Here is a 288,358-nt window from a genome sequence, read left to right on the forward strand (position 1 = left end):
TCCCACCTCTGATGTATTCAAGCAGCAAGCCAGAACACATGCAGTTTCCATGTTGTGCCAATAGAGGGCGAAGTTACTCCACAAAGGGCCTGCAGGGGCTAATGTTTCTGTACAACAAATAACGCTATGCAAATAATGCAATGGTTGACCGAGGCTGAAGTCACATACACTTAATAAATATGATAGCAAAGAATGCAAGATATTACAGTAATGTAATAAATACATAGCATCCAATTATTTATTTTTTAAAGATTTGTTTTTCTACTATATTTATATTTAAAGATGCTCAATTTTCAGTAGGCTACAATTGCAATTTGTACAATTCACAAAACTTTCCATTTCTGCAAAAAACATATCCAAAACAAAGCAAAAGTGCACAAATGTTTACATGTAGTCGCGTAAAAATAATACATAGATCTATAAGGTAAAAAGTGAGGACATATTACTGACATTAAACATCACTCTAAATTAAAAAAGAAAGAACACAATAAAAGTAAATAAATACCAAGCTGCAACATACATTTACATTACAAGTCTAGATTTTAATTAATTTCATCAGGAGGTTGATTAGGGACGGGTGAACCGAGCATTCCTCACTGCGATTGGCTTATTTTCTTGTCGATCATAATGATCTTGTCGCTGATTGGCTGCTGGCCTAGAATCCTCGGAAGTGTCATTTTTGTACTTGAGCAAAACTTCGGCATATCTATCGGTGGTGTGGCGTTGGCTTCTATCTGATTCACAACTTTTGGAAATAAATGGCCACTGAAAAGCTCTAAAACAGGTATGTTTCTCCACCTAACAAGATTAACTTTTCATTTCAACCAAATAGCAGATAGTGTCTTGTGTAGTTTATTGTGTTTGCTCTCCCAAACATGGTCTGAGTTTGATTGTCTTTTGGCCACAAGCTAGCCAACTTTCCTCCTGTCTTGAAACGTTTCTCAGTAACGACAACACGCCTATCTAACTCGTAAACGTGTCTTTCATAAATTGTAGCTTATCTGAATCCTCTGAATCAACAGCAACACACTTTTACTCTCATTTAACGGCTGATACTGACAACTTTCAGTTTGCCTGTTATTGTCATCATCTTCTTCCACAAAAATGCAACGTGACCACCATCTATTAAAGTTCTAATTTCAAGGATAAAGAAGGCGCTTTGAGAAACAGCTTTCAAACCGAATTAGCTTAAATACAATCTTCATTCAGGCAGACCCCATTTTTTATGATTGTGATGTGTCTCAATCTGCTGAGAGGAGCTAGAACTTTGAAATGGCAGATTTGTGAAGGGAGTTTGGTAGGGGTTCTCCCCTCACGCGACACATTAAGATAATCAGTACTGTATCCAACGACCTGCGTCCTCGTGACATTCCCACGGAGCAATTATACACCGTAAATCTATTTTGCATTTTACATGTCTAAACTTCCATAAGCAGACCCAATACTGCTGGGTAAAGGTTTAACTTTATGAAAATAACTGTAAAATACGGAAGTGTTTGTAAGCGAGTTGAGACATGTCTGCTGTCTCTTCTTGTCACTGCTCTGCTCTAATAATAATAATAATAATTTTTGGTTGCACTTCAATGCATTTCATAACTTTGCTGTTTGTCAGAGCATGTGCAGCATGCCTGAAGGAGTTACATGCTGCTTCTTTACATTCTCTAACGGTTATTGAAAGATAAAACATACAATTCAAATTAGGTCATAACTTTATATGATGCATTCAAGTGCTTAACAATAGTATGTCTATCAAGCTTCCAGTATGAGCACTCAAAAACAGCCAATATGCTCATGAATGTTGAGGAGAATAAAACAAAATGATGAACATGCACAACCCAACCTTTTTGTCAAGTCTGTTTTAAACCGTCCTATTTTGTTACCTTTTTATTCTGGATTGTTTCTCAAATTCAATATGAAATGGCTTTCCTTGCTAGTTCATACAGAGCTTGTTTTAAGACTTGTTTGCCAAGACAGGGTTGTGTCACTGCATATTTGTAATACCGTGAACAGTGTGACAGACCTGTGAAGGCAAGACAGTAGGACATCATTACACAGGTTGACCTAAATACTCTACAAAAACACTCTACCGCGTTAACTCTCTGGCTTTCATTTCTTCATACAAAAGCATCAAGAGTACAGGTTTGTTTCTTGCCAAACCCATCATTTATTATACTTTTATACAGGCAAAATATAAAACTGAACCATTGTTATTATCGTGGGAAAAGCCGACAAGAGCTGATAATGATAAACAACCCCCAACAAGCTTAAAGAACAGTCATTTACTTTAGTTTTGATGCTCTTCATATTGCTATTTTTTTGCTGCACCAGAATCAGGTTGATGGCATCGTAGGTTTACAAATACAAGGAATTGCAAATCAAATCAAATCAAGGTTTATTTATAAAGCACATTTAAAAGCGCTGTACATGTAATAAAAAGTTAAAAACACATTACTACAATTAAAATAGAAGACAATAAATGACAACAGATATATAAAAAACACAGGGAAAAGTCAGGAGTCGTGCTCCGCTCTGACTAGAAGGCCAGGGAGAGGAAGTGTGTCTTAAGAGTAGATTTAGAAACCCCCAGGGTCTGGGCCGACCTCACATGGAGGGGCAGAGTGTTCCAGAGCCTGGGGCCAGCTGCTGCGAAGGCTCGGTGCCCTCGGGTTTTGAGCCTGGTATTGGGCACTACCAGCAACAGCTGGTCAGCAGGCCTTTTTCACACCAATTTGCTTTGGTGTGAAATATCGCTCGCAAACTGTACACAAAACCTAAGATGTAAAAAAGGAGCAAATATTGAGTGTGTTTCACTCATTAACAACGCTACACAGTGCAACAAAAACGGACACATTTAAAAAAAAAAAAAAAAAAAAAAAAGAAGCTTTGTCATTTATAGTGATTGTGCGGTAATGATCTTATGTGTATTTTTAATTATCTGTACACGATGACATCTGTTGCATGTCTGTGTGTCCTGAGAAAGGAATCCTTCCCTAGTAGCTCTCCCTGATATTTCTTCAATTTTGTTCCCATTTGTGATATTTAGCTATATATATGAGTAACATGTCATTGATTGATATTACATATTTTGGCTTGCTTTGGTGCCTCAGTTTTATTAAGGCGGGAAAACACCCTGAAATCACAGGTAATGTTTCCAATAAAGTTTTCTGGTGCTGAGTTCTAAAATGTACAGGGTGCTTTCGTATTTACCCTAGATAGATTTTCATAGTCCCTGTTTATGTATGATCCGGTTATGGATTTAATCGAGAGACAGTATATTCACCGCAGTGTAATGTAAGATGCCCTCCTGGGTCACGTGATGATGATACTGTGTATAGTGCATCAGGCGCTACTTCCTCTTATGCTGCTGTAAAGGAAGCCGGCCGGCCGCAGCCGGGCCAGGTTGTGTCATTACTTTCAGCTCTGAGGAGGGTGCGTCTAAAAAGAAAGTAACTTTTAGGCCTTAAATATCTGCAGAACAGAACGCCTATTCCTCCCATCATGCATCATCTTGTGTCAAACAGGAATTGAGCATATTACAAATACAATTCATAATTTAACAAGGCACTAAAAGCTTACTTTACTAAAGGCACGAGTGATCATTCAATGTGAAAATGTATCATTAGGTAATCATATCGTCAGGAAATGATATATCGTGATGCAGAAAAAGGTAATAAATTGAAAAATAGAAACCCATACAAAGTCAAATTGGACAGATAGACGTTTTTTTATGGTTTGGTTTTTCTATCACATTTAACATGACCACTTGCTTCATATAAACAAACTTAAATACTCTCGCATTAGCCGGATGCCATTATGTGTCTGATTACTCTGTATTTGTGTGTGCAGGCAAATCACTTTTTTGTCCTCCATCATTTCACTTGAAACTGACAAAAAATGTGTGGACTGCTGAGGGAATAAAACTGCTTCAGTATTCTAAGGTCTTGAACCCTAACTGATTCTGAACAATGAATATTTAAAAGAATGCCTCACTGAAAATAAGTGTGAAATACACTATGGGTTTGATAGTTTATTGTATTTTGTTATATATTGTTCAAACAGTGTTTCTGTGAGATGTGTTGACGCTGTTGTAAACTCTCCTAATCTGTTAAAGTGTGTGTGACTGCGAGACATTAGCTCTGACATTACAGCTGTTACTTTGTTCTGTGCTATCAGTTTCCGTAAATACAGTGACCGGCTTTTACATTATCACACAGCCAAAATAATCAAATGCAGAATTATTCAAGCGATATTTGATAGGGGATGTGAAGGCCACAGGAAGTAGCTTAACAAACTGCTGAAGCTATCATGTGTTTTATTTTAGTTTTGTGGTTATCCAAATTGTATTAAAATGTCAGTATCAATGTTGTCCTACGCAGCAGAGTCCTGAAGTGCTCCTAACGGGCTGGTAGAGCAGGAAGTGGTGGTTCTTGTTGCATCACTTCCCCTGCCAGTCGAATGCTCTGCATGCAGTGTTGTACCTTGTAGTTTGTGTGGTGGAGGATGCAGGCTGTGATGCATTTCACTCCATATACTTGTGCACTCTTTGTTATTTTGAGCCTTATACTAAAATAGTTTACAGGGGCCCTGTCTAAGTTCATATTAGTAGTGTGTGCCTCTCCTGTGACACGTCCACATGCTTTAATGTCCAGAAAGCGCTTTATTTCCCCCTGCTGCCTGTGCTGCAGCACCCCTCTGTCGGCCGGCTCTATGTAATTGGTGAATTGTCCCGCCCCTTAGCCCCTATCACGCACAATTTGTTGTAGCGCTAGCCGATAGAAGCGTGAGTGTAACGTAGTGATGTCATTATGTTACAGAAGTAAACAAATGATTCCAATGGAGGCGTTGCAGGAGTGTGTGGGAGAGAAACTCCCTCTGGATGAAAGTAAGTAGTGTGTCTGGTTCCAGGTTCTTCTGCATGTGTGGTTGTATCTTGTAACTAATCTTCCTCCCTGTGTGTCAGGAGGTGGGAGGATGTCAGTGGAGGTGGACTTGTTGCTGCAGGAGGCCAAAGAAAGCATCGAGGCGGCCCAGAACTACCGCAGTGAACTCCAGCAGCGCCTCAATGGCCTCAACCAGGCCCGCAAACAGGTAGCACGCTCACAGCCCTGCACACGCAAAGATGTAGTCCAAAATACTTTATTCTACATATGTTATTTAAAATGATTCTTTATTAAGCTTCTTGTGCAAGTTGTATTGTTTAAGAGGGACACAGGTTCTCACAAATTGTTGTGTGGTCACTTTAAGAGTGTATTTAATTGTTTACATTTCAGAAATGCATATTGTGACTCATCCATGTGTGTATATGTAAAGAGCTTTGAGTCATTGATAATGCGCTATAATAAATGTAAGGAATTATTATTATTATTATCCATGTTCTGAAGCGAGGTGGATGCTTCCAGCAGATCATTTTAAGGATATGACTTCTCAAACATTGCATGCAATGATTCTGGATCATGGAGAGCAACCATGTATTAAGACTCGAGGCCTCCATTCAGTCTTCTCTTAAGTCATCACCCAGGTCCATTATCTGCGGTCTCTTACACCTTTAAATGAAGGTAAAGAAATGTTAAATACTGTATCATATTATTGGCCTTTTACATAGTTTATAAAGCTTAAGAAGTAGGAGCAATTACTTCCACCTGGTAACTAAAGTGGGGGAAAAGTACAATATGTGCCTTGAAATGACATTAGTAGAAATATAAAGTTGCATGAAATGGAAATACTTTAGTAGCACTAACTCAAATGTGCACTTAAGTACAGTAGTGGAGCGAATGTACTCAGTTAAATGTTACCGCTGATGGTGGATCTGGATGGTTCTACGCTCTCGGGTCAATAAGAAGTGTGTTGGCCCCTGACCCGCTCCCTCCCAGGAGAACATTCTCTCTCTCGGCTATCTCTTCCTTCCCGCTGTCTAGATTTACGCCTCCAGCTGCTCGCTGTAAACAATGCTGCTATTTCCTGTTGCCATAGAGGAGAGAGAACAGGCCAGACTCTGACCCAAAACTAGGCATGCTCCGATAGCCAATTTTGAGGAATCAGTATCGGCCGATCCGATCGAGTGGGCGGGGCCTATGGGGATCTTCCATTTAAAGTGATGTTTAACACTCAGTTAATGGGGCTCATTCACTGGCGCTTGCACAAACAACAACCAACATCATTATTACATTCAAATGAAGTACATTATTCAAGTTTACATTAACTAATAACACGGGCAGTGGCGTTTCTATATGTACAAAAGTGGTGGGGCACAAACACTTAGATGTCTATAAGCTTCTGCAGTGAGGTTCATGGCTGGTGAGGCACTGACTCTTCAGGTTTACAAATATTATATTTTGACCTAAATCAAAATATAATATTATTTTCAAACGCTTTTTTTGTCTGATGCTTCAATTAATTTTAAACAGACAGTTCAACAGAAGGATACCCAAAAAAGTTAATGTTATCATTTAAATATTTAATTGTTCTCTCTTAGTAAGATCCCATTTTCAATAAAATTGCAATCTTACCTTGACTTGAAGATGAAGTCCATGTGCCTATCCTTCTGGACAAAAATCTCTTATTACTTTTTTGTAAAAGTCCTCCTTATGTTCTTGTAGTTTCAAAAGTCTATCATAAATCTAATCGATAGATTTATGATTCGAAAATGATGAAGTAGGGTAGACATGTGGATATTATCCTGCTGAACAAAACGTGCATTTATCTACGGTAAAAGGTTTGTTTCCCACAGATCTTATTTGGAGCTATTTTCTAAAATCCTATGGAGAAACCTCATTGCTTTTTTGTTGAGGGAACCCATGCGCAGCTTACTTCCTGGTTTTAGGACGCGTCTCTCGTCTCCTCTTCACAGACTACACTTTTCGCGGCACACGTACTTACAGCCAATCAGCTCTGAATTATGTGAGATGAAGTTTGGTGGGGATGGCAGCTCAGTGCCCCTATGGTCATTATTTTGTTGCCGCACACATTGAATAGAAAAAGACTCCGAGTATTCGCAGTGTAGTTTTTACAACTCCCATTCACTCAGACCAGGGATGGGCAAATGGCTGGAGCGACACTACAGTTTATTGATTTCATATATTGTATGATTTGGACCTACGAAGTTCTTAGAGGTGCAATACTACACAAACAGCATAAATGAATCCAGGAAACATCACTCGCACGCACGCACAAACGCGCACACACACACAATGAGAAAGAGAGGCGATCCCAGAATGTGTTTGAAAACTGGGACAATACTATCACTGCAGCATCTTGTCCTTGTAAGAGGAGTCGTCCAAACATTCGCCTGGTCGTCTCCTCCCATGTTTGACATGTTTGAATGGTTTCATGTCGGCTCGTATTTTTAGTTTGAATATTATTTTTGGAATCCACAAATATTGTGCCTGTGTCACACTGATAGTCGGCAGGAAGTGATGCCTTGTCCCCAGTGGAAAGGTCCCTGTGTCTGACACACACACACACACACACACACACACACACACACACACACACACACACACACACACACACACACACACACACACACACACACACACACACACACACACACACACACACACACACACACACACACACACACACACACACACACACACACACACACACACACACACACACACACACACACACACACACACACACACACACACACACACACACATACCATGTATACATCACTTCAGGGGACATTACATTGACTTGCATGCATTTCCTGGAGACTTATCCTAACCTTAACCATAACCAACACATGCCTAACCCTTAACCTTACCCTAATCCTAAACCTAACCAAGTCTTCACCCTAAAATTAATGATCCCCCTTATGGGGACCTCCAATTTGTCCCCATAAGGGAAGCCAGTCCCCACGCGTGACTATATAAACAGATTTAGGTCCCCACAAGTATAGTAATGCTAGACCACACACACACACACACACACACGCACGCACGCACGCACAGCTCAGTGTGTATTCTGGCAAAATCCCAATGGTGTGCGTGTGTTCTCATCGTCATACTGTCCCTGCTTTATCGGTGCAGCAGTTGTCAATCAGCATTCTGTTTCCTGCCATCTTTTTGTCGCTCCTTCTGTGTACACACATTGTGAAACCTGTGTATGTGTGTCGGTGTTTAAAAGTGTGTTTTGCAAAGAGGAACTGAAACACGACCTCTACCGCTGATCCTATCAGCTTCCTGACAAGCTGCTCGTCAGTGAGGGTAGTCTGTGCTTACACTGTGTCACATGAGGTTGGATTATTTTGTAAATGCTCATAATCATCAAATAGAAGCTGTCTTTAGCTGTCGACAAGAGTACATGTGTTCCAAAGACACTGACATGATCCGATTTAGAATGGCCCTATTGTGCTCTTTGGGCTTTTCCCTTCCGGTAGTGTATTATATAGGCTCATGTTTATGGTCTGCAAAGGCTAAAATCCCAATGGTCCATCCAGAGGGAGTTTCTCCCCCCCCCTCCTGAAACGGCTCCATTGGACTCCTTTGTTTAGTTTTAGAACATAGTGACATCACTATGTGACAATTGCATTTTTATTGGCATGTACTCTAACACCTTGTATAGGTTAAGGGTACGTGATAGGTTAAGGGGCGGGACATCTCTTAGCAGTTGACCAACCACAACAGAGCCTGCTAGCTAACCAATCAGAGCAGACTGGACTCTGGTTTCAGACAGAGGGTGTATGCAGTATGAGAACAAAAAAGACCTTTTTGAACAATAAAGTATGTAAACATGTTGCGGTAGAGGCACTAAATACAAATATGAAGCTGAAAATGAGCAGAATGTCCTCTTTTAAATGAGTTTTATTACCGGCTTGGATCTCTAGGTTTAACAAAATATGAATGTGAAGCCAAATCATGAAGTTTCATACCAGCTAACAATCTTTTTACCTTTTTACTAGGTGGTGGTAAATTAGCCTACTACCTATCCTACTAGGCTAAACATCCTAAACTATCATTTATCATAGTATACTGACAAGGAATCATTTACGGCAGTTTGATGAACTTTTATACACTCTTTAAAATAATCAGTAAGTGTAGTAACCCTTTATCTTTGTTCCCTCTGCCCTTCAGGTGCGGGGTAGCTCGGGTCAGGCCCGCGAGGCGCTGCGGCGGCACTTCACTGAGCTGCAGGCGGCGGCCGGTCGGCTGCTGACGGAGCGGCTGGCCACGCTGCTGGCCGAGGTCGACGCCATCGAGGCGGACAGCGTCAAACCTCTGGACGACTGCCAGAGCCTCATCGAGCACGGGGTGAGCCAGGCCGACGAGCTGCTGAAAGAAGGTGGGGCTCTGAGATGCAACGTTACGGTACTCTGCTGTTTGACAGTCAACACAACTAATTGACTGTATTGAACAACATTGATTATTAAGTACTAGAAATTCTCTTTTCTTTCTTTTTACAATTGTATTTGTGTGAGTGGAGCCGTCAGCCTTCATAGAGACCCACGATTAAACTATTTAGATTGAATATCCGCCAATAGAAAATCCTACATGTGCTGAATATTTAAAGACAGCCTCGGTCTCTGCAGGGGAAGCCGCTCTGCGCTGTGGTCTCGGGGAGAAGGAAGACAAACTGGGCAGCTTCACCAAGAAGGCCATGCACATCCATCTGGACAGGTAGGACAGCTAGGGAAATATACACTTTGTATTGTGCTTGGAAAGATACACAAAGGTACTTAACATGGCAGAATCCAAATAACAGTGAAAGTATCAAATATAAAATACATAATATTAGCGTAAAAACTGTTGTATTACATTATTTATAACATTTAAGAAAGGGGATTCTTAGATTACAACACATTTCCCTGCTGAATAGATGAATAAAGGATTAATATATTTTAATATTCTATGATAAAATCCCTTTACCTTTAGGCCTTGATGGTGTTTCTATCTGTTGTGGTGTGTGTTTCCAGCCTCCCGGAGGTCCCAGCATTGGTGGACGTGCCGTGTGTTTCGGCCCAGCTGGACGACTCCCTGCTGGGGATGCTGAGGGACCGCGTGTCCCGCCTCGGCTCCGTCTCCGCACACCCCCCCGTCCAGATAGACGAGCTGCAGGAGAGGCCGGGCAGCGTGCTGGCCCGCTGGTGTAAGGTCAGCAAGAAAAAGATTAGAGAAAACACTTGGGTCTGATCAAATGTTCTTTCCTGCAAACATATCTCTGCTTATATGTGTGTTCTAGAAGGGGTACTAATGAATACATCATTATGTTTATAAGGGGGCTATCAAATAGACATGTTGATTTTGATTAATTACATATATATGAGCTTCCCAGTCAGCTGCTGGATAATGAATGGAAAAAAACAACTTCCCTATTTTATTTTTGTAATGTGAAGTGAAGATAAATATTGATGTATGCATTAATTTAGATGAACTATTCACAAACCATAATATTCTTTTTTTTGTTGCTTGGCAGCCCTTATATATTTACATTTGTGCACTGTGATATTTACTAATGTATATGGATATTCTTTATTTTTACAGCATTATTTTTACGTTTTATTTAACATTTATTTGAAATATTTTTGGTAGCTTCTGGTAATGTTGGTAAGATATGGTAAAATGTCTTATGTCTCTTAATGGATGATATTTTTTTATATTTTATATTCATATTTGTATCTATATTGTGCCCTATAATGTAGATCTATTTGCTTTACCATTCGTGTTGATGTTCATGTATTTATTATTTCTCGTGGGCATCAGGTGGATGAGGACTTCGCAGCAGCAGATTATCGGCTGCAGTACCGGCGCTCCGGCAGCGGGGGGGGTCAGTTCGAGGACGCGTACATCGGTCGCGATTGTGAGTTCCTGGTTCTGCACCTCGACCCCCACACAGACTACCAGTTCAGAGTGTGTGCCCGCGGGGAGGGGCGCACCGAGTGGAGCCCCTGGAGCATCCCCCAGACGGGCTACACCACCCTCGCACCGCACGGTGGGTACAGCTCAATATACAACTAGAAACACATGATCTAATAAATCTATCTGTATATTTAAAAAACCCTCTTATGTATACTTTGTAAGTAACACTTTTGTTCATCATGTTGAGTGCTCTGATTAGAACATACAAAAAGTTGAGAATGAATGCACACACACACACACACACACACACACACACACACACACACACACACACACACACACACACACACACACACACACACACACACACACACACACACACACACACACATATACATACATAGTTAAATACAACTACACACTATCATCAAAACAATGTTGTGTTTGGACCTATTAGCACCACGCGTGTTATTGTCTAATTTCTGGTCTTTTTCACATTCTACATTTGTTCATACAGTATATGGTAACATATAGGCCCATAACTTTGACCTAGTTGCTCAGTGTGTACTGTCCTCACTGAGCTCAGGCACCTGTAGCCTTGGCTGCTGTGCTCTGTGTTCTGTCTCCCTGTTCCTGCCTGTTGGCGTCAGCTGATAGAGGTGTTATGGTGCTGTGCCTGTTTTATCTTGTTATGCAGCATGTTGATGCTTCTCTCAGAACCAGCTAAATACGTGGGTCTGGGGTAGAGACCGTTGTGTCACCTCGTGGCACAGCACAGGTCTTGTCAGTTCTCCGGCCGTTAACTCCATAATAAACCGTCAGTGTTTGCCATCAAAGTTCCAGCTCTCCCCGTCTCTGAGCTTCGTCTCCGTTGCTTCAGAAGTTTCCATCACAGTAATGCATTGTTGCCAACTCTCACGCTTTCACTCTCAATCTCACGCTCTCACGCTGCCCAAACTATTCTCACGCCAAAAACAAGATGAACCGGCGATCGTTTTTGGTTGGTTATTTACAATGTTGAGTTGACAGCTGCTCAAGCTGTGGATCCGCCCCCACCACTCTTAACAACGTTAACAGACAGCAGAGCAGTGGGAGCCGGTTGGTCAATCCCCGACCTGTATTGCGCATGCTCAGATCTAAGATCCAGTAGAAATGATAACAAAGTAAAAGTCTGCTGATTATTGTTCTACTTGGCCAAAATAGAGCCAAAGAGTATATGAGAGTGAGAGTGCGTTAATATATATTTAATATATTTGGCAGTTTGGAGTAAGTCTGTAGATTTGTCTGTGTGTGTGTGTTTCATGTATACTATAGGCCTCTCACGATAATTAATTTTGTTGAATACATTTTCCCGGAAATGATTGCGATAAACAATAATATTGTCGGCACCGTTGTATGACTATTTTAGACCACTGACATAATGACAATATATAATAATAATTCAAGTACATCCTTTCAAACTGCTAGTCACATCCTCATGTACACACGGCATCTATTGCACGCCTGTCCGTCCTGGGAGAGGGATCCCTCCTCTGTGGCTCTCCCTGAGGTTTCTCCCATTTTCCCTTTAAACTGTGGGATTTCTCTGGAAGTTTTTCCTTTTACGATGTGAGGGTCTAAGGACAGAGGGTCTAAGGACAGAGGGTCTAAGGACAGAGGGTGTCGTATTGTCATACTGATATTCTGTACACACTGTGAAGTTCACTGAGACAAATGTAACATTTGTGATATTGGGCTATATAAATAAGCTATTGATTGATTGATCATGTAAATGGAAATGTATCGAGGTCAGAAAAGTTATCGAGTTTATTTTTATTTATCGTACGATAAGTCAATGAATAGCTTATCGCGACAGGCCTATGCACACAATAAAACAGTGGAAACGTTGTGCCCTTTATAGTCTGTGTCCAATATTGTGTATTTGTATATATATATCCTATATATATGCTAAGGTCGCTCGCTACTGACACGATAGCAGAAAAAAAAAATCTCACTCCAGCCAGGTACCCCAAGTTCGCAGCCCTGCAGTAATGATGAATACAGTGGTTTAGCTGTGGGGAGGGGCACCCGGTCGAGAGCAGGATTGCAATGTAAATGGATGGATTAGTGTATAATATGGGTCACACTGCGCAAGCAAGTGGATTCTTTCTTCTCCATTGCTGAAGTTGTATACGTTCACCATTTTTGTATTGTATTTTCAACGTTAAAGTATTTTTTAATGTTTGAAATTAAACATATTAAATCAAAAATGTCAAACAATAAAAACAAAGTCCTTGCAACCTACTTTATTTCTTTTTAAATCCGGTGTGTTTTTACTCGCAGAGTGGTGTCCGGGCACTGAGGGCTACATCCTGAGCAGCAGGAAGAACATTGCCCTGCGCAACGACTCCTCTCAGGCGCGCTACCCCATCCTCTACTCCAACGCTCCCACATACTTCTGCGGCCAGACGCTCACCTTCAAGTAAGAACATGCAACCAAACACACTCAGATACTTAAGAAACATTTATATATCCCTATCAACTGAAACATGTGTTTTGATGATCTTTTTTTATACAGAGGTGTCTCTTTTTGTAACTTTGTAGCAGCTTAATGTTAAACCCTAATGATTTTGACACCCATCTTCATGTAAAAAATGAAAATGTAGGGAAATGTACAGTAATACAACTGTGTGTGTGTGTGTGTGTGTGTGTGTGTGTGTGTGTGTGTGTGTGTGTGTGTGTGTGTGTGTGTGTGTGTGTGTGTGTGTGTGTGTGTGTGTGTGTGTGTGTGTGTGTGTGTGTGTGTGTGTGTGTGTGTGTGTGTGTGTGTGTGTGGTGTGTGTGTGTGTGTGTGTGTGTGTGTGTGTGTGTGTGTGTGTGTGTGTGTGTGTGTGTGTGTGTGTGTGTGTGTGTGTGTGTGTGTGTGTGTGTGTGTGTGTGTGTGTGTGTGTGTGTGTGTGTGTGTGTGTGTGTGTGTGTGTGTGTGTGTGTGTGTGTGTGTGTGTGTGTGTGTGTGTGTGTGTGTGTGTGTGTGTAGGATATCTGCAGCAGGTCAGGTGGACCGGAGGGACAGTGTAGGCGTGTGTGTGGACAGCAGGAAGGGGGCAGAGTCGCTTCAGAGAGACCAGGCCGTCTGCATTTCCACCAACGGTACGCTCACACGTGCACAGTGTCATTTCATTTTTTTAAAGTGTGTCTTCATCAGGAAATAAATCAACCAAAGATTGTTGGTGCTCAACTTCAAAGTTGATGGACAATTCCCTATTGTTCACGTTTTCAAAATGTTTAAATACACTGCTCGAAAACATTTGACTCTTTTGGAAGACACAGCAAACCTTCAGGCAATGGCACGTATTAAAGTGCCATCCTGTGGGACCTCTGTAGGGTCCAGGTATCGCCTCATGCTACCAGTCGTGACCCTGACTCGAGCCAAATGCAAAACTAGTGAAAGAAAGTCAGAAAAGGTGAGGAGGTAAAAACCATTCCTATTTTGTCAACTGATCAACAACCCCCTCTGCTTAGCTGACCAGATCAATATCCCAGAAGTGTCGTTGACTTGATGCGATACTCTGATTAAAAGCATTCCTTACATGTTCTGCCTTGAAGTTCCCCATTGGCTTGGTTTGTTTAACTGTTGTAAATAAAACTAATTGCTTAAATGCTCTACGGTTTTTGTCCGGTTCTGTCATGTGTAGCATGATGGACGTTGATGTTAAACCATATCTATCATTATTGTAAGTGTTAGCTTCTCATGCAGCACGATGAGACAAACCACGGCAGCGGAGAAACATTACTTTACATTTTCAGGCTATTCAAAATACGCTTTGGCATTATTAAGTGTTGTTGATTTGCGCTCTGTGTAAGTACCCTCACCTTGCCGTGCTTCTCTCAGGCGCCGTGTTTGTGAACGGTAAAGAGATGACCAACCAGCTGCCGGCCGTCACCGTGGGCTCCGCTGTGACCTTCGACATGGAGGTGGTCAACCTGTTCCCCGTCAGCAACAACAACCTGAGCGAGGGCGGGAACTTCAAGCTGCGCGTCACCATCGGCTCGGGGAACAGGGAGGTGGTGTTCGACTGGCTGGTGGACCAGGCCGTGGACTGCCTGTTCTTCGGATGCTCCTTCGTCCACTCCGGCTGGAAAGTGCTGGTGTTTTAACGGAGAGACCCACTTCCACCTATTTTCTATGTTTTTTATCTTTACGGGAGATAGCAGGTCATCAGTGTATGCCACGGAGACGCTGTGTGCATCAAGTGAAAGATGGGATTCATTTGAGGTGCAGCTCCAATATTTCTAGTCATAATCTGTAGTCAACTTTGTTTTAGGTGCCTTTTACTAATTTGAAAGTTTAGTGTCCACATTTAGTGCATTATAACGGAAGTATATGATGGCCATCACTATTCTCTATTATGTTGTTGCAGCAATGTTGGTGTTGATACCATTTGCTGCACTCATTTGGTGCCATAATAAACATTAAAGACCACTTGAAAATTGAAAACAAGTTTCCAAAATACCACAATAAGACACAAGGACCTTGAGGAACACGATAGTAAAACTCCTGCCGTAATTTGAGATCAAATGCTTTTTGAAACTTTCTGCAGGAGTTGCATTTTTCCACAAGCACTTCAGTTCTTCAAACTGCTCAGAAAACCCCTTACAGCAGGGGTATCAAACTCAATTTCATCGCGGGCCACATTCGCATAAAGGTTGCACTCAAAGGGTCGGTTGTAACTATATAAATATATAATATATATATAAAATAATGTATTATGACATTATTGCATCTGAATTGGATTATTATCGGATAGGATAATAACTTAGTAATTAACTACGTCTGAAAGCAGAAGTCCAGGGCAAATAATTGCAAGTCTCTTCAGTGCGCATGTCACAAAACGAGATGCATTGTGGGACATGTAGTTTATGGGCAACCTGCTTCTGTAAAGTGGCATGTAACCGTATAATACACGTATTATATTCTTTGCAAGCTCTTGAGGGGCCACATAAAATGTAGTCACGGGCCGGATTTGGCCCCCGGGCCTTGAGTTTGAGACCCCTGCCTTACAGTATGGTCACTTAGGGAAAGCCATGCATCCTCTGAATGCCCTCAGACTCTAGGTAGGTTATCCTTGAGACCTTAGAAATCAAAGTCAGGTTTAAATATTTATCTTCTGCCGTTGTTCCTCACTTTTGAACAAAAGGTTTGTAGTCTGAAAACAATCCGTCATGTTGTCCCAGAGTTTCTTTAAAGGGGCCCTATTATGCCTTTTGGGGGTTTCCCTTTCCTGTAGTGTTTCATATAAAATCTGTTTCCTGAAGAGGGAGTTTCTCTCCACCCAATATTTGTAGATCATTTGTCAGGGTTCTCTAAATAACCACGTTACCGGAGATAACATCTCTCCATCCATGCAGCCCCTCTCAGCTCCTATTTAACCCTTGAAGCTGGGAACAGGGATTTTCCTTTTCCCTGTAAATGGTGTTTACTTGTGTGAATGTCAACATAGTGACTGTCTGCGAGGAAATGTGATCTGACTCTTTGTGAAAGCTCTTCTTCAGGGAGCCACTTTGGAGAAAATGATATTCTTGTTTTCGTCACAGCTTCTTTTTGGCTCTTCTCGGGCTAATGTTTACAGCTTTCTTTTCACGTGGCACCGTCCCTCACTGCGGGGAAGAGTTTGAGATAGCTGTTGATCTATGCATCGTCTTCATTTAGTAAAGTTTGACACCTTGTAGATGAAAAGCACATTGTTCTTAAGAGGCTGCATGATCATGTTTTATCTTTCCTTTGGTTTTTTTGGGAGCAGCAAAAAAGAACACTTTCTGTTTTGTTACCCATTCACTGTGAAAATCGGCTGGTATTTTTCTTCGTTTTCAAAATTTGATGTATGCCATTTTAAAGGTCCTAAAGTCCTAAAAAGTGTGTTTCTGCCTTCATTTCTCCGACGTTTGTTTAACCGCTGTAGTAAAACAGTAAAACACACAGCTCTAAGGAAGCCAGAGATGTTTTGAGAGTAGCCTAAAAAGATACTTAAAGGTCCAACGTGCTTCTTTTTGAGCTTCAGGCTGTAGAAATAAACTTTTATTTTTGTCTGAACTGTCACCTTGAGTTATTTTACATTAACAATCCTTAACAGTATTTACAAAACCTGCCGTTGTTGCGCCAGAATAAGAGTTTGGATTTCGAGAAGCATGTCAGCTGTGTCATTTAAGGGTGGTTGAATCTGAGCAATTATTGAATTCTGTCTAACTGTGTTTTGCCTCTGTTGATAGAAGTTTGATGAGAGGTCCTCTATCGAGTTGAGGTGAATCTACAAGTTATAAATTGGTTGAATTGAAGTCTAATCGTAGCCTACTTCTTAAAATATTTTCTTTTGTCCAACCAGCAGTAACAAACCCTTAAATATTTAAATAGAAAACAGAGCTGTTCTAGTAATTTCAATGTCTTTACAACAATTGTGATCCTGTTCTTCATTCCGGGTGACAACAGTAGCATCAAGAACACAATACTGAAGAAAAGTTGTGTTCTTGACGTTGCCGAAAAAAACGTGATGTTCGTCCAGCACACACTGCGCTCAGCTTCCAGAGATGTGTTTGTTTCTGGCTGACATTAAGCTCTTTGTTTTGTCTCTGGAGAACCTTGGATGGTACCTTTATATATACAGTCTATGGATGGTACAGATTTCCTGAAACCAGTGAAAAGAAAACGTAGTTCTGAAAAAGCGTGAACTGAGGAATTGCATCGTGGAAACAGTGACACCTGCTGGTCAAACCTCTGTATTGCATTTGTTTCACTGATGTCATTTTTGTTGTTTTGTTAAATAAAGGTCAAATTATGTAAACCAATCCCTTTCAGCTGAGTTGTGACATGATTGCAGAAGTGAAATAAATAAAGCACATGGTCGATAGTTGTACAAAATTGTTCTTTTATTAGAAAACCATTCTGACTCAACTTAAAAGTTCACAACGTCAAGCTGGTTTTTACATAAATGTAGAAGAAAAGTCTTAATTTTCTTGACATGGCTCCTCATCGTGTGCAAAATGCTGCTGGTCTCATGTGGGAAAAGTGGGCTGTATCTAAATTAAAAAGTGCTCTGCACGTCACTCAGAACTGTCACATGTGAACCAAACGGCAAACTAGATCCTGCTGAATTTCTCACCATCACACTTCTAAAGCTTTTGAAAAGTTGCACCATGAGAAGGTACATAAAGACTCTTCTGCATCAATGCCAGTCCATAAACTGTTCAATGTGAAGCAGGAAACTGAAACGCTCTCCTGGACATTGTGCTTCTTTCTGCTCCCGTTTCAAGGCAGTGAGATCGGGTCAGGTTTTGCAGAAAACTATTTGTTTTATTTTTACAAAAAAGAAAGCATGAGAAACAGCAGCAGAGCAACCTGCAGAAGATTCATCCCCTTTGGTGTGTGAACTAAAAGAAGCTATAACAAAAGAACTCATGTTGCTTTCCAAAACAGACATTATCCAAAGCTATATTGTGAGTTTCCCAGAGTCTTATGTACATAACGGCAGGAGGAAAAACCAGCAGAGAAATGAGACAAAAGATTAAATGAGTGGCAAGTTGATGGCCTCCCCTAACCCCTCTGAAGCTGGCCTGCAACTCTTTAGTATATACGCAAGTGAAAAGAAATGCAGATATTCCAGAGCCTTAGTGAGTGTGTGTTAGCAAAAGTCCCTCAACGATTATATGAAGTTAAAGCGACTGGAACGAGCACCTGGATTCATATATGAAAAAGAAACGGATGCTGAAAGAAGTGATCCTGTCAATTTATTTGTTGGGACGACTTCACCCGATTCCCCCCCAAAAAGGTCACCTCCTTTTCTGTGGAGGAGCTGTGTTTGAATGCATCGTGGCACCCAGAGTTTCTGAGGAGTAAACGGGGATCGAGCACCAGCTAACTGCATCTGATCATTCTGAGATTCAACTTATGAAGAACACTTCTACATTTCTAAAGGTAATGAAATGATAAACGTCTGACGCACCATGATGTAGAACAATGTCATCTCTCAGATGTAGCCTGCTTTTGAAAACGTGATTCCCTGCAGTAACCTGTGTGTTTGTAAGATTCGTGTATTGTCCTGTTGGGGATCTGATAGAGTTTAGATTCAGTTTGAAGCCGATCCAGAGCCGGGGACTTTCTGCTCGCTGGCCGCTCTCTCTGTCCCGTCCGTCTCCTCCTCTCCTCCGTTCTCCACGCAGCCTTTGCTAGTCCCCTCATTACAGGGTGTGTCATCGATCGCATCGAGCTCGGGATCTTGATCCATCTCCGGCTGAGACTCCACGGCCGTCTCCCAGTCCTCCTCTTCCTCCTCCTCCTCCTCTTCCTCCTTGTCGGTGTGAGGCTGGCTCTGCAGGAGGCGCAGGCGGGCCATGGCCTGGTCGATGGTCTGCGTGGTGACCAGGTTGAAGTCGTGCATGCTGATCAGGTGCAGCAGGAAGTTGCGAAAGAGGTTGTTTTTGACGATGTGGGCGCCATGGTGATCGGCAAACACCAGACACGACTCGTTCATCTGGTTGTCTGCTATGAAGCTGTAGGGAGGACAGAGAGGATGATGGGGTGAGTGCAAGCAAAGAGACGGGTTTTTTTTTTTTTTTTTTTAAATGCACCATTTAATACGTACACATTGTTCACTACCATGGCTGTACCCAATAGGTAGTTAACATAGCTATTGTTGCATTAAAATGCTTATCAACATTTTCAACACATTTAATTTCTGTGCAGCCTTGTTTCGTTTAATAACATAAGCTGGCCTTTTTTAAGCCAGGGCTCTCGACTAACTTTTTTCCCCATCCTCCCGGAACCGTCCCGAAATACAATCCAAGCCGTCCCGAAATTAATGTGGACTGTCCCGATTTTTTTTCTTCTTTTTTTTCCTACATTATCATTAGTTAAAATCATTCAAAGTGACCTTTAACATAAATAAAACATCATACAAATCATTAGATGATAATTCATCAACCTTTTTATTTTAGTAAATCATTCAATCACATAAACAAAGGCCAAATATATTTAAACAAACATACAAACGAGAAAATTACTCTAATATTGAATCCAATCAAGTCCCATCCAATTATCAAAAAAAATCCAACACTGTCCTGAAGACAGAACCCAGAGTAACCACTAACCAGGATGACAGTCTGTCAGTCAGGAGACCTTTACAAACTGCCCCGCCCCCTCGCACACAGACGGGACAGAGAGATCTCATCTGGATTGGAAAGCTCGAAAATACATCATAGACGCATGTTGTAGTCTTATTGCATATTAGAAACGGAGTTGGTGAAACTAAAACTGCGATATGTGTATGTAGCAATAATACATATGACATATTTTTTTTAAATGTCTCCAGTACCGATAAAAAGTCTGATAACGTCGGAGCTTAACGTTACCACTGTCTTTAATAATTCCGGCGCGGGGCCCGTTTAATACCGGGGCTCGGTACCCATCCCTACATGGGGAGAGGCGCAGCATATTGCTAAGGACTAAATACGATGGAGGGTTCCCATCTCAGCCTTATTACTCATAGGGGATGAAGAGGAGTAAGTAAATAAAGAGGCCGGCGCTCCAGGGTCTGGTTCTGCTGTGCGTTTTTGTGATGGAACGGTAAAACATTTCAGAATTCCTCCACGGGATGCCATTGTCATTGTACATCACTCAACCTGCGAAATACACACACTCAGTCAGTATATAGCTAGACCCAGAGCCATATTATATTAATCTGGCTAGACCATAGAGAGCACGAATTTGCGGACCAGGAATTCGCGGGCACAGCCAGCTGGGCGGCATAGCAGTAGCTACATGTGTGTGTATTTCGCGGGTTGCTAAATATTTTGTGCGTGTGTGTTTATGTTGACAAGGAGGTTTAATAACTGTGTGCTACACAAAACGTGCAGTCGGTTTCATTTTCATCGCCGTTTGTAGTAAAGTTAGCAGGATATTTTAATTTTAACTCTCGTCCCAAATTCGTCCCAAAATTATTTTTTATCCTCCCCGACACTATTTTTTTCGGCCCCGGGACGACGGGACGTCCTTAAGCTCGAGCCCTGTTTAAGCAGATAAAGATTCAGCTTCATACACACCCGTTCTTCATGACGTGGAGGTTCCACAGCTTCATGATCTCCTTCTCTCCCTCGTTGACGTCTGTGAACTCTTCCATTTGCTGCGGAGAGAGCAGTCAGACTTTAGATCAGATGTTAGACATGGCCAACCTTCTACTTAAGCTTAAGCATCAGGAATGCAGGTCCAGAACTAGTGGCTGAATCAAAGTGTTTCTTTCTCCTGTACATACAAAGGCATTATGAAACTGCTGTAACGGGTAGTCTGACCAACATGACCAGTAAGGCATAGTGTGCTGCTCCAGTATGTCTTCTGTCAGCACTGAGCTCACCTTCACAGTCTTCTCTCGGAGCCAGTCGGGGTCCCTCTCGTCCTCGCTGTCCACCTCCATCTCCTGAGGCCTCAGCGGCACGCAGCTGTCGCTGTGGAAGTACAGCCGGTTGTGTCCGCTGATGACGGGCGGCTCCTGATCTCCGTCCTCCGGCTCCAGGAACTCCGACAGACTCGCCTTCGTCCTCTTGGGTCTGGACAGAAAATTATAGTTTCAAAGATATTTAGAGGACAAGTTATGCTAATTTCCAGGTTCATATTTGTATGTGGTGTCTCTACTGGGACATGTCTCCATGCTCTAATGTTCAAAAAGCTCTTTATTTTCTCATACTGCCTGTGCTGCAGCACCTCTTTTCACCCTCTGTCTGAGACCAGAGCCCAGTCTGCTCTGATTGGTTAGCTGGCCAGCTCTGTTGTGATTGGTCAACTGCTTAGAGATGTCCCGCCCCTTAGCCTATCACGTACAATGTGTTGGAGTGTTAGGCAATTGAAGCGCCAGTGTTACACAGTGATGTCACTATGTTAGGTGGAGGGGAACTCAGGGATTGTAGCCTTTGCAGACCATTTACACAAACCAATAGAACACTACAGGAAAGGGATTTGAATGGTAGATGTTGGTTATAAAAAAGATAACACTTTAATTTATTCTGAAAGACCACACTGCAGCATGTATGTAACTTGTACGCTCACAGCAAACCAAATCATGTTGTGGAATAGCTTTCCTGCGTGTTATCCCTCTGTTGACAGTGAGAGTAGTGATACCTGCAGACGACGACGTGCGTGACGGCCGTCCGCTTCACCGGGCCGTTCCTGCTGAAGGCGAAGCCCGGCTGGCTGTGGATGTCCTGAGGGTTCCCTGCGTACGAGCCGTCGTAGCACTCGTTGATGGAGACCTCCACCTTCGCTCCTTTGGGATGGGGCTGCCGGAGATCAGAGTGAATACAAACATCTGACTGACGGCTCCATCTGGAAGACTGCTGTGAGCTCCAGGAACATCATTTAAATCCACTGCTTTAAGTCTTTTTAGGTCAAAGGCATCAATGTGAGCCAAACATTTCCATTTAGTTTCAATAATGGCTCAAGCATTTTGTTTATTATATTCTTTTAAATCATATTTTACCATAACTTCATTGAAGGAGGCATATCGAACTAGAAGATGGTGATTTTTCATATTGATTCAAGATTTTTTAAGAATTGCGTTGAGTTTAAAGAAGGCGCATATATCAATTATCAGTATTATTATTCTTTAATTATGGAAAATCCTTCACTCAGGAATGTTATGCTAATAATGGAAACATGAAAAAATGAGGCTTTAAATTGTACTGCCGAGTTTATATGCGACTTAGTAAATGTATGTGTTTTATCAGTATCCAAATCCATTCCGGTCCTTTCTAGTCAACAAGTTATTTTATTCGTCAGTTGTTCCGTAATCACTTTTTATTTTGTATCCCATCGTTTGAACCTGTGGTTTTACTTGTATTCTTTTCATTGAAGGACATGTTGCTGCGTCTCACCACGTAGTTGAAGTTGAAGCGGGAGTGGGACAGTTTGAGGTGTTTGATCAGGCTGTACAGCTTCCTGCAGTTCAGCGTGCACCAGGGACAGTGCAGGTCGTCTCTGGCCTCCGTCTGCTGCCGCGTGTTGTGATTGTACTGGAACTGGACACAAGAACACAGACGTGAGCGTGTCATCAGCGCCACGACCCGTTTCAGGGCATTCGCATCCATTTGTTTCCCAAATATCCCAACACCGTTTGAACGCAGCATTGGAACGTGTGGGAATGTGTCGCTAAGGTCAAACCGCTGCAACACCACAGGGATCTTGGACAAAGTTCATTGGATCGTGGTACAAGTCGCACAGTGTTATCGTCAGGACAATGTGTGGAGAAAACATGTTAAAGGTCACCTATCAGGCAACAGCATAGGTCTCAGATATATAAACATGTATAAAAAACATGTCCATGAAGTGTTTTGCTCAAAATACCAAACAGATCACCCACATGCCTCTATTTCACTTCCTGTTACTAAAGTGCTGATTCGGGGTATAAAGCTTTACAAAAACATGCCTGCTCATGCGGGACCCGGCAGATACCGTCTAAAATAAATGCTGCGGTGATGAAACTCCAAAACCACATCAAGGATTATCTCTGAAACAGTCTGGAGCTCAAAGGCTTTCTCTCTGGCTGGTTTACCACAAGGTGAGTTCCTTTCTACTTCCTGCTTCTTCACACATGTGCTCTCTCCAGTACTGGTTAGCTCTGAGTGTTAGCATGCTTGCTAATGTAACCAAAGACCATATTACGTCCAAAACACGTCAGGCATTGATTCTGATTGCAACTTTCTGATAGGGCCGTGGGTCCGCCGCGTGGGTGCCATCCGATATGATGTAATTTACGTCATATCGGATGGCAAATCTAGATCAGCTCGTTGTTGCCCCGTTTTCACAGATTTGCGCACGGAGGAAAAGAGAGAGGGTTTTACTTTCTGACACTTTGAGTTCCCCGACACGCCGGGGACACATACTCATGTATAAGACATCAACAAGTGCATTTTGCATGATGGGCCCCCTTTAAAATGGCCACGCAGACTCTCGGAGGTGAAGGCGGGGCAGCAGACTGACCTGGTAGAAGATGCGCAGCTTCTGGCGCGGCTCAGCTGAGATCAGTTCTCTTCTGGTTTGGACGTCAGCATTTATGGATTCTTTAACAGCTGCAGCACAGAGGACGAACACACCACGAGTCACTTGTAAGAGTGAAATAATGATAAACAGCTGCTTTCTGGATGTCAAACCTCTGCTGCTCACCCAGAGTGTGTGTGGCCCTCAGGGAGCTGGGTCGGGGCTCCTGGTTGGTCTCAGAGTTGCGGGTAGCTAAAGGTTTGGCCACGGGGGCCGTGGAGCGGTCCGAGGCGTCACTGGTCCAGCGCAGCGTGAACTGCAGGGTGGGGCCCTGAGAGAAGCTCTCAAAGGGAGGCATGCGCTGCAGGAAAGAGGGGATGACATGTTATTACTCTCTTTAACCAACGAGCACAAACCGAAGGGATGGAACCTCGCGGTCGGTGAGTCAATATGTGTAATCACTGATTGACTTCCATATGGACAAAAGGAATTTTCATTCCATCATTAGGGCGGCATGCTCACACTGATCTCGGTTCAAAATGACTTCATTCAAATATAAAATTAAGCATAGCTTTGTTGCACAATTAAAACATTGTTAAAAAGGTTAAACCTCTGAATGAAAAACAAACCAACCACCTTGCTAAAGAGGGCAGTGGACTTGGAATGAATGTTAGCTTGATTTGAGAATACAATCTCAACACTTGTATATGTCCACTAGGCTTTTAAATGTTGTTACTTCATTGTAATCATGGACGTGTACTTATGTTACTAACGTGTGCTTGTTTCTATATTTAATATGTTCGCTTAGCATTTGGATTGTATGCCTTTGATCTGTCGCTCTTGCTGTCACGCTTTAAAATGTACCCGCTGCGAGACTGATCAACATGAAATATCTTATTCTGGAAAATGCTTAATGTTACTGAAACAACATCTTAAGTGTTGTGTTGCTAATGCCACCCGGTTCTGCGTGACCCCAAAGTCACAATTATTTTCTCGTAACTGGCTATTTGTCATTTCCAGTATATTTTCCAAAATGAACGAGGTGCTTCCAAATAAGATTTTGGACACACAGGTTAAGGGACACTTTTGTGACGGCATTGAACAATATATTTGTAACCAAAATGCTGAAACAACACTGCTCTTGGACATCGTGTCTCCAGTGTGTAATGAATAAGCACACACACACACACACACACACACACACACACACACACACACACACACACACACACACACACACACACACACACACACACACACACACACACACACACACACACACACACACACACACACACACACACACACACACACACACACACACACACACACACACACACACACACACACACACACACACACACACACACACACACACACACACACACCTTCCCGTCCAGGATGGTCTCCCAGGTGGCCCTCTTCTTGTTGACGGGACACTCCTCCATCTCTTGCATAGACACCTCGTACTCCCCGTCCAGCAGCTGCAGGCGTCTGCACACAGCACAGCATCATTCACAGCGTGTACACACACACACGGCGATGCACATGAGATGAGAGGAGAGTGTGTTCTCGTGTCAGAGGGTGACAGTGTGTGTTCCTCACCTGTTCTTATCAAAGACAGTCATCTGAGCCACAAATGTGGTTTCTCCCTCCTCCCTGAGAGAGGAGCTCCTCCTCTTCCTGTTTGACATTTCCTCTGTAAAGTCTGAGAGACACATGATCCAATAAGAAGCCTGACAGACATCACAATGGTGATTTCACATCTTCAAAGGAAATCATTTGGTTTGTTACAAGTGTCACATATCATCATAACAACACCTGACTCGCCAAGTTAGCACGAAGCTGAGAGCTACGAACATTCACCGAAGTGTAAATCAGGGATTTAAAGGACAAACATGATCAGAGTTCATTTCCAAAAATAATTTGTGTCATTATTAAATGAGTTTGTGACACTGTACCGCTTTACTGTTACTATGGGTTTTAAAATCCGTACAGCTCCATCAACCACTATATGAACTAGGGGGCGACCGATAATCGGTATTTGACCGATTATCGGTATCGGCCTTATTTTTATCAAATTGCCGATAAAACTTTGGCTCTGATGCGGCCGTTTCTCTGGCTGCAGTCACCACTCTGTACACGAGCAATGTCCCGCCCACAGCGCTATCTGATAGGCTATTACTGATTTTCAGGCAGGTGCGAAAGAACGCAGACACAGACTAGTGCTGCACGATTAATCGAAAAAAGATCGTGATCTCGATTCAGACACCGATGCGATCTCATTTCTAAATTACGGCGATCCTATGACGTCAAGCTGATTTTATTTGTTTGAATTTTTTACTATTTAGCTTCTGAATAATACCAACTTGCAATGTCAATCATACTTAAACGATGTAAAGCAAATATACTCTATACATTTAACATTAAAGTACCATGCTCGCATCCAAATGGTAGTGTTCTGTCTGTCTCTCCTCCGCTCATGCAGTGTTAACGCTGCAGCCACGAGGGTTGCCCGTTAGGAAGGAATAAGCAACCAGGTCTATGAAAACCAGCGCAAAAGAACATGAGCACTTTAAACCTATATATGTCGGGTCGGCTATTTGAAAATAACCCATCTACAGTACAAGCTCACACCTGACCCTGAGTCTGTAATAAAGTTTTCATTCATTCATTCACAACCGCAACAACCATTATTACTCCTACCAAGCAACTTCACAGAAAGATTATCCCAATGTGGCTTATAATAAGTATGCCTGGCAACACTCACTGCCTGCAGCACGTGAGGGCAGGAGCCGGCAGTATGTTTACAGTAGCGTTAGCATTAGCACTGATTACAAGAAAAACAGAAATGAGTGACGAGGAGGTCGAGGACAATGACACCGATGAAAATCCCGGTGGCGACTCTGGCGAGAGGGAAGTTGTGCTTGTGCCGAGAAAAGGACCACATTCATCCAGTGTGTGGAACTTTTTTGGATTTGATCCTGATGATGACTTACAAAAAGTCGTCCACTGTAAGCATTGTTCTCGCATCGTCGCAACGACGTCAGGTAACACCACACACCTATTAAATCACCTGCAGCGTCACCATAAAATACCGTATGCTTTAGCAAAGAAGGACAACCCGAAACAAATATCAAACCGCAGACAACGACGCAAACATCCATAAGCCAAACGTTATTCAACGGAACACCATATTCACACGGCTCACGAAGGCACAAAGAGATAACGAAAGCCATCACCTTTTACTTGGCTAAGGATATGGCATCAATAAATACAGTTCAAAATGAAGGGTTCAAGAACTTGATGAAGACGCTGGATAAGCGGTACTCAGTGCCTTCCCGCAACTACTTTTCACGTACTGCATTGCCTGCCATGTACTACAAGACTCGAACCACAGTCGAGACAGAACTGAAAGATGTCCAGCACTTTGCGACAACAACTGACCTGTGGTCCAGTCGTACCATGGAACCAGATATGAGCCTGGCGGGGCATTTCATCACCAGTGATTTCAACATGAAAAGTCGATGCCTACAGACAGCTTTCTTCCCCGTGGACCACACGGGCGACGAAATTGCAGTGGGACTAATGGAAAGTCTCCAGTCCTGGAGCTTGGATCCGAAAAGGATGGTGTGCATCACTACAGATAGTGGATCAAACATCATAAAAGCATCCGACATAAACAACTGGACAAGGCTCCAGTGTTTTGGCCACAGGCTACATCTGGCTGTAGGTGAGCTGAGCACAATCCATCCCACAGTAAAGTCCTCTGTTCCTTTAAGTCTGAGAGTGTAGAGTTAAATTAACTGTCAATATTGTACTGAACATGTTTATGTATTAAAAAAAAAAAATCTTATTTCATTTAACTAATTACCACCATTTTAAATTGTAATGTATAGTCTAAATATTATAGTACCCCCCGCCATTTGGGTATATATTTATACTCAGGCTTAAATGAATAGGCCATTTTTTTATTCCATCTTTCCAGACCCCATAAATGTTTCCCTTAGAGATTTCCAAAAATATTTATATAAATTATTTTAAGCCTAGAATCAAGCCATCCAGGATACTGGTGATTCATGACCATAACACGTTTGATTTTGTGGAAAAAAAGAAGTTAAAACCGCAAAACAAAGGGTATTTATTAAATGTAGAATATCATATAATTAAATATTCATTCATTTTTCATAGAATCAAATGTGTTATGGTCATGATTCACCAGTATCCTGGATGGCTTGATTATAGGCTTAAATTAATTGATATAAATATTTTAGGAAATCTCTATGGGAAAAATGAATGGGGTCTGGAATGATGGAACCAGAACATGGCTGCCACTGCTATGCCCTCTAGTGAGGATTTTACTGTGCATTACATTTGAGCTATGCCTTAATGAATTACTGTTATATGTGTATATATATTTTTACCATTTTAAACCATTATTTTTTTTGTCATGTGTTTTTTTTTCTCTCTCTCTCTATATATATATATATATATATATATGGTCAACAGGGTCCTTGAACAACAAGAGGCCATTACACGAGTTCTCGCCCGGAACACACTGGCAGAATTCACAGATGCGCTGTCAGACACAGGCGCTGCTTGGCATAGCTACCAGTCTGGATCCAAGGTGCAAACTGGACTGTGTCAGCGAGGACAACAAAACCACTGTCAAGACCAGACAGAAGGATGAGATAACTAGCATCGTTACTATGGTAACTGTTTATATTAATTGGGAACATTTATTTAGTTTATCAACCTTAGTATTTAACTGCTGAGATATTACTTAAGTTATCAAGTGTAGAATATTAAGGTTAACCTTTTTATTAAATTCTATTTTCCCTTTTCAAGGAGAGTCTCAGCCTCACTCCCACCACAGCTTCCCCCAGTGCCACGCCCCCCCCTGGTGGGAAGAAGAGAAAGACCGTAGGCAGCTTTTTTAAAGTAGCAAAGGGGAACGAGGCAGCTGCACCTGAAGTCGAGCAAGTTGTCGACATGGAACTAGGCGCATATCTACTCTCAAGAAATATCGACAGCGAAGATGACCCCTTAAATTGGTGGAATAACAACAAGGGACAATACCCAAGACTGTCCATGCTGGCCAGGAAATACTTCTGTATTACTGCGACCAGCAGCCCTTCAGAAGGGGCTTTCAGCACGGGGGGGAACATTGTGACGTGCCAGCGGTCCTCCCTGAAACCTCAGAATATCGACATGTTGGTGTTCTTAGCCAAGAATCTTAGTGCAGTAGATGGACTGTGCTAGTAGCTAGGCAGCTAGGCTTTATTTACATCTATTCTGAAGCTGTAACTTTATGTTCTGTTCCGTTTTTATATTCAGTACTGACTGCAGTATTTAAGTTAATCCTTTTGTTAAGTTATGTTTTTGTTACAAGAGAGACAAATTAGATTAGATTAGATTAGAATCTTCAATGACCACACAGCCAGGCTGGTGGAATTCGTGTTGAAATGTTGTCTGTTTAAATGTATTGTACTGTAGTGCAATAAATATTATCATTGAAACGATGAGAATCGTGATCTCAATTCTTATGGAGGAAAATTGTGATTCACATTTGAGCAAGAATCGTGCAGCCCTAACACAGACTGAAGCAAGCAGCAGCGCTGGGCGGCAGAGCCATACACGTGTTAAACCGAAGTCCAATAAACATCCCTATCCCCTATGCTGAAGTCGCAAAAACACCACGATCTATTGATCCAATTCTATCAGTTTCCCAGTTACACAGGGACGCGGGAAGTCAGTCAGAGTTGGGGTGCGTGAAGCGTCTCGCAGTGGAGTAACTGTGGGGGGGGGGGGGGGGGGGGCTGCGAGTGGAGCCTCGCAGTTTTTCAGGTTGATATGTGAAGCTCATTAGCTAGCCAACATGTATCTAGCAAATGTTTAGCAAAATATTAGAAGTGTTTAAAAGTGAATTAAACATAATATATGCTTAAATGCATTTCAAAGAAGTTGTGTTGAGTTGTGTTGGAGTTTGTGTTATTCTACATTTTGACACCAAGATTTTTTTTTTTTACTGCAAATGTATATCGGTTCCAAATATCGGTTATCGGTCTCCTTGATTACTAATAATCGGTATCGGTCTTGAAAAAGCCATATCGGTCGATCCCTAATATGAACTATATATTCAGATCTTCAATCTTCACCAAGATAAACTGTGAAAAAACTGAACTGCAATAGATTGGAAGACAATTAACTTTCTCAGTCATTGTTCTTTGCTAATAAATGAGCAGATACAGTTGAACAATCTGTTACATTCACACATCTGAATATTTCTGCTAACAGGTAACCCAAAGTTAATTTGGTCTATGAATGCGTCGGGTGATTGGGTATTCATTTTTCAATTTCACATTTCTTTCATCTTCCAGAAAAGTGTGAGTTACCTAGATGTTTGTTTAAGATCTGCCTGTCTATTGGCCCGGGTAGTGCGATGATGTAATGACCGACAGAAAGAAGCCCGGTGTTCGATACAGCAGGTCTATTGGCCCGGTTAGTGTGATGATGTAATGACCGACAGAAAGAAGCCCCGTGTTCGATACAGCAGGTCTATTGGCCCGGGTAGTGCGATGATGTAATGACCGACAGAAAGAAGCCCGGTGTTCGATACAGCAGGTCTATTGGCCCGGTTAGTGCGATGATGTAATGACCGACAGAAAGAAGCCCCGTGTTCGATACAGCAGGTCTATTGGCCCGGTTAGTGTGATGATGTAATGACCGACAGAAAGAAGCCCCGTGTTCGATACAGCAGGTCTATTGGCCCGGTTAGTGTGATGATGTAATGACCGACAGAAAGAAGCCCGGTGTTCGATACAGCAGGTCTATTGGCCCGGTTAGTGCGATGATGTAATGACCGACAGAAAGAAGCCCGGTGTTCGATACAGCAGGTCTATTGGCCCGGTTAGTGCGATGATGTAATGACCGACAGAAAGAAGCCCCGTGTTCGATACAGCAGGTCTATTGGCCCGGTTAGTGCGATGATGTAATGACCGACAGAAAGAAGCCCCGTGTTCGATACAGCAGAGGAACCAACAGTCACCTCTGCTGTGGTGGTTGTTCTCCCCGTTGGCCAGGCCGTTGATCTGGGTGCGGGGGGCTCCGGGCCTCGACACTCTGAACAGCAGCGAGTAGGACTTGACCATGTGAGAGTTGCTGGGTTCAAACTCGCTGCTGGGAACCAGTAAAGAGGGGACGGAGCCGGGCTTGGGGGAGACTCCAGCGCTGGTGTCTGGGTTCAGAGGAACCTGCTTCTTCCCCGTCGGGACCTGCTTCACCGGGCAGCTCACATCCTGGACAGGAGAACACATGTCAGATACATGTCAGAGCACTACCGAGACCCCTGAGAGCACGTGATGACCAACACACCTTCCTCTTCTTGTGACAGACTTTGACCAGCAGCACCTCCAGAGAGACGGAGTTCTGCTCATTCTCACTGTCCTGAGAGGACTTCCCTGAGGACACACCGGGACCAAAAGACTTCCTGTCAGTCACCCAGAATCAGGGGAAAGACGACATCTAAAGAAAACAGGATGGAGTACGGGAAGAGAAGACTTACCAGCTTTGTGGAAGAAGCCAGTAAAGGTGAGCTGCAGATTAGAGGCCAGGCTGTGGGGGGGGAACAGAGGAACTTTGTATTAGAATTCTTACAGATAATCAGAAATGACCAGAAATATCAACAGCAAACGTTTTGTACACCGATTCATCGTTTCAAAGTCAAGTTCATTTGGCAAAATGCTGTTTTCAGCTTTACAATGATTTATACATGTAAACGTATTCAACTGAAGACATTGTGTTGTATTGTCACAACACAAGACATTGAAAGCCCCTTAAGCTTTCAACTGGCATGGACTCTGACACTTAATCGAACAAACATTGAATTTAATCATCCTGAAAATAGTTGGCAGTATAATTGATAATGAGGATTAGAGTTAATTGCTGCCTGTTCAAAAGAAAAGGAGTGTTTACCTGTGAGTCTCCTGTTCTCCTCTCATCTTTTCCACTTTGAACAACAGATTGTCAACCTTGGAGCTTTTCCTGTACATGCAGACACACAGCGGGGGTTAGCAACAACACCACCCAACAGTCGGAACAACACATCTCTACACACAGGAAGAGGATTCACAGAGAAATGGATTCATTCTGTTTTAGATTCAGTCCACAGACTAACATCATCCGCTATAACAGTTATATTAATGCTCATTCATCCATTTCCTGTAGTGTGTCATATAGGTTTCTGTGCATGCAAGGGCAGGCTGCAGCGTGTCAGCGCTCTGCAGAGAAGGTGATCGACTGCAATCTGCCATCCCTCCACGACCTGAGGCGGGAACATAGTGGCCGACCCCTCCCACCCTGGACACAACCCTGTTCACCCCCTCCCCTCTGGCAGGAGGCTGCGCTCCATCAGGACCAACACCTCTCGCCACCTGAACAGTTTCTACCGCTACTTGGCGGGGCGCAGCGCCCCTCCAAGACAATGGTAGGGGAAACACTGGATAGTGTTTAATCAACGATAGGTTTCCCCCCCTCAAAGGTGATTGGTTCACTGCATCGCAGGTATTATTGTGATTGGCTCTTGGGCCACATCAAAATTAGACGCGCTGTCATCCTCTCATACTGACACCTGACACCACACATACACACGTAGGGAGAGCCGGGACGAAAGTAACACGGGACGAAAGTAACGGAGCGATTTTATCCGATCCCAAACAACTTTGACCGGCCAAATTACGGCAGAATTATCAGCATTCAATACTTAACAGACCTACTAAATATCAGGTGTAACGGTCAGGAGTAGCTTTGTTGTCACGATACCAACGTTTTGGTTTCGATACCAAGTCAAGAATTGCGATTCCGATTATTTTTCGATACTTTTCTTAAAAAAAAGGGAAACAGTCTTAAATGTAATTATTGTGCTTTATTTCACACTAGAACCATAACACAAACTTTTAAACAATGAGAACAATAAATGAAATGCGGGAGAAATATGACCCCGGGAGGAAACCGGGAGAGGGCTATGAAATCGGGAGTCTCCCGCGAAAATCGGGAGGGTTGGCAAGTATGGTTGCGAGGTTCCGCCGCTAACAGTTCATGAGCTCCCCCCCCCGCCCCCTGTCAACACTCGCTGCTTGGCAACCGTGTGTGGCGGCAAAGTACATAGACATTTTGACAGGAGAGATTTAGTTTTGCCGGTATTCAACATATTTTACCAGTCATAGTCCGGTAATTATTTACCCTCTAAGAAGAGTCCTACACAGACATGGCGTCAAAAAGGAGTAATGTGTGGAAATATTTCGACCAGCTTAGTGAGTGCGGTGTAGAGGTCAAACTATGCCAAATTAAACTTATATATACATGCTATACCTTGCTATACCTGCAACCTCCGTTCCAGCTGAGAGGGTCTTCTCTACAGCTGGCCTGATTGTGAATCGCCCCCGCATCTCCCCTGAGCATGTAGACATGCTCATATTTTTAAACAAGAATGAGTAGCCTATTGAATAGCTGCATTCTGTGCATAGTAGGGATGGGAATTTGAAAGCAAATGTATATTCGATTAATCGTTCCCATCCCTAGTGCATGAAAGCTGTAGGCCTATAGCTGTCAAACTGTGATCACCAGTTCAATACATTTGACAAATTTGACTTGTTTCTACACTTATTTGAACATGTACTTATTTATTCCCAAAAGTTGTTGAAAATTGAAAAAAAAAATGTATAGGATATGTACATTTCGGTTAACCGGTTAACCGTTTTTTGGGGGGTCGAATATTCGAATATAAATTTGCTTTCAAATTCCCATCCCTAGAACCTACCTGGCAATAAACCCGTTTCTGATTCTGATGTAAATGGTCTGCAAAGGTTCAAATGCCAAACGTTCCTTACAGAGGGAATTTCTCTAACAAACACTCTTCCCCCCTGCCAGAAACACCGCCATTGGTTTCCTTTGTTAAGTTACGTAACATTATGACATCACTATGGAAGCTTCCATTGGCTAGAGCTCCAACACATTATACGTGGCGGGACATCACAAAGCAGTTGACCAATCACAACAGAGCTGGCCAGCTAACCAATCAGAGCAGACTGGGCTCTGGTTTCAGACAGAGGGTGAAAAGAGGTGCTGCAGCACAGGCAGTATGAGGAAAATAAAGAGCTTTTTGAACATTAAAGCATGGAGACATGTCCCAGTAGAGACACTAATACTAATATAAACCTGAAAATGAGCATTATAGGGCCTCTTTAAATGTTGTGCAGGTAGCATGTTTACTTCATATTAGCTGCTCGTAAACAGCCGCAGGTAGTTGAGATGGTTAACGTGTTTAAGAGGTTTCAAGTGTTGACAGAGAAACAACTGAAGATGTTCCACAACAAGCCCTGAGTTTTGCCTTTATCTACTGTCAGTATTGTTTTAGGTGCTTTGGGTATAATTGCATAAGCGCCATGTGCTTAAAAAAGCTCGCCCACCTGGCTCCAATCTGCCCATTAGTCCACACAGGAGCTCACATCATTTTCCACTTCCGTCCAACTTCCACCTGAGCGGCAGGCTAAAGAGCCAAAGTAACTGAAAACACCTGTGAGGTTCTGCAGGGTCTTGCATCACACTGAAACCCTCCTCCTCACATCTTCATTTGGCAGAGTTTAGCACTAAATAATGGCTCAACTTTAACTCCAGCAACCCAATGCATCGACTAAATATAGCAACACTGTACTGTCACATGAACGCCATTCTTCCACTCTCAAGGAAAACAAGTATTGAGGCCGGATATGCAGTACTAAGAGCCTTTACTTGGCATAAAACATTCAGACTAAATTCAGACTATGGATCAGTTTTGAAGAAAAAAAACACTTGGAAAAGGGCATCAAAAAGACAGTTTAAGTCAAAGAGTCTTAATAGACTGACAGAAAACGTGTCAATGCATTGCAACATTTAAGCGGTTTAATTCAGCGCAGAGTAAAGACTTTTAACATTGTTCAATCTGATTATTAAAATCCACAGCTTCTCTTAATTGGATGCATGTCAGTTATCTGTGTGGAGCGTATTCATCTCTCATCACCAGCAGTGCTTCATGTGCCTGGAGCATGCAGGAGGGCAGCAGAAAGTGAAACTGAGCCAAGCTGCAGCAGAAAAACACGTCGCCCGGTTCACTGAGTACACTTCAATTCAGGAATAACAAACGTTGTTCTCACGGCTGCCATTTTTAGTCCACTACCAACTCCCAAGCAAGCACTAACAAGAAGTTGGTGTGACAGAGAAGAAAACTCTGGCTCTTGTGTCTAAATAAGGGCAACACACACACTTTAGTAAGATGATATAGGTTGAAAGGGTTTCAGACAGAGATTACATAATGTCCCAAATGTAATTCTTAACATTCGGGAAGTGTATGCATTTTCTCTTGTTAAAAGCTTGAATATATCTTAACTTTTCAAAAGTCAAAAAATACTAAATGATTACCAAAGGAGCAAAGGGATTTGTTAATAAAACTAGGGCTATAATATGGAAAGTTTGACATCCATAGAATATCTCGTTTTAAGAGCTGCCGTCAATATACTTCAACTACAGTAAGTTATAGTTCAAGTGATTGTTATATATACGAAAATGTCTGAAAAGTTTTCCACGCTAACTACGGAGAATTTATGCTACTCTGTTTATTTTAAGATTGTTTTCATTGACAAATCAAGACATTGAGAGAAACTTTTTGATTCATCTAGAAAATAATCAGCAGATTAATTGATAGAAAAATAATCTTTCATTGCAGTTCTTGCAAATACATTTTTGTTTTGAACAACAGCAACACCTGCATAAACAAATGCTGTTCAACCAGCATCACCAATGACATGAAGCACAGCAGGGTGTCATTGACAGTCTTTTGATACCAGTGTCAAACCTATGGCAGAAAAATCCCCCCAAAAATACAATGCATACATATTTCAAGTCAACCCAAACAGCTGTAAAGGACAAATTGCAAAAAAGCATCAAACTGACAAAATATTAATATAAATGGCTAGACAGAGACAGTTTGGTAGCTAATGAAAAACTGATTATCAACTTGCTCCTACTTGGTGTTACATGAATAGCAGCTGATACAATGGCTAGTTTTCACAACTTTCTTTTACAAAACTATGCAACCCAAGCTTTTCAACAGAAAATACAATAACCTTTAACACAACATCCATGTGTAAACACCGACATGGCTGTATTTTAACTCTCCTGGACCACAAGCAGCCCCATGTGTATCAGGAGAATCTCTTTTTTGTGCAGCGTCTGTATGCAAAGCAGCCTAACTGAAAACCTCTCTCCTAGCTTTAAGCCCCCTCCTACTGCAGCACACACGCCGGTTAACTTTATCTTAAGATAACGTTTGACCTGCTTTTCAAGAGTCAGTTTCAGGTTTAACATAAAGCTATGAAAGAAAGAAAATGAGACAGAAGCAACGATACAAGAAGCAACCAAAATAAAAACAACTGATCTGTTGAGCCGTAACATTTTCTAATAATACTCTTCATGGGAAATCTTGATTTAATGCATTAGAAATACTGGATTTTTACCTTTTAACGTTATTCCTTGAGTTTCTGTGGGACATGTAGGTGAGGGTCCTGTGCAAAAATATCGGCTGAAATGTAGCAGAGAGATAAAACACATGAATTGAAGGTACAGGGACATTTCCTCTGATCTTAAAAGGTCAAGTCAGTCATGTGACTTGGTCAAGGAAAGGCAAGACTCACAGCGATCAAGTTCCTGGTGCGAAGGAACCTGTAGATTTGGGTTGGTTCTGCAAATAAATATGATCAGCATATTACTTTATGAAGTGTTCAGCCTTTTATGCAAGTGTTTTTAAATCTTAACATGTGTCAAGCTCGGTACATTTAGTGATAACTTTGTTAATAAACTCAATCATCCAAGTCATGTATCAAGAAAAAAAGATTCTACATTTCAAGAGAATCTGACAGTTTTTCTTTATGTCGTTTTATTTGTTGCTGACATTCAAAATAAGATATCATTTGTTGTCAGGTAATTTTGTTTATTTACATTGTAAGTCATTTGAAAAATACTAGAAGTTAAACTAAAAGTTGTTAAAATAATGCATCCTTAATAACCATAGACCCAAAGTCAAATTAACCAATACAAAATATACTTCTATAAAGTAAAACATTTACGGGAAACATTGTTCTAAACAATAAGTACATTAAGATAATAATACTTGCATTGTTTTAATTAAGTTAAGTCTTTGAATGCATGTATTTTACTTGTATTTGAGTATTTTCACAGCATGGTAATTAGAGCTATGAATTAAGTTAAGATCTGAATACTTTTTCCACTTCTGGTAAATAAAAGTAAACTGGAAAAATGACAAAGCTTAAATCACGATGATAGTTTAAAGTATGTAGTACAATGATCTGCTCCTTCAACAATGGAGCATTTACCCGGTTTCCTGTAAAGCTTCCTGCGACCTTACATTAAACTCCAATGCTATCTTTAAAACAGCAGCAACTCACTCTCGAAGGCCTGCAGGAACAACTCGTGGTCGGCTTGAATGTGTTGCATGCTGGGCTTCTTGGCTACAGCCATGGAGGAGGAGGAGGTGGACTGGTGGCAGGACCCGTTGGCTTTTCCTCCAGAACCAAAGCCCCCAGAGTGACTTCCACCTGAGGAGCTCTGCTTCTGTGGAGCCATTGCCAAACGAAAGGCAACTGTCCAACCAGATGTGAACTGGTGTTAAAAAAAGAAACTCGGGTCCTCTTCCTTTGTCAAAACAAAAGAGCAGCGTTTGCGGTAAAACAGCCGCTTAAGCGAAACACTTCATTTTAAAAAACCGATAGTGAAAATTCAAGTATTTTGTATTTGACAGCTACAAACAAATGCTGTATTTTCGGCACAGGTTAAATAGTTAAGTGGTCGGCGAACAGGCTTGAAATGCGCCAAACAAGAAATCCAGCCTCTGGCAAGCTAACCGGCTAACTTCCTTAGCCAATTAGCATCGACTCCGGGCTAACTGGTTAGCATTGTCCGGTACTGTGATTTCACTAATCCACAACTCGGAATCTGCTGCCAAACGACAGCTGGCTAAACACAAAAAAGGCACACGTTTTCAGAGTTTTAGATGCCATAATTTCGACAAAATCCCCATCAAATCTCGCCGAGCGCCGGTTGGCAAGTTCGGTTAGCGGTAACTGGAAAGCAACAAAAAAGTCATAAAGAAGTTATCCGGTCAGGATTTTCAAAATAAAGGTTATTTATAGTATAACATTATAAAAACATGTTTCACTATGTTTTGTATACAACACTGATGTGAATGTTAATAAGTAAATACATATCAATGAAAAGACTTACCCCAATAAAGACATGTTCTGTAAAAAAAGGTAATCTTGATAAATTCAAAACTTTATTTTGAAGGTAGAGTCAGAGTTCCGTTTTTTTCAGGTTCGCCGACTTGTTAAATGTAGGGTGAAGCTCTGTTTTAACATCCCGCCTTCTACTAGCCCAACCCAATCACAGTACTTGTTTGTTAAATCTGGAGATGTCATTGGTTGTCTGGGGCTGAGGCATATTTGCCGCCTGTAGCATGGTGAGCCCATGGATAGACAGCTCTAAATAAGGACAGACAAGACACTTAAATAAATATACCTAGTAGGCTCCTCTATTTGCTAATTCTGTCATAACAAAAGTACTACTATACCATGCCATTGAAAATCAAAGTATATTATAGTATATTTGTCATTAAAAGGTCGCAAAAGTCATAGTATGTAAACAAGTATGCCATAAAACGTTGTAGTAAGGAGTTTCCTAGTTTTTCCTAGTTTCCAGCCCACACCCCCCCCCCCCCGCGGTTTTGAAATGCTCCCGATTTCTGAGGTTGGCAAGTATGCCTATGAAACACCCCCTCAAAATTGTACTTATCCTCAAAGGTACTCGAGTAAATGTAATGTTACTTCCCACTGGTAGTCTGCCATAAAAATGGTCATAACATAGTATACATAGTATAACATGTCGTACAAATGGAATAAACACCCACATTTACATGAATCCCATATTGCAAGGTTCTTTTTTTGATTAAATGTAGGATTCTTTCAATGTTTTCTTATTGATTGTATGTCTTTTGGAGTGTGTGTTTAGTTTGTGTTTGTGATGGACTGCAAAAAGAAAAACAGTGATCTATGTTGTGTGTACAGCACAACTTTTAAAGTAAGATCATTTCGGTAAAAATTGTAGAAAGTCTGCTGTCAAAGGTATCTTTAAAATGTATTAGACATTCAGAGATGTCACTTTTCAAGGCCTTCTCGTACTTCATACGTCATTACATTACATGGTACTTGTTACACGCTTTCATCCAAAGTGACTTACATACATTCAGTACTGTGGGCAATCCCCACAGGAGCAATTTGGGGTGAAGTGTCTTGCCCAGGGACACAACGACATGCTGACTGCAGAGGGGTTTGAACCTGTGCTCCCCTGATCCAAACACCAACACACTAGTCCACTGCCTCTATTTAACATGCAATTGATACAAAAGGATCAAGATGGAAGCTGATTAAAAAAACATAAATGGATCAAGATGGAAGCTGATTAAAAAAACATAAATGTATTAACCAGTAAAAAAATACTCAAGAAAGGCAGGATCATGTATTTCACACAAAAACTCTCATGACAGGAAGCAAAAAGGCAGAATTGAATCACAAAGTTTGGACTTAAGTTATGATTTATTAGTCATACATATTCCCTTTAAAAGTAGCCATCCTAGCGGTTTGTCAGAGTAACATACAGTAGTACATACAGTACACTGGCAATGAATCCCGGAAGCAGGTAGTTAAAGTCAACAACACTGGATTAAATCATTTAAAACACAAAAGCATGAACTCGGACAGGTAACAGTTGTGGTGAAAATGTGAATGTTGCCATTAAACATCCCAAAAATAAATAGACTAACCTTCATCTTAAATCCCTTCTCCTCAGTTTAGCAAAATCAACCATAGATTAAGTATTACACCAGTGTTTGACCTTCTTAACTGTGTTATCTTGTGCTCATCCTGTTATTCCAGGTCTTTTACCTCAAACCAGGATAGTGTTGTGCAAACATCATGACCTGAAACCAACTTTTAAAAGTATAGCCTTTATTTTTAACCCTGCTGCCTCAAGATCACAACTTAATTGAAAAATCTTAATATCTCTTTATACTAGGCTTACATACACAGACAGACAGTATATGTCTGAGCAATACTATCTCAAGATAAAGAGAAATTAATAATCCCTACAAAAAAACAGATAAGAAATAGTGACTTGTTTTTGAGGATAGCGTTGATTTTATATTACATTGTGATTTATATTACATTGTGATCTTGTGATAACAGGTTTTTAAAAAAAAAACTTGGTAGCAACCACAATCGCATTTAACATCTGTAACAAATCCAAAGGTCAATTTTAAAATGGTCTCCACTGGCAAAACGTCTTTGCACGACATCACACTTTTGGAAGATGTTCAAAGAAATATTTGACCCCCAAAATTATCATTTGTGTACGGTTAACCTGTGTTTTTTCTTTTCATTTAGTTTTGATGCCGCTCAGTTCAGATCATGTTTGGAAAAAAGTCAATTGCAGTTATTTTGACTGATATTATAATTCTGATAATAGCTTAATTGAAGGGAGTGATAAGCCTTACATTATTATTCTCATTTTGATTTTAAAACATATAAAAAAAATTATGTTGCGACCTGTTCCCAACAAAGACATATTCAATAAATATATTCAATAATATATTCTGTAAAATTCAATTATGTAAGAGCATCTCTGTTGCAATATTACAAAAGAAGTATGGTGTTGCAGTAAACCATATTTAAATGTTGTGACAATTTTCGTTTTCTTCATTTGCTCTAGTAACACAGGGTGAGTAATTGATATTCAAATACCAATTTGAGGGTAAAGTATTCTGTTAAAGGTCCCATGTCATGGCCATTTCTACTGATCACAATTCCATTGTTGAGGTCTACTAAAATAGATTTATATTGTGCAATTTTCCAAAATCACATTCTCATACAGCATCTCTGTATAGTATGTGCATTCACTCTCTGTCCTAAACGGCTTGTTGGAGCTCCTGCCCCCCCCCTATGAGCCCAGTGGCCGTCTGCGAGACAGCGAGACACAGCGAAACCTAGCCCGAAACACACACGCAGCTTTGTTTGTGCTCACACACAGACTCACAGCCTCGCCGCGTCCCGCCGTCTCGGAGGAGAAATCGGCGGAGCTGCAGCTTAACGTAACGGCTCTGCGGACGTAATGTAATGGCTCCAGGGATTGGTCTATTTGGACCAATGGGTCCATTTGGGTTTGGGCACGTCACTGTACCCAGGAAGAAAACAATGGAAAAAGAGAAATCTCCAACGAGGCTTTCTGGGGCAGCACAGACAGGTCTTTTCTGTGTTAGAGTTTTACTCGCTACAGGGTGTACTTTGAGGGTTTGTGACTCTGCAGACCGTTTACAAGCAGAAAAACCTTCATAACACACAAGGGGACGGGTAAGAACCAGAAAAGCATGACATGGGACCTTTAAGTTAGTCATTTCAGAGAGTTTTTCTCAAGACTGGCAAAAAAAGTCAAAGTGCAAATTAGCCTAGTGACGATTTTGTATTAGTTTTACCTAGGCCAGTTTAACATTCAAAAACAAGGGAGAAGCTGACACCCCAAGGCCCACAAAGTGATGGGTAATGGACATCAGTGCCCCTGACCTCATTTGGGCTCGATATTCAAGTGAGAACAGCCACATAAACCAAACTGTCAGCATCGGGATAGCATGGTTAATGCCTGATATCCTGCGACAAATCAAGATGTAGTGGGAGCTTGTCGGAGAGGTTTTAGTGTTTTCTCCAGAATATGTAGGTAATGAGCAGGAGGAGCCCTGCCGACAGGCCTGCGATCAAAAACTGGTGGATAGAGAGGACGTTTTCCAGCGTGTGGATCCTCTCCTCCATGGCACTGGTGTGGAAGTAGTCATAGATGCCAGCTCCGATGCTCCACAGCGCCCACACTGCGTCCAACACCAGCGGCATGTTGAAGCAGACAGGGAGGCTCAGCTGCAGCGATCAGGAGCGCTCTGTCAGAGGCTGCAACAAAAGACAAATCGAGATTTAGACTTGACAACAAGCAATGGTAGTTTTAAATGTCAATGCCAACATTTTGAAATGGAATTACCAAACCCACAATGAGGAAAATGCATAAAATCCATTCAAACCTTCTCCAATCAAGCAAATCTAGCTATTACTGTACCTTTTTATTTCTTCATCCCCCAGTAACTTATCGCCTTCTAAACCTAAAAAACAAGCTGTATTATCTATTTAATGCCTTTCATGCAAAGTTGCAATACAAGGTGCTTACAATACAATTACAAAAATACAATTAACATAGCACATTTAAATAGGCTAGATAAAAGATTAAAAGATTTTATTAAAATGGCTAGGTAAAAATATCCATCCCAAGATTTCATTTAAAAAGGTATTTCTCCTTTAATTTAGTTGTAAAAAACGTTATTGTTACCTATATGTCCTTGTTGTTGTTTTTTTAAATCATCGTTATAACTGTAGAGGTAAACAACTTAAACATTAGAATCAAACTGTAAATTCCACACTTTCATTTTTTGCCAGATTTCTTTTGTGGGCAAATCCACACTGCCAATGACATTGGACAAGTATACACTTTTAGTAATATGGCAACATTTAATTAAGTCATGCTTAACGAAAGTAATATTTCAAAGGTGACAACAGTGTACTCTTCTTAAGAGACATTGAATTAGGTAATTTCCCCCTTCTTTGCATAGCAGAGGACTGGGAGATATTGTTAACGTTCACAATGTTCAGTTTTGAAAAGTATTATGCTAAGGAATAAAATACATAAAAAACACATGTAAAATAATTATATTTATGTAAAATCCAACCACCTGTTGTTATTGATTGGAATTACTCATCTAAGCAGCCAACATGCAGTCAAACGATAACATAATACCAGTAGGCCCATAAACTTAACGTCAATATCAAGTGTACACTTTACATAGTGATATATTTGATGTCCGAATTGAATAATGTGTAACCATAATGTGTTAGAAGTCTTGATTTATACTTTCACTAACACATGAGCTCGTCTATCATCACGGGTTTATTTAATTCGACATTTTGTAAATGCGTAAAACGACTTCCTGGAATGCTGTTAAATATGTAAAACTAAAATACAGTAAGACCAACAATGTAACTGCACACTATTGCAACACATGGACTAGTTGACTATGCATGTGAATGCGATATATTTTACAGGAATTACCCCAGTAACGTTATTGAACTCATCCTCTGCTAGCAAGCTAACCCTTTAGCCAAGATAAATTCTTACCAAACTAGCACTGATTTTATTACGTCATGTTACTCACAGCATGAGCTACTTGTAAATGTGGATGTATCGAACAATCGTCGCACAGGCACATGGGGCGTTCACATCATCGTAAGACATCTGTTGTTACATGTTGGTTACATGTTCCATGGAAATATTGAAATCCTATCCTTAGGTACTTCCGGGTGTGTTCTCGATCAAGTTTCCCCCTTCTCTTATGTATGGCGAGTAAGGCACGCCAAACTTCACTACGACTTAATTTGCATGTCTTTGCTAACCGTCCAAATGTTCTTAATAAAACATTATGACCAACATTTTTTCAAGGGCCATCTGCTGGGACATTCGGCTTAATACAAGGAATCTGTCAAGGTGTGTTAATGTTTGAATGGGCTCACATGACATGTCATTAGCTCCTCACAAGGTGTACGATGCGAAGCCAAACTTTTCCAAACGTTTACTGAATGGAACCTTTTGGTATATTGTGTTTAGCCTATTTTCTTAACAAATTGGAAATTCTATTTTGAAAGATTAGGATTTGTTCTTGTTTATAAAATGGAGGTTGGTACGCTTCACCTTCAATGTATATAATGTATGTTTAAATAATCATAATGTGGCCTTTCCACACTGCCAGGCGCGGTGGCCAAGTGGTAAGGCGTCGGTCTCGTAAACCGAAGATCGCGGGTTCGATTCCCGTCCGTGCCTTACCCGTTTCGACCCGACTCTACTTCTTTTTCGCATACATCTTTAACTGCAGATACCGAGGCATATAATTGTAGATAATTGATGTCAACTAACTGCAACTTCTGCAATTAACTGCAACTTCAATCAATAATGCAAAGGTCACATAATTGTACAAACACATGTATAGGATTAATTGTACAATTTATTAGTAAATAAGCCCAACAAGTATTTTGGATTGTGACTGAATGCAATTTCTACACACAAATGCTCTCCCTTTGTGAAAGATATCTTCAAAGTACACAAGAAGGCGCTAAAACAACACTTATAGGTCTAAATAAGATTTGTTTACAGGGCACTGGAACGCTCACCTTGCTGATCTGATAACTGCAGATTCAAACATCACACCTGCATGCAGGGCCGGACTGGGACAATAAGTCAGGCCGGGAATTATACACCCAGCCAGGCCACTACCAGTTTTTTTTGTGCCATTCTGCTGGATTTATTTGTAAATATTTACAGCGTAGCTGCCCATAGTGATAGCCCTATAGTTTAAATCTACCCAATAATAAACATATGGACAGGGGTTACTATTTAAAAAACTGTGCAAATGTATTTGGGAACCTATCCATGTGAACATATTTTAAGTGGGGGTGGACCTCAAATCCTCTAGGGGGGTCTGGGGGCATGCCCCCCGGTAAGATTTATTTTTAAATGTTGGAGTTTAATGCATCAACCTTTTGAGGGGAAAATAAAGAGACTACACCTGGAACACCTATATGAAACAGAACTGTATACATTTCAATAATCATAAAATCATGGCCATAACCAATAACATATGAAAAACACTGAAAGTTATTTATTTATTTATTTTTGGTTCATTTATAGTTGTGAGTGTTCGGGCTCCTGAATCAGCCTCCCCTGTCTCCCTCCTCTCCCCCCTGCTCTTCTTTGAGTCAGCAGCAAAGACTAGTTTTAGCTCTTAACAAGTTTTACAAGTGTATCTTACCTTCTTTCTTTTTATTCATGCATATTTTACTAATCACTCCCCCCTCAAATGGAAATATGGGTTTACATAAATGGTGACCAAACCGTTTGAGCCTCGCAACCGTGCCGCGCCACACTATGCGCCGCATAAGCGCATAGGTGCGCCGTATTTGCGGCTCCCTCCGCGAGGTGAGGCCCCACGCAGTCTGTGTGATCAGCCTGTAGGGAGGGACAGCCCTGTCGGCAGGCAACATCATGTGTGGACAGACAGCACCCTGTGTGAGGCAGACCCACATTTGCGCAGCGTTGCGTTCACAATACATTAAAAAAAAGGAAAATCGCCAGGCCAGCAGGCCACTTAACCAACCTGATCTCACCAGAATGCGTGACTCCACCACGACTCCTTAACACCACAATGCGTGGTGGAGTCACGAACTTTGTTACATTTGCGTGTCGGCACCACGCAAACAACCCCAATGTAAAGTGAATGAGGCTCCTTTGTCGTGGTGCACACACGCATTTCTACAACGTGCATTGTGTGTAATGCAACTGTTAATTTTATTAAATTAGTTTGTTTTTAAGGAAGGCCAGAGCTTCAGCTGTGTCAAATAGATTGTTCCCTTTAGTTAACGTTATTTAAAAGATAATGATCATGTCTTGTATTACGAGCGTCCATTCCCATTGGATAACGGAGAATTTTACACCCGGAAGTAAGTAGCCTATTCTCCTTACTGTCGATTGATTTTACAGTGATATCTGCACTACTCATCGACTAAAAAACACCAAATTGTCCTTTTTAATTACACAACATTGATTGGTTTGAATTGTGTGCAATGCTTTTGTATTTTCCCCCTTCGATTCGGAGAAACAAATATTTTTTCGGAGTTTTTGGACGGCAGAAGACACTACACTACCCAGAATCCTCAGCTATCGTTTGGGACTACACCATGAACCCCGTGATCAGTCCTCAAGTTCTTTGATTGGTTGACCTCCAACTGCATTCCATATGAAAAAAAAACGTTTCGTAAAAGAGAAAATCATACTTTATTCAGCAGTGCTTGCTTTACTCTTTGATAGTCATCACATGAATGCATTGTAATAAATGGTTTGGCTGCATTAAATATTACACATCTGTCTTAGTTCTTTATTTATCTACAGAGATCGGGCATCAGAATACACCGGAAACTATTCTTTTACCGTTCTGTTTTAATTTCACAATAAAGTTAGTAGTAATATTTTGTTTTGATATTATTGTTTTTTATTAACTACTAGACGACTGGGTCATGTTAAGACCATCTTTTCTGTGTTGCTGTGGGGTTTTTCCATCGCTTTTGTGTTACAAATATCAAAACAATAACAAAATAATATTCGTCGTAAACTAAACCGGAAACAGCAGTATATTTTATTTTGTTAACACTGTAAACTTGACAGCCTTTTAACCCAAACCACCTACTGGTTAAAGCACGTTATTACACGTTTAGAGTAATTGCAATGCAGGAAGATTGTGTTGCTTTTTAACGACTGTTTAAAATGCCTTTTTCTTAATGTCTTTCATTTTTGTAACGCACTTTTGAATGTGTTATATTTTATGAAAACATTCAAATATTAAGAGTACATACAAAATAGTGGGAAAGTAGAAGGTCAATTATATAAATATAGAATAGAAAATATCAAGAAGATACTCAAATGATATCTAGAATAAAACAGTTTAGTGCCTGATAGGAGGATGTGCTAACTAATAAGGCTTTAATTAAAGAAATGTGCAGAATATGACAGTGTAATGGTGGAAGTATACACACATTGATAGATGTCTTGTAATGCACTGTTGATGAACCTGTGACCCAAGTTGTTCATTCATTGCATAACTACACTGTTGTGTATATGATATGTCAATAAACCTTAGAAAATCTTGAAATCTTGAAAGGGATGTGCAAAATAGCAATTATATACAGTCTTTAATGAACTATTAGAGAATAACGAGTAATGAATATGCTTTAAACGGATCTGCAGATAAATATTTAGTCTTCTCAAGCAACCAACTATCAAATATCTCGCCTGATTGTTGGCACTTGACAATCACCTTCACTGAATTTCATTCAGGTGTAACTAAAGTCTGATTTAAGGGTTGTTTATATTTCACATCATTAATCCAAATCTGTAAAGTAACTAAAATAAATGTAGTGGATTAAAAATACCAGGTTAACCTTAAAAAAAGCCCTCAGGATTATAAAAGACCACCATCACCCCAGCCACAAACGGTTCTGTCTGCTGCAGTCTGGCAGGCGGTACCACAGCATCCGGACTAAAACCACCAGACACAGAGACAGCTTCATCCCACAGGCCAGAAGACTATTAAACACCTGAATTTAGAAATAACATTCATCTGGCTGCTACTTAGAAATTATTTATCTAATATATCATATTCCAATCACTTGTAGACTCTTATTGCATTATTTCACTATTTTTTCTGTGCATCTGTTTTATTGCGTAGCACTGTTGGAGGAGCCTGTGACCTAAGGGGGGAGGAGGGGGGGGGGGGGGTAGGACACGTTCGATTCCTGTTTTGAATAGTGTGCCGTCGATGGGTTTCATTCCATTTCAAAGTCCTTTTGGACGCTCTGTGTAAACGTCGCGCATCCAATCACAGAGGTTGAGGACTGATCACGGGGTTTGTCAAGCTAAGCACATGGTGTAGTCCCAAACGATAGCTGAGGATTCTGGGTAGTGTAGTGTCTTCTGCCGTCCAAAAACTCCGAAAATATATTTGTTTCTCCGAATCGAAGGGGGAAAATACAAAAGCATTGCACACAATTCAAACCAATCAATGTTGTGTAATTAACAAGGACAATTTGGTGTTTTTTAGTCGATGAGTAGTGCAGATATCACTGTAAAATCAATCGACAGTAAGGGGAATAGGCTACTTACTTCCGGGTGTAAAATTCTCCGTTATCCAATGGGAATGGACGCTCGTAATACAAGACATGATCATTATCTTTTAAATAACGTTAACTAAAGGGAACAATCTATTTGACACAGCTGAAGCTCTGGCCTTCCTTAAAAACAAACTAATTTAATAAAATTAACAGTTGCATTACACACAATGCACGTTGTAGAAATGCGTGTGTGCACCACGACAAAGGAGCCTCATTCACTTTACATTGGGGTTGTTTGCGTGGTGCCGACACGCAAATGTAACAAAGTTCGTGACTCCACCACGCATTGTGGTGTTAAGGAGTCGTGGTGGAGTCACGCATTCTGGTGAGATCAGGTTGCACTTAACAGGCCAGGCCATCGGGAAACCTCCCGGTCCTCCCGATGGCCAGTCCGGGCCTGCCTGCATGACTAAAATCCTGACTAAAATGACAGTTAAATGAGGCATCCTAATAAAAATTGTCGTTTTCTCACTTACAATGAAGATTTCTAACTGTTGGCAAAATGCAAGTGCACAAGTCATAACAAATGTAACATAAGCCTTTTTTTTGGACATTTTAATGCAGAATGTTACAAATTATACCTTTCAATTACGGTAAAACAATTTGTGTACATCTTTATCACAGACCTGCTTTTTCATCAACAAATATATCATACAGTTAATGTGGGTGTGTAAAGTTACATTGCATTAGTTGATTTATGACATTTAAAAAAGATTCCAGCATGTTGTGTGTGAGCATTTTAGCTAATGCTCACTATTAACAACCTCCGCCCCTCCATTAAATGTAAGCTCAACCGATTCCCAGTCAAAGACATTTCCTCTTGGTACTCTCTTCCCTAAATTCATGTCTTGGATGGTGCTGTCTGAGAGGACAGAGTCCCACATATTAACATCACTGATCGACCCAACAAAACTCTGTTTGGCTTCAAAACTCCCCAGGTAGTCATCCGGATCTTGCCCGATGATAACCTTGCCTCCGGAGCGGATCCTGTGACCCTTCCTGTACATTTTGGTCACGCTTTTCCTCCCATCCATGAAGATGGCAGCCGCTCCTGAACTGGAATCCCAGGTGACACACATGTGGGTCTCAGTGGGTCCAAGCTTAGGGGCCTTGAACATAACACCATCTCCACTCAGGTAGAAGGAGTATCTAAACACACAGATATACATAATCAGAGTTCAAAGGGTTTATGTTACTCCAAACTGGGGACTGGTCAGTGTTGAAATAAGTACTCAGATCCTTTATTTAAGTAAAAGTACAAATACCATGGTCTCAAAATACTCTATTACAAGTAAACGTCCTGATTTCAAAATGTTACTCAAGTAAACGTAGAAAAGGATTAACATGAAAAAAAAAAACTACTGAAGTTGAAATTTCGAACTCAGAGTAGGAGAAAAAACTCATTTTGAGAAAACGACCTTGAAAGATTGCAGTGAGGCGCTAGCTAAACCCTCCTGTTCTTTGGATGACAGCTTGCGCATCGACGCACTCCGTGAAGGTATTTCATGTTCGGGGTCATTTGCTTTTTGTATAACCTTGCTTCGTGCAAGTGACAATTGTTGTCGTCTTCTCTGTGAACGTTTTTTTCGCTGTTCTTTTGCCATTTTGAGATTTCAATTTCTAGCGGAAAGCTAACCAGGAAGTGTTTTAGCACACCACGTGACGCATCTGAACGAATCACGTTGTCAGAAATAGACACCAGCCAATGAGGTTTTGTTTCTTGGTTTAAGACCCCTTTGTACTTTCACGATTGGTTAATTATCACCTAGATGTACTTCAAGTCTCAAAAGTAAATGTACTCGTTATGCAGAATAGATTTTTTCACAGTATTTTATTATTATGGTTATTATATGATCCTGTTTCTATACATGTAAGAGCATTATAGTATGGTAGTTTGTCAATGTGGACTAGATTTAGATACTTGAAATACTGAGTAGTACACAGGCCCGGACTACATACATACACCGTGAAGTTGTTTGCAGCCTGCCAGTAAACCCAAAGCAGAAGAAGAAGAAGTGACGTCAGCGGCAGCGTTGGAGGCGGGGTCTCTTTCTTTCCTATGAGAGCTGCTCATTGGCGCATGACGACAAAATGGCCCAACTTTTGAGAGAGCGAAACGTCACAGATTACCCATCATGCCTGTCAGAGCAGAAGAACCCGTATGTGAGCTCACAGAGCATGCGCCCCTTAAGCCCCGCCCCCCGAGCTCCCACTCTCGGCTCAGTAGAATGAATGGAGACAGAAAATAAATCTAGATTCAGCTTTTAGTGCATTTTACAACTTTAAGAACCTAATGATTATAATAAGGGTTATACAATAGTTCATACTGGGTAGTTTATTTAGTTTTTTAAAAAGTATCCGCTGATTTACAGACGTCTCTTTCCCAATGTTAGTCTATGGGAAAAAGTATTTCTGGGCCCATTGACGTCACGGACTGATACGGAAATTGTAGTACTGCCGTTTGGACACAACGAATATTTTCATCAGAGTCCGGCGCACTTCCTGGGGGCTTGCTTCATTTGCCTAATCCTCCCTCAGGGACTTATTCCGGTGTGAACGCGATCTGCTCTTTAGTTCCGATGAACTAAGTACTGGGAACTAAGGCCCAATCCCAAACCACGCCCTACACACACACACTACCCCTCCGTGACGGAGCGAACTCTGTGGAGTGACACTCGCAGCTCAACGAGGCTCCCTCCTGTCAGATGGAGGGAGTAAATACAGCGGCAAGCTTTGGGACGAAGTCCCCTCTCTCCGGCAGAAACAGGAAATGCCGTAACTAATGCTAATGCTAATAATGCTAATGCGAGCAAATAAAATGGCGGCTTCACAAAAACCTTTCAGAGTTTTACGGGGCGTGGTTTGCAATTCGCCCAGCCAATCAGAAATTGGAACCTTTTTCTCCCCAGGAAAGTCCCTGCTCTCTAGCAGGGACTAAAAAGGGGTGAAAAGGTTCGCAAAAAGGTTCTAGTTCCAGATCTTTTTGGTGTGAACGCAAAATCCCAGGAACTATCGGAACTATTCCTGGGAAAAGTACTCCAGCGTGAAAGCGCCTATTGTCCCTGTTTCCGTTGTGTTTTCATCTTTATTGCAGGGTTTTGTATTTGCAGCGTTTAGTTTATGCATATTTTAGTAAACGCTGCGCATGTATTGTGAAGTTGGTCATTTGTGTTTTTATATTTTGTTAGGATTTGTCTGTGTTAGTATTTTTCGTGTCCTTTTCTATCTTTGGGTTTCCTATTTTATTTTGTAAAGTGTTCACCCCCGTTTCCTGCCTGTTTGCTTTCTGTCGGTTTCCCTCTCTGATTACCCAATTGTGTTCACCTGGTACCTATGTGTTTTCTCCTCCCTCCTCACCTGTCTCGTGTTTATGTGATTAGTTCTGGGTGTATTTAAGTTGTGTGTTTTCTGTCTCTCTTTGTCGGGTTGTCTTGTGTATTGGCTTGTCCTCGGTGAGTGTTCTGTTCTGTATTTGTCAGCATAGCCTTGAAATAAAGGAATTATTTGTACGTTAATCTGCATTTGGGTCCTACCTTCTTCACACACCGTAACATATTTACATCGTTTCTGAAGCTGCAGTGCGTTTCTCCTAATGGAAATGTTTTGAGCGAGTTTGCATCTATCGGCCACCCTAGTTTGGGACTTAAGACTAAAATGTTATGACTTGAGTGCAAAACCTTGTGACTTTCAAAACAAGGACTTCGGGTCACTTTCGTGATAGAAGAAGAGAAGTTACTAGAATCAGTTTGAATATGAGGGATATTTTGGCATGCAAATGGTGAAATGTAAAACAACAATCTAAAACAATGATCACTGAATATGTTCTTATGTTAGAGTCAATGTAAGCATGTTGTTGTGTGTACCTGCCGTCCAGCTCTTGCCACACATTCAGCTCGTCAAAGTCTAGAGTCCGGTATGCAAACAGGATGATCTCGCGCTCCATATTGGGCAGCTCTGTGGCCACTCACAGGGTGAAAGCCCTGAGGTTCAGGGACTTCTGGGGGACCATCTCCACATAACTGTTGTTCGACTCATCAGGGAACAACAAGGTCTTTAAAAACACACTCCCTGAGGGACAGTTAATAAAAAAGACGCTTTGGATAATATAAATCAGGTTATCACTTACAAGGAATTTGATTTGGGGTAAAATGGTGCATGGAAAAACACAGTAGGAGAAATTAAAATGGAAAAATAAGAGATAATAAAAATTAAAAAAATACAAATATACAAATTACCACGAACAAATATTTACAGTATATCTTAAAATAATATAGAATAGCTGTGCAGTTTATACAGAATCCAGGTTTTTTGGCAAGTCAGTTTTCATAAACTAAGGAAAATAAGTATATTTAAAAAAAATGTCAAGGAAAAAATAAATATACAAAAAATATGACAAATACTGTAATGTACAGTTTATTTGAAATATAAGGGTAAGAGCTGTAAGGCTATGAATAGGACTCAAAATAAATAATGGTAAATTGGCTGAAATTGAATAAAATAAGTCTTAACTAAGTGAACTTTAAGCCATTTAATATATACTTGTATACATGCACAGATATGAACATAAAGACAGGAGGACAGGGTATATAATTACCTGCCAACCCAGCAGAGCTGGCAACGAGGAATAGGACGACTGGAAGTCTCATTTTGTCTGAGCAAACGACAATTTACAATTTACTCTTCAACTCATCCATACAACATTCAATCTTAAATCACAGTGTTTTCATGCATACAAAAAGGTTATATAAAGATATAAGGAAGGTGTGTACTTACTGTGTAGCTTTCTCAGGTGCAGCTGCAGAAAATCTGAAAATTGGGGCTTTTATGTAGTGACTCCCTGAACCCTCCCCCTTGTTATGTAATGAATTTGAGCCTGAGATATAAAAAAATGTGGGCAAGATTATATTGTACATTGAGGACAAATGGATCAATAGGCAAATAGTCCAGGTATTGCAAAATGGGGAGTCACGGGACAAACATGCAACTGGCTGGCCATAAGGACTACAATGAGAAGCTAAACGACTACAAAAAGATGCAGAAACAAAAACAGATGTTAACAAAGAGTCACGAAATTCCCCAAAACAAACACACAAAATGGCCAAAAAACCACTAACACAAAAATAAGATGACAACAAAGAGATGCAAAACCACCAACTAAAGACACAAAAGGACTACAGATAATCAAAACTCTACAACAAAACCTCAATATTGACTAAAGAGCAGCTTCAGTGATAGAAGGAATGAGAAATTAGTCTAAAACATGAAACTCAGGGTTCGATGAGGACGTTTTATCAGGTGCTCTTTCAACTGTTATCTAAGGACACTGACCCAGAGTTAATGTCATGTTAGCAGATCTGATCACAACTTGGTTCACCTCCTATGTATCAACCTCTGGTCAACAGACAGTAGTGATGGGAATTATGGCTCTTTGAAGGGAGCCGAATCTTATGGCTCCGTTCCTTTGCGAGAGCGGTTCAAAAGAGCCGTTTTTTTAAGGGGGTGGGGTTACTAGGTTTATCTGTGAAATATACCTTTTATAATTCAATCAAATGTAGCCCTGTTTTGACTAATGATTTATATGTGCACACATACAGTGGGGCAAAAAAGTATTTAGTCAGCCACCAATTGTGCAACCCGGCCGGTGTTGCAGTATAACGTGAGTCATGACAACTGGCGACATTCTATTATTTTCGTCATAGGAATCCGGGGCGTGTACATTGAGGACCCATTGTTGATTTACCATGTCGATCGCCTCGTTTGTCGTTTACGTTCATCTTTTGCTATATCTGCCTTCCTAAGATCACTTTGATGCACATTCAGTACTCGTATGTGAGGTTGTGGGTGAGAGGTGGATATCGTGACGCTTACAGGGAGGTATCGAACATTACAAAGTAGGTGACTGTGTGGATGCCTGTTCAAAATATTGCAAACTTGAATAAATCATTTAAATTATATATTTGTGTCCGACTTTCATTTGTACATCGTTCTTAATGTGATGTATAGTAGCTCTGATAGCTGTCCATACCTTCAGACAGCCTAAAAGTAAAACACAAGTCGTTTATTCACAGCCCGAACGCTCATCGAGATGACTGGATCCTCATGACAGGTTGTGATCAGCTCCGATTAAATTGTGATATCAATGCTGTAGCTATTCTCCAGGGAGCACGTTTTTTTATGAAATACCTGTATCCCTCTCATCACAACAAGACTCTACACTGTGCAGGAAAAACAATTACATACATGAAAATAACCTTGATGAATGGGTAATAAGTTGTATTTATTTCCTGACCAACATTTAGCTGGAAGACTGGGATACACCCTGGATTGGTTACCTCTACATCACTGGGTGAACACTCTCTATAACAGATATTATAAATGTTTACTTTAATTCACCAAACTTGCATGTCTTTGCACTATGGGAGGACACTGGAGCAGTTGAAGAAACTTCTGAGCATGGACTCTGAACAGAAAGGAAAACAGCTAAGATCTAAAACTGTACATTGCTTGCTTAATGAAATGTAAACAACGTCATTACTGCTTACTCTGGATGAGTGATGTAAAATGTTTGTCAATATTCTAACATGTCTTTTTTCTGTTTATTTTAAGATCGAGTGCACTGGGTGCGCTATGTGGTACCACACATACTGTGTTGGGGAGCCCTGTCAATGCAGATTTCTTTTGTAAAGGCTGCACTTCTTAGACACACACACACACAGACACACACACACACACACACACACACACACTTTATTATTTCTGTTGGCAAAATCCTGAATGTCCTCTTCCAGTATGAGAGTAACATGATAACAAAGGTATCCCAGCTGTAGCTGTGAACATGACAGGATGTGAGATGACCTAGAAGAGCATCAGGACTGTTTGAGGCATATGATAGCTATGTGATTAGCATGATGATTCAGCCTCTATGGAGATAGACATATGACAAGCATGCTCATTTCTGACGTGGAGCTAATCTGAAGTAAACATTGAATACTGCTTTCTATTCCTCCATCTTGTGACTGTGTGACTGCCTCTCTTGGATATCAGCATGTGAAGGACACTGCTCAGGAACTAGTTGATGCTCTGTATGTGATGACTACTTCCATTCTGGAGAGGATCACAGATACATGGATCCTGAGCTGAAGCTCAAGCCGGGGACCAGTGAGATTGTTCTAACAATTTCCAATAAATGTTATTCTGAAACATAACTATCACTGTTGTCTTTCCTTCTATAAATGAAGCCAAAAATATGTCAAGCTGCGCTTAGCCCTCCAAAAAGTGCATGGTTGCAACTTAGACAGTTAAGCATTTTATATCAGTGGGTCCTCATGGTGCAACACGGAAGGCAGACAGAATTGCAGACACAGGTGTCACATGAACTTTAAATGTTCTGGAAAGTTCCTTATACAGCTTTAGCCTTTTTGATCTCATGAAGTCCCTAAGTGACACACACTGAACAGTCTGGTGGGTTATGGTCCTTGTCATTTGCTTTTGTGTTCCCATAACAACATGTCCAAGATGTCCATGTGCCAGGCTAACACATGTGACAGAACTAGCTACATTTGGAAAGGTTTTTTGTTGCTAAAGTTAACATTCAAGCCATTTAAGAATACAAATGCTTACATGACATGTAATTTGTTAAACATTAAGCTGTCTTGGGCTCTTTTCTGATTCTGATTACATATAACCTGTTGTAGAAACATTTATTGATGAAATTGATATGAAACTAATGGCATAAATATTGCTGTGACACTGATGTCACATCGGGACATTAACCCTAAACATTCACAGTAAACCCGGAGTGACATATATGCACAATTACAAATATGATTATGATCTGCTCAGTTAATTTAGCTGATTCAATTATATTTAGTTAACATATTCTTTATTATTCAATTCAAAGTATGTTCAAACACATGTAAACCAAAAAAATCATCCTCATTAATGAAGTTATAAATAAGAGTTACTTTACCATTAAAGCCCAATGTGACATATATGTCACATTTCAGATATTTCACACTGGGGGGGTTACTTGTCATAAATGTGTTCTAGGTGGTCTATTTAGTCTAAATGACGTTCCCCTTAATTTCCTCAAAAGTAGAAATGGGTCCGGGTTCTTATGGGTTAAACGTATAGGCTTAAAGGCATAATATAACTACTGTATTATATGTATTCAACGTGTGCCCCGCTGGACTTACGTTTCTGTGGTTGACCGTTACTGTGACATATCAGTAGAGCCACGGAAGATAGTTTGTGTGTTTCATTCCCATGCATCAAGGTTATTTTCATGTATATAATTGTTTTTCCTGCACAGTGTAGTCTTGTTGTGATGAGAGGGATACAGGTATTTCATAAAAAAAAACGTGCTCCCTGGAGAATAGCTACAGCATTGATATCACAATTTAATCGGAGCTGATCACAACCTGTCATGAGTGATCCAGTCATCTCGATGAGCGTTCGGGCTGTGAATAAACGACTTGTGTTTTACTTTTAGGCTGTCTGAAGGTATGGACAGCTATCAGAGCTACTATACATCACATTAAGAACGATGTACAAATGAAAGTCGGACACAAATATATAATTTAAATGATTTATTCAAGTTTGCAATATTTTGAACAGGCATCCACACAGTCACCTACTTTGTAATGTTCGATACCTCCCTGTAAGCGTCACGATATCCACCTCTCACCCACAACCTCACATACGAGTACTGAATGTCCATCAAAGTGATCTTAGGAAGGCAGATATAGCAAAAGATGAACGTAAACGACAAACGAGGCGATCGACATGGTAAGTCAACAATGGGTCCTCAATGTACACGCCCCGGATTCCTATGACGAAAATAATAGAATATCGCCAGTTGTCATGACTCACGTTATACTGCAACACCGGCCCCGTTCGTCGAAGAGGAGGAGGACGAGGGTTCCTCGATGTCGGGTGCTTCCGGTTCGGACGGGCCGCCACACAGGTCCGCACGTCAGGCCTTCCCATCGGTGATGGCCATCGCGGCGGAGCGTGTAGGATTACCGCTCCCTCCGCCACTACTGCCAAAGCCAGTGAGCCGCCTCCGTCAGGGGTTTTACAGCCCGGCTTCCCTGGCACAGCCGGCCTTCGTTTTGCCCCGGTTGCCAGACATCTGGCGGTGTGTGGAGGCGACGGCCGCTGAGAGCGAGGGCTCCAGTGGCAGGTGTGTCCGGATTCCTAGCGGTGCAGGGCTGCTCAGACACATCTGCTTCCGCAGGCAGCTGGATGGGCGGAGGGGAAAAAGCCTCTGCCCCCGCTGCCTTGTGACCGGGAAATGCTGGAGTATTTGGACAGAATATTCCGGCTCGGTGCGCAGATAATAATAATCAATAATCTCGGTGTGTTGGGCTATGAGGTGTGATTTGTGACAAAGAACAGACAACTAAGCTGACTGAGTGGATAACTAACGTGCGCTAACGCCTCCATCAATTTTGAATGACGTAGAATACAGGCGATGTCAGACGTCACGGCGACGTATCATAGGTGAGCTCAAAGTACGTGCTCAAAGTACGCGCTCACATGGCTGCGGTGTAGCTTGGAAAGCGCTATCTTAGATATGCGTGTTGATAACGTACGTGTGGATATGCGAGTGAATAACGTATGTGTGGATAAGCATGTGAATAACGTACGTCTCGCCTCCGTTAGCATTGTATAGCATTATCCTAGCATCAGTGGCGTTTTTATATGCACAAAAGTGGTGGGGCACAAAAAACTTAGATGTCTATATATAAGCAGTGACGTGCAGTGAGGTTCATGGCTGGTGAGGCACTGGCACTGACTCTTCAGGTTTACAAATATTATATTTTGACCTAAATCAAAATATAATATTATTTTCAATTGCTTTTTTTGTCTGATGCTTCGATTAATTTTAAACAGACAGTTCAAGAAAAGGATACCCAAAAAATGTAATTGTATCATTTAAATATTGAATTGTTCTCTCTTAGTAAGATCTCATTTTCAATAAAATTGCGGTCTTACCTTGACTTGAAGATGAAGTCCATTTGCCTATCCTTCTGGACAAAAATCTCTATTACTTTTTTGTAAAACAATGGACGGTTGAAGCACTTTTAGCTGCTTACACTTTATTAAACTTTTACATAGAACGTAGCATAACATTTACACCCTGGCTTCATCCGCATGCCTGCTCCGGTGTGTGTTCCCTTCAACAGGGTCCGTGTGGAAACATATAACATCTATTGTAACATCCTTTTTATTTTTATTTTTAAGTGTAAGTACAAAATCACTTATTAATTTTTTTTCTTAAATACAAATTTCAAAATACAATTTTCACTCAACATTTTTTCTTTTAAATCCCCCCCAAAGTCCTTGAGTCACATCACATCAGTGACCCCATATCAGTGTGCATAGTCCTGCAAGTACTGTGGCCTAACAACTGGTCGGCCAGCTCTGGTAGTCACAGTCTGTTGTGTGTCACACATGACTCTGTCAGGGGTTGAAACACCGTACGGGCTGTCACACTCGGTACTGTGCCCTGGACCCATCTCAGGTGACGTCGATTCCTCCTTAGAATACCTCCATTCTCCAGCTGCACCGTGTAGGACCTGTGGTCAACAGGCTCCACCACAGTAGCCGTCCTCCAGATCGTGTGTGGTTTGTAAGGCAGAACTCTATCCCTGTTTGAGCATGTCCATGTCCTTAGCAGTCCTGTTGTAGTATGTGGCTTGCTTCTCCTGCCTGTCAATCCGCTCTTGTGTTGTCTGTTTCACCTCGGGTTGTAGGAGACTGTCCCGAGCAGGTAGTAGAGTTCTGGTCCTCCTGCTAAGCAGTCCCTGAGCCGGGCTTGTAGTCAGTCCTTGAGTAGGTGTGTTGCGGTGATCCAACATAGCCAGGTACGGGTCCTGTCCCGCCGCCTTAGCTTTCAGCATCAGTCGTTTTGCAGTTTTCACAGCAGACTCGGCCTTCCCGTTGCTCTGTGGGTATCCAGGAGACGACGTTTTGTGCTCGAACTCCCACAGCCGACTGAAACGCTGGAACTCTTGGGACGAATACTGGGGCCCATTGTCCGAAAAAAGAATAAGCGGAATCCCCTGATGGGAAAAGTGAGCTTTCAGCTTCCTAATTACAGTACTTGACTTTGTATCAGGTAGGTAGTCAACTTCCCAAAAGTTGGAATAGTAGTCCACTATAATGAGATAGTTCTTATCGTTAAAGGTAAACAAATCTGTACCAACCTTGGCCCATGCATGGTCTGCTTGGTACCTCATGTGGATGTAGTGTCTCTTTTTGTTGTTTTGTGTCAACTGATCTGCAAATGTCACATTTCACTATGAACGTTTTTATCTGTTCATTCATTCCCGGCCAGTAGACACATTCTCTCGCACGCCTGAGGCATGCCTCCACACCCAGGTGAGAGGAGTGGATCCGGCGGGTGATGTCCCTTTGTAGTGAATATGGGATGACAGCTCTCTCCCCTCTGAAGATGATGTCATCCTGTATACTCAGTTCCTCCTGGAATGAGTAGTAGTGCATAATATCTATCGGTGTGTCTTTCTTATGTTTAGGCCATCCCTTCTGAATGGTGTTGCTAAGTGTCTGTAGCGTTTGTCTCCTTGTGTAGCAGAGCGGATTGTGCTCAGTCTCTCTTCAGAGATAGGCAAGTAGGCCACCATATTGACCGTCTCAATCTCAACTTCCACTGTTCCTGCAGATGAGCTCTCTGGTAAGTATGCTCTACTCAATGTATCTGCAAGTAACATGTCACGACCTGGGACATAAATCACATCAAAATCATATCTCTGAAGTCTGAGCAACATACGTTGGAGTCTCTTTGGTGCACTTAACAGTGGCTTCTTGACAATGTTCTCCAACGGCTTATGGTCACTCTGTACTGTCACTTTCCGGCCATACGTGTATTGATGGAACTTTTCCATGCCATAGACAATAGCTAAACATTCTTTTTCTATTTGGGCATAGCCCCTTTCGGTTGGTGTCAGTGCTCTGCTCCCGAATGCTACAGGTTTCCCTTTTTGAGTCAGTGCTGCTCCGTTTCTGAAGCATCACACTGCAATGTCAGTTCCTCTTGTGGGTCATAGTACTTCAGTACTGGTGTTTTGGCTATATTGTCCTTGAGCCTGCTGAATGCTTCTTCGTGCATTTCTGTCCATTCCCACATATTTTCCTTGTGTGTGAGCTGTCTCACAATCTCATAGTCATCTGACAGGTGTTTGTAGAATTTAGAGAGATAATTTACCATGTCTCTGTACACCCTTCACGTCAGTTGGTCTTGGCATGTTTCTCACTGCCCTGATCTTCTCGGGGTCAATTTTCAGTCCATCTGCTGTCAGCAGGTGTCCAATATATGGCACCTCCTGCTGCCTCAACCTGAATTTCTCTGCATTCAGTTTGATATTCTTTTCTCTGCATCTGCTTAGAAACTGTCTCAATTTATCATCATGGTCTTTGAAGGCCATTTCTTGTGTGTCACCTTCTCCTGTGATCAATACGTCATCAGCTATGATGTAGATGCCTGGCAGACCCTCCAGTGCTTGATTCAGCATCCGCTGGAAAATCTCAGGTGCTGGGCTGATTCCCATAGGCATCTGGAGCCACCTAAATCTGCCAAACGGTGTAGCAAATGTTGTTAGATAGCTTGACAACTCCTCCAATTTCACAGGCCAAAAGCCATGTTTGACATCACAGACTGTGAACACCTTTGCTCGCGACAGGTCTGGAAGGATGTCATCAATGGTAGGAAGTGACAAGACTACTTATCCAGTCTGTGCTTTTCTCCACAGGTGTGATGATCTCTCTCCTTTGTAGATCCTGCAGCTCTAACTTGAGAGGAGTCATCATGGCAACCGGGACTCGTCGTTTGGGGAGTTTCAACGGCTCCACCATCTCGTCGATCTCGATCTTGTACTCTCCTTCCAGGCAGCCGTCACCTGTGAACACATCACTGTACTCCTTCTGTATTTGTTGCTTGTGTAGACCACAGTGGGCTGATTTCACTTCAGTGACAATACTGTCAATAGCTAGTATGTTTTCATACTGTACTTTAATGAGTTTCATGGCTTCGCTTGCCTTCTTTCCCAACAGTGGTAGTCTACAGTCCTCATTCACCACCTCAAACTCCAGGCGGTACTGTTTTTGGTTCCTTGGGTTTCTCACCTTCACCTTGCATTTGCCTAGTGGATGCAGCCTGGTCTTGTTGTACATTACCAGCACTGTCTTAGTGCTTTCCAGCCGAGTTTCAGGGCTCAATAGATTCACAGGGATGACATTACAGCTAGCTCCACAGTCTATCTGAAACTTCACCAGCTCCTTGCCGATTAGCATCCCTGCGAAAAGCTGGCTGTTCTTGGCTTTGTCCTCCACGGCCTCTTTACCAGTCACTGTCAGTATTTCTGTAGTGGTGACACTCAAGATGTCCTCATATTCCTCACTGCAGCGCTTTCCAAAGGCTGGACACTTGTTCTTGTCCCTTTCATGTGTAATACCACAGAATTTGCATGAAACTGTGTTTGTGTTCTTATCCTGCCATGCTGTCTCTTTCATCATGTGCACCTCCTCCACTGTATGTCTTGCAAGGGTTCTACTATTTTCACGACAATTCTGTAGCCCTGCACAACTGTAGGCAGTTGTCCAATGTCAGGTTGTCCTCCCTGAGCAATCTCTCTCTCAGTCCTGAATCCATAATGCCACATACTATTCTATCACGAATGAGTAAGTCCCTTATTTGTCCAAAGTTGCATGTGCTGGCTAACATTCTTAGATCAGTGACATATGTATCAATGTTTTCATCCTGTCCTTGATTTCTCACGAAAAACCGATATCTCTCCACTGTTTCATTTACCTTGGGGTTGCAATGTCCATCGAATTTTTCAATGATATTCTTCACTGTCCTGGCTGTAGTCACATCACTCATCAGAGTTTCACAAAGTTGTCTACCAGTCTCTCCAATCATGTCGTAGAACAATTTCACCTTCATTGTTTCTTCTGCCTCTGGCAAAGAAAGCTCCAAGTAAAGTGTAAACTCCTCTTTCCATGATTTCTATGACTTTGCAAGATTGCCAGAGTCCAAACCAACCTGATCTCACCAGAATGCGTGACTCCACCACGACTCCTTAACACCACATTGCGTGGTGGACTCACAAACTTTGTTACATTTACGTGTCTGCACCACGCAAACAACCCCAATGTAAAGTGAAGGAGGCTCTTTTGTCGTGGTGCACACACGCATTTCTACAACGTCCTGCGGTGAGCTTTTATTCTATAAAACGTTTTTAAAATCTACTTTATAGCTTGTAGTAACTCGCGGGAGGCTTCTTTTATTTTATTTGTATTCATAATAATTTTTATTTTTCGTCAATGTATTATGGTGCATTAGTTACGAATTGTTGTTCTCAAAAAACAGTGCATTGTGTGTAATACAACTGTGATTTTTATTAAATTAGTTAGTTTTTAAGGAAGGTCAGAGTTTCAGCTGTGTCAAATACATATTTCCCTTTTAGTTAACTTCTGGTGGATAACGCAGGATTTTACACCCGGAAGTAAGCATTCTCTTTACTGTCGATTGATTTTACAGTGCTATCTGCACTACTCATCAACTCAAAAACACCAGATTATCCTTGTTGATTACACAACATTGATTGGTTTAAATTGTGTACAATGCTTTTGTAATTTTCCCCTTCGATTCGGAGAAACAAATATGTGTTCAGTTTAGGATGGCCGAAGACACTACACTACGCAGAATCCTCAGCTATCGTTTGGGACTACACCATGTGCTTTGCTTGACAAAGCACATGGTGCTTTGTCAAGTGATTTGTCCTCAAGCTCTGTGATTGGATGTTGGGGCAGTGCGCGAAGTTTACGCTGAGCGACAAACAGCATTTTGAAATGGAATGAAACATGAAACCCATCGACGGCACACTATTCAAAACAGGAATCGAACGTCCTCCTACCCCCTGCACCCCCCCTTAGGTCACAGGCTCCTCCAACAGTGCAACACAATAAAACAGATACACAAAAAATAGTGCAAGTCAATACAAAAAGAAAAATAGTAAAAAGTGAAATAGTGCAATAAGAGTCTATACAAGTGATTGGAATATGATATATTCGACAAATCATTTCTAAGTAGCAGCCAGATTAATGCTATGGATGTTATTTCAAAGTTCAGGTGTTCAATAGTCTTATGGTCTGTGGGATGAAACTGTCCCTGAGTCTGGTGGTTTTATTCCGGATGTAAGATAAGTAGGGCTGTCAAACGATTACAATTTTTAATCAGATTAATCACAGCTTAAAAATTAATTAATCATGATTAATCACCATTCGAACTATGTCCAAAATATGCCATTTATTTATATTGTTGTGGGAATGGAAAGATAAATGAAAGAAGGCGGATATATCCATTTAACATACAGTATCTATGTTTATTATAACATTTTTCTGCGTGTCAAAATGAAAGACAACCCACACACCTATCAATCATCAAACCGTGGGGTCTTAATTCATTACGTGTTGATTTCTATCAGCGGGGATTACTTCAGGAAAGTCGACAGAGGGGGGCGGCGGCGGCGGCTAGTGGAGTACTTCGTGACCACAGAGTGTGAATGTTGTAATCAACTGTTTTAGCGCAGTTCTCCAGTGAAGGGGGGGAGTCTCCCTCCGCAGCCGGTTGGCGTAGTTTTGGCACAATTCCGTTGTACAGACCGACGTTAACAGCAGCCCTGTCTGTGCACACGGAGACCGACTCTGTCGTCCGGTGATCGAACCGCCTTCTGGAAAAGCTTCACAAGTACGTCGGTACGCAAATGCGCTTTGTGACCCAAGTGACGGTACGCATATCAGATTAAGCACATAACCTGCGTACCAGTTAGTTATGTGCACCCCTGTACTACAGCAAAAGTATTCTCCGTCGGGACTTCCTGCAACAACACCACGCCGTTATCAAAGATGTTCTATTGAGAAGACCATCACTACGTGACAAAAGTTTTCAAAACCATGGCTACTGAAATCAATCTTACTAACTGCTGTCTGTGCAATTTACTCCGCCAGAGTTGGCAGACTTTATTTTGCTTACTTTAACATCATTTTTCATGGTGGGGCTAAGCCATTTCTAGGTATGGGTGTAGCCTACCCCAGTCATACCCTGGCGCTGCCGCTGGTGGCAGGTATGGGGCGGGCCATTCTGCACATGCTGTTAAATGCGTTACATATTTTAACGCAATTAATTCAAAAAATTAATTACCGCCGTTAACGCGATAATTTTGACAGCACTAAAGATAAGATAAGATGGTACTTTATTGATCCCAATTTGGGAAATAGTTTTTGTTGCAGCAGCATAAAAGACAAGGCATTTTATAATAAAACAAAACTACAAATAAACAAGAATAGAAAAAAAAGAAAATATAAAATATACGTGTTGAAATAGAAAATATACATGTAGATATTATATATGCACAGTGTTGGGACTAACGTGACTGTAACGCCGTTATTTTTGGCAGTAACTAGTACTCTAACGCATTACTTTTTAAATTCAGTAACTCAGTTACCGTTACTACATGGTGCGTTACTCCGTTACTACGTTAGTTTTTTTATATAGTCAACAGCCTGGCGAACAGAGATGAGAACTGTACTTAAGTACAGCACTTGAGTAAATGTACTTGGATACTTCCTGTGTCACATGCGGAGACGCGCTGTGGGCGTGTTTGTGTTGTTTACTAACAAGACTATCATGGCGGCGGCGGAGCTCAAGTCTAGTTTCTCCACCTGGAGATATTCTCACTATTTCACTTTTGTCGAGCACAAAGAAAAGAACGTTTTAGTTAAATGTAAGTTGTGTCCTGGCGGGTCAAAGAGCCTATCTACTGCCCAAACCAGTCATTCAAATCTCTTAAAACATCTGCAAAAACAACATGCTGGGACGAAGCTAGTAGCTAAGACCACAGAGACTCAGCCGACGCCGCTCCACCTCCACCTACTGTAAGCAACAGCGGCTGGATTTTAAGGGACTGCTAGCCAGGGAAAAGTCGATAAAGCCATTGCACGGTATGTTGTAGAACACATGCAGGCTATTGCTACAGTGGAGTCACCCGCTTTCAGGGAGCTAGTTAGCATGATAGCATGTCCGGGGCGGCACACGGCATATGGGACGGAAAACTTTTTCCAACTACCTGGAGAAAGAATATACAAAAATGTAAAGCCAGCTAATATCGATGCTATCCAGATTGCATATAATGCATGTCAAGTTGATCAACAGATTGTATTATTCTCCAATGCAATAACAGTACTGAAATGAAGGCTATAAAGGGCATTAATATAATGGGAGCCCTTTTTTAAGTAACTAAAACGTTACTTTTCACAGTAACGCATTACTTTTTGGTGTAAGTAATCAGTAAAGTAACTGAGTTACTTTTGAAATGAAGTAACTAGTAATGGTAATTAGTTACTGGTTTTCAGTAACTAGCACAACACATATGCAAATATACATATTCAAAAATATATGACAATGGAATATCAAATATTGAACAGATTATATATGTGTAAAATGTACAGCAAGGTTGTATTACAAGAGAAACTATGGAGCAGAGAGTTCTCTTCCAGCCAGAGGTGATTTATTGTACAGAGTTATGGCAGTGGGCAGGAATGTGTTCCTGTATCGGTCCTTGTGACAGCGGAGCTGCAGCAGTCTGTTGGAGAAGGAGCTCCGTTGTCTGTCCAGCTGCAGGTGGAGAGGATGGGTGGGCTATCCATCATGGACAACAGCCTGTTCAGTGTCCTCCTCTCCACCACAGCTTCAAAGGGGTCCAGCTTGATGCCGATGACAGACCCAGCTTTCCTGATCAGTTTATTGATCCTGCTAGTGTCACCGGCTCGGATGCTGCCCCCCCCAGCAGACCGCAGCAAAGAAGAGTGCACTGGCCACAACAGACTAGAAGATCTCCAGCATCTTGCTGCACACGTGGAAGGATCTCAGCTTCCTCAGAAAATAGAGTCTGTTCATCCCCTTCTTGTACACAGCGTCAGTGTTGATCCTCCAGTTCAGCCCATAAGTGCACTCCCAGGTACTGTAGTCCTCCACAACAGCCACATCCTCTCCTAGAATGCGGCTGTTGTGCCAGACGGCAGCAGACAGAACAGTTTGTGGCTGGGGTGATGGGGGTCTTTTATAATCCTGAGGGCTTTCTTTAAGGTTAACCAGGTATTTTTACTCCACTACATTTATTTGAGTTACTTTACAGATTCTGATTAATGATGTGAAATATAAACAACCCTTAAAGCAGACTTTAGTTACACCTGAGTAAAATTCAGGGAAGGTTATTGTCAAGTGCCAACAATCAGGAGAGATATTTGATTGGAGGACTGGCTTATCTAAAGCCAGTTGAGTAGCACTTGAAATATTTTGGCTCTATGAAACCTGATGTACTTATATGATTCTGTTTTCTTCAAGCTTGTATTTTGTTGGTCGAACGCACTTATTGTAAGTCGCTTTGGATAAAAGCGTCAGCTAAATGCAATGTAATGTAATATAATGATTGTTGGTGCTTGAGAAGACTAAATATTTATCTGCAGATCCCTATAAAGTATATACATTACTCGTTATTCTCTACAAATAGTTAATTAAAAACTGTATATAATTGCTATTTTGGACATCCCTTTTCAAGATTTCAATATTACTCTAAACGTGTAATAACGTGCTTTAACCAGTAGGTGGTTTGGGTTAAAAACATAGGTTAAAAAGTTGTCAAGTTTACAGTGTTAACAAAATAAAATATACTGCTGTTTCTGGTTTAGTTTACGACGGATATATTCTGTTATTGTTTTGATATTTGTAACACAAAAGCGATGGAAAAACCCCACAGCAACACAGAAAAGATGGTCTTAACATGACCCAGGGGTCTAGTAGTTAAAAAACAATAATATCAAAACAAATTACTAACTTTATTGTGAAATTAAAACAGAACAGTAAAAGAATAGTTTCCGGTCTATTTTGAGGCCATATCTCTGTAGATAAATAAAGAACTACGACCGATGTGTAATATTTACAATGCATTCATGTGATGACTTTCAAAGAGTAAAGCAAGCACTGCTGAATAAAGTATGGTTTATCTTTTACGAAACGTTTTTTATATGGAATGCAGTTGGAGGTCAACCAATCACAGAGCTTGAGGCAACGCGGAGCAATAGCTGAGGATTCTGGGTAGTGTAGTGTCTTCGGCCATCCTAAACTGAACAAATATTTGTTTCTCCGAAACAAAGGGGAAAATTACAAAAGCATTGCACACAACTTAAACTAATCAATGTTGTGTAATCAACAAGGATAATCTGGTGTTTTTGAGTTGAGTAGTGCAGATAGCACTGTAAAATCAATCGACAGTAAGGAGAATACTTACTTCCGGGGTAAAATCCTCCGTTATCCAATGGGAATGGATGCTCACATTGCTCTCCGTAATACAATAAAGGGGACAGGATCAAATCGGAATATCATGTTCTTTTAAAAAAAACGTTAACTAAAAGGGAAATATGTATTTGACACAGCTGAAACTCTGACCTTCCTTAAAAACTAACTAATTTAATAAAAATCACAGTTGTATTACACACAATGCACTGTTTTTTGAGAACACAAATTCGTAACTAATGCACCATAATACATTCTGACGAAAAATACAAATTATTATGAATACAAATAAAATAAAACTCCCGTGAGTTACTACAAGCTATAAAGTAGATTTAAAAACCTTTTATAGAATAAAAGCTCACTGCAGGACGTTGTAGAAATGCGTGTGTGCACCAAGACAAAAGAGCCTCATTCACTTACATTGGGGTTGTTTGCGTGGCGCAGACATGTACATGTAACAAAGTTCGTGAGTCCACCACGCAATGCGGTGTTAAGGAGTTGTGGTGGAGTCACGCATTCTGGTGAGATCAGGTTGAGCATGAGTGTTAAACTCAAAGAGCGCTTACAGGCTGAACCCTCAATACAAGCACGAAAGAGAGGAGACGTGAGTATGGAAGTAAAATTATTTATTTCCAATTCAAAACTCACACCATACTGCTGGGGAATTACTAATCCGGATCTGGGAATTACTAGGGGGGGGGAGTGGAGGTCCGTAGTTGATGATCCGGAGGATGTCAGAGAGAGCAGGCTGGAGCCGGGGTTCGGAGATTTGCAGCGGAACACGGGTGAGATGAGCCGGGGAATCAGAGTTCAATAGAGTGAGCAGGCTGGAGCTGGTAGTGATAATAATCCGAGGTTCGCTGACGAGGTGGTGTTGGCTGGACGTGACAGGCAGAGTAGTTGACGCGGATTCTGGGCAGAGAAATACAGGTTTTAATATAAAACTTTGACTTGGAAACTAGGTTTAGTTTTCTAGAAATCACTACGGGTTACCAGTGTATCTTTCACGACGAACTGGTGAATACTGGATGAGGAAGCCGGGTATTTAAGCAGGTGTGGGTGAGTAGATAATCAGGAAGATGAGTAGCAGCTGCGGAGGTGAATTGACGGGAACTGAAAGTAGGTCAGCCACGCCCAGCCAGGAAGACAGACAGATACAAACAAACATGAAACAAAAAGAGAAGCCGAAGAAGGGAAAACTGCACATCCTTACAATGAGTGTGTGAATGTTGAACACGTGTGGAATCAGACTGTATTCCTGAACCATATGATCGCTGTGGAGAAGTGCCCTGTATTCGATTTCCAAATGTGGGGGGCAGGTTTCAGACACATCAGGGATTTGGTTTATGAGTATGTACCGGGGTTCATGGGGGCACAGGTGAATGATAGTGGATGAGGTGAGGGGTAGAGGGGGGAGAATGCCTTTGAAAACAGCGGAAAGGATCATGAACAGGGTGAAAAAGGGAATGCCTGGTGGGTGGAAGGAAATGATTGAGAGCGAAGCTGTAAGAGGTGGAGAGAGTGTGGCAGGAATGTACGTGGGGGAGGGAGATGTGTGTGTGAAAATAGAAAAGGTAAAGACTAAGACGATTTACAAAATACTGAGGGGAAATAAAATAAGAAGGCCTGCTTCTGAGCGTGTGTGGGAAAAGGTTGTTGAGAAGTTTGATGTGCGGAATGAAGAGTTTATCGCCGGCCACAAGAGGGCAGCGTCACTGCTGTCGCTACCCAGATATGCCGTGCTTTGACCCGGTAGTGCCTAGCGGCCATTTTAGTTCACATGTTGTTCATTCACTCCGCCTCGAGTTGAGACGTTCATCCACTCACTCATGTAAGACTGTTTCCACTACTGTTTAGTGTGTCTTTAATATATGTGTATTGGTCATGACATGCATGTATGTAATACTTTGTCAGCTTATCCTGCGGCATTGCTCTGTTTCAGGGTGTCGTCATCTTTGTCAATAAAGTACCAAGACTGACATTGAGGAGTGTGTTTCTTCATGACGATACCATGGTCATTGTTGGATGCCCTGTCCCCGGCTGCGAGTTCGAATCCCAAGACTTGTCTGAAGCACTCGTCATTGCTATATTGACGATTCATGGATTTAGCCACCAGCACGCAGCGCCTGTCATGGCCGCGCCAGCCCAGGCCCCAGCCCCTCACGGCCCGAGACTCGATTGGCCCAAAGTTGATGTGGGCGTGTCGATAGAGGAATGGAACGTGTTCATCCGCCGATGGGACGTATTCCGCGCCGGCTCAGGCATAGGGGATGCCCAGGCCCCCTTCCAGCTGTTTCAGTGCGCTGGACCTGTACTTGGAGACAGCCTGTTGAAAGCCGCTCCCGACACCGCTTCCGGACCCTTGCCAGACCTAATCACCGTCATGCGTTCCCTAGCTGTCATCCCAGTCGCTACATGCGTCCTGCGCACCGAGCTACTTCAGCTCTGCCAGGAACGCGATGAGACATTCCGTGCATTCGCTGCCAGAGTGCGGGGTAAAGCAGAGACATGTGCATGTAATGCGGTATGCGAGTGTGGTAAGGATGTGGACTATACCGACCACATCATCCGTGATGTTCTGCTCAATGGCATTTATGACTCTGACATACGCCGTGAGACGCTGGGGACACCTGACGTCCTGGTTAAGCCAGTTAATGACGTAATTGCACTCGTCGAGAACAGAGAGATGGCCCGTAACGCTCTCCCGTCGTCCTCCCTATCAGCCATGTCGTCATTCCGGCACCTGAAGACGACTCCACAGACGAGCCCCGCCCCAAGCCCTGCGGACGGGGCTAAACGTGCCTCGTGCCCGGAATGTAAGAGCGTCTTTAACGTCTTCACGGAGGGGCCTCGCGGGTGGAATCCTAAGCCTCACCAGGTGTGTATCGGCTGCTATAGGGCCCGCCGACGACAGAGGCGTCAACAGGCCTCCATGGGGTCGGAGCCGGTCTCCCAGGTCTCATCGGTGCAAGCTGGGGCCCGCCCTGGCCGACGTCACAGGAGCCATCGCCGACGCCGCGCCCCGACGTCGCACGGATGTGTCAACAGACAAGCACCTATCAGACTCGAGCACCACATCTTCTCCAAGGGCGAATGGAGACGGGCCAGGCTGAGAGACCACCCCCGAGCATTAATCACCATCTCGATGGACATGCCAGTCGGGCTGAGGGATGGCACCGGCAACCGGGGCTTGGCCGACGGAGCTCGGATATCCGCCGTCGCGGACACTGGCGCGCAGTCGGACCTTTGGTCGCTGGAGGAGTTCCTGGCCTACGGTTTCTCGCGGGACGACCTGCGACCCCCCTGGATCGCGAGCGCTGGATCTTGAGTCGTGGCTGTGGTCCTGGATCATAGGTCCTGGATGGATATCCTCGTGGATTCATCTTCCTATTATACACACATGCATTTCCAAACATTTGGACTACCTATGTTGCAAATGTATTATCTTTTCAATTTACACACGGCATCTATTGCACGTCTGTCCGTCCTGGGAGAGGGATCCCTCCTCTGTTGCTCTCCCTGAGGTTTCTCCCATTTTTCCCTTTAAACTGGGTTTTCTTTGGAAGTTTTTCCTTGTACGATGTGAGGGTCTAAGGACAGAGGGTGTCGTATTGTCATACTGATATTCTGTACACACTGTGAAGACCACTGAGACAAATGTATCATTTGTGATATTGGGCTATATAAATAAACATTGATTGATTGATTGATTGACCCCGTCAGCCTCAGCCTGTCAGCCGCCAACCGCTCCCCTATATCCATCGAGGGGGCGTTCTTCGCTAGGCTCTCGACAACCTGCAGTGGGGGGCGTGTCACATCCTGCCGTTCCATGGTATATGTGAGCAGCTCGGTCCGGGCCATGTACCTCTCCTACGAGTCGTTGCTCAACCTCGGCCTCTTGCCCGCGAACTTCCCATCGGACGACGTTGCAGGGGGGCCCAAGGAAAGGCGTAGCCCTGACACGGCTGACACGCCAGACCAGCCCTTGTCCGTCAATGCGACGAGGTCAGCCAACGGCGGCTGTGTGGGGCCAGGTGACCCCCGGGACGCCCAGTGCACATGTCCTCAGCGCACGGTCCCCCCGGTGCGCCCCGTAGCACTGCCGTTCCCTTGTAAGCCAGAGAACAATAACAGGATGAAAGATTGGCTACTCGGGAGATATGCCTCGTCAACGTTCAATACTTGCCCCCATCGAGCACTACCATGCATGGAGGGGCCACCTATCGAGATGCACGTGGACCCCGCAGCTACGCCTAGGGCATGTCACACCGCGGCTACAGTGCCTCTACACTGGCAGCGGAGGGTCCACGATGACCTACTGCGGGACGAAGCCCTTGGGGTCATTGAACGTGTGCCATACGGCGAGCCTGTGACGTGGTGCCATCGTATGGTAGTCACTCGGAAGCACGACGGCTCCCCACGCAGGACCGTGGACCTCTCCCCCCTTAACAAGTTCTGCCAACGTGAGACCTTCGCCACTGAGTCCCCGTTCCACCTTGCACGCCGCGTCCCGAAGGGCACCTGGAAGACCGTCACGGACGCCTGGAACGGCTACCACAGTGTCCCCCTGCGTGAATCGGATCGCCACCTCACTACCTTCATCACACCCTTCAGCCGTTGGCGCTACACCAGGGCACCACAGGGTTTCCTGTCATCAGGGGATGGCTACAACCGTCGGTTTGATGCCGTCCTCTCGGACTATGAACGCAAGGAACGTTGCGTGGATGATACCATCCACTATGACACCGACCTGGAGCAACACTGGTGGAGGACCATCGACTTCCTGGCGCGTGTCGGCCGGTCAGGAATCGTGTTAAACTCAGACAAGTTTCAGTTCGCGGAGAGGTGCGTCGATTTTGCTGGCTTCAGGGTGTCGGAATCTACCAGCGAACCGCTCCCGAAATACTTGGACGCCATCCGGGACTTCCCCACCCCTAGCTCCACGACGGACATCAGGAGTTGGTTCGGCCTTGTCAACCAGGTGGCCAACTACGCCCAGTTGCGTGACACGATGGCTCCATTTAAGCCGTTCCTCAGCCCACACTGTGTGTTCCTATGGTCCCCCGTTCTGGAGGAGGCCTTCCAGGCGTCCAAGCAAGCCATAATGGAGGCCATCCGTGAGGGCGTGGAGATCTACGACATGCAGAAGCGTACCTGCCTCCGCCCTGACTGGTCCATGCGTGGCATTGGCTACTTCCTGCTCCAGCAACATTGTCACTGTGCCTCGGGCATACCGGACTGCTGTCCAGGTGGATGGAGGATCACCCTCGCGGGCTCGCGTTTCCTGTCCCCTGCGGAGCAGCGCTATGCGGCCGTCGAGGGAGAGGCCCTAGCTGTGGCCTGGGGTCTGGAACAGACGCGATACTTCACACAGGGGTCCGACAACCCCGTCGTGGTCACCGACCATAAGCCGTTGGTGAAGATCTTTGGCGACCGTACGCTGGATGAGATCACAAACTCGCGTCTGTTTAGACTCAAGCAGCGCACCCTCCCATGGCGCTTTGACATTGTGCATCTGCCTGGCAAGAGCAACTATGCCGCTGATGCCACGTCGAGGCATCCTTCCCCCTCGGGCTCAGCGAACGGCCTCTCATTGGGGCTGCCGAGCTGGCCTGACGCCGTGGAGTCAGCACTCATGGCCTCCATCCGCGACGACGCACGGGAGCTCGGAGCCGTCTCTTGGCCCCTCCTCGCACGGGAGACAGCAGCTTACGGATGCCTCGGCCACCTCCTCCAACTCATCGAGCAGGAGGGTGGGATTGACGTAAATGACCCTGCCCTGGCGAGTCTGTCATCGGTCTGTGAGTCCATCTACGCCGCATCTACGGGACCGCGTCGTGGTCCCCCCATCCCTCCGTGGGAGAGTCCTTCAGCATCTCCATGCCGCCCACCAGGGAACCTCAGCGATGGGGCAGCATGCCCGAGCCATAGTTTACTGGCCCGGGATGTCCGGGGACATTCAGGCCACCAGGGACGGATGTGCAGATTGCAACCGCAATGCTCCGTCACAGGCGGCTACACCCCCCCTGCCGTCCTCACCCCCGTCCACGCCATTCGAGGCGGTGTTCGCTGACTTCTTCGACTATGGGGGCCGCTACTACCTAGTTGTCGAGGACCGTCTCTCGGGCTGGGTAGAGGTCCTGAGCTCTACGGCGGGTACTGCCCTGGCGGGCTCAGCTGGCCTGGTCCAACACCTCCGTTCATTCTTCGCCACCTTCGGCGTACCGGAAGAGCTCTCGAGCGACGGTGGTCCGGAATTCAAGGCGAGCCACACTGAGGACTTCCTCCGCTTATGGCACGTCAAACACCGTGTGTCGTCCGTTAGCTTCCCGCAGTCGAATGGGAGGGCAGAAATTGCGGTTAAGACCGCTAAGCGCCTCCTGATGTCCAACACCGGCCCGTCGGGCGGCCTTGATCAGGACCGCTTCCTGCGTGCTATGCTGCAGCTGCGAAACACGCCTGACCCTGACTGCAACCTCTCGCCAGCGCAGATCATCTTTGGCCGCCCCTTCGTGGCTCGCTCTCCTTCGTGAACCGCCTCGAGAAGTTCTCGAACCCGCACATCCGCCTGCTATGGCGAGAGGCATGGGCGGCGAAGGAGGACGCCCTTCGGACCCGTATGTCCCGTACCACCGAGTCTCTGGGGACTCACTCAAGACCGCTCCGCCCATTGGCACTCGGCGAAAGGGTATTCCTCCAGAACCAGCAAGGCCCGAGCCCCCATAAATGGGACAGGTCAGGGATCGTGGTGGAGTCGCCGGGCCATGACCAGTATCGGATCAGGGTTGACGGTTCGGGACGTTTGACACTGTGCAACCGGCGCTTCCTCCGTGCCTATACGCCGGCCACACCCTGCGCTCGTGAGCAGCCGGCTGCGCCCTTTCCGCCGCCCGCTGCTCTGGACCATCAGCCCCCACCTATCCACCCGGGCTGGGCGACGCCCCAAGGGATCGCTCAGCGGCCGGCTGTTGGACCCCGCGACTCGGCTATGGGCGCTTCCCCACCGGCACCTGCCGGTGAGGCGTCCTCTGACCTCACCGTTCCTACGGGTGCCTTCCTGGGCGCACCGGTGCCGCAGTCGCCGCCGATGCTGCCCCAGCCTACTCGGCCAGGCCGCGTGAGGAGGCCGTCTGCACGTTACGAGCCCGAGTCCGGCAGCTGGATTTAGACCGTTAACTTATTCCCATAGCTTTCCGGTCTGGGGGGGATGAAGAGTTTATCGCCGGCCACAAGAGGGCAGCGTCACTGCTGTCGCTGCCCGGATATGCCGTGCTTTGACCCGGTAGTGCCTAGCGGCCATTTTAGTTCACATGTTGTTCATTCACTCCGCCTCGAGTTGAGACGTTCATCCACTCACTCATGTAAGACTGTTTCCACTACTGTTTAGTGTGTCTTTAATATATGTAATTTAATATATATGTATTGGTCATGACATGCATGTATGTAATACTTTGTCAGCTTATCCTGCGGCATTGATGGTGTTTTGTATTTGCAAACCACATTGTGTTTGTTAGTGAATCATGAGGCATTTGTAAAACCTGTTTAGTTTGTTTGTGGAGTTATGGCAGGAAATTAGCTCCATAGCTACGCGCCACCCTGTCAGAAAGCAGACAGGCGTCCCTGCTGCGGGCAGAACGCAGACTGCGACAGGGGGCAACAGTGACAGCTTTGCCTATCATGCAGACTCTGGGTCTCATGGCGGCTGCTCACTCTGTGGTGCCGCTGGGGTTGCTGCATATGCGCCACCTGCAGAGGTGGTTTGCCGGCCTTCGATTAGATCCCAAGAGGCACAAACGACGTCTGGTGACTATCCCCCCCTCACTGGTGGGCAACATCCGGTACTGGGGGTCCCCAGTACATTTCCTGGAGGGGAGCTCTGCTGGGGCGAGTGACCTCCTACATTACGGTGTTCAGAGATGCATCCGTGACAGGATGGGGGGGGACCTGCCTAGAGAGAGCTATAGGTTGTCGCTGGGCTCCGACGGAGACTCAACACAGCAACCTCCATAGAGCTGCGGGCAGTAGGGTTGGTCCTCCAGCACTTCAAACCTGTAATACAGGTTAAACATGTGCTGGTGAGGAGCGACAACCGCACCACAGTGGCGTACATCAACAGGCAGGGTGGAGTCTGCTCCGCCGCCTTGTTGACCAGAGCAGAGAACCTGTGGTTGTGGGCATCAGATATTGTGTTGTCTCTGAGAGCCCTCCACATCCCGGGACTGGAGAACGGGGGGGCCGACCTCATGTCAAGAGGCGGGCCCCTGCCAGACGAGTGGGTGCTTCACCCGGAGGTGGTGAAACACATCTGGGCCCAGTTCGGGAGAGCAGAGGTGGACCTGTTCGCCGCAACCAGCGAAACAGCCACTGTACTCTGTGGTTTTCCATGGCTCGAGCTCTCCTCCCTGAAGGCGCCGTCATTAAAAACAGAGTTGCTGCTAGCCCTGACTTTGGCCAAGAGAGTGTCCGAACTGACCACTCTGTCGGTACACCGAGTTGCCTGTGGATCCGGGGTGACCGTAGCGGGGCGACACTCAGGCCGACACTCAGGCCGACACTCAGGCCGAACCCCTCCTTTGTTTCCAAGAACTTAAGGAGTTCGTTCAGGTCAAGGGCTATACAGCTGGGCGGCTTTAGTCTTCCACCCCATATTGGGGACAGGGAGGCTAAACTGCACCTCCTCTGCCCAGTACGTGCACTGGCATGTTACAGTGAACAGCTGTTTGTGTGCTTTGGCGGGGGTGTAGCCAGTAAGGCTCTGTCCAAGAAACGCCTGGCAGGATGGCTCTGCGAGTGCATTGCACATGCCTACGGTCAGGCATGGAGAGCCTTCCCCACGGGAGTCCGTGCGCACTCTACACAAGCTATGGCTGTGTCAACAGCCTTATTTAGGTGCGTGAGTGTGGAGCACATATGCACGGCGGCGTCTTGGTCCACGCCAGGCACCTTCATACGGTTTTATCTCGTGGACATGGCTGGCTTCTCATCGTCTGTGCTTGCTGGGGCAACACAGGACTGATGAGGGGGGAGGCGGGCTGTGGGTCAGTAGGTATCTGACCCCCCCACCCCCTGGACATAATGCACGTATGCTTTCCCATGCTCCTTAGGGACCCGGGAAACATGGTGCGCAGTGAGCCCCATACAGGGCGGAAGGGGGGGGGAGCCTTCCTCACTATTTTCCATGCACACTCTTCACGAGGTAAGCGTGTCTGAGTGTGCTCTATCAGCCAAGTAAACTGCGGCCATGACTCCTCCACGGTCATGGCCGAGGGAGGAGAGGTTGCGGTGCAGTGGCTGCTAACCAGAAAGCCGGTCAGGGGCAGTGTGATGGGTTGTTGGACGACAGGGCGTGTATCCATCAGGGCTCCACCTACTGTACCCATAGAGTCCAGTAGAGGGCGGAGCTTGTGAGATATAACGATGGGTTACGTATTGTAACCCAAGTAATATAAGCACAGGTGGAGCCTTCTACTAGGGGCCCTGTCTGTCCTATGCTGCTCGCTGAAGAGGGTGTAGGATGACAGTCAGGAGGCCGCCTTATATAGGGTGGGCTTGCACGCACACTCTCTTCCTGATGGCAGCCGAAATGCTGCTGCCCCAGCAGGCCACAGAAAATGGCTGATGCCACAACAGAGTCATAACATGTCTGCTGAGGAGACTGAGGTATTTCGGGGTGCAGGGGCACTCCTTCAGACATTTTATGACTCTGTTGTGGCATCAGCTATTTTCTATGGTGTGGCTTGCTGGGGCTGCAGCATCTCGGCTGCCGACAGGAAGAGACTCAACAGACTGGTAAGGAAGGCCAGCTCTGTCCTAGGGAGTCCTCTGGACACTATGGAGGTGGTGGGATACAGGAGAATGGCAGCCAAGCTGTCCTCCCTGCTGGACAATGTCGTTTTTTTTAAATATTGAAGTTAAAAGCATCAATCTGGTGCACTTTGAGAGCAACATTAAGAGATCTATGGATACATCTCTCAACACCCATATGAAACAACTGTCAACAGATTTTCTATTTCTTTATAGATATTTTACAAATCACTCCCCTTTTAAAACAAACCGTTTGAGACCCACTGAGATAACTAGACTAAAGTTAACTATCTAAACACTGAGAGAGTCCTTTACTTCACCTGAGCTGAGGTTATCTGAGACTCTCAGTCTGACAGGAGAGAGTTCTCCCTCAACCTTGTTGTTGAAAAAGCTCCTTATATCCGTTAGCTTGGCTAGCTAGCACCAGATGCTAACCACAACAATCTCCGGTAGATACCCACTGGTACGCGAGGCGAGCTCTCTCTCTCGCTCGCGCACGCACGCACACAAAATGGCTCGTTCAGGTGATTTTGATTGAGTGTCCACACGTGGACGTTTTAAGGACTAAAAAACTATCAATTTTTCACTTTGCTGTTAGCAAATAATTTGGCGCTCTAGCTAACAGGAAGTCACTCAAGTGTCACAAAGTAATTTAGCCTATGGGTAGGTCAAACATCGAATGGGTGCTGGCCATTGGCCTAATCATATCACCTGTGTTGGCTTTATGTTTTTGGTCAAAAATGTGTTTTTTTCACATTTGCATTGATCTAATCAATAATATTTCTAATTTAATAAAAATAATAATAATAATTTTCGAAAAAAACAAAACAAAACACATATTTCTTGGGGGTGCTTTGGTAATCCTGGGGGGTGCTTTAGCACCCCCTAGCTCCCCCCTGGCGCCGCCCCTGCTTGAACCTCAGCAAAAAGGCATTATAAGCATTAAACTTGCTGTCTGCAATGCGTGTCACGCTCGTGCACACAAGTCCGGATCCGGACCTTGGTCCGGAGTTTGAGAAGCCCTGTTCTAAAAGTTTCCACGACACATGGCAACTGATTAACTGTACAATTAACATAAACAGTGAATGCCAGAACTGCAGGAATTTTGTGTCGAACAAGCATTTTCTTTCCAGTTCTACTTTACTACATTCTGAAAGCAAATTGCTGAACTTTTGACTTTTGAAAACATGAATGCATCACTATTATATTCCAGTGATATGATATATATTATTCTGCATAAGTACTTTTAGTTTTGCATTTTATATTACTACTTTTACTCAAGCAAAACGTGTAGCCTTATTCTGGTATCACTGGTCCTCTTTATTTCTCCAAACGTATGTGTGATTTCTTTCGATTATTGTTTTTAAATTGTTTTTAAATTTATTTATTTATAGAAGGACCATGCATACAAAAACATTAATCTCAGCAAAGAGAAGAGATGCAATATGCCAGATTATAGCTAATAGCTCATTTCCATCTGTGGTCCTCAGATTCATAACAATCAATAAACAAATAATAACATTGCATGATCTCTATCAGTCAAACAATTTAAAAACCTGATTTAAGTACAGCTCAATAAATTAATACATAGTACACTTGAAATACACTTACATGATCTCGGTCACTCAAATAATTACAAAGTCTGATTTAAATTCAGGTTACGAACATAATACTTAGTACACTTCTAATACACTTCAATAAAATATCTAAAATATAGTATGACAATACAGTTCAAATTAAATAAAGTCAGATTACAGTGTAATTAATGTTGGCATGACTGGTTGCTTAATATCATTTTTTTTGCACCATAGAAAAACGAGTTAAAATCAGTACAGGTTTTAATTACTGAATCCAACGGGCGTTAGGACCAGGTGACCATCACTAGCAGCGGGCTGTTGGCTGTTACTGGTAAACATGGCCGACCAAAACAAGACAGACACTGACTCAAAGTTTTACAATGAAGTATTAAGGTATGTTATTATCGGTAATGCGAAATAGTACTGAATTTGTAGGCGGTTGAGTAATAACTTTCGTAATATTTAGTCAAATTGTTATTTTGTCATAGTTTATTGTAAGGGCTTAAGAGTTGCCCCGTTCACATGGTCATACGTTATGTTAACTGTCAGTTAGCTAGGTTGTGGTTCCGGGGAAACCTTAGTTGACGTGACTTTTAAAAACCCGTAAAGCGATACATTAGTGTAGAGGTGGCGAAACATCATAGCCTACCATATAATATTTCATGAATCATTATTGTTAGTCTCTCAGTCAGACAGAGGAACTACTCTCCTCCATCGTAAAAGTTCTAATACAACAATGTCTATAAATTACCTTTTAAATGACACAACATCACTGATATACTCAATTCCTCTGTGCTAACTTGCCCGTATCAGTTAACATTATAATAAATGTATCTTATGTGGCACACTATTTTGACTAAATTAATTCATTTTATATACATATTTTTAAATACAAATAATTTCAGTTTTTTTCAAAAGCTTCCATAATGTGACCCACTCTGTTTTTTATTAAATTATTGATGAAAATACAGAAGTTTCTTTATTGAAAACCCGTAAATATTTTTAATAGCTTCCATATCATGTGATCAATGAACTCCAAATTAATGCAGAATTGTATTACTACACTGAAAAAAGTAGAACTATTTTTTTGTAGGACATAAATATTTCTTTTTATGATATATGAATATTGTTAAGAAAATTCTGAGGTTTATTTTTTGAAAATCACATGACATACATGACCATATCTTCCATGACATGATTCTAAATAAATGCAGCATTGTGATAATAACCCATATAAGTCTGACACATCACTTTTAATGGATTGTATTGCTTCTTCTCTCTTGCCTTTATCTATTGATAGACAAATCAAAATGCCAGAACGTGAACGTGTTTTTTTTTTTTTATTCCAGTCCATCTGAACTGTTTGCAGCCCGGTCCAGGAGTCACAAGATCCCGGTGAGAGGACAGAAAGACTTCTTCCCTGATGACTCAGACGAGCAAAGACAGCGGCTTGAGCAGAGTCTCAATGAGCACTGGAGCCTCATATCCGAGGAGCGAGTGGAGAAACTGTGAGTAGGCATGGCATCCGTTCAACAAACCAGTAGTATCACCGACAAAATCTGCTGTCATTGATTGATTGTGAAAAACATATCAAACATAAAATAATAAAATTTGACTGTGGTTTCAGCTCTATAAAAAGTAACTAGTGTAGTTTTTCTTGGTAGAAATACTAGAAGAGAGAAGCTCTCTATGTGTCCAGTGTGACATTTGTAATCTTCTTATTTCCTCCTACTGGCAAAAAAAATAATGTTAAGTAATTTGGCAATTGCCTTTTTGCCTTGAAAAATGATTGAAAGTGCTCTTCATTTGAGCTTATTTCCTGCATCAACTCAAAATCCAATGAAAAAAAATCCTATTGCGTTTTGACTTGGCAACAAGGGGGATTTTAACTTCTAGGTTATAAATGAGGTCATCCCTGGTGGCAAGAAAATCACTTTCTTTTTAAAATATTTTACTATATACTTTGCCAAAATTGTAAAGTATGTGGGTTGAGCTTCAGATGCTGCATTGAAAATAATTGTTTGACATTTTAATATAGGGGAAACCTAGTGAAGGCCACATGGATTCCAAGTGAGAACATCGTGGAGCTTCAGTCTCCAGCTGTGAGTATTCCTCAGTGTACAAAACAATATACTCACACCCCGTTACATTTTATTTTGACTGAGTCTGAAAACACTTGTTTTTTACATAGGGGAAGTTTTGGCAGACGATGGGATTTTCTGCTGGCGGCAAGCAGTTTCTCTTCCCTGAAGAGGCTCTCTACCTGATGGAGTGTGTGAGTGGCAGTTATATTTCTCCAATCCCCCTACCCTATTGTGATCTGTAAAATATGGATAACTGATTACTTTGAGTGACTGTGTGAACAGGGGAACGTGCAGGTGTTCTACCAGGAGCTGCCACTGTCCATTCAGGACGGGTATGAGAAATTTCTGTACTCAAGCACATTGAGGCTCCAGGAATATCAGGTAAGAGAAAACATCCCGACAGATATTCTGAAGGAGGCCTGAACTGCGTCTAACAAAGTTTTTTTTTTTATATCTCTTAGGTGTTTGGGCATTTGAAGAGGCTTGGCTATTTGGTGCACAGGTTCCATCCCAGGTAACTGAATCCTCATTGACACAGGAAGGGGAAAATGTATGCCATTTGTCAATCCTTTGCAAACCAAATTTGTTAAGATATTGAAATAACTTTTTATATTTGTTTACAGTAACATGTATCCCACTATGTGAAGCCAAACTGCTACAAGCTATTTTATTTCATGTATTTCCTTTTACCTTTCCATCTCTGGTTGTATAAAGTTTGTTATATGCTTTTTATTAACTGCTGTCGCGGCTTCTTTCCTACTTCTTAGATGCGTTTCAAACAGACTTGCGGTTAATCATTAGATGCGTTTCAAACAGACTTGCGGTTAATCAAAATACAATTATTTCGTCACACATTCCACAATAAAAATAGGCCTTTAAGATAGTTGCCAACAAAACAGGCAAAAAATTAAAGATAAACAAACTATATAATGTTGTACGAAGTGTAACGCTTTAAACTGTGTTTCAATGGCGTCTTCCACACAGGTTCCGATATCTGTATCTTAAATGCTGGTGCCGTGTGTATTGTAGTCTTTTATAGCCCCTTGACTACACAAGTCACGAATAGGTGACAATATTAATTGATTTTGTCACAAAAAAAGTAAACTGGCTCTGACAATTGTTCTAAGCGACAATGTCTTTGGTACAAGATATTCTAACTAATTTGATTGAAAAGGATTATTCCTGACTTTTAAAATGTATTAATCTACCACATTTTTCTCGTTGCTTTCACTTCTATTTGTATTGCCTGTGCATATAATACCAATACAAATATAAATAAAGTCAGGCTTTGAAAAATAAGATGGTTGGTTGGTCAGTCACGTTTGTGCCGACAAAAGAAAAGGAAATCATTATATCAACCCATATTTAAAACTTTCAGAACACTTATTTGTTATGTATTCTAGTATAGAACTGAGGGTTAGGCTAGGGTTCTTTTTCAGAAACAAGTCCTGTTTCTCGCTTGAGGCCAGGAAAAGGCTAGTCACTGTGACCTTTTTACCTGTGCTGGACTATGGGGATCTGATATATATGAATGCACCTGCCAATTGCCTGGTCAAGTTAGATGCTGCGTATCACAGTGCACTGAGATTTGTGACAAACTGTAAAGCATTAACCCATCACTGTACCCTGTATGCAAGGGCTGGTTTGCTTTCACTAACTGTACGGAGGCTCAGTCACTGGTACATTTTTATATACAAAGCCATGTTAGGGAAACTTCCATCTTATATCTGCTCCCTGATCTCACGGAGAATTGTAAGTGGCTACTGCCTGAGATCGAATGCTGTGGTTTTATTAAATGTGCCAACTGCTAGGACTGTCTTAGGGAAGACAGCATTTAGATGCGCAGCTCCTCTGTCTTGGAATAGTATGCAAATTAAATGGAAACTGAACAATCTGGTGCCACTAAATGTTTTTAAAGCTCGGTTGGATGCTACTCAATCGGAAACTATTGGTACCTGTTTATGTGGATAATTTTGTAAATGATGCTGTATGATGTCCTTTTGTTGTTCTATTTATGTTTTTATGTTTCATGTGGAACTACTTGAGCAGGTCTCCCTTGGAAAAGAGATCAATGATCTCAATGGGATTTTATCTGTATAAATAAAGGTTTGAAATGAAATGAATAGAATATAGTATAGTATATACTGAGTTTGCCTTAATGTTCACAAATGTCGAGTGGCAAACAACTGTAAATGTACTTACACAACAAGAACAAAGTTACTACACAATTAGATAAAAACAGGAAATATCACAAAAAACACAAGATGAAAACAGATAAAAAACAAAGAAAATCGGCTTAAACAGTCTTCATTACTCTATTGTCTTATCATGTCCAAATCATTTAGTGACAGACATGATGTTAGCTGTAAATGTCCAGGATTTGACATTGTGTGTGTGTGTGGCTTTTTACAGTTCTGAGACATCGTCCTATGCGAAGCAGCTGAACCTTCCTCAGTCACGTGACAGAGCAGGGAAACAGCTGAAGAGAAAGCGCAGCGCCAGCCCCACCGCAACATCCAGGTATCGCTTCACAATATTTATCGTTTTTTTATCATCACTGAACTTGGGATATTGCACCCATGGAGGAAAACTGCACTTCAAAATATAACTATAGCTCTAGTCTCTGTTGTGTTTAATTCAACGTTTGATGTATTCTACCAAATAATTTTGGAAATAACTGAAATTAATTTCTTTAATTCAACTAGCAATTTGTTGTAATTTAGCATTTTGTCTTTTAACCTCTTTCCTTCTCTAATCTTGCGCTAGTGCGGATTGATATGACTACACATAGTCCCTTGATCCTCCTTAGCAACAGTCTATTCTCGTTAGCAACAGACTGTTAGTGAAAATGATCAACCTCTTGAATGTCCAAATTGACCAACCAGAATCGAGCATTCAACCAAGCCATGTAATAATGTCATAATATTGTTTTTGTGATATTGAAAAAAGTCAGTTTAAACAGAATACCAATAGAGCAAAGTTTGAATCATAATTATTTGTTTTCATTGGTGTCTTTTTTTTTTTCCGAGTTCAATTCGTCCAATAAAAGAAGTAAACATTTCTATATATTTGTTATAATCAACATACAATTTTATTTGCATTTGTAATTGTATTTTTTTTTAAACTGAAAGTAGCAGAAGGGCCGAACTAAGGCTGCAGCCACACAGAGACGATATGGGTTGTATCTGTTACAGTTCTCTATCATATAGACGGTTCGGCCACACGAGGCCGACAGGGAAACGATAACGGGTCCTAAGGTGGGTAGATCTGCAGACGCAACGCTCCGTGATTACGCCATATACAATCATTTCCTGATAACGAAAATACTGACGGGCTGTCAGGAGAGGGGGAGGAAAAGAGAGACTCCGTATATTATTCTTATATTATTATATAGAGTTTGTTTTAAAGCTCAATAAATAACAAAGAAGACCTTTGACCGGCGCCTTTATCATTTTGTCCGGAAGATTTAAACTTTAACGGACATGTTGACCAGCGAAAAAACTAATTGTAACGGAAACTCTGCCGCACGGTTCCCTCGTCCATTGAAAAAGGCGGAGAGGTGGGTGTTCATCTGCTGGTGGACTACCGGGGAGATTTACAGCAAGAGCACACGCTTGCCTTGGGGAGAGAGAAAAAGAGCCAGAGCCCTGACCCCTTCCTCTCCCCACCTCTGCTGCTAAATCCACCGCGGAGAATAAACAGAAGGGCAACCATTGCAACCATGTATGCTCGTGAAGTCTTCTTTGCTACTTTTGGTATATCTTTTGGCGGGAGTACAGCGCCACTTACAGGCCCGGCATATGTACTACAGCGTCTCCAGCGGGTCGAGCGGTCTCGTGTGGACGGACACGTTTCTGGTGCTGATTGCGTGTGAACGGAAGACTTTTTTGATATCGAATTTGGTTAGTTTTCGTTACCGTCTTCGTGTGGCTAGGGTCTAAGTGTGCTTTAATAGTTATTCAAGTAATATCGTTAATTCCAATTTTAACAAAGCTATGGCATATTTTTTTTAATGCTGCAGTCACACTGAAGCACAAGAAGAATCTACAGCTGACAGAATGGAGGAGGATACATGCGGCCAAGAAGGTCAGGAGGATAAAAAACTTCCAGAGTCCCACCTGACTATTTCTCCAGAAACTTCAAGCACCCAGACCGCCACTGCAAGTCCAGGAAACAAGGGTGGGGTGAGGACCTGGTGGATGCTGGATGATGTCGGGGAGCGATCTGATCACCAGCCCGCCTCTGCTGCCTCACGCTGGGACTTCAGCTCCATCTCCTTCCCTGACCTGGGCTCCAGCAGGGAGTGCCTCTCCAGCTGCCTGGTATCACCTGACCCCTCTCTGCTCCCTGGGGCTCTGGCAGTGGGGGTCTGTGACGTCGACCCCTGGAGGACCAGGATCAACCTGCGGGATGTCAAGATGTCCTCGAAGGAGCAGATGAGAGAAGAGGAGAAGCGAAGGCATCGCTCGGACAAGGACAGAGAGGTTTGTAGTTAGACAGCGTTCCGGATTGTTAAAAGTCTTAAGTTAAATGAAATTATTACATATCATTGCAATAAACCATAAAGAAACAAACTCAGAACAATAGGAAAAGTGCAGAATTATTCGCCATATTTATCAAAAAGTAAGTGGGTATGCAAGCAAAGCAGCTCTTTTCACCCTCTGTCTGAAACTAGGTTAGCTGGCCGGCTATAGCCTATCACGTATACTACAGTTACATTTTGTTGGTATGCTAGCCAATGCTAGCACATGTTACATGGTGATGTCTCTATGTTGTTGAAGAAAAGTGGGGGGGAGAGAAACTTTGGGATTTTAGCCTTTACCAGACCATTTACATGCACAAAAACCTATATAACACTACAGGAAGGGGAAAAGCATAATACGGCCTCTTTAATCTGTATGAACCTCTATGTAACATGATTTTGAAATGCAACTGTTCAACACAAATTGAGTTGGAATCTTCATTTGGAAAATTAATATGTTCCTTTAGGTCAGGCGCTGCAGTAACTGGGCGGAGTATCGGCAGCTGATGGAGAGGCGGCAGGGGAGGAGGAGTAAAGGCCGAGCGACACACCTGTGGGATGGGGAGGTCACTCCTTTACATGACCCGAGACAACCAATTCCCACTGGTGAGATCACATGGATCTAGTCTATAAATGAATTCCGAAAGAAACCCACAAATTGATCATTTGTATGTCGAATACTCACCCCATATTACCTTGAATTCTTGATGTAAACTTTGTTTTTTTTTCTCTTTCAGGGGAGCTGCTAGATAAAATCAGTGTGATTAAATCTACACATTTGCTTGAGGGAGCGTCCAGGTAGGCATTGTTTCCCTTTCCTGTTATCACACTGATAGTGAACATTATTTTCCTTATCTAATGAGGAGCGAATAAACTGGAAAACAGACCTGCCATAATAAAAACTAAATTACTCAAAGAAGACAAATTATGCTTTTCTTCAGGTTCATATTAGTATTTAGTGTCTCTACTGGGACATCTCTCCATGCTTTAATGTTCAAAAAGGTCTTTGTTTTTCTCATACTGTGTCTTTTATGTAAACTAGTTTACATTCAGCTGAGACTTACTGACAAAAATGTGCTGCTAGGGTACTCACACATACAAAGCCGTGGCAGCACATCACCCCATCCTCATCCACCTCCACTGGCTGCCGGTCAAGTCCTGCATCACCTACAAAGTTCTCCTCCTCACCTACAAGTCCCTCCATGCCCATGCCCCCAGTACTTATCGGACATCCTTCGCCCACATGCCCCACCCCGCAACCTGCGGTCTTCAGACTCTGGCCTGCTTACCACCCCCCGCACCAACCTGCAAAGCTTCGGGGACAGAGCCTTCAGTGTGGCAGCCCCAGGGGCGGACTGGGACTAAAAATCTGCCCGGGTCTCTCGACCAGCCCACTTCGGTACCACTAGTAAATACCGCTAGTAAATTGCCAACGGGGGGGTGCTAGTGACTTATCCGACAGGCCCACATCGTCCGACCGGCCCACTTCAGTACCGACCAGGGTTTCCGCTAGGATTTTTTCTCGCCGGTCAAATGTCCGGGCAGAATTCATTTTACCGGACTAATTTGAAACTTACCGGTCATATTTCAATAATAATAATAATAGTTGTGTAGCAGAGTTTCCGTTAGCATGTAAGTACCGGACTATGAGCAGATATGCTTCAGTTTAAAACTCAGTTCACGGGGCTCATTTTTATATTGCTTCAGTTTATAATCGTAACAGATCAAAAAATTCAGATTCATTTTTCAATAAATGATTCCACAAACAACAAACAACATAATTATTACATTCAAACAAACTACTTGTAGTAGATAACGTACATTATTCAGAAGTTTACATCAACTTTGAATAATAACACGGGAGAAACGGATCCTCTCTTTTCCCCTCTCTCTCTCCTGACAGCACGTCAGTTTCTCATGCAGCTCCTGCAGCGCGCTAAACAGAGGGCGGGGCTTCAGGTGATCCTGCAGAGCTGCGTGTCTCGGTCAGACTCAGCAGATGATCTGATCTCTCTCTCGCGTCCGGTTACACTTCACTCGCGTTTATGTCCATATGGATCAGATCCAGCTCTCCTGATCGGCCTTTATAGAGAGCACCGATCAAACTATTAAGAGTGAATATCGGCCGATAATGACCGGCGGCCGATCGATCGGAGCCTCCCTAATTATTACCAGACATTTTGACCGTCAGGTTTTGAATTTACCGGTTTTTTATAAATTTTACCAGCTAAAAACCGGTAATTACCGGCTAACGGAAACCCTGGTACCGACCCATCGGGATTCTTCCCGAACGTCCCGATGGCCAGTCCCACCCTCTGGAACACTCTCCCTGCGGAGATCCGCAACATCTCCGCGCTTGACGCCTTCAAAAGGGCCCTCAAGTCCCATCTGTCTGCCAAGGCCTTCGGCCCCTAATCTATTTGTTGTTTTTAGGGATGCTCCAATCGCCAATTTTGGGGCCGGAATCAGTATCGGCCGATACCGATCGCCGATCCGATCGAGTGGGCGGGACCTATGGGGATCTTACATTTAAAGTGATGTGAAGTACATTATTCAAGTTTACATTAACTTTGGATAATAACACGGGAGAAATTAGCGGAAGCGCTCTCTTTTCCTCTCTCTCTCTCACTCACTCTCTCTCTTGACAACCTGTCAGTATCTTATGCAGCTCACTGATCCAGTAACGACTGAACCGACCGTGAAGAATAAATATATTTATAACTAGTTTAGCTTGTTCCAGAGGTAGATAAAATAGCTAAGTGTGTTAGGTCTACCTCCGCTCACCGGTCCGTCACAGCGGGTGGAGCTGCAGGATTTCTGCTCACACATGTTGCATACCGCTATTTTATTGTCATTTTCGGACACCTTAAAATACTGCCAGACCGGTGAAGCCATTTCGGCGAGCTTGTTTTGCCGCGCACAGAGAAAAGTGTCATGTATTTTACCACATCATTTTACGTCATATGATCGGCTCTCGCGATCGCCATTTTTAGAGAGCACCGATCGATCGGCAGAGAGTGAGTATCGGTCGATATCGATAACCCTATAACACTTTTTTTTCACAAAAGTGCTACACAAACCAAAACCCTGTTTCCATGTAATAAGTAACACTTATTATTTCATATATTTAAAAAAAATATGATTGTAGGCCTAATTGTCCGTATTGGTTTTCAATCATTTTTCATGACAGTAAAAAAAGATGTTGAGTTCTGTTCTATGTGGTATTTAAAATGCAGAAACCCTTAGTAAGTAAACCCTAATGACCTACCTGCTGTGTGTACACATGGAGCAAACATTTAGTGCAGATTGGCATTCGATTAGTGACTTTATTGTTCATTGGGGTCAGAAAACATTCACCTGAGAAAGATAAAGGGATTGGACTTGATGTACCTTCAACTCCTCTCTATGCTATCATAAATAATGGTTTACAAACACATAAAGACAGAGAGACAAAGGAGCGAGACGCTGCGGCTCCTGCGTTTGTCACCGGCCTTGTAGTGCTCTTGAAATATGATGTTTCTGTATTGTTCTGTGATGAAGAGGGCATAATTCAGGCGCTGACTTTGTGTTTGTCCGCTCAGGTTACAAGCATCAGACGAGTGGAGGATTAGTTTCAATGTTTATCAGCCTGACACGGTGGCTGACTTCAAGAAGAGCAACCCGGGGAAACCTTACACACGGATGTGTGTGTGCAGGTAAGCAATCACAACAACTGCTCGTGTTTACACAAGATGGGCTGACAGGAAACAACAGACCTGTGACTCAAATTAAATAAGTTGTATAGGGCTGAAGATATAGGCCCTTTTGTGTCCTAAAGCTCAGTCACAATATCTGACATCAACACCAACAGTGATTTCAACCTCCTACCTCCTCCTACCATTCTCCATGTTTAATACCACGGTTAGAAAAAAAAGTCCAATAAACATACTTTATTTCAATTGCATGTTGTTTGTTGTTAGGAAGTGTAGCAGGTCGTATTACCTTTCTGATATCTATTTTACAAAACAATAGGTTACGTATTGTAACCCTAGCCCTATAAGCTGAGGCGGAGCCCTCTACTGGACTCTATGGGTACTACTCTCATCAATGATACGAGAGCGTTCACACACTGAAGTTGTATAAACGTAGCCGGCCAATCTGGGCGAGCCTACCTAAATGCGTGCGCAGGCCCGCAGTATATACGCCTCCTGACTGTCATCCTACACCAGGGGTATTCAACTAAAATTCAACGAGGTCCAGTTAGAGAAAATCTCCCCATGCAAAGGTCCGGAACATCAAAATGTCTAACTTGCTTCATGAATTAGTGTGATATATATTGAAGTAGCCTGTAGCTTTATCAACGTCTGCATGTAATCAACAACTGACTGCCAATCAAATAAAGAAAGTACAATTCAAAAACAACAATAGTTATTGTCTATTAACATTTGTGACGGGGTTCTATTGTCCGTATGAAAACACTGGCCTAGTCGGTTGGGTTAAGCTCCAAAACTTTAATAACAGCAGCAAAAAATAAAATAACGACCAAGCACAACTTAAACAAAATAAATAAATGTCCAAACCAAACCATCCATCACTCAGAGTAAACATGCTCTGGTGTTGCCTTCTCTGCAACTCTCTCCCGAACATATCCCAGCTGTTGCCTTCATTGCAACATTCTTCCGAGTCATCCTCCAGGACCAAAACCGTCCATTTTGAACCCATAGCCCTTCCCACAGGCTTACCGTCAACAGGTGACGCAATTACCTCAAACCACATTGTCAACATAAAAAGATCCGACCCAAACATAAACAGGTTAACCACCTCTTAACAAATTAACAAACGCACAATAAATAATAAATTGCATGGTTCCTTTTTAGGCAGAGAGCAGGAAATGTTTGGTGTGTGTGTGTGGTGTGTGTGTCGGCTGTCAGTGGCGGAGACAGTCAATCATGTGATCCGCTCCGTCATAACATTGAACTATACAGATATACAGTAAATACTGTGGATATGTTTAATGTTCCTCTCGGGCTGCATTTAAAAATAAAATAGAGAAAATAAATTAAATAACTTTTGAAAATGTGTGCATCTTAAAAGTGCTTAATTTTAGATAAATAAAATAAAGTGTAGCAGCAGCTTGAGTGTCCCTTTTTCTTTGTTAACCGTTTCACATCATGACTTAACAGTTTCAGACGATTATAGAACAATATCAGTCTTTTCACATCATAACAATTGAACAGTTTTAAAGTTTCTCTTTCTTTCCCTCTTATATTGCAATCCCTCACTCACTTTGTTTAAATTCAGTGCGAGAAATGAGCTCGAGCTTGTCCTGCCAGGAGTTTGTAAATCTGGGCTGAAATGGAGTCAGGGCCATTCTCACACACATGCAGGTGCTCATTGGTTACAGTGATGCAAACACAGGTATGGTGAAAAAAGAGAGAACTATTCGAAGCAGAAAAAAAACAGCGTAATATACCATCTGACAAAGGCCTGTGCTATAATGCTTCAATTAACTGGCTATTCTTTATAATATACTCAGATCAATAGGAGACAGAGATGTTAAGTTATACATCAAGGGTTTTTATTATTATTTACAGCAGGGGTGGGGAACCTTTTTCCTTTAAATTTTTACAACATCCTCCGAGGGCCGTACAAATGATTGAACTCAACCTCTGCTTAAAAAAAACTAAAATCACAGCCCATTCATTTGGCCTTTCTTTCATGCTGTGCAAAGAAAAAGCAACCTCTTAATCCAGATATCGTACCATGACTCACGTATGCATGCATGTGCACGGCGTGGCAAACGAAAACTCTTCGGTAAAAGTGGACCTAAAACAGAACCTTGGGGAACACCATTTGCAATGTTCAACCACTCAGAAGACAGCCCATCAAAATGAACACATTGGGACCTTTCAGAGAGGTAGTTTACAAACCACCCCACTGCATGGCTGGACATGCCTATACTGGCTAGGCTCTGCTTTAAAATGTGATGATCGACGGTGTCAAACGCTTTTGAAAGGTCAATAAATAGAGCTGCACAACTCTGCTTATTAACTAAAATACTCGCCACATCATTCACCACTTTCATTGTGGCAGTGATGGTGCTGTGTTTCTTTCTGAATCCTGACTGATGTTTAGACAGGATGTCATTTGTACATAAAAACACCTTTACCTGTTCACTCACTAGGCGTTCAAGAACCTTAGCCAGAACTGACAACTTAGAGATTGGCCTATAGTTATTTAATAAGGTGGCCTCCCCTCCTTTTAGCAAAGGCAGGACATACGCTGACTTCCACAATTTTGGAATTGTGTTTGAGCTGAGGGAGAGGTTAAAAAGAGAAGTAAGAGGTGGAGCAATACAATCTGCAGCTATCTTTAAAAAGAAAGGTTCTACGTTGTCCGGGCCAGCCGGTTTCTTAGAATCTAACTTGGTTAAAGCTTCACGAACAACATCAACAGTAAAAGGGGTAAAACTAAAAGGGTTTTCCAACACACATTTTTCAGAGTCACATACTGTAGTGTTCACAGAAGCAGAGTTAGTGACAGAATCAAATAGAGAACCACAGGACACAAAATGCTCATTAAAGCAATTTAACATAGTAGCCCTGTCCGATATAGTGCCAGATGCTGTGGTAAGGCACGGAGGTAGCTCATTACGGATATCGCCGGTGGATAACGATTTAATGGCTTTCCAAAATGTTCCAGGATTATTCAGATTCTTTGTGGTTACTGACAGATAGTACTTTGATTTAGCACTTTTGATATGTGAAGTGAAGCTATTTCTTAGCTGCCTAAAATGCAGCCATTCTACCTCTGAGCCTGATTTCCTAGCCTTTGCCCAGTCCTTGTTTCTCTCATGAAAGAGACTGGACAGATTAGCAGAAAACCAGGGATTGTCTCGTCACTTTACTCTAAATTTACGCAGGGGTGCATGTCTATCAATGATCTCCATAAAACCAAGATAAAAATAAGACCATGCGGTTTCAACATCAGCACACAGATCGATTTTACCCCAATCAAAATCAAACAGATCATGGAGTAAACCCTGCTCCACAAAATGTTTCTTGTCTCTCTTAATGATAATGTGAGGTTTAACCTTTTGGACCTTAGTGTCCCTAATTGTGGCTACAACACAGTGATCGCTCAGATCATTTGCAAATACTCCCACAGATGAATATTTATGGGGAACATTAGTTAAAATGAGATCAATTAGGGAGGATTTATTAGGGGACTTAATATTTGGGCGAGTAGGACTGTCAACAATCTAAGTAACATTTAAAGAGATACAAAGGTTTTTAAAATCCTCTGACACTGCAGTTAACCAGTCCCAGTTACAATCTCCAAGTAGCACTATTTCCTTGTAGTCTAGTTGTGATAAAAGATTTGCTAGTGAAGACAAGGAGTCTTTGACAGCTGAGGGGGGTCTGTAGCAGCCCACCACCATGACCTGTTGACCCTTTGCCACTTCTATATTTATGGCTAAAAATTCAAATTGCTTACTGATCGATTTGGAAACTAATGTGGTTACACTGAACTTATTCTTAACATAAATGGCAACGCCACCACCTTTATTAGGCCGGTCGGTACGATACACATTAAAACCATTTAAGGCAATGTCAGAGGCCAAAATAGATTTGTTCAGCCATGTTTCTGATAAAACAATGACGTCAGCGTCAGTCGAGCTCGCCCAGATACGGACAAAATCTAGTTTACCTAACAGACTGCGCACATTCAAGTGGGTGAAACCCAACCCAGACCTAGCTTTAAAATCAGCAGGAGTAGCGATCTGACTACTACTACTGGGCGGACCAGGGTTAGGTTGTACATTTCCTGACAGTAATAACAACAAAAAAAACAGGCATCTTTTTCTCTTAAACGACACACATACATTGTCATCTAATTTAGAAACACCGGAAAAGTCTGCGAGAGTGTGATTTGAGCTTAAGAAGCAGTCCTGAAGAACCATCATCGCAGGAAAACAAAAAAGACAAACATATTTTGTCGAGCAGATTGTCTGTGACAAGGCAACCGGTAATTGTTTGAGCAACACATCCGAACCTTTGCAGGGGATGCCCACTGCAGGTGGCAGAACCTGAATCCAGTAGACTTCTCAGAATGACTAGAGATCTTCTCATAGTCCAAAACAGTTAACAGGCACAGCAGAATCCCGATATGGGCCATTTTCCCAGACCAGCACACAGTATCCGCGATGTTCCTGGAGCAAAATCAGCACAGCAGCAAAGGACAGGCGAAAACAGCAGCGTAGAAGCGCTCCGGTCCCTCCGTGGTATCCCCGGGGTGAAAGCAGGCCTCTGCAACAGCAGAACCAGGACAGGTGGAAAGCAGGCCCCAGCGGTAGTAAAATCCTCCTCCCCACAGCAGCACACGCCCGGTGGAAGCAGGCCAAGCCCGAAGCGTGGATCCACTCCGTCTCTCCGCGACGACTCCGGGGTAAAAACCTCTCCAGTACAGCCGTATTCTACAGGTGGGAGCAGGCCTCCGTAGATCGCAGATCGCAGGCAGCAACAGGTGGAGCCGCTCCGTCTCTTCGCAATGAGCAGGCCTCCGTAAATCGCAGATCGCATGCAGCAACAGGTGGAGCCGCTCCGTCTCTTCGCTCCGTCTCGGAGGAAAAACACCTCAGTACAGCCGTACTCGACAGGTGGGAGTAGGCCTCCGCAGATCGCAGACAACTAAAACTACTACTTGTATAAGCAGGGATGGCTAAAAGTTTGTAAGCAAGAGAGCTAGATGCTAACAGATGCTAGATGCTAACAGATGCCAGATGCTAACAGGTAAGTGCGAGCCTGTAGAAATTGCAACTGCCTCCAATGACAGCGTAGGAGCGCAGCATATAAGCATAAGCAGGGGTAAAGTGATATTTGTACAGGTGGTGTGTGGACCTCACATAGGGGGTCCTCACCTCCTCTAGGGGGATCCGGGGGCAAACTCCCCCGGAAGATTTATTTTTAAATATTGAAGATAATTAATCTGGTGCACTTTGAGAGCAAAATGAAGAGATCTATGGATACCTCTCTCAACACCCATATTAAACAGAACTGTTAACATATTTACTTTTTCTTTATGTATATTTTACAAATCACCCTTTTAAACGTTATTCTTTTTTTACTGTCATATAGTATTTCATACCTGTTTTTCATTTATTCTCTTATTTTTGTATAACTATAATTATCATATAAACGTGTGCCTCGGAAATAATTGTTTACATTAATGGTGACCAAAACATTTGAGACCCACTGAGATAACTTTGACTAAAGTTAACTAACTAAACACTGAGAGTCCTTTAGCTCACTGAGAAGTCAAGGCAAGCAGCAAAGCTGTTTTCAATGATGGCACCTTCTGGGAGGAGAGCTCCAGAGGCTCAAATGGTTCTGTGACCAAAGCCTCGAGCACCAACGGCAGATCCCCTTGCGGGGTGGAGACATGCACCACTGGGCGCTGTCTCCTGACCCCCTGCAAAAAACGCGCCATTAGCGTTTGACTAAAGGCTGACCTGCTGCCAAATCCCTCATGGCAGGACGAGATGGCTGCATCATACACTTTAACTGTGGAATGAGCAAGCCCCCAGTCCACCAGTATCTGTAAATAGGACAGAATAGAGCTGGCCCACCATCATCTTTGTCACCTCCGCATACCACGGCGCTGAGCGGTGACCTGGGGCCACCAGGATGACTGACAATCGTTCTCGTCTCACCCTCTCCAGGAGAGGGAGAATGAGACGCAGCGGTGGAAAGGCGTAGAGCAGCTTTCTCAGCCATGGCTCGTGTGCAAACGCGTCCACCCCCAAGGTGGATTTTCCTGCCGAGCCAGGGAAAACCATAGGGTACAGTGGCTGTTGCGCCGGTTGGCGAACAGATCCACCTCCGCTCTCCCGAACTGGGCCCAGATCTGCTTCACCACCTCCGGGTGAAGCATCCATTCGTCTGGCAGGGGCCAGCCTCTCGACATGAGGTTGGCCCCCCCTGTTCTCCCGCCCCGGGATGTGGAGGGCCTTCAGAGACAACACATGTGGCAATGTGTTGATTCAGGCTGCGAAGATCCAGAATGGGTCTGAATTCTCCTGTCTTCTTGGGAACCAGAAAGTACATGGAGTAAAGCCTCTTTTCTCTGTCCTGAGAGTGCACAACAGACACAGCCTGTTTTGCAACAGGGCCTGATTCTCTGTTGAAAGGAAACCTATCTCCTCCTGGGATGATAGATTTGTGGGGGAAACTTCTGAAGCAATTGGAGTCGGGACTCAGAGAGACACGAGGAGAGCTGGAGCTTTGATGGCAAACACTGATGGTTTATTTGGAGCTTCGGCCGGAGAATTCACAAGACATGTCACGGGCCACGAGTAGAGATGCCACACGGTAGAGATGCCACAATCAATTCTGAAGAACTCTTCTGTAGTTCCAGGTTTTAACTAGTTCGGAGTGTAATAATCAACATTCTTTATCAGCGAGACTAAACAAATATGGACCCTGAATCCAACTAGAGCTGTCGTCCATAGAAAAGAATGTGCGCCAGGGAACCTACGTTCCTAAAAAGAAGGGCTTCTAGATGTCCCTGAACAATAAACTATCTCATGTCAGCTTGTGCTCGGTCATAATCTGGCAACAACAATGCGCCCAAGCTGCCCCTCCTAAAGAGAGATAGCAGCAATACCCAAGGCCATAGAACTATGCCAAGAGAAAACGATGAACTGGGTCAAAGTTTGAATACCTAAGCAAATTATTCCCTAACAAATGGCACCTTGCGGCCATATCCTGGTCCCCCAAACACTCGAAGCAGAGGTGGTGGGGATCGGCGCCCGCTATTAAGCCAGAGCACGAAGGACAGGCCCGGGTCCCTAGAAGTGGCGACTCCCTGAAGGTATGATAACTTCTTTCTTCTTCTTTCAAAGTTTTACTTTTCTCTGTCAGGTGTTGTCCTGCTCGCTGAAGAGAAAAGGATGACAGTCAGGAGGCGTAGCCGCCTTATATACTGTGGGCCTGCGTGCACATTCAGGTAGGCTCGCCCCGATTGGCCGGCTACGTTTATACAACTTCAGTGTGTGAACGCTTGCGTATCATTGATGAGAGAGTAGTACCCATAGAGTCCAGTAGAGGGGGCGCAGCCTGTGTGAAATAGAACATTACAAAACATCTTCTTTGAAAAAGTGAATTTTTTTCAAGTTTCTCTCTAAAAACATACTTTTACAAGGCTACAATTGAACACATCATGATTTTTCAATTTATCTTTTTTAATTTTTTAATACAAATGTTTCCTTAATGAATATGAACACATTATTGTGGCAGTAATCTTAAACAAAGTGCCGCGAGGGACTAAACAAGAGAAAAAACACTGGACGCGCAAAAACTCAGTCTTTCCAACACTGTATGCATTTGAACTTTTATTTCCAAAGCAAAAATGCAATAATCCATATACGTATATCCTTGTATGCGTGCATGCGTGCGGTCAACAAAAATTGTCCTTCTCTAGCTCACTCCCCCATCTATTACAAAGTGCGCAGGTAAAAGCAACCGGATATAAGCACAAACGTCACCACACAAATCCAATGACATGCCCACCACCTATAGTGACTCAAAAAACATGTATCGTAACAAACACAGAAATGGCTTCATATGTGGCTCCTACACACATCATATAAAAGTGAATAGCACCTTGATACATAAGGGATAATGTGCAGCTGGGATCGTGATCACCCTGTCGGTATTATTTTTTCATTAATGAATTACATACTAAATAAACAAATGCCTTGATGATTTTATAGATTTTTTAAATGATCACATTGCTTCCTGCTTCTGTTTCACTGAGTACCAATGGCTTCTTCTGCTGTTCCCATTAGTGTTTATTCATGAATCCAAAGTTTAGTGCTCTACATAAATATCAAATGAATAGTTTATCTGTAATCAACCTCTGGAATGTCCAAATGGACCAATCAGATCAAGCATTCAACTAAGGTGTGTAATAATGACTGCTAACAGCTTACTGCTAACATTAACTAGCTGTACTTTTGCTATTTTAAATCAGATGTTTGTTGTTTGCAATGTATCAATTATACTAGGAGACTTTGATCTTTACCAAGTGAGTATCTAAATCATCATTTATGGAAACAGAGAATAAGAGAAAGCTGTGTAAGCTGTATTTGGATATAGTACGTCGGCCTGTGTCTTTAACAAAATCATTTGAGTCTCTAATTGTTGTGTCTCAGCTTCGACGGCCCTGTGCCTGATCTGCGAGCCATCAAGCAGCTGGCCTTCCAGAGTGGAGACGTCCTGGTGGTGTTTGCTGTGGTGGACTACGGAGACATCTCCTTCTACACCTTCAAAGACTTCCAGCTGCCCACTGACGTGCTCCCCTGAGTTATCACTGCTCTTTAACATCACTGTAAAATAGAGCAACACACACAAATTCATCTGCATTAGCTGGACATGCAAGGAAAATGAATTCAATTGTTGATTTTTACCGACGAAAATATAAAGCTTGAAAGAGTTATTTTTGTGTCTGGCTAGTCATTTCAGATTCTCTGTTCTATTCCAAAAATACCTCCATGTGGAATTTGTTACACATTCTTTTGGTTTTTCACTTCTGTTAAAGAGAACTTCGGGGATGACGTTTTTTTTTAGACCGACCCGGAAATTAGCATTGCCAGGGCTCCCTCTACAAATGTGGTGGAAATTCTTATATTATCTAGTCAAAGAGATGTCTTTCTGGTACTTTAATCTTTTGCAAAAGAGGCAAACAACATGAAGAGCAATGTCTCCACAGCCGAGTGCCACTACTCAAACTGAAGAGAGAGCTTTTATACAGTTACAATGACTACATGCTTAGTCATGATGAGATAACTGAGCCATGACTATCAGAGTACAATAGACCAATGACCAGATCACTAATGACCCCCTGTGTGGTCACACCTTCCTGAGTGCTGAGATCTACTGTCTCTTGACATGTAAGGCTGACAGAATTGTATTATTTACATGTTAAATAACATCATAGCATTCAATTGTCTGATAATCATAATTCCCATTACATAGCAATGGGATTTTCCCTTTGGTTTTCGGAATATTGCAGAAAATAAACTTTGTGGCCAGCACAGGTTTATGATACTTACACTTTTTGTTCAGCAGGAACATCTCTACATATTAACACCACTTTGTGGCAAATCAGCATAAATGCAACGCTAACGTTAGGCTATAAACAAACTACACCACATTCACATGACTACACGTCACCACCGCCAAGCTAAAGGAGGACTCGTGATGGCGTTTAGTAATTTGTTTAGTCACTTGTTAGCAACCAATGTTGTTAATGACACATAGAAGCTTCAGCCATTCATGAGTGGGTTATTTACTGAAGTATTCTATGTCGTAGAACAACATCTCGTCACTTGTGTTTACCAAATCCAGTCACATACAGTAAACAAGATAATACAGTGACAATAACAAAAACAAACAGGCTGCTACTAAAGTCTGAGGATGGTTGTTGTAGGAAAATTTTGCGAACAGAAATATTGTTTTTGTTCAATATTCTGCATTCATAAAGGGGCTCCATTATATTTATGTTTGTGTTTACCCTTTACTGTAGTGTCTTATACATTGTGTTTGTTGCATGTAAATGATCTGCAAAGGCTAAATCCCAAAGTTCCCTCCAGAGTGAGTTCCTCACCCACACACTCTAATAGATGTTTTAGTGAGACCTGTGAAGACACCATTACAGTAGTCGAGTCTACTGAAGATAAAAGCATGGACAAGTGTATCTAAATCCTGCTCTGACATTGGTCCTTTAGTCCTATATATTTGTCTTAATGTGATAGTAGGGTGATTAGTAATTGTTTTAATGTGACTATTGAAATTCAGGTCAGAGTCCATGACTACACCTATATTTCTGGCTTTTTCTGTTTAAAACATTGCAGACTCAAGCTTTGCTGTACTTAGTTCCCGGCACTTAATACCCCAGGGCACGTAGCCTACAGATCGCGTTCACACAAGTCAAGTTAAAGCATTTGTATTTTTTGTCCTTGGCTGCCCCGTAGTTTCAGAGCGCATCGAGTTTAAAATACCATCTACAAGCTGATGCTGACAGCCCCGCTCCTGCCGCCCGCTTGCTGCAGACCACACTTCCACGCTCACCGGCAGGCATCGACTGGCTATTGGGAGGACCGGGAGGTTGTGTGGCTCGAGCGAGAGAGAGACCTTACGTGTATTGTTGTTGTTAGCATCTGGTGCTAGCTAGCTGCGCTAACAGATATAAGGAGCTGTTTAAATGAAAACAGAGGAGCGACATTTCGCCACAACTGCCCCGAGCACTTGACTTTATGCAGGAAGCCAGACAGCGGGACATTGTACGAACAGTCAGCACACTCAGCACGGATAGTGCGCGCAACATGATTGCAGCGTCCAGCACGCAAGCACGCACACGCACGCACGCACACACACACACACACACACACACACACACACACACACACACACACACACACACACACACACACACACACACACACACACACACACACACACACACACACACACACACACATGAGAGAGGTTCCAGGTTGAATTGAGGCGAATATTTGTAATGTTCAGAGGTTGTTGTGTTTAATATTCATGAGAATAGTTGTCATTGTTCAAATGATAATAAACATTAGCATAAAGCATATTTATCCACTCATATGTTGATAAGAGTATTAAAAACTTGAAAAATATTCCTCTAAGGTACATTTAGAACAGATACAAAATGTGCGATTAATTTACGATTAATCGCGATTAACTATGGACAATCATGCGATTAATCGCGATTAAATATTTTAATCGACTGACAGCCCTAGTAATAATACGATCCACAAGCAGAGAATTAAGTTCCATAAACGCATTTTTTTTCGACAAATACTAAATTGATTCACAAATGCCTGATCGAAAGTTGTCAATGTTAGAGAGATATTCACAAGTTCCTTTTGTATATTTGTAAACTAATTATAGTATTCACAGATCATTTTTTTATTTGTGAAAACATTTTGCATACTGTATTTGCAGATCCGTTTTATATTTGCAAATTCTTTTTTGAGGAGGAGTTTGCCAATCTTTTGAATGTATTTGTGGGTGGTTTTTTACATTTACAAATCACACATTTATACACAAATTATGTTTTTGTTCACACAAATATAATTGAGACAAATCTAACCCCATGGATGTTCTTCATATGACAAAGTCCCAATAAAAACATAAATAGATCTGTTGAGAGCAAACAGCTGAATTTGAAAGAAAAATAATAATACTAATTGGTTTTCTATTTTAAACACAGGTGAGTCTAGTTATTTAATACATACAAAATTCTTACTCAGATACTTATTTTCACTATGTGCAGGTACATTTTGAATGTTCTAAATAATAACCTGGAATTATTTCCACCTGCCTGTTTTTGTTCTTGACCACAGGTGTTTGAGTACAGTTTGCAATCTAAAACCCTCAATGTCACTGAGATCTCCTCATGTTTACTTATTGCATCAGCTGCAGCTCAACAATAAAAGCGCCATGGATTTATGTTATGTAATTAGTTCTATTGAAGTCTCTTACTGTTGTTTTGTTCTGCTCATAATGCAACACGGTTCTGCAGCTTAAAAGCGTGCCCTCAGGACGAGATAAGGGCAAACAATCATGTCAGCCCTGAGGACTCTGGCTTTTCTAGCTTTAGTTGGTGAGTTTTTTAATTACTTGTGGGTTTTATAATTCAACTTTTGAATAGTATGTTGGAATACAAATACTTTATTTCTCTAGAAAAGTTGTTTTTTTGTCTCTTACCCTGCAGCTGTTTCCAGCAGTCAGACTTCAGACTGCTCATACGTTGGTCTTCTGACACATTTGAACCTGGCAACAACTAATGATCTTCTAGCAATCATGCGACCCGTGAAAGTCTGGACTACACCCTCCCTCGTTCAGCTGGACATGTTTTTGTATGGCATTTTAGATGTGGTAAGTGTCTTCATAGGGAAAACAATTCAGATTCAGTGTGCATTGCGTTCATGAAGGTATCTGTTTTTAAATGTAATTTCTATCAAACAAATATATTTGCTCTTACCTATTTTGTTATGTAATTTTAGTTGTCTGCAGTGTTAAAAAGTACATTTAGTCAATATTGTATTCTACCTGAGTTTTTTTTAATGTAATTGTTTTTATATTAAAATCAGTCAGTCAGATGTGGAGAAGTTACTCAAATCTTTCACTTAAGTTAAAGTAGTGCCACAATGGTTTAGAAAAATCTGTATCAAGTAAAAGTCCATCCATTTATGCACCATTAAAGTTTGTTTTCTAACATTTGATATATGCTTTACTGTAACAGAGCCCCCGTTGAATATATTTTTTTAGCATTAGTATTTTATTATTTTAATCAGTGAGCACTATTTTTGTTGGACTGTGACGTATTATATTTCTCAACAATGTTAAAATAAATATCTTTACATTTTTCGATGTGTATTTTAGAAGGTTAATGTAATGTATTTATTCTTGTCGTAGTGAAGTCTAGAAATATATTTCTTATATCTTATGTAGAGATTTGGGAGCGCTGTATTTTAACAGTAAAACTAGCCATTCTGCAACTACTTTATTATTTATAAAAAATTTAAAATCCAATGAAAATCTCAGAGACAGAAATCTCCAAACCTAGAAAAAACACAGAACTGTCTTTGTGGATGGATATACAGTACAGTAAGTAAGAACATCGATATTTTCAAGTTATTTTTGCTGTAAATGCTTATGATTGCAATACTACATGTATTGTCTGCAGGATGAGAAGTCTCAGACGGTCACGAGCCAAATTTGGATCAGAATGGTAAGTGTCATCAATGATAATGTTTATTTTAGGTGCTCAAGAATTAAATTGCATTTTCAAACATCAGTAATGTCTATTTCAATCTCACTCATCAATCTGTGTCCAAACATTTTTTAAATGTTCATTTGTATTTTCCCAGTGGTGGACAAATGAATTCCTAACTTGGAATTCTACAGACTTTTGCGGGATAAATATGCTGACTGTTCCAAGATCCAGGCTGTGGATCCCAGATATTCAAATCAACGAGGAGTGAGTTCTCATTTATCACAGAGTTGAATCTTATTCAAAGGGAAGTTTCATAAAGCAGGCTCCTAAAAAGTCAAATTCCAAAATATAGCTTTATTTAAAGAGGCCCTGTTCTGCTTTTTGGGGTTAACCCTTTCCTGCATGTAAAGGGTCTGCAAACGCTAAAATCTCTGTGTCCCCTCCAGAAGGAGTTTCTCTCCCACACACTCCCCCCCCCCCCCCCCCTGCCTGAAATGCCTCCATTGGACTCCTCTGTTTATTCCGGAGCATAGTGACATCACCATGTAACACTTGTGCTTCTATTGGCTAGTGCTCCAACACATTGTACATGATAGAAATATCCCAGCCCTTAGCCTAACACAACTCTAAGCGGTTTACCATACACAACAGAACCGGCCAGCTAACCAATCAGAGCAGACTGGGCTCTGGTTTGAGACAGAGGGGGAAAAGAGCACAGAGAAAAATACCTTTTTGAACATTAAAGCATGTAAACATGTCACAGTACAGGAACAAAAATTCAAAATAAACTTGAAATTGAGCGTAATAGGGCCCCTTAATGTTATCAAAGTAACAAGCTTAGCAATATATGGTTAAAGTGGAACAGCATTGGGGAAACAGATTTTATTGTGTAACTGCTTTATCAGTGTCTTTACCGGTTTGAATCACAGAGTCTGTTTGTTTCGGAGAGAGGGAGACCTCGAGTTATTCAGCTCGTGGTAGAATCCTGAAGGCAGTTGTTGTATGAAAAATAACTTTCAATTTTTAATTGAAAGAACCAGTAGGGGAAATTCCATATAATGTGTCTAAAGTCAGTAAAACAAAAGTGATGCAAAGTAGTTAATGCTAGTTATATATACAGTACTGTGATTTGTTTAGATGTCTGTAATTATAAACATCTGTGCTTTGACCAGTTTTTGATAAAGATCCAGGCAAACACATTAAATCAGAATGTCGTTATTTACTTTTTCAGTGCCTCTGATGCTGGGAGCATTCACAAAAGTGCAGTCGTGATATTGTATCCCAACGGTTTGATGTTGGCAAATACACGAGAGCGGCTGACTTCCACCTGTCAGATGGATCTCTTGCTGTTCCCCTTTGATACGCAAGAGTGTACCATCACATTTTCATCCATGACCTCAGAAGGTAATTTACACCAAGCTAGGGGAGACACCTCAGAGGATTAGGGTTTAATGTAGTTAGCATGAATCTTGCATAGTTTGTATTGCTTATTTGCATCGATTCTGCAGAAATCTTAACATGGATGAGGCAACAATTAAAATGATTGTTTCATTTTGTTGACAAATTAGAGTAGAAGGCTGTTACAGAGAGGATTCTTCTCTTCACTCCAAAAATACTGTCAACAGCCATAACAAATATCACGATTTTCCACTCTTTTTTTAGGAAAGAAACATCTATTTATAAGGCTATAATTATAATATAATTTCATTACAAGTGTTCTGAAATGTTACACTGTAAAATGTTTGGCTGTAAAATTACAGTAAATTACTGGCTTCTAGTTGCATGGATTTCACAGTAATTTACTGTAGATATTTTACAGTCAATTAGAATACAAGTACAACTAAATACTGTGACTTTACAGTTGCCATGCCCATGGAATTACTGTGATATAGCAGTACAGAGCTGTGGTATTATGGTACCTTGCTGTACATCAATTACAGTAATTACCTGTATTTTCACACTATTACTGTAGAAGTAATGCAAAACAGTAGCCAGTAATTTACTATACTGTAAATATACAAATGTAAATAATACGATAATATATTGTACATTTTACTAGTTAACTGGGATTGTACCATAACTACACAATTCAATCAGCTCAATCAACAAAGAAAAACAAAGAAAATGCCCATTTTAGCTTTGTATTACTCCATTGAAGTGCAAAGTACATTTCACAGTGTCTTTGACATGTTGTTACGGCCCCAACCTCTACTCCGCGGTAGTGGCTCGTGCTGAGACCCGCAACATGAAAGAATACACGCAATAACCGGTAGGCCTACTTGGTAACGAGCATTTATTGATAATCAGCCGTTTGCTCACACAAGCGAAACGGGAAACAAAAAGAGGTCTGGAGGACTGGCCAAAAGGAACAAACAGAAAGAGGGAACCCGACCCAGCCACACCACGGACCTAGGACCCAGAGCTCCCCCCCCCAACCAGAAATCAAATATAAACCATGGGAAACAAAATAAAGCCGCGAAAACTGGACTACCAGAGGCCTGTACTACGAAGCAGGATTTTCGCTTAGCCGGCTAACTTCAGGGAAAACTCGGGGTTTCCGGTCCTACGACGCTGGTTCTCTTTTTAGCAGGATAGATCTCCATGGTAACTTATGCTGAGCGGCTAACCTGCCCCGGAGCAGGTTATGTTGCAGGCTAAGAGCTCAACTCAGTGACAGCACTGCCTGCTGAACAATCAGAGCTCAGTGTGTGGAGTTTAAAGCGATCAAGTCATATTACAGGAGAAAGGAAACTGCCGTTGCAGGAAAGACGGCCGGCAAAAATCACCGACTGTGTGAACGTGAACATTAATAGAATATCACCTTCCATCTTCAGAGCAATCTGACTATTATAACATTAGCGTTAAGAAAGCTTAATTAAATATCTGCCTCAACATAAGTAACCGGATCAAAGTAACAGTACAGTCCGCGGCATATCACTTCATAATGTATCATATATTTCCTTATCTGAGTCAGCTGAGCCGTATCTGCATGGCTGTGCAACACTCACAGTGTCACATAGCCTACTGTATGCAGAAATATTATTTTAAGCAACACATTAAGTTGACGAAACACTCGAGTCAAATGTAATTAAAGTCAGATCGTGTTTTAGACGGGGCAGTGATATCATAAACCTGCTAATGTACGCTTTCAAACACTTCACACCAGCTGTATTCACCTTGCAGGTGCAGCTATGTGGCTTTTATCCTGGATAAAGTGTTTAAGTCATGGATGTTTAAAGTTGAACTTCTTCATATGTCTAGTTGACTTTTCATTCAGGAAGTATGATGCGCTGCGCTGTCAGTACGCTTCTCCATGAGCGCGTATGTTTTGGATTAGGCCAACCGGCTAACTCAAACATATCCAGGTTAGGTTGAACCAGCTTCTTAGTACAGGCCTCAGGTCCTCTGCAGGCTAAACATAAACACATCTGCAAAAATATGGCCTACAGCTCAAAATGGCAAAGAGGTATTCTAAGGAGAGTGTCTCCCGGCGTCAGGATAGGCGAGACATCGTTCTCCTCCAGCTTCTCTTTATATATACACGGCTGAGTGGAATTTGGAACACCTGGGCAGAGGCGGAGCCAGGGGAAGACCAGGTGCACCTACGCAGCAGGGAGACAGAACTGAGGTTACCTACTGTAACCCAGCTTCTATGAGTATATGGCTTCACCCTCTAAGGCTATCGCTATTGGGTTATCCCTCTGCGCCCCCGCGCAGCACTGAAACACTTGTAGTCCACGCCCATCCGCAAGGTGGGCCCCACCCTCGGGCCTCCTTCCGGTATAAATAGGAAGGCGGCCCGGCAATCTGCTCCCATACAAAATAACTTTTCTTCAGCTATTAGTAGAGCCAGTGGGGCCCAGCGCTTAGAGGGCTGCGCCATTTACTCATAGAAGCTGGGTTACAGTAGGTAACCCCAGTTCTATTTCGTATATGGCTTCGCCCTCTAAGGCTATTGCTATTGGGTTAAGGGCGAAGCATGATGTAGTCTGCGCCCCACTGGGTCCGCCCGGCACTAGAAGCACAGACACACCTGCTCAATAACACCCCCTGCCTGTTGTGCCATGCGTAATGGCGCATCACCGTCCCTGGAACATAGCAAAACATGCCTATCTTCCCGACGGGGTGAAGGCTGGGAACAATACATACCTGCCGCTGTGAGAAAGTAGAGACGAAGGTCTCACCTTGCCCAGTGATCATAGAGGGGGAACAGCCGCTCTCTGCGTGTCAGACAGGTAGGAGAGCGCTCAGCTGGATCCCTGACGTCACTCACTCTGACCAGGCACTCCGTACGAAGTGTGTCAGAGAAAAAGGAACATCCCTCTCATACGAGGGGAAAAGGGCCGCTCTCCGCGTGCCGAGAGGCAGGAGAGAGGCGCACCGCTGGATCCCTGACGTCACTCACTCCGACAGGACACCCAGTACAGGGTGCGTCAGAGAGGAATGGGAGACCTCCCTCAAATAAAATTGAATAAATGAACAGGGGGAAGACCAAGATGCAGCCGTGCAAATATCTTCCACTGACATTCCTCCGTGCAACGCCGTGGAGGAGGAAATTCCTCTGGTGGAGTGCGCTTTGATGTTCTCCGGGGGTTCCACCCCAGAGGAGACATATGCCTGTGACACAGCCTCACACAGCCAGTGTGACAGCCGTTGTGCAGACAGAGGTTGCCCGATCGAGCACTCTCTATAGTGCACAAACAGGCGCTGAGAACGGCGCCATGCCGCCGTGCGCGCCACATAGCAGGCCAGCGCGCGCACCGGACAGAGGAGATGAGATGTGGCTTCTTCCTCCGATTTATGAGGAGGTGGAAAAAACCCGTCCAGGGTGATCACTCTTGACCTAAAAGAGCTTGTGATGACCTTTGGCATAAAGGCTGGGTTAGGACGTAACACAGCCGAACTGCCATCCCCTTGGATCCGGAGGCATGACGGAGCCACAGAGAGAGCGGATAAATCACTCACCCTTTTTGCTGATGTTAGAGCCAAAAGCAGTACTACTTTGGCTGATAACATGTTGAGGGGAACCTGCTCTAAAGGTTCAAATGGGGCTTTGCTTAGTGCTCGTAACACCAAAGCCAAATCCCACTGAGGCGCCAGTGCGCGTGAGACCGGTCTGAGTCTTCGTACCCCTTGCAGAAACCGTTTCGTCAGGGGGTGACTGAACAAGGTCCCTGCTCCGAAACCCACGTGACAAGATGATATGGCAGCCGCATATACCTTGATTGTGCTGAACGCCAAATTCCTGTCCAACAACAGCTGAAGGAATGACAGCACGTGAGGCAGGGGGCACGTAATGGGGTCAAGGCTTCTTTCTACACACCAACGTTGGAACGCTGCCCACTTGGCTGTGTAGGACGCTCTGGTAGACGCGGCCCTGGCTCCCTGAATGGTGCGTACAACATCTTGAGAGAGACCCAACCTCTCTAAGTGTTCCCGCTCAGGGGCCATGCCCATAAGGGCTGGCCTATCACTGGGTGACTGGGGAATTTTCCACGGCCTGACTGACAGCGTACGCTGTAGGCATGGAAACCAGGAAGCTCCCGTGCGCTCCGGGGCAATTAGGATCACTGACAGCCGCTCCTCCTGCACTCGGTCCAGGAACCGAGGAATCAGTGGAACTGGTGGGAAGGCGTACAGCAGTCCCCTGGGCCATGGCCGATATGCGAACGCGTCCACTCCCAGGGGGGGTGGTCCCGTGCTGACAGGGAGAACCAGAGGGCGCATTGCGCGTTCCCGCATGCAGCGAACAGATCCACCTCCGCCCTCCCAAACCGGCTCCAAACCTGGGCAATCAGTTCGGGATGGAGGCTCCAGTCCCCCTGGCGAGGACCTCCTCTGGACATGAGGTCTGCCCCTTTGTTCAGCTCTCCGGGCACATACAGTGCTCTGATGGAGAGCACATGTGCGCGCGCCCAGATCAACAGCCGTCTGGCTGTGTTCAGAAGCTGCGCTGAGCGTACACCGCCCTGGCGATTGATGTAGGCTTCCGCGGCTCTGTTGTCTGTGCGAATCAACACATGCTGATTCCGCAGCAACGGGGCAAAATGCTGAATTACTCTCCGCACGGAGATCAATTCCAGCACGTTTATGTGGAAGGACATGTGAGCCAGCCACTGTCCTCCCACTGCTTGCGACATGCACATTCCTCCCCACCTTGAGAGAGATGCGTCTGTGAACACCGAGATGTGTGACGTAACTCTGCCCAGGGCCCCCCTCTGACAGGACGTGGGGACTTTTCCAATAGGTTAAGTCTGAACCCACGGACAGAGGGATGACCACCATGCGCCTCTTCTGTTGTACGGGGTCGATGCGTAGGCTGATAAACCACCTCTGTAGTCTCCTCATGTGCAGGAGACCCAGGGGAATCACCCCGTGATCTGCTGCCATCATGCCGAGCAGCCGCATCACGGAGAGTGACGTCACCACGCTGCGGGGTGTGACGCGTCGAAGGAGAGCTGTCAGCGTCTCCACTCTGCCGTGAGAGTCGTGCTCTCATGCGGGCTGAGTTCAATTCCACCCCCAGGTAAACCATACTCTGGGAGGGAAGAGGACAGCTCTTTTTCCAGTTTATTATGAAACCCAGCTTTGACAGATGCGATATGAGTTGTACCGTCTGTAAAGCCGCTTCCTCCCTGGAGCGAGCCAGCAGCAGCAGGTCGTCCAGGTAAAATAGTACTCTCATCCCTTCTCTGTGTAGCGGCTGTAATGCCGTTTCTACACACTTTGAAAAAGTGCGAGGAGCCAGGGAATAACCCAACGGCAGACGGTTGTACTGGTACGATATTCCCTGGAATGAAAACCGCAGGAATTTCCTGTGTTGCGGGAAGATGGGTACATGGAAGTATGCATCCTTTAGGTCTATAGAGGTGAACCAATCTCCCTGGTGAACACACTCTAACACCCTTTTGACCGTCAGCATATGAAAAGGCCTTTTCATTATTGCCTTGTTAAAAGCTGACAGGTCGATGATGGGTCTCATTCCCCCCGTCTTTTTCGGGATAAGAAAATAGCGGGAGTAATACCCCTGATTTTCTTCCTCTTGGGGAACCCTGGAAATAGCCTCTTTCAACAGGAGTTTCCGTAGCTCTGCTTGGAGCGCAAGACACTGTTCTCGGGATGTTAGGCATGTCACCTGTATCCCGTTGAACTGTGTGGGGGGGAGGCGAACTGCAGGGTGTACCCTCTGCTGATCAGCCTGCTCATCCATCTGTCCATCAGACACACGCGCTGCCACTCCGAGAAACACATGCAGCGGACGCACATGCTCGAGATGTGTTGTGGTCGTCATGACGACGAGCCACGCCAGAGCCCTCGCCGCCGCTGCCCGTGAGGCAACCCAAGGTGGGCCTAGAATGAAAGGGTTGTGAGGAGGCCTCCACACGCTGCATTTTACTCCGACTCTCATCATGAAGCGCGTACACGCTCAGAGGATGGGTGGAGGTGTGTGCAGTGATATCCACATGAGGCGTTACCACGGCGCTCATGGGCTTATTGTGACCGTGTGTAGGTGGCGTATCTCAGACAGAGGAATGCTGCGAGGTCTGTGGTTTAATAACCGAAAAGTTATAACCACCAGGCCTCTGCAGCGAACCCTGCTGCCTACTAATCAACAGATTGGAGGCAGCTGGTGTAGTTACTGTGCTCCGCAGCTTATTAATCGATAGATTAAATTGCGCAGGCTTTTGTAATGAACCCTGCTGGCTATTAATCGATAGGTCATAGGCAGCCGGTTCACCCAGGGTGGAGGATATGTGAAACACATTTGCAACTGATGACTCAGACAACATGTTGGGAAATAATCTTGTTTTATTTCCCTCACACTCCCCCCCCCAAACCTTCAGGGCCGGCTCTGTTTTCTCGGCAGCTCTCGTGGAGCAGACGCTGAACGGGAGTACCTCACTCCCTTCTTACCCCCCTTCTCTGCTAGTGGGGGGGCGGAGGCGCGGGACGGTGCCCCAGCCGCCGCTGACGGACGAGTCTGACACCTCGGCTGCTGTTGCTGCGAGTGTCTCTCTGTCTGCCGCTGTGGCCGGGTTGGCTGCTGCTGCTGCCGCTGGTGTCGCTGATGCTTCACCGCTGGCTGGAGCCAGCCTACGTGCTGGCGGATGTCAGAGGTGGCGCTGTATCTGCGTCATCCAGGCTGCGATCCTTGCCTGGGAGACCGCCATGGCTGCACACAGCGTGAGTGCCACGCTGGCCGCCTTGCCGATCTCTTCCGCCTCCTCTGGTGCCACGGTGGTGGACCGCTCGACCAGCGTCACCACCGAGTTGGTCAGCAACGCGATGTTGTTCGCTGCTGCAGACGCCTCAAACGCACATTGGTGCGTCCGGTCAGCCTGGCGGGCGACATACTGGTCCTTGGGGGCGGCCAACATAGGGCGCCGTCCGGCGATCCAGTTGGCCTGCCTAACCCGGAAGAACGCCGTTAAGCTCGGTTCCAGAGCGGGGGTGGTTGGAAAACCCTCCTCTGTGAATCCCTCCACCTTAGTGAAGGGGACAAAGGTGGCCACCGGAGCCCTCAGGGTCCTCGGGTTCGCCGCTTCCCCTTCCTGGTATCTCCTAATGGCGGGGAAGCGCGGCCAGATCGGGTCACTCCTGCCCGTCTGAACCCGGGAAACCACTCCGGCCATGTCATCCAGAGCCACCCTCTCCCGTCCTCGGGGAACGGGGAGCCCTCAGCTGCATGCTGCTGCTTTGCTGATTATTTCCGGCAGCTCCAGCATAATGCCACCCAACGCTGGTAGCGCCGTGGCTACGGAGAAGGGGACCGCGTGCTTGGCCCCCACCCCTGTATCTCGCTCCGACCCCGTCTCCCCCGTCCGGGGAAGAGGCGGGAGGGAAGAGCCGCATGGCGAGCCATGGAGGGAGACGGGGTAGGAGTCGTCCGACTCCTGCCCCCCACTCACCTCCAGAAACAGGCTGCCCCTGTTCTGGATGGGCCAATCGTCCTCCTCACCCGCAGCAGCTCGAGCGTCCGCCCTTCGCTTCCTGTCGGATGATGGGAGACGAACACAATGTGAACATGCGACCTGCTGGCTGAGAGCCGCGTCCGCGTGCTCTGGCCCCGGGCAGGATTCGCATATTGGGTGCAAATCATAGCTCATGATGTACGCCGTTTTGCACGAGGGACACTCGCGGACACTATCATTGCTCATGATTTGATCTTCCTGTGCTTCAGTACTGCTGGTTGCTGAAGAAAAGAGGGAGCAGATTGCCGGGCCGCCTTCCTATTTATACCGGAAGGAGGCCCGAGGGTGGACTACAAGTGTTTCAGTGCTGCGCGGGGGCGCAGAGGGATAACCCAATAGCGATAGCCTTAGAGGGCGAAGCCATATACGAAATAGAACATAAAACAAGGAGGGGAACACTTAACACATGTCTACACAGACATCCACTCGAAGTCAACCATTTTTCTGAAGAATGTGCTGACATGGGGGTTTAAATTGCCATGCCTCTTTTTGGCTTTCGAGCCCATCTCAGGATTAATGCACAGGATGCACCTGAAAACAATAAGCCAAGACAACAATTTCAATTTTACATAGATGTATATGTTGACCGCATGACCACACATGCAGCGGTGCCCCTTTCAATTTAAGTAAAACCTGCACCAAAGAAAGACATTAGTATTTAAAGCCAAGCAAGAGCGATAAAAGCAAGGAAATCACTTAATTTGTTGTGTTATCACAGAGGATGGTCTGAATACAGTATTTTACTATGAAATAATACAGTAACATGTTGTGAAATCCTGGTAATCATTTATCCTGTATATTCACAGTAATTAACTGTGCCGTTATTGATTTCACTGTGAAATTCTAATTATATTGTGAACATTACAGGTAAAGACTGTAAAGTGGTAAAACAGTAATTTATTGTAAAATATTACAGCTAAATATTGTGAAATCATGGTAATATTTTACAGTGTATGGTTAAATATGCAAATTAGGCACGATATAATGCGACAAATAGACAAAGTTAGTCAATAACATCTAAATGTGTTAATTAGACATTGGCTTTCCACAAGTCTGAAAGAAGTCATGTTATAGTGGCAAAAAAATATTCCAGACCATAATTGATCAATGCATGAACTTTTTTTTTTTGAATATCGATGATATCATTATTTAAAACCTCTTTTCTCCACACAGAACACGCTGTGCAACTAGAGCAACTCAACAGTGGCACGGTCCTCACTAAGGTCTCTGATCATTTAATGGTTACAAAGGGCGAATGGGAACTCCAAAACATGACAATTATTTTATTAAATGTAACCAAAGAAAGTAAAAGCAAACTCAGATACAAGGTAAGAAAATATTCGTAATTACATTTTACAACAGTATTTTCTTTCTTTCAACTCTTTTTATTTGAAGCAAGAGGTTTTGTTTTTTATTCAGGTATTAAGAAGGCATTGTATGCTGGGCAACAGGTGCAGCCCAAAACACTGCCATTAAGATAAACGTGCTGAACTTAAAAAAACCGATGCAAATAATAAAACACAAATGTGCCAAAACACATGCAAATGATGAACACCTCCACCAGCTTGATGAAACATGCGCAGCTTTTACTAAAAGCGCTTCATAAATGAAACACTGCAAATACAAAATGCTCCAAACACAATGGAAACAGGGACTCTAAAAAGTGATGCACACAGCTGAGACGGAGTGCTTGTTGTCGTTTTTTAAAAAGTTGGCACACTAAGTTAGCTACATTAGCAAGCTAGTTTACAGCATATCTGCCATAATATAGGAAGGAATTATGCGATTACCTTGTTAAAATAAGTAAATACAATTTACATTTTAGGTAAGTGTACAGTGACAGTGTGTGTTTTGGCAAAACAAAATTATTTGAATCGTTTATGAAACTGCAGCGCGTTGCTCATAAAGGATTTTTTTTATATTTCAGGGTAATAAAGGTCCCGTTTGGGATTATGACCTTGGTGCTAATTGAGGTTGTTTACAACAAATTAAAGACTTCACCATTGATAAAATAAAGAAGTGACCTTTGGTGCTGTAGCATTTATGGACGTACCAACCCAGTCTCACAAAAAAACGTGTAATAACTACGTTGGTCCACAATGTAGGATGTAGTATTTCTCCAAAAACGCCTCTGAAATTGTAAGATCCCTACGTTTTTTTCACCATTCATTCCAATGGCTGGCGTCTATGTCACGTGATCTTCAAATTTCTCCCTGATATAGACTCCCGTTCGAGCATATGCCTTGAGTTGCACATAGCTCCAACGATCCACACACACACACACACACACACACACACACACGCACGCACACACGCACACACACACACACACACACACACACACACACACACACACACACACACACACACACACACACACACACACACACACACACACACACACACACTAGGGTTGCCAACTTCCAGAAATGGATAAACGGGGTGCGCGCGAACATTTTCGTGTTTCTGACAGATTTAGTTACTTTTTTTGTTACTTTATTTCGGTTTTATGGTTAGGGTTAGGTTAGGGTTATGTTATTTAATTCTTTTGGCGGAGCCAGCCCCTAGGGTTCGAAAATGTTTTTGGGGGTCAAACCCCCCAACACCGTCAAAATGCATAGAAAACTATGCATAACTATAACACAATACATACACAATGGTCTTACACCTGCATTAGGCTACTACATCACATTGTTCATCAGCATGTTCAAATCGGATAGGTGGGCACTAGGGACATATGGGCACCTCGATGTACAATTGGCTATTTTGTCCAAAATGTTAAAAAATTAAATATTTGAAAAATGGTATTAAGTAATGCAAAGTATACATGATGTGAACATGCACGGTACATCATTATTAGACTTACCATCAATCAGCTGACTGACTCTCTCACACACGTGCGAGCATTGTGCCTGCCCTGTCAACTGAGCGGTCCTAGCGCCCTTCAAATACAGCACACAAACACACAGGCACGCAGCCAGACATTTATATGTGACACACACACACACACACACACACACACACACACACACACACACACACACACACACACACACACACACACACACACACACACACACACACACACACACACACACACACACACACACACACACACACACACACACACACACCAACACGTTCTCACTCTCATCCCGTCACATATTGACGGACGGTCAGGGCCCCTCCCCGTTGCTATATTACGTACAGGGTACCCCTTTCCCGTCATTTTCTACGGGCAGGGCGTCCCATAGACCTTCATTGCGGACACAGCGGACCCCTTGCCCGTCAAGCTTCTACGGGCAGGGCGTCCCATAGACCTTCATAATGCCTATTTTAAGGTTCATTTGGCCATTAAAATGCGTTTTGATCTCATTTTATGCGAGTAATGAGTTTTTATTTCGGATTATTTGTGCAGTACATGTACATGATGTTTAGTTTGCTAGTTGTGACGAAGATTACTTCATGAATGTGTACACATTCATGGTTGCTAAGGTGGTTTCTATGGACGCTGCAACAGCTCCCAGACCACGTGATCAACAACAATGGCTGTCCTTCGTGTTATTCTCGGTGGAAAAATGCCTATTTTAAGGTTAATTTGGCCGTTAAAATGCGTTTTGATGTCATTGCGAGTAATGAGTTTTTATTTCTGATTAGTTGTGCAGTACATGTACATGATGTTTAGTTTGCTAGTTATGACGAAGATTACCTTACGTCTGTGAGGAGAATACACGGGGCTCAGAGCTTCGTATTTTTAAAATCTTTTTTTCCTTCTAATTTGTTATTCTTTTCAAAATAACACACTGTTATTTACTCACCAATAACACACAATTATCCTTGCTTTTATTTATTGGTTTAATTCCATAATCTCGGTCTTTTTTGGTGTTCGTCAGGAACTGAATTTCAAAATAAAAATAACCGGAAACAGATGTAGGCCTATAAGGGACAGTTCGAGCATCATTGCGATTGTCAAAATGTTTGAGTTTAGGGTGGCCGAAGACACTACACTACCCAGAATCCCCAGCTATCGTTGAGGACTACAGTCCCCGTGATTACTCTTCTAGGTCTGGGATTGGATGTTGGAGTGGCAGTGCGCCAAGGTTACAGCGTCAAACAGCTGTGTGAAATGGAACGAAACCACGCCAGACTATCCAAAACTGGAATCGAACGCCCCCCCAGAACTACACACTACACTATTGTGTTTCGCAAAATGTTCTATGGGACGTCTCTACTGAACTTTTTCGTTTTCCCACAATTAGAAGTTGCCAGTATTAAACACATTGGTGTTATCAAATGTAAAACATATAATTAATAAATGGATAAAAATCGCTGTCCATAATGCGCAGCATCAATATATAGCATTAATATACCCACATGAAAGCTCATTTATACTTTGTAATTCTACTCCACTACAATTCAGAGGTTAACCTGGTATTTTTACTCCACTGCATTTATTTGAGTTACTTTGCAGATTCTGATTAATGATGTGAAATATAAACAACCCTTAAATCAGACTTTAGTTACACCTGAGTAAAATTCAGATAAGGTGATTGTCAAGTGCCAACAATCAGGAGAGATATTTGATACTTGTGCTTGAGAAGACTAAACATGTATCTGCAATTGACATTAATGGAAACGAGTAATAAAGTATATTAATTACTCGTTATTCTCTACTAATAGTTAATTAAAGACTATATATTATGGCTATTTTGCACATCCCTTTCAAGATTTCAAGATTTTAAAGGTGTATTGACATATCATTTACACAACTTACGGTGTAGTTATGAAATGAATGAAAAACTTGGGTCACAGGTCCCTCAACAGTGCAGTACAAGACATCTATCAATATGTGTGTACCTCCACCATTAAACTGTCATATTCTGCACATTTCTTATTCTATCTACATACATAAGAGTATAATCCATATGTATAATATCAGTTAAAATAAGTGCTTCAACATAGTTAACATTGCAGGAAAGCAATATATTAGACGTTAAGTACTTTGTATTTATCTGTAGATAGATACCCCCAACGTTTTTTTCTTATTTAAAAGAAGACCGTAATCTGTTATTTAATGTTTAAATAAAGGTTAATTCGTTTTTCTGTTTTGCACCTCCTCCTATTAATATATTTGTACATCCTGCACTAAACTGTTTTATTGAAGAGATCACTTATAGTATCTTCTTGATTTTTTATATTCTATATTTCTATCACAGACCTTCTACTTCCCCCCTATGAAAGTATATGTACTCTTAATATTTTTTTAATCAAATATAACACATAAAAACAATAATTCAATAACGTGCTTTAACCACTAGGCACACAAGGTACACACAGACACTTATGTACAACATCTGAAGATGTGTAGTTGTATTCATGCTTTCACATAATTTTACAGCATATTGCTATACTATTTCAGAATCAGTATTTACATTCTTACATTCAAAATGCAATCCAATTCAAATCAGTAATATCTTTAAAAACTACAGTCCTTTTTTATCAGCTGTGCACCGTTATGGTGTAAATATAACCTATCTATGAATTACATCAAATGTAAAAGTCAGCCGAATTAGTGTTGATACTGCAAGGAGACGTATTGTGTGAAGAGAAATTGAGAAGTTTTTTAATTGTTGATATATTTATGATCCACGTCAAGTATTCAGTTTCGGCGGCATTTCTTCAGTTTTTCCATAGGTCTTATCATCAGGGCGCTATAAATAAAGAACTACGGCAGATCTGTAATATTTAATGCAGCCGAACCGTGTATTACAATGCCGTTATGTGATGACTTTCAAAGAGAAAAGCAAGAGCACTCGGAATTAAGTATTATTTTAGTCTTTTCAAATGTTTTCCGGATTTCATATAATATAAACACCAAATCCCAGCATGCATTGCGGCTAAAACATCCAATCAGCGTAGCTGAGAATCTTGGGTAATCGCTCGAAATGCCCACGTCTGTTTCCGGTTATTTTTATTTTGAAATTCAGTTCCTGACGAACGCCAAAAAAGACCGAGATTATGGAATTAAACCAATAAATAAAAGCAAGGATAATTGTATGTTATTGGTGAGTAAATAACAGTGTGTTATTTTGAAAAGAATAACAAATTAGAAGGAAAAATAGATTTTAAAAATACGAGGCTCTGAGCCCCATGCATTTTCCTCACAGACGTAAGGTAATCTTCGTCATAACTAGCAAACTAAACATCATGTACATGTACTGCACAACTAATCAGAAATAAAAACTCATTACTCGCATACAATGACATCAAAACGCATTTTAACGGCCAAATTAACCTTAAAATAGGCATTTTTCCACCGAGAATAACACGAAGGACAGCCATTGTTGTTGATCACGTGGTCTGGGAGCTGTTGCAGCGTCCATAGCAACCACCTTAGCAACCATGAATGTGTACACATTCATGAAGTAATCTTCGTCATAACTAGCAAACTAAACATCATGTACATGTACTGCACAAATAATCCGAAATAAAAACTCATTACTCGCATAAAATGAGATCAAAACGCATTTTAATGGCCAAATGAACCTTAAAATAGGCATTATGAAGGTCCATGGGACGCCCTGCCCGTAGAAGCCTGACGGGCAAGGGGTCCGCTGTGTCCGCAATGAAGGTCTATGGGACGCCCTGCCCGTAGAAAATGACGGGAAAGGGGTACCCTGTACGTAATATAGCGACGGGGAGGGGCCCTGACCGTCCGTCAATATGTGACGGGATGGGAGTGAGAACGTGTTACACACACACACACACACACACACACACACACACACACACACACACACACACACACACACACACACACACACACACACACACACACACACACACACACACACACACACACACACACACACACACACACACACACACACACACACACACACACACACACACACACACGTTACGGGAACCTCTCCCTTTCTAGGGCTGTATGATACAATGTATCATACCTTCTCACAGGTGCAAGCTCGAGAAACACAAACCTCTCACTTTCTCGCGGGAGAAGGGAGGGAGAGGCCCCAGAGGGAGAGGAGGGAGAGGCCCCTGAGATAGAAGCCCCTGAGGGAGAGGAGCCTGAGTTGACATTCCACAATTTTGCATTGCCAACTATGTGCGTGAATACGCGTGAGCACACACACACACACACACACACACACACACACACACACACACACACACACACACACACACACACACACACACACACACACACACACACACACACACACACACACACACAAGCTATTGGAATGAATGGTGAAAAAACGTAGGGATCTTACATTATCAGCCCGTTTTTGTAGAAATACTACGTCCCAAGTTGTGGACCAACGTAGTTATTACACGTTTTTTTGTGAGACTGGGTTGGACGTACTGTATATTTCTATCCTGCGAATATGCTTACTATTTTTTAAATGTTTTTAAATATTTTTACACACTTTATTTTATTATTACTAATCAAAACTTTATATCTTCCATCTTATTTTATTACTAATTTTATTCTGGCATATAATTAGTATAATTCTGATTATTTCTGCTTCTGAACGAACAACTTTGAAGACAGTCATACAAGGGGATTCGAAGACGCAGGGAATTAACCGTTTAAGGATGCTTCTCTGACATTGAGAAACAATTTTTGTCTCTAATTAATATCAAATGTAATGTTTTTTTTCAGGTCTCAATCTCCAGGAAGCCAATGCTCTATGTGATCAATTTAATCATCCCACTATTCTTTTTTCTGGTCCTGGATTTGGTCTCATTCTCCATCAGTGAGGCCAGAGGTGAAAAGCTGAGCTTCAAAGTGACGATACTCCTGTCCATCTCCGTCATGCTGTTGATTCTTCAGGATATTTTGCCCTCCACTGAAGCAAACGTGCCAATGATCTGTGAGCTGCTACACAGAACTCAAACACTCAACTCAACTCACTTTAGATATTGGAATTTATTAAATGTTGTATATGGAAGTTGCCCAGTAAAAAACCATCCTGTAGAAAACGAATCCTATAATATTAGTCTTCATCATTCTGAAACCATGATACATGTAATGTTGAGGATGGCTATTTTCACTCCAGAAAGAGACAACAATTGTCTGGTGGTTTAACAATATTTGGACTAAACACCATTTCCTAACTTGAAAGTGATTTTGCTTTGCTATCCTGAAAAAGAGTTTAGAGTATTAAGTTTTAATCACAAATCTGAATAAAAATGGACCCCCAAGAATATATAGGCTTGGTTGGGTGTGTTCACTCGTAAAGGTCAGACATTTTAAACAAAAATCTACTTATGGGAATGTTGTGGAATTCTTAGTTATACAGTGGAACCTAGCCAAATGAACTGGGTGGCTTCCAACGCAGGGACGATAGTTTGTGGAGGAAGTATTAGCTTAGCTAGTTTGCTTGCTAGCTAGCCAATATCACTAGAAAACAACGGAGCTGCTGACCGTTTCCCTACTGGCGTAGAAATCTTCTATCGACGGGGAGCAGAGGTGGGAGAAGTAATCAGATCTTGTACTTGAGTAAAAGTAGAAGTACCACAGTGTAGGAATACTCTGTTACAATTAAAATACCTGCATTCAAACATGTACAAGTAAAAGTACAAAAGTATTAGCATTAAAATAGACTTAAAGAACCAAAAGTAAAAGTAGTCATTGTGCAGATTGGTCCATTTCAGAATAATATATATGATATGTTTTATAATTATTGATCATTAAAGTGTTATCAAAGCTGGTAAAGGTGCAGCTAGTTTGAATGACTTTGTATACTGCATGGTAGCTTGTGAATTTACTCCAGGTGTGACTCAAGTCCTTTTTAAGTGTTGTTTATATTTCACATTATTAATCAAAATCTGTGAAGTAACTAAAGGTATTAAATAAATGTAGTGGAGTAAAAGTACACGATTTACCTCTGAATTGTAGTGGAGTAGAAGTACAAAGTAGCATACAATGGAAACACTCAGGTAAAGTACAAGTATCTCAAAGTTTTACTTAAGTACAGTACTTGAGTATCCACCCCCTGTGCTCTGCCCCTGCTTATTCCTGGCATGAACAACATTAGACTGACCAGAAATGTTTCTGCCCCTTTTTTATAGCCCAATACTGCCTTTTCATCTTCGCCTTTGTGGGGTTGAGCGTCCTGGAGGCCATGCTGGTGGGATACCTATACGACCTGGATGGTTGCTGCTGCTGTAAGACGGCTCAAAGCCCTGCTGACGCACAAGAGGATATTCAGTTGGAAGTTGACAATCAGAAAGGTAAGGTCTCTGCCAACTAATAGTTGAAGATGAACAATAAAAAAAAAAACACTGAATGCAATACATTCAGATAATTACTCACATCAACTAAAAGAAAACTTTATTTTTGCTTAATTTAGGAAATACACCAGAATAAGAATCATTTTGTTATTAATAATAATAATTTAATTAACTTTTCCGTTTGTTACTCTTGCACTTTTAATTTTTTCCGCTGCAAAAGTGCAAGATTAGGGGTTGCTGTACAGAGGTAAAGCCCCCTCAGGCAAATGTGTGTTTATTAAGACGATCACCTTGACTATAAGTACCAATTTCAGCATTTGGTAAATGTTTGAATTTATATCTTTAGGTTAAGCAATTTTCTACTAAACCATTTTTCATTGGATACAATTATTGCATTTGTTTAAGTAACATGCATATTTCAGTCTGAACCTTGAAGGTATTGAGGCTTGATGCACTGCCCTATTAATTTCTATTTAGAATGTACTGTAAGTGGATAAAGTCAGGTTCAAAATCCTTTTTTACTGATATATTAGGTATTTATAGAGAATTTGCCAGAGTTTCTATCAACACCTCTTTCACGTATTCATCTAGAACCCAACATGGTTTCTTATGAGGCTCCTAAAGTTCTGACGTGTTGCACAACCCCAAATAAATCATTTATTTTTTCCCTCTATATCATAACTCACTCTGTTGAATTATCATTTTGACACAGAGCCTGCTGGAGCTGAAGGGATCCCTGACAAAAGTTCCCTTCCTCTGGATGGGCCTGTTGATGGCGACCTGCTGAAACTGATCCTGCAGGAAGTGAAAGCAGCTCGACAGGAAGTTGAAGAACACAAAGACCAGAGAAAGACCGGACGCTACAGAAGAGCGGCTGTAATCATAGACCGTGTCTTCTTTTTCTTCTATTTTTTAGCCACTGGTCTTTTTGTCGCATTCATGAATACATTTTGGGTTTCAAATATATACAACAAATAGTAATAATTAGATGATGTGTGTATGATCTGCCAGCGTGTCCTCTTAAATCTGACTGTGATGTTATTTTTTAAACAACTAAACAGAATATAAAGAGATCCTAATGATCTTTAAATAGTTATTGGTTGAATTATGGATCATGCATGACCTGTGAACTTGTGGTACTTTTGTAAATGAATGCCAATGAGACACATTTTGCTGGCATGTGAACTTTTATAGTGTATTTAGTTACACTTTTCTATCACAGTATACGTAATATCCTAGTACCTAATTTTTCGAAGTATATTAAGTTATATTAAGTAGAGTAAACTAGTAGCTTCCCCTACACTGATTATGAATTATATTATGATATTATATATATAATTATATTTTTGTGGATCAACATTTGTGTTGAAAATGTTTCTTCTCGGTATCTATACTGAATGTGAGACAAGAAAAAAGAAAGAGAGAAAGCAATCGATTTAACATACAACATATATCTTAAAACTATTAACAAAGCTTGTTTGTCTTATTTGTACTGATTAAAAAAAAATAAGATTGTTTAAACTCTTTAAAAAAAAAGTTTCCCCTATGACATGTTGTCAAAGTAGCAAGTGGCATAAAAAGAAAAGACACAAGTTAAATTACGTTTTTATTTAGTTTAACAAAATGTAGTAGGGCCTACTAGAACTAAATTATATTTAAAGCAGTTCTGAGACTGCCAAAACAAACAAAAAACTACTTTCACAACATATCAAAGGAAGCATACATGCGTCATATGACATGTCCTGTAAGGGGTGGGTCGTTTTGATAATGTTTGCAGCACGGAGGGGCGGGTTTGCTGAATTAACCAACGTGTCACAATTTTGACAACGGTAATAACACAATTTCACCTTTGTTATCAATTCATTTCAACCTATTTTATTGGAATGATTGCTCCAAGCACCATATAATGATGAAAATCAAAAGAAAAAAAGTATCTTGAAGTATAAATAGTTTATAGTATATATACTTATATATCGTTGTTTATCAAATGATTGTTGTTATTATTTGAATTATTATTATTAATATTATTATTATTATTACCATTATCAAACATATATATCAGTAAGACTGGATGGTGGCCTTTCATTTATCTGGCTAATAAAGACCTGGCTGATACATTATTGGATTTGAAAAATAATTAACTGATTATTAGATTGACTAACAGTGATATTCATTGTGTGACAGCACAACAAGACACAGGTGAGGGGGGGAGTAACAGACATGGGGAAAGGGAAACACTTTTCAAAATAAGAGCACATGTGCAATAGTACAAGGCCCGAAGCCATCTTCGTCACACACACACACACACACACGCACACGCACGCACGCACGCACGCACGCACGCACGCACGCACGCACGCACGCACGCACGCACGCACGCACGCACACACACACACACACACACACACACACACACACACACACACACACACACACACACACACACACACACACACACGACATAGACGCCAGCTATTGGAATGAATGGTGAAAAAACGTAGGGATCTTACATTATCAGCCCGTTTTTGTAGAAATACTACGTCCCAAGTTGTAGCCTATATAAGTATACTAAGTACTAATAAATAAATAATAAATAAATAAACGAACACAATGAACACTTGGTTCTGCAGTATTTTGTGAAATCTGTGATTGCGTGTGTGGGTGTGTCCCTCTATCACACAATGCATTTCACTGTTAGTCAATCTAACAGTCAATCTAACAATCAGTTAATTATTTTCAAATCCAATATCCAAAGTATCAGCCAGGTCTTTCTTAGTCAGATAATTGAAAGGCCTACCATCCAGTCTTACTGATATGTTTAATAATGGTAATAATAATAATAATTCAAACATAATAACAACAATCATTTTGATAAACAACGTCTAAAACACACATCAGTAAATATTAACATTATTAAATATTGTTTGACCATTATCAACATGTTTTAAAGGGTCTTTATTGACGTGTCCAAAATCTCAAATTTCAAAAGCACATTGTACGAGCCGAGGTGATAATGTATTTTTCAAAATTCACACAACAAACAATTAAAACCTCTTTGAGAAGCTGAACACCAACTAAATGAAAATATCACGAGAAGTTTTTATTTTGAAAGCCAGTAGTCTACCGGAAGTGCCAGTTTGTGTCGGAGGTAGCTTTACGTCTGTTAATCAGGTCAGCTGGTTTAGTTTGGTGCTTCAGTTAGCTGAGTTGAAGAGCCTTGCTAGCGTATTTGGGTAGAGTTTTTCTCCAAACTATGGTTCATACTGACATCCTTTTGACCTTTTAACAACGCCACAGCTCATGTTAGCTCAGTGGGTAAGCTCTGCGTTCATTCAGCTAGAGATCCACATGAGCTTGGAGCATCCTGCTAGCCTAGAAAGATTAGCAATATATTCTGTGCAGAAGGAAGGTGAGAAGTGTTTACTTTTGTTTTTCTCTGCTAGTCTTTTTCTTTTAATATTTGCATTTTACAACACGTACACATGTTTTATACATGTGTATTTTCTGTGATAGCCAACGTTATTTTAACCTTTGCTGCTAGCTGGGATGCTAGCAGCTCAACAGTAACTTGAAACATATTTGTACAACTTTAGCTTTTGCAAGTGGTCTTTATCTCGGAACATAGATACATTATACACTGTCCTAAATAAATGTAGGCATACATTTTTGCATTTTGCATTCACAATACCTGTCATAGAACTTCACATTAGAAGTTTCTCTGTAGAAATGTGGTAAAAGAAATACATTTTTAATAAAAACAGGATCTGCTTTGTGAATCATATGTATGCCGAATGGAAAAGTATTACTTAACGTTTAAGAAATGTGTTGAATCATGTTTAGTAAATGCGCCTTTGTTTTGCAAATGTTAATATTAACACTAAATGGCAAGATATGCGAGTGGAGTTCGTTTTGCATGCGAGATACTGAACAACAACTTTTCTCCTCATTATTTTATTCGCAATAGACCTTGTACTTTCCTTAACTATGGTAATGCCCTTAAGTAAGTATAAATGTTGATCTTGAAAGAGAGGAAGAAGTATTTGGTTTCAGCTTCCTGGATGTTGTTTTTCCTTCAGGTGAACACCAGGGTCATCAACCATGCCAGGTGGAATTACAGAGAGTGGGGAACCCTACTCCCCATTTGTGAGTAGTATACATGTATAATGAGTTTAATTCCTGTTTTACTTCTGTATTTATTTAAGTTCAGAGAGTGTTTCACTATTTGTATATGTTGAGTTAGAGCACAGTACACACTGCAGTGGATGCATGATTGAATGCTAAGTCCACCTTACTGAGGTTCTTTAAAAGTCTTATTTTACTTTGAAATAAGATGTAAGAAGTTAAAGTGTTCTTCTCGGTTTACTTGCAGAGGCTTCAACTTTTACTCCGTGTTTTATTGAGCCACTTAAATTGACTGATCAATATGTTCAAACACTAAAGACGGAGAAGGACATTTTCCTGAAGAACCATTCTTCGTGTCATTAAAAGAGTAATGTCATTGTGAGTGGGGATGGTGCGTATGGAAGTGCAGTAAAGAGGAAGCTAAATTGCTTACACATCCTTCTTGTTATACACAGCAGGCTTCTTTATGGTCTGGTCTCCGTTTTTACGAAGTCCCTTACTGCTTACGTCAGCATAACTTACCACAAACATTAAGTTCTGCCGGTCAAATATTTTTTTCCAGGGAGCTTAAGCTTTAAATCATTAAAAGTTAAAATAATGATTTTAATTCTATTTAATCTTTATTTAACCAGATAAAAAAGCATTGAGATAAAATCTCATTTTCAATGCTGACCTGGCCAAGAACTACCAGATAGGAGGAAGTGCTGCTTCCTTAAACTTATCTTGCCCACCTGCATTCCTTGGCAATAGTTGATTATTTATCTAACAAGGCACTCAACTACTCCTCATACAACAGAGCTTTACATTTTGTATTTAGGCAAAAGGCCATTAAAGGGGCCCGGTTATACTCATGTTCAGGTTTAGATTTGTATGTTTTGCCTCTACTGTGACACGTTTACAATGCGTTAATCTTCAAAAAGGTCTTTTTATTTTTCTCATACTGTCAAGTGTGTGGGAGAAAGAGTCTCTCTCAAACTTTGGGATTTTAGCCTTTGCAGACCATTTACATGCACAAAAACATATAGAACACACAATAGGAAAGGGAAACCCTAAAAAGTATAATGGGGCCTCTTCAAATATGCAATAGGAAATGAAAGGTCTGCGAACATATTCCACTTGTCTTTACACCTCTTATCTGTCTTCTCCAGGTGGGGCTGGTCTATATGTTCAATCTGATTGTAGGGACCGGAGCTCTGACGATGCCCAAAGTCTTCGCCTCAGCCGGTTGGGTGGTTAGCATATCACTCCTCTCCTTTTTAGGATTTATGAGGTGAGTTCTGTTCTGCACATCAACCTGCTTTTCATTTCCCACATGCACCACCTCTCGCCCGTCCTTTGGGCAACAACAGAGACATTTTACACATGGAGCTGAAGGCTGAAACGTTTTACATTACATCTGATTCCATTAAGTTGGTGCTTTTATCCAAAGCAACTTACAGACTCAGAACAACAAGACAAATGCAAATATATATATATGCAGATATTGTTCCATTTAAGTGCTGGTTATTTTTTTGGGGGGGGGGGTTGGGTTTAATGGCCATATCTTTCACTAATGTCTGCTTTTTTCTTAGTATGTAAACAACACGCATGTTTGTTTTAAACATGCAGAAGTATTCATATTTTTGTTAGTACTACAACACCACTATACACTAATATACACAGTAATATACAGCAATAATAATAATACAGTAATATACACTTTCTTACATATTGCTTGCTGTTATCTGTGTTGTACAATGTGTTAATTTCACTTGAAATAGAGAACCGCAGTGACGCGTCCTAACACCCGGAAGTAAACTTCTTCCGGTTCCTTCGTGAAAAAGCAATGCAATTTCTCCATAGGATTTTGGAAAATAGCTGGAAATAAGGTCTGTGGTTGACACACATTTAAGAGAGGGATCACGTTTTGTTCAGCCGGATAATCTCCACATGTCTACCCTACTTTTATAATTTTGGAATCATAAATCTAGTCGCGAAATGCTAACGTTATGCTATAAACGAACTACAAACCAGTACAGCAGCAGGGTCGCACGACTTCAACGTCACGTCAACTTAAGATCGTTTCAACTGACTTGCACTGAAACTGCACTTTGAACACTTTAAATATATTAACATTTTAAACTGTATACCAAGTTTATCTAGGCCCTTTTTGGTTTATGTATACATGTCACACTGGGAAACGATATTTCTGGATGTATAACACATGTAGAATTTTTGACAATAATGCTGACTTTCACTTTCGCGCGCTTGCATATTTTAACAAAGCTTTTCATTTTAGCCACACTGAATTTAACTAGAAGTCATGGCTGTGTCAATTACCAGTCTGATATCGTTTTACAAAGATGACAAGAAGAGTGTAGATGGAAGAGAGAACCACTACAAGTCAGGACACGTAAAACAGTGCAGCCTAGATGAAGGTGTGCTTACCGGTGTTGTCAGGGCTAGCATGAGGGACAAGGTTTATAGTGTCGGTGAGTAGTGATAGCAAGAGTACCGTTAACCTAGAGTTAATTTATTCACATTGATTCCCATCAACAAATCCATTTGATGTGTCACATGAAATCTTTATTAGGCAAGGCAAGTTTATTTATATAGCACTTTTCAACACAAGGCAATTAAAAGTGCTTTACAAAAATGAAAGACATTAAGAAATGGCATTTAAACTCAGTCATTAAAAAGAAACGCTAATAAAATAAACATTAAAAGAAAAAATACATGGATAAAAGTTACAGTGCAGTTTAAGATATGAATAGTTCAATTAAAAGCAGCGGCAAAAAGAAAAGTCTTTAGTCTGGATTTAAAAGTAGTCAGAGTTGCAGCGGACCTGCAGGTTTCTGGGAGTTTGTTCCAGATATTTGGAGCATAATAACTGAACGCTGCTTCTCCATGTTTAGTTCTGACTCTGGGGACAGGAAGCTGACCAGTCCCTGAAGACCTGAGAGATCTGGATGGTTCATAATTTAGCAGGAGGTCATAAATGTATTTTGGTCCTAAACCATTCAAAGCTTTATAAACCAGCAGCAGTATTTTGAAATATATTCTTTGACACACAGGAAGCCAGTGTAAAGACTTCAGAACTGGAGTGATGTGATCCACTTTCTTAGTGTCAGTGAGGACTCGAGCAGCGGCGTTCTGAATCAGCTGCAGCTTCCTAATAGATTTTTTTAGTGAGACCTGTGAAGACACCATTACAGCAGTCCAGTCTACTGAAGATAAAAGTATGGACACATTTTTCCAAATCCTGCTGTGACATCAGTCTTTTAATCCTAGATATGTTCTTAAGGTGATAGTAGGCTGATTTAGTAACGGTTTTAATGTGACTGTTGAAACTCAGGTCAGAGTCCATGACTACACATAGATTTCTGGCTTTATCTGTTGTTTTGAACATCGCAGACTGAAGCTCAGCGCTCACTTTTATACGTTCTGCCTTGGCTCCAAAAACCATTACCTCAGTTTTATCTTTGTTTAATTGGAGAAAGTTCTGACACATCCAGTCATTGATGTGTTCAATGCACTTACTCAGTGTTTGAATTGGAGCATAGTCTCCTGGTAAAATGGTTACGTAAATGTGTGTCATCCGCATAGCTATGGTAACTTATTTTGTTGTTCTTCATTATCTGAGCCAGTGGTAGCATGTAGATGTTAAAGAGAAGAGGCCCCAAGATTACAAATATTACACACCAGAAAACACAGAAATATCCATGAAATAAACATACAGTAGGCTATAAACAATTAAAGGGATAATTGGGAAGGCATTACAAATGTAATTAAATAATAAAACAATCCCACCACCACAGGTATCTACAGGAGAAGAGGGAATTCTCTCCACAAAATGTGAGCTGCATTAGCCATCTTTGCCATCCACAATTTCAGCTGCACTGACACTGTCAGTGGAAGAAGCCAAAGGCAGCTAAACGTACGCATTCAGTGGAGGAGCTATTTCCTCCAACCAGGGCTCTCGACTAACCTTTTCCCCCATCCTCCCGGAACCGTCCCGAAATACAATCTAAGCCGTCCCGAAATTAATGTGGACCGTCCCGAATTTAAAATGTTAGTTTTTCTACATTATCATTAGTTAAAATCATTCAAAGTGACCTTTAACATAAATAAAATGTATACAAAATCATACAAATCATTAGATGATAATTCATCAACCTTTTTATTTGAGTAAATCATTCAATCACATAAACAAAGGCCAAATATATTTAAACAAACATACAAACGAGAAAATTACTCTAATATTGAATCCAATCAAGTCCCATCCAATTGACACAAAAATCCAACACTGTCCTGAAGACAGAACCCAGAGTAACCACTAACCAGGATGACAGTCTGTCAGTCAGGAGACCTTTACAAACTGCCCCGCCCCCTCGCACACAGACGGGACAGAGAGATCTCATCTGGATTGGAAAGCTCGAAAATACATCATAGACGCATGTTGTAGTCTTATTGCATATTAGAAACGGAGTTGGTGAAACTAAAACTGCGATATGTGTATGTAGCAATAATACATTTTTTAAATGTCTCCAGTACCGATAAAAAGTCTGATAACGTCGGAGCTTAACGTTACCGCTGTCTTTAATAATTCCGGCCCGGTGCCCGTTTAATACCGGGGCTCGGTACCCATCCCTATATGGGGAGAGGCGCAGCATATTGCTAAGGACTAAATACGATGGAGGGTTCTCTTCTCAGCCTTATTACCCATAGGGGATGAAGAGGAGTAAGTAAATAAAGAGGCCGGCGCTCCAGGGTCTGGTTCTGCCGTGCGTTTTTGTGATGGAACGGTAAAACATTTCAGAATTCCTCCACGGGATGCCATTGTACATCACTCAACCCGTGAAATACGCACACTCAGTACATAGCTAGACACGCGGATTTGCGGGCCAGGAATTCGCGGGCACAGCCAGCGGCACAGCTGTAGCTACATGTATGTATTTCGCGGGTTTCTAAATGTTTTGTGCATGTGTGTTTATGTTGACAAGGAGGTTTAATAACTGTGCTACACAAAACGTGCCGTCGGTTTCATTTTCATCGCCGTTTGTAGTAGAGTTAGCAGGGTATTTTTTATTTTAACTCTTGTCCCAAATTCGTCCCAAAATTATTTTTTATCCTCCCCGATAGTGCTGCACGATTCTTGCTCAAATGTGAATCACGATTTTCCTCCATAAGAATTGAGATCACGATTCTCATCGTTTCAATGAAAATATGTATTGCACTCTTACTCTTAGACGTCACGTGAGTACAATGAATTTAAACAGACAACATTTGTCTCTCTTGTAACAAAAACATAACTTTGTCTTTAGTCTGTAGTTGCTGAATACTGAACAAACATTACTACATTCAAAATGTGGCACCTGGAGCCAACTATTGTGGCTTTAAACAGACACCATCAACATCAAAGTGCTGGACTTAAATCCAAGTCTCAGTTTCTTGTAGCAAAAACATAGAGTAACTAAAATGAATTTGACAGCCAACTACTGTGGCTTTAAACAAAGTGCTTGACTTAAACTCAAGTCTCTCTGGTAACAAAACATACAGTAACTAAAATAAAGATATTGCTGCTGCCTGAGTGCTGAACATAAAAAATAGAATTTTTGCAGCTTTATAATAACAAAATGTAAACTTTGCAGTAGCACCTGTCCACAGTGACAGGACACCCAACTACTGTACAACAACACCAACCTGTTTGTTACAGGGAGGAATGCACTTCAGTTACTCAGAATACCTCACCACAGTGCTGAATATAAAAACAAAACAGTCACAGCTTTAGAATAATAATAAAAAAAAGCCTAGCCGGCTAGCACCCAGTTCAACTACTGCACTTAAAGGTTCTTGTACTGAAAAAAACATAAACTTAAACAAAGTGCTAGACTCCACTGAGTAGTAATGTCACTGAATCAAAAGGATTAACTTAAATACTGCAGTCAGTACTGAATATAAAAACGGAACAGAACATAAAGTTACAGCTTCAGAATAAATGTAAATAAAGCCTAGCTGCCTAGCTACTAGCACAGTCCATCTACTTTTTTCGGCACAAGCACAACTTCCCTCTCGCCAGAGTCGCCACCGGGATTTTCATCGGTGTTGTTGTCATTGTCCTCGACCTCCTGGTCACTCATTTCTGTGTCACTCATTTCTGTTTTTCCTGTACTACTAGTCACTCTCGTCACTCTTTGCTAATCAGTGCTAATGCTAACGCTTCTGTAAACATACTGCCGGTGTTGTGCCGTAGATTGAAGCCTTGCCGTAGATTGAAGCCCTGTTCGCGGGGACGCGCAAACGTGACGTCATCGCCTGTATTGAGCGTTCGTCTAGTTTAATAATCTTTTCTCTCTCTTTTGAATGATATATTTCCCATCAGATTAAACAGCAAACGGCTGAATAAATAATGTGCATACAATTGCGAGGAGGGTCGTTTTAAGGACACTTTTCAGATAGACAGTCACAACTTCACCAAAATCACACCGGTGTTGCATGTTCCCCTCTAGTTTATGCTCACAAAAGCATTTCACTCTGGGCCGAGCAGGTACAAAAATAAAGAGGGGCTTCCATATCCGGCAGTGCAGTTGCTAGAGCTGCCGGATTTTGAAGCGCCCCCTGTAATTTTGGCCAGGATAGTCACAGACTCACCAAGATCACACTGGTGTTTGCTGTCCCCCTCTAGTTTGTGCTCACAAAAGCATTTTACTCTGGGCCCTGCAGGTGAAAAACTAAAGAGGGGCTTCCAAATCCGGCAGCACCAACACCTGATCTGCCGGATTTGGAAGCCCCTCTTTAGTTTTTGACTTGCTGGGCGCAGAGTGAAATGCTTTGGTGAGCACAAACTAGAGGGGAACAGCCAGCACCAGTGTGATTTTGGTGAAGTTGTGACTATCCTGGACAAAGATATAGGGGGGGTTCCAAATCTGGCAGGAGAAATACCTGCTCTGAACATGTTATGTGAGAACAGTGCAGATCTTCCCTATTGACACCAGGATTAACCTAGTCTAAAATAAGGAACATTAATAGTGTGATAGAAAATTATATGTAATGTAATAGAGGCACAGATATAAGATCAATAATACACTTTATTTTAGGGCACCTTTCAAAGCATTCAATGTCACTTTAAAATACAATTAAAAAAAATAGTTGCATTACAATACAAACATGTGTTGAGTAGTAATATATAAAAATGATATTCAAAGGAGCAATTCAAGTGAGTGAAGCCAGTTTGAACACATTATCTTTTAGGCTTGATTGAAAATAACAGTGTCTGACATGATCATGTGATATCATTACTGTTATATCATTGCTTACTATTCGTGGTTATCAGACACTTAAACAACAGAGAAGGTTTAAAAAATAGGACTATTGACAAATCACATATTATCCTGTCATTGTCTGTTCTGTAGGAAGGAGGAATATAACAGAGTGGGACTATACACTCAAAAACGTAAGTTTATTCCAATACGAAGATTGTGACAGATCTGAAAAACGTGTCCTTAAAACGAGCCTCCTCGCAATTGTATGCACATTATTTATTCAGCCGTTTGCTGTTTAATCTGATATATCATTCAAAAGAGAGAAAAAAGCTTTGAAAAGGGTGAAAAAAGCTTCGAAAACGGCGAACGCTCAAAACAGGCGATGACGTCACCTTTGCGCGTCCCCGCGAACAGGGCTTCAACCCACGGCAAGGCTTCAACCTACGGCATAACACCGGCTCCTGCCCTCACGTGCTGCAGTCAGTGAGTGTTGCCAGGTATACTTATTATAAGCCACATTGGGCTTATCTTTCTGTGAAGTTGCTTGGTAGTAAGTAATAATGGTTGTGAGCTTGTACTGTAGATGGGTTATTTTCAAATAGCCGACCCGACATATATAGGTTTAAAGTGCTCATGTTCTTTTGCGCTTGTTTTCATAGACCTGGTTGCTTATTCCTTCCGCAAAAACGGGCAACACGAGTGGCTGCAGCGTTAACACTGCATGAGAGGAGGAGAGACAGACAGAACACTACCATTTGGATGCGAGCATGGTACTTTAATGTTAAATGTATAGAGTATATTTGCTTTACATCGTTTAAGTATGATTGACATTGCAAGTTGGTATTATTCAGAAGCAAAATAATAATAAAAAAAAAAAAAAGAAATCCAAAAAAAAATCAGCTTGACATCATAGGATCGCCGTAATTTAGAAATGAGATCGCATAGGTGTCTGAATCGAGATCACGATCCTTTTTCGATTAATCGTGCAGCACTACTCCCAGACACTATTTTTGTTCGGCCCCGGGACGACAGGACGTCCTTAAGCTCGAGCCCTGCCTCCAACCAATAAGTCATTCAACCCGCTGACAAGAGAGCCCACCTCCGAAAATCGTGACTGGCTGAGGGACAGACTCTGGGGCAGGTTCTTGGCTTCTCTCCCCCGAGCCAGAAGAGGAACACTCCAGCTTGGAAACACTTACTGTTCCTGAAATTATCAAATCTGTTGGGCATCAGGGACCTGAGGCAATTGTGGCAAGCATGGCATTGTCTGAGGAACAGCAGAGGGCAATTCAGGTGGCTACCACTGGTCAGCGAACCAACCCAAACTGGCATTTGTTCAGGAAAGGAAGGTTGACTGCCAGCAACTTTGGAGCTGTCCTGAGGTCAAAGCGTGTGACTGCTGCCCTTAGTGCCAGGGTGCTAGGGCAACAACAGGCCCTTGATGGTGTTTTGTCTGTACAGTGGGGGACTATGAATGAATGTGAGGGCGTCAGGGCATTCACCACTGCAACCCAGATGCAGGTCCATGAGTCAGGTTTGTGGCTCTCCCAATCAGGAGTGTTGGGGGCATCTCCAGATGGTCTGGTAGGGTCTTCCGCTGTGCTGGAGGTAAAGTGTCCCTACGGAGCCAGGGAAATGACAATTAGTGAAGCATTGCAAATCAAGGGCTGCTGTGTCAGTAAGGAGGGAGAAACATTCAGCCTGCGTGAGGAGCATCCTTACTGGCACCAAGTGCAAGGTCAGCTTCACCTCACTGCAAGAAAGAAGAAGAAATTAAAAAATTGTGAATCATTTTTAATTTACATTTACTCGCCTTTGCAATGTTGTGGTTGTTGGAGTGTTAGGCTTCCTGTCAGCTCGTCTGTTGGGAAGATATCAAATATTAGTTTCATGGAAGTCACACCGTCACATATAAGAGCATTAAGACATACAGTACATAAGCTAAAACAAAACATCTAAAGATATAACCTTGCACTTTGTCTCGTGAACATTTTCACTATTTTGACATTTTTATAGATGAAAATTTAACTAAAGAAATAAAGGTAGATTAATCCATATTGAAAATAGGTGTCAGCTGCTACACTAATTATAATCGTTATATTTCTTAATTAAGATAAGATATTACTGTATTGATCCCAATTTGGGAAATGTTTGTGTTGCAGCAGCATAACAAGAAAAACAAAATATAAGTTATTATATATACAAAAGTATGTGGGGCATGTGGCGCAGTGGATAGAGCGTAGGTGTGGTCACAGGTTCAAACCCCACTGCGGTCAGCATGTCGTTGTGTCCCTGGGCAAGACACTTCACCCCAAATTGCTCATGTGGGGATTGTCCACAGTATTGAGTATGTAAGTCGCTTTGGATAAAAGCGTCTAACAAGTGACATATCATTATGTGAGGGATGGAATATTAAATTGAATTATATAAATGTAAAATGTACATATGATTTTACGTCCGAGAGAAGCTATGGAGCAGAGAGTTCTCTGCCAGCCAGAGGTGATTTGTTATTAGTTCAATATGTCAAACTGATTTCCCTGATTACAATCTTTAGTCACATGGTGAAACGTTATGCTGCTTGTACTAATTAGACTTATCATATAAGCCACACAGGTTTTAATAGGATGTATTCATTATCTTTACTTATGTTGCGGTCTTTTCAGCAGCGCCATCTCTTAAACGGCGATACAGTCGTACATCATTTACATTTCACCGTGACATGGACACAAATGTAACGTCAGCTTACCTCATGGCACGAATCCAGACTCTCCTTTTGAAAACATTGGCCGGGAAACGATAGAACGAGCACGTTTCATGCGAAGACCTGTGGCTGCTACCCTGAGCAAAGCAACAAACCATTGCGTAGCTAGTAGCGCTAGCTTTAGCTAACGTTAGCTAACGAATCGAACTGCCGAGTAAAATTGGAAAACACCGGTAATTAATTATTCTATAATTTGTAAAACTACGGTGTTAAAAATGACAATTTCAAAAATACATATTCTAATGGTCAGATATAGATATACAGATACTAAAGATAGGCAGGTACTTGCTTTCAAGCAGAACACGGGGGAAAACAAACTTAGCTGGAGTGTTTACGTGTTAGGCGTAATGACGTACAACGGCCTCGACAATTTCTGTAGTCCTATTCAGCCACATGGTAACAACCATCGTTTTCAGACACGTAAACTCTTAAAAAATCACCAGTGGGGTCACTGCTGATGTATTTAATGTCATAGAACAAAACGTGATTTATCTCTTAAATTTGTGTCAACCACAGACCTTATTTCGAGCTATTTTCCAAAACCCTATGGAGAAAATGCATTGCTTTTTGACGAAGGAACCGGAAGTGCTAAAAATGCTAACTTACTTCCGGGTTTTACGGCGCGTCACTGCGGTTCTCTATTCTTATTTTAAATTAAAACATTTTACATACTATATTCATCTGAATTCCTATTTAAGTCCAATCATGTTCGTGTTTCCAAGTAAAAAGTTTGGATTGCATTTTTTAAGAGTTATACTTACTGCATGATTTGGTCGGAAGGTAACAATCTGACACATAACATATGAAAAAAAAAAGGTTAAATATATTCAACTATTTCATGAACAGTAAGTAAGGTGCTTTTACTTAATGATTTTACAAACAATTTTAAATGGCAAAATAAAAGACATAATGTTAGTTAAAAGGCTAAATGAAAAGTCAATCTAGTATGTATTTAGACATTTGAGGTGTCTCACAAACAGTGAAATATTGATTGTGTTCAAATCAAATTTACAGATGTATCTTAAATTAAACGATGATGGTTTAAAAGGTAGATATTTTGAGCATCTTGTTAACCCTTTCTCCTCTCACCAGCTACATGACCACCACCTTTGTGATCGAGGCGATGGCGTCAACTAACGCTCAGCTGCGCTGGAAGAGGAGAGAGCAGGAGGAGGTGAGATCAGAAACTGCAGGAGCAAAATAATATTGTACGTGTTAAATGTCTTTAATACAATGTTGGCTAGGGCTGCAACAAACGACTAATTTGATAATCGATTAATCTATCGATTAATGAAACGATTAATCGACTATTCGGACTATTACTGTATGCCTTGCACAATTTCTCAAACGCTCTTATTTAGCCACAACTTTTAGATTTAGCTTGAGGTTGTTTTAGGCATGTGGAAACTAACAATGAAGACAATAAAGATTAATACTTGATTCCAAAATACATATATTATTGAAATAACTTAAATTGTGAACAAAACTAACATTGCTTTTTATTCAAATTTAAATAAATAATATTTCACATCAAAAGAAACAACAGTGTTTTAACAAAACGTATTAAATAATCTGATGACAGAACTGTAAACAGAATAGCTGAAACTTTAACAAACTAAATAATAATAATAATAATAGTAATAATATATAATATTTTTATAGCGCCTTTCAGGAAACCCAAGGTCGCTTTACAAGTCGGGTAGGGGGGGGGGAGTAGGGGAAAAAAGGCAGACAGGTTAAGGGGGTGGGGGGGGAAGTAGCGGACAAATAAACCTATTAAACTAACTATACAGTGGGGAAAGCCTTGGTAAAAAGGTGCGTTTTGAGGGCTTTTTTGAAAATGTCCAGGGTTGGGGCGCTGTGGATTTCGGGGGGGAGAGAGTTCCAGAGGGTGGGAGATGCCACACTGAAGGCTCTGTCACCAAAAGTCCGCAAATAACTCTGTTACCTCTAATCATTATGTTTGTATAATGTAGTTAGCTCCGTGTGGTGCTGCTAGCATACAGAACACCTGACGTGGACACGTTACTGTGGATGGGGCTACAGAGCTACTAGAAAGACAGTGGAACCCGGTGCATTCCTCCGTCTGGATGTGGAGCACTTTTGCTAAATGTTTAGACAAATAGCTCGTGTTACCGCCCTTACATGCTAAACTCTTATTCCACTTTTGGTAACGAGCATTCTCCACATCGAGGTCGGGTAAAGTTTAACCACCTCGGAGCGCGTTCTCTCCGCCATCTCCCACGTGTGTGTGTGTTGCTGCATGTTGCAGCTGCCCGTGTGTAAACTGCCCCGCCCCCTCTCAAGCAGGCGGGGGAGAGAAAGATCGAAAATACATCATAGACGCATTTCTTTGTCTTTTTGCATATTAGAAACGAGTTGGCGACACTAAGACTGCGATATAATGTCTTTGTAGCAATAATACATGACATATATTTTTTAAATGTCTCCAGTACCGATACAAAGACCAATAAAGTTAGAGCTTAACGGGGCGTAAAACACACGTGATGACGTCACCAACGAATCGACGACTGAATTAGTTGGCAACTAATTTGGTAATCGATTTTAATCGATTAAGTCGATTAGTTGTTGCACCCCTAATGTTGGCTGAGTGGATCATTCTCTATTTACTTTAGGGATGTGCCAATAACCAAATATTTCAAATAATGAAATGTTTGTATATGTTAGTTTGCCTGAAAAAACATGAAGATAAACACTATTTACACGCTGCAGGCAAATAAATGGAACTAATGTGACACAGCGACATTTCAAGTGAGTCTTTTGCTCTCGTTAATGTGCTTACAGGCAGGTGCCGATCTACCGGGGTGGCAATTGCCACCTTAAAAAATAGCCTTGCCACCCCAGCTGCCACCCCAGTTGGCAGCTTTGTTTTGAAAAAAAGTTGTGGCTCATCGGACATTTATGAGAGAAAATCCCTAATATCCGAGTGCAAGTGAATGCAGCACAAGACGCGAGCCTTGTAACCCCTCCCCCGGCTCTGGCGCGAGCTTGGAAATGTGATTGGCGGCGATTTCATTTGAACGGGACGGCGCAAAATGAGAAGCATTCCATATATATATATATTAGTGCTGTCAAAATTATCGCGTTAACGGCGGTAATTCATTTTTTGAATTAATTGCGTTAAAATATTTAACGCATTTAACGCATGTGCAGAATGGCCGCCCCATACGTGCCATCAGTGGCAGTGCCAGGGTATGGCTGGGGTAGGCTACACCCATACCAAGAAATGGCTTAGCCCCACCATGAAAAATGATGTTAAACTAAGCAAAATAAAGTCTGCCAACTCGCACGGAGTAAATTGCACAGACAGCAGTTAGTAAGATTGATTTCAGTAGCCACGGTTTTGAAAACTTTTGTCACGTAGTGATGGTCTTCTCAAAAGAACATCTTTGATAACGGCGTGGTGTTGTTGCAGGAAGTCCCGACGGAGAATACTTTTGCTGTAGTACAGGGGTGCACATAACTGGTACGCAGGTTATGTGGTAATCTGAAATGCGTACCGTCACTTGTGTCACAAAGCGCATTTGCGTACCGACGTACTTGTGAAGCTTTTCCAGAAGGCGGTGTTATGGAAATCTAGGGCCCAAACACAGCTGGAGAGTACAAGTCAAATGATCAAAACAAATAAATGGTGAATCAAGCAAAGCTGTCTTTTGGTTATTTATTTGAAGCTTCAAATACACGACATAATAATATATTGTCACCGGTCGGACAGAGTATGGAAAGTCTGCCCGAGAGTGCGCAGGACAATGAAAAAGCAGAGATTATATAAGGAAAGAGTGGGAATATTATAACTCCCCTGTTCACACGGGGAGATTGTTATGAGACACCGTCTGGCCTTGCAGATAGCATAACGGAACTTTGTGTGACTGTGTATGAGTCTCCCAGTCTGCTGAAACAGCTGTGGCCTTGCAGAGACTGGGAAACTCATAAGAGAATATAATAGAATAATAATGGTAAAAGCACAACAAGAGGAAATAAGAAGCATTTGGTTTAAACATATGAAAGACATAATAAGGAAATAATAAGGATGATAATAATAAAAATGTCCACTACATTCTCCCCTTTTGATCATACTTGATCAATAGAAAAAACAAATGATAGGATAGACTGATATAACACATCAATGAATACACTCCATCGCTGGTTTAAGTAAACGCATCACAAATATATCATAGAAAACTGGCTGTTTTTGTGGAGGACAGACTCCAATATAATGTAAGCATAAAAGAGGAGATACACCCATGATTATATTGATAAATCGGAATCAGACTCTTCTGATTCTAGCTGATCTATCTCACTGTGGTGCAAAGGATTGTCTTGTAATGGAATAGTAGTATACTGAACGAAAGCTGAGGACACCATGCTGGAAACGCACTTCTTCAGTATTGGGATAATCAAACGGGTACAACTGATTAATAGGCCAAAAATGATCGCCAGGGGTGTAACTATACTAGCCAGCCATGCTTTCCACCCGCCTGATGTAAGCCAGGCCCACCAGTCCCAGCCCCCTGCGTTGGATATGTCATCAGCTTTCATGTCAGCTAACAGGTTGTTAAGATGCAGCACGGTGTCAGTGATGTTCTTGGTGGCGTCGGGAATGTAAGTGCAACAGGAGTCACCGATCACATGACACAGGCCACCCTTTGAGGCGAACAAAAGGTCAAGAGCGAATTGGTGCTGCATGAGCATGTTCCTAGAGGCTATTATGAATGGGGTCAATGCCTGGAAGCCTTGTGTCGTTTCGTAATTGAGATTCTCTAGCCGGGCGTGTAAGGTATCTATTTTATGGGCATTGTTTACTGTACCCCACCATGGGAACAGGCCACCCATGAATTTAGCTCCAGCGGACGTCAGATCTCTTTTTACCTTGTGGTGGTCGGGGTGTTGGAACTCTGGGTAATGATGTGTCGTGTGCATTAAGGACGTGAGTACAGTGACTGCTGGATTCAAATCCACTAGAGTGCATGTCCCTATCTAAAGGGGAGCCAGAACTTGATAGAGCTTGTTGCCGCACAACCAAACGTAATCTTCTGGCGCGCTAAACCCAGCATCACTGGGCCACGCCAGTTGGAGGGAAATATGTTTAACATCAGGGAATGCTACGTTAGAAAGGATTCTCTCAGGGGCACCAGATATGTGACAATACGAGATTTTGTAAGCACCGTCACCGCATGTGTTTCGTAGGATACGAGTACAACCAGTAGTAGTGCCTAGGACAAAATAAGGTGGTGTAAGAGACGTTTTGTGGTAAACTCTCTGGATGCAGAGGTTGTGTTTCATCCCTCTCAAATGACTGGGGTGCACATGGCTGACGGGTTGGTACTTTGCGTATGTGGTGTCAAGCGTGGATGCACGCAAAGGGGAGTCAGACCGATTGCTGCATGGTGGGGGAAGCTGCCTAGCATAACGCCACTCGGTTACGCTGTCTTCACCCTTGATGGGCCTCGTCAGAGCCATAAACGCGCAGAGGTGTTCAACCTGGGTCAGAGAGCGCGGACGAACTGGCACGGACATTGATGAGTCCTGGGGGAAAAGAGTGCATGCATAACATGACCCATGTTGTCCTGCGGCCTGCAAGAATGATCTCAGAGTGTGCCACCAGACGTTACCGGTGATCCCATTACTGGTCTGACCCACATCAATGTTGCTATGGTCGTTATCGCCTATGTATAGATTAAATGTAGATGTACCTATGGATGTCAATAGTGGCGTCAAAGGTTGCTTACGTTTTTCCGGGTCTGAGTTTTGGGCGCGATGTCTATGTAAAATGTGCCACACGGGTCGGCGCCGGATACATACATACAGACAACAAAATAAAATAAATGTGGTTCGCCCTGCTTTCCCCATGTACCTCTTAGATACCTCGATTTTGGCTGACATGCTGTGTGCTGAAATGGATACATAAAATATAGGACTAGTCCTAACACAACTATCATGGCAAGTATGCAGAGGAACCATTCTATGAGTGTCCAGGCTCTCCAGTAGCATTCACATTGCTCACGGTTGCGTTTGTCGTCTCTCCAGGCGAGCACTCATCACGAGGGGGAAATGTTCCATGGGGTGTGTGTGAGTGTATTCTCTCGGTCGATTTCAGAATACGGACCGTCAGACTTCGCACACCGATAACACAAACGAGGAACCAGAGAGCATATGGAACCGCTCAGCTGGCACTCGCTCGTGACACCTTGTGTGTAGTGTGTTTTGGTGTATGTAGTGCAAGTGTGGTGCTGGTGGTGACTAGGACACGTCACTTGCTGTCATCTCTGTTGGTGACTTGGACACGTCACTTGTTGTCATCTGTTGGTGACTTGGACATGTCACTTGTTGTCATCTGTTGGTGACTTGGACATGTCACTTGTTGTCATCTGTTTCTATCGTTTCTCCTTTCCTGTGACCACGACCTTGCAGTGGCTGGCGTGGACCCATGTAGCTCTCTCGGCGACCTTGACCGCTGTCTGGGTGACGAGAAGCACCTGGTAGGGACCTTGCCAACGATTGGATTTCCAGCTCTTTCTCCGGAAATCCTTGACCAGCCCGGTCGCCCGGTTGAAGGCGGTGAAGCGGACCAGTGGCAGTCGCTAAAGTGGATGATAGGTTAACACAATATGACAACATAGCATCCTCACACAAAGTTGTGGAGGGAAGAGGACATCCTGGAGCCTTGAGTCCAATCTGTGGAGGAGCCCCAAAAAGGATTTCAAATGGGCTGAGTTGACTCCGTGTTCTTTTCCGCATCCTCATGTACATCAGCACAATGGGCAGAGCTTGTGTCCATGACAGACCTGTGTCTGCACAGCATTTTGCTAGTTTGTAGAACTGGTCTACCAGAATTTGCATAATGCAGATTAGGCATGCTTCACAGTGCTTTTGAGCTGTTACTGTGAACCCCCTTGTGAACCACTCCTGATGTATAGACTCTAACATCCCCCCTTTTGACACATGATCCCACCCATGTGTCAACTTAGCAAAATGAGGGAAAAAATGTCTTTGGGCCAACCCAAAAACAGCCCCAGCAGCCTTCCATTGAGCCTTCTCAACTGGCGTAGCTAGCTGCTGCATGGAAGTCAGTGATGACATTTTGTCAGTGAAGGAGGAGACAGGGATTTTAACAAATGAGTGTGCGTGAGGTGCGAGAGGAATCGTGTGCGGCACATTTACAGACTGCAACCTCAGATGGGAGCAGAATGGCGTCTAGTAAGCCTGCAACCAGTACATGGTTAAGTACTGGTTTGCCATCAGATTTCAGGAATTGTCTACACTTCCAAATAGCCCCAAAATCGTGTACTACCCCGAAAGCATATCGTGAGTCAGTGTAAATAGTCACGGTTTTGCCTTCTGCAAACGTGCAGGCTTCAGTTAGTGCGATGAGCTCTGCTGCCTGTGCTGAGAGGTGACATGGAAGCGGTCCAGAACGGAGTACAGCAGAATCTGAAACAACAGGAAAAAACCCACCCGATTAGTGCCCCCTTGGAGAGGCAGACCCATCAACATACAAAATGAGGTCAGCGTTGGTCAGAGGAACGTCTTTTAAGTCCAAACAATAAAAACCTGTCTGTCTTTTAAGTCCGGTCTAGGTGTGCACACCATGGAAAGTACGTCAACAGTCTTCAGGCAATGTTCAAACTAAATGAAGTCTCTCCTTTTGAAACATCATGTGTTGAAATAAACACCTGCAGTTCAAAAATAAAAAATGAAATGCCTAATATTTTTGTTGTGGAATCAATGAATTTCTTTCTTTAAAGGCAAAAACATGAAAAAGCTAAGAGAAAAACCCTATTGAATACAATATTATTTGGAGCAACTTAATTTATAAATAGTTGTCAACTTAAAAACATGTGTTCATGTTCAACATGTGGTAATTAAGTACATACAATTTAAGATTATATTTAAATAATACGGTAAAACAAGTTGGAACTTTGGAGTAATCAACTTAAAAACTTGTGTTTATGCTACCAATTATTAAGTAAGTGGTAATTGAAAACACCTCTGATTGTAGAGGAAAAGCCTTCTCCCCTAACCCAAATAACTTTGTTGCTTTACCAACATTTCAATAGAAGTTGTCTTAACTCAATAACCATCGATGCAACCTATTGCCTTGATTTTCTTTGTTTAGCCAAGGCATTTGTTTTTAGAGTGTACGTAGACTGGGCCTCCCATATAACCTGGCTGAGCCGATATAAAAACCAATCAGCAAATAACTTTTCAATACATTATTGATTACTATTTTTTAGGTACTTTTAGGTTGGAAGTGAACATAAGTCATAGGTACATGGTGTACTTTTCCTTCACTACATGTATGTAATACCTTTAGTTACTTCACAGATGTGGATGAATGATGTGAAATATAATCAAGTGTTAAATCAGACTTTAGTTCCACCTGGAGTGAATCCACAAGCTACCCTGCAGAATACAAATTCATTCAAACTAGCTGCACCTTCACCAGCTTTGAGAACACTTTCATGATCAATCATTATAAAACATATCATATATATTATTCTGAAATGGACCAATCTGCACAACGACTACTTTTACTGTCTTTACTTTCACTATATTCTGATAATACATTTCTACTTTTACTTGAGGAACATTTTGAATGCAGGACTGTTACTGTAACACTGTGGTACTTCTACTTTTACTCAAGTACAATATCTGAGTACTTATTCCACTTCTGGTAGTATATTAGTCTGAATTGTAGCTACAAAATCACACGGAGCTGCATAAAAATAGAATAATATGTACACGTGTGTACAATGATTTGTAGGTAATTTTGACTACTCAAGACACCTCACTTATACATCTTCAAAGTATTGGCTTTCAGAATATTAAACTTGTTTCGGCAAATTCAGATGATAAATACAACTTTGAAGCTTGTAACGGCATAATTACAAGCAGAGAACGGACTAAGGTAACATCACAGCAAGCATAACGACAGCCGTGTGTTATGAACACATACGCAAGAATGACATCATCTGTCGCTTAGTGACTTTTTTAACATTTAGTCTTAACACAAACGTGTGAATGTGTAAGGTTTACCATTATATTCAAATGTGAACAAAAATTGACTGTCTTTGTGTACCGGAACACTGGAAAAACAAACATTTGAGACATCTATGGCAGTAAATATGTTGCAGAGGCTGGAACTTGGGAAATAATCAGATAAGAATTCCGGACGAGCGTGCATGCACAGCTGCATTTACATCGTAAATCCTGGACAAATCTCCACTCGTCAGGAGGTTTGTCTCTGATCTTTTTGACAGGAAACACTGGAATCGTTACACGGAATAATGACCCCTTGTTTAAGCAGAGAGGTAAACACTGGCCATCAACAGCTTAACGTTTCAATGAGTACGGTACGTGAACGTGGACATTAACCCTACGTCATATCTGTGAGCTGCCCAGAGTGAGTATGGCACATCTGAAAGCGCGGCAGGAAGCTCAGAGATATGAGAATTACCTTATCCTCAACCAACAGCAATGTGCGCAGAACGGCTACGTTCGTGCACATTTTCCTTTGATACACGTCACGTGACATAGAGTACATGACATATTCTGTGTGTGTAGGTGCCTAATCAGTGACTGACTCCCAATCTTTAACGATTGGACCCAAATCCCTCCATCTATCAGTGGGGCCCCCTGGCTAGTGAAATGTGTGGACCGCCCCTGGGATTTGACACAGCTGGTTGTGTCTTGTGTGTGTGTGAGTCTAACAGAGATAGTGCTACCCAGCGAATTCCAATACATTTTTAAACATGAGCTCATCATTCACACATTCTAACAGTAAAACTCTCATCATAGCATTTACACGGATCTTTCAACCACATTAGCAGTACAATGCAAAATGAGAAGTTTCCACACAGCAGGTGGAAAACCACGTTGATCAGTCAAACGCAACAACTCCTGAAAATCAGGATATGTCAGCAGCCCATTGATACACATTCACCAGTTCTTTATCATCAAATGACACTTTTTGAACCATCGTAGGAGATGGCTGTCGGACTTTAAGACCCTCATTTGTGGAAAAATGAGGTCCAAGCCGAACCGGAGAACCAGATCTCTGCCCAGTAAATGTATTGGGCAGACAGATGATAAAATAACTGTTTTTTACTGATGTGGGAAATGGATTACTGTCAACACCGTTATCTCCACCCTGAAGTGGTACAGAAACTTCTCCTTTACAGTTTACCCAGCACATGAATAAATCTATCACTAAATTTGCATTCAGGCAACTCTGCCCTTTTTTACCACAGAATGTGTAGCCCCAGAATCAACCAAAAATGTGTGGGACATTTCTTAATGCAAACATTCACTGTCATATTTCAAATATGTACCCTTTTTAACCACAGACATGTCCTCTAATTCTTCTAATTTCTCAATAGCATGTATGATGCGTGTGTGTGTCACTTCCCTGGTTAGATGTTGCTTGCTGAATTTCCATCTCGCTCGATTGGGCCCCTTCCCTGCTGTCCCCCTCTGCCTCCACTCCAGTGTTCTGTGAGCAGTCCCATAATCCAATGTTCAACACTTCCACACTTGGAAACATCTTTCTTCAAATGAACGTCTTGCTTCTTGTCCTCTGCCTCTGAAAACCTCCTCTGCCTCTCTCTCGGTATTGTGAGCGGCCAGCATTTTGTTTAGCTTGCGCTGTGTCTGTGAGTCCGTTGAGAAAGGCATTACTGAGGTTTGTTTCCCAAACACCTGCTTGGTCTCCTAGGGCATCGGGTTTGTTTATCCCGCTGTTGTCGAGCTTGGAGTTGACGCTGACTGCATGGCTGGGGCTTGTAGTGGAGGTGGTTGAGGTGTTCCAACCAGATTGCCAGGGTTGTACGCCGGAGGAGGGAAGGGATACCCAGTCGAGGAGAGGTCATTCATGCCTGCAATGGAAGGACACAGAGATGTCTGGGGTTTACATGTCTTTTGGAAATAATGTATTTCTTTTCTTCACATTCATTTTCAACCTTAATATTTTATTTAATCCCCAAGGCCAACTGCCTTTTTTTTACTCCCCAGTATTATAAACACTTTCTATGAGTGTCCAGTTTTTCCAAGTCTTTTACTTTAATTGTACTCTTCTTTTTCATCCCATCTCCATACTCTTGTAATTTATCTCTTAGGTTTTTGATTTTTAATTTACTCAAAGAACCTCCCTTAGGAAATCCGAACATTTCCGTCCATATATTTAATTTAGACAGACTTTCTTCAACATATTTTGCTCGCATGACATCAACTATCGGACCCTCAGGAGGCTGTACATACCCCCCCCCCTGCTTTGCCCCCATAGCAAAGTCTTTTAAAGTGTCACCAAAACACTCCGTGTCACCAAAACACTCCTTAAAGTGTCACCAAAACACTATTTTTCATCAGTCGATGCTAGATATGCTAAATATCTCTGTTTTCGAGCAGTCCCTCTCCTGATGTCATGGAGTTTTAATTACGTTTAACTTTAAACAATTTAGACTTTGCACATCTCACCGAGTATTGAAAGCCCTTTGAGTTCGTTGGATCTCGTGAAGTCAATCGGTTCCACCCCTCGCGCTGGTCCCCTCGTCCCGTACGTTTTATGTCGGGGTAGAGGAGGATCCAAGATCCCGGAGCTAGCAGCCACCAGCGTCCAGAGGTTTCCCCGATCAAACATACAGAGATCCTGCCGACAACGCCATTTGTTATGGAAATCTAGGGCCCAAACACAGCTGGAGAGTACAAGTCAAATGATCAAAACAAATAAATGGTGAATCAAGCAAAGCTGTCTTTTGGTTATATATTTGAAGCTTCAAATACACGACATAATAATATATTGTCACCGGTCGGACAGAGTATGGAAAGTCTGCCCGAGAGTGCGCAGGACAATGAAAAAGCAGAGATTATATAAGGAAAGAGTGGGAATATTATAACTCCCCTGTTCACACGGGGAGATTGTTATGAGACACCGTCTGGCCTTGCAGATAGCATAACGGAACTTTGTGTGACTGTGTATGAGTCTCCCAGTCTGCTGAAACAGCTGTGGCCTTGCAGAGACTGGGAAACTCATAAGAGAATATAATAGAATAATAATGGTAAAAGCACAACAAGAGGAAATAAGAAGCATTTGGTTTAAACATATGAAAGATATAATAAGGATAATAATAAGGATGATAATAATAAAAATGTCCACTACAGCGGTTCGATCACCGGACGACAGAGTCGGTCTCCGTGTGCACAGACAGGGCTGCTGTTAACGTCGGCCTGGACAACGGAATTGTGCCAAAACTACGCCAACCGGCTGGGGAGGGAGACTCCCCTCCCTTCACTGGAGAACTGCGCTAAAACAGCTGATCACAACGTTCACACTCTGTGGTCACGAAGTACTCCACTGAAACCAGTCATCTGGTTGAGTGTGGGTTGGGTCAGGGTGTGGTTCCTTGTAGGGATCGACCGATATGGCTTTTTCAAGGCAGATACCGATACCGATTATTAGTAATCAAGGAGACCGATAACCGATATTTGGAACCGATATACATTTGCAGTAAAATCAGAAAATCTTGGTGTCAAAATATAGAATAACACAAACTCCAACACAACTCAACTTCTTTGAAATGCATTTAAGCATATATTATGTTTAATGAACCTTTAAACATCTTACAACTGGTTTCCTCTCTGTGCACTTTTCTTTAGTGCAGTCATCTGCAATGAGTTAGAGAGAGACAAGAAGTGGGGCTGCAGGCTGACATGCTTAACTAACAATAATGCTTAATTTATTATATCAAACCAATGACTGTCTATCTAGCATGAAATCCCAATAAATTGCTAGCAACTGCAAAACACTAGTGCTAGCTAATGTTTTGCAAACTATTAAAAGTGAGGCTATTACAGTAGACCTAACGTTAGTCGAGTAGCCTCACTTCTAATATTTTGCTAAACATTTGCTAAATACATGTTGGCTAGCTAATGAGCTTCACATATCAACCTGAAAAACTGCGAGGCTCCACTCGCAGCCCCCCTCCGCACCACAGTTACTCCGCTGCGAGATGCTGCACGCACCCCCAACTCTGACTGACTTCCCGCATCCCTGTGTAACTGGGAAGCTGATAGAATTGGATCAATAGATCGTGCTGTTTTTGCAACTTCAGCATAGGGGATAGGGATGTTTATTGAACTTCGGCTTTCAACTGATTTACCTTCGAAACACATGTATGGCTCTGCCGCTCAGCGCTGCTGCATACCTCTGTCAGTCTGCGTTCTTCGCACCTGCCTGTAATCTGAGAAGGTCCCGCCTCTCTGGCTGGCTCCCGCCTGGAAAATCTTCAGTGTTGATTGACACTTCAGTAATAGCCTATCAGATAGCGCTGTGGGTGGGACATTGCTCGTGTACAGAGTGGTGACTGCAGCCAGAGAAACGGCCGCATCAGAGCCAAAGTGTTATCGGCAATTTTATAAAAAAAAGGCCGATACCGATAATCGGTCAAATGCGAAATATCGGCCCCGATAATCGGTCGACCCCTAGTTCCTTGCACTCGGAGTCGGGCTAACGTCCACGCTAGCTGCTACATGCTTTGCATTTAGGTGATACTTTAGGCTTGATGTGCAAATTCTTTTTTGCATAATTTGCACACAACTGTGCTCTTATCGACGCTTCCATCCGTCCGTTTTTTAAAACAAAATGTCCCATCCACGGGGCCGACCAAAGCGGTCTCATCAGCTTGTTCGTTCATATTTGACTATTGTTCACCGTGGTTTGTTGTTGTTTGAAGTCCCATGCTGAAGTCATGAACGTTAGTTGGTGCTCCAGTATAATCGGTACGCCTGAAACTCATCCAGTGAGAAACGTTCCGCTGTGCAAAAATAAGTGCAATTAAAGTGCGATTAAAATGCGTTAATTTTTTTAACGCGTCCCGGCCCTAATATATATATATAATAATAATATATATATATATATTGGAGCCGGGACTCGATTAAAAAAATTAATCTAATTAATTAGAGGCTTTGTAATTAATTAATCGAAATTAATCGCATTTTTAAGCACAGGGCCATCTAAGCTAATTTACAGATGGCCCTGAGCCCAATAGAGATTGCCCTGAAAAATGCACGCGGACGAAATGGCACGAAGGGTTTGGGGGGGCCTCCGTCCCCTAGACATTTTTTAATTTCTGCAGGTCTTAGATGCTGTCTGGTGCATTCTCTAGACTGAATTATAAGATGAACCACCACAATATTATATTGTACAATTTCAATTTTATTCTTCATTTCACTTGTTTGTTTGTTCTTGTTTGTGTTTGCTCGCTTGCATGCCCTGCATAGCTATAAGAAATACTTAAGTTGTTGGTCAAAACACTTTAAAAAAGTAGAAAACATTACATTCAGTTATAACTGCCAAAACAAACATTATTTACACTATTATGGCCCCTGTTAAAAATGTTTGTAATGTTAACTACTGTAAGTTGGTCGAACGAATGCCTCCTCATCCGGAAGCTGACCGAGCAGCAGTCGAGAGGAGCCGAGCGCATCCGCGAAGCACACGTCAGAGTTCCCGTTAGCCGGCAAATCTAAATATCTTCGGTCAAAATAATTTCCCTTTAGAGCAATACCGCTTCAGTTGCGCCACTTATGTGACAGACAAGAAGAGTATGTGACAGACAAGAAGAGTATGTGACAGACAAGAATAGTCAACTCTAATGTCTAACACTTAATGTGGAGAAAGAGATGTCCTGTATGGGTTGATTGTGCGTTGATCTGTTGGTAATGCCTCGGGGTTCCGGTGGGCATGTAAACAAATGCATAATGCTGCGCTATACTTTGTGGCCTCATCCAGTTGCATAGCGACACTTATTGTGTAGTTGTCTTTTAATAAGCAGGTAGTCATATCATTAGCTAGAACTAGCTGGATCTGATCGATATGGACATAAACGCGAGTGAAGTCTAATCTGACGGGAGAGACATCAGCTGCTGCTGACGAGTCGACACGCAGCTCTGCATAAGCACATGCAGCGGTGAGCGGAACAAAACACACACTTCAGGTTAGAATATCACACGTAGCTATTTTAATTACCTCTCAAACTACCTAAACTAGTTATAGATATGTTTAGTTTTACTGTCGGGTCACTCATTACTAGATCCGCGAGCTGCATGATACTGGCATAATAGATTGCCCGATCGGGCAACCAGCAGGTGAGGCTTCATTGCCCGAGCTAAATACTAGATGGCCCCGGGCCGTCGGGCAGTCCTTAATGTCGAGCCCAGTGACAATCCAGTGAGCCAGGGAGTTGGTTATTGGCCCTGAAACCAGTCATCTGGTTGAGTGTGGGTTGGGTCAGGATGTGGTTCCGTGCACTCGGAGTCGGGCTAACGTCCACGCTAGCTGCTACATGCTTTGCCTTTAGGTGATACTTTAGGCTTGATGTGCTGCGGTGATATGCAAATTCTTTTTTGCATAATTTGCACACAACCGTGCTCTTGTCGACGCTTCCATCCGTCCATTTTTTAAAACAAAATTTCCCATCCACGGGGCCGACCAAAGCGGTCTCATCAGCTTGTTGGTTCATGTTTGACTATTGTTCCCCGTGGTTTGTTGTTGTTTGAAGTCCCATGCTGAAGTCATGAACATTAGTTGGTGCTCCAGTATAATCGGTACGCCTGAAACTCATCCAGTGAGAAACGTTCCGCTGTGCAAAAATAAGTGCGATTAAAGTGCGATTTAAAATGCGTTAATTTTTTTAACGCGTTAATTTTTGTGTAATTAATTAATCTTAATTAACGCGTTAAAGTCCCGGCCCTAATATATATATATATTAGGGATGTCAAACGATTACAATTTTTAATCAGATTAATCACAGTTTAAAGGTGACGTGTCATGCTTTTCCGGTTATTGCCCGTCCCCTTGTGTGTTATGAAGGTTTTTATGCATGTAAACGGTCTGCAGAGTCAAAACCCTCAAAGTACACCATGTAGCGAGTAAAACTCTAAAACAGAAAATACCTCCCCAAAACGCCTCGTTGGAGATACGTCACTGTCCATTTGATTCTTCCGGCGACATCATGATGTCATCTCGTCCCCGGAACGAAATGGACCAATCCGTGGAGCCGTTACGTCAAGCCCCCGCTGATTGGTCCAAATTGACCAATCCACGGACTTCCTCACACACTCAGTGCAAGCAGCTCAGCTGATTTCTGCTCCCTGGCTGCAGGCTGATAACAGACAGTTGGGATCGCGGCGATTCACAACGTCCCGACTGGTCCCGACCAATCGGAGCACACTGGGCTCACAGGGAGTGGGGGGCAAGAGCTGCAGCGAGCCGTTTAGTGGAGAGAGTGAATACACATACTTTACAGAGATGCTGTATGCGAAACCAATGTGAGTTTCTGGGGGGTGGGGCGCTAGTGGAGTACTTCGTGACCACAGAGTGTGAACGTTGTGATCAGCTGTTTTAGCTCGGTTCTCCAGTGAAGGGGGGGAAGTTTTGGCACAAAACATCATTTTTCATGGTGGGGCTAAGCCATTTCTTGGTATGGGTGTAGCCTACCCCAGCCATACCCTGGCGCTGCCACTGGTGGGATGTATGGGGCGAGCCATTCTGCACATGCGTTAAATATTTTAACGCAATTAATTAAAAAAATTAATTACCGCCGTTAACGCGATAATTTTGACAGCATTAATATATATATATATATATCTATGATTCAGACCCAAGTAGCAGGAAGGAACGAGGTATTTGCGGTCTACAATGACAGAAAAGAGACCGTCAAGTTTGGCTGTACTCAGCATTGAATCAAAACGCACTAAAGCTTTGGATCTTAATCAGTTTGTGAGGCGTTTCTGCTGAACAAGATGGTAATCGCGACATTCAGCTGTAATAGGCATGCCAACTTGATGCTCTGCTCACGGATCACTCGATGAGCATAACAAACTGTTAAGATGATGACCTTACGTGTGTAAATCTTTTTTTTTCTTCGTTTTAAGTCCTGAGGAAGTCAAATAAGACGGTGTGTAAAACTACACTGCCCAGCCAAACAAAAGTAACCACTTTGATTTAACGAGGCCAGTAGGTAAGGACTTTCCACTGGATAATAACTGCAGCGATGTAATGTATATGTTTTTAGCTGAATACACCTTTTTTAACCCTAATTGATGCAGTTAGTCACTTCTTTGTTTGTTCTTTCTGATGCAAAGTCAAGGTTGTAACTGTTTGCAATGAAGTTGTGGGGCGCTGAACTGTTTGAATCTTTTGAATTTTGATATATGAGGGTGAGCAAGCATCTTGAGGAACATTCATCATTAACTCCTCCAAAATATAGTTTATTCAATAATAAATGAATATGTGAATCATGACAGTGATTGACAGCTGATAGGATTAATATGATTGTTAATAGTATCATATTAATTCAGACAAACATCGACGAGACAGTTAATTAATGTACTTATTGCAGCAGACTGCATACATTTGGTACCCCTGCTGGTCTAAGAGTGAAACAAACTCATTCAGTTAAAATGCATTAAATGATGTGTGCCACCTTATATATTTATATGTAAGGCTTTACTGATGTGCCACAATAATGTCACCTAATGATATTGAGTTAAAATATTAATATTGTGGCTTTCCAAGTTAACATTGATTGATATGACTGCGATTAAATCAGCATATACTTCTGCCAGGGGATGCCACCCCTCAAAATCTCCTGCCACCCTCTTGCCACACCATGAATATTTCTCTAGATCCGCCCCTGCTTACAGGTCTTTTCTTACTAGTTAAAAAAGATGATAACTTTATTTTTTACAGGGATTAACCCGTTTAATAATCTGAAAAAAAAAACACAAATCCAGAATGATGGCAGTCAGTGACGGAACAATTTTTCCTTCTGTTTGAGCATGCCTTATCTCACTTGTTCCAAATCCTGCCTTGGTAAAACAAATACACTTAAGACACAGATACTGGATAATATGGGAGTATTTCTCACAGGATTTGTATCGTTATAGCAATATATTTTCTACCGTGGTTTTCCTGCTGGAGGTGATGGTGGATTTATGCCTGATGCGATGGGTTCTTATCTGTCCTGTGATATATCTAAAGCATATCTTTCAACCATTGATACCACTGCTGAAACACTAGAGGGCGTGATCCAGCCACATTTCATTATACTCCAGACAGCGGCTGTTTCATATTCTTTTTTTTCAGTTTGATGTACAGCCCTGCTAGAGACTTGCTCATATAACTAAGGTTACATCGAGATAGCTATTTATAGTGCACATTGTCTCACTCCTGGATCATTAGATTAGACATTAGATTAGATGTTAATTGCTTAACCACATGAGGTTCAAGTGAACCTAGCCTGAGGTTCAAAATATATAGAATTAGACATTAGAAAAACTTAAAACCAATCTCTGTACAAATATGTGGCTCTTATCAGTGATGTTGGAAGTGTATCACCACATGACTGCTCTTTATCACACTTGAGCATCTCTTAAGAGAAACTAACGGTTTTCATGTGTACCTCAGTAAAGGTTACTAGACTATTACAACTATTTTATGTTTGAACCCTCAAATGAAATCCCCTTTTAATAGGAAGCTGTATTTTTTATATTGGAAGGCTGTTGTTTTATCGTCTAATCCTAGTTGAATGCAGTTGTGGAAAGAACATAGCCTCAAGTGCTGTACTTGAGAACAAATACACATTTAAGGGACTTGTACTTTACTTGTACTTTACTTCCAGTATTTCCGCTACACTACATGTTGGAAGCAAATATTGTACTTTTCACTTCTCTGCATTTATTTGACAACATAAGTTACTTTGCAGGTTTAAATGATGAATGCCAAATCTAAATTAATAATTATGATGTACTAATTTGGATTAGAACGCCTGGAAATATACAAAGTTATACAAATTAGACCCGCCTTTACCAAAATTAAAATGATGTACACATTATTGAATTACTTATTATAATCCAGTGATGTAATACCACTCTGCATAACGAGTATAACTTAATGGTTATTTTGATGCTAATATTTGTTATACTTCTTTGTAAGTAAAACATGAATACAGGATTTCCCCTTGTAACAGAGTATTTATACACTGTGCTATTAATACTTTTTCTGAAACCAGATCCCAGTCTGCTCTGATTGGTTAGCTAGCAAGATATGTTGTGATTGGTCAACCTCTTAGAGATGTCCTGCCCCTTAGCCAATCACGTGCAATGTGTTGGAGTGCTAGCCAATAGAAGCACAGGTGTAACGTAGTATTGTTACTGAAGTAAACAAAGGAGTCAAATGGAGGCGTGGGTGGGTGTGGGGTAGGGTATTTAGGAATTGTACTCTTTGCAGACCATTTACATGCACAAAAACCCATAACACATTACAAGTATGGTAGAACCACAAAAAGCATATTAGCGCCTCTTTAAGTCAAATATCTTATTCCACCTCTGTTTAAATGCCACTCCTTAATTTGGATGAAGCTTTCAATAGAGGTTTTTAATCATTTTTTATTTCGCCTAAGAAGGTCTTTAAATGGTTTCTCCCCGGCTACAGAAGTCATCTTACTTAATGCCTTTGGGTTTCCAGTTGAGGAGCTGGAGGACAATAAACGACCGTTCCTGAGCCCCAAACGCTCCGCCTTGATTCATGGCTCCTGTACCCCTCTCGGCCTTTCTCCTCCCACATAATGGAAAACAAAAGACCCTGAAAACTGCAAACATTTACCGCTAAAAGCCTCTCTGCTTGAAGGAAGCATATCAACGAAAATAAAGCAATGCATCATATGTTTTCAAAGAAAGCCTCCTCACAAATAAGGTGGAAACTAGAGGCCACGATGAGGGTGCTTCTGTCTGCATCACCTGAAGTAGAAAAGGGAGAGTGAAGCACAGTATCTAATGCTTCCCTCATAATGAAAACACATCTAATGGACTTATAGGACATCCTTAAGTGTGTGATCTAAATATCACAGTACTGCTTGTGCTGCATCCAAGTCCGGGTGATGTTCTGATTTAAAAATGGAATGTTTGGTACTGGGAGCGCCCTCTGCTGGAACTCGGTTGTATTGAAAATGCCCTTTTGTGATTTTCGGAGTCCGCCGTTTCCTGTAGTGTGTTGTATCGGTTTTACGGTGCATGTACATACAAATATATAAACCTGGGAATGAGCATTATATGTCCTCTTTCACCTATCCACAAAAAGGCATAAAGAAATAATGGGAGCTCCTATTTTATGAGTAATTTCATTATAAAATCTAGGAAATGTATTGAGATAAATTACTTGGGACCATGTTATTATAATCGAGTTAGTTCTTTCCAAATAAGTAGGTTACGAAACCCATGTCAATGATTTGTTTATTATTCTGTTATTAGTAGAAAGAAACATTCTCATAAAGGATGCATTCTCCTTCTGGTGATGATTTCCCCGGTTTTGTTTCTTCAGGTTCCTGTTTGTTGGCAGACCAACAGTAAACAAATGATATTAAATACCACAAGATATTCAACAGGCAATTAAACAATTATGAAATACTGAACAGTAGAGTTAAATACTGTTAAATGTAGCTTTTAATTATAAGGTTCTATACACAGATGTATACATATATAATATGTAAACACATAATTCTAGCAGATGCAAAATGATGGTATTAAAAATGAATTGGATCTTGTTTGTTTTACCTTAATTCGAAGTTAGTTTGCCTCTGTTTCTCACCTTAAGGCCTGCACAGTCACCTGACTCTCCAGAGCTGGGTCTGTTGTTTATGTTTGCTGTTTGTCGCAGAGCCATTAGCTCCCGTCACTCCTCATCTCCTCTTCCTCCCTCTCTCCCATCAGCATCTCTCTCTTAATTCAGCTGCCGACGCTCACAAAGTTGACTAGTGTTGGCAGCTTATTGACAATAATGATATTAGTTGGAATTGCGAAGTGCTTCCCAGCTGTTGTTGGTAATTGCCAGATGCTGCCTCCGACATAGAGCAAATAAACAATGTGTTTATTGCTTGTAAACTGACTGTTGTTTATGTTTAGAAATTAGGAAAGTAGACAACTGAAGTAAAGCGTTGTATATTATCTCCGCAGGTGCATGACAGCGACTCCACCTCGGAGTATTCGGATGATGATGTCGTCGCCCGGGGCCGCTCGGAGCTGGAGACGAAGCCCATCCTGTCTGTTCGTGAGTGTCCAGAGTTTGACAAGTTTTAAGGAGACATATCATACATCATATCACACATCAAGTTCGACTGTTTTCATCTGGGGCTGGTCAAAGTGACATGTGGTTCCTTGAAAAGACTTGTATAAATCACATGTAAAACATATTTGGTCCTGCAAAAAAAGGTGCTTCAAAAGTTAAAAATCTTTTTTCTAAAATGTTTTATTGTACTTATTTCTGCAAAGCATTTAACAACAACATAAAACACACAAATAAGGAATTAATACATACAAGAAAGGTGAGAAACTTATCTTTTTACCGTACCATAATTATTATCATTATTTTGTAATACTTTTTATTTATCTACTTATTTAGTTAAACAGATGCACTTTCTTCAGAACATAAACTCATATCTTGACATACAGTACAAGCAAATCACAACAAAGAAACAAGAACAAAGTTATTACCATTATTTCTCAAGAGTTATTATAATTTTTCTTGAGCATTGAAGAAGAATGAAATATTTTATATTTCTCCTATAAGATAGGTTTCAGAGTTTCTTTAATTATACAATTAAATTAAAGAATTGTAGATGTAATGTTTCATAGAAATCAAAGTAAATCATCAGGCTGTTCTTTGAAATGTCCCTGTCTCTGTGCGTGGTATTTACTGCGGACGGCCTCTTTGTTTCCACAGAGAGATCGGGAGGTCACGTAGATCATTTCGACATCGTGGAGCGGGTTGAGATGGGTCAAATGGCCTCCATGTTCTTCAACAAAGGTAATGTTCTTCTGGCCTCCAGCTTCCACTCTCACCCCCATTATTCAATTAAATGCAGACAGCGACATCATTAGCCATTTATGGAGGAGCAGTGAAGGTTGTGTGGGATGAATCCGAATGAATTTTTTTACACCTTTTTTAATGTCTGATCCTCGCATTCACAAAGGAATCTCTCCTGGCTCTGTAATTGGATGTAATTATATATGGATACATTGCCTTTGGATGTAATTACCTGTTTGAGACTCCATTAAATGTCCCTACTGTGCCTGAATGATTTGAGAGCTAATGAAGCCTTTTGTTAACTTTGTGACGGAACATTGAAAGCAGAATCACGTTCACCTTGAGCCCGGCGGCTTTACATTCCTCCTTCATATCAGCACATTGTGCCTCACCCCCCTCCTCTTGTCTGCTTGCATAACGCCGACCTGGCTCTTCCTCACCACGCGCGAGTGACTCGACAGTCTGCAGTGTCCCTGTTGTCTCAGGAATAAAGGAACAACAAAAGGTCAAAGCTCTGACAACATCCTCTGCGCTGACATGCTCCGTCCTTCAGCTCTTCAGCACTAGGTGGAGCACTCGGCCCGCACGGTGTGACACTCTGCTCATGTTCACACCCACAGTGTGGAGGCACTCATGCATGCTGTCATGCAGCCCATGCTGTTAAAGCTGCAGTGTGCCCTGCCTCCTGTCACTCAGCTCCTCTGTCCTGCTCATTAGAGGTGAAGTGCTAAAAAAAAATCTTAGCTGATGACCTTTGGTTGTGTGCAGGTATCGATTGGTAATAAGGAAATGAGTCTCCTCTTCTCTGGTTCTATGGGAACGCTGCCCAGTGGCTCTCATCAGAAATGAATTAGATAGGCACGAGTCCCGGGTCATGACAGCGCCGACATGCTCACTTTCTACCTGATATGCAGAGCATTCACTTCCTTTTTGTGAACAAAAGAAGACCTTTCACAGGTTGTCATTGACACTTTAATATATCTCTAATGTTAATATAACTTAAATAAGTACAACAAAAATAATAATATATTGGATCTATAATTCACTTACAAATGGTACTCAAAGACACTTTACAGATACATGTTAAAATGCACAAGTAATAAAAACAACACACCTTAAATATGAAAGTCTATTCAAGCTCATTTCTATTATCTTATCGAATATCCCAAAATCCCATTCGAATAACGACGCAAAATTGCGTTTTAAGAAAGATGTTTATTCAAAAATATTTGCGTTATTCAAAACTTGTTGTTGGGCTTCTTTCAGTTTCTTAGAGTTGGTAAAGTTGTAGACTCGGTGCCATGTGAGGGCAACAATGGAAAGGATTCAGACAGACTTGTGTAGCGGCATGACCTCGGCATGCTCTGACTAATGATCAATTATGTAAAACATGCTGAGGACTGTCAGGAAACTCACAGGTCACTGCACAAATGTAGGTGCCAACTGAATTCTTAAACGTGCAAGTTAATCAGTTTGAGTTTGTGTTTTACTCCTTTGCACCTCTAATGTTACTTAGTATTATGAGTTGATAATATTTTAAATACATTTGGGGTTTGAGTGTTCTCTTAATTTTTATAGCAGATGATGTTGTATCATTTTATAATGTCTGGACATCTCAAGAAAAGACTGGAGAAAGGAGCTTATGATTTTGGCCGTTTAATTGCAAGAATTTCTTCTTTGGACAGTTGGTCCTCATCAGTGGCGGTTCTAGAACATTTTACATGGGGAGGCAAGAGGTCATGCCAGGGTGGCATAGGAGGGTGGACAGTACGTGGTATTTTATACTGTATATAACCTATTTATTGTTAATTCATGCCCTAACACAAGTGTTCTTAATGCACAAGAGAAACAAGGTGTTCAGACAAACAATCGGGTGCCCTTTGAGTCCCCCAAGCTGACCTCAACCATTTTAAATGAAAGGAAACTACAAAATGTATTTTAAAGCCATGTAAAATTAAAAATATATATTTTGTTTTAAAAAAAATTGGTTGTCTTAGACAGACATATTTGCATGTCCTCACTAAGCATTATTACATATTAATTTAATATTAAACAAATCAAAATGGCCAATTATCCCAAAATGTTGCTGCTAAAGTGCTAATATAATCATATTTGTCAACTTTAACTGATCAAAAATCAATTCTGAAAAAATACTTGAATTATCTATGAAATTGCAATATTGTCCCTCAGTTTGTTTCAACCCCGTCACGCCATACCATTTACCCTCCTATTAAAATAATGGATCAGTCCATGTGTGATCTGCATTGAGGGAATTACATCACAAAAGTGTCAGTTTCTTCTCTTACCTATATTTCAGTTTTTGTATTTTCAGATTAAGATTGACAAACTCAACATTTCAACTATGTTGTATGAATTAATAATAGTAAATAATTGTTTATTACAAAAATAAACAATAGTTTTGCAAAATATTACACTTTTATAATGTCCTTGACTTCCATGTGGTGCCATATTTAGCTAAACAAGGTCTCATGCCTACTTTTTGTCAAAAACTTCAACCCTGTTAATTTTTCAAGGAAATTCCTAGTAATTATTTATATTTGTGCCTGAGGTGGGAACATGTAAGTAGTCCACTACCAGATGTTATGACCAAACATTTTGGTTTCATTTTTCAAAGATATAAAGACCCAAAAGGCACCCGATTCAGAGAATACTCAGAATTCTGCATACTGTAAGTACTTAATTATAATTAAGTACACAAATGACATCACCGCCATCTCATCAGAGAGCTACAACAACAGCTAACACATTTCAATCAATATTTGTCAATACTAAGAGCTGCTAGATTGAGCTGCTGTGATGGAATATGTAAGGAGAATAAGAACATACCATGTGGTCCAGCTGGAGTCTCCTCTGCCTCCTGATCCCTGCCTCTGGCCCTCTTTTTGACACTTCATCTTTATTCCTCACATATATTTCTTCTTCTTCACTAATATCTTCATCTCCTCCTCTTCCTCCTGCTCTGACCCTCCTGGTCTCTTCATCTCTCTTTTCCTTTACCTCTTTCTGTTCGTCCTGATCACTTCTCATATGTCTTTTTGTTGTTGTTGAATCACTCCTATACTCTGGCCTGCAAGAGTCTACTTGTGAAAAGCACTGGTACAAATGCTTGTATAACTTTACACGTTAGGGCCATGTAGCCTAGCTAATATGTAGCATATCATAAATATAACATCAGAAAGTATTATCAAGCGCACACAGGCAGCTGTGTTTGGATCCAGTTTTTACGGTAAAGGATGTATCCTGGTTTCATTGATCTGGCCTCATGGCTGTGATGTGTAGTTTACGTGGATTTAATAGTAGGCTACCGCGTAGTTTAGCAAAGTGATCGATCTCCCAGCTAACGCTGTCTGCGTAGTATTTTGTAACGTAACGCCCCAAACAGCGCCCGTCTGTTAAACGCTATCGATTCAAACGGCAGCGTTTTATTAATATTTAGTTTCAAGCTCTCGTCCTTAGTAAAAACAAAACTAGTGGAAAGGGAAATGCTCCCAGGGGAAGCTGATCCATAGGTGCTGGGACAGCTCGCTCCCTCTCTGCAGCGGTGTGAGCCGCGGTCTGTGTGAACGCCGCTCCGCAGTTTAATGCAGGGCCGTAGCTGCGTTTTTAACGGGCCTAAAATGATATTTAAAATGATTCAATTTTAACTAATGTAATGCTTGTTTTGTTGCTTGAGAAGCTTGTGGAAATAGTCTAGGTTTGTTTTAGTACAGTTTTAGGGAAACAAAAATTAGGGGGGCAGCTGGGGGGGCAAGGCTCTACAGTGGGGGGGAAACTTCCCCCCCTTGCCCCCCCCGTAGATCCGCCCCTGGTCCTCATGTTCTGGTGTCAACTGTTTTTGTAGATCTTGGAAATCCAGCAGTGGTGTACGTGCTAGTCTGCATGAGAGGACACCTCATATACTATAACAATTATTGGTTTAAGGCCAGTCACGTGTGATGTCGTGAATGTTTTTCCCTTTTCTTTTTTATAGTACATTTGTGTTCTTGGACCCGTGCTCTTATCCAAGATAATAACCAGCAGATGAATTAAAGTATTACCTAGCTGTATTCATTTCTGGCACTGCCTTTTGGTCAGTGTGCATTCACACTTCACAGATTTGCAATTTGCAAATAAATAGCTTAGTCTGAAAAGAAGACCAGCAGGCCAGAGCTGTTTATTTGTTTACAACTGCACCAAAGTGCCTGAAAATGTTAATCTCAATCCTTTTCTTTGGGAATGCTTGTGTAGTTTGTCAGAAGTGACAACTTAATTCCAGCTAACCCAAGGAAACAAACCTTAATTTGCGAGGTCTTTTTTTGTGTGCGCGAAAAAACACGTTGACATCAGATAATCAGTGGTTCATCTCTTTTATAAAGCGGATGAAAAACAAAATGCAGTCGGCACTGACAACTGTATTGAAACAAGATACAGGATGTGAAATCCGTTTTGACAGCACTCCCCCACCTCTTCACAGATAATAAAATGAAGCCTTGTCTTTCCGTGCTGCACCTTTGCAGACAATTAAAAGGCATGTCTCCTGCTGTTGAGGGGGCACTCTTAGAGGGCGTTTGACTTCCTCCTGGACTGAAATTGACATGGCACTAGCGGCGAGGCAGGCTTGGAATAAGGCCATGAGTATCGTATCAGCCTGACCTGCCGCCACTGACAGGAATGTTGATGGAGGCTGGTTTATCTGCACCACTGTGGAAAGGTGTTACTAACCTTCATGTTGATGATTTGAAAGTTGATTAGAGGACAACTTTGGCTAAAGTCACAGACAGAGAGCCTAGCAGAGAGCTGTCCTTGCATCAGCATCTTGTCTCAGCTATTCTTCCCTCTGACTTGACGTGCTGGTTAACATGGCCGACAGCACATGGGTGAAAAGTGATTTATTCCACTGTAACCGGTCCTTCAGTTTTTAATGAGAGCCAAAAATGGGCACCTCCATTTTTAATACTTCATTGACTTTTACCTAAATGTCACACTTGTACATTAAGAGTGCTGTCAAAGTGACAAATCTGGTGCGCCTGAGCCACTAAAAAGAGAAATGGACATGTTTTCCCCAGCTTGCAGCACAACCGTTTCCCATTAGCCACTGCTGCTACACCACTGTGAGCTCTGTAAGGGATGTACTTTAATTGTAGGGTTTGTAAATTGTCTTATGTCTTTTCGTAACCACTATTCCTTAACCGTAGCAAACATATCACTGAGTTAAGGAGAGATGTGAAGGAAAGATTCATCAGGATTTAGGAAATTACAACCCCGGTGCTAAGAGAATACGACTTCAGTTCGACCGGCGGATGTAAATATGATGGGCCAGTAATATTATTGAAGTGTGTCAGCCGTGGGAAAACAACGTATCCAACAGCATAAGTGCATTGAGATTCTTTGCCCCGTACATTCTTTTGTCTAGTGTTATGAAGGCTTTATGAACATGGACAACACTGGAATTTATATTCTTACTGAAAAATGAAAGTGAAACGTGACGGTTGCTCGCACTCATCCTTCTGTCAAAACGTTTTAATCCCAATTAGTATGAACATTTTTCAAGAAAATTAAACTTTATGCAAAATATGACTTACTTGTTAGGCCTACAAATCTATCAATGTGTATACCATTCAAACAAGTTGAAAACATTTAAAAAGAAATCCGACAAGACTCAGTAAACACACATCATTTTACATTATTTCATATTCATATTTTCGGCTTTTGGCTTAAATTAGTGTTGAAAGTTTAAATCATAAGTGCTGAATAACCGGTCCATAACTAACGTGATCTTCTTTTGTCGGTCACGATCGGTTGTTTCTGTGAATGGCCTAATGGGGCGTCACTTTAAATGGGACAGCATTATCTATTTTCTTGCGTAAAGGATGGTCCAGTGTATCTTAAGCTAAAGGAGATTATAAAGGAAGCATTGACGCTTCTCTTATCATGCAAGTACTTCCACGTCACCTCCCTCAGTAAGGAATCTTCCTGAGCAAAATAAGCATTTGGACCGACTCCAGAATCTTGATCTATGGAAGCTTGATTTATTCCTCAAACTGAAAGTCCGTTCACACTTCCGTTCCGAGTCACATCTGGAGCTGTGGGAAACTCATTTGCCGCTTTTCAGTGACCTACAATTAGAGATCGGGACATCCCTACCTACAATGTACAAAATAGATTATCTTGAATTTTGGTTCGACCAAAAGAAACATTTGATGATCACCTTAGGATGTAGGAAAAAGCAAAGGACATTTTCTTTTTTTGTATTTGTTCAAATGATTGACGGAGAAAATGCTCTGCATTGACAAAGACATTCCGTTTGTGACCTACATCAAACAGATGTCGACAAGGTAGAACTAAATCAGCCATGTCTTACTTTTACTGTCCCATTTACCTTTTTTTAGAAACATTTTGTTGTTTCCTCCAGGGCGAGCTCAATTTAGATTTGTGAAAGTCTATAATATCAGTTAATCAACATTTGACTCTAATATTCCCCAAGAGGTAGAACTGTAAAATTAACAGAGGAGGGTTAATGAGGTGAATACAAAGTTAAAAGGCTTCAGTGTAACAGTGGCAGGTATTTGTGACTCTACGTAAGGTCAAGACAGATGATTATACGATACTTAAAGGACATATTCTCCATTCAGACTATATAAAATGTATTATAAATGTAAAAACGTGCCCTATAAATGCACTTCACTGAATAGCGTGGCTTTTTTCTTCTATATCTGCTCTGAGAAGGTGTCATGTCTGTCAGTCAGAAGCAAAGTGTTATGATGGATTGTGATGGTTTTCACAGCTAGATGAAAGACTGCTACTACGTGAAGAACCATTTTGTAGAATGTTTTGCCCGTGGCTCTTGGTAATTGGGAAATATTAGTTACAGTGCCGTGAAGGCTTGCCTCCCTGTGGTCATGCAGCGCTCTCTCCATGCTATCGCTTACTGACAGCGGTGGCGGAGTACAGTGCGTCCTGTATCTCCTGCTAAGACACTTGTATACTATAAATCATATTTAGTGCAACAGGTGACATTGTGCAGAGTATAGAATGGTGTGTTTCTAATGTAAGAGCATTAAGGCCACATGTGCATTTTTTTTGTTGAGATCCAACTAAAAGTGATTTTTTTTTCAGTTTTGAGATTACAATTAAAATTCTCAATTTAATCTTAAGATTCTGAGAAAAAGTCAGAATTCTCTGACTAAATTCAGAAAGAAGTTACAATTCTGACTTTAATTCTGACTAAACGTTATTGGCTAAGGCCATCATTTCTAGTTGGACATGACCTTGAAAATGTTTACGTTACCATAATATTGCCTGTTATTGCATGTTTATTTATTTTACGTAAGACTGTCACCAACAATTAAAATAAGATGATGCTGGAATAAGCAGCAGGTTTTTTATATTTATTCGACTGTATCATCAAACATTTGTGTTATGGTGTAAGGTCGACTTCTACTCTACTTTGATATGAGGGTGCAAGGGTGTTTCTGAACCCTCCTTTGTAACATTTGATTATAGTTGAACCCATACAAAAAAAACATTCTAAAAACCACATTTTCTTTGCCAACATGTCAATGCTGACTTGGTAATGATACATGCATTCATAATTCCCTGGTTTGTGTAACTTTTACCTTACTTTCGTTTGAAATCGTATGGGAGACCCGTTAGACCAGTACTTCTCAAACTCTTTTCAGTAATGTACCCCCTTTGAAACATTTTCTCAGCCAAGTACCCACTGACCGACCACGGACCTTTTTGATCGAAAACGCCTATATAAATAATTACAATATAGTGATGTTCCCTCAGTGTGTCATTTATTAACGCCTTCGTGCATGCATTACAACAAACTAAGGATATTTTCATCTTCATGCATGAAAAAAAATAACATAAGAAAAAAAATTAAAACTGATTTTTCCATGGAGTTTTTCAACTGAAGTTATATATGTTTAACAAACCAATGAAAACAATTATATATTATGCAAAACTATAAAATACAATACACAAATTTGACATGTTTATATGAGGACCCCCTTGGTGGTTATAGGTTTTCTATTTAACTTATTGTTCTAAGATTGCTTTTGTAATCATGCATGGGATTTTTTTTTTTTACTTTTTTTTTTTTTTTAAAGTCTCATGTACCCCCTGCAGTCCCCCAACGTACCCCTAGGGGTCCGTGTACCCCCATTTGAGAATCACTGCGTTAGACAGACCATTAAATCCCTTTCATCGTTTTTGAAAATATTGATTTGAATTGAAGCAAGCTTACAACTTTAGACATTTCTTCAATCATTGCAACCATCTCTGTGGATGGCCTCATTTAATATCAGTTAATGTTTTTATTGATTTATCTTTAGTTACTTTGAAAATGGCGTAAGTCTTATTACCACATTTAAGTAGAATGAGTAGTTGTTTTCTTGTCTCTTACCAAAGAGGGCTTTAACTTTGCATTATTAGCCCTATACAACAAAACAGTCCAATACAGTTTCATATACATCCTCTGGACAAAAAACAGCCTACGATCAATGTTGATTATGATTAACATGTGGTCATCAGTGCGGGAAAATCTCATTATGTGAAAATATGTAATAGGGTCCCCTGGCAAGTACATAAACAAATGAAAGTCAAATATTTTAGACATTGCATTTACACATGTGCATGCTATACGCAGTTACATTTAAAATAAAGTTTTGACTGTCGGACAATACTAAGATTTTTTTGTTTGTATAATGTCTAAAACCGTATAGACCAAAGGTTTAATTGTTAAGAAGAAATACCATCATCTAATTGCAGTACTCTTCAGCCCTCCAGTTTCCAACGTTGGATTCAGACCAGCTTTTTACAGCTGGACAAATGGGTGTTTATTCGGTTGCCAGATCCTTATTTTTCATGTTCTATAACAGCCTAATTTAAGTGTAATTTAAGAACCTCAGTCCTTAATTCATGAAAGAATCACTGTAGGCTGTGAATCTGTCTAGCGGCGGGGTCCAGTTGGATGCTTGAACCCCCTTCTAAGAATTGAAGAGCATGATGGATGTGTGGTGCGCTGTGATGATCTGTCCGCTGGTTAACAGCCCTCCATCTTGTCTTGGCAAAGACAGCCGGGGTTGGGCCTGCCAGTCGAGTGAGTGCATGAAGAGAAAAAGGGCAGATGGTGAACAGTCCGTCGCTGTGCCGAGGAAAGGGCTGACAGGGAAAAATCCCTCCATGGAACGATTGTTTTTTAAATAAATGCTGGTCATTTTTTCAATGGACCAATAAGTTGTGAGAAGGAATTGAAGGATGTGGTGGGCCGATGTATGGATGAGAGTACATTTTAATAGTGATGGAACTATAGTGTTGAAGTTTGACACACCCTTAAAGTATTTTGTATGATTAATTGTTTGATGATAAGATGAAGAATGATATCGCTTGTCACCTTTTGGTGCTATGTCACTGTTGAACAAATGATTATCTGTTTATCAATTACTCACCCTGTGTTGCCTTGAATTCTAAAATAAACTTTGTTTATTCTCACATGCCTCCACTGTGAACAAGTGTGAAAAAAACAGTAAATCGGGTCGCATTTGACATGGAACAATTCATTTTATCGAAATTGCAATACAGACTCATGCAATATCCCAATTGCAGGATATCTAATATTATGCAAAAATATGTGTTACAATCACACTCTGAATTAAATAATGTGCTGCTCTACAAATCACACTATACACATTTAAGAATAAATATTTGTTGGTGCGGATCAATGTAAAACAGTAAACCATGATCATTGTATTGCATTTAAAAAAAAAAAACAAGATTAATGCAAGAATGATTATCTCCAAAATTGTGAATTTATCAGTAAAAACGGCAATATCAGTTAAAATAGTTGCAATTAATTTTTTTGCCTGAAATCATCAAGCCCTTATTTGACAAAACTATAACTATATTATTTATTACAATGTGTTTACAAAGTCTAACCTGTGAAGTATAATCCCAGTCTCATTTGACCCGTTCTCTAAAAGCCTACCGTTTTAAATACTTCGGGATGGCAAGCGTCAGAGTTTTTTTGCAGAATGGTTTCAAATGGTAAGGTTTTCTGGTGAAAATGCATTTGTTTGTTCTTGCACACATCTGACTGTCTTGTTGTTCTCACGTTTGTCTTCCAGTTGGCGTCAACATGTTCTACATCTGCATCATAGTCTATCTGTACGGAGATATGGCTATCTACGCAGCAGCTGTGCCCATATCCCTGATGGAGATGGCTTGGTAAGACCATAAACTCACTTTCGGACAATCATTCTTACTTTTATTGTATACTGCATATATAGATGGATTCTTTAGAAGTCCTCCATTCGAAAGTAACTTTGGGAATAAGAGCCCACCTGTCTACAAATATTGGCTCCTCTGCTCCGACACTTTGGTCTTATTGACACCTTCTGACCTCGAGATTAAGACAATAAAGCTTTGCTGATAAAAGCCTGTAGGCCTGCTGAGCTCTTACCTTCTGAGTCGTGATGACTTGCTTCCAGACAGATTTTTATTGCAAGTCGGTTGGCCAGACTTGGGTGAGAATAAAGTATTTTATATAGTTACAGACTCTGCCCTTCAGATCCTGCACTACAAAAATAACCATTACCCCTTTAGTGTTATAGTTGGATGATTTCAAAAATGGAGAGATTCAGATAATTTTTTATAAAGTGTAATACATTTTCTTTAATAAATTGCCACCATTTTGTCCCAATTTGTTTCCCTGGCTTTAGGGTATTTTTTTAATCGAATTTACCAGAAGTCTCATTGAGATTAAAGAATCTCTTTTACAAGAGAGTCCCGGCCAAGATAGGCAACAGCACAGTTACAGAAAGAAATTAAAAGCAAGAACAGATAACATATCACTTTAAGTCTGTTACATTACATTACATGTTACTTGTTAGACGCTTTTCTCCAAAGCGACTAACATACTCAATACTGTGGACATTCCCCACAGGAACAATTTGGGGTGAAGTGTCTCGGGGACACAACGACATGCTGACTGCAGAGGGACTCGAACTTGCTATCCTCTGATTCGAAGATCAGCGCCCCAAAACCACTGCGCCACACGCCTCCCTATTAAAAGACGCCTCAGTTTCAACTCATATTGCATATTAAGTAAATGGACCAGCAGAACTAAAGGAGCTTTAAACCAGCTCAGTATAGACTTTCGGGACAGTTAGTAAAAACAAGTCCTCGAAGAAAGCCATAAAGTTCCTGTTCTTTTCCAAAAAGATGTAACCAATCACAACAGAGCCAGCCAGCTAACCAATCAGATGATCAGATTTTTGAACATTAAATTATGCAAACATATCACAGTCAAAGCACAAAACCTGAACAAATTAGAACAATATGTGCTCTATAAAAATATTAAACCATGTATCTTTGGGTGACAATGGATCACGGAAAATGAGAGAAAAAGTTTGAGTTGTTCATTTAAACCCAATCCTTGCTGAGCCAGACTCTTGATTATAATAATTAAGATAATTTAGATAGTTAAAAGACACACTGAGGTTTGTTTTAATTGCAGCTTATGTTTTGATCCCTTGCAGCACATAGACCAAATCTGAGATCTTTCAACACAAATTATTATTAATTTACCTTCGCTTTACCATAAATTGCTTAAAATAAATTGATTCACAATAATAAAATCATATTTGTGATTTGAGGTCGCAGAGTAAACTTCATATTCTTCTTCTCTTCTAAGTGTTGTGACAAAGCCTGCGTACGTCGTCCTGTCCTGAGGCGCAGCACACTGACGCTGTCTGATTGTATTACATTCTCTCCCTCTGCTGTCCAAACCTCGCTAACCTTCCAGTAAGAATAAATGCGAGATGTAACTGAGACTTCAAAAGCAGCTTGCTCTGCCCGAAGGCAGAGACGTCTCAGTCGCATGGGCAGAAGATTTTTACCAAAGCTCTGTCTGTCACGCAACAATGATCGAGTTTGTGATTACTTTTAAGATACACACAACATCTGCTGCTCAGACTTTTTACATGACACGGTGTAATGAGATTTCAAACTTTGAATTTAAATATGATGGCCTGCAATCAGTTTCAGGTGGCAATATCCCACAAAGTTGGGGTAAAAACATTAAGCTGTCTTTTCCACCCACAGTGGGAATCACTCCTGCAGCGCTGGGAGTGTGAAGTACAACGACACCGATCCCTGCTGGGGTTCTGTGACGAGGAAAGATGCATACCGGGTGTTTCTGGTAAGTCCCAACAGCATGCACACACCCGTGTTCAGCAGTTATACTTCACCTGTTTTCAAGTCCCAAAAACAATACACTATTCATGGTTCTGCATGGATACCCCAACAACTTTCAGTGGTGAAAGAAGTACTGACATCCTTTACTCCATAAAAGGAGCAATACTGATGTGTAGAAAATAGAAATACTTTTGAATAAGTAAAGTCCTGCATTCAACTTTACTAGGGTAAAAGTATACAACTGTTGGAATCAAAAAGTAATTAAAGTAACAAAAGTACTCATTATTGAAACTGCCATTGTTACGGAAATCTTAAGCCCTGTCAATACTGTGGAGATATACAAATCAGAATGATCAAACAATAAACTGGTGAAACAAAACAGAGTTTTCATCTTAAAACATTTATTTTGATTTTGTTCCTCTAATATGAGTTCTTTATTTGTCTCATTTGTGCTGCAGCACCTCTTTTCACCCTCTGTCTGAAACCAGAGCCCAGTCTGCTCTGATTGGTTATCTGGGCGGCTCTGTTGTGATTGGTCAACCTCTTTATAGATGTGTCAGAAATGTCCCGCCACATAGCCTTTCACGTACAATGTGTTTGAGCGCTAGCCAGAAGGAGCACAAGTGTTACCTATGTGACTATTTTCCAGGAGTTATCACAGGGAATGTAGCCTTTGCAGACCACATGCACAATAATTTAGGGTCAGGGCAGGGGTTACATTTTACTTTTTGTAAGAAACAGCCGACTGCAACTCCTCTGCGTAGAGAAAGATCATTTTATTTTGATCTCTGATGTGGACACGGTGTAATAATCAAAGCAATCACGCTTTTCTGTCGGGTGTTGCTTTCACACCGTTTTCTATCCTGTGAGTCCCTTCCTCACTCCCCTCCCTGCTGCTCACAGGAAGTGTGTCCTTGAAGTCCTAAGTGAGCCAAACTCTGTGATTTCCACTTGGGCTTTAACTTTGCACAGCGACAGTGATAGATGTGCTGATCTCCTCCTGTATAATTTCTCCACCTCCCTCCTTCCTTCCTTCCTTTCTCTCTCTATGCTTCCTATCCTTTTCCACATTTTAATAGAATAAGCGGAGCCCGAATAATTTGCTAATAAATGAACTTTTCCCCTTTATCTCCTAATGGGATAAGCCTCTTACTGTATGTAAGCAAATTGAAATAATGCTGACTTGTAATCTCCGCTCATTTTGTTTACACTTGCAGTTTTGCAGACTAATTTCCTAGTTTCATCATGGCCGCTCAGGGAAATAGATATGTAGCACTGATGATCATTTTGACCACTGACAAATGGGGATGCACTGATTTTGACCTTTAACAATAATCAGGGTATTGAATAGTAAGACATGCCCCTATTCCTTGCGCTCAGTGATAGTGCAACTTCTCTGTTTGACATGAAACTTATTGTCAATAATTAAATTGAGGCTGTTTTTACAAATTCATTCTTAACTGCAAGTTGAGATATTCATACACCAACATCCTTTTTAGCCCTGTGCTGTATTTACATGTTGCATTCACTACTAACAGGACAACAAATTCAGCTTGCAGGGTTCCAACGGATACTTAGAGGTCCTATTATGCTGGCTTTTACCTTTCCTGTAGAGTGTTATAGGTTTGTGTGCATGTAAATGGTCTGCAAAGGCTAACATCCCTGTTATTCCTCCAGAGGGAGTTTCTCTCCCAGTAACTGAAACGCCTTCATTGGACTCCTTTGTTTACTTCCGAAACATAGTGACATATGGCATACTGGCGTATCTATTGGCATGCGCTCCAACCCATTGTACGTGATAGGCAAAGGGGCGGGACATCTCTAAGCGATCGACCAATCACAACAGAGCTGGTCAGCTAACCAATCAGACTGAGCTCTGGTTTGACAGAGGGTGAAAAGAGGTGCTGCAGCACAGGCAGTATGAGAAAAATATTGAGCTTTTTGAACATTAAAGCATGGAGACACGTCACAGGAGAGACACTAAATACTACTATGAACCTGAAAATGAAAACAATATGTCCAATTTAATTAATTGAGTTTGTAGGCAGTTGTGCTGCCCCTAAAATACATATTCTTCTGATATCAAAGTAAGGATAGAAGATATCATGTGCTCGACAAAATGTAAAGCTCCTTGAGATTTTTTTTCAATTGTGCAGAGACTATTAATGCAAAAGGTCTTCTTGTTTTTTGACATTGCAAAATACAAACCTGAAAACTAGCATAATGTCTGTTCTTTAAAAAGTAATGCTATGCTTAGCATTGGGTTTTATGAATAGTTTTTTTCTAACAGCTGAATCTCGGCAACAGACGAATGTATAATATTGTATTCTATTATTCCACATATTTTGATCCCGGAAATGTTCTTTCCTCTTTTGGCTGACCTTTCCCTAAATACATCTTAAATCATTGAGCTGTAATGAAACATTGAGCAGGTTCTGTTTGCAGCATACTTTTGTGTGTGTGTGCACACATCTGCAATAGGATTTGTGGGTCCAGGATAGGGCTATTCAGCCACCAAAGAACTCACCAATAGAAGTGGATGTCATCATCGGATTCGATGGACTACCATAAGCAAGCGCGTGTGTGTGCGTGCAGAGTCTGAGGATCGAGAGATACTGCTTAGACTCTGAATGATGAGTCTGAATAATTGACTCTTTCTCATCAGCCGGGCTCTACCCTGTGGAAATAGCCATCACAACCGACCCCACCTACTGTAGCATCCAGCTCGGCTCCTTTGTATTATTACAGAGGCACAAAGTTTCTGAAGGGTCATTCAGTGATGCCACGCTCAAAATTGTTAGCTGACAAGAAAAATAGACCGTTTGAAGCAGCTTTCTTCTTTTAACCAAACCAACACTGATATAATATTGAAATAAAAAAAGGTGTTTATTGCATTTTTTTAGGAATGTTCAACCGTGAACTGCACACAGTTCAGGAAGCAGTCATGGGAAATAGTTGCACACATTTATTTTAGCTACTTGAGGTTAGAAAACACAAACAATCCAGAAATTGTGGTAATCAAATGTGTTAAAGGGGGAATCTGAATTTGGCATATTCTTTAAACCTTATTTTTCTTAAACAAAGATACCGAAGCTTCAACAATCCAGGAAAGTCCTTGACGAGCATATCTGTAACACATCACAACATCAAAAGTTCGTAGTAATCTCAATTAAACCCAGTTTAAAAAAGAAAAAAATGGATGCGCCTAACCAAGTATGGATATCTAAAAATCCTCTCTTTAGGCAGCACGCTCTTTATAAAAATGTACTTTTCTCATTCATTATAGATTAAATTAACAATAAAATATAGGTTATAAATTCTTCAATTCCTCCCAGTTTAAGTAATCTAGTTTTGCTTGTCATCAGTCTTTTATTCAACCACTGTAATCTATTTGTCATGTACGCGGTAACATACATTTGTCTAGTATGGATTACTGGAGGCTGATTGGGGCCTGCAGTTGTGTTATGTCTAGAGGCTCTGTGATAATGACCAGGGGAATAAGATGTTAGTGACATTACTGCAGCCATAATAATTCTAGAGAGTTGAGAAAATGAGGCGAGATTAAAGAGCAGCCTGATTATGGTGTTGCTGTGAAGAGCTTTAATCCCATGTGTGTGATTGGTGCTGAGAGAGAAACAGTAAAAGAGGTTGTTGCTTTGATTGAAGGAGGCTTTCCCTCGTGAGTCCTGCAGGAGAAATTGTTTTCCACACGTGTTGAAGATTACATTTACTATTCTCTTACAACTGGACTTCATCTTGACCGAATAACCTTTGGATTTTTTTACGACCATCGGTCTGGTTTTAGAATTTCATATGATACAATACGATATACTTTATTTAAACGTTTATTTAGCAGGGAGAATGTACATCAATGAACACTTAAAACAATCAAATGTGACGAGCGTAAATATGCCAGATTTTGCTTTGAGCTAATTTCCATATGTCCCTCACATAAAACATTTAAGAAAATGACATTTTACAAACATAGCAAAAACAAATACATGCAAAAAGTGCAAAAGAGTAAGAGCAGCATACACAAGTATTTCTCACATGGTAATACAATATAGCAGCTACGACATATAAAGTGCAAGAGAAAATACAAGAGATACATAAAGTGCAAGAGGAGATACCCCTGTGTTAAAGTGCATTTAGCGGTGATTGCATGTCTGGTTGTTTCTCAACCATTCTTTGAGTTGACCTTTGAAGCTATTGAGAGTGGGACAATGCCGTATCTCAGTTGGGAGGCTATTCCAGAAGCCTTTAAAGGCCGCTACACACCAACCTGAGACCAAAGAACGCGTACCGAAGGAGTCCCGACTTTTACGTCTGCTACGTCGCCTGCGTCGCCTACGCCGCCCGCCTACGAACCACGAACACACCGCAAAGACTTCAGTTGACGAGTGGCAATAACTGTCCTTACCAGCAGGCAGCGGTAGTGTGTATTCGTCATTCAAAAGAGGCAACAACCGGAAGACAGACTATACACCGAGAGAAGAAGAACAGACTGCGTGATATAAACAAACAACAAATAGCGTCTGTGTTCCATTTTCACTCTCTCTCGTCGATCGAAAACATGTAAACATAAAAAAGAAACTCTTGCATCCGGGTGAGATGAAAATGAAAAAGATTAACCGTCTGTGTGTGCCTTCTTAATAGTTTGTTTTGGTCCCTCACTTCCGCTTCGCTTCCCATGCACTGACTCGCTAAGCTGAACAGCCAATCAGAGTTAATTCTTTGTCCCGACTTTCTCTGACCTCCCGCGGCCGATTCAACATCGCGGGAGGTGTGAAAATGTGCCCTAAAGAGACGACGGTGCGGGACACACCAACCTGAGTAGGGCGCCGGAATGCCCGACTGCGTCTGACGGTCTCTGACTCCCAAAATCGGGTAGGAGTGTCAGGGCCTGAACGGAGAGGACATTTTGTCCAAAAGTGTTCCGTCTGCGGTGGACTTCAGTCTCTTCTGGTTTCTGACCTAGTGCAGCGTCCAGTGTGTTTTTGGTGGATGAATTCCCCTAAGGGAGGGAGGTCCATGTAAACATTTATAAATAAAGCACATACTTTTAAAAGACTTAAAATTGTCAAAACTCAACAAATTATGTTTTTCAAGGATGGACAGTGGTGGTATGAATATGGCTTTCTGTCAAACACCTTAATAGCTCTTTTGTACAGCTGTTTCAGGTTTGTGGCACAAGCAAACGACCAGTTTGTAAAACAGTATTCAATGTGGGATAGAATCATTCAATGGAGTTATGACTTTGCAGTAGGGCTGCACGATATTGGAAAAAACTGACATTGCGATTTTTGTCCCCCTGCGATATATATTGCGACATGAAAACATACAGGAATTGAAGAAAAGATCCTTTTTTTTCTCCCCGCAAACCATCCTTTCTTGGACTTGAATGCTATACAATTGGTATTTTTTGAACTATATTTAACCGGATGAAGGATTTTAGTCACGGACGTCTGGATCTTAAGTTATCAGAGCAACAAGCTGAGCTAGCTCGGTTAGCAGCGCCGAACTGCCCTGGAGAAACACATGAAACTACTTTATTCAGTGTTTTTACCTTTAATCACCGGGTCCGTTTGCTATGGAGATTTGATTGTGATTGGTGGTTTGCTGTGCATGCAGAGCCGGCATGTCACTCACTCAAGTACCCCTGACATGAGAGCAGCGCACGTTTTCCTTTTGTAGCAAGCAGCAAAATAATTGTAACATGACGTGTTTGAGTTAATTTGCCTACTTAATATCGCAAGTCCTAAAAAAAAATCGCCGCGATATATCGTGCAGCCCTACTTTGCAGCATTGACAGTTAAGAAGAGTCTAATTTGTTGAAAATCTTGCAAGTTGAATTGAATAGTATTTGATTCTTTCTTAAAAGTCAAGTTCGAGTCCAGTATGACTCCAAGATACTTGAAGTGTGAGACTAATTCTAATTCTGCTCCGTTTAAAAACACATTGGATCCTTCGATTTTGACTGGTCGTTTATTGAACATCATGCATACTCTTTTTTGTACGTTTAACTGTAAGCAAATGTTGTTCAGCCATTGTTGAACCTTGTCCAATGCATTTGAGAGACAAGATGAGATAATTTCAGTGTTTTTCCCATGTATAAAGATGATCATTGGCATACATTTGCATATTCAACTCAGGACATACATTAGGCAAGTCATTAATGTACAGTGAAAAAAGTAACTGTCCAAGAATGGAACCTTGTGGAACCCCAACAGGGTGATTTAAGTTTTTTAGATTTGTTTAGATTAGTTTTTGGCAAGTTCCCCCCAGCCGGTCTCTCCGCAGTGATTAGGGTTCTTTGTTCGCAGTGGTCAACAGATTGCAGGTTATTTTTAGGTCTAAACATCTGTCCCTGTACAGATGACTAGACCTTTACCAAAAGCATTCTGGTTGACACTAAGGAAATGAGGAGGAGGAGGAGGAGGAGGAGGAGGAGGAGGAGGAGGGGAGGAGGGGAGGAGGAGGAGGAGGAGGAGGAGGAGGAGGAGGAGGAGGAGGAGGAGGAGGAGGAGGAGGAGGAGGAGGAGGAGGAGGAGGAGGAGGAGGAGGAGGAGGAGAAACTGCTGGTTTTGTTCACTTTTTAGCCTTAACATAATTTGTAACCCTCTTTTAGTGTTTTTCTTCAACCTGTTGCTGCCCGTTTCTTGAACTGTGTGTTGTCTTCTACAAATTGCCTGACCCGTGTTCCCCCCTTTAACACCCTGAGGGCCCGTCTGGATTTAGCGTGTTTTCAGGCCTCGCATTTTCTACATTTAACTCAACACCCCAGGGCCCTTTCCTTCATGATGTGTCAGTCACATCAACTGAGTGTCAGTCCTGACATTGACACACCCTCTACCAGGGTCATATGCGTGGGTTTCACAAAGTTAAATTAGCTAAATAATGCATGAGTGTATTGACCACCGGAGTACCGCAGTGCGATATTGCAATGAAAACTCATTATAGTAGGCGTTGTCATTTTCATAAAGACCTCAGTGCAGAATTCACAAAGAGACAGGCTAATTTCTCGGTGAAAATGAGGTCCGAAGCGGCGGGGGTGATATTTCACAAGGTCAGATCTTTGACTTATCGACTTTACGCATCAGGACCATGAGCAAGCGGACATCACACAACGGCCATTTTCCTCATCTGAGTTTCTGAAAGCTCTTAAGAACATCAATCGACCGTGATCTGTTGTGCGGCTGATTGATTCTCATGTTTGCTGGCCGAGTGGACGGATGGAGGGCTTTTCCTCCAATATCTACAATATTTGTCGGCTCTCGGGTGTGAAAGGAAGATGATGGAGGCCGTTGCATAACTGTGCGCTCTGTGTTGATCCTGGCCCTTAACGCGGCTCTGATTGAAAAGATTAAGCGCCGTGCAACAGTGGGGACTTTCTGGGTTTTAGTTCGGCTCCAGCAGAGATTCCCGAGAGCTCAATTACATTTTGTTGTCCTTGATTGTCCCCTGCTAAGTTTTTTTTTTTTATTTCACTGCAGGGGCTTTGTCACACTGGACAGCCCATAGGATTTTTAAATGGCTGATTTATTGTTCTCCCAGCATGGGGGAAAGTGATAGAAAATCGATGCGCTATATAAGCTCAGTTTATGCTTACACTGCATTGTTCACGGCTTATCTTCATGCAGATGTTTAAATTATATTGTGTTTCTATTAAGCCTTATTATACAATCTGTCATGTATTGAAATAAAGTTCATTTGAAGTGCAGGCGAAGTTGTGTCTGCGTCCCCTAAGAGTTAAATGACCCACCCTGCCACTTTTTCTCAATACAGAGCTGATTGATTAATTAACTGACTAATAAAGATTTATTCCAACCTTGATGGCCGTTCCCTGTGAAGGCGTCCTGCCATATTTCTACTGTAGCTTTTTAAACTTTTACACATAGTTAAAAGTCAGGAACGACTACAAGTTTGCTTTTTTTGAAGAATTGTTAACAATCCATCAAAATTGATGCACTTTAAATCATAGAAGATCTCTCTTCACTTTAAGTGTTGCTTCAACAACTTTTCAAAGGAAAGGAACAAAGGCTGAACCAGCGCCAACTTTGTATGAGTAAAAGTTTGTTGTTCAATATTGCTTGTACGTAATTAAATATTTTGCTATTTTGTTCCGGAAGTAAACAAAGGAGTCCAATGGAGGCGTTTCAGGCAGGGCGGCAGTATGTGGGAGAGAAACTCCCTCTGGAGAAACTTGGGGATTTTAGCCTTTGTAAACAAAACATGCACAAGAACCTATATAACACACTCCAGGAAAGAGGAAACCCCAGAAAGCATAAAAGGGCCCCTTTCATTACCAGTGCCATAATGATTTTACTGATCGGATTTCAGCAAGATCATTTCAATTGCAATTCTACACATGGATAAAGCCCCCAATGTGTACAGTAGGGAGGTGTATACTCTAGTCGAGCGACAGCGACTCCCTCCCCCTCCCCCCCGGCAGGGAGACGACAGTACAGGTGGTTTAATAGAGATTATCGCAGCAGGGAGAAGTGTTGGAGCTGAGATCCACACGGGGAGGGAGTCCACTCCACCCAGCAGCAGGAAGCTGTATGAGAGCAGTGGGTCGGGACGGGGTAGAGAGCCCCATGCAGGAGCTGGGACGGCTGGTGGTGACTTGTGATGAGGGAGCTGTTTTTCAAGGAGACATAGGGGTCATAGCTTGTCGTTTAAACCATTTAGTTGTAGCCTGATAAACTGAATAATGGGATTTATTTATACTAGATAACGTATGTTAATACATCATGTTTTTATTAAATCACAGTAAAGTCTTATCAGATGTTGCTCAGCGTGTTCAAGGGCATTGTGTCTGTGTGAAAAATGACATACATTCAGCAAACAAAGCCCTCTAGATTGCTTTTTTCCCCCTCCTATACAGTACCTACAATAATATATCTCCATTGTTTACAAACGGCAGCTTATTGGTTAAAATTGTAGCCATGAAATTAAAAAAACATGGTCATCTGAACCGCAGTTACAAATTATGTTTTTTTGTATTTTAAAGTATATATTTACAATTTATAATGTCTATCTAAAGACACAATTCGGTTAACTGTGTTTCTTACTTAAGGATGCCATCATTACTGATTTAAGATACACATACAAGTTCTGCGGATGTTTATTACGAAGTAATTTACTCAAGTGTTGTACTTTTTGACACATTTGTTCTTTACTTGAGTATTTCCATTTAATGCTTCTTTACATTTTCACTACATTTCAGAGGCAAATATCATCCTTTTAACTATTTACTTGCTACTAGTTATTTTGTACATATAAAAACAGCTGATATGCTGATGGTATAATTTCAAGTATCTAAATTTGGTACACATTGACAAATGACATCGGTACATGCTCTTACCATGCTCTTAAAACAGATAACTAATAACCCTAATATTACGATATTGTGAAAAGAGCCATCCTGCATGATGAATACTTAAAGTACACTTAGCTGATAATATTTCTGTACTTTATATTATTCTGAAATGGGCCATTGTGCAGACTGAATGATTTGATGTATACACAATAATTAACTAAATCTATCTATGTATTAATCTCTTATATTTTTGTTTTATAAAGTTTGGAATGCTATGTAAAAGTCAAGCCTGACAAAAAATAATCCTCTCACTTTCACACAGCTTATTGATTTTCACACATCGGATTGTTAATCGATATGTATAGCACAGATCTGTATCGGGACTGTAAAAGTCTAATGGCTGCATCCCGTAGTTTTTCCTGCTGTAACCATGCCTCCTGGTTATAGCTGCTAAGAGATCCCTCCCTAATGCACTTTCAATGCAAGTGATTTGTGCTGCTCTGTTCTATTTGATTTTCCGTGTGACAGTCGTTTGTGAGCATCTCTCCTTGGGGGCTAAAACAAAGTAAATATGCCTCATTTGTTCCCTTTACTGCTTTAACAACGTCCTTCCATTTTGATTTATTTTTTTATTTTCTTTGGCATGAGGGAGAGGGGAAGACAAATCTACCTTTCAGATCCAAGGAGTGTAGCGCTGTCATCTTGTACAAGGACGTTTCACAGTGATGTAATGCTCTCACTCACTACATTTTTGTTGTTGTTGGGAGAAATGTCCAGCATTCAGAATGCAAACGGGTTAACAAAGGCTGTTCACATTGAAACAAATGTTGGCTTAATAAGCAACTGTATGTGTGTTTGTGGGTTATTATGGTGTAGTTACAACTAGTGTTGTCACGATACCAGCATTTTGGTTTCGATACCGATGCCAAGTCAAGAATTGCGATTCCGATTCTTTTTCGATACTTTTCTTAAACAGTCTTGTCAATGTAATTATTGTGCTTTATTTCACACCAGAACCCTAACACAAACTTTTAAACAATGAGAACAATAAATAAAATAATAACGTATTAAATAAAATTAAGCATATCTTAAATAACTTTTTTGTTTTCCTCTCTGCGTCTTTTTTGTCAACAAGCCGAGGCGCAGCGGCAGTTGCACTCCCACTTGCAGACATGCTTCTCGTTTTCTCACATGCTCTGGCAGCTAGCACGTGCACGAGAGAGGGGAGGGACTGCAGGCACGGCTGCAGTGCAGGGAGTGGAAGCAGAGCCCTGAACACACACAGCTCTTATTAAAACGGCGCTTTCTCACCAGAGTACTTTCCCCCGTCATTCTTAAAGGGGAAAGGAAACACCAATTACAGTTTATAATATTCCGGTAGTTTATTCATTTTACAATGGATATTGATCGTAATATTTATTGTATATTATATTACTCGCCAAAAGAAAATTAATTATCCGCCAGCCGGGTGGGGAATTCCGGGACCAGGCCGCCGCCATTAGGGGAGTCCCAAATGGTGACGTCACTGGCTGTGTTTTCGCTCCACCGAAAGTCAACACAACGTAGCAGATATGGCAGCGATGGAGGAATTTTGCAATGAGATCGACGTTTTGAACGATGAATTTGACTATTCGTCGGGAGATGACATTGATGTGGAAGCATCTACAGTTACCAGGCATCCCATGGCCTATGCTTATGAACCGATTCGGTCGAATAGAGTGGCATACGATCCGGAATAAAAAAATTTAAAAAACACAATGCTAACAGTGAGCCTCTGAATTAGCCCCGAGCGAAAATGCTAACCTATTACTGCACCGATAGCTCCCTTATTACTTATCCTAGCCGCACATCCAACACATCGTTTATGATCGCAAGGAGACACAGAATCTAACGGTGCCCACCTCAACACTGAAAGATACAAACTCGCGAGGTTATCCACAAAAACGTACATCAAAACAAGTGGCGCTAGGTACTAACATACGCCAGGCTAACGGCTTACCTTCCTCATTGTCTGGTCTAAACTGGTCTTCAATGGCATTACAACGATAAAAACGATGATGTAGTTAATCCATAGGTTAATATCCAATGGGGCTGTGTCCCCTTTGAAATGTTCTGATAATCTATAAGCAATACAACTGCAATTCCGTTATCTGCTGTCCGCTCTGTGCTCCGTGCGCTCTGGGTCCTGCAATACCATCCATCAATAGCAATACTAGCCTTTTTAGGGCTGTTTTCGACAGATGAGCGTGTGTATGCCAGTTTAATTAGTTGAGCTATAGAACACCCCCAATTCTCTATTGTGCGTCATAATAGCTACCATTTAGTTTGGACGCGATTGCGTTAATTAATAAGGTCACACTGTGTCAGTAAATACATGTGTGAGCTAGTAATCTGGTAGTGCTGCGATATTTACCTCTCTCTCGGCAGCTGAAGCAACTCGTTTGGTGGCTCGAACTTCACGTTTGTTGACACTGTCATTGTCTTGCGCGGCCGACGTGCTGGGACGGTCGGTGTTCCCGACTGCATACGTTGAGAAATCGAATATTGTGGGAACAGATCCTGGCTTCAAATCCAATGTTTTGTATTGAACCAGGCATCCAGACTGGACTTTGAGCAGCTTCTCATCCTTTAGTGGCAGCCTATGGAAATGTACTTCTTCCTTCTTTGTATAAAATCCATTTGTGCAGCCTGGGGCAATACAATAAACTCCTGACGACGACCGTTTTCTTGTAATGTAAACTACTGGTGCATTGCACGCCATGTTGTTTGTTATTGAGCTTTGGCCCAGGAAGCCGTACCCAATCAGTGACGTCACTGGAAAAGTCCCGGAGCAATGGAAGCGCCCATGGTCATTAGGCACGTATTTCAAAAAGTAAATTCGCGTATCTCGATCGTTTACATTGGAAATAGACTAGATAAATACATTTCCTAATGGTAATATTGTCGCATGGAAAGCAGTTTGAAAAGTGTTTCCATTTCCCTTTAAAGTACCGATACTAATGAAACGGAGGAATCGTACCGTTTTTAACGGCAGGGTATCACGGTACCTTTAAAGTATCGGTACACTGTGCAACACTAGTTACAACTGTGGTACACACCTCAGGAGTGTTTCTGAATTGAAATAGATAATTAAAAAGGCCATATAATTCTTTTGTGTAGTGTGTTGTATAGGTTTAAATTTAATTTAAAATCCCATAGTTCCCTCCGGAGGGACTCTCCCCCCCTTACTGAGACACCTCCATTGGACTCCTTTGTTTATTTCCGTGACATCACTAAGTAACACTTGCGCTTCTATTTGCTAGCTAACATTGTACGTGAAATGTCCGACACATCTCTAAGCGATTGACCAATCGCAACAGAACCGGCCAGCTAACCAATCGGTGCAGACTGGGCTCTGGTTTCAGACAGAGGGTGAAAAGAGGTGCTGCAGCACAGGCAGTATGAGAAAAATAAAGAGCTTTTTGAACATTAAAGAATGGAGACATGTCCCAGTAGAGGCACTAATACTAATATGATCTTGAAAATGAGCATCATAAGTCCTCTTTAAACATCCTTGTCTTTATGAATTTTCATTTTGTTGATTCATCTGTCTATTATCAGTGTAATTCTGGAGAAAATACTGAGGATCATAGGTTTAGTGAAATAACCATTGTGCCATTAAACCATACAAATGATCATTCCTCATGTCTTCCCTAGATATGTCCCAAGTCATAAATCTTCACTGCGTGTTGTTGCTCATTATTTTTAGGCAGGTGTGTAATGGTTTGTTTTTTGAGGAGCAGAACTGAACATTAGGAGATTTAATTAGTCTTGGAAAACAGCAGATTGTTCAAAGTCATAAAGTCTACCATCAGTGACAAGTAAACATGATTTTATTTCAAATTACATATACAGCTTTTAAATACAGTGGCAATAGTTTTTTGTTGGGTTAGAGTTTAAATGTATAGCCACATTAGAATAGTATTAATAATAATTTTATATGAGCTGTCTATTTATGGCTTATTATACGTTTATTTCTGAGCGTGAATTCTTTACACCACATATTTATTTATGTTTTAATTTATACCGACGGTCCTGCTCTCTGTCTGAGGAACAGGATGATACATTCTCTGCCCTCGCTTTATCCCTCTTCTGCCTCTCCTTTTGTCCGAGTTGTCTTCCTTCCCCTCATTAGAGTCCTATCTTTAATCGTGTTGAGGCATGGCAGTCTCCAGGGCCACGTACCTAATTAACAGTACAGGCTACAGCATTGGATGTTTCAAATGAGATGAAAGGTGTTTTAAAAGTTAGTCTGGAGATGTTCTTAAAACAGCATCCTTTTTAAATGAGAGTTTATTCTCGTACTGTGTATTATCGCCATTTATTGTCGTCCCTTGTTAATGATCATTTTCATTTAATATACATCGTGGCTGTCTATAGTTCAGCAATAAATATTGCCTGACTTGCTGTAATTTAAAGTTATTACAGTGTATTTATTACTGTTGGTGTTAAAACCGCTTTTCCTGTATGCCATGCTCTATCCTGTTGCTTGGGTTTTACTTGCAAAATGGGAATAACAACCAATGTACTGGTGCAATGATGCATTAACATAATTTGTAATCCTTTAGGGCTACCCCAAAGTTTGCATCGCAAGGGTTCTCTCAACAGACAAAATGGTAACGCTACGTACACACGGTTCCCTTGCGTTGACGCTTGCCGGTGGGCGTGTCTGGCGCTTGGGGTTTACTCGACCTACAACCAATCACATTAATCTCCCGCCCCGGACACACAAAGCAAAAAAGCCCGCTTTCCATGCCTGGTTTGTCCGGTTTGTATCCCGGTATTTGTAGAGGGAATGGTCGTATAAGACCGGGTGATTGCCTAGTGCAACTATATATATTATAACTTTCTCCTCAATTTTTGGGGAAACGACCCGCACTATTTCTCTCCCAGCATATTACATACACTCGGTTTGATTGGCTAGAGCTTGTACTGGCATATTTGCATAAGTGGGATTTGATTGGCTGGCGCTTCCGTCGAAGCTTGAAAAGTTGAACGGAACCACAATTCAGTTCGGCAAAGCATGACGTCACCCCATTCAAAGTTAATGGGAAGCGTCTCCGTTGAAGCTTCCAACAAAACCGTGTGTACGGGTTCTCCATTGGATTTTGATATATATGGCAGAAAATACACTTTGTGGCACCTTTATGATACTTAGACATTTTGTTCAGCAGGGCAATCGTCACATTTTGACACCACTCTTTTGAAGCGTACATTAAATGACCAGAAGAACAAAGCTAACAGGCTAGAACCAAACTACATCACGGTCGTATAGCGGCACCTCCCCACCGCTAAGCAAAAAGCGGCTATTGTTTGCTGTAATGATGTTTAGTTTATTTAGTCACTTGTTAGTGACCAGCTTTTTTATGCATTACTGTACATTACATTGCATTTAGCTGACGCTTTTATCCAAAGCGACTTACAATAAGTACATTCGACCAGGAAGACACAACCTTGAAGAAAACAGAATCATATAAGTACATCAGGTTTCATAGAGCCAAACATTTCAAGTGCTACTCAACTGGCTATAGATAAGCCAGTCCTTTATTAGTATATAAGTGCTCTGTTAGCAGTTCTTTGTTAGTAATTCTATCGCTCGAAGTGGAGTCGAAAGAGATGAGTTTTCAGTCTGCGCCGGAAGGTGTGTAAGCTTTCTGCTGTCCTGATGTCAATGGGGAGCTCATTCCACCATTTTGGAGCCAGGATAGCAAACCCACGTGTTTGTGCTGATGGGAACTTGGGTCCCCCTCGCAGCGAGGGTGCAGCGAGTCGTTTGGCTGATGCAGAGCGGAGTGCACGTGCTGGGGTGTACGGTTTAACCATGTCCTGGATGTAGGAAGGGCCAGATCCTTTCGTAGCATGGTACGCAAGTACCAGTGTCTTGAAGTGGATTCTAGCAGTTACTGGAAGCCAGTGGAGGGAGCGGAGGAGCGGAGTGGTGTGGGAACATTTAGGAAGGTTGAAGACCAGACGAGCTGCTGCATTCTGGATGAGCTGCAGAGGTCGGGTGGCACATGCAGGTAGACCAGCCATGAGGGAGTTGCAGTAGTCTAGGCCACACAGAAGCGCCAGGCATTCACCAGTTGGCTAATTATTAATGAATTTCATGTTGTAGACCAAAATGTTAAAATCCCTTATGTTGTATTAACCACAGACATCATTTCAGGCTTCTAACCACATTAAATAAACTGACTTTGAGGTGAGGTAACCAGAAGTGCTAAAATGACATTTGCGAGCTTTGCACGCTATAAGCATGGTTACCAAATATCCATCTTTGAAAAGGTTCTGTAACGACATCATCCAGCGCTTGACAGCTGTATTATAATGAGTGAATAATGAATCCTGTATAAATTAGACACTGCTTGCTTCCTGCTGGCTTATTTGAGGAATTCTCTGTGAATGTGTGGCTAACTCACTTACTGACATCTACTCTGTCACGATCTGTCTGTATTGTATTTTGTCTTGTCTTTTTCTGTCTTTCGTTTCATGTTTTATTTTGAAAGGTCTTCACCTCCCGTCTTGCCTGTTTCTGTCTGCGTTGCGTCTTGTTTAAATCTGTCTGTGGTTCCCTGTCGTTAGTTTCCCTGGTGTGTCTGATTACCCGATTGTGTTCACCTGGTGTCCCTGTGTTTTCTCCTCCCTCCTCACCTGTGTCTTGTTTGTGTGATTAGTCTTGTGTGTATTTAAGTTCTGGGTTTTTCTGTCTGTCTTTGTCGGTTCGTCTTGTGTCATGACTAGTTCTTCGGTGAGCGTTCTGTTTTGTCTTTGTTTATTTGCGCCTAGCCTTGAAATAAAGGAGTTTTTCAGTTTATATCTGCATTTGGGTCCTGCCTGCTTCACACACCGTAACATACTCACTTATATTAACTCACTTACACCCAAGGCCAGAACACACTGACAGCGACATGTGTCCAAATCAGGGGTCACCAACCTTTTTTAAGGTGAGGGCTACTTAAAACAAGTCGGGGACTACTTTTACTCCTCTTTTTTTTGTTTTTTGCAGTGTATATATTTATCACATTAACATTATTATATGCTTACCTTTAACCTTTGTGTGCTGTTTGGGTCTGTGGGACCCGTTTTCAGTGTTTACTAAAAGAAAAATGTATGTAATTTAATTATTTTCACCTGCTTCATTTGGGGGTGGACCTCACGTCCTCTAGGGGGGTCCGGGGGCATGCTCCCCCGGGAAGATGTTTTTTTTAAATGTTGAAGTTAAATGCATCAATCTGGTGCACTTTGAGCACAACATGAATTTATGGATACAGCTCTCAACACTCAGATGAAAGGGAGCTGTATACTTTTCAATAATCCAAACATCTTTAGAATATGATCACAACCAATAACAAATCATTTAAACTGGTTTATTTTTATCTTATTTTTGTTGGCATTCTTTCTTTTTATTTATGAATATTTTACTAATCACTCCCCTTTTAAACTTTTTTGTTTTTGTTACTGTCCTATAGTACACATTGGAATGATTTCTTACTTTATCTATATTAAATAGATAAAGGTGTGCTCTCTCTCTCCCTCTGTCTCGCTCGCTCACAGAGGCTCCTCCGTGGCGATGATGGCTTGCATTAAAAATAATAAAATAAACATATTTGTAAAGAGGGAGGACACAAACGGGAGTTCGAAAAGAGCAGGGGACATGTCCACCCTGTCCCCAGTGGAGATTACGCTCATAACGCCTCATGTGCTGTATAGGCTGGCACGATAGGCTGTTCAATGGGGCTGATGTGTTGTGTAGTTTCTGCCAGAAGGAAAATCACGGTCACACTTCTTATGAAGCGGTGAGCTGCCGCTCCACATTGCTTTTCTTCCCGACTGCAACGCTGGTCCCGCAAATCAAGCAAGAACGTGATTGGTTGATATTCATTGTGGGGGTGGGGGGAGGAGGGGTGTTAGATGTAGATAGAGTTCGCTATGATTTAGGTTTCGTTTATGCAAAGGGTAGATTCTTTTAATTACATTTCCTTTTTTGTTTTCTGTATTTTATACATTTTGAATTTGCTTGGCGAACTATTTTTAGAACATGCCCCGCGGGCGACTCACGTTGCCCCTGCGGGTGACTAAGTGCCCGCCAACGTGTTGGCTACCCATGGTCCAAATAGAAACCCTAATTATTATCTATGTCAGCCCACACACCAGTGGCAGCTAGGCAAATATCAGCAGGGTTTTTTCTTACAGCAGAATACCTGTTTTCCATTGTGGATTTGGGTACAAACAGTAGCATTTATTAATGTATTACAATATTCAATGTCTTGGCAAGGGAAAAGTAACATTTAAAAGAAATGTCTTCAGAAGATAGTCATGTGACATAATCCAGAAAAAATCTTCCTGAAGACTGGTAAAGTGCTTTATATGCTGAGAAGCTACATCGTTTTCATTATTTTCTACCATTCCCCTGAGGCTGGGTATTGTTTGAAATTCTCCAATAGGTAATGCCAATACAATACCTGAATTCCACCTCCAATTCCAAGACTATTTTTCATTTTACAAAAGAGAGCAACGTTCTCAAAATATAAGATATATAAGAGTTTGGCTTGAATAAAATAGTCAAATTGGAATGTGTTCAGTAGCAAATAATTATTTCGATTTAGTACCCAATTTTACATTGACATTATCAGTTAAATGTAGTTTTTCTTGAGTGCACAAGGTGAACATTGTTAACCAATGTAATGTAACAATCATAAGTCCTTTTGATGACTCCTCAAATCAAAAAGAGAAAAATAAAAGACCTCAGGAATGTATAAATTGACTAATGTGGACATTTCAGAAACAGAATCGAGTAATTAACCAAGCTCAGTAATACATTTTAAATGTATTCATATACCACAGGTTGGATGTAGCTCAAAAACAACTTTACAGCAACAATCTTAACTGTGATTACATCATTTACCCCAAAAATGTCAGGTTTTGATTCTATTTTGCCTTTTCAAAACCGCATATCTGTCATAATGGGATTTTTGACTGATACATTTACAAACGTTACTTGACCAATTATCGAAATAAGAACAATTCAATATTATCTGACAAATAAAGTTGGACCAAGATTTGAACAAACTACTGAACTGAATCCTCATGACAGTCTGCTTCAGTTGTGTTTTAGACGTATACTGAGACACACACATTATTTATTCATCTATATACGTATGTGTGTTGGTGTGGGGTTTATTTTGTGTGTGTGTGTGTCTTTTGTGTTAGTTTGATTTATGTAGCTTGGTGACCCAAAGACCCAGGGAGGGTGGGAGCAGTGGCCTGCACTGACAGAGACAGCCACATAAGAGATGAATGGAGAGGCTTCTGTTGGCAGCAGATAAGCCCTCAGTTATGCAGTCTCATCTCATAAAACTGTAAAATATGCAGGCACATTCAGAGAAATTAATACACATTGACCTTGAGTCTGTCATTCGTAAATTATATTTATAAGTGAGCTTTTTTTTTATCTACAGTTTTGGTCTACTTTTTGAGTCAGCAAAAAGTGTAGTCCAGACTGCCAGTCAAACACTTGTCAATCATTTTGACGTCCTGACAGCACTTTGAAATTACACCTAGACAGAAGCTGATGTGTAAAACCTCTGCACACACGCAAGTGAAACACATCAAATGCAGCCAATTTAAAGAAAAGGGGCATATGTCTTCAAAGACGCTTCTTTAAAAATCTGTCTGACCTCCATTCTTGCTGTTTGACTTTGACTTTCCTACACTGTTGCTGATCAGAAACATACATTTGGCCAATTGGTTCATAGCAAGTATCTCTCCAAAACATTTACGACTGCAACAAGAAGCCAGGCAGGTAAAGAGCCCAGACATCTGCAAAAAACTTACGTGAACATTTAAACAAGTATCCACCCCAAATTTGAACAGGTTCTACATTAGCCCATGCTGCACCCTTATACCAATTTTCAAGAAAACTCCCTTTTTGAGCAAATTGATGACAAATTGATACCATTTCCCTCATTTGGCTCTTTATTTTTTATTCTGGTTCTGATCTAAGGAAAAGTAGTAGTAGAAACATTTTGGAAAACACATTTGAGAAGCTGAAACCAAATAACATCTTACATTTTTGCTTGAAAACAACACCCAGTTGCACTTGTCATTATTAATAAAAGAGCTAATTTTCATTTTACTGGTAATTATCTTGCAATACTTATATTTGTCTTGTTGAGAAAGCAGGATATGAGCATATATTTAATTGATTAGAGCAGGGGGTAGGGAACCTTTTTCCTCAAGGGCCATTTCAATTTGTACAACATCCTAAAAAAACTAAAATCACAGCCCATTCATTTCGCCTTTCTTTCATGCTGTGCAAAGAAAAAGCAACCTCTTAATCCAGATATCTCACCATGACCCCGGGGAGATTTTGTTTTTTATGTTGAAGTTAAAAGCATCAATCTGGTGCAGTTTGAGAGCAAAATTAAGAGATCTATGGATACATCTCTCAACATCCATGTAGCGGCCAAAATCCTATAGAACTAAAACAGCCGCTGAGGCACTAGTTGGCGGATCTTACACAGGGCAATGATCATCCAAGTCCAGACAAGAACCTCCATTTGTGCATTTTATTCCAATAATAAAGTACAATGAACAGGTTTCCTATATCTCTTTTCCTTAAGCCGTTCCTATGGCTTGCCTTTGTGTGGCTTGAAACACCCTGGTAAAAAAACGTTTGCCTAATAGTGCTCTGGCTCCCACCACCCACCTGTCTCCAATATATACAATTACACCAGGTGCTCTAATCACCCAGTGCCCAAACATGCCTTCAAAATAAAAGCATAGAAACTACTTTAACTTATGACACTAAGTAAGAATACTATACATAAATGATAATAATAAACACTATAAACAGCAAGAAAATAAATGTTAAACTATTAAATAGTATAAAGAGATATATATATATATAGCTCCAATAATTCATATGAAACAGAACTGTAACCATATTTTCTTTTTCTTTATGGATATTTTACAAATCATTCCACTTTTAAACTGTATTCTTGTTTATTAATAACAACTTTTTTTTACTGTCATATAGCATTTTATACCTATTTTTCATTTATTCTATTATTTTTGTATAACTATAATGATCATATACAGGTGTGCCTTTACTTCACTGAGCTGAGGTTATTTGAGCCTCTCAGACTGACAGGAGAGAGCTCTCTTTCACCTGGTTGTAGAAAAAGCTCCTTTATATTCGTTAGCATAGCTAGCTAACCAGATGCTAATAACAACAATCCTCAGTACCGCTCTCTCTCTCGCTCAAACAAAATGTGCTCGTGCCAAACACACACAGCCGAGCTTGAATGACACACAAAGACCCAAAACTACTTGTACTGTAATATATCCTATTATCTTCTATGGCGTTATTATATGATGAGTATGACGGATGCCACTGGGCTTACAACTAAAGACACAGCCACGCAAAAACTGCGGCATTTCAACTAATTATGCTTACTGCAATTTTTGAAGTGCCGGAGCGGCGTTCCGGTGCTCTCCGTCAGCCCTACACCCCTGTCAGACGCGACATATACCACGTGATGACAAGTTAGGCTTGTGTTATGTTCAAGGAACCTGACCTTGGCCAGGAAAAACAGGTACTCGCTTGTTTAATTATTTTGCGGTCTAGATTTTTTGAATTTTTCTTTTTTTTGCGTGTTTTATAAATTACCTTGAGGGCCGTATCAAATGGTTTCGCGGACCGTATACGGCCCGGAGGCCGGAGGTTCCCCACCCCTGGATTAGAGTAACGTTATCACATTGTTATATTGTAAAATATGACCGGTCAAACAATTTTTTTATTTCATCCACATTTATGCTAATGATGTCTGCTTGATGGAGATGTTCGCTGGTGAGTAATGACGCTGACGGTGGAGTCTCTTTCATCCTGACAAACGTATATTTCCAATATGGTTTTTACGGCATATAGTCTTGCCTCCAAGGCTGAGCCCCCCCCCTCTCCCACAATCATGTTTATCTTTGTCTTACTTCCCTTTGCTCCCTGCTGTGTTCAGTGAATCAGTTGACTTCTTACTGCTATCTTAAGGGTTTTTATGTATGTCTTGGGATTTTACAACCTGTTTTATGCTGTTTCTATTCCATACCATTGTGGTCAGCTTATCCTCACGTCTTTTATCATACATGTCACAACCAAGGCGATGAATTGCCCCATAATATCCAATATTACATTGCTTTGTGTGTATGATGTAGTTCTAGTGTGTGTTTTCTTCAGCATTTGTCATTTTATTTAGTTTTGCATCATATAGATAAACTATTGTCTTCAAATCTTAATAATCTTTTTAAGGCTTTGATTAATCTTGATCATACACTCAACCACACGGCGAGTCATTTCAAGGTAGTGTATACTTTGTTAATTTCTCTCTGCTGATTAATTTGGATCAGTGCTAATGAAAAGCAAAGCAAATTGTTGATGTGCTCTGGGAATGTGAGCAATATCTTAATTTCAGTTAAACAGTCTGCTTCTGCATGTGTGCACATTGGAGGTCTCAACTCAAGGTCTTAATTAAAGTTAAATGATGCATGCACTTGTAGAGGACTTGAATTATGGCAGTTTTCTGCTGATGAAGTAGCAGTCCGGATCTGTGTTTCAAATGGGGTAGAGATGTCTGCATTGCAACGGCATTGTGAGTTCCATCCTGGTATTAATTACAGCTGGCATTTATGTGGGCAATACAGCTTCTCTAGAGGCAATGTTTAAGTATATAAGGTTTTATGTATCTCAAATCCTAGTCTTGTTTTTAAAAAAAAAAATATTTCGTAACATCTAATCATCTGAAAACTAGATGTATAGGGTTTCCTCTGGAACAACTGGAGAATTATTCACACATTAATCAAATATAAAATGGTTCTTTAGTTGAGATGCATGAGAAAATTACCATGTTGGGTTAGGCTAGCTTGCCAGCTCTGTTGTGATTTGTCAACCGCTTAGAGATGTCCCGTCCCAAAAAGCACAATAGGGCCGCTTTAATGACTGAGGCAGTTGTCGTCTTTCCATGATAATAAGATGAAATGCCCTTGTTTTATTTAGCTCGCCACGTGACGGATGATGATGGATTTATCGCTCAAAACATTCATTTGGGTTCAGTAATCACACCAGCAATATTTGGAAAAAACCTCAAGAGTTTTTGTCAAAATATGTGTCCAAAATCTAGCGGAAATGACTCGATTAGTCAAAAACAGTTTGAGATGTGCCACAGGCTAAAGTAAGTTTGATAAACACCAGCTGGACACATGATCTTTATTGAATTCAAATCAGTTTATCCTGGAGGAAACCCTTCGATAAATGTGAGTATATTCCTTCATCCTTCTGAGCCCCCTTTGCTTTACTTTAGTGGTGTGTCGGTCACGAACGAGCCGTTTTTTTTTTGTTTGTTTTATTAAGTAATACAAGACAGAATGATATGATGATCTCTGCCCTACGGGTGCTCCGTGCATGCAGGCAGTGACATGTAATATCCAAGGATTAGAGACTGTTGGATGCTGCTGTTTTGAGCATTGCAATATATTTATTTTCATTATGTTATTTATTTATGATTATTTTTAGGCTCAGCAAAGATTTGTTGTCAGTTTGTATAGGTGTTGCTATCTGCTTTTTTTTAAGCGTGGTTCTACAATCCGAGAGTTACAAGGGTCTGTAAATGCAATGAAAACAATTGGCCACAGCAAATCATTTATATTAAAAATTGAATTTTTACTTTTGAATACTTCAGTAAAAAAGATGTATTGAATAATTTAAGTGATATATGTGTACACATATACATCATTAGTCAAAACAGGGCTACATTTGATTGAATTATAAAAGGTATATTTCGCAGATAAACCTATTAACCCCGCCCCCTTAAAAAAAACGGCTCTTTTGAACGGCTCTCGCAAAGGAACGGAGCCATAAGATCCGGCTCCCTTCAAAGAGCCATAATTCCCTTCACTACTTCACTTAATCAGCAGAATGATTACTTTTAAGTGCTTTTCTTTTTAACGCTGTAACAATGGAACATATCACTAATTCCCAATAATTAATAAACCTGAAGCGGCACTATTTTCAGTTTGGAATAAAGATTAAAATCCGAAACAAATGGCGGGGGATCTTGGGACCGTAGGGATTGGGAATAATAATCTGTTTTTTTCTGTTGGATTGTGGGGGGAAGATTATCAGGGTCCAGGCTGGACCACCGCATGGCACCACAGGGCACATTTCTCTGTAGGGTGACCTTTGCTCGCCTTCTGGGACTTCTATCATTGACCTTCTTTTGCAACACCATCTTAAATCAACCAAACTGAGCAGTGGTTTCACAATTCTCCAGTGCCTGACAGCTTGGCAGTCATGTACAAAGCGTTCATTTGGCTCTCTTGGATATCAATTCTGCTACAATGACGTCCAAGGGCTTGAGGACATCTGTGCCATCACAGTATTTGGCCCACACTATTAAAAAGACCCAAAATATGTTGATTAATTACTAAAATGTGAACGGACGGTCAAGGGTTGATTTACTTGGATGAAGAACCAACGCAGCACGCGGCTTCAACGAAATGCTCACATATGGGGCCCTTATTGAGACCAGTGGATTGGTTTGTGAGCTTTGAGTGACGCAATCTAATGCCAATTAAATGCCTCTATACTCTCAGAATTCTGTCATCCTTGCAAATCCAAAACACTGGTCTTTATATACTTTGAAAGGGATTGACAGCTACAGCCCGGGCTGCCAGTTGATGGTGGGTTTTCACCATTATTGAGATCATTCACCATATCTAAACCCCCGTTAATCTCTTATTCTCAAATTATAACCTTGCAGCGTCACAGACTGCGCTGGAAAAGTTTTTGAGAAATGATGTTTTTTGTAAATGTGTTTAACTTTTCCTCTTAATAGAAAGACATTTGAGGATGACATGCAACAAAGGGCTTGTGCCTGACTCAAGCTAGGAATTTTTTGGTTACACGGTCATGTCAAGATTTCAAGGCAGGAAATATGGCAATGATAAACTTATTTCCCAGGCTCCTCCAACAATGCAGGTTAATATATATATATATATATATATATATATATATAGGATATAAAACCAATAAAATATTCCAAGAAATAACAGAATAATGCAGGTTAATATATATATATATATATATATATATATATATATATATATATATATATATATATATATAGGATATAGAACCAATAAAATATTCCAAGAAATAACAGAATAGAAATAAAATATGTAAGATGTGCATGTAAATACAAATACAATGGAAATAGTTCAAGAAGAGTCTATATACACGTAAATGGAATATGATATATAGATAAATAAATTGCAAGATGCAAACAGATGAATGTTTATGGAGGCACTTAACAGAATTCCGGTGTGTAATAGTCTCTGGCCTGTGGGATGAAATTGTCTCGGAATCGGGTGGTTTTAGTCCTGATGCTGCGGTATCGCCTGCCAGACGGCAGCAGACAGAACAGTTTGTTGCTGGGGTGATGTTTTTTTTGGTAATCCTGTGGGCTCGGAGTAGAGGTCCTGCATGGATGGCAGCTCCATCCTCGTGGTGTTCAGGGTCCTAAACCTCTTAGTCATGATGCTTTGTTGTCTGGTGAAAATGGTTTTGTTAACCTACGAAAAAGAAATTTGGCAAAAGCAATGCTATATTTCCAAACCCCCTATACTTAAAGGTCCCATGTCATGCTTTTCTGGTTATTACCCGTCCCCTTGTGTGTTATGTAGCTTTTTCTGCATGTAAACGGTCTGCAAAGTCACAAACCCTCAAAGTACACCCTGTAGGGAATAAAACTCTAACACAGAGAAGACCTGTCTATGCTGCCCCAGAACGCCTCGTTGGACATTTTTATTTTTCCATTTTGCTCTTCCGGGAAAGGTTGACGTCACTTTACACTTGGAAGCTACAGAGTTAAACGTACAGTCTTTCGTCTACATTTTGTATGAGGCCTGGACCCTTAAAGAGGACATATGCTCATTTTCAGGGTTCATATTTATTTTTCTCTCTACTGGGACGTGTCTCCATGCTTTAATGTTCAAAAAGCTCTATTTCATACTGCCTGTGCTGCAGCACTTCTTTTCACCCTCTGTCTGAAACCAGAGCCCAGTCTGCTCTGTTGTGATTGGTCAACCGTTTAGATATGTCCCGCCACTTAGCCTATCATGTACAATGTGATTGGGCACTGGCCAATAGAAATGCAAGTGTTTTATAGTGATGTCATTATGTTAGAGAAGTGAAACATTGAGTCCAATGGAAGCATTTCATAAAGAAGCAATGTACATTTTGAAAAGCAATACACAGCTCTGGAAAAAATTCAAAGACCACTGCAAAATTATCAGTTTCTCTGGTTTTTACTCTTCATAGTGTTTGAGTAAAATATCTACTGACAACATTTCTCTGTGTTGGAATGCAACAGACACTGGGATGGAATGGCTGCCATATGTGTAGAGATTGAGGTAAAAATGTTGGAATGGTCCCTTACATTTTTCCAGAGCTGTATTATATGTCTGTATATTAATTCCACTACAGGAGAGACTTTGTCTTCTGCAATCAGGCAGAAAAAAAATATCTGCGTGTATCAGTTTTGCATCATAAATGCCAGAATAAGTTAGATGTTAGAACATATTGGCATCTTGGCAAAAAAATCGAATGTTGTGATTCCCTAATATTTTACACAATCAGTTAGATTTATATCAACTTAGTAAAATCAGCTAAAATATGCCTTTCCATTTGTATTACTCTGCTGTATAATAAGGAGTTGTGCTTATGCAAAAACTAAGAGTTTTGTTGAGGATACTTTTCTGTTTGCACTCACCACTGCTTGCATTTTGTGCAGATTTTCTTTTTTCTTTTCTTCTGTTGGAAGCTTCCTGCATCCGCTCCTGGCTAATTATAAATCATGGGACCGTCATTTTTGTAGATAAAGGTTTTTGCCATGATAACATTTGTATGACCTCCTCTGAACAGCTTGGCCTTCCAACAGCAAGCCCTTTATATTAGGGTTGCTAGGCTGACCATGATCAAAATCGATTATTCGGCAGCCCTGGCGAATAATAATCGATTATTCGACCGACCCCCCGCGGGAGAAAAAAAAAAAAGAAAAGGAATTCCGTTGTTTTCTTTACTGGAACATGTTTAACAGTACAAACAACAAACAAGCATGTCATCACAACGACGTGGCCTTGAAGTGAAGTTGGTAATGGCCGGCTGTGCTGCGTCTTTCTCTGTAACCTCTTTGGCTTCGCACTCAAATGCGAACGCATTGTTGAGGTTGAGCTGTGATAGACCAACGTCTTTTCGCAGAGCTTGCATTTAACTTCCTTTGGACTTGTAAATTCGAAGTAGTTCCACGAGGAGGAACTCTTTTTACCTGCCGCTTTGTTCATCTTTAGTCGCACGTGTGAGGGAGAGGGGGGGTGGGGGCGCGGTCGATGTGTAGCGTGCTGCAGCAGCAGTCTGCTCTGCACGCAGGCTTCCTCCAAGTTTACAGTAAAACAAACTGGTGGTGTGACCAATGACCATTTACAATTATTAATACTATTACTATTATTAGCATATATATATTTATATATTTTTGGTTGAAACTAAGCCAGAAAAAAAAAAAAAAAAGACATAAAAAAAAATATATATATAAATAAATCGATTTTTAAAAATAATATTCGATTATGGAGAATGTAGCGAATATTCGAATAATCGCTGGCATCCCTACTTTATATGCGTTCTGTAAAGGACTGAGTGGCTTTATAGCATCACAGGCATGGTTATACTCTTTTTTCCTATTGTTTGCCAATGCGACTTCATTCAGTTTCCTCTAAATAGAGGTAGATCTCAGTTTGTATCCATCACTGCTTTTGTCCCCTTTTGCAGTTTCTCTCCACAGACTCACCACATCTTATGTTTCACTGAAGGGTGTGATTGCAACAGGCAAGGTGGCTGTTGCTCAAAGTGTTGTCTCATACAGAAGAGAAGAACTGTCTGATGAACGTCTTTGTTGTCAACAGTGAAATGGTCGTAGTTGATTAGTGGGCTGCAGCAAAGAGGAGGGGAAGGGGGGAAAGGATCTAGCCAAAATTGATTCATGCCACTTTTCTCCTGACAGAATCCGTTTTAGTTTATTGAGACATTTATTAAACGTAGCATGAAACGTAAGCACTTTCTGTGGCGAAGGAACGAGAAAGCAGATACAAATCTGAATGTCGGCCTAGCAAGCAAGATTGGGATGAAATTGCTAGAAAAGCCTGAACAAAGTATTAAATGAATAAATGCATTGGAACCAAGTGTCTTTCAATCCGTCCACGATATGAATCTCTAGTTACATTCATCTCTTTTTGTGCTGATTTATGCCCCTGCTGAGGTGGACCAGGGATAGTAGTTCTTAGAATGTACTTTGTGATATTAATATAACTGCTGCTGTTTGAAATAGGACAACATCGAGCAAATTTAGCTGAATGAGTCATGCTTTCAACTATCGTAATATTTCGCACATGAAGGGATGAATGTGTTCTATAATTTTACACATCAGGAAGTCTGAAGTGCAAAACAAATGCCCTCCGTATCGCAGCAGCATGTATAACCGCAATCATGTTAAGCTCTCAGCACCAACATTATGGGCCATTTTGCATCACTTCCACAAAATCACATATCGGGGACCAACACAATGGCATTTTGACAAAACAGTTGTGCTAAGAAGAAGCAATCTACATGTGTTGATGTTCCTCACTGTTTGATTCCTCAGTTGTTGAAGTACAAAGCCCAGTATATTCAGAAAGATCGTTTTTAACAAATAAAAACAAGATTCTGGGTTATATCCAGTCTTGGGGAGTAATGGATTACATGTACCAGGAATACGTAATTAGGAAAAGAGTAACTGTATTCCTTTACAGTTAGATAAAGAAAGATATCAATTAGATTACTGTTATATTTTCAAACATTGGGGATGACCAGCAGGAATATAGTGCTACTAAAAAGAGAGAGCATATTGTGTTTTTGATACTACATTTCTTGGTTTCTTATTTTCTAATGTTGTGTTTATTTGCATTTGCAGTGCTGTGGAACAGTGCACAACCTGAATTAATTAATGCAACAGGCATACTTGGAGGAGTGTTGACTTAAGAAAAGCAAGAGGATCAAATTCCTTTTGATATTTTCATTTAAAACTACTTGGAAATAAAGGGTTCTTCAGTATTATGCTATATTCAAGAATGTATCTTCAACTAGCACAACCTTTTCTTCCTTGTTTGTCCCTTAGCAGAACATACTGAAAGTGCACAATGGCATTTTTCTTTTTTAAAGGTGTAAAGTGTGATCTCCTGTTGGCCGTGTTTCTAGGGACTCTACCAGTCTTTTGCCCTGCTCCGTTTGGTCATGCCAACTATCCGGGGCTGAGTCACTCTACAGCACATGGCATCTGATTCCTTTATAAACGCCCACACACGCTTCCTCTTTTTTTTTCCATTCCCATGCTCCCAGTCATAGGCCCAATTCCAATCGGGCACCTAAACCTCTCCCTACCTACTTTGACTCTGTTCGGTTGAGGGTCCGCAATATTATCTCACACCAATAAGCGGGAAGTGGAATTGTGTAATTAAACCCTCCAACAAGTCATCAACGATGGCTTACCATCACCCTTTATTGAGCACTTGCAACAGCGATTGGAATCCTTAATGGGAAATCAACCAATCATCAATCAATAAAATACAAACATTTATCCCATGCAAAAATTAGGTTTTATGAAAGTTACACCATATTAGAATCAAATAATTGTTCATAATTATACAGTAAACATAAGTTGAAGTAAAAGTGTGCAATAAAAGTCCTTATAACCAGGGGTGCACATAACTTTTTGCCCTGGTTCTCAAAGGAGCACCTGGAGATGGTGCTTTGTACGCATCCTTAAAATGAAATAAACCGGACCTTTTGAGGGGTACTTGACTTTATGAACGGGGTGCGCTAGTGAGCACGCAGCATGGTTACTGTGCGGAGTGCATAAAGCAGACCCTTCACGCGATAGCGAGGGGTAGAGCGAGGGATCGGAGATGCCGTCGTGCTCGCGGACGGATTAAAACAATTAAACCTAAATAGCTCGCGAATTATACTTTGGCGGCCGTTAATATACCTGGGCGGCCCGCCCAAGTAAAGTCTGTGTGGGAAACCCTGCTATCTTACCAGTTCTTATGCAACTCGCATCTCTCTCTCTCTCTCTCTCTCCTCTCTCTCTCTCTCTCTCTCTCTCTCTCTCTCTCTCTCTCTCTCTCTCTCTCTCTCTCTCTCTCTCTCTCTCTCTCACAGGATGTCTTCCACAGCACAGGGGCCCTCTGAACACTCAGGCTCATGGTAAAGGCATGGTAATGCCAACAAAGAGAACGTTAAAAACATAGTTGATGGAATCCTTGTTGAAGGAAATGTTGGATGAGATGGATAAGTTTGCCGAACAGTCCAGCAGCAATTGATGGAAACATTGGTGTTGATCCTAGTGCAGTCATGTTTCTGTGAGTTACATTAAAATACACACTTCGTTTTTAATCTCCACTCGATCCGCTTTTGGCTTCATGCGCCACTGAGCACATTTCAGAGGAATTAATGGGGCTCCGACTCCGACACTGTATCCAATCCTTTTCTGTACCCTCTTCCTTTTTCCAGAGGACTAAACCTACCGTCTCTAATGTGGGAGAACATACTTCCTCTGATGTTTAGTTGATGTCCTCATTCCTCATGTCCAGTTAAGAGACCATCTTGATGATTTAGCTCATTAACTTCAGGTCTTTTACACATAGCATTAGGGAAGCCAGCCATTTCCCCAAGAAGTTAATGGTTTTTGAATTCCACATCACAGTGAGTCTGGTTTTAAAATGATAAATGTTAAAGTAAATCTAACGAAACGTATAAAAACCCACAATTGTAGGAATTTTCAGAGTCACTGTGACTCACTTACTGTACTTACTTTACGTGAAAAACCTATTAAGTCTAGTCCACATCTTTATAATTTCTCACACAACACAAATTGAGTTGTTGCTGGCTGAGATCTATTGCGGCTGTTGAGGAGCCCTTACCTGGGATTGATTTTTCTTCTGTGTTGCTCTTTGATTGTGAGAAACATTTCCTGGTAGTAATGAAAAAAGCGGAACACGATCTGTCTGTTGTCTTTGTTGGTTGGCTTTCTCTGTAATGAATAGGGATGCACTATATTGGTTTTTTGAAACCGATACCAATACCGATACCGATAACTTCCTGCTTCTCAAGACCAATACCGATAACCGATAAAAACGCCACTAATTATTTTAACGCGATTAACGCATGTGTATTTTTTGTCCTCGGCCGCCCCGTAGTTTCAGAGCGCATCGAGTTTAAAATACCATCTACAAGCTGATGCTGACAGCCCCGCTCCTGCTGCCTGCTTGCAGCAGACCACACTTCCACGCTCACCGGCAGGCAACGACTGGCCATCTGGAGGACCGGGAGGGTGTGTGTATGTGTGGCCCGAGCGAGAGAGAGACCTTACGTGCATTGTTGTTGTTAGCATCTGGTGCTAGCTAGCTGCGCTAACGGATATAAGGAGCTGTTTAAATGAAAACAGAGGAGCGACATTTCGCCACAACTGCGCCGAGCACTTGACTTTATGCAGGAAGCCAGACAGTGGGACATTGTACGAAAAGTCAGCACACTCAGCACGGATAGTGCGCAACATGATTGCAGCGTCCAGGCAGCTCCGGTTCGAGCATATGCCTTGAGTTGCAAAACTGGCAAACTTCTTGCCTTTTTCAAAAGCCTCGTCGATAGATAAAAGCCCCAGTGCCTTTGCAGCTGGCTTTGGATTTGCAGCTGGCTTTGGATTTGCCGCTAGTTTAGCAGCGCAGGCGTCTTCGTACGCTTTTAACACACCATCGTAGCGATGGCGATGTTTCAGGTGACTGATCAGGTTCGAAGTATTGTAGCTCGTTGCCTTTTTCCCTCCTCGTGGAACTTCTGCATTACATTTGTTACAAATAGCAAGCGAACTTTCCAACTCTGAAACTTTGAAATAGTCCCATACCACCGACGACATGTTTGTTTACTGTCCTGGCTTCACGGCCGCACACCATTTACGTCACAGCCAGGCATGAGTTAGGGAGCGCTGGATTTGTGAAGAACTCCCCTCTTCCTAAACCACTAATACCACAGTACTGGCAAAACGGGAGGAGCCGAGTGAAAAACAAGCGCCCCTCATCCCAATCCACCCACACCGCAGTATTTTTTTTTTTTTTTTACCCAAAAAATATATTGTATATTATCGGGGCTATTAATACTTGTATCGGGTTTATCGGGATGACGTCATAATTCCTAATATCGGGCCGATAACTATCGTGCATCCCTAGTAATGAAGAAAGTGTTGCAGTAATTTATATTCCAAGTGTTCTTGTGTTGCCCTAGTTGTTGAGATTCACTTGAGCAGTCTATTGTCCTCAGGCTGTTGTTTGGTATTGAGTTTTATGGGAAGACGTAAGCTCTTGGAGGTGCAGACTTGATTCATGAGTGGTCCAGAAACTGTTGTGAAATTCATCAGCCCTTAGCCCTCAGGGATATTACTATCTCGGCCCCACCGGGCTGGATTCTGACCTGGCATTAAGATCTGTCTCGTTCAGCTGATATGTAGCCTAAGTATCTTAAAAGCGTTACAAATGGACTATCTGGACTTTTTGACCACTGAATGTTCTCCTTCGCTGGAACAAAGGCTACGAAGTGTATTCAGACCCATATGATTGGTTAGCTGGCCGGCTCTTTTGTGATTGGTCAACAGCTTTTAGAGGTCTTATATGTGTCGGAGCGCTAGCCAATATAATTGCTAGTATTACATAGTGATGTCCCCACTCTGGAGGGATCTCAGCAGACTATTTACATTTACCAAAACCTATAACACGCTACACGGAAGGGAGACTCAAAAAGCACAATAGGGCCTGTTTAATTCCCCAAAATGTTAATTAATTCAGTTTGAATGCTGTTTTGCTACCTCTAAAATAAAAACAATTCTGAGTAACCACAGTAGATGTCACTCTATTTGTGTATTCTAAACATTGTTAAGCCCTTTGAGAATGAAAACATTTTGTGCTACAAACTATTTATGCAAAGCGTAGTAACCTTGTGTGAAAACTGATGCACTATACATAATATAAAGTAGGATTTGTAGATAAACACGTATTGTTCTTAAACTAAGACATAGGAAAGATTCTGAATTCAGCTCTGGTATGGGCAGGTAAAGAAAAAGGACTTTCTAAACTGTTTTTATTACATTTTCTACAAAAACAGATCTGCAAATCTGCCAAAAAGTCACCATATAATGCTAAAAACGTTAAACATTCCAGCCCAAGAAAATATTAAATCATAATAATATTTATGGATTAGAGACATACATTTTTTGGTGCTATTATTTATTCTTTAGGAAAAGTATGTGCAAGATGAGTATAACAGCAACAACAACAACAAAAATAGATTATATTAGAGCTTAATAATTATTATAATAATACATTTATTTTGGGGGCTGTCTTTCATAACACCCAAGGACACCTTACAGGGCATAGGGGCAATATAGGGAACAATTAAAACAGTGGATTTAGTGAAGTATCAGCCGGGGTAAGACAAGACAAACAACAGGAAATGGACTATAGAAGGACACAAAAGGACACAGGGTACAGTTTATAAAGAAAATGCCAATTTGAACAGGTGGGTTTTGAGTAGGGTTGGGTATCGTTTGAATTTCCACGATTCTGATTCCGATTCCGTTTCTACTTTACGATTCCGGTTCTTAACGGTTCTCAATTCCGATTCTTTGAGGGGCAGGGTAAACAAATGATACATGCTTCTTCCACCAAAAAAATGTATTCGAGAAACTTTTACACAGGTTAGTTTACAGTAATTGTACTCCTGAAGGAGGTCGGTGATGTAGATGGGCTCAAGGTTATGGAGAGCTTTATAAGTGAGTAGAAGGTTTTTGTAGTCAATACGGTAGCCAGTGTAGCTGAGTGAGAATGGGGGTGATGTGGTCGGATGAGTTGGTGCGGGTGATGATCCGGGCAGCAGAGTTCTGGATTATTTGCAGTCTATTGAGGAGTTTGATGGGAAGGCCAGTCAGAAGTGCATTGCAGTAATCAATCCGGGATGTGACGAATGAGTGGACCAGGATTTCAGTGCTGGGTTGGGACAGAGATGAGCGGAGTCTGGAGATGTTCCGAAGATGAAAGAAGGCGGTATGGGTGATGTTTTTTATGTGTGGTGCGAATGAGAGGGAGCCGTCCAGAATGACACAGAGGCTTTTCACTTGGGCAGCGAATGGTATGGGGAAGCCGTCGATGGTGATGTTTGGTGCTGGGGTGTTATGTGACTTGGTGAGGGTGGATTTGGAGCCGATGAGCAGGGCCTCAGTTTTGCTACTGTTAAGCTTCAGGAGTTTCCTGCTCATCCAGCTCCTGATGTCCTCAAGGCAGGTGGTGAGGGAGGTTGGGGGCAGGGCAGTGGTGGGTTTGGAGCAGTGGTTCTCAAACTTTTTCATACCAAGGACCACTTAACCAATAAAAAAACACTCGCGGACCACCTAACTCCAAAAATATCCAAAAACTAGGGCTGTCAAACGATTACAATTTTTAATCAGATTAATCACAGCTTAAAAATTAATTAATCATGATTAATCACCATTCAAACTATGTCCAAAATATGCCATTTCTTTATGTATATTGTTGTGGGAATGGAAAGATAAATGAATGAAGGCGGATATATCCATTTAACATACAGTATCTATGTTTATTATAAAAAATGTCTGCGTGTCAAAATGAAAGACAGCCCACACACCTATCAATCATCAAACCGTGGGGTCTTAATTCATTACGTGTTGATTTCTATCAACGGGTGAGTACTTCAGGAAAGTCGACAGGGGGGGGGGGTGGCTAGTGGAGTACTTCGTGACCACAGAGTGTGAACGTTGTGATCAGCTGTTTTAGCGCAGTTCTCCAGTGAAGGGGGGAGTCTCCCTCCGCAGCCGGTTGGCGTAGTTTTGGCACAATTCCGTTGTACAGACCAACGTTAACAGCAGCCCCTGTGCGCACGGAGACCGACTCTGTCGTCCGGTGATCTAACCGCCTTCTGGAAAAGCTTCACAAGTACGTCGGTACGCAAATGCGCTTTGTGACACAAGTGACGGTACGCATTTCAGATTACGCACATAACCTGCGTACCAGTTATGTGCACCCCTGTACTACAGCAAAAGTATTCTCCGTCGGGACTTCCTGCCACAACACCACGCCGTTATCTTGATTCTGATTGGCCAGAAGACATTATCAAAGATGTTCTATTGAGAAGACGATCACTACGTGACAAAAGTTTTCAAAACCGTTTCTGGTCTTCGGTATTTCCAGACAAGTGGCTACTGAAATCAATCTTACGAACTGCTGTCTGTGCAATTTACTCTGCGAGTTGGCAGACTTTATTTTGCTTACTTTAACATCATTTTTCATGGTGGGGCTAAGCCATTTCTTGGTATGGGTGTAGCCTACCCCAGCCATACCCTGGCGCTGCCACTGGCAGGATGTATGGGGCGGGCCATTCTGCACATGCGTTAAATGCGTTAAATATTTTAACGCAATTAATTAAAAAAATTAATTACCGCCGTTAACGCGATAATTTTGACAGCATTACCAAAAACACATCGTTTTTTACAAATCGCCTGAAAATGGTACAAACAAGTGGCAACATGTGTGATGAAGGTGTTTATCTGGGCTATATCATGCAATTGAAAGTGAAACTTAAGCTCGTTTCATTGCTGAGATATTCCCGCGAGAGTGCGAAAAACTTAAATACATTTATTTATTTCAAATGTGAAATTGTACCAATATACTCACGGACCACTAGGGGGCGCTCACGGACCACCAGTGGTCCGCGGACCACACTTTGAGAAGCACTGGTTTGGAGGAAATGTAGACCTGTGTGTCGTCAGCGTAGCAGTGAAAATTAACCTCATGGTGACGGAGGATTTTGCCCTGGGGGAAGAGATATATGATGAATAGGAGTGGACCCAGTACTGACCCCTGGGGGACACCCAGTGAAATAGCACTTTCTTGTGACTTGTGATTACTGAGTTGTACAAACTGTTGTCCGTCAGTGAGGTATGATGAGAACCAGTAGAGTGCAACAGCAGTGATCCCAATGCCAGCCAAGCGGTCCAGGAGTAGTGGGTGAGAGATGGTATCGAATGCAGCGCTGAGGATGAGGATGGTGAGAAGTCCGGCACGGAGGAGGTCGTTGGTGATTTTAACCAGGGCTGTTTCAGTACTGTGTTTTTTGCAGAAACCAGATTGGAAGGGATCATGGAGGTTGTTTTTGTCAAGATGGGACTGAAGCTGTGCGGCAACCACCCTCTCAAGGGTCTTGGAAATTAAGGGTAGGTTGGAGATGGGCCTGTAGTGGTTTAGATCGGCTGGGTCAGTACCAGGTTTTTTGAGGTTGGGAGTGATTGCAGCCAGTTTGAGGGAGGTGGGTACAATTCCAGAGGTGAGGGAGGAGTTAATTATGTCAGTGATCATGGGTGATATGGCTGGTAGGCAAGCCTTGACCAGGGTGGTGGGAAGAGGATCAAGCTGACAGGTGGTGGTTTTAGCTTTACGGATGAGCTCTGAGATGGTGTATTCCGATGCTGGGGTGAAGATGGAGAGGGAGCTGATGAGTGATGGACCAGTGGTAGACATCCAGGGTGGATCACTTGAGGAGGTGCATGCTGAGGCCAGCTCTAGGTGAATGGTGTTAATTTTGGAGTGAAAAAATTGCAGAAAGTCAGTACATTGGTCAATGGAGATATCTGGAGGGAGGGTTTGAGAAGGCTGAAGTAGGTGACTGACTGTGGAGAAAAGAACTCTGTTGTTACCAGTGCTGATGAGGTTGGCGTAATATGAGGATTTGGCATTGGAAAGCGCGTTCTTGTCGAGGTGAAGATGATCCGAGTACATTTGTGTGTGAACTGAGAGTCCGGTGCTTTTGCACAGCCGCTCCAGTCGGCCGCCAGTTGTTTTGAGCGTGTGTTAATATTTTCCATATTTGGTCAACATGCCTCAAGAGCTTCTTCAGAAGAACCACACAGCTTTTTTTTTTACCAATGAATATAGCCTTAAATATATCTGTCATGCTTTCATTGACAAAGTGATCTTTAATCAAAATGGCTATTGAGAATAAAAACTGTGTTCTGAAACAAAACATTTATTTTCTTCTTCAGACACATCTCTCTTCATAATGCTTCATTCATTACCGCCAATAGGTGTTGCAGATTTATGATTTGGCCAGCTGTCACCAAGATGACAGCTGGTAATGCTTTAATGTATAGACCTGCAGGCATCATCATTATTCAGCAGAATTAAATGCTACGTTTCTTCCCCCTTTCACCTCTTCCTACAGATACTCCAGCTGCACAACTGGAAGTAATATCTCACTCTTGCTGTGTCCGAAATCACTCTCTTGTTCCCTCATTAATTAGATCAAACATTGGACGCGCTCTATAGGATGCTGTTGGACACCTTCAGATACTTTTAAATCAACGTTTTGAACCACCAATACTGATTTACAGCATAGATGAGCAAATTTAAAAACAGGCTCTCACGATGGACTCAAATTTGAGTTTTGTACCTTGTACATTATCCCGTTTTTTACACAGCTACATACTAAACTAGAGAATGCAATTCCTGAAGAAATTGCAATTGGGAATGCTTTCTGCTGATGCGGAATTGCTATGCTGAAGTGTAATGTGTAAGAAGAAAGTGAAGAATTTAGATTGAAATGATACATGAACACTGGGGGCTTGAATGTGTGATAAGAGAAGAAAAGAAAGTAAAAAGGCTTGGAAAAGCAGCAGAATATTTGAACTGCAATTTTTTTTAACCAACTTGATGGCGAATGATCTGTCGCCATGCCAACGGCATTTGATGACATCCCATAATACGCTTAGATGCGTTGATGGCTGCATCGTTACCAAACCTGTGAAGTTTTGGGCCGTTTGGAGCATTTTCACTGAAGTTATGAGAAAACCGTGTTTCATGGTGAGCATTGTGTTGCCATGACAATGGCATTTGAAGAAATCTCAAAACTGTCCCGTAGATGTCTTCACGGCTGGACTGTTAGGACACATGTGAAGTTTGAGCACTTTTTGAACATTTTCATAGGAGTTAATGTATAGCGACATCGTCTTTTATGGCGAGGGATGCGTTTCCATGGAAACGGCATATGATGACACCCCATAATTGACGTAGAGCTGTTGAGGGCAGGACCATTAACCATTATCTGAAGTCTGCTGCTCTGAGCATGTCAGTTGGAGTTATGACATCATCGTTTCTATAACACAGGTGTTTATATTTGAGCTAACGAGGTGTCCAGAGATCACAGGTTTCCATTGTTCTGAATGAGAGATAAACCTCTTACATGTGAAAGTTTTGTTGAAGAACCGTAACAGATATCGGTGAAATTTCAAAGCGTGAAGCATCTCAAGGACCTTGAGTATATGAAGTGTGCTTTTTGTGTACTTTCGGGTTAATAATGTGGCCTTTTTGGCAGATTAACTAAATGTGTGTGGCTGCTGCTGTGAGGAAATATCAGCCTGAAATTACAATGGGCTTTAATGGAGACATGTTGTCACTTCATGCCCTCAAGAGGCATTTTGTTTAATTATTTTTTGCTTAATTATTTGTCATTTTTCAAGCTACGAGATGTTTTCCTACGTTTGTCATGAAAAATGATGTCTCAGGAATGTAGGGTTTGGGAATTATGGCAGTTTAAAAAAAAAAAATGAAGGCAAATTTCAAGATTTCCTACAGCTGTGACATCACGCACTCTAGTTAATGTTAAAATCTGAAGAAGGCCTCTGTACCAAGGTCTGAACAATGTTTAATATCTCTAAAAGTAAGAATCAGATTGAAAAGTTGTGTTACACGAATAATGTCAGAAAGATGTGTAACATTTTAAAGTTGCAATGAAGTTTCTGAGTGAAAGTATGAAGCAACAGTTAGCAGTTGAAGTCGCATGAAGATTGTTCAAGTCTGAAGATTTTCTCCATTGACATAAATGGTTAAAAATGTGATGAATGATGGGATGTATCTCTGGAATTATGAAAGTCATGAATGATAAAAGTAATAGCACTCGATTCCCGACCGAGCTGAACGTTTTGATATTCGAACGGAGTTTCTGCGATGTTCAATGTGGGAAGAGAAGACCGGCAAAATAACGGGCGGAATAAAATTAAAGAATTTTGTGCGTAAAAGAACAGATAGTGAGAATGCTGTTAACAGCATTCCCACTAAATAAATCAACAACTTGACGCTTACAATTGCTTCAAAATTATTTTATTGATTTAAAAATGATCGTTCCGCTGTGACTGACAAAAATAGTGCGTAACAACAGCTGGAACTTCGGCGACAGTAACGTAACTTAAAACGGCAGCACTGATTGAAGTTTTTCTGCCAAAGCTGATGAAAATTGCTTAGCGTCCTCCTTAGCAATGGTCTTCTCTCCCTAGCAGCGATCTGCTTAAAAAAATAGCAGACCTTTTGAATGTCCATATTGACCAATCAGAATCAAGTATTGAAATAAGCAGTGTAATAATGAAAATTGTTTGCACATTGGCAAACATGAGTGCTTAAAATATTAGTATGATATTATCATGGGACATTCAATTTGTATTTATATTTATATATTCCTGACTGATTGATGATTCATAGTTATGAAAACTCTGAAAGATTGTTTTGCAATGTTAAAGGTTATGCCAGGTGCATTTTGCCTTTATTTATTAGGACAGATTGGAATTAGGGGAAAAGAGGTGTACAGTATGACGTGCTACACAAGTTGGGATGCAGTCATTAGGCATGTGCTTTAACCACTCAAATAATACAATGTCCAATATTCTTATATTCAACTTGCATTACTGGCTTGTTTTAAATGTTTTGGTCTTTCTTTATTACTACCATTATGCATCAAAACAACGAGGCAAATTCCATGTATGTGAAACCCACTTGTCAATACACCTGATTTCACACACTGACCTGAAGGCTTATCCTTACCTCACACTGGTGTGTCTGGATGGGTCCCTGGTTGAAACCCTGCAGGCTGCTCCAGATGACATGGCACACGAGTGACTGCCCCTGAGATCACATGCCACTCAAAGTGTGCAGTCAGACCTAAGAATGTCAGGCGAGGAGGAAGAGGAGGAGGGGGAGGCGTGAGGGGACTGATGGAATTGGAGCTACAGTAGCTGGGACTGTGTCTGATTGCAGCTCTTGATAAAGAAAAGTATCTGATCGGCAATCAGAGTTGAAGGCTGAGAGGATTTGAACATTTTTGGTGGACTGTGGATTGGAGCAGCTCTTAATCTGGTCGTCTATCTTTGAGAGGGCTGATGGGATTGTGACACCTGATGTGTCTCCACTGGCCTTTTAAAACCACATGTCAGGGAAGTAAAAGTAACACAAAGTGGGATAATGTGACAATGTTGACGGCAGGTTGTTTTTCCAATGTATTGATCTTTGTTTAACCTTTAAAATGGTAAAAAATGGTTAATCACAATTTCTTAATGACAAAGGAAAAGCCTTCAAATAAATAGTTTTCTGCAAAAGTAAAAAAAAAACTAAACAGTAATTTTGAGTAAATACAGTCTCAGAAACCTTTTGATTACAAATAATGTCAATTGTAGGATTGTACACTTCATGATAATATATACGCATTTATGCCGTCAAGGCATTTAATGACATTTTACTGTTATTTTCCTCGGTTTTTCAGTGTTTCTTCTCTTATTATTAGATAGTAAAGAAAGGTCATCACTTCAAACCTGTTTTCTTACATGAAGATGCATTTGTTTCCCGTCATCCCTTTGTATGATAATTACCTCCTAAGGGGATTATTTTTCCGCTGGGTTTCTCTGTCTGTCGGCCTTTAAAGAATTTACATCTTCATGGATCTTGGTGGAAGGGTGTGGCATGGGAAAGAGACAAAACCATTACATTTTGGATGCATCCAAATGACGGGGGTGATACACAAAATATGTTCCACTTGAAGATTTTCAAAGAGTTACAGACTGGAAATATTAACTTAATGCTTCCTTGAAAAGTCATAGAAATCTTTGTTTCACATTTCATCATTTCAGAAGATCCATTCATGTATTTATATATAAATACTGAAAAAAATGGCGTCAATGCTGTTATTGCATTAAAGCAATAAGCCTTTTAACACGCCAGAGTCAGAGAAATAACTTCTCAACTCTGTCAATAGGAACATCTGAGGAACATTTGAACGCAGCATTGGTGTGTGTTCTCTGAGTACCATTCTAGTTAAAAGGGGAATTTAAGCCGTTTTGAATTATATATGATTGTAATCAAAATGTTTTCTCTGTCCCTTCCTGCAGTCCGTCTTCACTCTTTTTTTGGGGCCTTTCATCTTCTTCAATGCCCAGAAGACCAAATATCTCCAGATTCTCACCTCACTGATGCGCTGGATTGGTAAGAATAAACTAATCCTCACTAACACTGAGTACTCAGTTTACATTTATTTAAGTTGTCTTTTATCCCTTCCTCCCTCCCTGCCCCGGCTGTGTGGCTGCTGCTCCCAGGTCTGTCCATCATGGTTGGGTCCTGCTCTGTGTCTTTGATTCCCATCTCCTCTCATTCCTCAGCCTGACAGGCTTGACAGCCCGTCCCAAGCTTGATTGGACCGTCACTCACAGGGCGACGGGCGAAAATAAACCGCTGGTCCTGGGCCCTGCTGTTAAAATCACAACACCACTGAATCGTGGCGCACTGCCGCTCGCTAGCCCGCATAAACAACACACAATCACAGCAGCATCCGTATTCTGCCCCCCGGCTGGCTGGCTAAATTACACCGGGATTATTGAGCTGCACCCTCGTCCATCTTTACCCTCCCATGGCACGTTACGTATTTGACGGATTTTGTTGCTTTTGCTGAACTCTGATTTAAGATTACTCCAAGGCTTCCTCCAGATTCAAGTGATATGACAAAAAATGGCATGAGTCCAGTGTTTCCCCTACAGTATATACAAATAGTGGCGGCGCAGCGCCGCTGCTGAAATATGCGCGCTGCTGCTAGGGGGGCGCCAGCCAGGTACTTTTTTTTTTTTAATTAAAATAATAATAAGTGGCGGCCCTTTTTCATTTTTGATTGTTTGTTATGTGGATTTGTAGTATTTGTGTTACTGTATTGTACTGTTACTGTATTTTTTGCTAAATCTTGAGACATTGCCACTGTATGTACTAGGCAGGGCCGATTTTTGGCATAGGCAACATAGGCGGTTGCCACTGCGCTGGTAGCTCTGGGAGGAGAAAAAACATTTTTGACCGTTGGTGCTCATCCTAATTTTCGGCCTTTATGTAACAACATTCATAATTAATTAATTAATTCATAACCCTTTTCACCGCGGTTACACTTTTCATTTGCCCTGTACGATGGGCGCTGTAAGTGAGAGAGAGAGCGAGAGAGAGAGAGAGAGAGCGAGAGAGAGAGAGAGCGAGCGAGAGAGAGAGAGAGAGAGAGAGAGAGAGAGAGAGAGAGAGAGAGAGAGAGAGAGAGAGAGAGAGAGAGAGAGAGAGCGAGAGAGAGCGAGAGAGAGAGAGAGCGAGAGCGAGAGCGAGAGAACACACACCGGTACTGTTGTTATTAGAATCTGGTGCTAGCTGCGCTAACGGATATAAGAAGAAGATGTTTCTACAACCAGGGTGGAGGAGAGCTCTCCTGTCAGACTGAGAGGCTCAGTGAGGTAAAGGACTCTGAGTGTTTAGATGTTAATTTTAGTCGAAGTCATCTCAGTGGGTCTCAAACGTTTTGACAAATTATGTAAACACATATTTCCAAGGCACTCCTTTATAATTATTAGGATAAATAAAAACAGGTTTGAAATCATTCCAATGTATACTATAGGACAGTAAACCAAAACTATCGTTTAAAGTTGGAGAGATACAAAAATATGCATAAATAAATGTTAACAAGGTAAAATAAGATATGAATGAACAACAAAAATAAAATAAGTTACATTTATTTGTTATTGGCTATATGTTATTGGCTATTATGTTCATATACTTATTTGATTATTAAAATGTTAACCGATCTTTTTTATATGGGTGTTTTAGAGTTGTACCCCCTAGATCAGGTCTCTAGTAATGTGTGCTTAAAGTGCACCAGATTGAAGCATTTTACTTTAAAATGTTCAAACAAATCTTCCCGGGGGGGGGGGGCATACCCCCGGACCCCCCTAGAGGATGTGACGTACACCCCCAATTCAAACATGTTCATACAATATTTAATACATTTGAAGCCATTACCTATGTCAATACATTTCTGTTTTTGTAGTGTATTTGTCTTTTGCAGAGATTTTTCATTTATTCTTTATATATAAAATCTCGCCTAGGGCAGCAAATTGGCTAGAACCGGCCCTGGTACTAGGCTTCAAGAGCCTTTCTTGTGCTGGCAGACACATAGAAACAAATTGGCAGGGCGCACTTCGCACGCGCACACACTAAAAAATTCCACGCGGTCCGTGCTCACATTTTGCCTTAGCACCGCTGCTATGACTCCATCCTAGGGGAAACACTGGAGTCAACAATTCAGAATTAGATTCAAAATTGTATGATGTCCTTTTGTTGTTCTGTTTATGTTTTTATGTCTTCATGTGGAACCTACTGATCATTGATCTCAATGGGATTTCACCTGGATAAATAAAGGTTTTGAATTGAATTGAAAATTCCTGAAGAAACAAATACAAATTCTGACATATCTCAAAAACTTCTGGAAGTTATGGTGCGTTCAGGTGGGACTTATTTCCATGTAAACACCAAAAAATGCCAAAAATACAACATACAGTGCCTTGCAAAATTATTTATTGTGAAACAAACAAGAAATGGAGGGTTAATAAAATAAAAACTGGAGTGCAAAAGTATTCACCCCCCCCAAAGTCTGTACTTTGTGAAGCCACCTTTTACAGCAATTACAGCTTCAAGTATCTTGATATGTCTCTCTATAAACTTGCCACATCCATCCATCCAATGAGATGTATTCCTATTCTTCTTTTCAAAACTGACCGCTACTTCAAGTTGGATGTATAGTACTATATACTAGTATACAGCAGTCATTATTTTGTACCAAAGATTCTCAATTAAATTGAGGGTTGAGCTTTGACAAGGCTTTCCCAAGACACTTCATTCCTCATTTACCACTCAAGTTTGCTTGCTCTAGCAGTATGCTTTGGTTCATTGTCCTGCTGTAAGGTGGACCTCTGTCCAGCCTCAAATCATTGGTCGGCTGCAATACATTTCAACAACTTAGATTGCACACAGGTTGACTTTATTTAACCAATTATTTAACGCTGAAGGTCATTGTTGGGGCTTCATAGCGAAGGGGATGAATACATATGAACACACTTCTTTTCAGTTTATTGCTTTATAATTAAAAAATAAAACAAGCTTATTCTTTGTTTAATTCCCCAATTTGGATTTCCTTTTTGTGGGTGGATCACATAACATCTAAATTAAAATCAATGCAGGTTTTAATGCAACAAAATAGGAAAAACACCAAGCGGGGTTAATACTTTTGCAAGGCACTGTATTTTGCAAGAATGTAATTGTAGTACACAACACATATCAATATGATAAAGACATAATAACATACTCATACGATTAGTAAAAAACCTGAATAAATGCTTTGGCAAGTGTGCTTGATAGACAGCAAGCAGAAACACTTTAAAATGCTTGTTTTTTCAATGATCATTCGAAGGGGGAATTAACTTCATCATCATATAGACATTAAACAGTGGGCACTTGCCATGCCATTAACTGTCTGTGGTTTCTACACATACATTTATAAACAATGGATTTTCTCCAGTCCAAAAATTATGTAGTGATGACATTTTGGACCGACATGGATGTAAACTGTGACTAGACCGGTTGACAGAGGAATACAGCTGAAGGGGTACTTCGAGTTTTCATTTTTTTTTCTCCATTAGTCTGACTCAATCAGTGTTAGCTTAGTGACATACTAATGATGGAAAACATCATTAAAATAAATGACATTGAGAAGACAGGTAATTAGCCAAGCCCATAATTTCCCTCTCTATCAAACTCACCCCTGCACTGTTAGATTAAGCAAGAGCACCGATGATCCGAATACAAATGAAAACGCCATGCATCATACAAACTTTCTGTGAACATAATTTGGTTTATCCTAAATCAACATAGTGAAATAACTGTGTAACAACAGTTTGAGTCATAGATTGTTAGTTTAATGTTTCTGGAGGAGCTGCTACTCAGGGATAAGAGTAAATATTATAGCGGGATGGCACTGTGTCTTAAGGTGTGTGTTTTTTATTGGACAGCTAAAAGTAATGTAAAGTAGTGTTCTGCTCTCCAAGGTGCTGTCACACACTGAAGGAAACAGCCCCAGTATTTCTCTAAAGTACTCCCCTGTTAACATGCGGATCACAAACTGTGCCTTTAGATCAGATGCTTGACAGTTAAAGGTGTGTTTACAGGTGTTGTAGTGCAGCTGTGAATAACTGAAAAACTCCACTCTAGATATGCCGCATTCCCTGCAGGCTTGTGTAGTGGCAGTAAGAGACTGTCCTATTTTTTCTTATAGCGGAGGTTGCGACCTAACTCATGAATAAAAAACAGTTTGCAGCCTCTGTTCTCTGAATCAGAAAACTGCTTATTCAATTTGGTTAGTTTTACGTGCCTGGGTCTTAAGATCTGCAGATTTAAAGAAGCCCTGTTACGCTTCTTTGAGTTTTCCCTGTCCTGTAGTGGGTTACATAGGTTTTTGTGCAAGTAAATGGTCTGCAAAGGCTACAATCCCGAAGTTTCTCTCCTACAGTCCCAACCCCCCTGCCTAAAACGACTTCATCCTTTGTTTTGTTCCATAACATAATGACATCACTACGTAATACTCACGCTTCTATTGGCTAGCACATTGTACAGGATATTCCAGTGGCGGGACATTTCCAAAACATCTTTCAGCCGTTGACCAATCACACCAGGGGCCTCATTTATAAAGGGATATACGCTCAAAAAATGGTCTACGTCAGTTTCTACGCAATGTTTGCGATTTATAAAATACTAACTTGACGGGAAAACGTGCGGTCCTCCACGCAAACTCTAACCCATGCGTACGCACTAAGCACGACAACGGGAGAGACGAGAAACTGCGACACCGTTGGCAGAAGGAAGAATGGAGAGAAATGTGTGGAAATAATACCATAAACAAAATGTTACCTCTCATTTATCATATATGAAGAATTCATTTTCAAACATTGATTAAAGCCAATCTTAAAATGATTTAACAAACGCCTGTTTCAGACTCCTCAGTGCACACAAAAACATAACTTGGAGAAATAAATAAATACGGATATGTTATTGAAAACCACCTCGAATATGTTGTGTTAATGTTATGAAATGTTTTCTCATAAATGATGCGGTTTTGCATTTCTATAGGTTGTACGAGCATGGTTTTATATACTACCATGTTTAATCATGTTTTATGCCGTTTGCTAAGACTTGATAAGTCGCTCGTAAAACACAGGAGGTATGGAAACTAAGAACACCATAGGCTATGTGGTAAATTGTACAGCTAATATAACACATTGGTTGTATTCAGTAGTGTTTTACTTTTTACATGTACAAAAGTGGTGGGGCACAAACAACTTAGATGTCTATATATAAGCTTCTGCAGTGAGGTTCATGGCTGGCGAGGCACTGACTCTTCAGGTTTACAAATATTATATTTTGACCTAAATCAAAATATAATATTATTTTTCAAAAGCTTTTTTTGTCTGATGCTTCAATACATTTTAAACAACAGAAAGATACCCAACATTTTTTATTTTATCATTTAAATATTTAATTGTTCTCTCTTAGTAAGATCCCATTTTCAATACAATTGCGGTCTTACCTTGACTTGAAGATGAAGTCCATTTGCCTATCCTTCTGGACAAAAATCTCTATTACTTTTTTGTAAAAGTCCTCCTTATCTTCTTGTAGTTTCAATAGTCTATCATGAAACTAATCGATAGATTTATGATTAGAAAATGATAAAAGTAGGGTAGACATGTGGATATTATCCTGCTGAACAAAACGTACATTTATCTAACAGCTACGTTTCCCACAGATCTTATTTTGAGCAATTTTCAAAAATCCTATGGAGAAATCTCATTGCTTTTTTGAGGAGGGAACCCATGCGCAGCTTACTTCCGGGCTTTAGGACGCATCTCTCGTCTGCTCTTCACACACCACACTTTTCGCGGCACACTTACTTACAGCTCTGAATGATGTGAGATGACGTATGGTGGGGATGGCAGCACTTTGCCCCTATGGTCATTATTTTTTTGCCACACACATTAAATAGGACAATACTCTGAGCATGCGCAGTGTAGTTTTTACAGTCACCGTTCACTTAGACAGTCAGAGGGAGGGGCAGGATCAGGTTTTGTCCCACATGGCTCTAAACAGCTCAATAGGCACACTGTAGACACTAATTAGAAGAACACATACTAAAACAGCAATGTACAGACGAATCAGATGATTAAACATGATCTTAAAATATATTTTATATATATTTTTATTTATTTTTGCATTTTGTTGTAATCATTATTTTTAATACTTTCTGCTGACACTAGGTGGGGCTGTGATTTTCAATGGTGTGGCCATTAGCTTGGGTCAGTGTGACTCCTACTCCCCAGAACTCCTGACTGCGGTCATTTATTTTGCCCGTGGTCCCGCTTAATTGTTCCTTAATTAAATGGGAAGCGGTGCAAAGGGCAGCGTGTGTCCTTAGGCCATCTGTACGCACTTTGCTTGGTCACTGCAACATCTTCAACACTACACTACATACATAATGAAGCATTCAACACCTGACATTTCTAAGACACCAGTGACCTTTTTATTTACCATCTGCATTAAAAATGATGAACTATGTTCTGTCATGTTAAAAATGTGGGGATAAGGCGCGTGCTATCATTCAGGACAAATCAAACTGACTTATTTGTTTGCCTAAAGAGGCATCCACATGTTTGCAAAACACAAACATCTATACAATTTGAGTATAACAACCACATTTGAGGATTTTGTTTGTCATAATTCACTTCTTTAAACTAAAGCGTGTGGCTCAGACATGCGGCCAACCCAAAATACACATATTTCTCTTACCTGTAGTTGGATTTATCAGTCTTATTTGTTTGATGTCATTTGCCAAGGGCCTTCTCCTCAACATTATGTTCCACAAGATGGAACTACTGTTTTTTAAAATGCCAAAATGTTTATTTAAAAAAAATAACTTTAACAACAATGTCTCTTTCCAGAATTCATGACCCGGTTACTCGAGCTATTCTTGAGTAGACCTCATTCTGCAGTTTTATTAACTATTTTCTTTCTTCCAAACAACACCTGCCAAGAATGAAGCACCTACATCTTTCACAGTGATAATGTTGGAGGGTGTAGTTTCTGTAATGGAAATTAGGATTATCAGAGAATGTAATGCTATGATGTTATATTTAACATATCAATAATACATTTCTGTGAGCCAGTAAATCTCAGAACTCAGGAAGGTGATCAGTCACAAGGTGCCATGTGACCACACAGGGGGGATCAGTGATCTGGTCATTGGTCTATTGTACTCTGATAGAGTCATGGCTCAGTTATCTCATGACTCAGACCTCATTTACACGGGAACGTTTGCGTTTACGCACCGTAACGTTTTCATCGTTATCAGAAAATGATCGTATAGAGGCGTACACACAGAGCCGTTTGCAGATCTATCCACCTTGGGACCCGTTATCGTTTGCGGGGTCCGTTTCTATCGTTTTGTTACGGCCTCGTGTGAACGAAAGGGCTATACGCAAGAGAAACTATGCGGATACAACCCGTATCGTCCTCGTGTAAACGGGGTCTAAGCATGCATTCATTGTCACTGTATAAAAGCTCTCTTCAGTTTGAGTAGTTTCACTCGGCTGTGGAGACATTGCTCTTCATGTTGCCTCTTTTGCAAGAGATTAAAGTACCAGAAAGACATCTCTTTGACTAGTTAATATACGAATTTCAACCACATTTGCTAGATAGAAAGTAGTTGCTACATAAAACTGCTAAACAACATCTGTAAACTATGGAGCATCATTTTTAGAGAGATACTTTGCCTTTCTGTTTTTCAAATGATTTATTTCCCCCTTTTCAGCAGTATCTTGTTCCAAAACAAACAATTATGCATAGCCCTGCAGGTAAAAGGAAAGATATCACTTCTGGACAAAACCGCGGGAAAAATTACAAGAATTCGCAATTTCCAATGGTGGATCGTAACCAGGTGTAAGTAGAGCTTACAAATGCAAAAAGAAGAAACAGGAGCAAGAGACCAAAAGTAGAGAGTAGGCAATTTTTTGAACAGGCTGTTCATCAGCTGATCAAAAGTTTAAGACCATAGCCTTAAAAAGTCAAAATCTGCACAAAAATCTGGCTTTCATGTCATTTTCCTTCAGGCATTCACACGGTCATGACCTCCAGATGGAAAAGGCTTTCTGTCTTTGAACGTGGCAGGATTGTTGAGCTGCACAAGCAAGGCCTCTCGCTCTATCGCTGCCGAGGTTTGACGCAGTAAGGCAGTCATTTTAAATGATATATACACACAAATAAAGAGAAACTTAACACCCCTTTGTACTTTACCCTTAGTATACTCTTCCTTCCTCCATATATATGGACATAATGTAGATGACTTTAACACCATGCACTTCCTCATCATTCATTTCCTTCTAAATTTCAAGGCCTTGTTAACCTTTATGTCTATCTTTTTCGTTACAATAATAATAGAGGAATGGGGCTGTATATAACATATCATTACTCACTGGACCACATTAACCTTTTAGAGGCAAAGTAAGTGACATTTGTGAATTTAAACAAACTGTGTAACTGCTTTAGGATGTGAGCTCTGACATTAATGCTGCCGCTGATGTCTGTTGCAATAACGGAGCTTACACACGGCGGCGTGCGTTGAAGCTTCAACGCTTCTATATTCAACTGCATTGTGGAAGCATCGCTTCGCTTTGCTCGCCTGCTCTCTTCCAAAGTAGAGCAATGTTCTACTTTTGAAGCTTCGACGGAATCGTCAGCCAATCAAATCATATGCCAGCACAAGCTCTAGCCAATCAAACCGCGTGCTTGTGTGTCCGGGGCGGGAGATTCATGTGATTGATTGTTGGTCGAGCTTCAGACACGCCCGCAGGCAAGCTTCAACGCACGCCGCCGTGTGTAAGCTCCGTTATTGCACTGCTTAAACTTACAGTAGGTAGCAGAAGTTTGAGTATGGTCATTTGCCGTCTATAATATATTTTAAATTGATTATACTTGTCACTAGTCTGTGAGACCAATTTTCTTTGCTCTAAGAAAATTACGCAAAATACATGAAAAATGTAACTAAAATAACGGTAAAACAAACAAAATGAATACAAAAACATAGAAATTATTTGGAAATGACATAGATAAATTAATTAAAAGGTAAATACTGCTGCAACCTGTGGCCTCCCCCACCTAAAGCAAGAGGGATGGTTTTATATATCAGCTCTCCGGATGACCACCTCCCAAACCCTGACAGGGGCAGAGAGCTTCTCTAATTGATATCGAGTGGTTTGAGAGGAAGGGAATAAGTTAACAGCCATCCTCACTCAGCAAACAAGTATTAATTACTTCTGTCCGTCTCTCCTGAGACGTTGTTGGGAGCCTTCGAGGCGTTTCTGTCTTTATTAACTGCAGAGCCAGTGGCATATATCTGCACTCGCTGACAGTGGCTGTCGCATTTATTTCAGAAGAACTTGAAATTATTTGATATGTTGTTTCTTGATGAAACGGTCCTAATGACACTGGTTTAACAGATTTTCTTGTCTTTACATTTAAGAAATTATAGAGCATACAACAAGAATGAAAACAAATCAAAGAAACCAAACATTTAAATCACATCAAATAATTGGTTACATGTTTTATTCTTACTCATATCAAAACAGAAGGATCATTAGAAGTCTTGTTTGTTATATACTTCAATATGAACTTAATATGCAATTCTCAGTTATTTTTTGCAATTTCTTTGCATAAAAAATAAATAATAAGATCATTGTTTAACAAATGCCTTAAAATGATTATGTGGCTTATCCCTTTTTAATAAGAGTTTGCTGCTTAAAACTTTTAAAAAGAGGGAGACTGGACCTATACAATTTGTTTTTAGTGTTTCCTTAAGTAACGTTTTTTTCTCTCTCACCCTTTAAAGTTAAATGGTGTTTCTCTAGATAATGATGATCACATTGAATCCCCATTGATTCAGTTTTGGAAGAATAGTTTTATGTTTATTTAACATTTTAAAGTTATTTTTCCAAGTAACATTTTAACTATTAAAGGTTTCAATTTTAAAACACAAAAATCTTGATGGCGAAATACATTTCAAATCATTGCATCTTCAAAGTAACCTACCTGACTAAATATGTATGTGAAATGTTATACACTGCAGCATGTTCCCCGTCTCATCAGGAAAAAGCACTGAAAGAGTGATTGCTCCAGTGATCCATGGGACTCTCCATCCGTCTCATGCTCTTGGTTTACTACAACAGGAGCTAAGAATCTGCCCGCAGGGACATCACAGCTGCCCAGCGCCGTGTTAAATGGAGAGGGAGGCAGCTATTATTTCTGAAGGTCAGGGGGACTCATTGTGATGGTTGATTGGAAAGTTCAGTTTGTCCAGAGCGTGCAACTTGACAGTTCATGTGAGCAGGTCTTAATGAACCAGAGTTCAGAGGTCCTGAACTATTACATTTAAGAAGGTCTAATCCTCAGAACAGAAAACATCATCACTTTCTGTCTTTTTATTACACGCCTAATGTCAGCCAAGGACTCTGTTTACGTGTAACAAAATAGCAACACTATCATGGCCACCGTTAAGCTAATCATTTCTGGATCACCTAAGAAAGAGACTGGAGACAGGGGCTTCTGTGATCAATATGTTTGAATTGCAAGAACCACAGCATTGCAAAGTCTCAAGTAGTCATAGATATTACATCACTTTATTTCCTGTTATTGACTCCTTATTGACAGTGTGTCTTATTTCTTAGAAATTAGACAATGGTTATATAACTATTGTTTTTCTTTCTGCAATTGGGCTTTTTACCGTGTTCTTGAATTAAGCAATGGTTCCAAATAACACAACGGTGTACGTGCTAAAGTAAAGTTTGCAGATTAGTTACTTAATTCGGACTGAAATATGTGTTTACTCAATATAACTTAATATATTTATGTGTTTATATACTATACTACTTTCAAGCTTCCCCTTTTTTTGATTAGTGCCCCTGTCCTCCATCCTTTCTCAGTATCGATGTTTTAGCGTAATGAGAAGTTGACTTCCTGCTGAGATGAGTTTCAGGGTGATTAGGGAAATGTTTGGTGGATGTCTGCTTTAGCCCCCGGACATGATCAATTGGGTCTATAGCCTCTAAGCTTTTAATTATAGTCGGTGACCTCAGTGCCTTGTTTACATCAGAGGTTCCTTCGTTCCAAGGCGATAGTGGTTGGAAGGAAGTTATTAAAGCTGCACTGCCATTTGGTCTGACTTTAAATCTTTTGCTTTAAATCCTAAATCTTTGGACTTTTAATTTGGTTTCAGTCCTGTGCAGATGCAGTACGAAATAGAGCTGCTTGATTATGGTAAAATCCAAAATTACAATAATGTTGGTCAATATTGCGATTAATTGACATTACTCATTCATTTCCGAAAAATATTACATTTGTTGAATTTTCTAAATGAAGCTTGTCTTTGTCCTGAATTACCAATAATATACCTTAGGAAATAGTACATATATAAATAATAATATACGTGTACTTTTAATATTGCTTTAAAGTTAAATTCATCATGATTTCTTTATGATGACATTTAAATAATTAAAACGGAACAATAATTCTTCTTACAAACAGGTTATATGATAAAATATATATCAATAAGCAGAAACAGGTTATCAACTTATAACTTATAGAGAACTTCTTATCTGTTGACAATATAGAAGTTGTCAGCGCTGCGGCTGAGTGGGTGGACTAATTGATGTTTTCATGAAGCTGTCGGATGTTGTCATGGAGTGTGGCTGGCTCATCCCTGTGAACCTGAGCTGCAGTGTGGAGTGATAAACGGTATGTTGTGCCTCCTGAAAGTCCTATCTCCAGATCACAGTAGTTGTTGCGTGGCAAGGCGACCACTTATCACAGGTCGCCCAACCGCCCTCGACTTTAGCTCCGGGTCTCTTGTGATGGAGCTCTGCCACAGCTTAAACTTAGTGGTACCCTGGTGAGAACTGGGCAAAGAGCCCGGGCTACTAATGAGCTAAGAGGTTATCCAAGAGCGCGCAAGGAGGGACTCTCTTAATTAATGATGTACACTAAAAGCACTACAGGGGGAGATGTTTACATTGAAAGGTTATTTATGATGACATTTCATTAAAAAATATTTGTTAAAAAAATTGAATTGACAAAGTATGCCACTCGGTTCACTTTGTAATATCTATCTATCATAATTTGCTGTGATAACATCTTCAAACAACTGCTTTGTGCAAAAACTGTTCACATTTCCCTTTGAACACATCATGTTAACTTTATAAATTACCTTTTCCCCATTTTTTTTTTTTTTTAAACACCTAATTCAACTTAAATTCCGTTATCGGATAGCTGTTAGCTCCGTTATTTAGCCTTGCAACACTGTGCTGCGCTACAGCTGCTAACATGGCCTTTTAACATGGACTTCTTGATCACAATAATGCAATTTCCGCCCCCCAAAAAGGTGCGTCTCTACTTCAATAGCACCATGCTTTTGAGCGTTTTTCTATTTGCAATGATTCTGTTCCTAAATAAACTGAAACATGTGGCAGAAATCAATAGTCATGTAGGCACGTTATTCCCATCCCTATATCCCTAAGACATATATGTTTAAGAAGCAGTAGTGCCACTCCTCTTGCTGAGAAGTGACCTTCTCACCATCATCAATGAATTTGTTTGTTTGTTTGTAGCCTTTATTTAATAATAATAATAATTTCTTACATTTATTATAGCGCTTTTCCAGTGCTCAAAGCGCTTTACACATATTTTTTTATACATGCAATGGTCACTGTGGACAATACCCACAGGAGCAAGTTCAGGTGAAGTGTCTTGCCCAAGGACAGCCCTTGATCTGATGATCATTGCACAGCGCACTGCGCCACACCGTCCATCTTCACGCCTCAAAGTCATCGAGGCGCAAATCCGGGTGAAGTGTCTTGCCCAAGGACACAACGGCCTGACGCAGTGGCGGCAGGAGCGGGTTTCGAACTGGAGTTCCCCAGCACCCCCCTTGATCTGATGGTCAGATGCACAGACCACTGCGCCACCCGTCCCAATAGGTTTAACCAGGTGAAAGCCCCTTGAGATCAAAAGATCTCTTTTTCAAGGGTGACCTGCAGGACATTAGTTACACATGTAACATAAAAACAACAGAACAACAATAAGGAAGACAACATAATGTACAGGGTACAGTTTACAAAACTCTATTTACAGTGACAGGTACCATGAGTATCAAACGGCATGTCACCCAGCCGAGTTTCAAAGTGATGCAGGGGAACCAAAGTGCTCAGTTTTAAACAGGTTTGCAGACTGTTCCAAGTTAGTGGAGCTGCACATTTAAAGCTGTCTTCCCTAAGACAGTCCTAGCACTTGGCACATTTAATAAAACAACATCATGAGATCTCAGGCAATACCAACTTTCAATTCGTCGAGAGATCAGAGAGCAGATATAAAAAGGTATAGTTTACCCAACATGGCTTTATAGATGAACATGTACCAATGACTGAGCCTCCGTACAGTTAGTGAAGGCAGACCTGCCTTGGCATACAGGGTACAGTGATGAGTAAGTGCTTTACAGTTAGTAACACATCTCAGAGCACTGTGATAGGCGGCATCTAACTTTTCCAGACAATGGGCAGGTGCATTCATATACATCAGATCACCATAGTCCAGCACAGGTAAAAAGGTCACAGAGCCTGTTCCTGGCTTCAAGCGAGAAACAGGACTTGTTCCTGGAGAAGAAACCTAGCCTAACCCTCAGCTTTGTAAGCAGATTAGTGACCTGAAGTTTAAAAGTAAGACAATCATCAAGCCAGATACCAAGGTATTTGTAACAGGTAACCACTTCAAGTTTTGTTCCTTGCGTAGTTACAATATCAAAAACAGGCTTTGGTGTCTTTTTTGCTTTTGAAAAGAGCATTACCTTGGTTTTATCCACATTTAAAAGAAGCTTTAATTCAGAGAGCTGAGTCTGAATAGTGTTAAAAACAGCCTGTAATTTAACACCAGCCTCCTTAATGGAGGGACCTGCACAATACATCACGGTATCATCCGCATAAAAATGTAAAGTAGCTTCATCCACATTATCACCTAAACTGTTATTATATACAGTATGCAGAATAAAAGTGGTCCTAAAACAGAACCTTGTGGTACACCATTAGAAATGTTTAACCACTCAGAAGACAGTCCATCAAAATGAACACATTGGGACCTTTCAGAGAGGTAGTTCACAAACCACCCCACTGCAAGGCTGGACAGGCCTATACTGAGTAGCCTCTGCTTTAAGATGAGATGATCGACGGTGTCAAACGCTTTGGAAAGGTCAATAAACAGAGCTGCACAACTCTGCTTATTATCTAAAATACTAGTAATGTCATTCACCACTTTCATTGTGGCAGTGATGGTGCTGTGTTGCTTTCTGAATCCTGACTGATGTTTAGACAGGATATCATTTATACATAAAAACTCCTTTACTTGTTCACTCACAAGTCGTTCGAGCTCCTTAGCCAGAACTGACAATTTAGAGATTGTTCTATAGTTATTTAAAATAGTTGCCTCCCCTCCTTTCAGTAAAGGCAAGACATAAGCAGACTTCCATACCTTTGGAATTGTGTTCGTGCTGAGGGAGAGGTTAAAAAGAGTAGTAAGAGGTGGAGCAATAAAATCTGCAGCTATCTTTAAAAAGAAAGGTTCTAAGTTGTCCGGGCCAGCCGGTTTCCTAGGATCTAGCTTAGATAAGGCTTCATGAACAACATTGACAGTAAAAGGAGTAAAACTGAAAGGGTTTTCCAGACCACATTGTTCAGAGTCACAGACTGTGGTGTTTACAGAAGCAGAGTTAGTCACAGAATCAAATAGAGAACCACAGGACACAAAATGCTCATTAAAGCAATTTAGCATAGTGGCCCTGTCCGATATAGTGCCAGATGCTGTGGTAAGGCACGGAGGTAGCTCATTACGGATCTCACTGGTGGATATCGATTTTTATTGCTTTCCAAAATTTCCTAGGATTATTTAGGTTTTCTGTGGTAACTGACAAATAGTACTTCGACTTTAAATTCGAATTGCTTCCGTTTAAGGGTCCGAGTTTTCCCCCACGAGGCGCGAGACCCCCAAGCCTGCAGCGTTCTCTTGCTTCATCGCACATGAGATTGATGACCCCTCACCTTCTACCATTTTCTCCTCATTAATTGAGTTCAGGAATCCCATCTCTTCTGAGATAGCCTCTGAAGAGTGCTTCTCCGTACGCAGCCAATGACTCCTTGGAGCATTGAGAGTGTCTGCCAGCCTTGGCTTAGCCGCAACAGCTTTGTTTGCCAGCGGTGAGAATACAGCTGTTGGAGCGTCCTCTGGGGGGTTGTAAAGTTGAGGCATTCCTCACAAGGTCATTGCCGTCCCCATACAAGACGATATAAATCACAGGCTTCAGGATGGACGGGCATAGTTATGCGGACGTGATATGTGGCCATTTGACACATGCTCAATTTACTCAGTTCCCGTTGTGCTGCCTCATACTGTATCCACGGGAGAGTGTTTCCGTGCCCCAGAATGTGTTTAGAAGTGAATGTAATCACCATATTCTGACAGATATCTGCACAGGCTTTGTTGCTGCTGGCTTGTAATGGAAGATGTAGAAATGTATGAGATCAGACTTCATCAGCTGACATAATTTAAAGAGGCTTTTTCATCTTGTCAATCCGTAAAAAGATCATAAAGTAAGGCGCAAGCAATAATGTTTAGATTAACACACGGTGTAAGGCTGATGCATTTGCTTGTGTTATCGGTTTCAATTGGTGACAGTCATTAAATAATGCATTTGAATATGGCGTACATCAATCCAATTCCCTGAGACTGAATTTACTATGTAAATAAAGCACCAGCCTTTGTTTTGTTCCGAGGTGATCAAAGCTAATACGTGCTTATTTCATGGCTGCGTCGTGCTCGGCATTGAGATTCACAGCCACAGGTGAGATAAGTGTGATCATATTGTCATGGGTGGGACGTGCTTTGCCCACCTTGGTGTAGAACAGTGCGGCTTAGAGTCGATGACAAATGAGCACATTATGAAAAGCTTCATTCTTGGGAATTTGTTCTCAGCTCCTCTCTACCATCTGATTGACTTTCAGTGTTCTTTGAAAAATAAGAGGTTACTTCCTGTGTCTTAACTAAGATAAATGACTTCTAATTAGCATGGAGCGGTGTGAAATGTGGGCAGAAAGGGATTCAATGTTATGCCTTCAGATTTTGCAATTAGAAAGATGTTCAGTTATTTAGTTATTAGCCCTCAATTTATTGTAACTGGGATCGTGCTGTCCTTTCTCTCAGGCTCTCCTGCTGCATCTAAATCTTAGCTGAACTTGCGAAAAGTTGCTTAAGTTAATGTAGTAGTGGCCAACCACCCCTGGCACTCTTAATTAAAAGCCCCATGCTTGTTTCCTTCCTGACGGAGAGGAGAAGGCTCCTTTTCTCCTGTCCTGAACCTTACCTCATGTACAGCAGGCAGACAGGTGGCTGAGCTCGAGTATCACATGTAGCGTCTTGCGGACAGAAAGGTGGGAAGAAGACGAGAGTTTAAAGGAGAAAGTAGACGGAGAGCAAAGGGAGCAGACAGATGGGTTGTATTGATGGGTAGCGATTTCACACATTCAAATAGTTTTTTGGCAGAGAGAGGTGGAGAATATACGCAGCAATACAGCAGACACTATTGCCTCAAGTAGATATAAAAAATACATATTGAGTGACTGTTGTACACGTCTGTGCAATGATTGAAATATTTTGATAATGGATGCATCATTTCGGTCATTTACCGAGAAAATCCCCAAATAATCTTTGGTTTCAGGCTCTAAAAAGTGAGAAAGTGCTGCTTTTCTTTGTCATATTTGACAGCAAGTTCTTTGCGTTTTGGAGTGTTGGTGCTAAAAAATAAGCAATTGACATCGTCATTGGCTCAGAAATGGTTTTAAATGAGACCTTTTCACTGTTCTTTTTTTCATTTTATCTATAGATATATTTGATATAGACTTAAACATTAATATAGAGATCATTCTATAATGGAAATAGTCATCATATGCAGCAGTGAATCTGTAGCAACGTGTCCTTGAAGGTTGGTCTGAAGCCCAGCCATTTGACCTCTGTGTGTATAGAGCTCTACTCCAGAGCCAGAGATTACATTGGAGGTAGGCCAAGTATGCATTACATATCAAACAATTGTGCAAAAGGGTCACTGACTGTGAAGTGTTTAAATCTACTCTGATATAATGGAAGAATATGAAACATGAGTGAGGAATGTAATTGTGTTCTGTGTATTCACAATCAACACATATGTATATGTTATGGTTGTGTATGCTTCCTCTCTCAGTGGCCCCTAGATAACCTTTCCTGGATTTATGTGCCATTAAAAAAACAAAACAATGAAAGTAGTTCACAACCTGGATCATTTATTTTTCATTTAGCAGTTGCATCATTGGCAATCTTCAATGATAAATTAAATCTGGCTTGGCTTATCTTCCTTCCTTTTATATAGAACCATTGTATACATGTGAAACACATAAAGAAATGCTAACGAGCGGCTAAACCGTCTTAGTCTTTGTCCTTTTATTTTGGAAGAAATATTATATTTTTCTTCATCTTTGTTTTTTGTATTTATTGATATTTATTTTCATTAAGATGTAAACCGACTTTCTAGACAAAGTCCTCTGACAAGTGAACAAAAATACAGATATGTGTTGTTAAAATGGATATAAACAATGAATCGACTCGTATCAAGTGAACTACATTGTTGTGCCACACAACCCAAACCAATTCTCCTCAGAAAAAGCCTTTGGTGTTTTTCCCCAAAATTGCACTAGTGTTTTTTTATTCATCCACTCTTATTTGGTCGGTGTTAATTTCTGTGAACATTTTTCCTTTCCTGCTTTCTCTCTAGTTTGTCTCCTAATACCCAAAAGATACTTCCATTCTTGCTGAGTTTCAGTCACCAATCTCCATCCTGAAGTCTTTTGTTGCTGATGGTTTCTCCTCAATCATTGAAATGAATTTCATCCTCCTGGCATACTTTAAAGTGCCACTGCCAAAGCTGATTAATAGAGCTAGTTTGAAACGTAAGTTCCCACCTTGGCTTGCACACACTTCCCCTTCCATCCTGTTTCAATCTTTGCAGGAAACACAAACAACACTATTCTATGACGAGCTCTTCTTACCCTCTTAAATATTTCCATCAAAGGCAGCGTGGACCTCTCCCTCCTCCATGTGCATCACTCCCAGAGGAAGTGTATGCTATAAATTCATTCTCTGCATGTGTGTGACAAATGATGGTTCATCCTAAATGTCACCCCGCGTTTTAAAGGACAGCTCGATGATAAAAGTTTTCCGAGCTGGCTGCTGGCCATCGCGGGGCTATGACTAACTCCTGGTGACACAGGCTGATGAAGTGTGTGTGGAGGTGAGGTGGCTTACCGTGCACATGACTGTCAGCCCGTAGCAGGACGGCCACGCTCAGAGGACTCCTTTAGCTCCACTCATGCTACTCTCCAGAGGGGCACCTCCAGGAATTCATTGGAGATGCAATAGGAACAGTAGGGGGGGGGGCTTCTCCATCTTCTCCTGGCTCCAATGAGTTTATGTCGGGCCATGAAATGTGCCCTAGTTGTTATTTTAGGTCTGATGTTCATGGGACAAAGAGCTGGAGGGCAGTTCCACTCAGGGAGAAGAAACTGTATTCACATATTATTTTCCCTTTTTAAAGCAGTACTGTTAGAGTATTTATTGCCATATTGAAATGTAAGTATAATAGTATGGCACATTTACATGGAATTAGCAATAAATCAAGAAGAAGAAGTGGTTAAAAATAAAGAAATCAAAACGAAAGTAAAATAAAGTTCATAATAATCTACTTACTTACTCGCATGCGGAAGGTTTTTTAAAAATAGGACTCAACACTGTATGGTTTCCGCTTCTAAATCTCAATGGTTGCATGTGCAATGGTAAAATTACAGCAAAGATCATTTATATATATTCTTTTATTAAATATAAAAAAAATGGCTTCCGCTAAGAAGAAATGTAAGATCAATGGTGTACCAATGGCTGGAACTGCGGCAATAGCATTGTAACTTAAGATGACTGATCGAGGTTTTCTGTAACTGTCCGTTTACGTTTGCTTTCCCATTAACCAGTCTTTAAACGCTGTCAGAGCCCATACCGTGTTCCTGTAAGTGTTACCTTCTGTCTGTTTTGTTCTTTTTCTTTCTCTGTCTTTTAATCGCTTTCCTTCTGATTTCTTTTTTCACATGGGCAGTTTAGCCATCATTAATCTAAAGTATTCTGATGGATGAAAACTAATGTTTATTGTCCAAAGTTGACGTTCAATTGACCGGACTTCTTTCTGTGGATTGTTATGATTGCACATAGTCCCTTGATCCTCCTTAGCATTGGTCTGTTCTCCTTCACAGCATTCTGTTAGCAATAATTAACAACCAATCAGAATCATGTATTCAACTAAGCCTATGTAATAATGAAAAATATCATACAGCCACATGCAGGCTTTTCAACCACTACAAACCACCAATCACATTCATTCATGCTCAATTTTTTTCAAACAAAAATAAAAGCAGGCCCAGCTAGTCATCAACCATAAACTAAAAGTAAGACAATAAAATAAATAAAACACTGAAAGGAAGATTTGGTTGCAAAAGAAACTCAAGGTCAGTCGTATGAAAAATATTTTTGTCACAGAAAGGTTGTTTTTTTTAAACCAAAAGTACGTTGGAATCATCATAGTCGAAATTCCATACTTTTTTATATTGCAATACATATCACTGGGAAAAGTGTCAATGTCACTTTTTTCCAATATCGTGCATATATTCAACACAATATAACCTGGATTAAAATCAAGTTAGATGTTATCATCAGTACATGTGTTATACAGCATCAACAATCAGCTTTCATATTATTACCACAGATTTATAAAAATATAAAAACCAGGCAGCTGTGGTGAATCTTCTTGATTGATGGAAAGATAGTAGACTATGGTAGAAAATACAGTTTGGTTTACAGTATAAGAGAGTGATCACCAACTGGCGGCCCGCGGACCACATCCGACCCGCCAGACATTCTCATCCGGCCCGCACGACGGGGGTGACTGTGGCGTTGGCGGAGTGGTTAGTGCATTCGCCCCCCACCCATTTTTTACAAAGTCTCGTGAGTAAGGTACAGTACTGGAGTCCAACAGAGAGGCAGCAGCTGCGGGACAGTAGACTGCGTACTGCGAAACCTTCCCTTCCTTGAAGAAGAAGTGATCCTTCGTTGTGAACAGTCTGCTTTGTGTGCTCCGCACTAGTGATGGGAATTCCGGCTCTTCTTGGTGAGCCGGATCATTTGGCTCGGCTCCCAAACGGCTCTTCAGTTTACCACATATGATACCTTTTATAATTAAATCAAATGTAGCCCTGTTTTGACTAATGATGTATATGTGTACTCATACAGGAACATTTGTTGGCTCTTTGCTCTGTTTTGCCCACTGTCAACCGGCAGGAGGAGGGACAGTGTGGAATGAATTACTCTTGGGGAGCAGATCAATAAATGACCAAAATAAAATGACACAATGCTTCCAGAAAATCAACCTCCTCAATAGTGGATATATTTTTCCAATTGCCCAATCTGGTATCCATGCATCTCTCTTTATGAGGCTTTGTGATGTACCTCCAGCTTATCATAGAGTATTGTATTGTGCTCTTTGTCAGTAATTTACTGTCACAGTTTGTTCTTAACTCTGCCTCCTCTGTTGTCTGTTCGCAGCGTTCACCATGATGATCATCTTGGCTCTAATCCGCATCGGGAAAGACTCAGGGAAGGGCCGCCCAGCGGTCGCCTCCTTCTCTGGGGTGCCCAACCTGTTCGGGGTGTGCGTCTACTCCTTCATGTGTCAACACTCCCTGCCCTCCGTGGTGACGCCCATCTCCGACAAGAAGCGTGTGGGCACCCTGGTGTTGGTGGACTACACCCTGATCCTGGTCTTCTACATCCTGCTCTCGTTCACCGCCATCTTCTGCTTCGACAGCACGCTGCTGCACGACATGTACACCCTGAACTTCACGGACAACTGCGACGTGTTGAATATTCCGATCCTGCGCTACTTCCTGGGCCTGTTCCCAGTTTTCAACCATCAGCACCAACTTCCCCATCATTGCCGTGACTCTGCGCAACAACTGGAAAACCCTGTTCTTTCGGGACGGAGGCACCTACCCTTGGGTGGTCGACCGGATCGTGTTTCCCCTCATTACCCTGGTTCCCCCAATCATTGTGGCGTTTTTCACAAACAACTTGGAGTCTCTGGTGGGAATTACAGGAGCCTACGCTGGCACAGGCATCCAGTACATAGTCCCAGCCTGCCTCGTGTATTACTCTCGACGCCACCTGGAGCCCACGGTGGGCCGGGATGCCATCAACAAGCACCGCTCTCCCTTCCGCCACACCTTTTGGGTGGGGTTCGTTTTAGTGTGGGCTGTCTCCTGCCTCATGTTCGTCACAGCCAACATCATCCTGACTGACACCAAGAAATAAAAACTCACTGTTCCAAGAACTTTCTGAAGAAAGTATGTTTGGCCAGTCTGTTTGTACACAAGGCCTTACTTGCTGCTGGTTGGACAGGATGCCTTTTTGGTTGACTTTTGTTGAATATATGAAATAGTTTGTAATATAATCAAGTTTGTGAAAAGGGACCAAGTGTTTCTGTTCCATAAGAAATGCTGGAACAGTGCTTCACAAGAAGGAAAGGAATCTTGAAATGGTCATTTATTCAAAGGACTGTTTTTGACAACAAACACATGATAGTTGGAGATTTCCACGAAGATTTGCACATTAAGAGAAATATATCTTAAGAGTTTGAAAGAACTAGGTTATATAACTCATTTTCAACGTTGGAAAAGTTCACGGTAAAAAGGTAGGTTGTTAAGATCCTGAGGGTTCCTCTGGACCTTAGGTTACATTGTTCCCAAGCAATTGAAATAGAATAATAATACAAGAAAAATCTAGTCTTTGTGTTTTGTTGCTAAACTGTTTGGATGACGTTTATCCATTCATCAGCGGTGGCTGCCCCCCGATCTCCTCGTCCCCTCGTGAACAATGAAGCTCAGTCAGTGACAGATCCACTGACTGATAGGCCTCCAGGAAGAACTCCATCTCTGTTTATCAGCAGCCTCTCGTGTATGAAGATCACACACAGGGCATGTCTCCCGTCTTTTACTGCTCAGCACCCATTCACAACTCTGTCAGCATCACAGTGGATCTATCACACTGCCCAACACCTGACAGGATAATAGTGATGTACAGCGCTTCAGCTGTGGCTACAGGGAAGGCATCGGTAGCCAACAAGTGAGGAGTGGTGAGCCAAATGTGACGACAGAGCTTTACACACTACCCACGATACTGTAGATTAGAAATGCTGAGTTCGCTGACACCTGGCAGCTTCATATCCGAGTTGTGCCATTGTTAATAGACTTTATCTTTGGCCTTCATCTTCGACTTGATCTCATTTTCTCAAATGTTCATAATTATTTGTCACCGGTGTCATACTTCTAAAAGGGTTTGTTTAGTCATATTATTTGCTGCTAAATTTAGCAGTGCACATTATTTGAGATGAACACGATTGAAATGGGGGTAAATGAACGCTTTTAGCATTGAAAATTCGTTTTTTTATGAATTAGCAAAAACAGCATTCAGCAATATTTTGGATATGTCTTGAAACCTGTCGGGCCTATTGTTATTCGATTGGTACATTTCCATGGTCGAAGTGCAACACGGTCAGGTGTTGAAAAATGTGACCACAACACAACTTAACCAAGTGTTTTAACTTCTCACTTGTGTTGCTCACACAAGAGCAATAACATGATATGCAACTGAACAGATGTTGTCTGATGGCTCCACATCTTGTCCTTAAATTGCAATGGCTACATGATTAAATGGTGCCACCATCTACACAGCGACACATCCAGGGCACAAACAGCTTCTTCTTCTTCTTCTTCTTCCTGTAGATGTATCCTCTTAAAGCATCGATAATCATAACATATTTCCCATCAATATGCACCCATACTTTTTCATTCAGTGTACTCTAACTTCCCAAAACCAAGAAAAATAGATGACTACATTGATTAAGTGAACATCTCAAAGGTTGGTGGACTCATATGGACACATTTGAAAAATGGTTGAAATTGTAGCAGCTGAGACTGAGATGTGACATCCCTACTGTGGGTCAATCTATACAAATAGAGAATACTACATAATGCAGGACCCTTTTCCTGTATATGTATCCTCTTAAAGCATTGATAATCATAACAAAAAACATATTTCCCGTCAATATGCAAGCGTATTTTCTCATTCAGATTACTCTTACTTCCTTAATCCAACAATAAGACTCCATAGATTTAGTGAACATTTCAAAAGTTATACGGACACAATTTAACATTAACGGTGACAATTGTGGCAGCCGAAGATCAAATATACATATGTGTAATCCCTATTGTTGGTCTATACAAAAAGTATAAATGTCCCATAATGCAGTCCTCTTTACCTTGTGTTAAATATGATCACCACGCTCTGCTTGGAAAACATTGTGCACATTCTGTCCCGTAAATGGCTTAACTGATGCCGTTGGATCTTAAGGCCATAACTTCACACACATTTGTTTTAAATACTTGCTCCACGTAAATGCCATCCAAGCATTAGCGGTGAGTTGTGAAGCATTTAGCGCGTTGGTTCTGCTTTTTCATCAACTGCCGTAATGCAGTGTAAACTGAAAGGTAATGTGCTGTGACCAGCGTGGCACCAAAGGTTTCTACTCATGCATTGTTGTAGTAATGTTGCTATGGGTTTACTGTCACCTAAGTGTGTACCAAATATCACAGCTTTGAGATCATCAGTTATCACAAAACGCAAAGCTTCTGTGTCCATACACGTCTGCTTTGGTCTAATCTGTGTGGAATCTGTATCATCCACTGCATCCAGAACAAAACGTTTTTTAATTCATGTTTGTGTTTACTTATTTTCTCTTCTTTTTGTACTCTTCATTCAGTCTGGAGACATGATTGTGTATGTGGGATTTTGAGTGTTTGACCAATGGAAGATTAGATATTGAAGATGAGATTCTGATGACTCTTGTTTGGAGTTGTGAAATGTGCCTTTTTCACTGGGTTTACTTTCTTGCCCTCAATTTATCGACTCTGCTTTGTATCCTTGTTGTTGTATTGATGCCTTTTAATTTACTGAAATTTCTCATTTTGTATTCATGTTTTTGGTATTTGTTTACAATAATTTGGCCAGCCTGTGATTCTATCCTTTATTTGAATGTTTACTGGCTTAATTGATTGTTTGATTATTATGATTCACAAACACAATAAACACTTTATGTTTATCCGATCTGAGCTCGGTTAATTAAAGGGAGCTTGGGTTTTCTTACAACCAGTCTTGTTTTGCAGTTTTTGCCCACATGTCAATCATATAATAAACTCAAAGGCTTTTTCTAGAGAATTTGGATTTGGGACTCAGTGTCAAACTTTTGTAAAGCAGACATGTTATGCTAATTTTCTGGTTCATATTTAGATGTTGTGCCTCCACCGTGACATGTCTCCATGCTCTAATGTTCAAAAAGCTCTTTATTTTTCTCATGCTGCCTGTGCTGCTGCTGCACCTATTTTCACCCTCTGTCTGAAACCAGAGCCCAGTCTGCTCCGATTGGTTAGCTGGCTGGCAAACGATGTGTTGGAGCTCTAGCCAATCGAAATGGAAGTGTTACATAGTGATGTGTCTATGTTATTGAATTAAACAAAGGAGTCCAATGCAGGCATTTCAGGCAGGGGGGGGGGGGGGGAGTGTGGGAGAGAAACTCCCTCTGAAGGGAACTTTGGGATTTTAGCATTAGCAGACCATTTACATCCATAGTACGTGTAAATACAACATTATATTTGAACACAACATTTCCATTTCAACATGTAATTGCATCGAGTCTGTCATGAGCTGAAAATGGGAGGACTTGAGAGAAAACACAAAAGGAACACTTTTTTTCAATTACTGTATGGCTTTTTCTACAGATATGATAATGTGTCTATAGACTTGACTTTTTAAAATATTATTTATTTTTTAATTAACTTTTAACTAATTATTAGCTTATATTAATAGGTTTTTTATATATACAGTGGGGCAAAAAAGTATTTAGTCAGCCACAAATTTTGCAAGTTCTCCCACTTAAAAAGATGAGAGGCCTGTCATTTTCATCCTAGGTACACTTCAACTATGAGAGACAGAATGGGGGGAAAGAATCCAGGAAATCACATTGTAGGATTTTTAATGAATTAATTGGTAAATTCCTCGGTAAAATAAGTATTTGGTCACCTACAAACAAACAAGATTTCTGGCTCTCACAGACCTGTAACTTCTTCTTTAAGAGCCTCCTCTGTCCTCCACTTGTTAACTGTATTAATGGCACCTGTTTGAACTCGTTATCAGTATAAAAGACACCTGTCCACAACCTCAAACAGTCACACTCCAAACTCCACTATGGCCAAGACCAAAGAGCTGACACCAGAAACTAAATGGTAGACCTGCACCAGGCTGGGAAGACTGAATCTGCAATAGGTAAGCAGCTTGGTGTGAAGAAATCAACTGTGTTGTCAATGACTAGTCAATGACCTGCAGAGAGCTGGGACCAAAGTAACAAAGGCTACCATCAGTAACACACTACGCCGCCAGGGACTCAAATCCTGCAGTGCCAGACGTGTCCCCCTGCTTAAGCCAGTACATGTCCAGGCCCGTCTGAAGTTTGCTAGAGAGCATTTAGATGATCCAGAAGAGGATTGGGAGAATGTCATATGGTCAGATGAAACCAAATAGAACTTTTTGGTAAAAACTCAACTAGACGTGTTTGGAGGAGAAAGAATGCTGAGTTGCATCCAAAGAACACCATACCTACTGTGAAACATGGGGGTGGAAACATCATGCTTTGGGGCTGTTTTTCTGCAAAGGGACCAGGACGACTGATCCGTGTAAAGGAAAGAATGAATGGGGCCATGTATCGTGAGATTTTGAGTGACAACCTCCTTCCATCAGCAAGGGCATTGAAGATGAAACGTGGCTGGGTCTTTCAGCATGACAATGATCCCAAACACACCGCCCGGGCAACGAAGGAGTGGCTTCGTAAGAAGCATTTCAAGGTCCTGGAGTGGCCTAGCCAGTCTCCAGATCTCAACCCCATAGAAAATCTTTGGAGGGAGTTGAAAGTCTGTGTTGCCCAGCGACAGCCCCAAAACATCACTGCTCTCGAGGAGATATGCATGGAGGAATGGGCCAAAATACCAGCAACAGTGTGTGAAAACCTTGTGAAGACTTACAGAAAACGTTTGACCTCTGTCATTGCCAACAAAGGGTATATAACAAAGTATTGAGATGAACTTTTGTTATTGGCCAAAATTGACCATAGTTGAGGTATACCTAGGATGAAAATGACAGGCCTCTCTCATCTTTTTAATATGCAGACCGGCAGAGGTCAACTATCATTGAGGGGGAGTCCAATTCAATATTCTCTGTATCTGTCACACTGACATGTGCTGAGAGAAGATGAAAGGCGGCTGTCGGGCAGTAACAATGGTTTCCTGAATCCTGCAAACTTTTGAAACCATGAAGCTGAGGAACTGTAATAAGTAACTTAGATCAGTGGTTCTCAGCTGGTGGGTTGCAGATGTGTGAGTGAAGAAAAAAATAAACTTTTTCTTTTTTTTTGGGGGGGGAAAAGTGAAACTTTTATTTTGAAGGCCCGATTTTCTAACGCTGTGCATGCAGTAGGCATTGGACTGGAAGTACCGGAGACCATGAACGGTTTTGAAAACTTCTGTCACGTAGTGATCATCTTCTCAATAAAATATCTTTGCTGATGTTTTTCCGAGTCTTCTGGCCAATCAGAATCAAGATTGTTGCCGGAAGTCCCCACGGAGAATAACTTTGCGGTAGAACTATTCTTTATACATCCATGGGTACAACTTCAGATAAAAATAAACATAATGAAATATGACCCCCGGTTTGATGATTGACAGGTCACAAAACAATGGGGGCTATCTACCCTTACCCACAAGTAATTCACACAGACATCTCCTATTTACTCTTCTCTCTGAGTGGAGCAGCAAGCTGTCAGAACAAAGTGAAAAACAAACAATGGCATAAAATATTATAAATATGTCGGGTAGCAATAGATTTATTTATTTTCTTCTCAGAGTGTACCAGAATGGGTAGTTTATATGTTAGTATTTCAAAAAATCTCCTCGGGGAGAATCCCCTAGACCCCCCTTCTGGGGTTGGGTTTTCAGCATGTGTTCCTTTTTATCTGATACAGTTCAGCTTTGATTCCATCATCTCATTAAACCTTTTTTAAAAGCATACTTTAGTTCTGTGAAGGGATAGATGCACTGTACTTCACTTTAATTAATAATGTATGCTGAAAAGAGTATATTTTACTGCACTATTTTTTGTTGAATAGATTTGAGTGGTTCAAAATGTCAGGTCGCGATCTATTGACTAAGGAAAAAGTGGGTCCCGAGGCCTGACCACTTGAGAACCCCCGACTTCGATGATTACAAACATGTCAGCGTTGACTCCTTGAGTAAAGCTGTGTTTAACATTTATTTCACCTTGGCTTGTTTCCAAACTGCTTGTTTTCAGAACTTATTTCCTGTTGCCATTACAAATGTGAGACTCCCCGCTGGGAATTGCATGAATCAGAGCGGCTTTGCTGTAACTTTAGCCATATCACACTCTCGTATTCAGCTATACTGCTACACAATTTCACACACTCACGGTTGGCAGTATTTGTATCTGCTCTCCAGGTAAATGGCATTTTTTTAAATGTATTTCTATACCTCCGTTTCACCTCAATCTTCAAAGCACGGCAGCAGTTTTTTATTGACACAAGATTCCTGTTTTTATTATCAAAGCAAACCTCCCCCTCTCCGAATTTCAATCTCCGCAGGGCTGCCCCGCTGTAATTTAATTTACCCTCTGCCCTTTTATGTATGTGGGCTGTGTCTGCATGAGCTATCATTGGAAATGCAAACTCGGCTGGGCTTAATTAATTCAGTGTGTTTAATTGCGGCATATTTTATACTGGCTGCTGTGTGTGTGCACAGATTTGATCTCCTGAGGTGACATTTTGGTTTGTCTTTTGGACTCTTTAGTCAAGATGAGGTTATCTGCAGAATTAAATCCTTCGATTTGCAAAGTTAAGTTTCCATATTTACCTTATAATTAGCTGTATATTTGATGGATTTCATGTTTTCTTTTGAAACTTTTCTAGTAATTTATATCCTCCAAATTCCTGCTTTAAATTGTTTCTAGATATTTTAATGTATATACTAATATATGAAAACAGTTTACAATATATGTTTCTGCAGTTACTGTACTTTAGATAAATGATGCCATCAGACTATTTGGTTTTTCATTCACTTCATCCACATTTCACCTCGAAATAATAATAAATAAAAAATAATAAATATCCTTTATCAACCTTTTTTATATTATTGTATGATTTATTTCAAATTTAGACATAACATAGATTTTGTCATCAGCAATGTCTTATATGGTACATTTGGTATTTTATTTGTGTCCCGAGGTTTTAATTAGTCCTGTTACCCTGACATACCGCCACGTGTCACGTGATCAAGTAGCATCAATGGAGTCTTCTGAAACTCAATCTTGATAACTGGATACAATGACGAAACTGATGGAATATCTACCTTTTGGACTGTATGACCAAATAAGTAAATGTTAAAATGATTAGATTTAGAAAACAGTAACATTAAAGGGAAGCAGCATTTTGTGTGCCAAATCCAAAAAAGACAGCCTGTCCTCCTACAAAAAACGACCATATAGGTCGATTGTTCAGCAGCTAAATACGACCCAGAGTCACGTTTTAAAGTGTAGCCCCTCTAGTGGTTGTGTAAGAAACAACATGCTCCTGTCGATTGCAAACGCTCCGGAGGGTCGTTTATTCACAAATAACCCTCTCTGGAAAATCCTAAATTGTGGAATAGTTTGGCCATTAAAATGCTTTTTTATTAGATTTCTAGCGAGAAGTGTATATTGTACTTTTATAATCTACGTCCAGTGGATGTGTAGGATCTACAGTTTGCTAGATATACGAAGATGATTTGAGGTCTCGCCAGGAGAACGTGTACTGTATATGGGGCAACTTCCATGTAAAGTTAGCGTGGGTGAAAACAGTATTTCCGGTCTCGAAGTTTTCATAATAAAACCGGAAGTATTCCCCACACTGTCAAATGATTACACAGTGATATCTCCATTACTCATCCACTAAAAAACATCAGTTTATCCTTGTTAATTACACAATATTGATTGGTTTAAATTGTGTACAATGCTTTTGTGTTTTTAACCTTCGATTCGGAGAAACAAATTGTTTTTTCGGAGTTTAGACACTACAGAGTTTCCGAAGACACTACACTACCCATAATCCCCAGCTATCGTTTGGGACTACAACATCCGCCTTGCTTTACAAACCCCGTGATTAGCCCTCAAGCTCTGTGATTGGATATTGGAGTGGCAGTGCGACAAGGTTACGCTGTCAAACAGCTCTTTGAAATGGAATGGAACCACGCCAGACTATCCAAAACTGGACTTGGATGGGTCCAGCCCGGCCCTCCCCCCCAGAATTACACTTGCTGGCTATTGTGTGTTTCGCAACATGTTCTATGGCACGTCTCTACTGGGAAATGTAGTTTTAAAAGACGTTTTCGTATTTCCCACAATTAGAAGTTGCCAGTATTAAACTGTATACATCCCTGGAGGTTTAGGGGATACGAAACACATTAGTGTTATCAAATTTAAAACATATAATTAATACATGGGTGAAAATTGCTTGTGTCCATAATGGGCAGCATTAATACCACATGACAGCTAAGGTCAGAAGAGCTTTATTTAACAGCTGGTCTTATGTCTGTGACCCCTCCTGTTGTTAATTGATAAGCCTGAAACATGCACTTGTCAAGGTTCAGATGCACATTTAGCAAATATGGCAGTAGCCATCGTTCATCTTAAGTTAAGATACTTTATTGATCCCAAGTTGGGAAATGTTTTTGTTACAGCAGCATGTACTACTTTGTTCTACTCCACTACAATTCAGAGGTTAACCTGGTATTTTTACTCTACTACATTTATTTTTGTTACTTTGCAGATTCTGATTAATGATGTGAAATATAAACAACCCTTAAATCAGACTTTAGTTACACCTGAGTAAAATTCAGCCTTATCAGTTTGTCTGTTTTGCACATCCTCTTGTTAATATCTTTGGACGTCCTGCACTAAACTGTTTTATTGTAGAGATCACTACAGTATCTTCTTGATATTTTCCATTCTATATTTCTATCATTGACCCCTATTTTTGTATGTAGGCTACTCTTAATATTTAAATGTTTTCATCAAATATAACTTATTCTTCAACAACAACATTCAATAACGTGCTTTAACCACTAGGAGGTGCGGTTTAGACCAGTGGTCTAGTTAATAAAACATAATAATATCGTATATAATATGACTATAAACTTGATTGTGAAATTAAAACAGAACGTTAAAGGAAAATACAGTTTCAGTCTCTCGATGTGAAGCTTATGCATTGTACCATGAACTTGTATAGACCTGTAACAGTCAACTGCATGAGGAGTTGGAAAGGTAGTTCAGAAAATCAGTAATATCTTTAAAAACTACAAAAAAGTCCCTTTCTATCAGCTGTGCACCGTTATGGTGTAAATACAGACTATCTACTAATTGGATCAAATATAAAAGTCAGCCGAATTAGTGTTGATACTGCAAGGAGACGTATTGTGTGAAAATAAATGGAAGATGTTGTTTAATTGTTGATATATTGATGGTCCACGTCACGTATTCAGTTTTGGCGGCATCTCTTCCAGTTTGTCAAAAGGTCTTCTGATCAGGGCTCTATAAATACATATCTAGGGCAGATATGTAATATTTAATGCAGCCGAACCGTGTATTGCAATGCCGTTATGTGATGACTTTCAAAGAGAAAAGCAAGAACACTCGGAATAAAGTATTATTATTATTTTTTTAATGTTTTCCGATTTCATATCACATAAACACCATATCCCGACGTGCATTGCGGCGTGATTTTAGCCTATCAAAACCTTTGAAAACAGAAATGTGTCTCTCAGAATCGAAAGAGAAAAACCTATGGGGAAAACACAAAAGCATTGTACACAATTTAAACCAATGAATGTCGTATAATTAACTAGGATAAACTGATGTTTTTTAGTGGATGAGTAGTGCAGATATCACTGTTAAATCATTTGATCATTGGTTTTATTATGAAAATGTCGAGACAGGAAATACTGTTTTCAACCCGTAACTTTACATGGAAGCTTGCCGCATATACACGTTCTCCTGACGAAACCTCAAATCATCTTCGTAATATCTATCAAACTATAGATCCTACATATCGACTGGACGTGGATTCTAAAAGTACAATATATACTTCTCGCTAGAAATCTAATCATAAAGCGTTTTAATGGCCAAACTATCCTACAATTTAGGATTTTACAGAGAGGGTTATTTGTGAATAAACAACCCTCTGTAACGTTTGCATTGAACGGGAGCACCAGAGGCCGACAATTTTAAAACGTAATTATAGGTCGTATTAAGCGCTTGAACAAACGACATATTTGGTCGTAATAAGGGCTTAAACAATCGACCCATTTGGTCGTATGAGTTGGAGGACTTGTTGAAAAAAGAGGAAGAAGAATTCTCCTGAAGGCCGTGAAGACCGTAAGTTCTCTCTGTTGTGCATTATCATAAATATTGTACGTATGAAAGGTCAATCATGTCAACCAATCCTGTTAACTGAAATATTGAAGACATGCTATGTGGGTTTATTTGAGATAGTTTGGTAAACCACTTCAGCTGCTAACGCTCTGTTTGCTATTAGCATTGATACCATGTGGATACATGCAGAATCCTGCATCGGGTCGGGTACCCGACGGGTGACCCGCAAAAAAGGTGATTAGCGGGTGGTATTTTTTCAAACGCTTTTTTCCAGGTTCGGGTCTGGGTAAAACAAAGATGATAAGGGTCGGGTCGCGGGTATTGCATAATAAATATATTAAAATAATAATAATTTAGTTTAATGTTTAAATCCTCAGACCTCTCCCCCGCGGGACCGTGCATAATCATAACCTCTGCAGCGCATCAATCTGCTGCTGTGCGCGCCACATTCGAAATGGCTAAGGTGAAGCTCTCTAGTGGAGAATACAGCATTTTCAATAACGGCCCGTCCACACAGCGGCGTGCGTTGACGCTTCACCATTCACTTTGAATGGGGTGACGTCACTTTTAGCCGAAATGCATCGTGGGAAGCGACGTGGAGCGTAGCTGGCATGGCTCGCTGCAAAAGTTGAGCAATGTTCAACTTTTGACGCCTCGGCAGAAGCGTCAGCCAATCGAATCATATGCCATATGCCGGCTCTAGCCAATCAAACCGCTGCTTGTGTGTCAGGGGCGGGAGATTCATGTGATTGGTTGTTGGTCGAGTTTCAGACACGCCCGCCGGCAAGCGTCAGCGCACGCCGCTGTGTGGACGGGCCGTAACACTTCCTCAAGAGCGAAATCCAACGTCTGGGAGGCTTTTGGTGTCATCCTAGATGGAGAAAATAACCAACATCCCACGCTTTTTGAGACAAATATGCAACTGCGTGTGTTAATAATTGCACGTTTTCACTACTCATATATAGGCTAGGCTATGCGGGTTCGGGTCGGGTTGCGGATCTTGTGCCGACGGGTCGGGTCGGGTTGCGGAACTAATTGGCAATATGTGCGGGTAGCGGGGCGGGTTCGGTATTGCACGTCGCGGGGCGGGAGCGGGTCTTGAAAATCAGACCCGTGCAGGACTCTGGATACATGTACTGCATTTGTAATACTGTACTGAAAACTCACCCTTCTTACAGTTATGCTACTCATAGTATGCAACAAAGTTAAAACGGCCTGAGAATAAATATTAGATATATTGCTAAAATAATAATTATTATTATTTTGAAATGTTAGAAGACCATGGCATTCAAATCGGGATTATTTCAATACTTTGGTTTCTGATATGTCTGCTAACTCAATAACATTGTCATCACCCTGTCAGGATATCATCATACTTTGCTGGTTGTTAGTGGTGAACTGACAACTTTGATTACTACACATTATTTCATAGTATCACAGTAGCATATAAAGCTAATGTGGTTGAATATTTTAACTTGTTTCTGCTTTTCAGTCTTGTTTTGTATATGATTCCTGGTCGTTCCATAGCACAACATTGTACCACACTGTTGTGAATCTAGAGGGCAGTAAGTTTGCTTTTAAATACCCCATTTTGTCCCTCAGAGGACAGAAAGTTCCATTCTGGCCGTCATCCCTTTACTGGAAGTCTGGAGAGGCGGTTGGATGATCAGGGAACTGCTCCCAAGTTTGTCCTTGAGAGGAGACACTCTGTACCATCTGCAGTGGAGCCCATTCTGCTCCACAGCTTTATTACTAGATGTATTTACGCTGGCTGGTTCAGGTGCTGCTGTGTGACCTGCTCCCCCCCCCCTACAGATGAGCCCTGATGGCGGCTGCAATTATGACTCTATCAACCGGCCTTATTAAGTGTCAGCAGACAGGACTCGCTGCAGGCGACAGACAGAGCGAAGGGAGATCGGACAAAGGGTCCCATTTTACGGCCCCTCGCTGCTCATTAGCAGCTTGCATGTTTCCTGTATCACGCCCATCATTGGCTGAAGGGTTTTTTTCATCATGCCTCCACAATGGGAGTTAATTCCAGCCGGGGAAAGTCAACATAAGATTAGACACAAATGCATAAAAGCAGGAACTTGTTTACTGAGAGTTGTCAGAATTAAGTAACCCAACAGAGGCATACACATGTAGCAATCTTCCTCTTCTGTCATCTCCCTTTTTTAAATCCTCACATCTTTCCCATTGAATATTTCCATCGCCTTAAGGTGTTTTAGCACGTTTGAAACTCATTACCAGCCAGGTGTAGGACCGTCTTGTAATGACAGATGGCTTTCTTTTAATTCAAGACAGATGCTTGCTTTTTTCTTTTTTAATGACCTCTTTCTTTTTTGTTCCTCATGCCTCGCAGCTGTGGGCTTCATTAGCACCAACAGGGCTTAGTAGAAGTCTCGGGGAGAGATTAGGGTCACCGTTTTTTAAGGATGGTAGCCAAGCCCAGTCTGAGCCGCTCTGACAGCCTGATTATCGCACAGGACGTAGGAAGGTGTTCGGAGACAATTCCCCAACTGTCTCAGCAACTACTTACAAAATAAAACAATACTTTTTGGGCACAAGATAATTCATTGGTTATTGGTGTATTCCTAACTCCATATGTCTAACGTGGAGAAATATTAGACCTACAGGAGAATTGAACATGGATTACATTTTATAATTTACAGCGTCGGTTTAATATTTTTTCTTTAATGACTGCCTTGCTGCACCTTTAACCCCGCTTATCACACAGCTACATACTGTTATGCTGTGTTCGTTATTCTAGCGTCCAGGTAAGAAGTTTAAAAAGGAGACTAAATGGAGTCTCTGAGAAGGTTCAAATTGGTACTTTAATTAATAAAAAGCGTGGTAATGTCACAAACAGAATATAGTCTGAACAGAAATACAGCTGTGATTTCTGGCTCTGGTCGTGAAGAAAAGAGAGCGTCCCCTCAGGTCGTGCTGTTTATATATCCTCTGCTGGCTCCTCCCTGCGGGCTGGCTCTCCACATTTCAATATCCGTTGTTACGCATATCAGAGGATAAAGACATTGTACATTCAATATATATCTAAACACGCCTTTTCTCTTCCTTAACTCTTTCATGACTTTTCATTTAACACATTCTAAACGCTGTAATCAATACTCCTAAAAATACAGGAAATACTTCACAGCAGTTTGGTTTCCGGTCAGTCTGAATGTTGTCACATGCTAACCACATCTGTAAACAATAAAGTAATCAAATAAACTGTACCTTATCCAACAATAATAATATCTCGACGTCTATAGTTGTAGTGTTGAAATCAGTAGGTTTCAATGTGCAACATCATATCATATCGCTGCTAAATTCACCTCTATAGTAAATGGTATATTAGCCTCATGCTAACCAGAGATGAAGGATTTTCAGAATAAAAGCTTAACAAGTTCTTGTGCACAAGAACTTCTGGTTTTTCAGTATAAAACAGCAATTAAACTGACTGTGTGTTTAAGGTGCACTATGCTCTCAAAACATTGATTTTAATTTCTAACAGTCCCTCCTTACACACCTAAAAGGTGTGTATAATACTGAAATCAATGAGTTCTTCATCTGAACTCTGCATAGTACATAACTCATATCAAAAACATACAATAAAATGGAATGGTTTTAATATCAACCTTAGAAAAATACAAAAATACTTTGACTGTTCAAACATAAAAGTTTTCCCTTGTGCATAACTTCTAGTGTTAACATTCAATATGGTTCGTCAAAATAGCAGCATTCTTCAAAATAGCAGCAATGGCTTGGTATCAGAACATTTCTTCCTCCCTCCTTTCACAGAAACCGTTCTCATACCACGCTCAGTGTTAAGGCACTTGTTTTTACAAAGTGAAAAGAAATGACCCATTTTAGAATATCAATGATCCATACAACATGTGATCCATCATTTTAGAACAGTATGGCTAATAAAGAATAAAATAAAATATCTTGTACCAGTTTAATGTAATAATAAAAAATAAAAATACACCATCTTGGAATAGTATAGGTAAATTGAAATGGATTCACTCCATTTTAGCATTTTATTTTGCTCACTTCTTCACATGATTTCATCATTTAAAGAATCACATCGGCTGGACATTCATTGAATAATCTCATCTCTGAACATCCATATCATTTAAACTCATTCAAACTAACTCATAATTTTCCTCAACATCTGTATATGAGGGTGGATCGTCCGGTTCGGCTAGCATTTGTAACTGTCTCCTCATGAGAAATGTACCCTCCCTCCTTTCATACCATTTAAGGTATGAAAGTAATATGTTCTCTAGAAGAGGCCGTCGTGATCAATCAATGCAGTGATAAGGTCCCTGAAATGGTGTGAAAACCGGTGGAATATCACTAACGCATTATACTAATTTATTTTCAATTCTGGTCTACTTAAATAACCATGCTAACAGTGTGTGGAACCTTGGGTGCCCGAGCATGTGATAATTACTCCCTCCTTTAACAAGGACTTTAAAAACAGAAGTGGTTTCTTTAATGGTTTGTAGTTCAATTCAGGAATGTTCACTCATGGCAGATATGTTTCTCCTTTAAATAACGTCTCTAAATGTCAGGTCATCACTGATTAATGGATGAGCATTAGGAGGTGGTGGCACTTGTCTTTTAAAACTCATACTCTGGTGCCGTGCGCTCCCTCTGAAGGGGCAAGTAAGATTTAAAACATCTGCAGGGTGGGTTGAGCAACCCCTTCTCCCTGAACGATATTTGTTGTTGAAAATATGCACCATTAAAATGAGTGATCCAAGGCCCCGCATGTATTACTCCCAATTATACTAGTTTTTCAAAATTAAAATTTGCAATCGCTCTTTGCCTAGTGTCTTTTTAAAACTCTACATCTGGTTCGACAAACAAATGTTGTTTCCACCTTAACAGTTCTCCTATGGTAATATCCATGCTACAATGGAGACATCAATACTCTAGATTGGAATACTTTCTTTGGCTTGGTTCTAGCTCGACCTTTAACATTTTCCATTCAAATAAAGATTTGTCTGCTTTCTATATTGTAACAAATTAAATCTTCCCCAAATTCTCACATGAATAAGAATCTCTATAAGAATAATTTGTTTATATGATGAAAAGATTGAATAATATGTTCTACCCTCAGTGTGTTTTTAGGATTATTTTCTAATAAGTGTGTTTATGTGTAAACTCACTCACATGTTCCTTCTCTCTCCCTCTGGTCGTCAAGCCACGACCCCCTCACGTTCTGCTGGCCCGTGCCAACTCCTCCGTCCTGTCCTCTCCTCCGTCCTGTCCTCTCCTCTGTCCTGCCTTCTCCTTAGTCCATCCACTCTTGGATCCTCCCGCTGTAACTCTTTTCAGTGGCCCAACTGCTTTGCATTTCATCTCCTCCTTTTCAGTCTCTACGCTGTTGCATGGAGGGCGTATTCCGCTCTCATGTCCCACACTCTGCTTTTGTGCCAAATCTCGTGGCTCAGTTTGGAACTTCGTGTCCTGATTGAGGGACCGATGAGTTTGCCTCTTTGCCAGCATGCTGGTTTGGTTCTGGATGCCTCAGGTGGAGCTGGTTCTGGATGCCTCAGGTCGTTGTTGGTTCAGCTCGGGTTCTCTGTCTGTTCGATGGAGGAGTCTCCTGCGGTGAGGTCATTTGTCTGAAGATGGGGTCGTAGCAGTCTGACAGGCAGAGAGAGAGAGAGAGATCTCGGGACGCATTACCGATAGCTAATTCCAACACACTGAGGAAAAATATATCCAATCCTTTCTACTCCATTTTCCTAATCTTACTATCTGTCTTAGATGTTAAATGTCATCTAAACCCAATTAATGTCTACTAATGGTTGTGCCATATCCCTAAACATTGCTTTCACCCACTGTAACATGGCTACTCCAAATAACTCGTTCAGGAAACCATTTTCTTCTATAAATTAAAAATATCTACATGTTTCAAGCACCACATATTTCACACACTATAAAAAACGTCCCCATATTTTCTCCATTACTTTAAATCTCACTGTTATTTAGAACATAAGTAAGTTTTGTGACTGGACATATCTGCAATGTCGCCACAATCTGCAGCTGGGGAGTTTGTACGTACAAAGCTGTGCTTGTGGGTTAGTAGCCAGTTTCTACTGTAATCATTTTCAATAATTGTGCTCAGGTCACCGGTCGGTTGTCCATAAACTTAACGGGGGTGTTTCTGGTACAGACTAAAACATGGATCCAGTGTATTTGGAGATTCCCCTAATCTGTAAATCCCCATCACTTACATATCCCGATCACTTAAACCCATCTCATCATTTGATACAAGAACTGCATATATGGGGGGTGAATCATCTTGATTGTAACCGCCTCACCTTTGGGACCGAGTATTTCTAACTCCTCCTCTTGTTGCTCAGCTGATCTTTTGGCTCTGGGGATAAGTGAAAGTCTCTGAAACACAGCTGGAGTTTTGTTAGTGATGTGAGCATTCTCTATGAGTGAACTAATGGATCCATGTCTTACTTGATATTGTACTCCCCATCCAACCAAAAAGGTGCCAAGTGTAATGAGCACAATCAACAATGCTATTCTGACTCTTATCCCTAGGGGACCCCACCATTGGTTTGGCTTTGTTCTTGTCATCTCTATTTTGATACAGAAAATACAGAATTTAAATAATGAGTACTATAATAACGTATACGAAAATTGGACTCTTTTTCAGATGTAAAACAAAAAAAGTTTTCACTTTAGTGTACAATCTATAAAAATCTATAGACAATTCGTCTTTTGAGCTGTTTCTATCTTTATCTTATTTCTATTTATTGTTTTGTTCCAGCTCTGCCAAATCAGTCCTAACTCCCAATAATGTTCTGGAAGTTGCCAGTGAAGGGTGACAATGTGTGGTGTCAATTTGCTCCTTTTTCTTTACCTTTAAACCGGAGCTCGTGTGAAGTTCATTACAACTTCTCACTGTTCCGTCCACCCGATCAGCTCACTGTCTTTTGTGAACTTTCACCCTCACCCAATCACCTGGCCGAACAGGAGTCTCTTCTGGAGTCTCGTCTGGTATCTCTGTAGCTTTCCAGCCTGTGTAGACAAAACTTGGATAATATTACTCAGAGTTCTGACATATTCATCACTTCTATTCATCTAATATCTTAAAACTGGACCACTCCCTCCTTGGAGGAGGCCCAGCTTCGGCATACCTTTTGTCGTTATGAGACCTATTATTAAATACATGTTATTATTCATTAACTACAACGTCACTGAAATCAACATATCTGTATAATCATGACACTCCCTCCTTTGAGCATAACATGCTCAATCAATATTGCAATGATTACCCTATTCTGAACAGGACACGCAAAACCCATAACGTTGCACAAAATAAATATAACTTCTCCGTGTACCCATAAGGTGTACAAAAAATATCATATGATGTATGGCTTTCTGATGGTATACAAACATTCACTCAAATTTGCCATTAGCACAAAAATTGTTTACTTGTTTCAGGAATGGCTTTTGTCCTGGTATTATGCATCATTGTTGCTGCGAAAACAATACCCCTGGTGTCGCTAATGCGTCTCAATAATTCTAGGATTAGAGGATTGGTTGATACTGCTGAACAAACATATAATAAAATAATATTTCTCCAAACTAGAGGGAAAATACGAACTATTCTCACAGAGGGTGACATGCATGGAGGGCTGGTGCCCCTCACTCAAAATGAGATATTGCCTTACGCACTACATTATAAATCAGTAAAGTCACTCAAGAATAAATAAATAAAAACTGATTCTTGAAACTGTTGTAAAAACCCTACAACTTCTTCATCCAAGCTCTCAATCAGTGTTATGTTATTTAATCTGCAGCTCATTGCCTTAAAACAGATACTTCAGACCGATTATAAAATTGTGTTTATGAGAAAAAATGTAATCTGACTCCAAAATCACATAATTGTTTGACTAAAAAACTACACTTCTACTAACAATAAATGAAGTTCCCCTTTAAACACAGCCCCGGTTTCTGACGGGGTCTATCTATGTACTGGCTGGAAATGTTGGGCCAGTCTCTGTCGCTCTGTCACTGTTCTCCCGCCAACAGTCACTCTCTAGTTCTGCTGGGTTCTTGTTGACTTCTTCACTGGTTTGAGACAAGCGACCCTATCGGACACCTCCCTTTGTAGCCAGACTTCACCACAGCAGAATCGAGTTTCTGTTTTTAGGTCTCAACAGCTCCACGTCTGGTGTATCGCCGCCCCTTGAACTGCAGTCGGTGTAAACAGGAGGTAAGGATCCTCCGTCTTGGGCGAGTACTAGGTTTCCGTCTTCATATTTTTGGGTGGAAACCTGTCATCTTGACCTCACTAGCTGTGTGGACACAATAGTTTTCTGTGTAGGGGAACAACATCACTCGTAATCTCTTTCCTTCTCATAATTACAAAAATAGTCTGCTAAATGTTCTACTATGTTTTATGCTTTATGTGTAAATGCAATATGCTACTCACTGTCATGTTTTACATTAAACCTCTCCCTCCTGTGGTGACAGATATGGCTCAATGTAGCTGAAGATTTCAAAATACCCTTGTGCTGAAGATGCATCACCTGGTGGTCTGGTCCTCTGAGCTTCCTCATTGTTGTGGTTGATACCAGGGTGTCAGTGGCATTTGGGTCATGTTTGGCACCCCTGTTCGTCTTTGACATCTCTGGGACCCCCTGCCTCCGTCGTAAACCTCCCCGGGGTATCTGCATGGAGGGCCGTTGTTTGGTGCAATGTTCTGCGGACACTCTCTGGACCAATGTGTCAGCTGACCACATTTGTAGCAGCCTTCATCTGTTCTTCGTCTTGATCGTGGCTTTCCTCCTCTGCCACTTTGTCTTCCTCGGAATTGTTGATTCTGCACCTGAATCTCTGGCACCTCCCGAGCTTGAATTGTTGGAGGTGTCTGACCTGCCTTCTCTGGTTCTATGGCCATCCCTGATGTAGCTGCCATTTGCCTTGCCGCTTTCTTGTTTTTAATAGCTTCGGTATCTTTCTCAGCTATTTGCATCTTCAAGAGTCTCAGTTGTAGTGCTTCCATTTCTGTCTTTTGTGTTTGTCTTTCTTCTGTGATTTCTTCTAATCGTATGTTCTCTTCTATCAGGTGTTTTGATTGACTGGTTAGCACTCTTACTTCATACTCCAATTCTTTGAGATGTTTGTTCATGGAGACTCCATCCAACTGCAGACTTCTCCTATAGAACCAACATTCGGGGAGGGAGGAGGGACTTCGGCCAGGCTTAGATACAGCTTCGGAGTTTGGATAACTGGAGCCTCTTTGGTTTTTTCTGCTATGTCTTCCCTCACTGGCAGGTCTGCTACTCGGACCACATTTATGCTGTGTGCCAATAGGCTGGCATATTCCAGATGGAGTATCAGACTTGTAACTCTTATAAATCTTTCTTCAGCTTCTCTCCATATAGTTAGCTGTTGTAGGCATTGTTCGTGCTCATAGTCGAGTACTGCTCTTCTATGGGCTTTTGTTGGTCCAGGTTGATCATCTGCTGGAACCAGTCCTCTTGTTTGCCACTGTTCCAACAGTTTCTCTATTTGGTTCCATGTCTTCTGTCTAAGTTTTGGAACTGTTGTAGCATCTGATCTGATTTTTACCCTTTCCTTGATATCTGCAGTTGAGCCTGGCTCTGCTTTTGGTCTCAACTTAGTTTCTTTCGGTGACATGCTCTCTAACTATTCGAATGATCAAAGCACTAGTCCTCTGACTAGTACCTTTGTATTCCTTCAAAATATCCTACATCATCAGAATTGTTAAATCTGTTCTTTTTTTTTTTTTTTTTTTTTTTTTTTAAATAAAGTTAATTAAAAGATAAAAATTATGCAAATTTTAAAATCTGAAATGCTAAAAATAAAAATTGTACAGTGTATGGTTTTGACTATGAAATATGAAAATTAGAAATCTGGTGAAAATCTTCCACTTTCCGAAGTGTTTGGAATTATGTAAATGTCATAACTTGTGTTAGCTTCAATACATTTGTTTGCTTATTTGAAAAGTATTATATAAAGTGTTTTATCTTATAATTAGAAACCACTTGCAATTCTATCTCGGCGATGAAGCATGTGTGTATTTATAACACTTAGAATTAGACTTCAAAATGCTATTGAGTGTTTCCTCTATGTAATAATTCTGTACTACCAGCAGAGTGCGCTATTGTAATTTCAGCTTAATCCACTAGGGATTACTATTGCAAAACTAACCTGTATTTAAGAAAAGCTTATTTTCCTTCTAAAAATGGAAAGAGAATTACACTAGGGAAGAGTATTACACTTGGTAAAACAACACAGCACATAATCTCCAAAACACTTTTGCAAACTGGAATATTTCAAAACCGTCAATTCAAGCAGAAAGAAACTTCCAATATCAGATCCCTATTAATGCCAAACTTCCCACGGTAAAATAACCTGTCTATTTTATAATTCCAACTTTGCAAAGAAATATGATTTGTCCTTCTCAAGGAGGAGTAGGACTGGGTAAAACAAACAGTCTCACTTCTTCAATTAGCATTTCACGAAATGGCGACTGCCGTGTGGTTCATTTTAAACATGCTGGCAAAACAAGATGGCAACTTTTCCAACCTTTGACCTGAAGAACAAAGGGATTTTACAACACCTCGTGGCTTTCACAGCGGAGTTTTTTTTAAATTCAACACAAAACAACAATGCAGTTTAAAATAACATTTCTATTTAATGTACAATTTATAAATGGGCCTCATACCCTTACGTCACAGTTCTCTACCCATGCACGTAATTTTTGACTTTAAGAGCCAGTATGGTTATCTCCTCTGTTTAAACACGCCATGTTGGGACAAATTTAAGACGCAAATCAAACACAATCAGCAGAATATCGTCTAACTAACGCACGAATGTCGCACTTCTCATCGTAATCCACACGCAATGTCTGTTTGAAAACAGGAAAACAACCACTGAAAGTTTGAAACTTTCAGGCCTTTTCCTCGAAAAGGACTTTTTTATAAGAAAGCCTCACTGTAATCAAACACTCACTCAACTGTGTTCTTGTTTAAATAGTCTCCAACCATTCACGTTAACTTAAAACGTAACAAGAAACGCAATTGAAATGATTGCCAAATCACACAAAGGACTTTTAAAAATAAAACAAACACTCTCTCCAATAATCTCAGCTTCCACTGTGATTTTGTTCTTTTGTTTAAATAGCCACACACTATTCACGTTAACTTAAAATGTAACAAAGAACACTATATTGGATTAGCCTCTTGCCGACATGTAATAACAGACAAACGAATAGCTTCGTTAGATATAAGAAAAATAAGTAAATATGAACTCACCCTGCTTGTGACAAAGCAACGCACCAAGGTATATAATTCTTATTGTTATAAATTTGGTTGTTTTAACATTAATTTAGGCAGTCTTTCTCAGGAGTCCAACTTACCAGACAGACACACACTCCTATTGTTCACTATGTAATCTATTGAAGATTTTGAATAAACAGGTACTTCTTTTACCTTTGGTTATTGGGCCCGAGTGTATATCTGCCAGCATTGTTCAAACTCCTTTGAAAACTGCAACTGCTCTCCCGGTGGCGAAACGAGATGACGTCAGGGTCACCAATTGTTATGCTGTGTTCGTTATTCTCACGTCCAGGTAAGAAGTTTAAAAAGGAGACTAAATGGAGTCTCGGAGAAGGTTCAAATTGGTACTTTAATTAATAAAAAGCGTGGTAATGTCACAAACAGAATATAGTCCGAACAGAAATACAGCTGTGATTTCTGGCTCTGGTCGTGAAGAAAAGAGAGCGTCCCCTCAGGTCGTGCTGTTTATATATCCTCTGCTGGCTCCTCCCTGCGGGCCGGCTCTCCACATTTCAATATCCGTTGTTACGCATATCAGAGGATAAAGACATTGTACATTCAATATATATCTAAACACGCCTTTTCTCTTCCTTAACTCTTTCATGACTTTTCATTTAACACATTCTAAACGCTGTAATCAATACTCCTAAAAATACAGGAAATACTTCACAGCAGTTTGGTTTCCGGTCAGTCTGAATGTTGTCACATGCTAACCACATCTGTAAACAATAAAGTAATCAAATAAACTGTACCTTATCCAACAATAATAATATCTCGACGTCTATAGTTGTAGTGTTGAAATCAGTAGGTTTCGCTGTGCAACATCATATCATATCGGTGCTAAATTCACCTCTATAGTAAACAGTGTCGGTTGTAACGCGTTACAAAAGTAACGGAGTTACAGTAATATATTACTTTTTGCCGTAACGAAGTAATGTAACGCATTACTAATGAAATGTGGGTAATATATTACCCGTTACAATGCTCAGTAACGCAGTTACAACACATTTTAACCCGAAATTAAATGGGTTAAATGTACTAACATAGCGAGACATTCCGACAACAGACAAATTGTGCGGGTAGATTAGTAAACCTGGTGTTTACTCTTCAGGCTTCGCGCCGGGATCTTCGGGGCAGTTGAATGTTATGCACCCTCTATTCAAAAAACAGAACGGAGCGAAAAATACTAACAACAAATTGTGTCAGGTGCGCGTGACCTGCTCCGCTGCGCGTGACCTGCTCCGCTGCGCGTGCATCATTTCCAAAGTGCTTCCACAGCAGTGACACACATCTGTGGATAATCATTTATACGAAAATTGTTAAAGCAACCATCACTAAACACCAGCAACACTGTATCTACTGCAGACAGTAGCAACGGGTCAGATGGGAACATCACGTTACCCTCCGTTGTGGACACTAGCTTACTCCCGCCTGACTCGCCGCCCTTGTTGCGAGGTGGGGGTGTTTACAACCCAACTCCTCACCGCGTGTTGTTTGTGACGAGTCCTGCTTGAAATCATAACAGGGAAGGAATTAGAAGACACCAGGATACCAGTTAAACAATAATCCGTTTTAATTAAACAAAGTAGTAATAATAATGCAATACGATATAATATAATACATTACTTATACAATTCAAAGAGTCATATAAGCAATGTGTGGAGTACTCCCGCTCTTATTCACGCCCTGCGGACATCCTATCGTCTTGTCAGCGCATGAAGAGAGACCCAACCACCAGAAAAACATTTCCCTAATACAAAGAAGGAGTGGTGTTTCATTGGGGAGATACCAAAACGCTATCTCACAGGGAAATCAGCGCCTGGCAGCTTTGAAAGCCACAGGTGTTGGGAAGGCACCTCATTAAAACTCAAGGAAAATGTCCCTCCCCATTTGTAAAACTTATCGATGGTTTAACCCAGAAAACATTATCAGGGATAATCTTTACACTCCAAACAGAAATCACCCTTAATTCTGCATCTTCCTTCTTCACAAATAGCTTAAAACACTCTTTTGATAAACAGGTAAAAAGTCAAAGAAAAAACTATTGTGCTCATCTATTTCTAACACACTTCTTTGGTACAATATCTCACATCAATTTCCACAATTCCCTCTTTTGCACTCTTAAAAAAGAGTGCAACTTACACAAGGCACTTGAACCATAACTATTGTCGCTCCTCTCCACTGTGTTCATCTCTCAACATTATATTTAGAGCCCTTTAAACATTTAGAAACAGCCCTTCATAGCAATTTCTTATGGCAGAATGAGAGGGAGACCAAAAAATGTCAAAAAACTGCGTCCTTGTCTGCTGAGTCTCCATACTCGTCCTCCGAGACACAGGCCAACAGTGTCAGGAGGGGGAGAAGCAGCTTTTCCCTCAATGGTGGAACGGATTAGTCTGACACATAATGAGCGGATGCACGGCACACCACAACACCCACATGATAGTCTCTGTCCATGGATATAACTCGAATGGTTTCATCAGACCCCTCTGAGGGCAGGATGGGCTGGTTACACGCAGCACATTTAGGCGCCAGGACCCTGTGGTAGTCTTTCAGACAGTAGATTTTATTCTCAGTGTCTACAGTGAAGGGCACTCCGTCCAGGCTCTCGTTGCAGATGACGCAGCGGAAACAACCGGGGCGGTACAACTTCCCCAGGGCCTGCCGGCCTGCATGTTCATGATCAGATGTCCACCTGCGTTGCACTTGTCTGCAGACTGCTGGAACCCAGAGTACAGAAAGTCCTCTTCAAGAACAAAAAACCCTTCCTGCGTCATAGTAGAACGCCTTCCCTCTCAGCCTTCGACTACAGGCGCTGCAGGTGAAGCAGCTGTCATGGTAGAGGCTGCCCATAGCTTGGCAGGCCTGGCTGGCTCCATACACCGTCTTGTTGCACTTAACACACACTCCTGTTTCAGCGGAGAGTGGAGTCCCCTGTGCCGTCCTGGCTTGCCGTGTCTTTGTCCCCTCTGATCCGCTGACGGCGGCTTCTGGGCTGCCTGCTAGAGAGATGTCTTCCTTCTCCTCCGGCTCGCTGATGGCGGCTTCCGAGTCGATGCTGAATAGATTTCCTTTCGATCTTCCTTCTCCGGTTCGATGATGATGCCTCCCGGGACGACTGCTGGATGGATGTCCTCTCGATCCTCCTTCTCCGCTCCGATGATGATGCCTCCTGGGACGACTGCTGGATGGATGTCCTCTGGGTCACTCGGTCGGGGCCGGAGAGCCTGGGGTTGACAGTCAGCCTCCTGCGTCTCGGGTCCCCCTTTTGGCGTCAACAACCTGTGTGGAGAAATCTGATACAAATCCCTCAAGCCTACGCTCCGGGCTCTGGGGCCCTCGGCTGTTTGACCCACCAGTGCGTGGCCACTTGGAGCCTGTTGGTGGGGTGTCTTAAAACAACAGACGTCTGTGAACAGGTTTTCTAAATTAATTGTGCAGCTTCAGAATCTTAATACTTGGACTGTGCCCACTAAATAAGAACCCCAACATCTTTAGGTAAACTAAATAACATATTTCAATAGCTCTGAATTTCTGACAAGCATCTGTGTTTATTTTTAAATGAAATCCCTGAGATCCCATTAAAAATCTAAATATGATTTGAACTGCTAATGTTTCTGGTAAAGAAACACACTAATCTTATGGATTCAAAAACAACCAAAATCACAATACTAACAAAGTCAATGGCTTCCTGGTGATACTGCTTCTACCTGTCAGTGCTTAGATATTATCCCGCTGAAAAAATGAATACAGAATTCCAACAAACTGTCATCAAATGTCTTTCTATTATGTATTTAGATTAAATGTATATCCCCATAATGACCTCAACAATAAAGTCTATGGCTTTTACTTCTTTACCAGGCTAGTTACATGATGTTGTCCAAATTACATTCTATCTCATTACATTACTATGTTTTAACTTAACTGTAAATATGTTCTTTCTACATTTCAAACCTCAGTTACTTTAATACCTGTTGAAACATTAGTTGACACATTACTCACAGGTCAGCTTCTTCAGTATTTCATTCTGGACTTACATCTCTCTGGTAGCCCCTTGGCCACTGATTCTTTATCTGTGTTACCTGCTATAACTCAATCAATATTAGAGACATGTCAACATTCATCAAACAGTGTGTTATCCCCAAATATGGAGCAGGTCAATTCTAAAACTGTCAATCAATGGTCAGATTGAACAATCGAGTTGGGGCAGCCGGTTCCTTTCAGTCCCTAAATGAGAAAAAAATGTACATTGTGAAGTTTACACTCCCCCTTTTTTACACATTATCTCATGTGTAAACAAAATCCTCCATGGGAAGAAAACCTTCAGGTCATAATGGATTATAAGACAATACCAAACGTTTTTCCCAAATGTACATCCATTATTTCCACAGTAAACACTTCAGTGAAATGAAGTGTTTCTCTCCATCATTCAGTCCTAAAAGAAACAGAATCTTCATGTTAGTTTGAGTTTCACATTCTGCAAACCGCCACCTCCTGTGGGAGTGAAATATCAAGTAGGTTAGAAACGGTTTCCCCTTTTGTGCAATGTTAGGAAACCTCTCATTTCACACATTATTATCACACAAAATAATGTGTTAGTCCAAAACATGCTTGATTAGTCATCGTTTTAAATCATGCAGTTGCACTGATCAGGTGCAACATACACTCACTCACACTGTCAGGTTGTAAAGTCAGGTTGGTCAGTTTGGTCAGGTTTGGTCAGGTACACCTCAGAGTCAGTCATTGACAGTGCCTTCCCAAGTTACCCTGTCGGTCAGGGTCAAAGGTCAGTTGGTCTCAGTCTTTTTGGCCATGTGTCGTGCTCTGCAGAGATTCCGATCTTCCAGCACAGGCCAGCATCCTCCGTCTATAAAAATCTGTATATATGGACCGCCATCATTTATTAATTCACAATTACAACTATGATGTTCAAGATATCTCTATATACTGCAATTCATTTACACCTAATTAGTATTAAAATGACTAATAGATCTATTTCAGAAACTTGTGTACATCACTATCTTGTGTCAAAACATTACTAGGATCTGTAAAGCTCTGCTATGTATTCCATAACTCATTCTATTAATTTATCTTCAATTCTGGTGCACTTAAAGAACAATGTTACCCTCTTTAACAGTGCGTGGAACCCTGGGTGTCCTGAACATGTAACAATCACTCCTTCCCTTATCAAGGACCTAAAAACAGAAGTAATTTCATCAATGGTTTGTAGCTGAACTTAGGAATCATCCCTCATGGTAGGTATGTTTTTACTTTTTAACATCTCTAAATGTCAGTTAATTACCAACTAAATGAATGTCCATTAGGAGGTGGTGCCGCTAGTCCTCTAAACTCATAATCTGGTGCCGTGCGCTTCCTGTGAAGCTGCAAGTAAGATTTTAAAACCCACTGCAGGGTGGGTCGAGTGACCCCTCCTCCCTATTGGTCGTCAATAATATGCACCCTTCTAATGGGTGATTGAAGGCCCCACATTATTTCCCATTTCAGCATCAGCCCTCTTTACTCTAAAATTACTTTTTAAATAGGAATATGTAGAAATGGAACAAATATTCAATCTTCAGAAAAGTTCTTAACCAATGTCTATCTGGTGACTAGCCAACATATTTTAAAATGTCAGATGTATAAAAATAAGCCTAAATACTCCCTTGCCATCAAAGTCCAAATCTAGACACAAGGTGAACAGTTTTGGTAACGGACAATTTAATCTAAAAACAAAACAAAATTGGACTTGTGTCCTTGTTTTTTGTTCTTCAAAATACATTAGCAAATACCCTGCGAAGTATTCGCAACCTAACTAACCCTCCCTAGGATATGAACTCCATTAATCCCTTTACTCATAGTTAGTTTATATGTCTAAATTATTATGTGTGACCTAATAATCAGATGTCTTGTTTGTCAACCAAGAATATTAAACTTTAATCTTTTCAGTATTCCAGACCATCGTTTAAACAATCAGCCTCCCCTCTCAAACACTAATGTTATTGTTGTACACCACCCTCTGGAAAACTCTTGCACAGTTATGCTGTCAAATCATCGCATATTTTCCTCAGAGTCTGAACCGTCTGAGACCAGCCTGTCTCAAGATCTTGTCACATGTGAACAGTCAGTAATGCGTTGTCCTCTGCAGCTGTAGTCAATAGGATCAATGAAACTCTTGCACTGGGATGTCCTGAGGGGGAAGGCACCTCTGGATCAATGTGCTACAGTCAGCAGACACACTTGTCCTCTGCACAGCAGGAATCCCCCAAAACTGCTGTTCCTCTTCCCACCACTGTTGCCTTGGCAACGAGGTACACGCAAAATGTCAAACCCTCCTCAGATGCGTTCTTTGCACAGTTCTTCTGTTTCTGTAGTGAGCAACTCTTCACCAACACACTGATTCAGAGTACAACCCAAAGGTGGCGCACAACTTTCCAGTGCCGCTGTAAATCACAATAAATCAGCAACTGGAGATAAACTCAATTTAAATCTCTCCCCCAAAGGGTTACAAAATAAAACGGCTGAGTGTCTATATGGTCAGGAATGCTGAAACATGTGAATGTTAAAACAAATCAATGGCAGTAGTCTACCCAGATTCTTTACTCCATTAAAAGTAGTAAAACCACATTGTAAAATCTCTTTTGTCTAGTTGAAGTCCTGCTTACTTCATCTTTAAAATCTTCTTTAATTTGAAACCACAAAAGGTCTTTAATGGTATCAATTGTGACTTTCTTAATATGAATTGTAAATGCAACATATGTTCTCTTTAGAACACAGATATGACAGTAGCTGCTGAAACTGGTTAATAGCAGTTTTCTGTCAACCTAGTTAAGCCTGTTGTTGTTATATCTAGTAAATATATTTTTATTTCATGTTTACTCACAAAACAATATGACATTATTTAGAAACAAGTTTTACTCTCTTACCAATAGAGTTGTTCATCAGTGAGTTCAACAGATGCAGCCACCCCCGCTTGTCCCATAAATAAATTGGTTGTGGTTACGTCCCACATGGACATAGCCACCTCTGCGTCATATGCATATGCATAACTTTGGTCGTCTTTTCTATCATAATTTAGCGTTAGATGGGGAGGGTCTGGAGGGGAACCATAAGGCCTGAGGAGGTTAATCCACGGCTTCCATTGTTGAAAAATGGAAAATAGTCCTGGCGTGTTGTCCTGGGGCCGGTCGAGCAACCCCCAGTATATAGTGGCATACTGAGTTGCATCTGAGATTGACCCAACAACATCTGAGAACCTGCGGCCATCGCATTGGGTGCAACGGGCTGCACAAACTGGCCATAGGGGGCGGCCATCGCATTGGGTGCAACGTGACCCTGGACTTGGTGTTGGGCCTGTGGGGCTGCCTCATGGGGTTTCTGGACATGCTGCACTTCTGCTGTGTACCCTTGTCCATGCCCTCTCTGTCCCCCTTGTCCCCGCCCTCTCTGTCCCCCTTGTCCCCGCCCTCTCTGTGGTGGGGGCCCATGTGGGCATTGCCTGTACCAGTGGTCGGCCTGTCCACAGGCGAAGCACCCCTGCTGTGGATTTTGGTTCTGTCCTGGAGCTGCTACAAACCCTCCTCTACCTCTAGCTCTGCCTCTGAACCCGCCCCTCTGTTGCTGAAAACCATTATTGTAGCCATATTGGGGCTGGTTATAGGACGGACCTTGGTTGGGAAAACCCCCTTTTTGGTTTGGCTGCCTCGGTGCCTGCTCTGCTGGCTCCAAGGGATGAACAATCAACTGTTTGGCACTCTTCATACTCTCATAAGCCCTGACACCTTCTGCAATTAAGTGAAGTATTTCTTCCTTTGTAGGTGGTTGTGCTGGCACGTGCGTCCCTATACTGTCACTAGAGCGTTGAAACTCCTCTCCCTGGGTCGGGGTTTGGACTGCGACCAGGACTGGGGGAGTTTTGGCCGTGAAGGGGGTAACAGCTACTCCGTTCATGGCGAGTGCTGCATTATGACAAAGCCTCCGTATTTTATCTAACTCCTCCTTTTCTTTGTTTAGTTTCCTCCGGCTTACTAATCCGTGCTTTTTTTGGTTTAGGTCACCCAGTTTTTTTACAAGTTGTCGTTCATAAACATTTAGAGCTGAGCTTAAATTTCCTAGAGCTTCATCTCCTCCCACTCTGTCTTCTTCTATCATTTTTTTTATGGAGGAACCCAAGGTCGGCACAAGCCTTTTTCTTGTCTCCCTGTTTGAGTCCACTGAGAATCAATCTCTCAGTCTGTCCCCATTTGCTCTCGGAAACTTCCGGGAATTGGGACGTGTAAATCTTTATTTTTAAACTGTCCCTCCATGGTGATTATATCTTATTTATCTGACTAGGTTGCTATGTGTTCAGTGTTATTTATTAATATATTGGACAATACTCGTCGTTACTCCTAACGTAGTTAATGTATTTATTTAACTGTCCTGCCCTTAATTCAAATGTGTAACTATTTTGAGTGTAAAAAACTGAAGTATTACACCCCCACTTTGAATGATGTATATTTATATATAATCAAGAAGTACTACCAGAAGCACTTATAATGCTATTAACGGACTGGCTTACCGAAAGGCAGTTGAGTAGTACTTGAAATGTTTTGGCTCTATTAACCCAGATATATATTTCAATTATCCTGTGTTCTTATTTTTTATTTTCCTAGTCTAACGCACTTATTGTGAGTCGCTTCGGATTAAAGGCGCCAGTCAAATGGAATGTAATAATGCAAGAAGTACTACAAAATACCTCCACCAGATGGCGGCACCTCACCAGTTCCACCTCACTTGAGGGGAAAGATGCTTCTGAGAGCAACCAGCTTAAACTATGCGTATTTATCTGGTCTTTTCTCCCTTATTTATTAGTAGTTATTCACATAAAATTATTCCCCGTACAGTCTATCGAGCTTTTTTGGTGCGATGTTTATTTCAACAGATAATGCGACCTTAGAATGCGCTTCGACACGGCTTTTCAGCTATGTGACATCCTCATGGAGCCGAAACCCAGGTCAACAGAATCCTTTATCGTCACGTTTAGCTTCTTAGATTAATAACCCCACAGAACAAGAGAACGAGATTCCGTTCGTTTCAAAATGGCTTTTTGAAATTTGCGTATCTCCTCTTGGATTTAATTACATATAATACACTCCAGCGTCCTATGAGGCTGAAGAAGTATTATTCAGTTTCGCCCTGGATGGATATCTTTTCTTATGAAACCACTGGACTCCGACTGAAATTGCCGACTTGATTTCTTTAAAAACAACGGGGCCCTGCACCATTTCTTACATTTCTCGTCGCTTCACGTGTAGCATCCTAGGTTCTCCACCTTTGCTTTATCATCATAGAGTAGTCCAAAGTTACCTACTTTATTCTATATGTACTGCATAATTATACCACAATTATAGTCCGTCGTTACCTATCTATGTTAATGTATGCAGTACACTATCTTATGATTAGTAGTCCGTCGTTACCTACCTATACTAATATATGCATTGCATTATTTATCATAAGTCTATGACACTGAGAAATATTCCTGACAACTCTAAAAAATTTGAATATATCCAAATCACAGATTTCGAGTGTAACGGGTATCCGTGCTTACCTGTGTTTTTGTATAGAGCTCTGTTTTTAGTTGTCAGAAGTATTTCGAGGTGCCCCCCTGGACTGCTTCGTCCGCTGGCTCCTGATGTGACTCCCTGTGAACTCCCACTCGCTAACGTCGGGTCACCACTTGTTGCGAGGTGGGGGTTTTTACAACCCAACTCCTCACCGCGTGTTGTTTTGACGAGTCCTGCTTGAAATCATAACAGGGAAGGAATTAGAAGACACCAGGATACCAGTTAAACAATAATCCGTTTTAATTAAACAAAGTAGTATAATGCAATACGATATAATATAATACATTACTTATACAATTCAAAGATCATATAAGCAATGTGTGGAGTACTCCCGCCCTTATTCACGCCCTGCGGACATCCTATCGTCTTGTCAGCGCATGAAGAGAGACCCAACCACCAGAAAAACATTTCCCTAATACAAAGAAGGGGTGGCGTTTCATTGGGGAGATACCAAAACGCTATCTCACAGGGAAATCAGCCCTGGCAGCTTTGAAAGCCACAGGTGTTGGGAAGGCACCCCATTAAAACTCAAGGAAAATGTCCCTCCCCATTTGTAAAACTTATCGATGGTTTAACCCAGAAAACATTATCAGGGATAATCTTTACACTCCAAACAGAAATCACCCTTAATTCTGCATCTTCCTTCTTCACAAATAGCTTAAAACACTCTTTTGATAAACAGGTAAAAAGTCAAAGAAAAAACTATTGTGCTCATCTATTTCTAACAAAAAAGGGAACATTGTTTCAGAAATCTATAAAAAACCTCTCTATATTGGAGAGGAAAAATGTACCTTTTGTTCCTTCAACTATTAACACACAGGAATGTATAAACTCACACATATACTTATTCAAGATACATAGATTTCCTTAAAACCTGGCCTGCCAGAGATCTCAAACAGAATTTCCTCTCCCCACACCCACTCACCCTGTGCTGCATACCTCGACCTCCCCCACTGCAATAAAACTTATTTTTTACAGCCCTTTGTCTCTCGCCATTTTAGTCCTCACATTTATGAAAGGATCAAAACAGAGAAATCACTATAAAACACAAACACAGGTATTGCTTGAACAGTATTCACTTAACTGCTACTATTTGATAATTACCAGGGAACTCAACAGACCTCTTTTAGTGTCTGGAAATTGCAACAAGACTTTCTGCCTTTTTACATGTATCACACTTCTTTGGTACAATATCTCACATCAATTTCCACACCCTCAACCCCGGAGCAGCAGTCTTCATCGCCCGAAACACAGCCGCCCCTCTGCAATAGGGTCTGTCTGCAGACCGCAGCAAGGAGGCGTTTCCTATAGGGGCGTTTCCTATAGGGGCGTTTCCTATAGTGAACGACGGGAGCCGGCTCGCGAACGAGACGTTTTTTGTTTTGTTTTTGCGGAGGGATCTAGATCGGCATGAAGGCACAGTATGCAATGTGCAATGTGGACATTATCCCGCTTATTACACATGGCCACATTCTCATCAAAGTAACGACATGACTCCCAATAATAATGGAAATGCTTTTATGGATTTAGAAAAAGATTTTATTGATTTAAAAAATAGTTTTTTGTATTGATTTAAATTGACATGCATCCGCTAAGAAAAGTAGTCCGTTGTTACTGTTTGAACTAACGTAACAACGGCAGGAACTGCTTCTATAGTGTTTTTGAGGAGCTTTTTGATTACAGATTTGAAAACATTGTTGCTTGCTTTAAAAGTATCACAATTCATTATGTCAAACCTTGAAAGATATCCCTGCCCTAATGCCAAAAGTAACTGGCAACTGAATATATGTCGCCGTAGCTATGATGTCTATGTCTGGACCGCTGCGTAAAAAGGAGGGTTTCTGACCCATTACTTCTCTTCTTACTTCTATAAGAATAAAACACGGAGGACGGAGATCTCTCTTTGTCCCCCTCTTCTCCCCGCTGCAGCCTAGCAGTTGATCTCAAAGCACGCTCCCCTCTCCTGCAGGGAGAAAAACTATATGTATATACTTTATATAGGTTGATACAGTAGCCCCTTTTTTTAAATAGTTTTTATGTTGCCATCTGTTTTGTGTAGCGTGGTTCTACAAGCAAGTCAATGCATTCATTGGGTGGTATCAGAGAGTTACACGGGTCTGTAAATGCAATGAAAACAATTGGCCACAGCAAATAATTTATATTAAACATGTAATTTTTACTTTTGAATACTTTAGTACAAAGGATGTCTTGAATAATTTAAGTGATATATGTGTACACATATAAATCATTAGTCAAAACAGCGCTACATTTGATTTAATTAAAAGGTATAATATGTGGTAAACTGAAGAGCCCTTTGGGAGCCGGAAGAGCCGGCTCTTCTTGGTGAGCCGAGCCAAATGATCCGGCTCAGCAAGAAGAGCCGGAATTCCCATCACTAGAACAATGACTTCTTCTGCGAGGATTTATAAAAGCAGCTGGATAAAAAAAGTTAGGAAACGCCCCTATAGGAAACGCCCCTATAGGAAACGCCTCCTTGCTGCGGTCTGCAGACAGACCCATCTCCCCCTCTGCGGCCCGCAGGTGCCAGCCAGGATACCACGGCAAAACAGAGCCTGCCCAGGTATATCTAAACAAGTACCCGCCTGTACAACTGCGGTCAACTCAGCCGTCTCTCGCATTTGCTTGGTCAAATGAGCAGCGCTTCATTTTTGAGTGCGCGATTAATAGCGTATTTACGGTAATCGCCGAGAAGTAGCGCTGACGCTAGTACAAGTGTTTATGTTATATTTGATCAATCAATCAATGATATTTGATGAGGGATAAAATGATTTTTAGCCATAAGTTCTTAATAAAATTGGTACTGTTGGACTCAGTACATGTTAGACTACTACCAAAAATACAATCAAGTACTTTTACTGTGTACTATTTGAGTAATACTCTGTCAAACTCCCCTCCAGAGTACAATAATGCATGTTTTCTGCCCTTTTTGATGAGAGATCTGAGTACACAAAATAATGTATTCTGCTATCTTTGATGAGAGATAAAATGATTTTTTGCTATAAGTTCTTAATGTAATTGGTACTGTTGGATGCAGTCCTACTTGGACTAGTAGCACAAGTACAATCAAGTACTTTTACTGTGTACTTTTTGAGTAATCCTTTGTCAAACTCCCCTCCAGAGTACAATAATGCATGTTTTCTGCCATCTTTGATTTGAGATAAAATTATTTTGTGCTATAAGTTCTTAATGTAATTGGTACTGTTGGATTCAGTACTACTTGGACTACTACCAAAAGTACATTCAAGTACTTTCACTGTGTACTTTTTGAGTAATCCCCTGTCAAACTCCCCTCCAGAGTACAATAATGCATGTTTTCTGCCATCTTTGATTTGAGATAAAATGATTTTGTGCTATAAGTTCTTAATGAAATTGATACTGTTGGATTCAGTACTACTTAGACTAGTAGCACAAGTACAATCAAGTACTTTTACTGTGTACTTTTTGAGTAATCCTTTGTCAAACTCCCCTCCAGAGTACAATAATGCATGTTTTCTGCCATCTTTGATTTGAGATAAAATGATTTTGTGCTATAAGTTCTTAATGTAATTGGTACTGTTAGATTCAGTACTACTTGGACTAGTAGCACAAGTACAATCAAGTACTTTTACTGTGTACTTTTTGAGTAATCCTTTGTCAAACTCCCCTCCAGAGTACAATAATGCATGTTTTCTGCCATCTTTGATGAGAGATAAAATGATTTCGTGCAATAAGTTCTTAATGAAATTGGTACTGTTGGATTCAGTACTACTTGGACTACTACCAAAAGTACAATCAAGTACTTTTACTGTGTACTTTTTGAGTAATCATTTTATCTCTCATCAAAGATGGCAGAAAACATGCATTATTGTACTCTGGAGGGGAGTTTGACAGGGGATTACTCAAAAAGTACACAGTAAAAGTACTTGATTGTACTTTTGGTAGTAGTCCAAGTAGTACTGAATCCAACAGTACCAATTTCATTAAGAACTTATTGCACGAAATCATTTTATCTCTCATCAAAGATGGCAGAAAACATGCATTATTGTACTCTGGAGGGGAGTTTGACAAAGGATTACTCAAAAAATACACAGTAAAAGTACTTGATTGTACTTGTGCTACTAGTCCAAGTAGTACTGAATCCAACAGTACCAATTACATTACGAACTTATAGCACAAAATCATTTTATCTCAAATCAAAGATGGCAGAAAACATGCATTATTGTACTCTGGAGGGGAGTTTGACAGGGGATTACTCAAAAGTACACAGTAAAAGTACTTGATTGTACTTGTGGTAGTAGTCTAACAAGTACTGAGTCCAACAGTATCACTTTTATTAAGAATGTATGGCTAAAAATCATTTTATCTCATCAAATATAGCAGAAGTGGCATGATTTTGTTCTCAGGAGAAGAATTTGAGAGTATTACCCAGAAAAAAGACAGTAAAAGTACTTCATTTTATTGTTGGTAGCAGTCAAACTAGGACTGAGTCAAATGTTAGTTTTTTTAACAATTGATGGTAAAAATAATTTGAAGCACGCATGAAAACACGCATTGTGCTTCTCTTGCGTTACGCTTCTCAGCGATTACCGTAAAGGCGTTATAAATCGCGCACTCAAAAATGAAGAACTGCTCATTTGACCAAGCAAATTTGAGAGACGGCTGAGTTGACCGCAGTCCTGTACAGTGGGGTTAGGTGGTCATTTTGCAGCTCGTGGTATACAAATAGACAAGGGCTAGAATATGTGAAAATAGTGCCATATTCTGCCATGCCTGTAGAAATGTTGGGTCAAAAATAATGCATACAATAGTACGGATGCCTTCACCACGAATGGCTACAAAACTATCTCATATCCCAAGCTTATCAACAAGCTAATGTTGCAGCTGAAATGATCTCCAGGTCACAAATTCAACCTCACATGATGTGATCCAGTTTTCAAGGACAGTAAATGTTCTCTTCCCAGAGTATATGATGGGACCAAGGTGATGTTTAGTAGGCTACATGGTTTTAATAATACTTTTGCTTTTCAATGTTTGCCATTTCAAACCATGAGCTGGTTCAAATAATATTTGCCTTGATTTACAAAATGTTCTCATTTGTTTTATCAGTAGAGTTTTGAAGCTGTTGTGCTTTTCTTTGCCATAGTCCACTTTGGACTATATGAAATATTTCAGGATTGCACTTTTAACTCACTTGAAATGTTCTCACTTGCTTGGTTTCAAAACATAACAAATGCCATAATCTGTTCATTGGGGACCATCAATGCTATTTTTCATTGCTGTTGCCGGCCACTATTGCTCATGTAAACCTACTACTGCTGCGCCCCCTGTAATCTCACAGGCACCCTGAGTCATTTTGTTCTGGAACCGGGCCTGCACACGGCCATATACTAAACAAACTACAGAGCCCATTCCGTGTTCCTGTTATTATTCACTTCCTCTCTGCCTTCTTCTGGTGATTTATCTGACGTCCAGCGCTCCGTCTGTTAACCTCTTTTCCTTTCTCTTTCTTGGTCCTCCTTAGCAACCTTCATTATAGTCCTTGACAGTGGTCTGTACTACTGTATTAACAACGTGTCACATGTTAAGAATTTACAATCAGAATCGAGTATTCAACTAAGCCGTGTAATACAAGTTGTTAGTAGCCTTAAGGGCCTACACAGTTGTTATGCTATACCACATCGCCCTTCACTGGATGTATAATGAGCTGCACTAAACTACATTTTAGCATTTAAAATACCTAGCCATTCTTTTGCGGTTATTTTGGTGAAAGTAACTAGAAAAGTAACTAAAGTAGTGTAACTCATTACATTTCAGAGACAGTAATTTTGTAATGTAACGTATTACTTTCAAAAGAGAGTAATAAGTAATATGTAATATATTACATTTTGGAAGTAACTTGCCCAACACTGATAGTAAATGGTATATTAGCCTCATGCTAACCGGAGATGAAGGATTTTCAGAATAAAAGCTTAACAAGTTCTTGTGCACAAGAACTTCTGGTTTTTCAGTATAAAACAGCAATTAAACTGACTGTGTTTAAAGAGCCTGTGACACGGTTTTCCCCCATCATCCAAACCCATCAATTTGAGTACATATTGTCCCCTTGAAAACCGTTACTGAACTGATTTTGGATATTTGTACTTTGATAACCATTAATCTGCCTTCAATGTTGACAATTGTCTGGATCTTCTCGCGGATTCTTCAAGTCCCGCCAAATGATGGGTGACGTCATTGCGGGCACAGCGCTCCAGCTGCACCGTCCAGGATCCCAGCATCTGCATGTAAACCTTTATATATATACAATCAGATGTAAACGCACGACGGCGCACACAGCAGCAAGCTCAGACAGCGATGACAGGTTAATGTTGAACGTGTCTGAGAGCTCATATGAGGCTGAAGGATCGGTTTATGTTGAATCTGTTAGAAGTTTAGGAATGAGGTGCGTCAATATGGGCGATCATATGGTCATGTAGCCAGTGGGACTGGGACTAAAAATCATCCCGGGACTCTCGACCGGCCCACTTCGGTACCGCTAGTAAATTGTCAACGGGGGGAGCGGGGGATGTAAAATACAAATATAATGTATAATGTCTGTGTCTTTAACATTAGCGCTGCTAGCCACCTGTGCCCTGTACTACGAAGCCAGTTCAACAGACCCTGGATATGTTTGAGTAACAAACAAACTAACAACAACAAACTAACAACAACAAACTAACAAACGAGATCTCGCTAAGCGGTCCTACGACGCTGGTTATCAACTCGGTAAATCAAGCCAGGGTTTCTCTCTCCAGCTGAGAGCGCGTTCACGTCTAAGACACGCGTGGATCTGACTTTAATTACATTTGTCTCGAGTGTTTCGTCAACATAATGTGTTAAATAATACTTCTGCATCCAGTCTGTGACACTGTGAGTGTTGCATGGCCAGATGAGGCTGGAGAAGCTGACTCAGATAAGGAAATATATGATATATTATGATATTATATGATCGATGATCTGATTGATGATGTAATATGAATGATAAGTGCGACACGTCGGCGTCTTCTCTGCATACGGCAGTTTAAACTGTATTTCCTTTATCCTGTAATATGACTTGAGAGATTTAAACTCCGCACACTGAGTTGATCTCTTTTCTATAGACGCCGGAGGCGGACAGCGTCAGGTAAAACAAGTTATTTAGCCTTCTCAAACCTGAGCCTCACGCGCCGCCTATGGGGGATGTGCTAGTTACTTATCCGACCGGCCCACTTCTGTACCGGCCCATCGGGATTCGTCCCGATGGCCAGTCCGCCACTGCACCCAGCCCACGTAAATTGTCAACGGGGGGAGCCTCGCTGCGGGGAAACGGTGGACCTAGTGTCCCGATCGGAGTGGGAATAATAATAATAATCCGTGCATTTTATCCATTAATTTCCCCAACATTGTGGTAAAAAACCACACGTTTAATCCACGTTGGTGTACTACAACTACAAAAAGCATCGGTTTGTTTTCTCATCAGGAAATGCAGACCGGCTCAAACAAACGATTTTTAATCATCATCCTCACTCATCATTTAATGTATCATATGTTCGCCGAATTGACATGAAAGCACTAATAAATGTAGTTTCATCCACTTGAGTTTATAACCACAAAAATAATCGATTTGTTTTTATATCACATCCGACGGGAGGAAATTCAGCAGCTCTCACTCCTGATTTTTAATCCTAATGTAATCATCATCTTCACCACGATCATTTATGTTTATGTCGCCGAATTGACATGAAAGCACTGACAAATATTAATATACTGTAGTCAACTTCATTAAAACGTTATTAACGTGCCTAATCTCAGTAATTCACCATTTCTACGCATGACAACACACTTTGTCCGTGTTTGGCTCTCGAAGCGTTCCCGCATTGACGTCACTTCCGGCTTCCCCCAAAACTTCAAAATGAGTCGAAGGAATTTCCCCGCGATGTTCGAAATTATTGATATTTAACGAAACGGTATCGCTTTTTCTTTTTTAAACTGACGGTTCGAGATTACTAGTAGCCCAATATTTCATTGCACAACAGTTGTTGGGATGGTGTCACAGGCTCTTTAAGGTGCACTATGCTCTCAAAACATTGATTTTAATTTCTAACAGTACTAAATAAACCAACGACTTGGCTCACACAATTGTTTAAGAATAATTGTATTGTTTAAATAATGATTTTATTGATTCCGCTATAAAAAAAACGAGTCTGTTCCACTGCGTACCAAAGGCTGTAACTGCGGTGGTAATGTAACTTAAAATGTTTTCTTCTGCTGTTCTCTTTAGTCTTTACTTCCTGTCTGTCTTCTTCTGTTGATTTCTCTAACGTCCAGTACTCTCTATTTTAACCTCTTTCCTTCTCTTGTTCTCTTTGTCTTTTCTTTACTTGGGTTAGCCATCATGGATTCAAAGTTTCGTGCTCCAAAAATATAAAAATAAATATTCAAAAAGTATTCTACACTGTTTTCAGATAGAGAAAACAAATGTCTGTTGTCCACAGATGACGTTAAATGACCGTCATTCTTTCTACGGATTGATATGACTGCCATACCTTGAGCAGAGCCTCCTACGCAGCAGTAGCGAAAACACCATACCTCTGGAATGTCCAATTTGACCAATCAGGACAGAGTATTTAACCAAGCGTTGTAATAAAAATTAATAAATGTACCCAGAATCCCATTCTTGTCTCAAATCATCTCCCTTATGTCTCTGCTTAATCGCCAATGTGTATTCGTTTTGTTAATTGTTCAAAACGCTGCAGGCATTTTGAAAACATGACTTTAAGTTCTGGAAGATTGTGATAGCAATCGTATAACATTTGAAAGCCTGAATAATGAATTGATTAATTGGAAAAGTAATGATCATAAGTGGCAGCCCTTCTTGTGTAAGGCTGGTGAGAATAACTCCAATTTGTGTTTTGGAGAAGAGAAGAAGGTGGTCATGTTTCAAGTTGTCTTACTGAAAAAGAAAGTCAGTTTAATCTTGTGTTTCCCTTTGTGCAAATATTTGAGTATTCTGAGTAAACCCCAAATGCCTGTGAAATCACGAACACGCCTTTAAAGATGTGAAAACGCTGCTGGAGGATGCCTTTGTTTGCATACTCTGCGTAACCAGCCCTGCTTTCAGAAAAGAACGTCGATATCCAATAAGTCTGTCAACATCAAAACACTTTTTTAACATATTTACTGTCACTTTATGTGCATATGGTGATGAGGTATTGTTATGAAGGTTTTCCTTTTTTATTTTGACCTTGGAAAAAGCTTTCTTCCTCACGTCTCCTCTGTATACTCACTCTGTTATTCTGTCCTCTCCCTCTCTGATGTATTGACAGAGGCTGTGGTTGAATATTCTGCCAGTGTCGTCTCTGCTAAGAGTTTCAGAGCGTGATTTGTAACCGTTACACTAAACGTGTAGACGACACACTCGGCCCCAATATGCTGTTTCCATTCAGGCTGCGTCTGCGTCAGTCTTTGACCCCATCAAACCCGCGTCGTTCATCACTCCACAGTTTCCCTTTTTCATCTCTGACCAATATCAGTTTACATAGACTGGCTTTTTATTATTTTATCATTAATTTTATAAAGTGTTAGAACTCCAGTACAATTTTAAGGTAGGCCTACTTAAAGGAGACCTATCATGCTATATTTGAATAATATATTGTAGGGCCATACCTATATAAGGTACTGTTAGTGTATTCTAGAACCCTGAAGGCAGGAGAGACTGAAAAGAGTCAAGGGAAGCTTATAAAAGTTAACAGCATTTAATTACACAAAAGATGCGGTGGTGTACAAAATGAAATGTGCGAGTGGAGGCGCTCTCCTCATCCGACCGGTCAGTCCAGGTCAGCAGGTGGAAGAGGTCAATTCTTGGCTTGCTCTTCCTGTTGTCATCTGAGGTCTTCTCCTATTGGCCGGCGTCGTCGGGGGGCGGGTCCAATGCAATTCCTGCCTTTTTCTGTTGTTAAATTATATCATTCTGGTGTCTGTGGTTATTTAAACATTCCCTAATAAACGTTATTCAGAGGCAATACATGAGTGCTAAACCCAGTGTGCTCAGTGTACAACATCACATGTCATTTCACCTTCGTTTCACGGTTTGAAAATGCAGCATTTTGCCACATGCTAATGCTAACCGGAAGTGAATAATTTTCAGAATACAAGTATTAAATTAATAGTTAGTGAACTTCCGGTTTTTCAGAATAAAACTGATTTAAATTAAATAGTGTATTTAATTTAAATTACGCCATATCAACATTGATTTGAATTTCTAACAGTACATTTATACGTTTTCTTTCGTTTACCAAACAGATCATGCATTTTAGCTCTATTTTGCTCTCCTGTCTTTGCATGCGCTGCAGCTGACCACGCCCCCCTGCAAAGGAGGGGGCCGAGAGTTACGAGCGTCATGTTACCATGCTGTTACCATGCTGTTACCATGCTGTTACCATGCCACGGCAACCTCTCATTCCCCTGATAGGTGTAGAGTTGGCCATATAGGCGGAGCTCCTCGTCACTGACATCAGACTATTTTCAAATCAGTATCAGTCTGCAAAATGTGTACGTTTGCTTTTTTCAGGTTTCATATTTGTATTTGATGCCTCTATAATTTTACTGAAATAAGAAACAAATTGTGCTCATTTTCAGGTTTCATATTTGTATTTTGTGCCTAATGACACGTTTCCATGCTTTAATGTTCAAGATGTTTTGATTTTAGCCTTTGCAGACCATTAACATGCACAAAAAACCTAAATAACACACTAGGACAGGGGTCGGCAACCCGCGGCCCACGGGCCGCATGCAGCCCTTTAAGCCCTCTGCTCTGGCTCCCTTGAGCTTAGACAAAAATAAGGAGAAAATAAAAGTATTTGTAGGACTATTTATATTTTGTTGCATGGTTGAAAATCTTTCGTATCTTGTATTTTGAGGTGATACTGTGACACATAAATAAAAAACAAAACGGTTTTAATTAGGTCAACTAAAATATGCGTCACATCCTGCTCCGGTCCCGCGCGAGCGCCTTTTCTTGGAATAACCTGACCCCCGGCTCGATGAGCGAGCTATGGATAAATCAAAGAAAAGTACCGGAGGAACACAGGATTTAATTCTGCGTGGACAGAGTTGTATGCTTTCACAGCAAACGATGCTGGTTTACCGGTATGTTTGATATGTAGAGAGACGTTGTCAACGGTGGTGCAGCCTTTACGTATCGAGGAACAACAAGGGAGAGGAAGCCAGCTGACGATCGTCAGTCATAATTCAATGGGGTATGTAATTTATTTCAGAAAACACTTTTTGTTATATTCCATGGAATGCTCTTAACGTCCCGATAGCAATGAATATATTAAATGCTTTGACAATAAATACATACAAACATTAATCTCTGGAAGCCGTAGCGCTGTAAAAAGCACGACCAATCATCTGCCTCGGCCCGGCTAAAGTAACTGGATGGCCTACCTGCCTGTCAGCCTTCCATCTGTGCACAAATTTATATCGTGCCCTCATTGGTCATGTGCGCGTTCGTGTGTGTTGGAGGAGGGCCTCTGTGAGGAAGTCTGAAGGAAGAGGCATATTTTTTCCGGTTGTGTATTTTCAAATTCTAGCGCACTCAAGCTGGCTTCGCCATTCTTACCTACCCTACCTTTAACTCTTTTTAGGGTGCAGATATGTTTTATTTATTTCAAAGTGGGCCCATTTTAATAATATTTTTTTTCCCTTCAAATGTGCTGTGTTTAATTTATTTTAAAGTAGGCCTGTGTATTATTTGTAATTCTCCTTATAAGAGTTCTCTGTTTCTTATTAGAGGTTAACAGTTTTTTATCATGTAATAAATAGCCTAATAAATGCAAAAAAACTGTAGTTTTTGTCTGATATAACAATACAAATCTATGAAATATATTTTGCGGCTCCAGACAAAAAAATGTTTTGGAAAAAGGAGCAAAATGGCTCTTTTGGTCAAAAAGGTTGCAGACCCCTGCACTAGGAAATGGAAATCCCCAAAAAGCAGAATAGGGCCTCTTCAAGTAACATTTAGTTTGACTTGTTACAGCTTATGTCTACAATTCTTACTTGATTAAACGTGTGAGAACCTCGACCCGACTTATTATATAATAAGTTAACTGATTTATATTATCCCTTGAGGAGACACCCTAGACATTAAAATACTTTAGTTTGAGTTTCAGTGTCATATGATGGCCTAAATGCTGCTTTAGAGGCTTTTCCGCCCTGAGGGCGACAATAATCCCTGCATCCTTGTACTTTTGGCAGCAGTGCCGTCAGTTGGCGAGACATGTTAATAGTAAATACTTTCACTTCAGCGTCCAGAAACCCATATTGGTGTAATCCTAATCCACTCAGCATTATGTCTCTGTCCAACAATATGCAATAAAATGTTAGTACGCCTGCTTATTTATTATTCGTATCAGTGGGAGGATAAACATTATTTTCTCAGGCTGATGGGAGTTTCCAGCAGATAGAAAAGGGTGAAGGAGATTGTCGGGGGCTGGGGTGAGCTCCTGCATGTAGATTTACTCATCCATTATATTGTGTTGTCAACAGCAACAGATATTGAAGCCATATTTAAAGGAGCCTCATTATGCATTTTGGGCTTTTCCCTTTGCTGTAGTGTGTTATATAGGTTTTTGGCATGTAAATAGTCTGCAAAGGCTAACCGACATACAGTCATGTTTAACATTTAAACTAGGCCTAAAATAACATGGAGGGCTACCCAATTTTGTGCCCTCATTTTGACTTATCTTGCAGTTTGATTTGTGATATAAGAGGAACTGATATTTTTGACAATTTGATCATTTTCATCTGTCCAGTTATGTAAAAAAGGATGAGCAGGCCAGAATATATATATTATTTTATTATTATAATATTATTCATAAAGATTCACCCTTTGCAATTGTACAAATTACAGTAGGCCTATGCCATATTTCAATATCTTTAGAATTCTGATTAATTGTACGGCCCTTTTCTTAAAGGTCCCATGACATGGCCATTTCCACTGATCATAATTCCATTGTTGAGGTCTACTAGAATAGATTTATATTGTGCAATTTTCCAAACTCACATTAGTTTCTCATACAGCATCTCTGTAAACTACGTGTATTCACTGAATTCACTGAACTCTCTGCCTTTATCGGCTCGTTGTAGCTCCAATAGCTCCAGCCCCCACCCTCCCTGTGAGCACAGTGTGCTCTGATTGGTCGGGACGTTGTGAATCGCGCTAAGCTCCGTGGAGGTGTGGTTTCCTTGTTAGCAACAGCGAAACACAGCCAAACTCACCCTGAGCACACAAAAAGTCACAGCCGAAGTAAAAACAATAAGTGTGGCTTGATATTGAGTAAGAAAAAGGTTGATAAACACTGTGAGAATGGGTCTGCAGAGAGAATGTCGCCGCGATCCCAACTGTCTGTTATCAGCCTGCAGCCAGGGAGGAGAAATCAGCTGAGCTGCCTGCACTGAGTGTGTGAGGAAGTCCGTGGATTGGTCAATTTGGACCAATCAGCGGGGGCTTAACGTAACGGCTCCGCGGACGTAACATAACGGCTCCACGGATTGGCCCATTTCGTTCCGGGTACGGTTGACATCATGCGTACCCGGAAGAATCAAATGGACAATGACGTATCTCCAACGAGGCGTTTTGGGGAGGTATTTTCTGTTTTAGAGTTTTACTCGCTCCAGGGTGTAATTTGAGGGTTTTGACTCTGCACACCGTTCACATGCATAAAAACCTTCATAACACACAAGGGGATGGGTACTAACCAGAAAAGCATGACATGGGACCTTTAAAATACTTTGAAAAATAATATTAATACTTAGCCACTAGTTGCTGCACAGTGATTCAGCAAATGTTCTTCTGAATTATGAAAAACTTTCAACAGTAGCTCAGAGTATCACTTGCACTACAAGATTAATTTAGTAAAAAGTAAAAGCCTTGAACAAGAACAGGCAAGATACACTGAACAAAAATATAAATGCAACACTTTTGTTTTTGCTCCCATTTTTCATGAGATGAACTCAAAGATTTATTGTGGCCAGCCTAACCCCCTAAACGCACCAGGAGCGTCTGCGCCACGCTGCGCTACGGCTGCGCCATGCTGCGACCTCCTCCGACCTCCTCCTGCGACCTAACACACCAGGCGCGTTTCAAAACGTTGCGGAAACGGAGCGTCGTGTGTGCAGCCTCGCAGTTGTTGTTGATTTTGGAATATTTCCTGGACATTTTGTACTTCTACAAGTAAGTAGGCTACGTAGTTAAATGGTTTATGTTTGTGTCTGTTTAAATCGGGTTTATTGTTGTTATTTCCTATTTTGTTGTGTTGTAGACTACAGACACAGTTAATAATAATTGTAATATTCCAGTTATAAACGACATGAATCAAAGATGTGTTGCTGTATTTTAGTGGTAAAAAAATATGCATTCATCATCATAATTATTGTATATATATATAATTGACAGTGCCTGTAAACCGGAGGAGAACGCTGCAGTATTCTCCTACTTGAAAGACGGTGGTGGGGGGGAGGAGAAGGAGCCGGTTTTGGGTGCACCCGGTGCACCCCCTCAACCAGCAAAGCAGACAACAAGGTGATTTTCATCACTTCCTGCCTGCGCCGCGCTGCGCCGCGCTGCGCCGCGCTGCGCCGCGCTGCCTGAGACCCTTCCGGTCAAACATGAAAAGTAAAACCCCTTCCGGCCAAACGTGAAATAAAAATGCGTGGATGTCACATCCTGGCTCACAAGCCTGAGACCCTTCCGGTCAAACATGAAAATAAAAATGCGTGGATGTCACGTCCTGGCTCACTCGAGCCGGAGACCCTTCGGTCAGAACACGTGGAACATGACTTGAATAACCATGTAACACGACAGGACCTGTAGTGTAAATGTGCCTGTGATCTTAGATTGATGATGCAATAGAATCCAGATATAAAACATGACAATGATATGTGAGCTGATATGCTAATGACACCACCACCAGTTATATGCGTGATTACCAACGTTTTTATTTAATTTAAACAAAACATATATAGGCATTTTGTATCTATTTATTTATTAATAAAAATAAAAATAAAATAAGAATGTGTTTGAGCCCTAAGGGAAGATAGTTCTAAGAGCACGGGATCTGGGTGAGTAGATGAGACGCTGCTAAGCGAGTGATATTAAGGGAGTGGAGGGGTGAATGATCAGAAGAATCTCCCGCCATGTGGTTTCTGAAGCAGGGCGGGGATCTTAGGCCGGCTGCGCCTGGGACATACGGACCTCGGATGAGCATCGTTGCAGGCGTGGAAAGGGTGACTGGGAGGGCGGAAGCCAGGGAATGAGGGGAGGCTACACTGTGAGGGAATGTAGGGGCTTGGACTGGCATTAACCCCGGCGGCGCCATGGCCGGAAGCGCAGCCCTGTGAGTTGATGAAGTGGAGGCTCTGGCTGCTGCCCTTTCCATAGACTGAAGGCGAGCGTCGATTTGTTGCATGGATTTGGCCAGGGATTGCAGGGTGTTGGCCAAGCTGGTATCTATGAGCCCAGGCTGGTTTAAGGTGCTTCCGGGCTGGTCAGCGATGGTGCGAGCCTGGGAGGAAGTTGACTTTTTGGACGGATGAGCTACTGGGGGGGGCGACTTCCTTGTCCTCTTACCCCCGCGGCCTCGGCCGCGCCGCGATCTGTCGGAGGGGCCGGCTGGAGCTGCTGGCGTGAGCTGGGGGACGGCGCCTGCTACTTGGTCTGAGAGCTCGCGAAGCTGGGAGAGAGTACCTGGGGCTGGGGAAATGCCCTTCTGCTGCAGTTGAAGAGTGAGGAGATCTGCCTCTGCTGAATGAGAGCTGCTGCGGGAACCCGCTCGGGCGCCGGTAGCTTGAGGAGGGGGAAGCTGCCTCGGGCGGAGCGTCAGGGCTGGGATTGAGATCCTCCTGGAAGAGTTCGTCCTCGGAATCGTCCGAATTGGACATCTTTGAGGTTAGTTTTGTCGTACGCGGAGGTTTGTTTGCACTACCGTTGCGCGTTGACACCTGAAAGACAGCTGATAGAAAAGGGGAGAGCATATATAGAGGGATTAACAGGTGCGATAATTAGGCTTGTGAATGGAGGGAAGTGATAGGTTGGCTAAGGAGTGGCGCTCTCTCTCATCTAGTGAAAGGAGCGAGTATTGCCATGACGTGCAATACGGAGTGATGGGTCTTCCTGTCTGAACTTGCGCTGAGCTTCATTTGAGCTCGTCAATTCTGTTGTTTTGTTCTAGTGTAACCGGTGTCGTTAAGCGGTCTCTGCATTGTGTTTTGCGTTGTTCATGGATGACCCGAGCCAGCATACAGTTTTGACAATCTCCGTTTTATTACTGACAATCTGACAACAGATATAATGATCAGTTTTACATTAGGTTTCCCTCACAGTGACTCCTCTCACGTGTAACATTTACAAAAAGAGCAGAGGAAACGTGAGGGACACAATATATAGGGGGGGGAAGTCCTCACAACAATAATATGAGTGGCCGCACAGGCCGTAATTAATACTGGTCCTCTCACACACATACATTCTCCTTTTACATACATATATTTTCACTCTTACACATATATATTTACACTCACACATTCATACATTTTGCTCTCATATCATATTTCAATGCACACATTGTCACTCACATAGTTATACATTTTTCCCTCACACATATATACATTTTGCTCTCATATTCATATATTTTACGCCGCCCGTCTAAGAACACAGCGCAAAGACTTCAGTCGATGAGTGGCAATAACTGTCCTTACCAGCAGGCAGCGGTAGTGTGTATTCGTCATTCAAAAGAGGCAACAACCGGAAGACAGACTATACACCGAGAGAAGAAGAACAGACTGCGTGATATAAACAAACAACAAATAGCGTCTGGGTTCCATTTTCACTCTCTCTCGTCGATCGAAAACATGTAAACATAAAAAAGAAACTCTTGCATCCGGGTGAGATGAAAATGAAAAAGATTAGCAGTCTGTTTGTGCCTTCTTAATTGTTTGTTTTGGTCCCTCACTTCCGCTTCGCTTCTCATGCACTGACTCGCTAAGCTGAACAGCCAATCAGAGTGATTTCTTTGGCCGACTTTCTTTGGCTGACTGTTGAAACTGCCGATTCAACATGTTGAATCGGCCGCGGGAGGTGTGAAAATGTGCCGTAAAGAGACAACGGTGCAGGACACACCAACCTGAGTAGGGCGCTGTGAATTCCCGACTGCCTCTGACGGCCTCTGACTCCCTGTTACGAATGGGTGAAGCAGGTAGGACTCAAATGCAGAATAACGAAAAGCGAGCTTTATTAAATAAATTAAAGCTGTGGCAAAACAAGGCAGAATCCAAAATATCCAACACCAACGAGCAGCACAAGGAACACAGACCGTGGAATGACATGGAGGGGAAACAATGAACCGACATGGAACACAGGGGAAGACTAGACTAAATACACAGAAGGGTAATCACAGAACAAGACACAGCTGGACAGGGGAGGAGAAACACAAGGACAACAGGTGAACACAATCGGGTAACCAGGGAGGGAAACAGACAGAAAGCAGACAGGCAGGAAACGGGGGTGAACACTTTACACAATAAAACCCAAAGACAAGAAAAACACCAACACAGACAAAACTACAAACGTGACATAACCTGAGAATCGTGACAGAACCCCCCCCTCAAGGGACGGATCCCAGACGTCCCAAAAAAAGGTCCAGCAGGGTGGGTGGAGGGGGACCGGAGGGAGGACACATAACTAGGGCCAAGAAAGGGTGGGTGGAGGGGGTCTGGAGGACGGGTCTCGGGCGGACGGCCCGGGGGAAAAGCAGAGACCAAGGAGGGGGTCTCGGGCGGAAGACCCGGTAGCAAGGCAGAGACCAAGGACAGGGTCTCGGGCGGAAGGCCCGCGGGGCAAGGCAGAGACCAAGGAGGGGGTCTCGGGTGGACGGCCTGGGGGCAAGGCAAAGTTCAAAAAGGGGCGAAGGCCACAGCGGGCAAACTCAGGGGGCCGTGCATGAGGGCAAAAGCAGCGGCAGGAAGAGTCAGGGGGCCGGGCCCGAGGACGAAGATCGCGGCACTCAGGGGCCCGGGCTCGAGGGAGAAGACCGCGGCTCTCAGGGGGCCGGGCTCGAGGGCGAAGACCAGACAGCTCCGGAGGCCGGGCAGGACCCGGTGTCGGCCGAACAGGAACCGGAGCCAGTGGGACAGGCTTCGGCAGGATCCCCCTCGGAAGAGGACCAGTAGTTGGCAGGACCCCCGGTGAGACAGGTGATGGTGGGGCCTCCAACGGAACAGGACAAGGGGTTGGCAGGACCCCCGGCAGAAGAGTTGTCGGCGGGACCCCCAGAGGAACAGGACATAGGATTGGCAGGACCCCCGGCAGGAGAGCAGTCGGCGGGACCTCCAGCGGCACAGGACATAGGGTTGGCAGGACCCCCGGCAGAAGAGTAGTTGGCAGGACGCCCGGCAGGAGAGTAGTCGGCGGGACCTCCAACGGGACAGGACAAAGAGCTGGCAGGACCCCCGGCAGAAGAGCAGTCGGCGGGGCCTCCAACGGCACAGGACAAAGGGTTGGCAGGACCCCCGGCAGGAGAGCAGTCGGTGGGACCTCCAACGAGATGGGACAAGGAGCTGGCAGGACCCCCGGCAGGAGAGCAGACGGCGGGACCTCCAACGGGACGGGACAAAGGGTTGGCAGGACCCCCGGCAGGAGAGTAGTCGGCGGGGCCTCCAACGGCACAGGACATAGGATTGGCAGGACCCCCGGCAGGAGAGTAGACGGCGGGACCTCCAACGAGACAGGACAAGAAGCTGGCAGGACCCCCGGCAGGAGAGTAGACGGCGGGACCTCCAACGGGACAGACATACGATTGGTAGGACCCCCGGCAGAGGAGTAGTCGACGGGGCCTCCAACGGGACAGGACATGGAGTTGGCAGGACCCCCAGCGGAACCTCCAACAGACCAGGACATTGGGTAGGGACTTGAGACGTGACTCGAGAAGGGAACTAGAGACAGAACTCCAGAGGGGACTAGAGGAGAGACTAGAGGAGGAACAAGAAGAGGGACTAGAGGAGGAACTAGAGGAGGGGACTCGAGAGGGGACTTGAGAGGGGAACTAGAGAGGGGACTCGAGGAGGGACTAGAGCAGGGACTAAAGGAGGGACTAGAGGAGGGACCTCGAGAGGGAACTCGAGAGGGGACTGGAGAGGGGACTCGAGAAGTGACTAGAGGAGGGACTAGAGATGGGACTAGGGAATTGACTAGAGGCAGGACTTGAGTAGGGACTAGAGATGGAACTCGAGAGGTGACTCGAGAGGGGACTCGAGAGGGGACTGGAGAAGGGACTAGAGAAGGGACTAGAGAAGGGACTTGAGTAGGGACTAGAGATGGGACTAGAGAAGTGACTAGAGGTGGGACTGGAGAAGGGACTAGAGAAGGTACTAGGAAAGTGACCTGAGGAGGGACTATGGCAGCTGGGACCAGGACTGGGGCCGGAACCATGGCTGCTGGGGCCGCAACCATGGCTGCTGGGACCGGCACTGGAGCCGGAGCCGCTGGAGTACGGGCTGGAATCCTGGCCTTGCATCTTCCAGAGACCTTTTGGAGGCTCCGTGGACCTCCAAACACCAGACGGGTTCCTGAGAAAAGGTCTGAGGTTGGAACTAGAGCCGCTGGAACCGGAACAGAGGCCTGGACCATGGCTGTGTGGGCCAGGTAATCGAGCAAGGAAACATAGCTCTGTGGGCCGGTACTGGTGCATGGATCCATGGCTGTGGAAACCGGAACTGAAGCCAGGATCATGGCTGTTGGAGCACGGGCTGGAATCATGGCCCTGCGTCTCCTAGAGGCTTTTTGGAGACTCTGTGGACCTTCAACAGGACAGTAGTCGGATCCCAGGAAAGGGTTAGAAGCTTGTGCCAATTCCTCAGGGCTACTTGAAAAGGTTTGTAGCCACTCCGGCAACAAGCTCCTGAGCCAGGGCTTGCGAGCAACCTCCCGGCGTGCCTCCTTCAAAGCAGCCTCTTTACCCCGTCTAGATGAGGCGTTCTTCCAGGTGTAAAAAATGTACTCCAGAGAATACCCAAGACATTCCGCCTGTGGGGCCAAAACATTGAAATCTGCTGAGTCCAAATTTGGTCGGTTCATTCTGTTACGAATGGGTGAAGCAGGTAGGACTCAAATGCAGAATAACGAAAAGCGAGCTTTATTAAATAAATTAAAGCTGTGGCAAAACAAGGCAGAATCCAAAATATCCAACACCAACGAGCAGCACAAGGAACACAGACCGTGGAATGACATGGAGGGGAAACAATGAACCGACATGGAACACAGGGGAAGACTAGACTAAATACACAGAAGGGTAATCACAGAACAAGACACAGCTGGACAGGGGAGGAGAAACACAAGGACAACAGGTGAACACAATCGGGTAACCAGGGAGGGAAACAGACAGAAAGCAGACAGGCAGGAAACGGGGGTGAACACTTAACACAATAAAACAGGAAACCCAAAGACAAGAAAAACACCAACACAGACAAAACTACAAACGTGACATAACCTGAGAATCGTGACACTCCCAAAATCGGGTTTGGTGTGTCATGGGCTTTAAAGTTTACAGTACTGATTGCATGCCTTGCTTCTCTGATAACTCAAGATCCGGATGTCCGATCTTTAAAATCCTTCATCCTGTTACAATAAAGTTTTTTGATTGAAGAGGACATATTATGCTCATATTTGTATTTTGTGCCTCTTCTGTGAAATGTTTCCATGCTTTAATGTTCAAAAAGGTCTTTATTTTTTCTTTAAGCCCGCGTCACACTGTCACGAAATTGACACCAGATGGACACACGAATATGGAATTGTGAATTTCGCGAAGATGGCCCCGAACTTGGTCAACAGCCAAGCAACAGCAAGTACGATGCCTACAGAAGGCCACACGATGGCACCCAAACCACACACCAAAATATGGTCGTAGACATTACTGAGGATTTAGAATGTATCCAGACTCAACATAACGACCCGTCCACACAGCGGCGTGCGTTGTCGCTTGCCGGTGGGCATGTCTGAAGCTAGACCAACAACCAATCACCTGAATCTCCTGCCCCGGACACACAAGCAGCAGTTTGATTGGCTAGAGCTTGTACTGGCATATGATTCGATTGGCTGACGCTTCCGTCGAAGCTTCAAAAGTTGAACATTGCTCAACTTTTACAGCGAGCACCGCGAGAAAAGCTACGCTTTGCTCCCACAATGCAGATTGGCGAAGCGTGACGTCACCCCATTCAAAGTGAATCGGCAGAAGCGCTGAAGCTTCAACGCACGCCGCTGTGTGGACGGGCCGTAAGAGCTTGTGCCTCTTCAGGAGCTGCTACCATTTAAACATACACTTTATTCTTTACTATCTCCGTCTTTATATGTAGATTAGAAGATATTACTTATCTCCGTCATATTGTTTCCATAGCAACAACAACTTCCTGTCAACAGCGTAAACTCGCCTTCAAAATAAAACATATACTGTAAGACATGCAACTGCAACGAAAGTAACAAAACCAATGTAATATCCTTTTCAGTTTCACAGAACACAAATTGGGTTATTTACATAATATGTTTACATGATTGTGAAATAAATGCAATCTCGATGTCATCGTACTATAATACGATGGCTTCACAATGGCATTGCGAGGGCGTCACGTAGTCGTGTTGCCTTCCTAAGACAATCGGGCAGCTTCTTGTTTCCTTCGTATTGTCTTCGTGAGGCGAGAAATGCCCGATGGCACCGATGATCAGACGAAGATTACACGATTTGACAAGATGCCCTCACGAGTGCCTTATGAAGGACAAAATGGACACACAAATTCAACACGAAAATTAACCTTTGCAAGGTCCTTCGGCAAATGTTTGGCATGCCAAAGATGTTGCCACCGCTCACGAAGTTGCTCCCGGAGCCTGAGAAACTCCACCGGCGGTCATACGATGGCTTAAGATGCCCTCACGAATGGCCCGATGTTGCTACGATCAGAGCCGAATTTGAACATTTCCTTTATCGTGTGTCCATCTGGTGTCAATTTTCTGACAGTGTGACAGGCGCTTTACTCTTTTCACCCTCTGTCTGAAACCGGAGCCCAGTCTGCTCTGATTGCCGGTCGGCTTTTTTGTGATTGGTCAACCGCTTAGAGATATGTTGGAAATGCCCCGCCCCTAAGCATATTACTTACTATGTGTTTGAGCGCTAGCTAATATAAGTGCCGGTGTTACGTAGTGATGTCAGTATGTTATAGATGTAAACAAAGTAGACCAATGGATGTGTTTCAGGCCCTGGGGGGGGAGTGTGTTGGAGAGAAACTCCCTCTGGAGGGAACTTTGGGATTTTAGCCTTTGCAGACCATTAACATGCACAAAAACCTATAACACACTTCAGGAAAGGGAAAACACAATGAGCACTATAGGGCCCCTTTAAGACAAAAGTGTTAGCTAAATGAAAAGTAATTTGATTATATCCAATAATGGGGCGAAGCCTGCGAGCTAGTTCAGGCAGTCAACTCGAGCACTTATGCTGCATTCATACATAACGCCCCCTTGCCGCTCTACAACCAACCAAACAGAGTCTCCTTAATATGCCGCTCTATTTAACCTGCCAGATCTCTCTCCATGCATTGCTTGCTGCTGCTATTGCTGCAGCTACGTCGCTGCTGCTTGCTGCGTTCATTTGCTATTGCTGCGTTCATGTTCGTGCTGCTGTGTTTCATGTTGCTGCTGCTTGCCTGCCGGTGCTGTCCTTGCAAATGTCTATTGCAATCTCCGACTCCGGAACCGAATCATCATACGCAAGAAGCCGTAAGAAATGCCTCATTCCCGAAACACAGGCTAGCTCAGAGCATGGTTCAGACGCCGCTGGAACGAGCCACAGCTCCCGCACGACACACATTCAGGTGTCCCTTCCGTCCTCATCTGGAGTAACTTTGAATATCCTTTGGGCCAGAGGAAGTCCCGAGTTCTACGCCAGCTCTGGTAACAACCCTTCTCTTGTGTGTCAGCTAAGAGTCGCACTGTCTCTCGGTCGGTGGGTATTTAAACACCAAAAAAGGCAGGAGCAAGCTGACTCCTGCATTCCCAAAGTACCTGCCATCCTGTCCTACCTTCTCGAAGTAAAATCAGCGCTTGAAGCCTTTAATTGCACGATATATTCCCGTGAACAAACTCGATTTCCTCTACCTGCAATGTAAACAAATGTTTCTACTTCCGCGTTCAACCACGTTGTGCCGCTGACGTCACACTCCCGAGGAGTCTGGGAATTGGAGTCCCAGATCCAGCCACGAGTCCTTGCTTCCTGACAGGTATATAATACTATTCTGCATAAGCAATGTTTTATTATGGAAATATTTGGCCTGCAGTAAGTCATATTTGAGGCAATTATACAGAAGTTGTATGTGTATAAGTATTTATACTACTATAAATCAATGAAATTAAAAACGGAAATAAATTAATAATTTCCATCACGTGAATATGAAGGGAAGCTCGATACATTTTTGACCATCATTTTAGACTTCAATCTCCTACAGTGTCTTTTCTATGAATACCATGAATCATTCTCTGCCAAGCGGCCATGTACATTGAATCACCTACCAAAGAAGAGTTTTTCCTCACAGGAATTAAGCGCTACCTGCAATATCTGCCCCTCGCTGGGTGTGCCTCAGGAGGCTTCATGCTGCAAATCGTTTCCAAGCTCTTCCTAATCACAGATGTTCGTCAAATTACCTTATCACAGGCTTAAATCAAGGTTTCTTAGCAGGTTATGCTGGCTCCCAGGGACCCATGTCTGTTGAAACCTGCACTCAAGACTGAAGTTTGCACTGAAGGAGCCAGGAGTATTACACGTGCTGCTATTTAAACGTTTAAAAACACGACAGGCCCCTAGCCTAGTGCTAGGAGGAATTATTCTAGCAACGTTTCTTTATTGAGCCGTTAGTTCCTCACAATTATTCTGTTAAGAGTATTAACTACTAACATTGTTCCCGTTTCTTTGCTCTGTAGATGACATGGCAGGGAAAGCAGACATCCCATATGCCTTCTGTGGCATATATATTTTAAGGTTTTACAATCAAATGTGCATTTGGTTGCCATAGTAGCCCACGTTTCTTTGACACCAGAAGCATTATGCTGGATTCTCTACGACACATATACATTGTCATCTCATTTAGAAACACCGGAAAAGTCTGCGAGAGTGTGATTTGAGCTTAAGAAGCAGTCCTGAAGAACCATCATCGCAGGAAAACAAAAAAGACAAACATATTTTGTCGAGCAGATTGTCTGTGACAAGGCAACCGGTAATTGTTTGAGCAACACATCCGAACCTTTGCAGGGGATGCCCACTGCAGGTGGCAGAACAGACCTGAGTCCAGTAGTCTTCTCAGAATGACTACAGATCTTCTTATAGTCCAAAACAGTTAACAGGCACAGCAGAATCCCGATATGGGCCATTCTCCCAGACCAGCACACAGTATCCGCGATGTTCCTGGAGCAAAATCAGCACAGCAGCAAAGGACAGGCGAAAACAGCAGCGTGGAAGCGCTCCGGTCCCTCCGTGGTATCCCCGGGGTGAAAGCAGGCTCTGCGACAGCAGAACCAGGACAGGTGGAAAGCAGGCCTCTGCAACAGCAGAACCAGGACAGGTGAAAGCAGGCCTCTGCAACAGCAGAACCAGGACAGGTGAAAGCAGGCCTCTGCAACAGCAGAACCAGGACAGGTGAAAGCAGGCCTCTGCGGTGGTAAAATCCTCCTGTGTACAGCAGCACACGCCCGGTGGAAGCAGGCCAAGCCCGAAGCGTGGATCCACTCCGTCTCTCCGCGACGACTCCGGGGTAAAAACCTCTCCAGTACAGCCGTATTCTACAGGTGGGAGCAGGCCTCCGTAGATCGCAGATCGCAGGCAGCAACAGGTGGAGCCGCTCCGTCTCTTCGCGACGTCTCCGAAGGGAAAACACCTCAGTACAGCCGACCTCGGCAGATCGCAGACAACTAAAACTACTACTTGTATAAGCAGGGATGGCTAAAAGTTTGTAAGCAGGAGAGCTAGATGCTAACAGATGCCAGATGCTAACAGGTAGTGCGAGCCTGTAGAAATTGCGACTGCCTCCAATGACGTGATGACCTTAAGGCACCATAGTCTTAGGTCACGTTCACACCTGCTTGGTTAGTACTATTGAATCGGTCCCTGTAGCGTTAACCCCTTGATGCGGTTCGTTGGATTGGTGTGGAAGCAGTCCGATACCTCTGCTCCGCCTAAAAGAGGTGGTCTCGGGTCGCTCGCTAGTAAACTCTGGAGAGGTTCATTGCTGGTGTGACGCAGTCCGCATCAAAACATGGGAAACAACTATTTGCGCGTCATCGCTTGTTTTGCCATCTATGCTGTGTGCAACATCCAGTAACCTATAGGGTCATGCATTCTTCTGGTGACTGCTTACCTCACTGGTCCCCTGTGTACAGAGAAAAGGCAGTGGTACAATCTCATCAGAGCCACCTGGCATCGGTGAAACCTCCTCACTGCAACGTCTCATTATGTGTTATAATGTTTTTAATGCACGTTGTCTGATTTATAATCCTATGCGCCGGCCGCAGAGTCTGTTGATGTGCTCTCCAGATTAACAGCAGTATGAAAATAACCTGCCAATGCTCCATGATGCAGGCTACTGTGGGAATGGCTGGGATCTGCATTTTATCCGCTTAATGTCCCGCCAATTGTTGAAAAAGCATCTCCGTACAATGACTATAGTTTACAGTTCATAGTCTGTTTGAGGTTGCCTGGGTGAACGCAAACCCAACCTTCTGCAAATGAAATGATGTAATACACTTGCGTCTGGTGTAAAGACGCGGACTATTCAGCATGAATGCAATCTTAGAGATGGCTATTGCTCAGATCTTTGGTCTTAGCCCCTCTGCGATGAGTAGAAGGTTATGTTCATTCTTTTATAATGACCTTGCGGTGTCCTCAGATCCTCTCTAGTTACTTACAGATGCTGCGCCTTCTGCTGGTTCGGGGGATTTCACAATGAGTGGTTTGCCCCACCAGCTTGCCATGCCCTCGTTCAACCAAACGACTCTGGATCTACACGTCAAGCCCTCAAGGATTTCCCATATTCTGCCTCCAACCAAGAGCATGATTCAGAGCATACAATTCAGCTTGGTACTTTATCTTCTTCTGTCCCAACCTCCTCTGTGTACTTATACAATAGATATAATAGTTGTTCATGCATTAATTGTATTTTCATTCGAATCCTGCAATCTTCAAGTGCTAAGTATTAAGCCACGCTAGAGTTCATTAATTTGCTCCTCAAGGGCCTTAGAAGGCCACGCAATAATAAAGACTGCCTATTAACTTTGCACCCGTGCAAAGGTTAATGTATAAGTTCAGGCAAAGGGGTTTCACTATACATTGATAAACGTCAGATGCAGTTGTTACAGCATTCTATTGGTTTCTCAGGTGGCGAATACACAGACCTCTCACCTTTTAATCCTCAGCATAATCTCTCCCT

At 41.6% G+C, this 288,358-nt stretch overlaps 5 protein-coding genes, 1 long non-coding RNA gene, 1 other non-coding gene and 1 pseudogene across 9 annotated transcripts; 5 read left to right on the forward strand and 3 right to left on the reverse strand.

Annotated features, from left to right (window-relative positions):
- The first annotated feature begins 695 nt into the window (after positions 1-695).
- crlf3 (cytokine receptor-like factor 3) lies at positions 696-17,618 on the forward strand. 3 transcript variants are annotated; one of them, XM_034089695.2, is made up of 11 exons: positions 696-784; positions 4,815-4,882; positions 4,961-5,088; positions 9,078-9,285; positions 9,533-9,620; positions 9,917-10,094; positions 10,704-10,932; positions 13,122-13,260; positions 13,816-13,928; positions 14,163-14,242; positions 14,671-14,786. In XM_034089695.2, exons 2-11 carry the CDS (start codon positions 4,825-4,827, stop codon positions 14,683-14,685), a joined length of 1,236 nt encoding a protein of 411 aa, XP_033945586.2. In that variant the 5' UTR covers positions 696-784; positions 4,815-4,824; the 3' UTR covers positions 14,686-14,786. The 3 variants fall into 3 exon arrangements, with proteins under 3 accessions (XP_033945586.2, XP_071060058.1, XP_033945585.1); XM_071203957.1 differs by lacking the exon at positions 14,163-14,242 and having other exon boundaries at positions 14,671-17,618; XM_034089694.2 differs by lacking the exons at positions 4,815-4,882; positions 14,163-14,242 and having other exon boundaries at positions 14,671-17,618.
- A 59-nt stretch (positions 17,619-17,677) lies between these two features.
- Positions 17,678-37,969, reverse strand: LOC117450533 (polycomb protein suz12-B-like). Its single transcript, XM_034088349.2, has 16 exons — positions 37,287-37,969; positions 36,516-36,562; positions 36,339-36,403; positions 31,765-31,833; positions 31,355-31,404; positions 31,165-31,250; positions 30,839-31,088; positions 25,396-25,498; positions 25,179-25,284; positions 23,977-24,151; positions 23,794-23,882; positions 22,689-22,832; positions 21,937-22,094; positions 21,176-21,368; positions 20,868-20,947; positions 17,678-19,319 (listed from the first exon to the last, which is right to left on the reverse strand). The coding sequence occupies exons 1-16, from the start codon at positions 37,462-37,464 to the stop codon at positions 18,896-18,898; spliced, it is 2,217 nt and encodes a 738-aa protein (XP_033944240.1). The 5' UTR covers positions 37,465-37,969; the 3' UTR covers positions 17,678-18,895.
- Positions 37,970-39,469: 1,500 nt separating this feature from the next.
- LOC117451280 (uncharacterized) lies at positions 39,470-43,592 on the reverse strand. Its single transcript, XR_004552638.2, has 2 exons — positions 43,193-43,592; positions 39,470-41,882 (listed from the first exon to the last, which is right to left on the reverse strand). It is a non-coding gene; the product is annotated as an uncharacterized lncRNA (long non-coding RNA).
- Positions 43,593-43,782: 190 nt separating this feature from the next.
- Positions 43,783-43,854, forward strand: trnat-cgu (transfer RNA threonine (anticodon CGU)). The gene has a single exon. It is a non-coding gene; the product is annotated as a tRNA-Thr (tRNA).
- A 4,425-nt stretch (positions 43,855-48,279) lies between these two features.
- Positions 48,280-52,570, reverse strand: LOC117450633 (C-reactive protein-like; annotated as a pseudogene).
- A 26,211-nt stretch (positions 52,571-78,781) lies between these two features.
- Positions 78,782-97,592, forward strand: tsen54 (TSEN54 tRNA splicing endonuclease subunit). Its single transcript, XM_034088322.2, has 12 exons — positions 78,782-78,902; positions 79,859-80,017; positions 80,548-80,611; positions 80,701-80,784; positions 80,876-80,974; positions 81,055-81,107; positions 83,006-83,113; positions 84,615-85,077; positions 85,583-85,721; positions 85,853-85,913; positions 88,697-88,810; positions 97,309-97,592. Exons 1-12 carry the CDS (start codon positions 78,847-78,849, stop codon positions 97,457-97,459), a joined length of 1,551 nt encoding a protein of 516 aa, XP_033944213.1. The 5' UTR covers positions 78,782-78,846; the 3' UTR covers positions 97,460-97,592.
- A 3,131-nt stretch (positions 97,593-100,723) lies between these two features.
- Positions 100,724-121,374, forward strand: LOC117450501 (5-hydroxytryptamine receptor 3A). The gene is made up of 9 exons (XM_034088298.1): positions 100,724-100,790; positions 100,902-101,065; positions 101,877-101,921; positions 102,061-102,170; positions 103,138-103,310; positions 112,052-112,206; positions 118,569-118,779; positions 119,981-120,142; positions 120,855-121,374. The coding sequence occupies exons 1-9, from the start codon at positions 100,751-100,753 to the stop codon at positions 121,118-121,120; spliced, it is 1,326 nt and encodes a 441-aa protein (XP_033944189.1). The 5' UTR covers positions 100,724-100,750; the 3' UTR covers positions 121,121-121,374.
- A 1,938-nt stretch (positions 121,375-123,312) lies between these two features.
- On the forward strand, positions 123,313-233,587 carry tmem104 (transmembrane protein 104). Its single transcript, XM_034089322.1, is given in 11 exon segments — positions 123,313-123,551; positions 124,219-124,285; positions 125,413-125,534; positions 135,359-135,440; positions 155,294-155,387; positions 156,060-156,143; positions 166,274-166,373; positions 168,252-168,348; positions 209,097-209,190; positions 229,858-230,219; positions 230,221-233,587. Coding segments are annotated over 10 exon segments (1,482 nt in total). The 5' UTR covers positions 123,313-123,551; positions 124,219-124,240; the 3' UTR covers positions 230,623-233,587.
- Positions 233,588-288,358: the final 54,771 nt, after the last annotated feature.

The sequence above is a fragment of the Pseudochaenichthys georgianus genome, chromosome 8, assembly GCF_902827115.2.
Source record: "Pseudochaenichthys georgianus chromosome 8, fPseGeo1.2, whole genome shotgun sequence".
Lineage (NCBI taxonomy): Eukaryota > Metazoa > Chordata > Actinopteri > Perciformes > Channichthyidae > Pseudochaenichthys > Pseudochaenichthys georgianus.

Bases quoted from the DNA above. Each gene is read 5' to 3' on its own strand.
- LOC117450501 (XM_034088298.1), top strand. From the start codon at position 100,751: ATGTCAGCCCTGAGGACTCTGGCTTTTCTAGCTTTAGTTG. The intron at 100,791-100,901 runs GTGAGTTTTTTA...CTTACCCTGCAG, and splicing joins GGCTTTTCTAGCTTTAGTTG to CTGTTTCCAGCAGTCAGACT. The intron at 112,207-118,568 runs GTAAGAAAATAT...GTTTTTTTTCAG, and splicing joins AAAGCAAACTCAGATACAAG to GTCTCAATCTCCAGGAAGCC.
- crlf3 (XM_071203957.1), top strand. From the start codon at position 4,825: ATGATTCCAATGGAGGCGTTGCAGGAGTGTGTGGGAGAGAAACTCCCT. The intron at 4,883-4,960 runs GTAAGTAGTGTG...CCTGTGTGTCAG, and splicing joins GAAACTCCCTCTGGATGAAA to GAGGTGGGAGGATGTCAGTG. The intron at 9,621-9,916 runs GTAGGACAGCTA...GTGTGTTTCCAG, and splicing joins ATGCACATCCATCTGGACAG to CCTCCCGGAGGTCCCAGCAT.
- tsen54 (XM_034088322.2), top strand. From the start codon at position 78,847: ATGGCCGACCAAAACAAGACAGACACTGACTCAAAGTTTTACAATGAA. The intron at 78,903-79,858 runs GTATGTTATTAT...TTTTTATTCCAG, and splicing joins TTTTACAATGAAGTATTAAG to TCCATCTGAACTGTTTGCAG. The intron at 80,785-80,875 runs GTGAGTGGCAGT...CTGTGTGAACAG, and splicing joins CTCTCTACCTGATGGAGTGT to GGGAACGTGCAGGTGTTCTA.
- LOC117450533 (XM_034088349.2), bottom strand. From the start codon at position 37,464: ATGGCTCCACAGAAGCAGAGCTCCTCAGGTGGAAGTCACTCTGGGGGC. The intron at 31,405-31,764 runs GTAAACACTCCT...CCCCCCCCACAG, and splicing joins GGAGAACAGGAGACTCACAG to CCTGGCCTCTAATCTGCAGC. The intron at 22,833-23,793 runs GTCAGTCTGCTG...TCTTGTGTCCAG, and splicing joins AGCTGCGCATCTTCTACCAG to TTCCAGTACAATCACAACAC.